Source organism: Topomyia yanbarensis, chromosome 3 (genome assembly GCF_030247195.1).
Source record: "Topomyia yanbarensis strain Yona2022 chromosome 3, ASM3024719v1, whole genome shotgun sequence".
Taxonomy (NCBI): domain Eukaryota; kingdom Metazoa; phylum Arthropoda; class Insecta; order Diptera; family Culicidae; genus Topomyia; species Topomyia yanbarensis.
This window is the reverse complement of record NC_080672.1, coordinates 346450465-346738822: the sequence shown is the minus strand read 5'-3', so window position 1 is coordinate 346738822 and position 288358 is coordinate 346450465. Positions and strand designations below refer to the sequence as shown.

At 37.2% G+C, this 288358-nt stretch overlaps 3 protein-coding genes across 4 annotated transcripts; all 3 read right to left on the bottom strand.

Moving 5' to 3' along the window:
* Positions 1-34043: 34043 nt before the first annotated feature.
* LOC131692936 (uncharacterized) lies at positions 34044-61811 on the bottom strand. Of its 2 annotated transcripts, none has more exons than XM_058980352.1 (2): positions 61731-61811; positions 34044-35708 (listed from the first exon to the last, which is right to left on the bottom strand). In XM_058980352.1, exon 2 carries the CDS (start codon positions 35706-35708, stop codon positions 34626-34628), a length of 1083 nt encoding a protein of 360 aa, XP_058836335.1. In that variant the 5' UTR covers positions 61731-61811; the 3' UTR covers positions 34044-34625. The 2 variants fall into 2 exon arrangements, with proteins under 2 accessions (XP_058836335.1, XP_058836337.1); XM_058980354.1 differs by lacking the exon at positions 61731-61811 and adding an exon at positions 36938-37013.
* Positions 61812-87172: 25361 nt separating this feature from the next.
* LOC131692931 (putative mediator of RNA polymerase II transcription subunit 12) lies at positions 87173-287738 on the bottom strand. Its single transcript, XM_058980347.1, has 5 exons — positions 287275-287738; positions 135028-135083; positions 103805-104241; positions 103519-103743; positions 87173-88540 (listed from the first exon to the last, which is right to left on the bottom strand). Exons 1-5 carry the CDS (start codon positions 287290-287292, stop codon positions 87645-87647), a joined length of 1632 nt encoding a protein of 543 aa, XP_058836330.1. The 5' UTR covers positions 287293-287738; the 3' UTR covers positions 87173-87644.
* Positions 105712-107517, bottom strand: LOC131692934 (uncharacterized). The gene has a single exon (XM_058980350.1). The coding sequence runs from the start codon at positions 107397-107399 to the stop codon at positions 106203-106205; it is 1197 nt and encodes a 398-aa protein (XP_058836333.1). The 5' UTR covers positions 107400-107517; the 3' UTR covers positions 105712-106202.
* Positions 287739-288358: the final 620 nt, after the last annotated feature.

The window sequence follows — 288358 nt, the reverse complement described above, 5'->3', positions numbered from 1 at the left end:
GAGTTATGTTCACCTGTTAAAACATGTTAAGATATGTCTAAGAAACAACCTTTGGTAATTTGTGGGCATGCAGGGCCTGCTAAATCAGAGTGTAAGTGATCTTCCTATGGAAACATAGGAGACACCTCTAAATCATGTCCAAATTAAGCCGTTTTTGGCGAAAGTTTATAAATTCACACCTAGAACAAAATCTGAGCTGACCCATGTATATTTCAAAACTTTTTCAAAATGTGGAGATGTCTAATATCCATAACAAAAACATTATGCCAGATCCGCAACGGAATTGTTCTGCTAGAATTGGGCACAGTTTCATCCCCCACTTGTTTCAACGCACTGCGACATTCCCTAACTAAAAATTATTACACTTCCACTAGAGTCGCTTAATCTTTACACTTTTCGGTACGATATTTAATAATAGCTGCCAACTGCAAACGATGGCCATAAAAACTGATTAATTTTTTTAACAGTCTTTATTGTCAGTTTCTTATGGCTAAGACTTCAAAAGTCTGAATCAAGGTGTCCTTGCAAATATTTCCTTTATATTGAGATGTCCACAACGCATCAAAATGGAGAATTATTGTGATTAATTATAGAAATAACTGCTATTGCTTCTAGTGTTTTTGTTTCTACACCGTTGTTATACCCGCCACACTCATTATAAATTTGGCACAATAAGTTAACTTTCCGGTTACATAAGTATAGCATCAGTCCAAAAACGCCTTTAGTGTATAATAATAATAATAATAATAATTAAAATTACTTAGAAAACAATTTTTCAAAGACACAGTAACTTTCTATTCACTGATTGTTTCTCACGTCACTATTGAACAAACGAACAAACTGGTCTGGTCCATTCTATCGATCAGTGCGACTCGATCAGTTCGACTAACACATGTGAAGAGGTGATAGTGCACATCACGAGTCCCTTTCGTGAATTTGATCCAACACAAACTGCACCGGCAGCGACGCCTTTCACCCATCAAAACCGATCCGTTCGGGTCCAGCTAGCTTCAGTGCATTTCAGACATTCACTTGCATGAGGAAGGGTCGTTCGATCGGAAGTACCAAACTTTAGCCTACGTGTATTGCAATTGCAAATTGTACAGTTCTGCTAATCAAACACTTTCCCAATCGGCAGTATCCAGCCAGCCGTTCCAAATGTCCGCAAGCAATTCCATCCTACTCGTCATCGTGCTGCTATCGGTGGTGATAGCGGTCACCATGCCAGTCACGGGGGCGGTAGAAATCCGAAGTAATAGTGAAGAGGCTATGCGGGACATCATGAAGGATGTGGCGTCCAATTTCGAAATATTTTCCGGGATCTACTATCTGAACGCCTACCTGATGAATGTGGTCGAGTTTCTGCCTGGTGTGAGTCCCCACTATGGTGTCGTTTTTATGCACTATAATGAGCCGCTTCCTTTCCTCTGAAGTGTTTGATCAAAGGTTGAAGGTTAAATACAATAAAATATACTTTCAAACCGTATTTTTCTTGTGTTTTTGTTTCTAGTGCGATTATCACAGAGTTCTTCAAATTATATAATTGTAGTTCGCTTTTTTGTTTTTATTTTTTTGTTTTTTTTAATGTTAATTACAACGGGATTTCTGAAAAATTTATTTTTAGGCGTGTTTTCTTTAAACATACTTCAAATCCTCATATTCAACTTAATCATCCATTCCGCATTTGGTCGGTGTTAAGTCAGACCGAATCTAGTAACAATTTATTGATTTCGACAAAAACGAGTTTAAAGTTTGAATCGCAGTAATTACTTTTTGCCATAATTCTTGCTTATTGTTACATATTTCAAATCTGGCAAACGTCGAATGTAGCTGAAGTAATTCTGTATCCAATGCTATGAATATCTCATTTTTTGATGATTTGTGACTAGACCGGTCGGACTTAAAACCGATCATTTTTTCCAAAATAAACAGTTCCAACCATCCTATAGTGCCTTAGTGTAAGAGGAAAGTTAAAGGAAATCTCATGTTTATTTTGGAAAACAAATTATTCTTGATGGAGAAACGTAAATATCGTATGAAAAGGTCGTAATTTCACAAATAAATTCTCGACATGTGTACACGGAAAAAAATCAGTTCACAAATTCATGAAAAAATTCCGATTTCATATAGTAGACCGTTTACGGGAACATAACCAAACTCCTGGAATCGTGAATAATAATCCTACACACCTAGAAAAAATAGTGTAAATTTACATCTCCTGACCATGACATATACGAGCATCAAAAATGACTTAGTTTTACGTTTGAATTTAATTTTACATGACGTTTAATTTCGTAAATCATGTAATTTTACTCCACATACAGCGTTTGTTCTGAATGGTAGGAAGTGTAATTTTAAGTCATTGCGCATGTAAAGTATATGTTTCATGTAAAATTAAATGGAACACGGTAATGTTCTGTCATTTCGTAAATTACGGTTTGTTGAATTGTGTCATGTTTGCAATTACGTCAACGATAAAATTCAGATTTTTTTGGTGTGTAGTATTCATGAAACTATTTATGTTTCATGAATACTAGGCTAGCACAAAACTAGTTTACTTTAAGAAAATACTCGAATGTCAGGTGGGTAACTGTGGTTGTTTCTTAAATATTCTTAGTATTCTATGATTATAGTTCACAGTTCGATATACCTATTTGTATTAACTATGTCGACTAAAACACCCGGGATTTAAACTATGATCATGATTTTAAGTGCTTAGTCACGATTTTTGTGATTTCTATGTACGTTATCGTGATATTTCAATAATGACTTTCCGCTTGGATTTTTTATGCGGCGTCGTGTGGTTTTGTTTCAAGATTTTAAAAGCTGAACCACGATTTCCGTAAATTCTGTATGCGTTATCGTGATAATTGGGCCTTGCACAGTGGCGGATTTGCTTAAAAACCTGGCCAAAATGGCATGGTTGTACTTTAGGTTCTAATACATATATTGTCGTTCAGATGGTGCTGCCGCGAGCTATTTTAGGTGAAACGCTCCAAAATTTTTATATTTGTGGTGCTGGCACATCGAAACAGCTTAAACCATCGCGTTTTGCTCATATTTTTTATCGAGCGCCCGAAATATCAGTATTATTCAAGTGTAACTAGATTTTGATAAAAGTGCCGGTTTCGAATGTGGAATAGTGGAAAGTTATGCTGACGATATGCACTTTATTTATATGTATTGATGTCAATAAATATTATTTTATTTGTTTATAGAAAAAGTGTATAAGTTTCACGCTTTTGTAACAGACATTTCAACGGTTTCAACAGACATTTTAACTAAATTATTAAAATACTTTTTTTGTCCACGTATGTCCACTATGTTTCAAGGCAATTTGTGTTCCTTTAACAATTCTCCATTTGGAACATTATAGAATTCTTGCCCGAATTTGCCCGTTTATAAGTAATCTTTGATTAAGTGGAGACGGAGACGGATTATAAGATTTTCAGTTAAAATTTGGACTCGTACTTTTAATTACTGCTGAAAATTTCATCGAGATTCAGAAACATGTTCAAAAGTAATCAAAAGTAGAAACCAAAAGACGTAAGTAATTTTGGTCGTTCATATTGAAAACCAACGAGATCAACAGAAGTGATAGCCAAAGGTTCCACATATCAAAAATCGATTATGAATACCATGCTTAAAAGTTACCGGGGAACTATCACCTTTGATCATGCAAAGCAAAACAAATCTAGAGGTGGAATATATGACTGGATACTACAAGAGAATATCAGTAGAATAGTGTAAAAGCATACTGGGATCTCCGGCCGTGATTTGGTCAAAAAGCACACTTTGGCGTACACTCCAGCTTGGCAAATTTGTTTGTGAGAAGATTGACAGTCGTAGCATGTCAGCAAGCATAACAACAAAATTTAATTGGTCAAAACTATATCAGGAAGCAGAATCAGCATATTCTGACCAAGTATAACGCACGAATTTAAATGGACGCTTCATCGTAATAATGGACTTTAGACAAATCCTCGGTCAAATTTAATGTAAATAAAACTATGAATCTTAGTGAATTTCACTTGTTTGCGTATTTCTATCATATTCATTTTTTAGTTACTGCAATTTACATGCAAACTTGTCGTCAATTTTCATTCCATGCATTTCGTCGCAGAATCGGCTTTTTTCTATAATTTGGAAAAATAATATTTTTCGTTCTTTGAGAATTTTGTGCATTGGGCAGCAATTAAATAATAATCATACAAAGTCTTTAAAAGTTTTGTAACTATGTTGTATAATATTTCAATATACATAGTTTGAAATGACTAAGAACATCAATTCTCATAATAGCTACATTATATAGACACCTAAACATATAATTGCGTGCAAATCAACGAATTTAACTAAACGCTGTTTAAAATTCGATACAGTATAAACGTTATTGGCATACACCGGAATTATTAAATCTTTATTCGTGGGAATTTGCTTATGTTTAAATTAAAATGTCCGCCATTTTGCATCCGCCATTTTGAATTTTGAAAATCTGACATTAAAATCGTAATCAGCGCCTCATAAAACGGTGGTACCTACCTTTGCAGGTCAATCAAAACCATTTTCGACTTTTGGCCAGGTTTTTAGGGAAATCCGCTACTGCGCCTTGGCTTAAGTTATCAACGACCTTATCATTACTTCACAATATGAACTGGTTCATGGAAGTGTAGCTGATTTGCGGTATATTATGTTACGATGTAAGAGATTTTCCCACACTACTATCTATATATAAGTACTTTAAAATCAACTTGTATTTTCTACCGACAATATTACTTAAATAAATCTAGACTAATCTGTATAAGCCACTACAGTAGAATAGATTTTTTTTGACATTTTCTATGATAACAAGCGAACATCACTTATTAAGATCATTGCAACAGCGGTTAAAAAGGCAGTCATATCTGCTCCCAGAACTCATTCAGTTTTAGTCAGTTGCCAAGTAAAATACATTCCACATTTGCTATAACTCGAATTTCGCCACACGATGAACCTCAAATTCGGAAACCAATATTTGGCGATGTTAGCATCGCTACTAACACTAACAGCCGCGGTGAAAGGTGCTGACTACTCCTTCTGGGGAACACCGGCCCGATTCGGAGGAAAAGTGGTAGTGGTAACACCGGAAAATAGTGAGACCACATCCACCAAACAACTTTCACCAACCGAATCACGGCAGCTGGACGAACTGGTGGAGGAAAGGAACCACAAGGTGCCGAAGGACGAGCTGACTGTGAACAGCAAAGCCAGGGGCACTCGGGAGTCCCCCATCCCGGCGGAGCATGTAAAGGATCCTATCCAGGCACAAATTATCAATCTCGATCAGTTGAAACAATTTGACCCGGTGCTGATGCATAAATTGCAAGCGCCTGCCCTTGTGAAAATGCTGTCCTCGTTGAATTTCACTGATTCGAACTTGTTTAATTTTGACACCACTCGTGCTGGCTACAACCCTCAAGTAGAGGGAATTTATTATCAACCCATGTGGAATAAAAGTTTAAAGAAAATAGAAAAATTTCTAGCCGATTCCAGAGAGCTACTAGCATTATACCAAGACATTCAAGTTCTGTCATCAAATAACGTAGAAATTCTTAGTAATTTGGTTTCGAACTCGAATCAAGACTATGTAGGCTATTTCAACTGAACGACTCGATTGACAATAAAAGAAACAAGTTTCCATCTGATTGATCATTTATGTTTTCTTTCACTCCGAAAGCTCCTCCCAAAAATTTCCATTGTCAAGGTGAAAGGTAATCAGGAAAGGAAAATCAACAAAACAAATCCTTTATTTTCAACCATTCAGTCCACTTCGAGCTGGAGTTCTAGCTTGGCCATCAACGCAACAACATGAAGCTCACATTTGTCCTATTCTGTGCGACGACCGCTTCACTGCTGCTATTAGTCTCACCAGGCATTAATGCCCAGCATACATACGTGGAGGAAATTCCTGTGAGCGCACCGATGGCCTGGTATCCGGTGATCCTAGATTTAATCGTCGGATACTACTCCCACTCGGTTCGCAATCTGATCGAAGTGTACAAGGTGGTTAAGTATCGGCTAGAGCGGCAGAATGCGCTGCTGTCACAATACCCACCATTCTACGGTAGCATTGCAGTGTACTACGACGGCGACCACCTGCGTTCGATTATGTCCAGAAACAGCATTTTTGAAGCTGGCCGTAGCCTAAACTATACCGTGCCGAAGCCGAAGGTGGCTATGGATGTCGTGGATACTGTGAAAATTCTTATGGATAATCTTAAGCAGTTTAAAAATTAATACGTTACAACTAAAAGATACATTATTACAGAAGATAGAAGGTGTTTCGTTATGTTTTTAATTGATTCAAGATATCACCTTTAAGAACTAGTGTAATTATTAGGATTTAATCATGGGGTTGCTCATCTTTCATTCCGTTCTGTTCTTAATCTGTCGGATCTCGATTCTTCAAAACTTGTCCTGGTATAGATTGGTATATTCCTTTGTTCGCAAAGTAATTTTTACATTTGTTCAGTACGCATGCTAAATTTACTGATTGATAAAGATATTTAGATGTATAATGTTGTAAGAGTAAAGTTTGCACATAATGCAAAATATAACGGGATACAAAATCAGAATTGAATCAGTTAAGAATTTCGAAATTGAAATTGAGGAAAACGTAGTAATGTAATGTAGCATATCTAACTCGATTTACCCCAAAATGGCATTTGGCATACAACGACGAACTGTTCACGAGGGACCATTCAGAAAAACGTAATTCACATTCACATCCCAATTTCCACGATTTAAAAAATATATAATCAATATTATGTGCCCTGTCCATCCGGATTTGTGGAAGTTTGTGTTAGTCTATTCAGTCAAATTTCATACAATTCTGCCACATTTAAACAACATTTCCGATAATATTCATTGCAAATTACTGAAAATTGGGCTAGTGATAGTTAATCTTCAAGAGGCAACTCAAAAAATGCAATGCACGCTATTACCCAAAATCTCCCGAACCAATCGATTTCAAATGTTACACAGTTCGTCTTCGAATCAGCCTCATTTTAGTCAAATTTCACTTTACCGTATTTCTGAGTTCGCTAACGAAATCCGCATCTTTCAGCAGGATCGTCTTAAGACCAATCGGGCCCCTAAGCACTATTCAACTAAGGGGCCCCTATCATTGAAAGATGATCTATAGTGATAAGAATCTCCATGTCACTCTAATGCTGTTTTCAGTTTTAGAATCGAGTCGCCCGAGGCTCGCTTTAATGTTTACAATATCCATGCAAAAGGGACAGTTCCGAGCGAACCTAGAGAAACTCTGATCTAAAAACGAAATCAGCATAAGACTCTTCCAGGTTTGAGCCAAGTAGGCCAACATCTGAGTTTGTAATCCCGTAATTTTCTGTAGACTGATACAAACACTGAAAAAGATTACAAGTAGTAATCGAAATACTGATGTCTGTTAAATAGTGAAGTGCAAGTGCATTTAACCCAAGTAACCATAAGCATTAAGCCATTGCACTATATTGGCTATATATTTGAATTAATGTTTCATTGAAACTCCATTACAGCATTAACAATGCAATGAAGGTGTATATTAGCGTCAATAATGCATAACTGCACAGCCGACATATAGCATTATCGCTTGCTCTATATGCGTATATAAAGCTGATATAACGCGTACATGCTTTAAGGATCTTTAAAGCATGTAAGCTTTACAAGTGCATTTAGTGCCATTATAGAGCAAATAAAAAGCCGATATAATTCTATTGTAGTGCTGTGGGTTTATTTGTTATGCAACTCTTCTTGAAGATTATATTCGGCATATTTCATTTCAATCGAACATGTGCAATATAGTCTAGGAAGCAAACGCAGCGCACTTACCGCGAAAGACGAGGCAAGGTACCTCAGTTCGAGACTGACTAAAGGTAATTTACGTAAAACATTCATATTATGTGAGAACGAAAACCCATTAAGGATATTCATTACAATGCATTAGAAGAGAGACAATTACGGTTTTAAACAGAACATCTTATTTTAAAATTGTTCCTTTTTGCTCATCATACCGAAAGGAAACATAAGAAATGGTTTCAAGACCATGGCGGACAATGACAGCCAACTATAACTTTTTAATAGCATTAGTATTGCCAATATAAGGCTTTCAAAATTGACATTTGTGCGCTAGTGCTATATAATAGCATTAGTACTGCAGAAACGAGCTGTCAATCTCTGCACAGTAATAGCACTATATTTCGCCTTTTCTGGCATAATATCAGCATTATATCAGTATTTAAGGCTTCATGGCTCTTTAAGACAGCTTTATATGTGGATCTAAAGCAGATATTAGGCTACGTTATAATGCTTATTGGTTACTTGGGAACTATAATAGTGGAATTAAATGGTATAAAAACTTATGTAAAGTAAATTAGTTTATTTTTCAATAAACAGTAATGGAAGTTAGTCAGTCTTGCACTTCTTGTGGATATTATAATTTATCGCTCACATCTCAAATTGAAAATTTATAGGGTCAGAAGCTACCATTAATCCGGGGAAAATATCTTTGTTTGTCAATGCACCTGATGATTTCCTTGAGTAATATTTTCTATATCATCGATCTTCTTTATTCGAAGTCTTTTGAACTCCTTTAAACAAATTACCAATTGGAAGACCAGACTTTTGACGTAGGACTACGTCTTTGTTTTCGATATGGGGGTGCACTCTGCAAATTCTACAAAAATGGTATGTAACGAAAAGTGGTCCAATTTTAAACGCATATAATTCAGCCATCTCACGATAAATTTTCAAATTTTTTGCACAAATCGCCCCGAAATACTTCTAAGAATGGATTCCAATAGATAAACCCAAAGATTTTTGATATCATAGCATTAAAAAATTAAATAATATACAACCTTGTCAAAATATCGCGCATTAACACACAGAAGATAGCGCTTCCCAAGCCCTGTACGTCGGATTGGTGTACCTAGCGCGCAACGCTTCTATGAATGACGTCATCATCGACTATTTAAAGAACGGACTTGGCCAGACACGCTCAGTTCCCTGTTGAACGGCTGGCGAAGCAGATCACTGCGCTGTGTTTTTTACAGCCAGTGTATCTGAGCTAGAAGTCCGTTACACTGGCTGTGGAGGGACGCTACCTTGTGTCGTCCAACAGGCGACCGCTCCAACTGCTTCCTAAATGCCGCTGTAATGTTGCCAGTAAATTTTTGGTTTAACTAGCACATGTATTTGCTATTTGCGCTTGAAATTAAGTAATGTAGTGGTAGTAATAAGCTTCCCATTTTGGTTTAAACGCAAGGACAGTTTTTAAAACAGGATTTGATTAATTAGTTTAGCTCATTTAAGCAATTTTATCAATTCTGTAATATAAAAGGAGTTTTACGGAACTTGGTGAATTTGACACCACTTGCAACTGGTATAATCAACCTGCACAAAGTGTTGCATAACGCAGGGCTGTTTTTTGGAACAAAATCATTCAGCCCTTCGCTATGCAAAATCACGATATTATGACAGATGGGCTAAGCGCGGCCGTTCCTTTCAATCGGGAAAGGCCGCGAGGAATTTTGGTGAAACGCGCTAATAGTGTCGTGGTGGTACTAGTTGTCTCTTTCGCTCTACCCATCATCATCAGCGTTGACTCATTTTGCATTGTACGCTTAGGTTCAATGTTTGTGGCGAATGTGTTGGTAGTTAGGGGAACTGGCGGTAAAATGAACACGTTAAGCAAAGTCATTATTTTCTAACTAATAAGTTAATGAGATATTACAATCACCTTATGTTTCTTGTTAGACATGTTTTGTACATATCTGGTAAAAATACTTCGTCATAAACACATTTTTTCAAACATGATTCTTGATTTCTAAACATGTCCAAAAATGAGACATGTTTATAGCGAGTGGGTAAAATGAACATGTGGCGGTGGTAAAATGAACAGCTTCTGGTGACCTGCAAAATGTCCTGTATGTATGCAATGCGCAGCGTTGGAAAGCATTTTCCGATCAATGCTAATATCCCAACAAATCATGAGCTTTGCATACACACAGGGCATTTTGCAGGCAAAAAAAATTGTCACGGAAGAATTGAATTTTCAGGACGTAATATTAACCATTTTACAATCCTGTGGCATCGAAACACATCTACAAACTTGGGGTTATCCATGGGTGTTTGAACTTTTAGGATCTGTTTGAGAGCAACTAGAAAGCTTGTTCTATACATGAGATGTGATTATATTGTCTAAAATTTGATTTTTCTTCACCGGTCCGGGTGTTTTTTCCCACACACTTAGTACTAAGAAAATAAATATTTTACATTAAGTAGTATAGTCCTACGTCTACAGTTCGTGCAACCCCATAGGGCTGACCCTTGTAGTTTTTTATAATGTCTTGACCATGTAATGGTAACTTGCGCATTGTCGTCGGCATGTTATACCAAATACACGTTTCATCTTCTGTTATTTTTTAATTGGAAAACATTTCTAAACATATTTATTGTGCGATTTTTCAACATACTAGAAAGTAAAACGCAAAAAGGATTTGTGGATGCGGTGGGATACTGCACACTAGAATGTATCGAAGCAACTTATTGCAGCGCCATCTTGAATTATGCAAAATACTGAAGAATTCCACGAAGGTCCGTCCGAAAATCTCTAAAATCGTGACCGACCACCTTGATTCCGATAAAACTTTACTGGTTCAACCGGCATGGAAGACTAAACATTTTCCACAGTCAATAAAATTATTTTGACTCAAGCGTAATTTTTTAAAAGGGCGTAAACGTTTCTACGCGCAATAATTGCAATTTTTTTTGTTCGATTACACTATTTTATACAGTAAAACTATCTGAGAACGAGTTACAGGTAATGAATACTTCCGCACGAAAAAATATGCGCTGAAAAAAATTTTGTGTCATTTTTCACAAAAACAAAAATTCATGATAAAAATTTTAATTACAAAAAACTCATTTTTCTAATTTTTTATATTTTATCAACAAAAATCTAAAGAGAAAGGAAACATTTTGAATGTGGTTTCATGATGGAGAAATTATCAGCAAAAAAGTTAACAATAACTTAATAGGTGTTTTTAAATTTCATACTAATTGACATACAAAACTGTAATTTTATTACAGAATACAATTTTAAGTATCATTTTAAATCAAAATGCATTTAACAATTATCTTCCAAAATGCGATAGGTTTGGAGATATTTGGAATTTTGCTCCAACAAAAACAATTAATTCATGTAATTATGTCCTTTTTAAAAGTTATTCGCGTTACCCCATCATAAATTGTCAAAAGTCTAATGTTTATCATTTTATAGACATAAAAGAAGCTTTTTCAGTGTATTTGGATCATGGAGAAGCTTTTAATAAAAAAAGTTTTCCTAAAAACAACTTTGACAAATTTTTATAATTCATACTATTTGCAGTCAAAAGCACAATTTTATTTTTGAATATGATTCTAAACGCCATTTTAAATCAAAATGCATAAACAAAAAATTTCTGAAATGTAGTAGTTCTTGTTTATCTTGCAATTTCATCAAACCTTTAACGAAAAATAGTTTTCTATCAAGATATTCTGAAATTTCCTAGAGTATGGCGTTCTTTTCTGATTTTCCTATCTTAGTAAAAGTTATTATGAATACTCAAGATTACGTGTTAAAACAGCATTCTTTATCATAAAATACTAAATTACCAAATTTTCAAGTATTTTTTTAATCCAATGTTCATTTTCTTTGAATACTGACGTAACATGCATGAATTTCAAAGATACTGGGAATTAAATTGTGATGAATATGTTCTAAATTCAATTATGAGTTAGTAGTGTTAAATGAGTTCGAAACCTGAAAATAGCTCATTTATAATCCCATCTAAACATCTAAAAAATACTGATGATTTTCAAACACCAAAAGTTTTACAGGCTATTAATTCCATTATTTTGGACCAGAGGAAACATATTTTTGATGATGAAAATTTAATTTCATTTTTTTGGTTTTGGCCAGCTTTGAATCACTGTGCGACACCACATTTTGTCAAAATGTGAGCGTCATATTATTTCAATGAAAAATTGAAGACAATGAAAAGTATTTTGAGTCCTACTTACAATCGATTTATTTAAAAAAAAACAGTAAAAAATGCTGTTCAAACTTGGGAGAAAGAAAAGAGGCTACAGCTGGCCAGTAGAATCTAGAGGAATTGATATTTCGTCGCTGTTGTGTTATCTTATGACAAGCGCCATTTTGCACATTTCGAGAAATACGATTTTTAAAGTTTGAAATGGGATATCTTGAAACTTATAAATGGTAGAAACAATTCATAGAAGACGATTGATGCTTCTATCTATTCTGTATTAGTCTTTAAAATATTACGAAAATCGATTAACTATAATGAGAGTTTTTATTAAAAATGTAAACAAAAGTCGCACTAACACGTGTCATAGATGTGTATTGATGACAAAATTTTGCATGGCTTTATCATAATTGTTTTATTGATATCTTCGGCTTTATTGCGTCTAGAAACAATAGGTGAGATGAATTTTAAAGCAAATTGGTCTGGAAAAAATAGTATTTTTTGGTTACAGTGTTGCGAAATATGCAATATTTTTAATTTAAACCTAAAACTCCATTTTTCTTGAAATGTATATATTTTTATTTTAAAAATTATTATTCCATTGTGTTCCTCAAAAAAATTTTACATATAAAAACATCGAAAACTTCTATATAACTTGAGCCAATCTCAAGATACAGTGATTTGTAGCAAAAAAACTGATAATTTATTACCATTTTTCTCGCTATACCTCAGTAACTAAGCAGAATTTCAAAATTCTGAAAACGCCATTTTGTAGAGAATTTTCAGTTTAGAAATGTGGCATATCTAACTCAGTTTACCTCAAAATGGCGTTTGTCATAAGACAGCACAACAGCGACGATTTGTAGACCGGCTGTGGTCCACTAGGAGATTGATAACAGTCTTTCTCCGGACAAAACCAGCCTAAAGGCCGTGGGGCGTCCGGCGGGATGAGGTATCTCAACCAAGAATTAATTCACTGGGTTCCTGTTCCCATGTTGTAAGAGTCGACTGAAAACAAGAGTCCTCAAGTCAAGGTGTTTCTCTGTGCTGAGGACTGGATGGCTGTCAGGATTAAAATATAAGAGTCGCGCACGGAGTGTCGTGGGTTTTACCCTTAGTATGTTAAGCGAATCTCTGACACAACGGCTGTTTGTTTCTTCCCATGGTTTCAAATGGTGGCCATGTCCCTAATTCCCATTTCGGGGTTTGCTGTAGGCGATTATAAGCCAACGTGTTTAGTATCTTCTAGCTGCTGTACAACAAATGCTGATGATGAAATGTGTAGTGCTGTGATCTAGTATGGTTAGAGTAGCACATATTAATCGTCAGCATAAACGTACAGCAACTATGAATCTATCCCGGCTTGAGCAGGAAATAAAAGCTTACATAGCTTTGGTTCAAGAACCCTATTTCCATAACGGAAACTTCTATGTTGGAAAGCTACAGTCTTCGTCGTCAGTCTTCGTAGTTTAAAAAAAAATGGCATGACAAATCCACGTGAAATGCTTTGTGCATGTATACTTGCAAATAGTACTATTGACGCATGTCTTATATCCTACCTCACAACTCGCAATATTTGTGCTGTCACGGTAAATATGATGTTGACAACATAAACAAGAAATACGTCTATTGTTCAGCATTATTGCCGCATAGTGAATCATCACCTCCTGATGATTTCAAAAGGGTTGCATCATACGGTTACAGAAATAGGTTTCTTCTCATAATCGGAAGTGATGCAAATGCCCACCATATAATTTGGGGCAGCTCAGATATCAATTTGAGAGGCACCGAATTAATGGAATACTTAAGTAGTACAAATTTGCACATTCTTAATGCAGGAAACCGCCTTACATTTGCACGAGCTGGCAGAGAAGAGGTGTTAGATAAAACTCTCTGTCCGACGGTATTACGCATGAGTTGGTAAACTGGCTCGTACTAACGGAGCTCGAACCGTCGTTATCTGATTATATGTACATCGACTTTGATAAGCATAGCATACTAAGAGGCTTGTCCGCTTCGAGTTATGTGTGTTTCTAGAGGAACACCTTGGTGGAATACGGACTTGTTCAACTCAAAGAGTTATGTAGAAGAGCTTGGAATGGCAGACGCAGCGACGGGTCGGAGGCATTTAAGTTGGCTCGCAAAGCATACAGAAATATCCCTCGATCCAAATGTCTCAATTCTCAACGAGACTAGTAGATTAAATAAGCTTGAAAGACTTTCGTGTCAGTTCAATTAGAACTGCTAATGGTGAATACTCGTCCGACGAAGATGTAGTACTCAAGTGTCTCTTTGAAGCACACTCTACAGGCTGTATAGAACCATCACCGATGACAGTCCCTGAGTTCTTTTCAGGTAGCTCTGATTCTTGGGTATTTGCTCGTAGAATTGTGACAACCGAATCGATTAAATGGGCGATTGAAAGTTTTGCTCTATATAAGTCTCCGGGAAATGATGGAATCATTCCAGTTCTACTATAAAAAGGATATGAACGATTCAAGCATATTTTGAAATGGTTCTTACTTGTAGTATTGCAACAGGATACATTCCATTAGCGTGGCAGGAAATAATTGTAAAATTCATTCCCAATGGTGGCCGCGTCATTTATGAGGAGGCAAAGAGGTTTAGACCGATCAGTCTGACATCCTTCCTTCTCAAATCAGTGGAACGTTTAATCGACTACTACATTTGGGATGTTAGGTGCTTTTGACAACGTGTCTTTCGAATCCATTTGGGAAGCAGCACGCGGTCATGGAGTACCATCATATATCACGAACTGGATACATGCAATGCTTAGCAACCGACATATGTGCTCATCGTTATAAGATAAGGAAACAGAGTGTCTGCAGATGTCCTTAATGTGCTGTCACCACTTCTATGGAACCTTGTCGCCGATGGCTTGTTGTGGAAACTTAATAAGCTTGGGTATCCGACGTATGGTTTCGCCGATGATTATCATATAATGATCACCGGTATTTGCATTAACACACTTTTTGATTTGAAGCAACAAGCCTTATGTGTTGTTGAGCAATGGTGGCTTCATGTTGGACAGTTAATCCAAACAAATCTCAATGGTGCTTTTCACGCAACGTAGGATTACAACCGGAGTTGCAGTTCTTTGAAGCTGACATTTTTGACTTTGAAACTATTATCGCAGATCAAGTTAAGTACGTTAGGGTAATTCTTGACTCAAAACATAAGGAGAGCATCTGGTGCAAAGTGCGCAAAACGAAAGTAATTTTGTTTAACGATTTTGAAGACAAGGCAACAATGAATCTTTTTTATAATATTAGGAACGCTTTTTACATTCATTATGTATGAAAAAAAAATATTTTCAGTCGCACAGAGCCACACATACGAGCGTTCCAAGAGTCAAGGAGCGCCGTGGTGAACAATTTATCGTTTATTACAATGACTTGAATTGTTTACTTTAGTTCATTTAAATATAAAGCTTTGAATTTAATCCAATTGTATTTTACCAGGCAGGATACGATCAGGAAGAAAGGTCATTCTAGTTTACATTGGCTGTCTCCTAGAGTGAGAAAAGAAATGAAAAAGGCATGATAAAATCAATGACATTAATCAACATTTTTAAAAGGTATAAGATTATCGAATAAATTTGGACAACACCTTTCTATACTTCCATGTTCATAATGTGTCATTTTCGCCCAAGACCCGGAGCAGTCTGAAAATATTTTTTTTTTGCTGAGAATGGGACTTTGTATACATTGAAATTTATCTGAATTTACTGTTCATTTAAACCCAACATTTTTTGTAAGTTCTTGTTAATCGACTTCATAACCCATAGGCCCCGCACACACCTAAAAACTGATAAAATCTAATTAACTTTCTCGGGTGATTTAACATCGATTTACAGCATTCTACGAAGTTGTAGATAATGAAATTGTTCATCAGATTTTCACTTTTAGTATTTTTTAAATGTCTATAGTACCAATTAGTATCAAAAATGCGAATTAATTTCATTAAAAAACTTAAGTTTTCAATCAAAAAACCTTAAAATGAAAAGTTGTTCTAGACCCCCCGACAGAATATTTTAATTTTACTTTCAAATGAAAGGGAAAAGTCCATTCTTTCATATCCCGAAGATTTACGGATGCCCATTTTTTTTAATAAAGTTGTTCGACAAAGACACCGTGTAGCGCGCTCTCTGTGTACTAGCACGTCTGCCGAAAGGCTAACACCGATATTGAATCATTTTCTAACGGGTGATGTACAATATCATATCGATCCGGTGTAGATCGCTAGAATCGACAATCAGGAAAGGAATGCGTCCGCTATGCCTCATGTAATATTTTCACGTTGTAAAAATAACAAAACTTTATTCAATTTGACATTATGTATTCATTACCAATCAACGCAAACATTCACAGATGCTCATAGTTGTGATACCGCAGCTGATGTCCTTTGACATTGCTATCTGCTTCGCGTACTAACAACTGGCTCATACCATATCCGAACAGATTAAAGTTCGAGTACACGTCATTCATCACCGAGGCCATGTAGGAATTGATGTTGATTAAAGGTGCCGCGGCAATGATGTTAGATCCCGCTTCAATCATCATGCTTAACGCCTTCGCGTACCGTTCGTCATCGGAAAGTTGTGGCTCGTTTCCCTCATTGCGCTGCTGGTACTGCGGCGGATGCTGTCTTTCCAGTGGCACTATTTCGGGCTGCAATTTGCCGGATTGGTTCACCAGGGCAATGGCACAATTTCCCACCAGGACGAGTGTAGCTAAAACAACGAATTTCATAGTTGCGTATGTTGATGATACTCGAGAGTCGAGAGGAGATTTGGCTTGCTGCAGAGAAGAACATCAACTGAGTGCAATTTGCTTGAGTAGATTTGCCAAAGTTCAATTTTTTGGGTCCCTTTCACTTTGAGCAACCAGCTGAAATTCTTTCCTGCTTCGTTTTGGGCGAACTTTCTCCGTATAGTGGAGGGGGTTTATTCTTATCAGTTTTCCTCTACTTTCAAGAAGTTTCGAATGGAGTTGATCTGGCGAGGAACAGTCACTTTATTACGAGCCGCAGACAATCGAAGGTATGTTTGAGCCAAGTAATGAATTTAAAACAACTCATCATATTATTACAAGTTTTTAGAAATATCTACAATGAACGCATTCCCGACTTTTATCCTTCTATCACTGCTAGTGGCAGTTAGCCACGTGGTAACGGCTCAGGAAGGACGAGCTGATTTTGCCAAGTTGGCCGGACTGGATGAACTAAAACCGAAAGAAACGAATTCAGAAGATGCCTTGGTACGACTAGCTGGAGCCTTGGCAGCAGCCAGAAGCAATCCGAAAGACCCAAACGCCCTGTTGAACATCATTTCCGGGTCGTCCGGTGTAATCGGGGCAATGATTTCCAACAGTCCTTCGTGGAACTTATTCGATCAGTTTGATGCTTTCTTCTATGTGGCCGAGCTTCTTCCGCAGCAGTTCCAGCTGAACTACGTGAAACGGTATTGAGCGGAATAAAGTAGTGAAATTGCTGATGGTGTTTGAGGGTGAGTTGGTACAATTGAAAGAAATTCCTTATATCAATATGTGATGTACCGATAATCATGCAAGTTAATGAGTTTGATTCAGCACGTTGCGGATGAGAAAGAAGTCGATTTTACGCATCGCAAAAAGTAAACTTACACACTCGCACCGGGTTTTTTTGAATGGCAAGATTTGAGTTGTGATAGTTTATGGGCCTAATGTCAGTGTAATTTACCCAAATGTTTATTTTCGATTGGAAAATTTAATTTTATTTGAGCATTAGTACTGATAATAATGGACCAATCATAATAATCCGAATTTATTCCATGTAGCAGTAAAATGAGCTATTCTTATACCACTCGTTCATTATTGTTATTTATGAGAACTATACACCGAACTAGAAATCGGTAGATTTCAGCTCGTGTCCAGTACGAAAAACCTTCGAATACATTATAGAAAATAAAGAAATGATTTTCGTTTGAACGTACCCTAGCGATACAGCGTTCCACGAAGGACTTTGATCACTTGAAACTTTTTTCATAAATTTTATTTAGCTGAAATAGGTTTTCGAATCCCATATATCTCAAATAAGTTTTAACTTATACTGATAAAAGACCGATTTGTTATTATTTTTGAAAATATTGTCCAATTTTTGAATACAAAAACTTCAAAAACTGAAATTTTACTTTACCTCTTTTTCTGAAGTGTAAATCTCTCTACAACTAAAGTGTCTGCTTTTATAAAACCAACAAATCTTAGATTAAAGTAAAAGTAATGAATTCCGAGTGAGTTTTTATATTTCTTAAGACTCTGATGTACCAAATTTAGTTTAAAAGACCAGCTAATTTCCAAAACAATTTTTGGCGTGGCTAATTTGAAATGATTTCAAACAATGTCCTAAATCTCTAACATTTTTTTATATTCAATACTCCAGCATGTTGACATAGATGAAGCATTTTATTGATTGATAAATTAGTAATTAGTAATTAAATTAAAGTAAAACTAACTCAGCAATTGAAAATATTTTCAGATTCACACTCGAATTATACAAATTTGGGCAAATCGAATTTTATGTAGCGAAGTTCTTTGAACAATTCAGATTGACACATATTTACCAGAATTAATTTAAACAATTAATTAAAGGAAAACATTGATATCAAAGATTTAATGTGAGTGAACATACAAGTTGTCAAAGTTACACGGAATATAAAAACGGACCTGAAACTGAAATCTTCTTTTGAAAAATAACAACATAAAGACAATTACAGTAAAAATATCCAATATGACTTTTCATACATCAGTGCATAGTTTAAAAATATTACACTTGGAAAAAATGTGGTGCCTTGCAAAATGTGTTATGATTACTCCGAAAAGTGATCAAAGTCCGGTATGCGGTAGAACACAATATCCCTGGCTCTAGGCTCGTACATAAATTAACTCTCCTAAAACGACCCAGCTGATGGTAAAATCTATATCAAACAAGATTCGTCATTGAAAACTCGTACGTCCCGTTTAAAATCATACATATTGAATTATATCTGATCTTCTTTCAAATAAAGGATAATTCGGAAAATATTCTGAAAATTTCGAAAGAGCTGACGCGTAAATATTCAGCTGTGACGGATACCTCGAAAGTTTGCCCAGTACAGCTCAGAATTGTTATATTATGTCTAAAGCAAGCAAATAACGTTACTGGCGACAGACAATTTATGAAAGACTATCGCTTATACGTGTCCGCTAACAAAGTTAAGATCGACGGCGTAGTTACCGATTAGAGTTTGTCAAGTGTGGATCTGCCGAAACTAGAGATTCATTGTTGAAAGGACCATGATTTTGAAATGCAATTGAACAGGACGAGAGAAAATTGTGTGTGTGTTTGTGTGTATGTTTAGCTTCAAACATTTTTGTACTTCGTGTCGTGCATTGCAGCATTGCACATTGATTCAGATGGACCATTGCCGATTTCACGCCGATCCGGCTCTGAACACTCCATGAAGGATAGTGTCAACCATGGACGCCTGTTATACCGTACTACGAAAGCCCCCGACAGCTCCGACGCAGTCGTGCTACCAGCCAGCGACCAGCTCAGTCGTCCCGGCCCTGCGTTCGGAGGTCGTGAAGGGGTCTTCCGAACTCCCTTCTCAGGCGAGTATTTTCCTTTAAATGACGATCCGCTCCCTGAAAACCTTTTGGTTTCTAGCATGCCATTAGGTACATACATGTCGGCACGATTGCCACGTGGTGCTGACGATTTGCGGCTATACTACCAAAACGTCAGAGGGCTAACGACGAAAATCAGAACGTAAATATCGGACTTGGATGCTCTTGACGGCGACTACGATATTTACGTTCTGACGGAAACTTGGCTTGATGATCGTATTACATCGAGGCAGCTCTTCGGGGATTCTTATGCTGTTTATCGTGCGGATCGAAGCGCACGTTACAGTGTTCATGGTCGCGACGGGGGAGTTTTGATCGCTGTTTCTGCCGCACTAGCCTCCTGTGAATTTGGTGTAAATAGTTCGTCAAGCATTGAAACTGTTTGGACGAAGATTACTACGCAGACGAAGAACTACTTTATTGGAGCTGTTTACATTCCTCCAGAAAAGCGACTTGACTGCACTATTACGCAGCTCCATCTAGAATCTATAGAACACGCTTCTTCTCAGGCAGATGCAAACGATGTGATAATAGTTCTTGGTGATATCGACCAACCAGGACTGATGTGGGTTTCTTCTGGACGTGGATACACTTACCCTAACCCTTTATCATTGACAACAAATCCTGCCAGCCGCTTACTTCTGGACGGAATGGCTTTTCACGGACTAAATCAAGTAAGCACCATCTCTAACCATCAATCCCGCTTTCTTGACCTTGTGTTCGTCAGTGAGAATGCTTTGCCTGAGTGTTCTGTAAGTGCAGCTTCCAGTGTGATCGTTCCTTTGGATAACTACCATCCCGCATTAGACATATCCATTTCCATCATCAGTTCACCACAATATGAAGAAGCTTTAGCTGTGAATCGTCGTCATTTTCGCAAAACTAATTTAGCAGCACTACGTCGCACCCTATCTGATTGACTGGAGAGTACTACTTGATCAAGTTGATGTAAATGCTACAGTCGACCTCTATAACCGATTACTCATTGATTGTGTTGAAAAATCCGTGCCAGAATATCAACCTCCCAAGAAGCCTCCCTGGTCTAACGCCATGCTTCGCAATCTGAAATCCGTGCCAAAGCACTACGTGCATACACAAATCGTCGATGCCCTATTCTCAAGCGCTTTTTCGCACTCGCCAGTATTTTTTTTATTTCGATTATAGAGTTTTTAACCTTAAGGTCATTCGCCTCTTCGGGTCAGAAAAATCTCTTACGAAAAACTTCTAACCCTATGTGCGGGGTCGGGACTCGAACCCAGGTGCGCTGCGTACAAGGCAATCGATTTACCAACTACGCTACGCCCACTCCCAACTCGCCAGTAATGAGTACCGCTGTTACAATAAATTGTTGTACAAAGGATATGTGAACCGCATCCAAAAAAACTTACGACGAAATCCGAAGGAATTCTGGGCTTTTGTTAAAACGAAGAGAAAGGAAACGGGTCTTCCGTCTAGGATTGTCTACAATGGCGAAGTAGCGACTACATCGGCGGAAAAATGCTCCCTATTTGCCAGCTACTTCTCAAGTGTCTTCACGACTGATGTACCATCTGCCATCGAGCTCGAAAACGCGACCCGTGATGTTCCCATTGGTGCAGTGGATATGGATGTATTCACTATTTCAGTACAATCGGTTCTCTCTGCAATACGGAAAACAAAATCGTCTTATGCTCCAGGACAAAGTGCTATGCCGTCTGCTGTTCTGAAAAAATGTTCCGATATCTTAGCGATCCCACCTTTTCAATGCATCGCTTCAGCAGCAAAAATTTCCCGATGATTGGAAGTTTTCAGTTATGTTTCCGGTACACAAGAAAAATGACAAAATCAACATCGTGAACTACCGGGGAATCACTTCGCTGAGAGTTGAGTCAAAAATCTTCGAATCGCTTATCAACGAGGTGCTGTTTTTTGCTAGTAAACATTACATAAGCCCTTGTTAGCAAGGATTCTTCCCTGGTCGATCGGTAGAAACGAATTTAGTTCAGGAATCAGAATATATTGGCTCAAATGGCACGTTCCCCATTTGAGCCAATATATTCTGATTCCTGAACTAAATAGACTAGACTAAATAGACTAGAAACGAATTTAGTTAGCTTCACATCGTTTTGCATTGAAAACATATCCAGGAAACTCCAGGTGAACACGGTCTTCATAGATCTTAAGGCCGCTTTCGACACAGTTAACCATGAGATACTGCTTGCAAAGCTTGATAAACTAGGATGTACTTCGAGATTCTGCCACTGGCTTCGATCCTACCTTGTTCACCGCGAGTGCGTCGTGCAAATTGGTGACAACGTGTCTGAATCCTTTTGAAATAATTCCGGAGTTCCCCAAGGTAGTACACTAGGTCCATTACTATTTTCATTGTTTGTGAATGATGCGGTTTTTCTTCTAATGCATGGAGGGAAACTGTTTTTCGCCGATGACTTGAAAATATTTCTTGTGATAAGGAATGAAGCCGATTGTCGTGAGTTACAGTGTCTCATTGATACATTTTACAATTGGTGTCAAAGAAACATGTTGATCCTTTGTGTTACGAAATGTTTTGTCATCAGTTTTCATCGTACAAGGGACATGCTTAATTTTAACTACAACATTGCCGGAACTCAGCTGCAACGCGTTGACCACGTGAAAGATCTAGTTGTTATTCTCGATGAAAGGCTAACTTATACCAATCACCTGTCAGCGACTATCGACAAAGCAAATCGACTTCTAGGTTTTATGTTCAAAATTTCCAGCGAATTCCGGGATCCTCTGTGTTTCAAGGCTTTATATTGCTCACTGGTGCGCTCGCAGTTGGAATTTGCAAACATCGTCTGGTGCCCTTATCATGCAACGTGGAATGAAAGGATTGAAGCTGTCCAGCGCAAATTTATACGATATGCTTTACGTCAATTGCCTTGGAATGATCCGTTGAACCTGCCACCATATGGTCAAGGCTTCTATCTGTCACGTTACATTTTTACGCATATTTCATAAGATAAGTCAGCAGAAACAATAAAACCATAGTTTATCACAACTGCACATTATTAAGGCCACTAAACCGCACATTTTTTCTACAGAAAGTTTTTTTCTATCATGAACCGTTTTCACTTTATTGTCATTTTGATACGTCTGTCACGTTACACAATTTTCGCAGTTAGTTTGGAGGTTGCCCGACTAAATAGAAAAAGTCTGTTCCGTTGGCCCCAAAATTTGCATGAAAACAATTTTAAATTGAAGCTTAAAAAGCAAGGAAGAGTTTGAAATATAGTTTTCCTGAAGAAAAACTTTGTTTTCGATTTTATGGAGTATTCTCAACGATCTGTCACGTTACATCCAGAATCTGTCACGTTACAGTTCGGAATTTTTATTGAAGCAAGGATATCAAGACAATCGTACACAAATCATCCTTAATCTAGGAACTGAGTATTAACGAGAAATTTCATGTTTATTTTAAAAATCTATTGGTTTTGATGAACAAACGTGAAAAACTTTTGAAAAGGTCATAATTTCACGAAGTAAGATATTATGTCGAAAGAAAATCCAAAATAACTTGAAAACATCTGCATTTTGAAGGATAATTTTTCGTGAGCATCTTGAATTGAAAACCCATTTTGAAATACATTCTATAACTAAATTATTTAAAGAAAAAAAATTAAATGAAAATTCAAAATTAAAAGAATTAATGAAATATGTTAAATCTTTTTATTGTTATTTTCTCTACGATGCAATTATATTTTACAGTTTTTTTATTTGCAATTAAATTTTAAACGTGTTATGTTTTTTGCGTTTGGTATTTGTGAGTAATTTATTAAAAGGGCGTATTTTCACTACTAGATATTTTTGTTGAAAAAAAATCAAAATATTTCAAAAAAAATTCTTAAGAGCATTTTGCTTCGAAATTATTTTAGTAATAATATTGTATAAGAAAATTTTATTTATGACTGGCAAATTCAAAGAAATTTAGAAGAATACTTGAAGTTAAAAATGTTTTCTTACTAATACACTGAAACCTCCATTTACGAACCAAACCGGGGGTTCGTAAATTGAATTAGTTCGTAAAAAAAGTGTTTGTTATTTGGGATTTAGTTCGTAAAAAAAGTTTGCTTCACATTCTTATTAATATTCGTTGGTTGAGCAATATTCTCGATAACTCTAACAATATGGGTATTTTTGGAACGGGCTTGACAAGTAGATGCTGAAAATGGACAATTGGAACCTTTTCGAAATCCAAGATGGCGATTTCCGGTTGAGCAATATTCTCGATAACCCTACCAATAAGGGTATTTTTGGTACGGGCTTGACGAGTAGATACTGAAAATGGACAATTGGAACCGTTTTGAAATCCAAGATGGCGACTTCCGGTTGAGCAATATTCTCGTTAACTCTAACAATATGGGTATTTTTGGAACGGGCTTGACAAGTAGATGCTGAAAATGGACAATTGGAACCTTTTCGAAATCCAAGATGGCGATTTCCGGTTGAGCAATATTCTCGATAACCCTACCAATAAGGGTATTTTTGGTACGGGCTTGACGAGTAGATACTGAAAATGGACAATTGGAACCGTTTTGAAATCCAAGATGGCGACTTCCGGTTGAGCAATATTCTCGTTAACTCTAACAATATGGGTATTTTTGGAACGGGCTTGACAAGTAGATGCTGAAAATGGACAATTGGAACCTTTTCGAAATCCAAGATGGCGACTTCCGGTTGAGCAATATTTTCGATAATCCTAACACTATGGGTATTTTTGGAACGGGCTTGATAAGTAGATGCTGAAAATGGACAATTGGAACCTTTTCGAAATCCATGATGGCGACTTCCGGTTGAGCAATATTCTCGATAACCCTACCAATAAGGCTATTTTTGGTACGGGCTTGACGAGTAGATAATGAAAATGGACAATTGGAACCGTTTTGAAATCCAAGATAGCGACTTCCGGTTGAGCAATATTCTCGTTAACTCTAACAATATGGGTATTTTTGGAACGGGCTTGACAAGTAGATGCTGAAAATGGACAATTGGAACCTTTTCAAAATCCAAGATGGCGATTTCCGGTTGAGCAATATTTTCGATAACCCTAACACTATGGGTATTTTTGGAACGGGCTTGACAAGTAGATGCTGAAAATGGACAATTGGAACCTTTTCGAAATCCAAGATGGCGACTTCCGGTTGAACAATATTCTAGATAACCCTAACAATATGGGTATTTTTGGTACGGGCTTGACAAGTAGATGCTGAAAATGGACAATTGCAACTTTTTCGAATCCAAGATGGCGATTTCCGGTTGAGCAATATTCTTGATAACGAACAATAAGGTTCCTATTTCCGTCATGCACTCGTCAACCCCATTCCGAAAATACCCATATTCTTGAGGTTATACAGAATTGGATTCCAAAATAGTTCAAGACATTGATTTCCGTCATGCACTCGTCAACCGAAAATACCCATATTGTTGAGGTTACAGAGAACTTATCTAAACCGGAAGTCGCCATCTTGTATTCCAAAATGGCTCAATACATCGATTTCCGTCATACACTCGTCAACTCCATTCCGAAAATACCCATATTGTTGAGGTTATTGAGAATTTATCTAACGCGGAAGTCGCCATCTTGGATTCCAAAATGGCTCAAGACATCGATTTCCGTCATGCGCTCGTCAACTCTTTTCCGAAAATACCCATATTGTTGAGGTTATAGAGAATTTATCAAAACCGGAAGTCGCCATCTTGGATTCCAAAATGGCTCAAGACATCGATATCCGTCATGCCCATTCCGAAAATACCCAACATATATTAGTAACTTTCCAAAAAGAGTTCGTTATTTCGAATTTAGTTCTTAAAAAAAGAGTTCGTTATTTCGAATTTAGTTCGTAAAAAAAGTTACGTAAATCGAATATTACGTAAAAAAAAGAGTTCGTAAATGGAGGTTTCAGTGTAACTTCCTAATAGTGCAATTATAGTTTCATCAGTTTACAGGCTTTCGTTAACAAAAAAAACATTGTTTTTCTGTAATTGTATTTTCATTTTTTTTTTGTTTTTTTTAACAATAAATTTGCATTTTTTACATTTTTTTGCCTTTTTTGAAAAGTTTCGCCAAAAAATATTCACACAGAACAATTAATTCCCTAGAACTCGCTATCATATAGTTTTGCTGCACAAATGGCGAATTTTCGAAAAATATATATTGAAAGCAGCGCATTCAAGATCCCATACGCCCTTTTTAAATATTACTCTTGAATAAAAATTGTTTGTTTGTTATTGAAAAATACTTAGTCTACATGAACTTGATAGAATTGCTTTACAGCAGAAAAAATCTGTCACGTTACATAAGATAAACTGTGTTTTCTTAAAAATTAATAAAACTTTAAAGTTTTCACAATACAGTTTCAGAAAGAAGACTCAAAGTAGTAAGAAAAAAAGCAGGTTAGACATTGTATGCATGCTGTTGGTGTGGTCCACAAAACTTTTTTGAATTTTTGATCTGTCACGTTACAAGTTATTTGGTTTCCTTTACTTCACAACTGAAAATAAGCAATAATCCATATTCATCAAAAAATTTCAAGCAATATCATCAAATTTAAATTAGACTACGATAGAAAAATGTGGTTGCAAGCAGAAAGTTGAAAATATGGATTTTGTTTACCTTTTTATCTCCTTACGGTCTTTTAGTCACTTTCAGGTCATGCAAGTAGCATCAACAAACTTTCATAAATGACAGACATGAAATTTTTTTCTGGGATCGCCATTCATATTTTTTTAATATTATAGGTTATATACATACGGAAAACAAACAGTTTGACGCAAAATTTGATAAAATATAATTTCGCCTGTGGTTGCCATTTTCGGAGCCTTGACCATATGATAACCGTTGCCGACTATTAGGACTACATACTTTGCAAGAACGTAGACATACTTCGCAGGCCGTTTTCATATCAAAGCTTCTATTGGCTGAGTATGATGTTCCCGACCTCCTTGGACAAATCAACCTCTACGCCCCAACCCGTGTTCTTCGCCCTCGAACATTACTACACATCGAAATGCGAAACACCAACTACGCTGCTAATAGTCCGATTTTAGCGATGGTTCGTCGCTTCAACGAGCTTGCTGAGCACTTGGACCTCAATTATAATTCATCACAATTTCGTAGGGTTAGCAACCGTCCTTATTTTAAAGGACATGTCCTTATTTCCGAGGTTTTTGGAAAGCGTCCTTATTTTACTTCAAATGTCCTTAATTTTAGTATCAAACCTTGGCATATACAGGGTGGTTCAACATGAAGTTTTTTTAACAGGGCATTTTCTAGTAGTTAACGGGTACTTACTGCAAACTGTCATGCTATTGTAGTTTAGTATTGTTTGCCATTTCATAATGGAACGACTTACACTGGCTCACCATCTTCAAATTATTCAACTATATTTCGAAAATCAGCGATCTGTGGGAAATGTGTTTAGTGAACTCCAACCATAATATGGTCGACGTCATCGGCCAACTGACTCAACTATTCGCCATACAACCAAAAAGTAAGCGTTGTAGTTCTTGTTATTGGATGATTAGCGTACAAATCGACCACATCCAGCACGCAGTGAAGAAAAAAGCGGCTGTGGCGGTCCCCAAGCATTGGAAACCAACATTACTCGAGTAATTAGCCAGATACCACTCGAATCCGTTATCAAAAATGGGACCAGTTGAATGGACTACCTGTAGCGCCAACATGGTCAATATTTAAAAGAAAGTGTTTTCAAACAATAAATGGCAAAAAATGTTCTTTCGATTGACAAATAAACAATTCGCGATTTACTCCATGTTTCATTTTTTTTACCAGATTAAAAAAAAAACGTCATGACGAATCACCCTGTATTAAATTATTCAGATCTACTGTTTCCAAGAGAATCAATTTCAATTCCTTCCAGCAATTTTTTTTGTTGTTAATGCATACTTTCTGCGACTCATGGCAACCAAAATTTGTTTTATTCAGAAGTAACCAAAATTTGTTGGATAGCTCGATATGAGGTTTGGCCAAAGTGGTATCTTCGTTTGGTATTGGCACTACATCATTCTAATTTGTCTCGATTGAGATTCAACATGCCAGTTCAACCGCTGGAAAATTAGTCAGAATTCCGACTGTTTTTTTCAGAATTCTGGCTCAAGTGACATAACTGGCATAACATTTGGCAGGGATGTCCTTAATTTGCTCTCAGTCCATTTGGTAACCCTACATTTAATAATGGAACGACTTACACTGGCTCACCATCTTCAAATTATTCAACTATATTTCGAAAATCAGTGATCTGTGGGAAATGTGTTTAGTGAACTCCGACCATAGTATGGTCGACATCATCGGCCAACTGACTCAACTATTCGCTATACAACCAAAAAGTAAGCGTTGTAGTTCTTGTTATTGGATGATTAGCGAACAAATCGACCACATCTAGCACGCAGTGAAGAAAACATAGCGGCGGTGACATCCCCAAGCATTGAAAACCAACATTACTCGAGTAATTAGCCAGATACCACTTGAAATACTCGAATCCGTCATCAAAAATTGGACCAGTCGAATGGACTATCTGAAGCGCCAACATAGTCAACATTTAAAAGAAATTGTTTTCAAACAATAAATAAATAAACTATTCGCGATGCACTCAATTTTTCATTTTTTTACTAGATTAAAAAACGTCATGACGAATCACCCTGTATTAAATTATATAGATCTCGATTGAAATTCAACATCCCAGTTCAACCGCTGGAAAATTAGTCACTGGCATAACATTTGGCAGGGATGTCCTTAATTTGCTCTGTCTATTTGGTAACCCTACAATTTCGTCACCGTTTGCTGTTACATTAGATTTATTCTTTTTAGTTTAGTTCATTAAGACTTAGTGTCAGATGAACACAAATTTTAAATACAAATACAAACACAAATTCGTCAAGGGTAAAACGATCATAGATGCAGAAGACGTTTCCAGAACGCACACATTGAACTTTGCCAAAGCCTAAGGACTGTTTGTTTTCCTTGTGTCATACGCTTTGTTTTCATTCAATTTTACTGACTACTACAGCTGCCTAGGGTAAAGTGCCTATTTTCACCATACTAAGCAGGGTGCCTCACTAATTCATTAATTTCTCGGCCTACAGTCAATGGAATACGAAAAAATTGACATCAACAGCTTTGCTTCGTTGTTAGGAACCAATATAGTGACATAAATGCGCTGAACACAATGAAATTATCGTGTTTGAGCGCAACGAAAACTCGAATCGAGTGCCCCTATTGTTGCGCTACCATTTGATTCAATGCGTTGAACAAAGATGGCAGACACTGCTCTAACCAACGGCTTCAAATGGGTAGGGTGATGATAGAAACATGGCGAAAATGGGCTCAACACCCTATATTACGATAGACTGAATAGCTTTATAATATCTTTTCAGATTAGGAAAGTGGGGCTATTGTTAGATTCTGAATAGTGAGCTTCGGCGCTTTTCGTGTACATTAACAAGTTTTACACGATTTCTAAAAATAATATCGTTGCGATATGATAACATCGAGCGTATATTTTACGTACATTATTTTACAGAGAATACGACAAATGTTATTTACGATTCCGAATATAAACGAATGCCAAAGTTTTGAGGTTTACATTTTGAAATTTCAAGTAAAGTCGTTTTAGGGTTTTGTTATTGGCAATTTTGATATCGGGAAGACTAAGCAAATATTTTTTCTAAATTTTATTTAATTTTATGCCGGGAAATTAACCAATATTTTTGCATTGCGGTTTTTGGCTGTTTTAAGTTTTTGTTTTTATTTTTAAGTTTTTGTTTTTATTTGAAACACATATTTAAATTGTAACAGCAAACAATAATGCTAGCTAGTACATGCATATATTCAAAGATTTCTATTTGCTTATGATTTTTTTTCCACTTAAAATGTTTCACCATTTAGAAATATTGATAGCTTTATGCAGCATACTCACAAATATTCTTTAAACAATTTGAACAGGTCGCCATATTACGTTTTTAGATTTTCTACAAAATGAATCAAGTATCTTCAAGTATTTTGATTATCACCAGAATTTGTTAACTCGAAGCATTTTGAAAAAAAAAACAAAGCATCATCGAACACAGCGAAAATATCAGAACATATACGCATTCAAAGCACTTGGGGACCATCCACATACCACGTGGACAATTTGGGGGAGGGTAGGGGGTACGAAAAAGTCCACGGTTGTCCATGGAGAGGGGGGTGGGGGTATAGAAATAATCCATGTGGACTCAAATTTATATTTTTTCTAAAGAGCTCCTAACAGCATAGCTTGTGCTTGCCACAAAATCAGTGGATATCAACACCAAACAAAATGTTGCTTCAAAAACACTTGATTCAATCTTGTATCGTTTTCAACAAATATTTAAGAATTAATATAAATCAGTCTCTTTGCAACCATCAAACACATCGGTCACGACACTAAGTGTGCTCCTGCTTCTGTCCGCGCCAGTGCAAAGCGAACGAAAAAAAAAACATTACTTGTGTGCATTGTCTGAAGAACAAAGGATACCGTTATTTTTATTCTTGCTTGGTCTATCATGATGACTGAGTCTCATCAACAAAACGTGATTATTCGGCCTAACACAGTGGCCATTGACTTCAGGTCTTTGCGCATAAGACCAAGTATTCGTGATGTGGAACATCTGCTGAAGGTGAAAATGCAGCATCGGTTTTCGGAAGTCACCTCCATACAGCTTGAACACGTCAGACTTGCGATACTGATAACCTTCAACAAATTCGCTCAGGCGAAAAGATTCATTTCGCAGAACAACTTAAAACACGTGCTTGTTTGTGACAACGCTGAAATCAAGATCACTATATACATGGATAATTGAAATATAGAAGTTAAATTACACGATTTATCTCCATTTACTTGCAAAGTGGCAATTTAAAGATTCATGTCGTGTCTCGGAGCAGTGGAATCCATTACGGAGGACACATGGAGAAACTACTTCCCAGGTACTTCAAATGGTGTCTTTGTGGTGAGAATGCGGGGAGACAAACCCATTCCCTCCTACCTTACCCTGCAGTACAAAACAGAAGGGGGTGATACCATTACACAGCGAACTCTTTGTACATATCAAGGACAAACTAATACGTGCCAATTCTGTGAACAAACGGCACACTACGGACAACCCATGCCAGAAACTGCTGAGGAAGGCTCAGTTGCAGAAAAAAAATGCCAACGCCCAAGCCCCAATATCTTTACCTGAACCCCAATCGGTTGCCAAATTTGTGGCTGCAATTAAGGGGTTATATATGATTAGTTGCGGGAAAAAAGGTAAAAGTTTGAATTTTTATAAAGGTATGACGCCATATTTTTATGAAATACTTGTTATACATTTAGCGTAGTACAATGTCCAATTTGCAAAATCCACGTGAGAAAACAAAAAAATATTAATAATTGTCGAAGCTATAGCAATTTCCGTAAAACGCGTTTTTTTTCAAAGAGGTTTGCCGTGACTACGATTCCAGTTCAACAGCTCAACAGAAACCATCAAACTTAAAAAAAATCATTAGTATATGTACCTGTGGTGTCCCTGAACGATCGATTAAAAAAATTCTTCTTTTTGGAAACGGGGACGATTTTTCCAAAAAATCATTATTTTCACCTGAAAAAAATTATTAAAAAATTAACAAACAATAATATGAAAATTTTGACGAAAAGATGGAATCGTTCAAGGGCACGGCAGTTAAAGTACAAACAAGTCAAAAAAAAGTTTTAAGATCGGTTGAAAACTTTTCCGGCAATCGTAGTCACCGCAAAGACGCTTTTGGGAAACATGATTTCGAGATAATCGCTTTTAAAGTTTCAAGTATAAGCAACACCTCCATAAGGGAGCAAGATGGAAAACGCTATAACTTTGCGTCCACTGCACCGATCTCTATAAAAATTCGAGGTAACATTCTTAAGAACCTGAGCTTTACGATAGAAGAATAAAAAAATTTCGATTTTTTGGCCGACCTCAACATATATAACCTTAAGGCAATCATGCCAACTGCAAACGCTGCGTCAAGTACTTCAAACCTAACAACTAATACCACCAGTGAAGAAGCCAAGGATGGAGTGTTCACATCCGTGACCCGCAAGGGCAAGAAGCCAGGAAGAACATCTGATCGCGAGTACCACGGCAGTAATCAAGATGATGATACGGACGTAAACGACAACGGAGAGACATGGATAACCCGGAAGTTGACGAAAGAAGGAAAATCTTCCCGACGCGAAAAAAACAGCCAGTAACAAAACAGTCCAACGCAATAGGAATACATATCTGGAATTGGAAACCCTTTTTATATTACTTAACAAAAACATCGTCAAAGTCCACGTGTACATTGTGTGGAAGGGAGTAGGGGTACATCAATTGTCCACGCTTGTCCACGTAGGGGGAGGAGGGGGTCAAAAACGAAGGTTTTTTGGTCAACGTGATAAATGAATGGCCCCTTGTCAGTTTAACGGTAAAATCTTACGTGGATTGAAAAGATACAGCATTCAAGCACACTCAAACATTTTTATGCGGGGAATTAACTAAAAAAATTGCAATATTTTGGTAATTTAAAAAACAAGTTTTGATTGTTTATGAAAAATCCGCATAAATTGGAGAAATCGGACTGAAGATCCTCAAAATACATAACGATAATTGTTGAAATCAGTATATATCAGACAGTTGTTTATGCTTTGAAAATCGTTTTCACGATGTGCAGCATTGATTAAAAGACAATTTTTGATACATTCATTTTACTAAACTATAACAATAGTGTAAAAATGTTTTTTAATTTCAATTCGCGTTGCTTTATTTTATCTGGAGTGCTTGATACTTTGTGCATCTTATTCGAAATGATTTTTATAGGAAAATAATTTTTAGAAAAGTTTTTTTTAATAACTTTTCAATTCTAAAACTTTTTATGAATAAAGGCTTCAACATTGAAATCATTCGACTCATAATCGAAGTTGTGTGTCAGACGAGTGTCTCAAATAATGTCATCTCTCAATCAAACTGCAACCAAGTGAGTCAAACAAACACATTACTGATAAGTTTTTCGACCACCAGCATCTAAACCTTGTCATATAGACATTTTCCGATCTCAACAAACAGCCAATTGGTAAAAAGTGGACCTCGATTAAAAAGTCGACATTCCGAGTGATTGTATAACCCTTCTATATGAGAAAGGCAAAAAATACGACAATTTTGCAGCTGAGAAATACAAACATATGCTCACTATAACATCGTCGCTGTTGTGCTATCTTGTGATAAACGCCATTTTAGAGTAAACAAAGTTAGATATGCCACCTCACTTGTTTAAAAAATCTCTACAAAGTGACATTCTCCTTGGTTACTGAGATATAGCGAGAAACGTGCTGAGAAATTTTTAACTTTTTGCTTCAAATGACTGTGTCTCGGAATTGGATCAAGTTATCTTGATGTTTTTTTTTACATTTAATATCGCACGGGCTTAATTTTTGTCTTCTGCTAATGAGGGCCGAGCTTAGGCGGGATAACTACGAATCACCCAAATTCACTATCATGTGTCCTGGTATAAGCAGACAAGTCCATCTTTACCGTGACAACCAGTCGGTTTTCACTTCTAGTTTTCCGATCTGTTTACTTCACATCATTACTCTCGCTTGAGTACTATGGCTCTAGTTTTCATAACTTTTCCTACCCAGTAATCTCTAGCTAATTGAATGTCGTTAAAATGTAAAAAAAAATGAGACTAACATAGTCGAAATAAAAAAGAAAAAAAGTATCTTGATGTATAAAATGTTTTTATGCGTAAAACTATCTGAGAAAAACAATGACATAATCATTTTCAGAAGAACAATATACGAATGATGAGAAAAATGCAGTTTAAGTATTCAACTGGAAATATAGCATATTTGGCAACACTGTAACCAAAAATAACTATTTTTTCTAGATTCCATGTTTCATTTCCTTCTAAATGCATCTCACCGACTGTTAATAGACCAAACGAAGCAAAAGTTATGAATTAAAGTTAAAAATTGATGATTTTTTTTCTATGGAAAATTTTCCATATACGATTATGACACATCATATAAATTTTGTCACACGTAGCTAAATGGCACTTGTCATAAGATAGCACAACAGCGACGACATTCAAACTGAAAGGGGGCAGAGCACGAACCCCTCATGCTCCCCGCACAGCCCCCGCCATAAATTTGACCGCAGATATTTCTCAATAGAAATAAAATATTTTACATGATTTTCGAATATTTTTTATTAATTTTTTTCATTATTTTTTCATAAAACACATTTTTATAGTGATGAAGTGCATGACATTTGTTAAATATGAGTTCCCTCAGATTGAGCTGTGATTTTGAGAGCAATTCAAGTTCATTGGCAGTGACACTGAAAACCTTCAGCTCAATCTATCAGCTGGCTGCGATGCATGATGCGATGATTCATGATGAATGATACATGTACCTTAGTCTAATGAACGATGAATAGTATCTATTATTTTGTTTTAATTACCAAAATACTGTCTCCTTGCGCTAAGATTTTGAATCCCTAATCGTTATGTTACGTCTAGATGTAATTCCCGCTCTCTTTGAGGTGGGATTGTCAGTCCGACTTACAACCGCGGCCATTCGTGACAGCCGGGTCATGTTTTAGTTTACGTATACAAAAATATCCTCGATTTAAATATTGCTTGCCAGAAGAGGGGATGCTCTTACTCTTCCTAATCAGAGTAGATCACCCAATAAGCTTTTACTACCAGCACCTTTGTTGAGATTTCTGCTGCTCACTATTTTAAATATTATCACTAATTGATCTAGTACCGAGTTCAAGATAACTGTACGCGGGGTCTGGTGGAATCAGTCGTTGTTCAGGCGGAACTGCTCTTGCTGCTCCCAAATTAGTCCTTTTTGTCCTCATCCTCGTCGAAGAAACCACCGGCAACGGATGTTGCCGATGGTGAAGACAAAGCAAGACCATTTTTGCCAACGATTGCGGTTCCGGTAGGAGCAGCAGCGGCTATACCACCACCCCCGGCAACAGCCAGCGCTCCAGGTTTAACTGCAGCAACAGATGGATCTTTCGATGCTCGAGAAGTTTCCTCGTCATCTTGTTGTCGCTCCTCGACTTCGGATTGCGGTGGCATTGGATCGCTTGGTTCATCTAGCTGTGAACGGCCCTGAACCTGTGGCAACTCCTGCTGCTGTGGTTCCGGAGCTGGTTCTTCATCCAAAGAGCGTGCCCAGGTACGGTCGCCGGCAGGAACTTTGTCTGGATGGGACTCAAGCAGATCGTTCTTCAGCTGAGCAGGAACCAGAGCCGGAACAGGTGCAATCGGAGCAACTGATGTCACAATCTGGGGCTGCAGTCGTTGATGTTCAGCCTCGGCTAGGATGCCTGAATTGGCACGAGCATGAATGGCTTGCAAAGGCTGCAGACTAAAGACAGGACTCAGTGGGTTCTGCAGGGCATCAAAATTTCCATAGAACTGGGGCGTACCGGATAGGATGTAGTATCGATGACCTTGCGGTTGTGGACTGTATTGGACTCCCGCCTTGGACGGAAGCTGTTCGGCATCGGCCGGAATCATGAACGTTTGTTGCTTCTTCATCGATTCTGCCTCAGCTGGAGCCTCGGGGCTGGGTTCCGGAGATTCGGCTGGTTTCTCCGAGTTTGGTGGCTGGAAGAAGTTAACGAATCCCTGCCACCAGGGTGTCTCCTCCTCCTTGAGGGTAATTAGCTGTAGGGGTTTGTCGTGGATTTGACCGCCCAGTGGAATCGATGGGTAGTAGTAGATCAGCTGTTGTTTTGGCTGGATTTTAAGCTGCTGGATCGGTTGAATCAGATGCGGTTGAATTTTGAGGGTCGTTGGCTGGGGCTGCAGCAGATAGTACTGAGCCGGATGGATGATGGTGCTGGCTGGTGCCGAATGGCATCCAACGAAAGCTGCTAGCAGTAGAATCAACGACGCAAATCTTCCCATCTGTGAAGGAGCAAAAAAAGGGATCAATCAGTGCGTGGAATGAAATGGGTCCCGGTTGTTGAACCGAGAATAAAAATAAATTGCAAGAGCAGGCAGAACAAGTTTGCTAAATGCACCACAGACCGGGTTTGGATCAGATGCCGGCAAACGGCAGCTACTTAGTAGTAAGTGGAATGTAGAATGGAGGAAGAGGTGAGCAAAAGAAACGAGATTTCGATGAAAAAGATATAACTTCACATTTTATCGCTTTCCCGGATAGCCAACTGGGGGCTCGCACTGCGAGTTGCAGCCGCAGCTTGTCTGACCGTGATCTTGAACTTGAACTTTTATGCTTCATTTACTACATATCAAATATGAAATGCAAGGTTAATGCAGATTTTTGCAAGCAGGTTTTAACGAGCTAACTACAGCAAGTAAAAACGAGAAAAAAAATCATTGACGTTCAATTTATTATGCCCAACTCTGCTTGTTATGCGCAGCCATGAAATATCTGCATCATTGTAGATTGAACCGCAATATAAATCAAAAATATTATGGCATGCCATCATTCTGAAGCAGCGCAAAATCTGAATGAAAATAATATTTCCACTGTCCTGTTGCACCAAACGCAGCAAAACATTTCAAAGTCATCGCATTCAACCTTCAGACTTGTGGCCACGATGCCCACACTAGGTTCATAATTCCGCGCCAGGCCACGAGCATTCCAGTCGCCAACCGAGAGCAGACCAAAGTCTGCGCTGTCGAAAAGTCCAACTATTTTCACCGAAGCGATTGGCACCGGTCCAACGGAATCGGCAATGCAGGCGCGCTGAAAGCAGGCTCTGTTGCTGCTATCCATTGCCCATACATACACACATACGTACATAATAGTATTTTTATTTCTGGTGGCACGCGGAGAAAACCTTTGACCTTGCCATCAGATGGAATAAAAGTCTTTCGGCTTCCAAAATGCACATACGCGTTTTCAATCTGGAAGCTCCCTGGCTGTTCGTATGTTCTCCGAGGGGAAAACGATGGATCATAGAGAGCCATGTGAGGTATTCTTGAACCCTTGATTGTCAACAGACATAACCCGCAGTATGAGTCTGTAGAGCACAAAAATCGATCCTTAGGAATAATGAACTTATTTTTGTCTGATGGTAGACTCATTACCCTTGTCGATAATTTTACGTAACCGTTATCCGATAAATATGTTGCTAAAACCACACTGCACAAGTATGTAAATATACCTTTATGTTGATTTCAATGAATTCTAAATATCTCTTTAACAGCGATGGGTATGAAAGGGTTATTTCACTTTGTGCGTTGCCCATTTGCCAGCCAGTGGGGTTGGTTTGTGGCGACTGAATGGTTGGATGGGCGCCAAGACTTCTGTGAACCAGTCGAATGCTGACTGACTGCAAACTCCGATTCGTTATCGAGTTTAGTAAACAACCGCCAATTGGAGTCTTTAATAGTACGCCAATGCATTACCGTTGCCATTAGTGATTAGCACATGTAAATGGGATTTAACGGTCAGCATTAGAACAGAACCTGTCCGTTGATTAGATGTTTTAAATACCGGAAACATCCGCTTAGAACGGCTATTTATGTTGCTTAGGAATATATTAGTGACTTAAAAATTATTGGAGTACACGTGAATTTTCTAAGTTGATATATCCTAAACGTGAAAACCCTTTCCAGTAAGCCCTACTGATCTGATAAATGGATTACAAAAGTTCTGAAAAAGTGATAGAGTCTTTGAACTTATGATATCAAAAAGCCCTAGAGATCTCGGAAATTAGCAATTAGAATAAATTAACTCGAAAGAGTGGCTCGTCAAATGCCATTTGCCAACACAACACTATTCGAGTAGCCTTTGTGGTTCCAAATGACTTTGCCTATTTTGGGGACGATTGGATGCTCCCCGGATTTGCGCATTGTGTTTTAAGTTTGTATGGAAATTCGTATGGAAAATAATTATTGTTGCCTCTTAGAAGTTTTAGATCGCTATTTCACTCATTCATTGTTTCCGAAAAGAGCAAGCTGCCAGGATTCAATTTCTTTTTAAGATTTTCAGAGAGAAGGGGCTGAAATTTATTGTTTACTGAGCCAAGGGAACATAAGATTTCATGGTTATGAATGGTGTAGCTCTCTTCAGTTTTTCTGCAAAACGGTTCTCAGACCATCGATTGAGTTCGGTCTTTGGCAACCACCGACGGCGCGTGAATATAGTTTTCGCTCCCGTGGAAATTTTTCATATCATTGTGGTTTTTTATATAATTCTAAGATTCTGTGATTGTTTTCCGATAAATTGAAGTCTTACCGTTCTGAATCCGGTTTTATTGTGATATAAATTTCTCCACTGCATTAAAACAAGTGAAAAGTGCGCGACACAGGGACAAAGTGCTTTTCAATTGCAATATGGAAAATGAAAAAATTTTCAATTGTGTTTAAAGCGACACTAAGAGAAACATCAGTTTCAACCGCAAACTAAGCCGGCTTCAGTATGTTAAACTATCGGAAAGCATTTCAGCAACGTAGGTTAATGGAACAGCTTGGAATTATACGCAATGCACAGTGGTCCATAATGTGAATTTAGAAGGAATTTTAAATTTTTGACGTAGGACTACGTCTTTGTTTTCGATATGGGGGTGCACGTTGCAAATTCTACAAAAATGGTATGCAACGAAAAGGTCCAATTTTAAACGCATATAATTCACCTTACGATAAATTTTCAAATTTTTTGCACATATCGCCCCGAAATACTTCTAAGAATAGATTCCAATAGATAAACCCAAAGATTTTTGATATCATGGCATTAAAAATTTAATGATTATACAACCTTGTCAAAATATATTTACACACAGAAGATAGCGCTTCCCAAGCCCTGTACGACAGATTTGTGTATCTAGCGCGCTACGCTTCTATAAATGACGTCATCATCGACTATTTAAAGAACGGATTTGGCCGGACAAGCTCAGTTGCCTGTCGAAAGGCAGGCGGAGCAGATCACTGAGCTGTGTGTTTTCACAGCCAGTGTAGCTGAGTGAGAAGTCCGTTACACTGCTTGTGGAGGTACGGTATCCAGTGCTGTCCAACATACAACTTGTCCGTTCAAATACTATGCTTTATTAATGTTGTGCTCGCTTCCAGCACACCTTTATGTACAATTATTCGTACATAAAATCGTTTGTACATGCAAGCTCCATTCGCAAACACGGTTAACATAGTGTCGTTGTATTAATTGTCTCTTTCGCTCTACCTATCATCATCAGCGTTGATTCCACCTACACATTTGCCTTAAACATTGAACCCAAGCGCACAATGGGTTCAATGTTTAAGGCAAATGTGTAGGTAGGTATTGCGTGTTTCATTGGAAACGAGCCATTCATTTTGAGGCGACGAATTGAATTGACGCATTTGATAATAAATGCTGATAAACGTCGAAAACTATGTATTACCCAAGTTTAATGTGTGCTAATTATTTACTTTAGCTGAATTTATCAATAAAACTGACTGCAAGCTGTGCTTCTAAAGTTTCAGGTTTTCGAATGTTTTATCTACAATAAGGTTTTTACTCAAAATTGCACCACTTTTTATTAAAGTATCATTCATCCCATAAGAAATACATTGCGGCGAATCGTGCGCCGAATAGCGCTACGAATCTTGCCGCGACGAAAAATAATCGTTGCGTCTCCTTTTGAAAAGCACGAACGATATATCTAATTTGTTAATAAATTGTTAACGGTTGCATAGACTTATCCAGGTTGGTATTGTGCTGCTTTGACGCTTAAATTGGGATGAAAACAAAACTTTTACACGGCGAATTGGAAGGCAAACAAACCGCTTCTGGGCCTGAAGGGAGGGCGGTAGTATAGAAATGCGAAATTTCAGTGTGCGTATTTTAAACGTCAGATATCTCAATGATAGATATCTGTGTTTTCGTTGCACAAAGACAAAAACTTTCTTAGCAACAAATTTACGTGAATCGACGGAAAGCACATCGAAAGTTTATTATTTACGTTCGACCAATTCATTGATTCATTTCGTGATTAATTTCCACTCAGCCTATCCTAATTTGGTACTACTAATAGGTGCATACTGTAAAGTCTATTTATGAATTAATACACTGCCACTTGAAAAACCGTTGCAAAAACGCATCTAAGTCCATAAATAAAATTGTTTTCGATTCTTGTATATTTATGGCGATATATGATTAAGACTACAGCATTTGCTACATTTGTATGCATACTTTAGGAAAGTTACAATAATGGCAACATATAACTAGAATGCTTGGTCTATTACATGAAATGTAATTATATTGTCTAAAATTTTATTTTTCTTCACTGGTCCAGGTATATTACCACACACAATCGTAAAGTTTTTACAAGCTAATCTTATGCTATAAAGATTTAGTTCCAGATATTAGTTCGGTCGCGGTTTTCTGTCTTCTTTCTTCAGATCTTCTAAAATAAGTTTAATCGGATTCGATCACATACTACAAATGAAATGGCCTGATAATAAAGAAGGTTTGGTTCTATATGTAATACTCGATGTCGATTGGTTGTGATTAAACTATACGTAAGAAATATATTTGATTTATTTTTACTATAAATGTACTAAGAAAATAAATATTTTACATTAAGTAGTATAGTCCTACGTCTACAGTTCGTGCAACCCCATAGGGCTGCCCTTTGTAGTTTTTCCTGAAATTAAATGACTTAGCCTTATAATATATTTGGGAAAGGTTCTTCTTTTTGTTAAAACAGATATTATTGTCTAATTTTATCAATATTAAAAATTGAAATTTTTAACGGTTCGAGATAAAGCTCTACTGTCTTCGATGAAGTTGTAGAGCAGCACATTTTATATAAATTTGCTGAAGACATGCAAGCTCTAGCTTTCCTACATTTCAATGCACGAGAATTCAAAATGTATGCTTTAGCGTGTTCTTCAAAAAACGGTTCTATTTCTATAACTTTTGTAGTTTTTTTATACTAAAGTACCCTTTGGACAACTTGAAGATTATTTTAGGGCGCATAATTTGCGCCACTTTTCGTTTTTCTTTTTTCGTTTCAAAGTTATGAGAATTTTTATATAAAAATTTAACTTTTTCAAATACATTATCTTCGATTAGGGCACTTAACATTAAATACCGTTGCTATCATATGAAATAGCATGCATTGAGGTATGAATCACCAAAAATTTGCAAATACGATATTTTATTATATCTTGCAATATTTATTAAAAAAATAGTAAATTTTTAGTAAAAAGTTTATATAACTTTCTAACGGGAGAAGCCAGAGGATCGGTATATTAAGACAAATTGTTCTCCTTCAAAATATCTGAAAGTATTTCTAAAGTAATCAAAATGAAAAATCAAAACTGCAAAACCATTTTTTAAGAAACGCTATAATTTTCATAGTAAATTTCTTATAAAACGGAAAGTACACTACATAGACTTTCAGTGTCTTCAAAAAAAGTTTTTTAAATTTTTATTTTTCTCAAATTTTGAGGAAGACAGCGAAACTCTATCTCGAACCATTAAAAAGTTAATTTTCTGATTTCAAAAAAAAGAACCACTCTACCCATAATAAATTTTTTTTAAAATTTAGAAAAGTATTGTAAAGTACCATATACTATATTTGTTATATTATCCACCGTGAAAGTAATTTAAATATAGTATAAAGGGGCAATTCATAAAAAACAAAATTTTCAATAAAACTTTTTCAGTTTTTATTTTTTTCCAACCAAGATGTTTTTCAGAGGATTCGAGTGTGTATCTTCGTCGCGAGCGGTTGACTCTCGTAGAGCTCCCTTCGAGTCGGTTAATTTTCATCATTTTTGACACAGTTTACTGTCTCCCGGTTATCAAAAGTGTTAATAACGGTGCAATTTAACGATTATACAAAGTGAAGTGGTTTATAAAAGCATTTTTCGGCATATTTTCGACAGACGCGAGTGGTGACAGTTTGTGAAAATTGAATTCCGGCAAATGAAAAAATATCTTTTCCTCGCATTACGGGCCGTCGATTCCCGATGCAAGGACAATAAAAGTGTACAGAAAACATCTAGAAATAGAGATGGGCAATTCGTTCGCGAACGGTTGAAGTGAACTGGTTCTTTGAAGAGAATGAGCGAACGGAAGTTCTTTTTAAAAGAACGGTAGTTCTCAATTCTCTTCAAAGCGAATGAACTGAATATGACCCAAAGCCGTTTAGCGAATTTCTCGGACCGATTTTTAGGCGAACGAATGAAAATGAACTGACTTGCCGTCCCACAAACCGCTCTCTGTGCTCTCCCAGAATAAAACCGGCGAAGAACGACTCATAAGCGAACGACTCATCTCATTCTCTATTTCTCTAGTTTTACATAATGAAGAAATCGCCACCATTGATGAACTTGTTAAGCATACAGATAATAGTTTGGACAGCATCTGTTTGGTTCCTCTCCAAGAATCGAATGTTTTGAGAGACATTCGCTAGATACAAGTAAAATATCAGCTGAACGGAAGAACGGTTCATCTGAACTAGTTCTTTTTATAGAACTGTTCAGTCGGGAATGGTTCTTCGAAGTGAACTGTTTCGCCCATCTCTATCTAGAAACACAGTGTACACTGTAAAAAATGGTGTTTCATAGAAAAAAATTCGATCCGAAAAGTGAAAAAATATGGCAATAAGAAAAATTGACATTCAAATAATTGGCGTTTCACCAGCGACTACCAGGTGTCGTCCAAAATTCTTCGCCCGAAAAATAGGTGGCAAACCAGCCGGTCGGTGCTCAGCTAATTTCGTCCGCGTCCCTTGTCACCTATTTTCTATTGAGTGTTTCATCGGCGGTGCTATCTTTGAAAATGAGCCACCTTGGATATTCAACTTTTTTTTACTGTATTATTTTATTGCAAATGAGTAGAGGTTTTGATTCTTTTATATTCGGTATTGCAGATATTTTGTCGCATGTAAATTTTGGGTGTTCGTTGATGTGATGGCGCTGTAAGGGAACACGTATCTGCCGGTCGGCAAACTTTTCTTTGGACTGAGCAAACTAATTTTTATGTTTCTTTAGGGTTTGTTTTACCAACGGGGGAACTGATTCACAGAGCATTCAATGTGCTTTGGGAAAACACATGGCCTTATTTGAGTGGAATGATGACTTCAATCATGTATAAAGTTTGAGCATTGACAATTCGCGAGAGGGATCGGGGACCGGTTGGCAATTACCTTCAGTTATGTCTGCACGAAGAATAAGTGTTTTGCTGTCATTTTCATTGCTTAGCTTTCAATTCTATCGCATGCCTCCACGCGAGTCTAAGTCTATTGATGACATTTGGTCCTTAGACCGGCGACGACTGGGAGCCATCAGCCTTCTGCCGATAGTAGCAGAATGAGAGTATGCGATCTAGCCGAGAAAACAATACCGTAAAAGTTGTTCGGAAATCAGCGCCAATAAGACTTTAATTTGACTAGTATCGATGATCGCGGGTCAATCCGTACTTAAAATTCGCCGCGGCGGTTTTAATGAATCTAATTTCAAGTTCCGTTATTGGTAACAAGCCCGTGCATCAGGTTGACGATCCTCTGTATTTCCCTTCAATGTTCGATATAATCGAATACGTGTATTTCACAAACGGTCCGATATTGGAAATGGGAAGTACTTTCGTTGATTTATAACATCTAGAGCTATCATAGCTCTCTGTCTGTATAACGTTTTATCACTCGGTAGTTTGCAACCCAAAAAATATATCGTAGAGAAGGAATAGCGAAATTAGTCTGAGTAGTGTCGCAATAAATAGTGATCCGGCTCATTACACAGATAAGATTGGCTTTTCTGGGCAATACTCCCACGATCGGCTGTGTGGATGTGAAATTGCTTTTGTTTAGAAAACATAGGATACTCTCGGTAGATCTTATTTTTCGAGCGGTCGTGTTCTCGAGGGCTAACTGAACTACTACCTAATAAACAATGCTATGCAGATCGCATCGCTTGCTTGGAGCGAATCCTAGACCCTAATCCCTTCCAAACCACCAACTCCGCCATACCTGTGGAAGATTCTGATGAACCTTCTGTATAAGATTCCTCATTTTATTCAAACGATCGCCGGGTAAAATCAGCACCGAAACGATAGAAACCACGAAAAAATTCGTTGTGTGATTGAATATTATTAAAAAATATAAGCAGTGCTCCTTATAGCCGGCTATCCGGAGTTCAAGTTGCTTATTTTGCTAATCGTATTAATACAACAAATGATAAATTTCCCAAATTATCGGCAGCCGGCTGCCCAGAGCAATTATTACATGATAACGCTATTGGCACACTTACTAACAACTCTCCCCATCCCGTGATACATGTGGAGATGCAGAGGATTCCTCGGTCTCTAGTAGCAACATGTATCGGACTAACATTCCTTCCTTTCCCAGAAGATCTGCATTCGGACGTGGCCGGCGTCGGTATTGATCAGCATGCAGGGATCAGAATAGGTTGTACAATGTGGCTCATCATGTTATTCCCAAGCATGTTGTTCCAATGAACATTTTGCAACCTAATTTGGTTCTGGTCAATAACGGAGTAGCAACTACGGGCGATCTCTTATGCTTATGCTTATGCTTATGCTTTTCCAACCAAGATGTTTTTCAGAGTTTTTGAAGACAAACATTTTTTTCTAAAACACCAAAATTCTAGATTCTATTATTCCAAAGATAATATATCAAAAATAGATTTTTTTAAATCCATTTTATGAAATTTAAAAAAATATTGTATTCGCAATGTTTTGCTCAATTATAAATTCAATCATGACCTTTTTTATCGTTGAAGAAGAGTTATCTTTTGTTTGCCCTAATGAGTGATATTGTTATGCCAAAAAACCCCATTTTTGGCGAAAAAGTGCTCATAACTTTTCAACAAAAATGGTTAGATGTGTGGTGCCATGAAACAAATTATTCGCCTTAAAGCAATCTTAAAGTTGTCCGAAGACCACTTCAGTTTTAAATCAATACCGCAAAAGTTATTTGAAGTAAAAATTATGACAGATAGAGCTTACATGTCTTCAGCAAACTTTTCCAAAATTTGTCGTTCAACAACTTCGCTGAAGGGCTTTAACTAAGATGATTAAAAAGTTAATTTTTTGATCTCGATAAATTTAGTTGTTTTATCAAAAAGAATCGGCTCACAAACTACGAAAACTTGTCTAAAGACTAAATAAGGTTAAATAGTTTAGTTTTAGTAAAATCTCAAAATTCCAGCTAAATTTGCAATCTGGATCACTATGCAATGGTGAGATCGTTTTATATATACAATATTATTTTTGCACTACCCTTCTACAATCGGGCCTAGAATTCGTTTATTTGCCTTCAGATTACATCGCCTAAGCGGCCCAATTTTCTTTATTTCCGTTATTTCAGAGAGTCTTTCGGGGTCTAGGATCCCTACATGTAATGACTGTGTATGTGTAAACTAGACTAGAAAAGGATTCTTAGAGCATCGATAATAGATTCTTTAAACAGCAATTTATGCCAAACAAACTCTAATCGGTGACCACACCGTCGTTCTCAACTTTGTGGGCGGACATGTGAACGTAACGTAAAATACTTGTCACCAGTAATGCCATTTGCTTGCTTCAGAAAGGATATCACTAAACTGAGAAGGGTGTCCCAAATCAAATTGCCCACGAAAAACCGCTGTAGAAAATATCCCATTGGGTATTTTCTTTTGAAAGTTTGGATAGAAGTAGTTTAGAGTGAATTTTTTACATTGTATTTTTATTCTTGTCAGTTTTTCACGAATAACATCTCGAATAAATTGAATGAATTGTTGAAAATCAATTAACAAATGAAATTTAAAAATTATTAAGGGGGGAGGGGAAGGGTATTAGCGCGAAAAAAAATTTTTTTGGTCGTTTTTTAGAACTTTGCGTCAAGCTAATTGATCAAAGCTTTTGTACATTATAGTGTAGCATTTCAATAACATGCTGTAATTTTTCTATGCAAGAATATTGACAAGCGACTCGGTAAGGAAGCTTTTTGTAGAACTTCTCTGGAAAAAACATGATTTGTGGTGTTACCTGCCATTAAAAAACTATTTGCTTTAAGGGGTGGAGGGGGTTCAAGGGTTTCAGCGTGGAAAAAAACTTATTTTGCGAATAATTTAGATCTGGGCCTGGTTCAGGAAACGGGGATGGGCTGGATCTAGGGACTGGTACAGACCTGAAACTGTGCCGGATCCGGAAACTGCCTAAAATTTTTATTTCGCTATCAAACCTACCCAGAGTAGAAATTCGTGATTCCGACTGACTTCTACCAAAATTTGGGCAGATTCTTGCCTGAATTCAGGCAGAATTCTGGAATTGACTCGGTACTAATACTATCATAGAAATCGACCGAATTATTCTACATACGAATTGAACCGAGATTGACACATACTGAACAAGTGTTTGGTTGTGTGATGCACATACTTATACAGCTACCGAAATTCGTCATTCCACGGTTTACTACATTTGCGGTAATACGAGTTTAATAACGCAATGCGCGATAGCGTGATCTGTTAACGAAAAGACAACAGGATCTTACCCAAAAGTAATAAAAACGTACCCGTCGGATTTTGGGTATACAGTTAACTCTCTCTATATCGATATTGAAGGGACCATTGACATAGCGAGAGATCGACAAATAGAACACAATGATTTTCTTTGAGACAACTTTTCCTTCGGGACATCATAATGCATACCGGGAAATGAAGATAGATGCTCGTATTGGGGTGAGTAGGGTAGTAGACGACGAGGTAAAGTGCACACGCACTGAAAAACATCAAGTTTGCTGTTTAAGAAGGAATCCCTTATTTGCAGTTTATCATTCTACCCCACATGTAGGGGAACACGGGGAGACTTGACCAGGTTTTCAGCTAAAAAGGTATTATTCGTGTTCATAATTTTTTGCGGAATTTTTAATTTAATTTTTCAAAAGTTATAAAAGTTTGAGATCGATTTTTTTTTTGTCAAGTCTCCCCACTGCGGGGAGACTTGACCAAGGCCTGGGGAGACTTGACCAAGAGAATTTTGAAAAATCAGAGCAAAAAATAATGACATAAATAATACTGTAATCCTTTGTTCCATATTGTCGAGGCCATTAGGTAGCAGTAAAAAATATAAAAGGGTTGTATTTCATAAATTTCGACTGTGTTTAATGCATTTCCTTTTAAGGATTAACTGTACTGCTTACATTGCCTATTAACACGCCACGAAATCAGTCATATTACTATTAACTTTGTTTACTAGTACAACAAGATATAGACTGATGTCTGATGTGGGATTTTTTTTGTGACGTGATTAACACTACCAGTAGGTACGACAGCATAGTAAATATCAGAAAAAATTATCTTTCATCGGCTTATTGCCACTTGGTTCTTCCCATAAAATCTTGGTCAAGTCTACCCAATATTAGTTATTGCGTTCAATCTCGTACAAATTTTAGTAAAAACTATTTCAATGTTCCGATTTGTGTAAAATTATTTCACTAGTTCATAAAGTATAAAATAATGTATGAGTACTTTAAAAATAATGATTAGGCGAGTAGATATGTCCATACAAAGCTTGATAAAAAATTACATCATTTAACGAAAATTTATTAAATACGGAATCTTTTCTATAAGAAAAGAATTTTTCATTCCATACTTTTAAAATTATCTTAACGGACCGAAACTAGCCTAAAAATATTCTTGAATTTTTTAAGAACCTAATAGAACACGTCATAGCCAATAATAGAATTCTGCGCTTGGTCAAGTCTCCCCATGTTCCCCTAATTGAAATTGTTTTGACCACGAAAGTATGACTTCCGTGCTACAGATGGCTGCATTTAAAATTTTTTATGGCATTAAGTCAAAATTTTGAACCCAAAAATGCATAATTTCTAGAAAACCTCGATATATGCAGTTTAAGATGAATTCGTTTTACAAAGTCTCGTAGGAAAACATTGAATAATGTATGCGGAATGAAATTTGGACAACGCTTCCAGCATTAAAACAAAAATGCAAGCCTGTGCAAGGCACCATTCTAAACGTCATACTCTAGATACACTTATTTTAAACATCCAGTGTTAATTTCAACCCGCTAGGAGATACCATGTGACCAAAATCGTCGCTGCTGTGCTATCTTATGACAAACGTCATTTTGAGGTAAACTGAGTTAAATATGCCATATTGTTGGTCTAAAAAATCTCTACAAAATGGCGTTTTCGAAATTTTGACATACTACTTGGTTACTGTGGTATAGCGAGAAACGTGCTGAGAAATTCTGTGATATTTGTTTAAAATGGCTGTGTCTGGGCATTGGCACAAGTTATCTTGATGGATGAGATGTTTTTCTATGTAAAAATGTCTGAGAAACACAATAGCAAAATCATTTTCAAAATAAAAATACACGAAATGTGAGAAAAAAGTAATTTTAGTTTTAAACTGGAAATATAGCATATTTGGCAACACTGTATCCAAAAACCATTATTTTTTCTAGTTTCCCTGACTCATTTCCTTTAAAATGCATCTCACCGATTGTTTATAGACCAAATGAAGCCAAAGATATAAATAAAAGTTAATAATTGATGATTTTTTTTCTATGGAAAATTTTCCAAGCACGATTATGACACGCCATACAAATTTTGTCATCAATACACACCTATGATACGTATGAGTGCGACTTTTGTTTACATGTTTAGCAAAAACTCGTAATATAGTCAACCGATCTTCATAATATTTGAGAGATTAATACAGAATAGACAGAAGCATAAATTGTATTCTCTGGATTCAGTTCGGTTTCGACTTGCGTCGTGATCGGGTGTGTTTTTCAAGCGATCCGCGAAGTTCTCGTGTTTTGACTGAAAGTTCCATTAGACAATATCGAAATTGTTCCTCAAAGGAAGAAGCGTAGCTCTTACGCTAGTGAAGCAGATGTCTTCAGTAACTTTCTGAACGACTACCCCCGCCATAAAGTAAATCGGATTGAGGCAATCGGAAACATGACGAAAAGAGCGAGTAAATCGCCATCTTGTTCTTCCCAACAAACCCGACAGGAAAAAAATGGTCGAGGTGACCAACAAAAAAACAAAAATCCGATCCCTGTTACAAATCAATACGACATTCTCAGAACGGATGATCCAAACAAGATGGACGATGAAACGGGTACCCAATCGGCCCAAGCTACAAAGACTATAATAAGAGCTCCTCCGATAATCATTAAAAACGCTGTATACAAGGATGTTGTAGACATGAAAAAACAATATCAGCTGGATTTCACTGCCAAAATGATTTCTCTCGGAATAAAGCTGACCTTTCCATCTCTTGAAGCATACAAGAAGACAAAAGTGAGTATTCTGGACTGTAGAATGCGGTTTTTTACATATGAAACAGAAGAAGAGAAAACGACAAAAGTTGTTTTGTCTGGACTCCCAAAGATGGATTATCTCGCTCCTGATGGCGATGAAATAGGCCACTTGAAGGCTGTTCTAAATGAGGTTGGAGTAAACCCAAGCGACATCAAACAAATGCTTGTTCGTCGACAACGATATGATGGACAGGCTCTGTATCTTCTTTATTTCAAAAAGAAAGAGTTCGATATGGAGACGCTACGCAAAATACGTTTCCTAGATGGAGTATCTGTAACGTGGTCATATTACCGAAAAAAGGAATCTTTAAGGTTCAAGTTACCTTTTTTGAGCATGTATTAGTTTTGAACGCTGGGTAGTATGGGTAGGAAAAATTGTGTTCAGCGTTGCCACCGGATTATACATTTAAACCTTTTCAAAACTCTAAAAGAAGAATATCAGCCGATTTATCAGATCACAACGATTCAAATCATACAAAATAGCTGCTGGAAAAACTATCGGTTTCGCTAAATGGTGCTTTTGAAAAAGTGGCTGTGATTTTTTGTCACACTACCACACCGTGCTGGGGCATGCAACACAACAGCGCAATGAAAAAACCACAGCCACATTTTCAAAAGCACCATTCAGCTAAGCCGATGGCTTTTCCGGCAGGTATTTTGCATGAATTGAATCGTGATGATCTAATAAATCGACTGATATTCTTCTTTTAGAGTTTTGAAAAGATTTAAATGGATAATCTGGTGGCAAAGCTGAGCACAATTTTTCTTACGCACACTACCAAGCCTTGAGGTAACTTGAGCCTTAACTCAATGCCGAAACTGTCAAGCTTTCGGCCATGGAACGAAGCACTGTCACCTGCCTCCAAAATGCATCGTCTGTGGCAACGACCATTCATCATCTTCTTGTGAACTAAACCGAAAAAACAAAGACGAAACCCAACCTGCAATTACTGACGACCAACTGCATTGTGCCAACTGTGATGGAAACCATACGGCAAATTTCAAACAATGTCCAGCAAGAGACAATTACAAGCGAATAAAAGATGTCATCAACAATAGGAACCATCGCCGAGTTCAAGGTCAAGCACCACGAAGGCCAACTTTCAACGAAGAAAACTTCCCTAAGTTGCCAAGCACGCAACAGTCAAACGACGCATCAAACAGTCAAGCATCACCAAGCTACAACCACGTGTTTCGTCAGCAGCCGCCAGGATTTCGGTACAGCGGTGTGCTTTCTGGACATCACAATCAACACTCGTCGGGTACAGCCGATTTGTTCACAGCGGATGAAATGGTAACTATTACGATGGAGTTAATGGTTAAATTAGCACAGTGTAGAAACAAGTTTGACCAAATCAAGGTTATGACTGAACTGGTAACAAAGTATGTTTACAATGGCTAATTTAGATGAAAAGCTGAAGGTTATGATTTGGAATGCACGCAGTATTTCAAAAAAATATGTAGAAACGTTCTCATTTATCTCTGAAAAAGATATCGACATAGTGTTGTTCGTTGAAACATGGCTAAAGCCTGACCAAATTTTGACACACGCAGATTATAACTGCATTTGTCTAAGTAGATCAGATAGAATTGGCGGGGGAGTTGCTATCGCAGTGAAAAAATCTATTCAATTCTCGGTTTTAGAGCAATTTAACACCAAAATCATAGAATCCCTTGGCATCAAAGTTTTAACAAGTGGCGAAGAACTTAAAATAATCATTGCTTACTTTCCTGGCTCGACTAAAAGAAATGATCTAGATACTTCAAACATGACCTGAAATTGCTTACCAATGAAAGAAACAGCTATTTTCTATGTGGAGATTTTAACGCTAGGCATAGAGCATGGAATTGCGCGAAAGCTAATGGAGCAGGAAAAATACTGTTCGAAGAGATGTGCATTCGTGATTTTACAGTAAATTTTCCAGACTCCCCTACTTATTTTCCTGCTGATCCACGGGGAACTCCTTCAACTCTGGACTTATTGATTACAAATGGCTTACATGATATATCATCTCTAAAAACTGAAAATGCTCTCAGTTCTGATCATATACCTGTCTTATTTGATATTGTCGTGTCAGATATTGCTATAAATGACCCTCATCTCGTACCATGCTATCAAAAATTTAACCAGAATGTGTTTCAAAAGTACCTCAATGAAAACCTGGATGTTCAAAACATTTCAGAGGAATCGTTTCGCAACAATGATGATATTGACTTTCACGTAGATACACTAATTTCATCCATAACGGAAGCAAGCAAAAAAGCAGTGCCCATGGTTCAACCTTATCGTTACAAATTTTCTATTTCGGAAGACATTCGTAATCTAATTCGCTTAAAAAATACCAGACGAAGAAAATATCAAAGAACAAAACACACGTACTTAAAAACTATCGTTAACGAACTAAATGACCGAATACAAAGAGAAATCAGGTTATTGAAAAATAAAAATTGGGAAATTATGATAAAAAACATCAGACCAAATGATAATAAAGTATGGAAAGCCTCTAAGTTGCTCAATAAAAAAACTAAACCAATACCAATATTAAACTGCGATTCAAAAAAATATATCAGTGATGCTGAAAAAGTGGAGGCCCTCGGTGTTCAGTTTCAAGATGCTCATAAACTAACGTTAAACGATAAGTCACCCAAAGAAAATGAAGTTAATCAACTCTACGAACAAATTATCCTGAATAATCATGAAATAAATGAAAATAAGTCCACATATACTACTATCTCTGAATTAAAACGCATCCTGAAAAAACTGAAAAAGTCAAAATCACCAGGACCTGACACAATAAACAATGTACTGCTCAAAAATTTACCTCGAAAAGCAATAATATACACTTTACAAATCTTAAATGCTTGCATAAAACTTTCATATTTCCCGACCGCTTGGAAACATGCAAATGTTTTACCAGTTAGTAAACCAGGAAAAGATGCAACATTAGCTTCAAGCTATAGACCTATCAGCTTATTGAATTGTATAAGTAAAATCCTAGAAAGGATTCTCTTGAATAGGATAAATTCGCATCTAATTACTCATGACATTCTTCTGAAGGAACAGTTCGGATTCAGAGCTCACCATTCTACAAATCACCAACTAGTTCGTATTGTAAACCACATTCAAACTGGGTTCGCCAACAAAAAGTCCACCGGGATGGTGCTTTTGGATATACAACGAGCATTTGATACGATTTGGCATAAAGGATTAGTTTTCAAATTATCGAAATTTAATTTCCCAACGTATATGATCAAACTGATTGCTAGTTTCATAACCAACAGAACCTTTTGTGTAACATACAACAAATCAAAGTCCCGCAGATTTGAAATACCAGCCGGAGTGCCACAAGGAGCCGTTTTATCCCCCACGCTGTTTAACATATACACGTCGGACATTCCCGACCTAGACGATTGTATTCTTTCATTGTTTGCTGACGATACTGCAATAAGTAGCACTCACGAAGATCCTGTAATAGTAAGAAACAATTTGAATGCAGCATTAGAAACTATTAATAACTATTTCAAAACCTGGAAAATTAAGCTCAATCCGACAAAATCTGAAAGCATATATTTTACAAAAAAGCGAGCGGCCAAATACTTGCCCCATCGCAAACTGATACTAGATGGAAACGAGATTGAATGGAAAGAGAATGTGAAATATTTGGGGGCAATACTCGATAAAAAATTAACTTACAAAGATCAAACAAATTACGTAGTTGATAAATGTAACAAAAGCATTAGAATATTGTACTCCTTAGTGAATCGCAAATCCAAACTGAACTTCAAAAACAAGTTGATGTTGTATAAAGTTGTTTTCAGATCCATTTTATCATACGCTTGTCCTATGTGGGGTAATTGCGCCCAACTTCACAAAAAAAAATTACAAATAATTCAAAACAAATGCTTGAAAATAATTTGTGATCTACCGTACGATTTCAGCACATTTGAACTGCACCGATTGACAAATATTGAAATGTTAGACTCATTCATAAACAAACTCATCGTAAAATTTAAACAAAACTGTAGTACTTCCGCTAATGAACTAATATCACAACTTTATAGAAACTAGTTTAAAAATCCATGTAACTGGTTTAGCTTTAGGTTTAGGTTAGTTTAATTATTATGAAAATTTTACAGTAGGTTTTTTTTAGATAAGTTTTTCCTCGACAATATTGAAATAATAGAAAAAACATCAACTTCATTATATCACAGTATATACAAATGTAGCATAGTTGGAAAGCGTAGGCTGAACTCTAAACTGTATTCTATAGTTATGTATAATTTATCGAAATTCAATCAATAAAGTGTTTTACTACTACTACTATTCTCTGGATTGTTTCTACTATTTACCAATTGCAAGATATTCAATCTCAAACTTTAAAAATCGTTTTTCTCGAAATGTGCAAAATGGCGCTTGTCATAAGATAGCACAACAGCGACGAAATGGCAGCGAACGCCTAATCTGGCACCTAGCTATTATGCCAAAAAGAAGTTTTGGCGCATTGGAGGATTATGGCATACTTTTTGTACAAAAGGCTGATAACCCTCCAAATGTACCACAACTACGTCCAACTGAGGATTTGTGGAATAATTTGAAGCAGAGAGTATATGCCAATAATTTTCGACATAAAACTAACAAACATGATAGTCAAAATTAAGAAAGAAATTAAGAATATGCCAACATCAATTTTTTCAGCTCCTTTGCAAAAAGATCCTGCAAACTGTCATAAACCTTTTCGAATGGGCTCAAATTTTTTCTACATTAAGTTAATAAGCTGACAAATGTTTTCATATAGAGAGAACATTCAATAAAGAGTTTTCTACAAAAAAATTGCCTTTTGGGTTTTGGCCAAATTTTATTCCGCATACGTTATTCCCTTTACCCCAAATCATGTCTTTACTGCCCCTACATGCAGAATATTGATATAGGACTTAGCGCCCTGATCACCAATTTTCATTTCATTATGTATATGCTTTGTGATGTCCTGAGAGAAAAAAAAACACATCGACATAGAGAGAGAATAATGCAGGCAAATATAAAGCTAGGTCCATCGAGATAGGGAGATATCGAGATAGAGAAAATATCGACATAGAGGAGTTTTTATATGTGCGATCTGAAGGGACCCACGAAATATTCGAGATAGAGAAAAATATCGACATAGAGAGAGTTAACTGTATATGTGGAATCAAAATATCTACTCCGGATCAACTGGTACCAATGGTGTTAGTTTTGATATATCCTCTAACTAACAGCAAGTTGCTATCAGTTACTGACGAGTGGGACATGAAGGTTGCATACTCGCAGGCGTTTGGACGATAATGCCATGATGTTTCTCTTTTGGCATTTGAGTGACGAATAATTGAAATAGACATGGGGCATCCAGTGTTTTTTTTTGTTGTTGGAGGCAAACCACTGTGACTAGTATTTAGATCTATTGTGGTATGCCCCTTCCTTAATACAAGTGTACTATCTACTATCGTATGAAATTTATTACCTGCTTGGAATTTGCAGTCCAAATATCAAAAGGCTCCAATGTTCCTTTACCGAGGACTCTTAGTCTTCCTTGTATCAATGCACTGCATTCGCAGAGCAGATGCTCTGATATTTCACTTTCAGATCCGCAGACTCGGCATGTATCGTTTGTAAGCTTATCAATTTTCTTAAGATATTTGTGTAGTTTTGAGCGACACGTAGAAGCCCTTAACGTGTTGAGCGTAGCCTGACTATCTGTGAAAATGCAGATACTTGCATGTCGGTATTTTCTTTTCAGACATACGTAAGTGCATTCTAGTATAGCATATATTTCTGCTTGAAAAACTGTCGGTCAGTATCTCATTGGGATACTAGCGTTTATTCCTGGTCCTGTTATACCAGATCCTATCAAATGGTTCATTTTAGACCCATCTGTGAAGAAAATTACTGAGCCTGGGCGGAGACTAGGGTTTGATTTGTTCCAAGGTTGTCCGTTCAGGCTCCATAATTTTGTAAGTAGTTTTAATGTTCGACATCGCAAGCAACCAGTCTTCATTTGCAATGACGATGTTATTTATAGGAAAAAATTTCAGAACCGCAAGATGTCCTGTTAAATTTCCAAAAAAAATGCTACAATGTATGTAATGCTTTCGATGAAGTACTTCGCATGGCACCGGTTATCCCTCCACAAGCACGTCTTTGAAGTTTTCCTAGCTTTTTTAGTTATTGAGCTATTGAGCTAAACCTAACTGTTATTTCAGAAAAAAATGTTGTTTAGTTCGTAGGAATCGAGTACTGACACAAAACCATGCACTGCTAGGCCCCATGCCAAACTGATTCAGACATCACTTCGTTAAAAATTTAATAACGTCTTTTAACAAAGCCAGATTGATTAGCAGTCTTCGGCAAAGTTATAGACAATTGAATTATCTTTTTTATTTTCACTTCCTGTGATCATACAATGCATACAGTGTCACCTAACGGTGAAAATGCGAGATATTGGATTTTCTCCATGTAAATTGTCGAAAAATCCCATGCAAACTTTAGGAGTGTTGGTCCGGTAGCTAGACTTGTTCGATTTCCTTCAAATTTGGAGCAAGTACTCATGGTGGGACTAGAAATCGACTCAGGGGTGGGCCGATTGAGTTATTTATTATTTTTCTGGATAGTCTACTGCCCACTCAAAGAGTACTAGTTGCCTTGCTTATAACCTACTCAATGTGCGCATTAAAGTTTAGTTTTTTATTTAGTATCAATCCCAGATACTTTACCTCAGAGGACATTTCAATTTTTGTTCCGTTGAGCAAAAGTGTTGATATCGAATATTTCCTTTTTCGAGTAAATGGGATTATGATTGTTTTGGAGGTATTTATGTTCAGGCCCTCTTTTTTACATCACTTCGAAGTGAAGTTCAGTGCATATTGCATTCTATTTGAGATAACATAGTCCATTTTTTTCCAAAACTGCCTTTTTTGCATTTTTCAATAGTTCCAAGTAATCCACGTGGACTGTCATTTGAGAAATTAATTTTTAGATTCTTTGATATTAGCAGTCAAAGTTGACCATGGAGATAACTCCAACACTTGTTGGCTTCCAAAAGGGGCTAAACCCGCATTGTGTCTTATGGAAATTCGAGTTTTCTCGTTCGTTTTCCGAGGTTCTTAGAAAAAAGTTGTCTATCGATTCGCCATCAGTAAATTTTGTATTGTAGTTCACATATCGTTGAACTCAATATAATACTGTTTTTAGTTGGATTGCATTGTACGTTAACGTTTCTGCCCAAACAGTCGTTCCTGAAGGTGAGTGCTGCTCACATGATTGCCATATATGGCCAATTCCACCCAATATATATTTCTTGCACGAATATATATGGTTAAGCGTAATATTTCGAAAATTCTAGTGAAAGTGTCATATCTCTACATAGAAAGTTGACCGTGAAATAAGAGATCAAGAGAAAAACGGTACATAGTGGTCGGAAAATTAAAAATTATCTTTCGTTATAGAGTTATGGTAGAGTTTCTGTATGATACTTAGCGCTTTATTTAGTTGCATCACACTAGTTCGAAATTCAGTCGCTAGGGTGGCTCTGTTATCACTTTTAACAAAGGTATATATATATATATATATATATATATATATATATATATATATATATATATATATATATATATATATATATATATATATATATATATATATATATATATATATATATATATATATATATATATATATATATATATATATATATATATATATATATATATATATATATATATATATATATATATATATATATATATATATATATATATATTTAATGGCCCGCCTCTTACCCCCACACCAAAAGGCTCGCACAGAGAGCCCCCTGGTAGTGGACACATCAGTTCTCAGCGACAAAAAAAAGGCAACCCAAGAAGAAAAAACTATTCGCGAATACGCTGAGAACAAAAAAGACAAAAAAAATACGTGAAAGTAACCGGCACAATAAAGATATTAGAGTTAAATGCAAGAAAAATAACTGCATCGAGCTCCCAGTGGAACGATGTTCCTTTTAAGGGGCTCTCTACAGTATTTATGATAGATACAGAAAGTGTTTTTTTTCTAAATTCTGGTAGGTATAATTATTATTAGAATAATGCACATAAAGAAAACTTTTTGGTGAATAACTAATTCTATATTACAAATTCTCTAATTTTATTTTTTAAAAAACATTTCAGCCTTGTTTCGAATTGGATGCGATTTGTTATTTGTATTAACTCAGTAGGAAGCCGATTATAGACCGTTGGCCCGATAAATGAAATACGTTTTTGACCAAGGTTAGTGGAGGCCCTGGAGCGTTGTAAACTATTGGCTTGCCTGGTACTATACCCACGAGTGCCTGTGGTGAAGTGTAAATTATTATGCGCTATTGGGTTATGCAGAGCATTAAAAACATACATTGCTGTTTGAAATTCTGTCAAACCAAGCAATGGCAAGATGTTATGTGAATTATTGCTGTAGAGTAGCATAGTTGAATACATAACTGGTTTCTTAAAAATAATTTTAAGACATCGATTCTGAAGAGTTTGTAGTTTTTTTAGATTTGATATGCTGGCACGCCCCCATACTGAAACAAGATAGTTTAGTAATGAATGAATGTGTGCATAGTAAAACTTTAATAGCACGTGCAGAGGTACAAAAGTACAAACCCGGCGCATAGCCCCACATAATGCAGCCACTTTTTTTCGAGAGATTTTAGATGGTCGTTCCAGGAAATATATATATATATATATATATATATATATATATATATATATATATATATATATATATATATATATATATATATATATATATATATATATATATATATATATATATATATATATATATATATATATATATATATATATATATATATATATATATATATATATATATATATATATATATATATATATATATATATATATATATATATATATATATATATATATATATATATATATATATATATATATATATATATATATATATATATATATATATATATATATAAATGTGGTGTTATCAAAGAAGTTGCAGGTTCTATCATTTTAAATGTATCTTTTGAAGATACAAACTTTATAGGTCCTATATGTTTCGATTAAAAATTTTACTTACAGATTATTTTTGCAAAAATTCGCCATATTTCAATTTTTTGAGGACCTACAAAGTTGGTATTTTCAGAAGATATAATTACCTGACATACAAGTTTGTCGTAGAGACCATCTTTCTATCACGTTCCATTGAAAAATTGATAACAGCGCCGCCCTAGCGACTGAATTCCGAACTAATAAGAAATTATCAAACAAAACTTTGCCAAATACACCATAACTCTAAAACAAAAGATAAGGAAATGACATGTGAATTGTGGATTAGCCCCTTTCGGATGCTAGGTGCCCCCGGAGTTACCCCTCGAACTACAAAAATGCTCGTGAATGGAAAGGTAGCTCATGTAATGATCTCATTTTTTTTCTAGACAACATTGGTCAACTACTAAGAAAATCGTGTGTTTTAACAATAAAAAATGTAAATGAAATGCAGAAGTTTTTTTTCATTTCCTGTAAAAAATGCAAAATGTGGGTTAGCCCCTTTGGGATGCCAGCCATCCATTTGTTGCGACCAGATTTGCTACTTGAGTTTTTTCTTGGTTACAAATTCTAATTGGCTAACGTTATGAATTGTCTAAAAAGAAAAATAATTACCATGGATGTTATTTAATTGTGTACTACATTGATAAAAAAATAAATTAAATCATACACAAAAAATCATTCGTTGTTTCGTGAAGACAGTGAAGGTGTAGTTTAACTTTGCGAGTTTATTCACAATCACGTATTACTGTTCTCCCATCCATTCTGGTAGTCAAACGGTGGGATAGCAAAATTCTTACAAGTTTCCTATCTCATGCCTCCACGCGATTCTAAGTCTATTGATGACATTTGGTCCTTAGACCGCAGAATGAGAGGGTGCGAACAGAATGAGAGGGTGCGAACAGATCTAGTCGAGAAAACATTGCCGTAAAAATGAATAGTTGATCGGAAATTAGCCCCAATACGACTAATCTGACTAGTATCTATGAACACGGCTCAATACGTATTGAAAATTCGCCGCGTCTGTTTTTATGAACCTAATTTAAAGCTCCGTTATTGCTAACAAGCCCGTGCATCAGATTAACAATCCTTTATATTTCCCTTCAGTGTTCGGTATTATCGCTCGTATACTTGTATTCCACAAACAATCCGATATGGAAAATAAGAAATACTTTCCTTGATTTATAACATCTCGCGCTATTTTTGCCAGTATAATATGCTGTCACTTGGTAGTTTTCAAGCCAATAAATATATCGTAGAGAAGAAGTAGCGAGTTCTGTCCAAATACTGTTGCAATAAATAGTGATCCGGCCCATTACGCAGATAAGATTAGCTTTTCCAGGCAATACTCCCACGAACGGCTGTGTGGAGTTCAAATTGTTTTTGTTTAGGGAACATAGTATACTCTCGGTAGCCGGCTGCCCAGAGTTTAAAAATAACCAAAAACTAAACAAGATCATCTCTTTTTCGAGTGATCGTGCACTCGAAGACTAACTAAACAACTACCTAATAAAATATGCTTTACAGGTCGCATCGTTTGCTTGGAGCGAATCCTAGACCTGATACCCTTCCAAACCACCAACTCCGCGACACCTATGGAAGAGTCTGATGAATCGTCGTCCTTCCGTTAAGTAGGTGGAGCATCAACACTTCCTGTCTACCTTATCCTTTATCCTTCCCCGTGAACGATGGAGATGGGGGCGGCCGGCAATGATGGCTATCATGCTGTTGAGGTTTTAATATGGGTCGGATTGGTATGAATTCCTACTTACCACTTCCTAAGCAACTCTTATTAGATAATCAGCAGTCAAACATGATGAAGTCAGTGTGCAATCCGCCAAAATCATCGTCACAACGCAACGCAACGCAACGCAACGCGAGTTTATTCACAATCACGTAAAGAAAATCTTGAACAATTTACTATTTACTAATTAACGATGCAAAAAATCACAATAAATAAACAAATCGAGAGAAGTAGTTAAAGTTCTTTATCCAGAGCTGTGCTGCAGCCTAGGGTAATAAATAAGCGTCAGTAGAGCGGGTTGTGGTCTCCGTTATTCCACTTGCTCATGATGTGATCGGTTTCCTAGTACATTAAATAAATAACCGTCTGAAATATTGAACATATTCAAAAAAATTATTTCAACCTCCCATTTTTGTAACGTGAAAATGAAACTGTACCATACTATAGAGCTGCTAATGACTTTTAAAAAATGTTTCCGTAAAAATTATAATAATGCATACTTCTCTAATGATTTTGAAAACTGCTCACAACGTTGGTGTTAGAAACGATCTTTCAACTATTTTTTGAAATAATTGAGATTGTATGGCAGTTTATTTGCTGCTAATCAATTTAGGAAATAATCATTTTGTTGTCAACACTAAGAGAATATATTCATAAATCGCTAAGAATTAGTTTTCGTAATAACACGAAACGACTGTCGTTGCTTATTACGAATCGGCTTCATTTGGCAAACGATTTGTTCGCTAATATATACGAAAGTCTATAATATTTACGAGCACGATTCGTCCAATCGTCAACGTCAAAAAAGCTTCAATAGAGGTAGCAAATGGTGTCGTTGTTGCTATACGTCAGACAATTGTTGATCATCACGATGGTCAAATAGTCAATAACCGTATCTGCGTCCGCTGGTTTCAGAAAGATTTCCTGAACCTCCTTCACTTCAAGTAGATCTACAATCCGGAGCAGTAGGGATTCGATCGGATTCAGATGAGCCAAGTTTTCTCTATTCCGGGATAATTCATAATGAAACCGAGCTCGTTCCATATTCTGCCGGAGCAATGCCAAAATAATATGCTAATAAATACGAAAACTTTTCTAAGATGAACGAAAATGAATGTGCGACCAACGAAATCGTTCATACCATACACAAACCCTTGTTAAAACAAAAGAAAAAATTCGTTTCATTCACGAAAAATAATTTCATTATCAACGATAACATTCGTGCAATGTACACCAAATATGTAAAATTTACGAACAGCTTCGTTCACCAAGCGGCCATTTTGAACAAAACCTACTATTTACAATGAACTGAAAATGCTTCGTTGCAGAAAACGACGAATTAACTAATATTTACGAATTTATATTGTCAGTGTAGCTTTTAAACTCTTTAGGAAGGAATAGGAAAATGTTAATTATTGAGAGAAATCGAGACCCTTGTTACCGGTTTTGTTCCAGAATATCGAGGCAATTAATTTAATCTCATCAAATATGGAGACCCTAATTAAGTTGAGTATTTAATTCACTAAGCCGCAGTCACGTTCAAAAATCCCTTTCAAATTTCAAGCAGTAGGGGATTCCCGATTGATTGGTTTATGCTCAAGAAGATATTGAACTGCTAGAAAACACCATTAAATAGTGCAATAATTAATTTATAAAATTATTTTTCAAAACACACTCAAATATTTTTTGTCATAACGCTTCTATCAGAAATTCACTTATGAAATCAAATCGAACCACATTTACATATTAAAACTCACTTAAAACCACCGATTTATTATACCAATTGCATAGATCCACTGCTAAAATGTCATAGCTTGCTACCACTCGATCCTGCAAGTTTCCTTACCTTAGCACTCTTTCGTCAAACTGTCTTCGCTAGTTCAAACTACTAGTCCAACGTCACGACGACTAGATCTGGAGTCTATCCGACACTGACTGGAAGTGTCTGGCGCAGCCAAGCCCTTTATAAACTTCCTCTACTGCCATTAGCGTTGGACGACTCAAACTAGCCACGGCCACGGCCTGTACTAGTCTGTAGGTCCTGCGCAAACCACCTCCGCATCTCTAGGCCGCCTCTCTCACTCCTGCACCCGCCTAAAAGTCAAGCAATCAGTGGCAAAAGCCTCTCTTCTTTACGGCAATAGAACAACAACAACATAGGCCAAAGCAAAACAAAATGCGAAACATGCACCGCAAAAGAGGAGCATAAAAAAATTGCATCCAAAACGCTATGCACTTCTCCTTACCGTCTGCACATTCGCACTGATGGAACTGGAAATTTTCCTCCTCGTTTGCTATTTTATGTTTTGCACCCAACCTGGACTAACCTTTTAAGGCTATCGCAATCGCTCTTCGCGAACGGGTACAGCAACTTCCCGACCATCTCCCACTCCGGACGATTCTCATACAGCGAAAAGTTGAATTCAAAGAAACTTTGTTTACTACAAAGTGCATCCATTTTCAAACTTTGCTAGGCTAACAGATTTATGAGCATATCTGAGTTGTTCCCATACTGATTTGGAACAAGGATCTTTCTTGGGAAAAATATGATGCTAAAGCACTTATCTAACTGACGTTCGATTTGAGCCCGGAGTGAGATGGTGTCATTGAGAATTGATATTCGACCTGTTATCCGAGTTACGGAACGAAATGAATCAATACTCATTCTCTACCGATAATAATTCCTCTGAATAGCATAATACCAAAGCATCTTTGGAATAGTAGATCACACTGAAAGATGAACAGTCGAATAAAAAGCTATCAATCTCAAGTCAACAATACTTGGTCGGTGTTAAGTCACACCGGACTAAGTGACAAAATATTGATTTCGAGAAAAACGAGTTTAAAGTTTGAATCGCAGCATCCTTTACATTATGATTGGAAATTAATTTTTGCCATAATTCTTGTTTATTGTTACATATTTCAAATCTGGCAAGAGTCGAATGTAGCTGACGAAATTCTTTATCCATTGCTATAATTATCTCATTTTTTATGTTTTGCGACTTAGTCCGGTCTGACTTAACACCGTCCACCTGTGGTGCAAGAAGTCTCGGAATATTTAAAAAAAACCGGACTAAGTAAGCTTAGATAGTTTAAATTAAGATTTGTGAACGACTTTATTGAATCCACTAATTCTTTTTGTTGATGTTAATATATCCTATACGACCACAGATGATCAAAATACTGATCGTAGTGCATATTTTATGATTTTGACGTAATCAATGTTTTTTTCCTTCGTTTGAGGTTTTAGAGTAATCACAGTGGCATATCTCTAAAAAATCTCATCGCCGCTTCAGCACGAAAGTAGAAAATAAAGCAGATAAAAACTAGGACATCTTTGATTGGCGTGTAACGGTTTGTTCGGAATTTTCATTCAAAGTGGATTTTGACAGTTGGCTTTTAGGCCGTAATCATATGTTTGTCAAGATATGGAAAGAACTAGTAAACGATGTTTTTAGCTGTCGTTTCTAAAACCAACATGGCTGATCGGCGTTTTTGAGGATCGTATCACCTGAGAATAAAAACTCCTTCATTTCACGACTGCGAGGATACATCAAAATGCAATTTTCCGTCGTTAACTGAAACTGTTCCTTGCACTGCTTCAGCGGAATCGAATTAGAAAGATTGAAATAACATTTTCAAATTTTAACCCTACAACGGTTTCGTAACTTTTTTCTATACGTTAACGGTTTTGTGGGGTACATTCGTATCTCAGAATTAAAATCGCTCAAATATGTCTAATTTTTATAACATTTATGAATAAATTGGATATATTTTTTCTAAAATCATTCGAAAAACAGCCTGTTCAAAAATATTCGCGTATTGTCTATTTTATTATGTAATATTTCATTTTTTTGTCAAACAAATCTTTGAAATACGTCAAAATTCCCTTTTTACCTTAACCCTAGAACGTTACACTTCTACCTTAGAACGTTACACTTCTACCTTAGAACGTTACACTGGGGTACAACATACCCCACGCGTTTGATCACAATTTTCGCACTTAAAAATGCAAACAAAAGAATGTATGTATAATATAGGGGAAACCGGGGCTATTAAGACAGTGGGGGTAATTCGGACCCCCTCGATTTCTCAGAATTTTGAGAGCTGAAGTTGAAGTTGATTTCTTTGTAGAAAGGAGATACAACATGTTTCGTTGTTTTGCTATTCTCAAAACAAAAATCATTATAATGGAAAAACCGTGATTAAAGCAACAAATAAAAGTGAAAAAATAAAAGGTAAGTATTTTGGAAAGCTTAAGGGTCCTATTTTATGGAATGATTTTTGTTTGGAAGAAAACAGCAATATTTTCGTGACGCTCACCACTTTTCTGCAATATGAGCGTACGGGGCTATTCGGACCTCCTATTCCGTCATCCACAGTTCAGCGACTTGCGGCTGAGCACACCATTGCACACGCCACAGCAAAGAAAATACATGGGCCGCCAATCGACAGCTGTGACATACCAGATTAAGTTTTTGTAAAGCATTTTTTTTTGCTTCTTAAGGAGTGTCTCTTGTAACTAATTCATAGGTAAACGTAATTCCATTGCAAAAAATTAAAGAAAAATGGCGATCTGAATTGCCCCGTAGGGAGACCCGAATTACCCCTACATTGTAAAAGGATGTAAAAACATAGAGGTTTGCAAATCGTCGCCTAGCGCTGCCATTATGTGGTGCAAATGAACCTTTTATGGCACCAAAATGTAGCTAAGGTTTCAAACTAACAATTAGGACTTTTGAACGGTAACTTTTTTCACATCTATCCACCTAAAAGGGCGATATGCTTAAGTAGGTCCGAATAGCCCCGGGTTCCCCTATCACTTTCTTCAATTGCAAAAACAGCTGTGTATGTGAAAGTACGGAATTTATTGAATAATCGCTATCACTTTGCGAGTTTTCAACCGATTTGAAAAAATCAAATGGTTCTAAAAGTTGAAAGAATGATCTAGAAATGGAATGGAATTAAATGTCGATGTCTAGTCTTAAGCTAGCTGTAGAATTCTTCCTCTCAATATAAAAAAAAATATCTGAACTGAACTGAATAAAAAAAAGAACTGCCCAATGCGCACCAATCATAATCCCCAATGGACTCTGCTGCATCAGACGTGTCGTGTGCACTTGATACGAATAAATAAGGTGGCACCTCATGGCAGGATCTCTTAGTAGCTTACCATCGACACGTGTTCATGCGAATAAACAAATTATGCGGTCACAGAACTAGATTGAATACTCATTTCGGCATTCGTATCGTCAAACTCGATGGTATTGGCATGTGTTCAAGTATGAGCGCATTGGTTTTTGTACCTGTGGTACCTATAGGTTTGATCTAATCCATTGGACTAGATTGAGATACAGAGTGGCGGCGAGAAGCTGAGCTGGGGCTGGAACTGACATCAGAGTGCGAGATGCGAGAAACCTGCTTTCAGCATATTAAATGGAGCCTGTCAGAGTGAAAGCGGGCAGTCGGCGCAGATCCGCTCGGCTTTCACTCTGACATCATCCCTTTGGTTTGCAGCAAGCAGGTACCTCGCATCTCGCATTCTAATGTCAGCATCAGCGCCAGCTCAGCCTCCCGCCGCCACTCTGTAAGCACCCTAAGAGTAGAGGTATTGAAAGATGTAGCGACTGAGATAGAGCGAGAGAATGATATACTAAAATAAAATGAAAGAGACGCAAAAGAGCGGCGAGAATAAACAAAACCGATGAGAATTAAAGGGAAAAAAAGGGTTCTTCAGTTGTGTGATAGACTTTGAACAAGGAAGTTCGGCTCAGGGTTGTTAATCGATAATTAATCGTCATCGTCGATAACGTTAACCACCCGTCAACGTCATCGGAAACTCCGTTAACGATAATGTTTCGTCGGATTCATCGTCATCGTCGATAATTCATCGGTGGTTATCGCGATACGTTTTGCGTAACTTTCCCGTTTATTGGAGTTGATGCGGTTAACTTTCAATTGTTTAGAAATAAATAACTATTGAAGGACATGTTGTTGGCAGTTGAAAATCAATAGTTTTGGACGTTTTCTATGCACAGGGAGGGGGAGGGGGATCCGACGATGTGTCAAAATGGAATTTTTTGTCAACTTTTCAGGAGTGTTTTATATTGAAGGGAAAGTTATTGGCAGTTGACAATCAATAGTTTTGGACATTTTCAATACACAGGGGGAAAGTTTATTATATTGAAGAAGCTATTGGTAAGTGAAAATTAATAGTTTTTGGCATTTTCAATGTACCGTCGGTGCGTCAAAATAGAATTTTTTCAACTTTTCGTGAACTTTTTATATTGAAGGGCAGGTTGTTGGCAGTTTAAAATCGATAGTTTTGGACATTTTCAATTCACAGGAGGATTCACCAGTGCACAGTGTTTCCAAAGTGGCAAAAAGGTGAAATTCCTTGTACCGCGAAAAAACATTTTGTAGCTATAGTGTCTTCAGCAAAGTTTAGTTATATGTTTTGCATTTAAAAAGTATTAGTTGGGTGATGAATCCCTCTAAAGCTGAAAAGCAAGTTTTTGTTTGGTCATTTATGAAAATAAAAAAAAACTTTATTTGGCAAAGTTGTTGAGAATATCTTAGGTATTAACTTCGCTGAAGAGACTATGTGTCTATCTGTCGATTTAATATACATTTGTGGAGATTTCTTTGATATACCCCTGAAAATTGCTTTTTTTAAAATACCTTTTCTGGTAATTTTGTAGAATTTCAAAATGTTCCAAGATTTTGTTCTACATAAGAAAAAAATACAGAATTTTTGTAATGTAAGTTTATTTGTATCTCTTCCAACTTAGAAGTTATCGAACGCTTTAGTGTCCAAAAAGCAATATTTTGGTATGGAAGCCGCAAATTTCCGCAGACGAAGCTATCCCAATACGAGACTGTAAAACACACACTATCAAAACCGTTTGGTGGGCTCTAGCCTACGTTCAAGTCAAATTCGAGTAAACTCCTTCTTTAGCATATTTTTCCTATCTTAAAGATGTAAAATATACAAAAATAAAAATACTGCACTGTAAGACCTCCTTAAGGGAAATTTTTACTAAATGATCAGAACGGGTTATGAGGCTTTGTCGAGGGACTAAAGAAGAATATTTTATCCGCTGCGGTTTATTAAAAAGAAAAAAAATATGTTTGCGTTTCGACTTCGTCTCCTCAGAACCAGAAAAAATATGTGCCGATTTTGTCAATGTTATCGTTTCATCAGCCTAAAATTCACCAGGGAACTGATAAAAACGGGTCTGCACTGTATTCAAAAAACGACTAAAACTCTATTATGATGCCGTTTGTAAATTACACTACATATTTGAGGGTAAATGAAAAAAGTTACATAGTGGAGAGAAGAAACGGAGGAGGGGGCTAAAAGCTTCCTAACTAGAAAAGGAAATCAAACATTGGAAATATGTATATTGTCCTTTTTAAAATCCAATCTAGTTTAAATCCAAAATCTAGTTTAAATTAAAATTATAATAAAATCTGATAATCACCACACTACTTAAATGTGTATTGTAACTTGTGAATGGCCTAATAATAGTGGTTTAGTAGTTGTTTCAATATATGTTTTTACGTGCTAAAAATTACTAATTACACAATAGCCCAAAATTTGTTTTCTTCATGGTCAAAACAATTTTGATCACCTTTTTGCCGCTTGGAAACACTGTGCACCAACTCACTCGATAAGTTGAAAAAATCCATTTTGACACATCGTTGGACCCTTCTACGTATTGAAAATGTCCAAAATTATTGATTTTCAACTACCAAAAACTTTTCCTTCAATATAATACACTTTCCCGGAAAGTTGAAAAAAATTCATTTTGACGCATCGTCGGACCCCGCTGTGCATAGAAAATGTCCAAAACTATTGATTTTCAACTGCCAACAACATGTTCCTTAGCTATTTATTTCTCAACAATTGAAAGTTAATCGCATCAACTCCAACTCCAATAAACGGGAAAGTAACGCAAAATGTATCGCGATAACCGATGAACCGACGATGACAATGAATCCGACGATACATTATCGTTAACGGAGTTTCCGATGACGATACATTATCGTTGACGAGTAACGCCGATAAATTATCGTGCCTTCGTCTGCTGCTACGTCCGGACACGACAGCATTTTCGTTAATTTTCTTAAAATAGTTAATAAAGTTAATCATTATTATCATGGAAATAATGCATCCAAGCAAGTTCTACAATTCTTTCTTTGACTCCATACAATTATCTCTTTTTGTTTCGACGCAAAATCATTTTTATCATATCGTTTCATTTGCAAAAACAACGATTTCGAACTTACTACATTTGTGGTGAGATCATACTTTGTTAACTATTAAATAGCAGCGACATGAAAAGAGATATGGATAAAGTGTCAAATAACAAGTTATAGAGAATGATGAAAAGGGCACCAAATGAACAATAGTAACGATTAATTTTGTTGATTAATAATTAGAATAATTACAAAACTCCTCGAACAACGCTAATTATGAGCAATTTTACTAGTAAAAAGTCATTTAGTACACTTAACTAAGAGATATTTGTACATACATCGATAGAAAAATTTTTCTCAGCTTTTCTATGAAACCTTGGAAATAACGGTATAAAGCATATTTTTCAGATTACAGTCTTTTAAGCACTTGCAAGTCGATTACAGGAAAAGTTTAGCAATGAAATTACAAAAAAATGAGAAGAGATAGGAATATGAGGTTGAAGAACAAATTATAAATCGTCTTAAACCCCTACTTTGTTTTAATTGATATTGCTATAATCATAATTCATTATTTTGAGAAAATTAACGAAAACCGCCTCAAAAAGTCTAACTTTTAACTACATGACATGACTACATATGGCCTGTGTTAAGCCAAAGAGGACCAAGCGCCATTTTGAGGTATATGTTGGAAAATCGCTATAGTGTCTAATGTAAAACTAGAAACACGAATATCTATTATTTTTTGGGAGCTAAAATAGCAAACGAAAGCAAGTGAGCGTTCTTTAACTTTCTATGTGAACGCTAAGTTAGCGAAAAATGAATTTTGGCACGAAAAATACATGAAAAAATTTATGGCGCTCAGTTCAGTTTGGCTTAACGCAGGCCATATGAGAACACGATTCAATAGGAAAATTTCTCACATTTTGAATGGATTTCAAAAATTTAAAATACAAAGTATAATTTTTGAGTTAGAGGTATTTTGGGACAAATAGATTTTTTACACAAAAAGTTCAATAACTCTGTAGCGGTTGAGATTTGATGGTATGTGTAGAACGATTTTTTTTCTCAAAACATGACAGTGGATTACCCCTCGAGAGGTTCTTAACCATGAACCAAACACCCTGTATGCTTATCAGAAGAATTCGAAACGTTAAACCCAAGTTATCATACACGGTCAAATGGTGTACTTGACTATTAATTAGAAAATTTTATTCGCGTAGAGGGGTACTTGATGAGAGAAGGGCGGTTTAGGGAAGGGTGGTGAGTGATGTGGGGGAGGGCCTCACCGTATTCCCCAAACTACGACCGTGTTAAAATACAGAAAACATATGCAAGTCAAAAAAAAATTGGCCCTCCGGCCAAAATTAAGTTGACGATGTTCAGAGTGATTGCATAACCTTTCTATAGGAGAAAGGAAAAAATGTCAATTTTCTGTGTGTTCGCACTCTTAAACCCTTAACTCCGGAACCGGGACTCGGAATTTAATGAAATTCAATAGCAGCCTATGGGAACGTTGTACCTTTCATTTGAGACTAAGTTTGATGAAATCGGTTCAGCCATCTCCGAGTAACCGATGTGCATACTTTTGGTCACATACATACATACACACACATACGCACACACACAGACATTTGCCGAATTCGACGAAATGAGTCGAATGGTAGATGACAGACGGACCCCCGGGGCCGGGATTAGGTTGATGATGTTCAGAGTGATTGCATAACCTTTCTATAGGAGAAAGGCAAAAATATCGGAATAAATACACTTTTTGATCGGTTTTGGAATTATTTATGTTTTGTTCAAAATTAATAATCTTCACAACGCCGTACATAAGGTATAAAATTATTAATCTTCACAACGCCGTATATAAAGTAAAAAAATCGGTAAGAAACCACCGGAGTAATAGAAGTTTTAAGGAAAAAAGGGAATTTTGACTAATTGTAGACTTGTTCTATAAAAAAAAGAAATTTTACATAATAAATTAGAATTAACATGAATATTTTTGAACAGACTGCTGTACGAATGATTTTAAAACAAAACTATCCAATTTGTAAATAAATTCAATAAAAATTAGACACATTAGAGCGATTTTAGTGCTGGGGTACGAATGTACCCCACAAAACCGTTTACGTATAGAAAAAGTTACGAAACCGTTGTAGGGTTAAAAAGGAGACCTTTTCATACAGAGTATTGCTTTACTGGTGTTTTAGGGGCGAAACTAAACCGAATATTGGGGTATGAAAACACAGCTACGTGATTCAAGGAATTCGACATTGAAAAAAAAAATGTGAATTACCTCTATAATAAACGAACTATTTCTCAAAAATTAATATGTAAGTTTATTTCAAAGACAAAATAATGTGTTCATAGTGAAATTGTTTCTAGAGTTCATGTATTTATCCCTTGGATTAGGCGTTACATACAATCGTGAGGTAAATGTTGATGGTATATTATTACATAGATCATCAAGTAATACACCTAGTAGTGAGATAAAAGATTTCTCATATAATTATACTCGCGGCATCACCGAAAGCAACTGTATTTTTGAATCGAAAATTTAGCACTTTTGCAAGATTTAGGTTAATTATACTGGTCATGGCGTAAAAATTACTACTTACATTATTTATAATAAAGATGTAAGGAATCAATATATCACATAATATACCTTTAAATATAAGGTCACAGCACTAAACATCATGTTCTATTTCTCATACGTCCCCTCTCCCTTTCACATTCTCACTCACTCTCTCTCCCTTCCTTCGTGTTCCTGGTAACTGTCACGACTCACATATTTCTTGCTGTTTCTCAATCCATTTTTAAGTTGTGTGATAAAATCTACTGATAACCTGAAACATTTATTAATGTCCAATCATGTGTGCGATGTAATTGTGGAGGTTTGAGAATACAATACCACTTTTTCTGCCGTTACTCTGTAAATAGATTTTTGCATTTTAGTGTATGAAAAAAAGTTTAATATTACATCCTACTTGGTAAGTAAATTATTTTATAGTCCTGAGAAAATTTGCAAAATGTTTGTATTATGAGAAAACTATAACAATTTTTAAATGTTCACATCCTCAAGATGGATGGTGTATCCGTCCGAAACGTTGAACTATGGGTTGGTAGGCGACCAAAATTCGAAAACTACATCAACTGCAATTTAATTCAGTTCTATTCAGAGCTTTTATATACACTATAATTAAGGAAATTTATGGCTCTCTCGAAAAATATTTAATTTAACTAAGTAATATGGATGATTGAAGAAGAAAATTTTAATAAGAGACATTTCACAAGCGTTATGTAAACTTTTCGTATCTGAATTGAATTTTAAATGAATCATATGCTCAAATATGTCATGTGAAAAGCAAGAATATCTATTTTTGATGATATTATTGAAAATATATATTCATTGCATTGGTATGAACTTTTATGAAGAATAACGGATCAATGCCCAAAAATATCCACGATCCAGATCCGGGAAAAAAGTCTCCTAAAGACCCCATTCTCGATAGGGAATACAAGTACAATGTTTCTTCTAACTTATCATTGTCCATTTTTGCTCTATACTAAGTAAAATTCAATTGATGTTTCAATGGCAGTCACAATTAGTAGAGATACGTTGGATGTAATGTGTACTGAAACGATTTATCTACATTTTCGTCATACAAACTACTGTGTAACAACAAATGAACACGAAGAAACGTATTTATTCGCAGAAAATTAAGACTTGTAATGTGAAGCATCCATCTAAAGCAGTTTTATATCAAGTGTCACTTTCAATGGCGCTTGCGTTTCCAACAAATTAAATACTCATCCTGAAAATTTGAACCATTTCTTTTTCGTAGTATTGTTTTGTATAGGACTCATTTATCCATATTTCCTGAACGAGAATTCCGAACGAAACAATATACACGCTATAAGGATGACTGGAAAGAGAGTACATTATTATCTACTGAATGTATGGATTTTGTGCTATCGACATAGCCAAGAAACTTCACACTATTTATATCAATGCAAATAAAAATTTTGAAAATTCTACCTGTCTCATTCACGAATCGCATTCTTTCTCTGTCGCTCTCTGTTTAAGGGGTTTGAAAACATATGTTACCTCGTCTTGCTTTACTATTTCCAATTTCGCATATTTACGTATTCTGCAGAAAAAATTTTTTTTTGGGAATATGTAACCAAAATGACAACTTTGAATTCCAAAACAAATTGAACGTTCCAGGTTCCTGATAACTAATTAAGGTACATCAATAAAGTAGAAATACCAGATAATCGTAAACGACGCCGCTAAGAAAAGAACAACGAAAACAAAAAGTTTAAAGCAAAAAAGAATAAAAACTTTAGAAAGTTGATTGCATATTAATTAGCCATTTTTCAGATGATGAGATTATCAAAAAAAATCAAAAACTTTGCGATACAATAGTTCTCAAATTCGTACAATCCGGTTTATTCATTTACTTTATTCAAAAATGGTTTTTAGTTTCATTCTAAATAGTCAATTTTTTCATTTCATGGATTTTATTCGTCTTGTTTATTTTATTCATTTTTAATATTTGACTAGTTTTAAGAAGATGATTTCTTTCATTTTAATTATTTATTTCATTCAGAATTCTTTTTATTCATGTTGTTCATTTGGGTTCATTTAATCTATTTTATTAATTTCATTCTTTGGATTCACTCTGATCAGTTTATTTTTTTTGTACATTGTATTCATATCATTCATTTAACTTATTTTATTCATTGTTTTCCTTTTATGGATTCTCTTTGTTTTTTCCAAGTTTTAGTTTCTTCATTTTAATAATTTGACTATTTTTCAGATTTATTCATTTTATCCAAATTATTTATTTGACACAATTTATTTTTTTCAATTAATTTATTTTTCTTATTTTTCATTTTAATCAATTCATTTTCTTCTCCTTCTTTTTATTCATTTAATCAATCATTCGTTTCGTTTATTTGATTCGTTTGTTTTATTTATTCATTTTATTCAATTCATTTACTCTTTTATTAGTTATATTCTTTTCATTCATTCCAATCATTTTATTCATTTTATATATTTCATTTATTTGATTCATTGTTTTCACTGGATTCATTAAATTCGTTCTATCCATTTGATTAATTTGTTTCATTTGATTCATTTGATTTAATTGATTCATTTGATTCATTTTGTTCATTTCTTTAATTTTAATATTTTTATTATCAGTCATTCCACTTATGTATTTCATTCAATTGGTTAGTTTGAGTCAATTTAATTTATTCAATTAATTTTATAACTATTTTTAAATATTGAATAATTTTTCATTTATTCAGCTAATCCAATTTGATTTATGTATTTTATTAATTTCATTTATACAAATCATTGTACTCATTTTTTGAATTTGAAAACATTTTGTTTTGCATTTTTTGCTTTATTTTTTATTTGGTTCGCTTTATTGATTTTCTATATTCTATTCAGTTTATTTGAGGTTTTATTCGTGCATGACCAGAAACTGCAAACTAATAAAAGAGTTCTGAAAATTAATTAATGATCCAACAGTGACATGTGTAAGATATGTCCCATCTCACTGCTAGGTGGATTAAGTTAGTTTTTCATCAGATTTAGCACTATTATGGAAAAATGATTACGGAGTGATGCATGTGGAACCAAAGGACACGAACCCTTCAAACACAACACGCCAGATTGAGTGGAGACCTATACTATTCGGAGCGAGAACATTTGCTGTGAAAATAAGTTGTTGTACATAATGTGATGGTAGGAACTAAACAAAAATTATCAATCGGAAGCTTAGTTGATTGTCTTTTTTTCTAATTGACCATCAAAAGGAATGCTTAATTTGATTTTTCAATTTAAACTATTTGAATGGAATTACTGAAATTCTTATTTGGCCAAATTCTGATCGAAACACACTTTATTAGCACCATTACAATAGTGAATTTATTCAAAATTTCATTCGAAATTCCGGCACAAATGCTGACAACAGAATGTTATACGAATAATGATGTTTATTTTTGATATATGTATAATAGCTTTTTTTTAACTGTTCAGTTATCGAAACTCCAAGTGATTAGTTAATGATCAACCACTACGTGTATCTGGTGTAGGGGGTACTGAGGTAGTTTTAAATTGAAATGATTTGCACTCTATTTCATGGTCTAAGTTTATAATTAGTAATAAATTTTTATGTTTAGTTATCTTTGTTCCAATGTACTGCAAAAATAAACAAGAGCAGATGATCCCTTTTACATCTCACCACTCCTTGATCGATAACTACAATAATAAAACTGGCATAAAAACGACAAACATTCTTGTTGGAACAAAGCTGAAATTTGTTTCTAGCATCTCTATTTTAATCCAATCATTTTAGCCAAAGCGTTGAACAGAGATAGCAATAACTCTAACCAGTGGGAAATGGGTAGGCAAAACAAAGGAGCATTAATGAATTATTGAACAGCAACCCTATACCGTAACGGTAATTGACAAAATAATGCGATCGAAATGGGGCTACAAATCTCTTTCCTTCCATGATAATTCCAACTGGACTAGAATACCGTTAATTGATAAATTAAACAAATTGAAAACGAAGAAATAAACATAAACATTAACCACCGACAGAACACGCAATCGTGCAACAACAATCATCATATTTTTCGTTACTCCCATTGCAGCGCAATGTCCATTTCGAGCACTTACCTCAAACCTGTCCATGGTTAATCTCCGGATGGGATGCATAGAACCTGAACTGGTTTTGTAGGAATTCACGTTTACATAGATTCTTTCTTCTTGCAATCGCTATAACCCATGCCATACATTGCAGCAAGCAATTGATTCCTCACACGCCACAGCCTAAGCCTTCACCAGATGGGTCCAAGATATTCCTCCTCCTCCCCTCCAAACACGAGACTCCTGTCCTGATACAATAGTTAACCGTGCGTACCTCAAAAAACCGGTTCAAGTGTCTTTGATGTGTTGCACAGGCCGGCCGGGCCTGTGCATTGCTGCAATTTGAGCTTGATATTGAAATTCGCTGCATTTGCATGCGTGAATTTCGAAATGTACCGCTCCTCGGCCTGATCACCGATTGGTTGGCGACCGATGGATGGAAATAGCCTCTGTGAACTTGAACGTACGTACGTACCTCTTTGGGGTGCTGGCAGAACCGAAGACCCTTTGTCCCATACAAATGAGATCCACCATCAGCTGAGCTCAAGAGGCACTCGGAGGTAGAACATAATAAAACGAAGTAATTTTATGCTACGTGCTCGTAGAACACTTGATGTGGTTAAGACGGGTTAGTAAGCGTGAGAAGTATGATTTGTTGTTATGCACAGATTGGTTGTAGTGGCTATTTTTGATTTGTTTAAAACTCGCGTATCAAGGTGACATGACACCTAACAGCTCGGATGTCCTACTTGAAAGTTTGTAAGCCGTTCACTTTTATTGGAAATGTGTCATTATAGGCGAGAAAAGTAGGTACCTACACACATGGCATTTGTGGTTTGTGGTGGATACAAAAACCATCCGACCAACTATCGATGAATGTACCACAATAAGTAGAAATTTTTCATTACTTGCAATATCTTCCTCGCCTCAGCAAAAGGCTATCCGGTTTTCCACGTATACATCGATCCAGCATCGATTTTATCGCTATCTTAAATTTTCTGCAAAAGCTCGTTTCGTGTTGTACATCATTGCAGTTTTTATTTACTTGATGGTTCAAACATAAGTAAAAATAAGACACGAAAGAAAGATATGATTGAGTGAAGCAGATTAAATTCCACCGCGAGGAAATACCATCTTGAGAAGACCAATAAATGAGTTTATTATTGCCAACCATCCAGGCAACAATAATATTTTACGATCAAAATCACTTCATCGAGGCGTGTCCATTTATTGTACTAACACATGAAATAAAGACGTCTTCGATTTTTATCGATTTACTAACCGTACATTTATTACCGTCCAACGATTCAATTCAAGTGAACTGACCGTCAATTATCCTAGCAGCGCAAAATGGGTTTCGATGTCAAATCACACTCGTTGAGATTGTCATTCTGAATACTGATGAGCAGCAATTGGTTTAGCACACATGCACAGAATAACACGATTATTTTCACACTTTATCCTAACTATAATTAACACTTTCTTCGCTTCTACAGTTCCACAGGAAGATCCTTATTAGCTTTTTCCTTTACTTGATTCATTCATGCTTCGTTTGTTTCATTAAATTTATTGCTGCACTGAAGCAGGCCCTACACGGTCCTAACTTATATGCCGAGTAATTTTACAATGAAAGTACGACCGGTAATTCATTCGTCGTTGACTATAAACTGTGTCTAGTTAGGAAATTCCAAAGAATAGCCATTTTTTCATTGCTTTGTAAAAAACGCCCGTGGGAAAATAAAGCATACCTAGTATTGAAGCATAAATCTTTGTTCGAATTGCACGTTTTTTTTTGTTTCTCCTTCACAGTCCGTTCCGGGCTAATAAAGTCCTTGGTAAGAAGGTGGTAAAGTAATATTTCATACCTATTTGACTTCGACTTGGAAGGATGGCTAAAAAGTCGTCATGAAAGGATAAAATTGTGCTTTTTTATTTGTTTTTAAGCGTAATAAAATACATAGGGCAATTTGTCAACCTTGCAGATTATCCTCTCAAAGCATCCGTTGTAAGTGTTGGTCCGATACATCCAGTACATTTTGGCTACTTCAGCCACAAGCGCAATTCGATGCAGTCTGAAACGGTGATGATCGATATCAAATCATTCTATACGACGGATCCCACCATTAACATATCGTTTAGGGGTATTCCCCTAGGCATACGGTAAGATCCGTCCAAGACTTCTCGTAGTTTGGTTGTAGTACTGTCGGGTTTCAGCACAGCGTGATGCGGCAGGTAGTAAACCGGATCATCACAGGACTCGTCACTAATCTCCTTCATATGGCCCATCAATATCAATCAATTCGTGGATGAAATCGCAGTACAGCGCCTATAACTCAAGGTTTGCATCGAGTCTTCTCTCGAGACAAAGGACCCGTTTATGTGCAATGCTCTTTGAATCTCCTAGTCTTGCGATGGCAAACTATTTCTTTGGTAGCGTTACGATGAATTTGCCTTCAGCCTGCACCGTCTTTACGCAGTGGGCCTGAGCCAGGGGCCCCAGTATTTTGGGAGCCCCGCACTGGGGATGGATTATTACTAAAATCGGTATTCGAAAAAATGTACACTCGATGGTTTGTAACTCTTTGGTGCGTTTTTTAAAATGGGATAAATTTAAATTTCGTTTAATTTCAAAATTTAAATTGCCATTTTTCCATCAATATGCCAGTACCTCTTATCGATGACTCGGTAACATACCAGTTTGTAACCGATGTGTTTAAAACGTTCAATGACCATCAAATAACCAAGCGAAATGATACTAGCGGCAAGAAATGCGAAACTCCAAAACCAGGATTGAAGCAATCCAAGTGTCGCTTCAACATTTCGATTAAAGTTTTAAATTATTTTGAGTATAAACAATGATACGTTTTGGACTACACGTATTCAAAGTTGAGAAGGAACCGAACCGTAGCGACAAACAGAACACGAGGGCCAACTAATCTACATCCCGCAAGCGTTCTGCGGATGTGGCAAAATGATTCAGCTCTTCATCATATTTAGCACCATAAACGGACAAATCTACTAATACAAACCTCTCCAAGTTCTGCTTTTTTGAAATGTCATGAAGGTCTAACACTGTTATGGCCGAATTTAGCATCTTTGCCCGGACCGTATTAGACTTGTATGGATCCAATAACATTGTATTTGAACTAAAAAAGAATTTCGCCAGAACCAGGGCTGTCGAAAAAATTGAAGCCGTCTTGAATCCAGACCTACGTAAAATCCCAAAAGTATTTAAAAACTAATTCGTACACCGTAAAACAGCAAAAATAGGAGCGAGCCCAAATAACAAATATCTTTATATGAATTCTTTCATTATAGAGGAATCTTGTGAATCTGAAATGAATTGATTTAAATTTTAGAACCTAGTTATATATTTTAAATTAAAAACCCTCAGTTTACAGATGAACACGAAGTCAACGTGGGAGTGATTTCCCCGACAAAGGAGGTCTTTTTTGCCTTTCTCATATAGAAAGGTTATGCAATCACTCTGAAAAACGTCAACCTAATCCCGGCCCGGAGGGCCGAGTGTCATTTCCCATTCGACTCAGTTCGTCGAGATCGGAAAAAGTCTGTATGTGTGTGTGTATGTATGTGTGTATGTGTGTGTATGTGTGTGTATGTGTGTGTGTATGTATGTGCGTATGTGTCAAATAATGTCACTCATTTTTCTCAGAGATGGCTGGACCGATTTGCCCAAACTTAGTCTCAAATGAAAGGTGCAACCTTCCCATCGGCTGCTATTGAATTTTGGATCGATCGGAATTCTGGTTCCGGAATTACGGGTTTCAGAGTGCGGCCACACAGAAATTTCTCATATAAGCTATAGGAAAAATTAAAAAAAGAATTTTTATTTTTGATGCTAAATGTGTTCAAGGTGCATGAAACGTCGAGATTTGATGCAAACTCGAAAAAAAAATTTGACGACAATTCACTTTTTTGGATTTTGGCACATATTTGCCTTTCTCATATAGAAAGGTTATGCAATCACTTTGAAAAACGTCAACCAGCCAAATTTTTTTTCGATTCGCATAAGGTTTCTGGATTTTAACAGGGGCGTAGTTGATGGTTTACGGAGAGGGGTTAAACCCCCCCCCTCTACTGTTCACTCCCCTCCTTTAAAAATCTCCTTAAATCACCCCTCAGACCACCACCCCATCCAGCCCTCATACCCCTACCTTTCAACCCCATCATCTTTAAACCACCACTATATCACAAAGCATACCAATTTAAGCTGGGGAGTCGTTCATTCATGGGACTTTCGCCCTCCTCACATACCCACCCCCGCATGACAAAATGAGTTAGCAAGCAGATAGCATTGATCTAATGCTGATTAGGCTAATGAAGTATGATATTTTTTTGTTTCAAGTGTTTCACCGTCGCCACGTAGCTCATCAAGTTCGTGGCTGGCATGCTATTGTGTATAAGTGCAAAGTGTACTAAGAATGTAATGGACATTTCCACAATTATGTTGAACATAAAAAGCCTCCGTGCCATAGTTTAGAGAAATGAGAAAGGCACAATTGCACCGCTAGGTGGATTAAAACAGGTTTTTATCTTATCTTAATATTCCAACGACTAACTAGTTGGCCACCGGCCTCCACAATAAAATGCGAGTAGAGTAGCTGTACTGTTTAGTTTATTTTCCATGTCTTCCTAAACCGTTAACAATAAATGAGTGTAAAAACGTCATTCCTAACAAAAAATCATACATTAACAAAAAAGGACAACATTACAAAGAGCCGTTATTTCTATTCCTACAGTGCGGATGGAATATGAGTGAACCTTAATTCGATATGTACATTTAGAATCAATATTATATCGATTGATTGCAAGCAGGCCCGGCGGAACACGTGGGTAGTATGAGTAGTACTACCCACTCGAAAATTACTGATTATTCCGCTCAAAGGTTGAATCGAGTGCACAACGTAGGACCTAGCCACCAGCCGAAATATTGTTACTCTCGTTAATCCGTCGACGAATCGGTGCCAATAACCGCCTATTGTCAGCATAATCAAGTTTTTCATTTGCGTTTCTAACGTCGCGTATATTCGGAAAGGTTCGGGCGATCCGAAGTTCAGAAAGTCCTTATAAAACTTTTGCGTGTACAATTCTGTCCACTCTCTCAGGTCCGTCTTAAGACTACGCGGGGCACCTGTCCACTTTTGGGCTAAGGGCCCTAATACTTGAACAGGTATAAACAGTAGAGTGTCTCGAAAATGACATTTTTCAGCACAGTACTTTTTGAGTTCCTTTTGTGGTCCAAAATGCCTGTGAAAAGTTTGGGAGCGGTCGGTTGCTTCCCGGGTTTGCGCATTGCGTTTAAAGATTGTATGGGATTTTATATGGGGAAATCAATTATTTTACATTTACGTTAATAAAGATCGCTATTTCACTCAATATGAAAAACCAGGTTTATAAAACGATAATTCAAACCTTGGTTAACAACTTTGTCGAAACCGGTAACTAGCTACGAGTTTTCAAAAAATAGTTGTAACAATTTTAAAACTTATGGTTCAATCCAAATGCAGAAATTAATTATTTCTTCCAACACTGTCAGTACACCACGACACAAATACTTTAAACTTGAACAAATGAGAATATATTCATCGCAGAGACTTGGTACCTTTGAATGAAATGTTCAGAATGAATTGCTGAATAACACAGACGTAGTCAGAAAATGAAAAGAAGAGGGAGGGGGAGGCTTGTGTACTCCCCAGTTCCCTTTTTAGATAGTCTAGTATAACATAAGGAGCACATCTTCAACGCAGGTTTGTACCGTCGAATTAAAAATTAATCTTACGTGTTTGAGTGCTACTATTTAAGGGCTCTACTGTTATCTCATTTAAAATGGTACAACGGTTTATAAGTTTTACATATTTTAAAACCCTATTTCTTAGCCGTTCAGAGTCAGAATTTAAAAAAAAATGCATATCCTTAGATTCCTTGAAGTCTCGGAATTGTTTTTTTTTAAGTTTTCGTTTGAGAATCTAGGAACGAAACCAGGATAGTTACTTCAAACAAGCGTTTTTTGATGAAATTGAGTTAGGTTCACGCAAAACAGAGGTGATCTTGGTGGACCAGCAATATACTTCAGGTTAGAACCCAACGCGATTTCCAGACCTGAGTTAGTTTTTGCATCAAGCAAAAATAACATAAATTTGTAGGTGTAAATCCTAAATATTGTAAATGTTTTTTCCCACAACAAAGATTGTAATATGATTCATATTTGGGTCTCTCAAAATATTAAGAAAGTTCAGTCGTTGACTTTTACAAGGACGTAATGATTCTTTGTCTTATACAAAACAATCTAAAAAGGGACTGGGGAGTACACAAGACCCCCCCCCCCACCTCCGCTTCTTTTCATTTTCTGACTACGTCTATGTTATTCAGCAATTTATTCTGAACATTTCATTCAAAGATACCAAGTCTCTGCGATGAATATTTTCTCATTTATTTAAGTTTTTAATGTCGATGTCGGTGGTGCACCGGCAGTGTTGGAAAAACTAATCAATTTCTGCATTTGGATTTTACCATAAGTTTTAAAATCGTTATAACTATTTTTTGAAAACTCGTAGCTAGTTACGGTCTTCGACAAAGTTGTTAACCATGGTTTGAACTATAGTTTCATGTGGCTGGTTTTTCATTATCAGTGAAATAGGGATCTTTATTAATTAAAATGCGGGTTATTTAAAAATTAAATTGACGTCATTCAGGTAAGAAAATGAGCAGTGACAAATGATGCGAACAATCATGAAATCGCGAAAGGAAATGTTGAATATGTTGTTTCGTCTACTGTATCTTGCTTTGTATTTGCGAATGACTTCTTCGGTGTCCTCGTCATCGCCAGAGTGTGGAATTGAAGTTGGTTATTCCGGCTCACGTGGATGCTTAACCGTGAGACAATCAGTAGTGACCTATTGTACCCCCAAACGGCTGACCTATCGTGCCCCCAAGCGTATGTTTCTTTTTGATGTCCGTAATTATTTATCAAAAACAAAAATATCGAAAAACAAACACAAAACTCGTGTTAAGCAATAGTTTTTAAGTAAGAAAAAACCAATTTGACATTTTTTACATTGATTGTACTGAGGTCGAAAGACAATGCGTTTTCGCGGAACAAAACGAGAAAAAGGGAAAATAAATAAACGACGCCGAAACTAAAACTGCTGATCCACGGTAACAGCCGAAATAACAGTCGTCAACGATGTTCTTTGCCGTTTTTCTACTTCACACAAGATGAGCGACCTCTGCAATAACATAGCAAAGATAATGCCCTATACCTATTGTACCCCCATACCTATTTGACCACATTCTACTCTATTCACACGCCTAAAAAATGAACAATTGATTGCAACTTTTCTTTGAAATATAACCTATAGAATGATTTTATATTAATCTAAAGTGCTGGGCCCTTAAAATCCCGGGGCCCTTTGCCCTGGCCCAATGTGCCCATGCGTAAAGACGGTACTGCACTCGCTGCCTACCACGGAGTGGGAGACCGTCTACGGTTGTTCGCGCCGGATACTCGTTTCGTCTGACCTTTAATCGCAGTGTAGAGAATCAAGCCTGTCAAAACGTTGTACGTTTCCACTGGAGGAATTTCTTCTTTTGATTCGACTGTTTCGGATGTAGTAGACACATAGTGGACGTGCGAGTTCAAGTCTTCTAGAACCAGCTGAGGTGCGATGCATATGGAAATATATATATCAAGTTTTTGCCTTTGATTCGGACTTGACAAGCAACAACTTCAATACTTGATACCGAAAAAAGGCTACTCCGATTGAAATAATAGCACGTTTTGATTCCCAAAACGCTCCTACATAGTGTTTTCTCAGCCCCGGAGAATAATGTTAAAATTGTGGAAGATCTACGTCGGAAGTTTACAAGGTTTTACATATTGCAAATGCATTGTGTAAAACCAAGGAAAATAATAGGACTGACGCACTTACGTCGGTTTTGTAACAGTACCAATCAAGGGACACATTCAGGTACGAGGAAGCTTAGGAGAGGAGGTGATTCTTCTCTTTCCAAAATTTATAGGCATTATAAGATGTTCCCTCAATGAGATTGTCAGAATGTTGCTCTTAGTTGTGGCCGATGGCGTATCATTTCTTCTCGGAGCGTTCCTCAAAAGATTGCTTCAGTTGTACCCCGTTAAATGTACATGTGGACTATGCCGACCAGGGACGGAATGCACCTCAGAGCAAATAAAAAGAAGAATAAAAACGCTCCTTGCACTTTTCATGCTAAACACCGCTCTTCTCTTTCACAATATCCCTCTTCACTCCTATGTATTGCTCCATGGCTGCACACCTAAAAGAGCAGAAATAAAGAGGCGCTTTAGCGTAACATCTTTGTGCCACGCGGACGGTAGCAGAGAAGGCAACCAAAACATTTTAAAAACGTTCTTCCGATCAATCTTTATCCGAATTGTAGTTTGATTTGCCTTCTTCTCTGTTTGCCATTGGGACCACAAAAAAGTGGTTCTTCAAGGTGACTTTGAGTGAAATTGTTGATCTCTTGGTGCACAGATCGTTCTCGTTTTCGTTTTCAAGTTTCTCTTTATACGGGTATTCTGCACATCACAGTGTTTTTGTACTGCTCTATTTTCCATCGGTGTAGTTCACTCTGTGTACACATTGTGTGAGCAAAAAACAAGCCTGATGCCGACAGGAATCTCTCCACAGGAGCAAAACTTTTTTATAATTCTCCGCATTTTCCACACCATGCCTTGTTTTTACAATGGGTAATTCTATGGCCCATTGTTTGCAACGACGCGACGGCAGTTCATGCCCCGTGGCACAAAAAGGCGGTAGACCAGCTCCGCAAAAAAACAAAGTTTGGAAGAACAGATCTGGCAAAAGGCTGAACGCAATTGCTTGCATTCTAGAATTTTTTTTTTCTATCGCAGGGAATGGAAAAGTAAATCAACGAAATTTAAAAGAAAGGAATAATTGGGACTTAACTGTACAAATGCTCCATATAGTATCAGTAATCAATTAACACGTTTTCGCTGAGCCGCCGCACAGTGGCTGGAGGCTGGCCAAAACCTCAAAAATTTATTTTTGAAATATTGATGTTTTATATTTTTCCTAAATTTCTCATGTATTGAATGATGTATATTCAAAATTTTATGATCATTGGATAAGAACAAGATTTTTAACATGAGTTTAAACGTAGCAAAGTCCGGACTTTTTAATGATTTTCATTTCCGAAACCACCATTGCTCTGTTCACTTCATATGCATGTTGCTCTTTTGATTTTTGTCCGATTTTAGCACAACTAGTCTCATTGTGTAGAGGAACAAAAGAAATTGGTAAGTGAATAAAATACATTTGGTAAATTTGCTTGGAACTATGACTTTTTAGTTTAAATATGTTTGAGATTGTCAGATCAAAAATACTTTTTTCACTAATGTATTCTGTACAAATTTCGGAATCATTTCGGAACGATCACATAGTATACATTCTATGGGAAATAACCTTTACTTTTAGAATATCATGATCTCGTTCTGCGCCTAGGTGCGCAAAAAGTTTTAAGGAGATTTTGAAGCTTTGTTGCTGATATGGAGGAGCATGGTGTTTTGTGTAAAATAGTTAGACAATCTACAGTAAACCAACACGTTTTACAATGGATTTAAAGTAGTGTTCTTCATTTGTTATGATATTGCTGACATTGGTGAACAGTAACGGAAAATCTACCATGAAAACGGGATCATAGTTATAAGAAAAGTTCAATGACACTGTATGGAACAATACATTTAATATTTTACGACTTTTGACATCAAAAATGAGCTCAGCACCTCAAAATTAGCTTAAATTGTGATTTTCAGCCAATTTAGGTAACATTTGAGGTTTTGTCCGACTTTTGTTTGAAGACCCGCCACTGTGCGTCGGTTATACAGCCCGTAAACAGAAAATATTTTCAAATAACCACCAGCTATTATCAGGGATATATTCATTTACTCACGCCATGTCTAAAGTTTCGTCCGTAGCTACAAAGCTGAAGAAGGTCTTAACCAGAAACGATGTGATGAAACTGGATAAGGTCTAAATCCAACTTCGGAAAAGTCACATATTCTCTTCCAATAAACATTCAACTTCGCCAAATATTACCACCCTTGCAATCAGTACTGACGAAACTTTAGACATGGCGTGAGTAAATGAATATATCCCTGATAATAGCTGGTGGCCATTTGAAAACATTTTTTGTTTACGGGTAGAAATCATACCGAATCTTACCACCCACTCTGGAAAAAAATGTTCAGCCGGCGCTGATTGCAAGGGTGGTAATATTTGGCGAAGTTGAATGTTTATTGGAAGAGAATATGTGACTTTTCCGAAGTTGAATTTAGACCCTGTCCAGTTTCATCACATCGTTTCTGGTTAAGACCTTCTTCAGCTTTGTAGCTTTGAGGAGAGAGCTCTGAGAAAAATAATGGTAAAACTATATTTTGTCCGCATTGTGAAGATTTATTTGTATGATACTTTACTGATAGTCCCCTTACTGACGAGGAAAATCCGAAGCACTAAAAAATGCTTTAATCTGAAGTTTGCCGCCCAAATTGTTTTCGTAGAGGAAGAGTGCTAAGTCTCGAACCATAGCTAGCTTTCCAACTGCTATGCAGAAATTTCCAATCTGTGTGGATGGTGGAGAACTGGTGGTGTGTCAAGGAGTGGTACTGTGACCCTACTGAAGAAACTGACTACTAAGTAGTAGAATTAGAGTGGGTGCTATGGACATAAAAAAACCCTCCCTGAACTAATGCCGTAAGTGCCGTGGAAGACTCAGGTTCTGAGCAAGAACAGAGGTCGGGTGGCAGTCCAAACCCGTTCCCTGAGACGTTAGGGTTTTGTAAATTTATTCCTGCAGTTTTTTTATTCAGGGTTTTTTCTGCTTTTTTCTGGTCTCTAAAAAACACCCACACACACGGATATTTTTTTCGATCTCGACTAGCTGACTTGAATGATATAAGAGATTCGGCCCTACCTCGGTTAAAAAGTGTCGAAATTTCGACCGATTGCACAACCTTTCTATATGAGAAAGGCAAAAATGGTGTTTCTGCAGATGTTTTCAATCCGCAATTCAAGAGCAAGTTGGATAAGATTGATTATCACATATGTAATGTTTATACTTTCCAGTGCTAAAAATAATAAATGCGCCTAAATGCAGACTAAGTATGCTCTACTTGTTCCCAATTGTAACCGAACAGAAGACGACTCAACGTAACACATCATTACCGTAGCAGGGTAAAGATTTTAATCGTATCAGTTCTCCAAATTTTACAAGCGTGTAGTAATGGTGGATCTCATGAGAGCTGTTCAATTCAGTAAAGATAATTTTAAATGATTAATGAGATCAGTTCAAGGGTCTCAAGAATTTATAGAATGTTTTATGGTTGGATATTTACGAGATTTCTTTAAATTCTTCGACACCATCTGCATCTCTGATTGCATTAGGTGCGATTTTACAATTCACCTTTATTATATTGTGCGTTATAGCAAAAAAATCAGAAACTATCATAATTTAATAATAGTCTGATGCAAAAACAAAAATCGTTCAGTGTCATTTCAATACTCCGGCGATTACAACCGGGAATTCTCTCAAACGGCAAAAAAGGTACAAACCAGGTGCGCTATGTGTCTCACTTCACTATTTATGTGCATCATGAACAATACACAGAAATTCCTATAAATTGCATGATTTGCTGATGAGAACAACAGCAATTCCATCCAGCATAAGTTTGGGAAGCAGAACATTGTATATCCACTCCGGCGGTATAATTAATGTTTATGGCAGCCGTTTATTTGTAATAATGTTTTTATTTCTCCTTTTTTTCATAAATAATTCCTAACGTGAAAATTTACTTATTATTCTGTTTTATTATTATTGCGGACAAACGAGATTGTTTCGGCTTTTTATCGCTGTGTGAATTCGTGCGTAATTCACTTTATTTTGTAATTTAGCAGATAATTGATGGGCGACAGTTCTAGAAAGCACATTCTCGGGGATCTTGATTCTAACGCTTTCACACTCAACGATACAATACGTTGTGGATGGCAATACAAAATCATTGTTTCATTTTTGACTGTGCCAATCTGTTGAATGTTGTCAATTGCGCGTGTCTGACATGGTGGAACTGAATATAGTCGACCCTCGTAAACCATGGCTACATTTTCATCTTCTGAAAATTTTCCAATCCGCGATCAAAAGTAAAAGTAAATGTTTAATTTGGTCTGTACACTAGATAGAAATAAGGAACAGTTTTGTGTTGTTTGCATCGCGCTGACTTGCACACAAGTAGAGAGTAGAGTGAGTACTGCAACCGACACAGACATAAAATTCATGCCAATTATTTCTTTCCAGCTTAAATCGAACCCAAACGATTTTAGTAATTTATATATTTTCTAATCCTTAGATAATTATATCTTACCAAACTAATCGCTATTGTTATATTTGTATTTCATTTTATTTCACCAATTTTGTCATTTCGTTGGGAAAGCAACCTAAACCTATTTGTATCGTTTCGAATTCCACCCGCGTCAATCCGCATCCCATCGATTTATGCTTTTAATACATACTAATATTATTCCAAGCGAAACAGCCTTCCGGGGTCTTGTAGATCCTCACCAATTGCGCGCTCCCCCCATGGAAACTACTGCAGTAGCTCGAAGGAGCCCTATCGGGATGATCTACAAAAGTAATCCTTCCGTGTTGTGACTGTTTTGTCGGTTCATTTTTGTTTGTTTGTTTGTTTATGTGTTTGATGGGAAAACGATCTACATCTCAACGGAGTGGAATGAGTTTCAAGTCTTTTTGTTTTACTTCCCATTCGAGCTGATCCTTAGAACGTACGGCTCAGAACCCCCGGCCGGGTTGCTGATGAGCAGACTAATAGTAGAAAAATCTGTATGGCGATGGGGTTGAGTAGGATGGATAATTGTAATAGCTTGGGTAGGCAGCGGCACTGGCAGGGGTGATGGCGGATGGAGCGGAGTAAAAGGTAGCCCGCTGGGGATACTCGTACTGCTGAAAGGAGTGTGCTGCGACAGGAGCCGCGGCGGCAGCAGCACTGAAGTAGTACGGATTATATTGGGACTGAAATGCCAGCTGTTGTTGTTGTTGTTGTAGTTGCTGTTGTTGTAGCTGCTGTTGGTGGTAGGCTGCCAAGATTGCCAATTGGTTCTGATAGGCAGCCATGTACGGGTTCCAGCTGTAATACGGCAAATAGCTTGGAGTGTACACCGGAAATTGAGAAGCACTGGTGTAGTCGTTCATGAAGGGGTAGGTCTGCGGCAGGAAAGATGGCGGTTGATAGGCAATCGTTTGCGGGTTGAGGGAAGATTGCTGTTGTTGTTGTTGTTGCAGTAGTTGCTGCTGCTGCTGTTGTAGCTGTTGGTGTTGCTTTGCCTTTTGTCTAAGATTAGCTAGAAACTTCTCGGTATCAAATGCCGGTGCCACTGTTTCCATCTGTCCCAGAGCCTGCTGTCGAGCATCATCGATCTCCGCTTCGATTTCATTCTGGGAAACGCGAGCTTCTTGGAAACCTGGTCCCACTAGTAGTCCTGCTGGTAGGTCCTGATCAGCTGCTACTAAACCATATTTGCCTTTGGTAACGAGCTTCTTATTGAAGGAAATTGGCAGTCCCAGGGAGCCAAGTTCACTTGGCTTGATGCCGGCGATTGCAGTTGCAACGGGTCTAGCAACGGCAAGACCTCCATCTCCAACGACAGCTGTGGCTACGGGCTTGGATGATGCTACTCCTCCCTCACCGGCAATGGCAAGACCTGTGGAAGAATGAATAGCATTATATTAGGAGTTTGATCATCAATCGAAATAATATACGCAGATCCGAGGAGCAACCAACCTCCCCCAACATTTACACAGTCATTTGGGACCACAAAGGGAAATCAAAAAGTGCTGTGCTGGAAAATGGTATATGTCGAGCCACTATAATGTGTACTACCATATTTCAGAACCAGTTTTGCAAAAGCTGTTTGACAAGTGCTTGATGTGCTCCGATTTTGATGAAAAATTCAGCGTTTGTTTGTGCATATGAATGATGGACTTAGGTCAAACATTAAATTCCTACTTCACGGGTAAGAGCCGGTTCATCAAACATGTTTGTTTGACCAGACTATTTCTACCTGTGCCATAGAACTAGAATTTTCAGCAAATTGACAACAGTCAAGATGACATTTGTCAATTCTGTAACTACGAGCTCGAAAACTCGTAACATATTCTCTGCCTATGCCAAACGGATCCTCAGCTACATTAATAATATAATAACCGGTAGACACATGTGAACAATCAAACAACTAGCTTCCAACTACAATAATTTCAGATAATTTTTAACATATAGAGCAGACAGGGACAGCCACAAAAGCTAACAGCAGTGCCAAAGTTTTCCCTAGTAGGAAAGAAACCATTTCGAATGACATAATCATAGTTGGAACCTGTGTAGATTTTTCGCGACATGTCAAGCCACCCGTACATTCACGCTCTGCTGAAAATGTCTCATGTCTCAAACAGGTTAGCTTCCAAGCCTCGATGGTTGGTCTCGTGACATGTCATGGAATTTAAATGCGTCATCGGTCTTGAGACTGGTCATGAGGATAATTTACCTGTCGCGCGTAAGGCGATATCAGTCACAAAGTTTAGGAACCTGTACAAAGATGAACATTTTGTTATGGTTTGCTTGTTTGACCTGTATCTTATTCTTGATCGTTTAAGTACCGTGCAGTGGCAGATAAACGGAATGGTAGACGCTATATAAATTCAATTATTTTGAACTTTTTCAACTTTTTGATAATAAATGTAGCGAGTTACGAGGAGTTAAAAATCAATAGTTTTAGACATTTTAAACGCACACTGGGAAGTAAATGCGTCAAAATTGAAAATTTTTCATCTTTTCATAGATAAATATTGTTCGTTATTGCAAGCTACGAGGAGTTGAAAATCAATAGCTTTAGACATTTTAAACGCACACTGGGAAGTAAATACGCCAAAATTTGAAAATTTTCATCTCTTCACAGATAAATATTTTTTGTTATTGCGAGTTAAGAGGTGTTGAAAATCAATAGTTTTAGACATTTTAAACGCACACTGGGAAATAAATGCGTCAAAATCGAAAATTTTTCAACTTTCCACAGATAAATATTGCTTGTTATTGCGAGTTACGAGGAGTAGAAAATCAATAGTTTTATACATTTTAAACGTACACTTGAAAGTAAATGCGTCAAAATGGGAAATTTTTCAACTTTTCGCTAATGTTTTTTTGTTTTTCGAGTTACAGTAAGATTCCGTTTTGTCACGTTCCGTTTTTGGCATACTCCCATTTTGGCACACTCCGATTTTGGCAACAAATGGGTTCCGTTTTTGTCAAAATTCTTGTCGTACATAATAAATCTTTTAAAAATGTGCAATAGATATTTTTTGTATCAATTGACATTGTATTTGACTTTATTTCCAAACATGGGAGTCATATTAATCCTCAAAAGCCCAAATCATTTTTTTTAATTTTGTTAAAATTGTCTTACAGTTTCAATACTTTACTGTGATAATTTTGTGATGTTTTTCGCAATGTTGTTCTAAAAAAGCGTTATGCATTTAAAGGTTAAGGTGAAGATATGCGGAAGCCACGTTGCTAGGCACCGACTCGCTTGTTTACATTAGGAAAAACTGAAATCTGAAGTGAAAATTCAAACGCACAAATGAGAATTTCCGAACATTTTCCTTTGGTCATCTGCACATTGGCAGAAAATTTGAAGTTTTGTTAGTAAACGATTAAAGTTTCGCGAGTGTTTTTGCAGTGGTGTGTGAAAAAAGTACATTTGAAAAAGTGCAATGAAAACGAGAAGAAGTGTTTCGAAAAGAAACCCCAAGTGAAGAGAGGCGATATTTTTGCACAAAATAGGAGCTACAGATGGCATTCCGTCAAAAACTCGGATTGATTGTATAGGAAAATATTCTAGCTTCCTTAAGTAGCAGTTTCGTGGCACACCAGCAAGGTTAGTGTGTTGAAAAACGTATTTTATATTTGCTCATGTCAGATACATGGTTAGGCAGGGGAGAGGGGTGTGTGTGGCGCAGCAGCTATGTTGTGGCTCGCATGTATAATGTCCTTAAGTATGTTTCACACTAGGGTGATGTGCCTATTATGGCAGTAGAGCCTATTGTGACCCTATTTCGTACCCCTTGGTTTCGAACCAAGCATATGAGATAATGACACTATTGATTTAGCTAAAGCAGGTGAGAAAAAATTACCTCAAGTTATATTCTTTATTTGTTGTGCACATATGTATTTAGAACTATCCTCTAAATCCAACTTTTAATTAAAACAAAATCACCTTATTGAAATATCTACTAATCAGCCTCACTCACGTAGTGAACCGAAACTGGATGCAACAGCGCTTAGCAAAATAAACACTTACGAGCCAGCATTTACCGCCTCATATCTCGTTATTCCAGCACAAATATGCTAAACATTGCACTGATACATACCTTTATTTTAGCTGGAGAATCTTTTTACGATAATTTCACTTTAAAATCACTCGTCAAACACTAGAATAGGCCTAGTGTTATAATAGGATAAAACTAAATACGGGGGTTCCTATTATTGGCATGTTTTGCTGATACACTACCACAATCAAAACCAACTTTTTGTATCCATCATACAGAAAAGCCGTCACCAGTGCGGCCAAACCAAAACATGAACTTGTAAATATAATGTAATGCAATTTCAGGTATAAGTAATCAATTACTTCATGTTATTCAACTAATTGTTGATTGCAGATATTTTATTTTCATCTGCACATACAATTCGGATCGGGGGAAAGCAATGTGTGATGTGAAACTTGTCATTTCAGTTGCTAACCTTCGAATGGTTTTTTTCTGCGTGCGCAATTCTGGGCGCTCTTCTACTAACAGCTGATGAGTTTCATTGATGTGCGTGATGTTTACGTTTGTTTTGATCGGCTGAAAAAAGCAGAATGATTCGTTTTACAAATCACACGTTGGCGTCCATGGTCTGGATACCTAGTTAGAATCGACGCAAATGGAATATGAGGCATTGCGTTTCAACTAGATTGTTTTTCAGTGAGGTGGAAATTGGCACACCCATGAGGCGATAATTGGATCGTTGAGGTGGGAATAGATGCACAGAATGGAACATTTATTTTCATTAATGCTGAAAATTGAGGCAATTCTGCTAAATAAGCATTATATAGATGTTTAAGAAACAGTACACTGATACTTTATGCTGAGAAAGGTTATAGATAATATGGCTTCTTTTAAAGTTGTTCAAAAAATAGTTCGACCCTCTCCCTAATGGTGCCAAAATAGGCTCATCACCCTATATGTGTCGCATTTAATGATAACAAATAAGTATAGAAATGTATTGTTTATGTATAATACAAGTGGTAGCAGTGTAACTAGTGTTAGACGGAATCAATTTTTATAGTCGAATGCAGATGAATGCGCTACACCGCATAATACAACGTCACTACAAAACTTGGCACTAAATTTGCAATACATATCGAAAGCCCGTATTTAGGAATACAAAACTGATAGCTCCCAAATAGTTTACGATGCCTTTTTCAAAATGCATTTTCAGATATAGTGCACTCTATATTCGTAAATGTTGAATTTACAAATCTCTCCAGGTGCCAAAATTTTCTGGCAAAAAGAAATAATAAATTAACACCAAACATGAATTCAGCGACGTAAAATTACCCCAATGTGAAGTTTTTATCAAATTCGGATCCCTTTTGAGGTTTTGACCGACTTTTTTATGGAAGGTGATCACTGTGCGAAGACTGAATTTGATAAACATATGAATAAAATTGAATTTTCTTATTTTTTCCTTTCATCTAATTCCATTTCACACATGGTTAAAAATCCTTGAAACATTTTTGAATTCTTAAATTGAAAATCCAAACTTTAAAAATAAGGTTCAATTTTTGGCACGGTTCCGGTTTTGGCAACAGCAAAAAATAAAATTGTTGCCAAAAACGGAATCCTACTGTACTAGGATATGAAAATCACTAGTTTTGAACATTTTAAACGCACATGGGGAAGTAAATGCGTCAAAATCGCAAAATTCACTTTTTACAGATGAATGTTGCGTGTTTTTCCGAGTTATTAGGACTTGAAAATCAAAAGTTTTGAACATTTGAAATGCACAACGGGAAGTAATTTCGACAAAATGGAAATTTAAAAATGCGTTTAAAATTAGAGGTGTGCCCAGCGCCGCCGCGCCGACGGTTGCAGGTAAAAATAGTAAACAACTCGTAAACTTTGAACAACTTTGAAAAATTTTCGATTTCGATGCATTTACTTCCCAATGTGCGTTTAAAATGTCTAAAACTATTGATTTTCAATACCTCGTAACTCGCAATAACAAACAATGTTTATCTTTGAAAAGTTGAATTTTTTTCGATTTTGACGCATTTACTTCCCAGTGTGCGTTTAAAATGTCTAAAACTATTGATTTTCAACACCTCTTAACTCGCAATAACAAACAATATTAATTTATGAAATGTTGAAAGAAATATAATTATCTCATTTTCTATATTTCCAATTATCCGCCAAAGTACGGTATCCAATATTTTACCCATTTTCAATACCGGTTCATTGTCGACATGTCACATAACAAGCAAACCTGTTTTTCTATTGTCGCGACCGTTCGCAAACGAACATACATGTCACAGTTCAGTAAATGTACAGCCGCTTGACAAACCAGTTTTGTTTTGAAACATGTACAAATTTTATGACATGTCACGGGGAAAATGTATCGTGTCATAGTACACGCGCTTGTGTCACATGTCGCAAGAATCCGCAACTTGTACATGTCACGAGCAAACATGCGACCAGTCACCAGATGACTGGTCATAACCATGACATTTTCCAGCTATGGACATAATGGTCAAACCAATAAATGGTAGCACTCAAACACCTGGATGTACTGGTTATCACTTCTTCGAAACGTCGGACATTTCACGCAAAATAAATATTTTTGCCAGAAATCCGTGACTAAAAGCCTTCTTTCATTTCGTATATTTGACCAAAACCACATCTCAAAAAGACTGACAACTCTGTCCAGAATCGGAAGAGAGCGATCAAAAGCACCTCTTGCGGGTAAAGACTTTTCTACGGTTCATGTACGTACACGTAATATGACACAAATACTACATCACTACTGGTGAAAAATAATAAACAAAAACAGCAAAAGAAAATGGGATTGTTTTCAACCAGGAAACTGGGGCGACATTATGGAACCATTTCGAATCGACTTTTTCATACAAGCTTGCATACACTAAACCCTGCATTAGTGTTCGTGAGACCGGCCGACAAGAACTCAATAGGGATGCACCATCACATACACTCAGGTTTTTACGCGGTTTTTACGAGGTTTTTTACGAGGTTTTTTTACGCGGATTTTCCAATTAACGCGGTTTTTTTACGCGGATTTTCCAATTAACGCGGATTTTTTTAGCGGATTTTCCAATTAACGCGGTTTTTGCAAAAATATTCTAAGTCCTTTTGAATGCAAAAGACAGACTTTTTTCTGAAAAAAATTTCTAAGTCCTTTTAAATGCAAAGAACTTAGGGACGATCCATAAATGACGTAGCATTTTTTGAGTGATTTTTAACACCCCCCTCCCCCATCGTAGCAATTCGTCACAAACCTCTAAACACCCCCCCCCCCTGGTAATTACGTAGCTTGACGGTAATTCTCCCCCCCCCTCTTGTCCCGTAAAATTAAAAAAAAATAAAAAACTATGTTAATTATTCCCCTTTAAAAAAGTTACGTAGCATGACATGACCCCCTACCCCCCCCCCCCCCCCTGTCGCCACACATCATCACAAAATACAAAACTCCCCCATATGATGCAAAAAATATTCTAAGTCCTTTTGAATGCAAAAGACTTAGATGATTTTCGGAAAGATGAAAGAGACGGGTCTGGAAGATTCCTTATGGTCCGCACCCCAACAATATGGGTATTTTCGGAATGGTCTTGAAGAGTAGGTACTAGAAATTGATTTTTGACGCCTTCTTTGGTTTCAAAATTACGTTAAAAATCAATTTCTGGCACTTACTATTCAAGACCATTCCGAAAATACCCATAATGATTGGGTTATAGCGAATTTCGCTAAACCGGAAGTCGTCATCTTTGATTTCAAAATGGCGTCAAAAATCAATTTCTGGTACCTACTCTTCAAGACCATTCCGAAAATACCCATATTGTTGGGGTGCGGGCCATAAGGAATCTTCCAGACCCGTCTCTTCCATCTTTCCGAAAATTTTCTAAGTCTTTTGCATTCAAAAGGACTTAGAATATTTTTCGCAAAAACCGTGTTAATTGCGAAATCCGCGCCAAAAAAAAGCTTCCAAAAATATTCTAAGTCTTTTGCTGAGAGTTTTTTTTTTTGCGCGGATTCTCGAATTAACGCAGTTTTTTTACGCGGATTTTCCAATTAACGCGTTTTTTACGCAGATTTTCCAATTAACGCGGTTTTACATTTCTTATAAAAGAAATGTATAGAATTCGCTTAAACTTTCAAGATTTTTTCCGAGGCCCGGAGGGCCGAGTCTTATATACCAATCGACTCAGCTCGACGATTTGAGACAATGCCTGTGTGTGTGTGTGTCTGTGTGTGTGTGTGTATGTAACGGACAAATTCTCATTCGTGTTTCTCAGCAATGGCTGAACCGATCTTATCCAAACCAATTTTAAATGAAAGAACTAAAAAACAGTATGAACGCTATTAATTTGTTTTTGATTCTGATGTTTAGTTTCCAAGATATGAATGTTTGAATGCGTAAAAATGGCGTTTTTTACAGTTTTTTTTAAATTATCTGCCGAAATTGACATTATAGATTAACAATTTATATGTTTTTAGACAACTTTAACAAATACCTTTCGAACAAGCTATAGATTGTTGAAATCGGACTATTATCAAAAGAGATATTTAACATTAAAGGCGGACGAAAGATTTTTATCATTTCCCATTGCCAGAAATATGACCAAAAACATGTAATCTATTATTAACGCCAAAACGGCTTATTTTAGGTCAATAGTATCTTCGGAGAATTTAATGGCGGCAATATGCCCTTTCTTTTGGTATTGTGCTTTTGCTGATTAATCTCCCTATGAGTGAGATATTTTCACAAATTTTCTTGGAAGTGATTATATCGAAATGATGTCTTCAGCAAATTTGTAGCTCATACTTTTGCGAATAACTTTACTAAAGACTTTAAATATCTATTTTGAATACTTTAAAAGTTATGGCTTGTTGTTTGTTGATTACTCTTTCTAGCCTATTTATTGTTCAATATAGTAATAATCCATTGAAATAAGCTAAACATTATTTCGATAAAACGAATTTTGTATTTCATTTTACTATCTACAACCGCTAGAAATAATCACCGAACACTTCCAAGTTATCTGGAAGGAACTTGATAACTTATCAGTGCAAAAATGTTCATTTGTGCGAACCTTCTGACTGCAATTTTTCTAACTTATAACCATCGGATCGATCTGAAACATATCGGAAAATGGAAAGCGAAATAAATAACTCCAAGCAACGGCGTAGCCAAGAGAAGGTTTTGGGGTTTAACACCATACAACCCCCCCCCCCACCAAACCAAAAAAATAAATTGGATTGAAGTTGAAAATTTATTGATGCAGACTGATTTAATTCAATATTACAATAACAATTATCTGATCCGTAGATTCATAACCTGTTGTTGTAAACATTATGAGGACTTTTGATAAATTGTCGGAATGGGGTCCTTCCTGATATGTAACTGATCTATTGGTCTTGATTTCACAGTTGTCTAATAGCATCAATATCAAATTCCTGCCTGAAAACATTCCAATAGAAAATTCCAGAGTTCTGTAATCAATAATAATCCTCAGATTTCTTTTCAAATTGAGCTCGCTTTTGTAGAGATGTACTGTAATAAAGGTCTTTATTTAATAGGAAGTGAAGTTGAAATTGATTTAATGTCTATGAAACATAGAACTGCTCACCAAAAAAATGCATAACTTTCAACATTTGCTAAAAATGTTTTTGCCTTTCTCATTCACTCTAAAATTCGTCAATCTAATCGCGACCGGGAGGGCCGAGTGTCATATGCCAATCGACTCAGTTCGTCGAGATTGGAAAATGTCTGTGTGTGTATGTATGTGTGTGTATGTGGAAAAAATGTGAACATACCGGCCCGGAGCGAGTATGCAGTGAGGGGTTGCTACTTTAAAATTAAAACTAGTTTAAAATTTCTTAACAAGTTGAAAGTTTTATGCAGGACCCGGATCTTTCTAAATGATCCGCCGCTGGTTTCAAGCGATGTTTCAGTATCACATAGTATCTCAAGATCGTGGCTGTCGATCCATTGTTCGTATGTGAAAATTGTACTGAACATGTAATATTCATTTCCACCATTGTATTGAACATAACCAGCCATGGAATCGTAGTCTGGACAAATGAGAAAAGCACAATTGCACCATTAGGTGGATTAAAACGGGTTTTTATTTTGGAAATGCGTCAAGTTGAGACGAAAACGTAATATGATTAATAACGAGGATAACACTTTCGGAATGTAGAGAGAAATTTATGAAAAATGACGATTTACATTCGACTTTAGCAGGTCGTGATCGATTTTGATGAGAATTTTATTTTTGTTGTATGACCAATTATATGTATAGGCTAAATGTTTTTTTTTTTGACTCAGTACAATATACATAACCCCTTTAGGAAAATTCAGTTTTCCCACCACAATGCATTGATTGAGGAATTTAGATGTTTTATTAACAGAGCATTAGCAATAATTCGTTTGTATGTCTATATAATGGGTCATTTTTTCGCTTTCCCATTGATTTGGTTTGAGATTTCTAGCACTGATGTTGTCCTATGCTGATTTGAGCGATTCTCTGAGTCCTGCCACTATCCCATGTAGTATGTGTTATCAAAAACATCGCGAAGCATCAAGTTCTAAATGTTCTCAAACGATATAATATCCGAAGAGAGTGATAAGAGTTATAAGAAATGTCTCATCACACTGTTAGGTGGATTAAAAGCGTTTTTTACGCGGATTTTCCAATTAACGCGTTTTTTTACGCGGTTTTTACACGGTTTTTTTTACGCGGTACGTATCCCCGCGTAAAAAACCTGGGTGTATATACTTTACGTTGAACTTCCTACCTTCATACAATAGAGGTGCTGTAACTACTGTCGCTTCTCATTTGTATGGGAAACGGAAAGAAATATCAATCTTCTTGATATGTACTCTTCACATTTATTTAAATTTAAAATTTCGATGTCAGCGGTGCACTGGCAGTGTTGGAAGAAGCAATGAATTTATACAATTGGTTTAAACCACAAGTTTTAAAATCGTTATAACTATTGTTGAAAACTCGTATCTAGTTACCGTCTTCGACAAAGTTGTTAAGGGGTTACTTACCTTTATGCGAAAAAATTTTCGAAAAAGTTTGGATTTGCTTAAAGACATAAAGCAATGATTTTATTACATCAAAGCTATAGTAATTCAATAGCACATTTTTCAGTGAAAAAACAAGCATTAGTTTATAAAAATATATTGATAATTTACAGAGTTATGGCCCTTTTTTATTTAAGAGGCTTGTAGTGATCACGATTGAAGACCAATAAATCAACTAAAACCATAAAACTCATTAGTATATGAGCAATCATCGTACTTTAACGATTAGTTGAAAAAATAATATTTTTTTCTGCATTCGAGAACGTTTCGACATTTTAAGCTCTAAAATGATAAGGCCACCTCCTGAGTAGTAATTTATGTTTCGGGCACCATTTCATAACTAGTTTGCAACAAGAATTGTATGAAAGTTTTGTTGCAAACTGGTAATGAAGTAGTTACGGCAACAAAAATTGCTACTCGGGCTGTAAATAGTATTTATTTGCACTGAAGTATATAGAAAAAAAGTGTCCAGTATCTAGGTTATGTTGGCAATCATATTATTGTAGACGGCTCAAAAGCCATACATTCAGTCGATTACAATGCAGTCTCTTTCCACCCATCCTTATCACTTGAGAATTGTTTCGTTCGGAATTCTCGTTCTGGAGATATGAGTGTATGAGTCCTATACAAAACAATACCATGAGAAAGGAATGGTTCAAACTACCGGAATAAGTATATAAATTCATCGAAAAGCCAGTGGTCATTGAAAGTGTCCCTGGATTGCTTTTGAGACACGAACATTCTTGAAATTACAAGTCGTATTTTTGTGCAAATAGGTATGCTTTTAGTCACATTGATCATGAAAAATGTTTATTAGTGTTTTCAGTACAACTCAGTATGAGTTGTAATTTCACAGTAATATGTATGACATAAATTTAGTGAGATCAACTATCTGTGCAATGCATAAACAGTTATTGGAATCCTCGCTAATTTACGTGTAGAATACGAAGCACTCAAACCAAACGTCTATTGAATTGTCCAATGTCTGTACTAATTTTGGCATTTAAGCTTCAATTGAAGTGTTCTCAGCATTAGACAAATTTGGGCAATTGAAACCATCGCTATAAGTTAAAAGCATCCTTTTACTGGGATGCAAGTATAGTTCAATAGTTCAGGGGTCTTTGGGCGCCATTTTTCCCGTATATAATTTGTGGATATTTTTGGAATTTGATCCGTTATTTTTCATAAAAATGCATTCCAATACAATGAGTCTGCATTTCCAATAATATCAACCAAAAACAGGTGTTCTCAATTTTCCAATGACACATTTCAGCATATGTTTCATTCAAAATTCAACCATATTACCCAGCTTGAAACACCCAAGGATTTCCTTGATTATAGTATATACTAACGCTCAGTATAGAATTGTATTAAATTGGAGATGATGTAGTTGTCGGTTTTTGGTCATATGACTCTCCTTAGAGCAACGTTTTGAAGACAGAGCCTTTCATCTTCAGAGGAAACTCGGATTTGAACATAAATTAGTTAAAGTTTTCTCATAATACAAATATTTTGCAAATTTTGCCAGGACCACAAATATTATCTTTTTCAAGTAGAATGTAATATTTAGTTTGTTTCCGCAAGTGACTCTGTTTTACACTAAAATGAAAAACTATTTATAGGGAAATAGAAGAAAAAAAAATGGCTTGTTTTCTTTAATCTGAATAAATACATGACAAGATTAAATTAGCTTGGATACTAACAAATATTTCAGATTAGTTGAAGATCTTATGACATATCTGAGAAATGGATTTGGAAATATCAGGATAGATCTGAGTCGTGACAGTTGCCACGAACACGATTGGGGAGAGATCGGGGGTGGGTGAAGGTGACAAGTGAGGAATGGTTAACGATGGTTAGTGCTGTGACATTATTTTTGTATATAGGGTGAAATTTTGATTCCTTACATCTTTATTGTACATAAAGCAACTGATAATTTTTACGCCATAATTCGTATAACATAAATCTTACAAAAGAAGATAAACTTTAACTAGAATTTTGATATTCAAAAAAACAGTTGCTCTCGGTGATGCTACGAGTATAATATGAATATTTTCTCACTTCTTGGTGATCTGTGCATTCATATACCATCAATAAAGTAGAAACACCAGATAATCTTGAAACGCAGTCAAGAAAACAAAGAACGAAAACGTGCTCTTTGCAATGGGAGCTTCATAAACACTTCAGAATATTCTGAAACAATGGTTTTTGAATTCGGGAAATTCGTTTTATTCATTTACTTCTTTTAACTAACTTTTTTAAATTTTATTGAATATGCTCATTTTTTCCAGAACATTCATTTCAAGGATTACATTCGTTTCGTTTATTTTTTTTTTTCATTTTAAATATTTGACATGTTTTAAATATATAATCATTTCATTTTTATGATTTTTTACATTTAGTATTCTTTTGATTCATTTTGTTTATTTGACCTCATTTTAGCTATTGTATTCATTTCATTCTTTGTATGCATTCCGATCAGTTTATTATCTCATCTTATTCGTATCATTTATTTAATTTATTTTATTCGCCTTTTTCATGTTATGCAATTTTACATTCTACTTTTCACACTTTTTTCATTTCAATAATCTGACCAATTTTGTTCAGTCATTCATTTTATTCATTTCATCTAGAACATTAATAAGACGCAATTTCATTTATTCTATTATTTCTATTTCTTTTTAATATCGCTGATTTTGTTAATTACCAATTGTCAATTGAAAAAAAATTTACTCATTTTATCACTTTCTTCATTTCGTTTATTTTATTCATTCTATTTATTTCATTGATTTTGTTAACCCTCTGCATACCCTGTTATTTATGAACAACCACGTTTTCAAACAGCTATAACTTTGGGGTTAGACAAGATTTCCTCACTGTGCTTATCTCGCATCTAGTTGCTTTACGTGTGTTCGGCAAACTAATAAATAATAGAACAGAAATATGTGTAAGAAATGTCCCATCTCACTTATAGGTGGATTAAATCGGTTTTCACATTACAAACACAATCTACAATAGCTTTTTAAGCAAAACAAAAATTTGAACAGCGGAGGGATATTGAAAATAATGAAAAAGCTTGCGCATAAGCTGCGATTTAAGTATTCATCTTAACCCATTCATGCCCATGTGGTTTGTGGCCCCCAAAATCCACTATTTGTAATAATTTTTCTGCTTTGTGATGCAAATCCAACATATTTTGCAGTTTTTTTCAATGCGAACAAATCTCAGAAATCGAACGCAACCTTTTTGACCTTTGTCCGAATACGAGAAATTGGGGTTATAGGGTCTTTTGGCATTCATATTCAATTTTATCATTTTTTCGTGCATATATCTCTATTATTCTTCACGCAATTTTAATTAAATGTACCTTATTTAATGTAGAAAATCCTTAGTAACAAAATAAAAATAGATTCGTTACCAGTAAAATTCAGAAACATCAAATTTTCTGACATTTAGTCTCGATTTTACATTTTTATAATTAAATCGCACATTTTTACTCCTTTTAACAATAAATTCTTATTCAATGTAATACTTTTAGTGTAAAATGTGCTCAGGAATCACACGGGAAAAGTTTTATTCCTTTAAAAATAGGGGAAGTGGAGGTATAAGGACATTTAATGAAAATGTGATTTGTAGAGTTTATGTCAAAAAATTTGATGTTTCTGAATTTCACCGGTAACAAATCTATTTTTTCTTTATTCTTAACAATTTTCTACGTTCAAAGAGTTACATTTTATGAAAATTGATGGAGAAATAATAAAGAAATATGCACGACAAAATGATAAAACTAAATATAAATGACAAAAGGCCATATAACCTAACTTCTCGTTTTCGGACAAAGGTCAAAAGGCTTCCGTTCAATTTCTGAATTTTTTTCAGATTAGAAAAATTGCAAAATATGTAGGGGGACCCGGGGTTAAGACAGTGGGGGTAATTCGGACCCCCTCGATTTCTCAAAAAAGCAAGACTTTCTGACTATCGTACATATTCGTGGAACCGCTATTCTGAAGCATTAATTTTGAAAGCTGAATTTGATTCTTTGTTCTTTGTAGGACGAAGATACAACGTGTTTCGTTTTTTTGCCATTCCCAAACAAAAATATCTTTATAATAAAAAAATCGTGATTTAATCAATAAATAAAAGTGAAAAAATAAGCGGTAAGTATTTTGAAAAACTTGGCTCCTATTTTATCTAATGATTTTTGTTTGGGTGAAAACACAGATATTTTCGGGACGATTACCAATTTTGTGCTAAATGAGCGTTCGGGGCTATTCGGACCCCCCTATTTCGTCAACCACCGTTCAGCGGATTGCGGCTGCATACACCATTGCACACGCCACAGTAAAAAATGCATGGGCCACCAATCGAAAGCTGTGACTTACCAGATTAAGTTCTTGTAAAGCAATTTATTTATGTTTGCTTCTTAAGGAGTGTCTCTTATAAATGTTTCATAGGTAAACATAATTCCATTGTAAAAAATTAAAGAAAAATGACGGTCTGAATTGCCTCGTAGGGAGGTCCGGATTACCCCTATATTGTAAAAGGTTGAAAAAACGTAGATGTTTGCAAATCGTCGCCTAGCGCTGCTATTGAGTGGTGCAAATGAACTTTTTATGGCACTAAAATGTAGCTGAGGTTTTAAACTAACAATTAGGACCTTTGTCCGGTAATTATTTTTACATCAATCCACCTAAAAGGGCGATTTGCTTAAGTAGGTCCGAATAGCCCCGGTTTCCCCTATAATTTGCATCACGGAGCAGAAAAATTAATAAAAATAGGGGATTTTGGGGACAAAATAACCCAGTACTACAATTTCCTGTATTTTCCTTTAAAAAGAGGAATGAATTGTAATTTTTTGAGCGCTTCTTTAAAAGTTACAGCGGGGTCTAGATTTGTCCATATCATGCAAAATTTGGCATCTGATCTTACTTTGACCTTTGAGAATTCAAACAAAAAAATTTTGCGATGTCCTAATTTCCAAATCAAAATATTATATATAACCCAAAGTCCCTCTAAACAAGGTCCTAGTATGCTTCAAAACTATTAGTGGACCTTCCTATATAAGGACTTTGCATATAATCAAAGTATGCTACCTACTTGAGCCGCAAACTAACTCCGGTATCCCCTAACCACTTTTCAATGAAAAAGCACCTTTTTCAGTTTTTTCCCATTTCACAAATAACTTTCATGTAAGCATCATAATTCGTCAAGTGTTCCCACCTAAAATTTCCTATTCCCCAGAACAGTTCGACATCCACTCACCAACTGGTTTCGCTTCAGCAATCGAGGCTTCCTTTTCCGGCGAATTCACCTGGACACTGTCATCGTGCTGCGTTGCCGATCCCTCCTCCTCACCAACATTTTCCTCTTCCTCCTTCTTCTTGTGATGTTGCTCCTCTTCCTTTCCTTTGAAACCCGGAAACGAGGTAATCTTGTAAGTGGTCTTCTTCTTTTGAGCATCAGCACTTTGCGATTGATCGAATTGAGCTAAAATGTAAACAAAACATAAAACCAAAGTCCAATTATCATCAAAAGCAGAAACACTCACAATCAAACAAAAACTTAATCGCATCATGATCATCATCCTGCTGTTGGACGTGGGCCAGCTTCTGAGCGGCAACTCCCAACTTCTCCAAATTGTCGGCGTAGATCTTCTTCTGATCGGCTGACAGCTTTCCCGTTTTCTTCACCTGCTCCTGCAGCGTCACCAGCGAAGCGGCAGCCTTCTGAATATTTAGCAGATAATCTCCAAAGGATTGATCCGCTGCCCGGATCTCTTCATCCTCCGCCAAAATTTCCTCGTTGTTCTTGAGCTCATCTACGATCTGGTGCACCTTCAGTTCCATATCGTCATCGTCACCACGGAGAATCTTGCTCACCACCGTCCCATCGGAGTTCTTGCGAATCTCCAGAATTTGTCCCCGTGCGCCACCGTAGAAGGGCAACTTTAGAACGTCCGACGCGGTACGATGCTCGGCAGCAGCTCTGTGAACGAGACAGCAGTAGGGGGAAGATTTGAACACCGCGGAACTGTTGCGCGTCAGCGAGCGAAGTCGATGGAGGACGCCGACAAGGAACGAGGTTGCATAAGTTCGGATCGGATAGTTTGTCAGTCAGGTAATTACCTAATTATTAGCGGTGGTTGGTAGTGTCTTCAGCAGGAAGAAGGTAGAAGATGGAAAGAGTTTAGCGAGTACAGAAATAGATGGTTTTGGATTGAGGTGCATAATGTGTCGTGAGGTGCCCACGCGTCGTGCATCTTAAGTAGACTGGGAGGTTGAGGCTAGCAGAGCGGGTACGACAATGTGCGGACTCTATTTACAACTAAAAGCGAATGTGGGGACCTAGAAAAAAAAACAAATTGTGTGCAGGTCACGTCTGCGCAAGCGGGTCAACCGTTCAATGCGAGGGGACTGAGTGCCAGTGAATGTGGGACGAGGTTAATGCTAAGAAAACCACCTTGTTTTACACTATATACAATCAGTTACTTTTTATTATTCGCAAGCGTACTTTTGTAAGTTTTGAGCCTGATTATTCGATTCAATTTACATAGTCTACAATCAGATCAGCCTGAGCGTGTGCTCGACCATTGGCACCAACGATCGCTACGGATTGCGGTCGGAATAGGATTCGCGTTGAACTACCATGTTTTAAAATAGCGTGCGAAACGGGTGTTGATATCGCAGTTCCCCCATTACCGGACACGGCTTTGGAGTTGGGTTCCAGAATCAGGGATGCCTCATCTCGATTTTCTGTCACTGGTACACCATAGAAAGGGTAAAACTGCGCAAGGGTCGGTGCTACGGGGACTCGAGGAACTGGTTGGTCTGCAGCAGTCGAACCGGTAGCAGTTACGAATACTGGCAACTCGACTTCCAAAGCTTGAACTTTTGCTGCAGTTGATTGAGTTTTTTGTTGAGTTTTCACCGCCGGAGTTTCCGCAAGATTATTCGTAACTTTTGTGACAGCCGCTGGAGCAGTCTTTATTTGAGCTAAATTCTGTGGTTTTTTCTGTACTAGTTGAAGCTTCTGGATTTTGAACTTGTTGTTCGGTTGCTGGAACGCTTGAATCTGTGGAGCACTCACTATTCGTCTGGGTTGCTTAAGTTTCTGGGCAACAGGACGGAGTCGTCCGTCGGTCAACTTGATAGGATCTGCACCGGTGGTAGATTGCATTGGTATCGGACCAAAATTTAGTGTTTTCGGTACTCTACTGAACGGATGCGGTGCAAAAGACCCACTCGGGATCAGTTGAAACGTGCCATCATCGAAGAACCCTGCCCGGCCTCCGTACGGTACCAGAGTAGCAGGTGGGTAGTTCAGGTTCACATTTGAACCCGGTGCTAGCAGGTAAGGTGAAGGGAACGGCTGTGGCTGGAAGGGAAAGAAGCTTGGAGGAGGAAAAAGGAAGAAAAGAATATTCGATTAATGTGCATGTCGCGAGTATGCCTTGGGGTTAGAATTACCGAAACCATCTCTCCACTAGATGCTTGCTGTTATCTACGAAGTCTTAGCAACTGGTTAAACTACATCACTCATAGATGCTTAATGGCTTCCGCATGACAGGGTTAGAGCTAGTAACAAAGTTAAAACCACTACAGAATAGCATGCAATTTCTAGACCTACGAATAAAACTACAGGTTTTCGTATACTACTCAGTGTCATCATCTTTATTCTATCGCCTTACATCTAAAATAAAACATACGAACGTATCTCAAAAAATGCAAAATCTGTGATAATCTAGAGGACTTGGTTCAAGCATGACTTCATTCCGCAAATGCTACGAAACAGACTACATAACACTAACCCGGACGTTCCCCCTATCTACGGTATAATTTAAAAGAAATCAATGTCGCAACTGATGGCAAGTGTTTTCGTACGAAATTTATACAAAAGATATATACAGCATGGCCACTGTTTTCCCTCATTCCGTAACTCATCTCTGACTAATTCCTATAGTAAACTACGGGTCCACTAGCCACCAGTACGGCATCGAGGGGTAAACTTCTTTTCGTCGCATTGATCGTCTTCTCTAGGTCTACACTTTCCGGAACGGCATAGATCTTCGCGCCAGGTCCAGCTATCGTTAGACTTCGTGGATGAGTGATCGCTGTACCGTTCGGGCCTACAATCGCTGTTCCACCACTTCCAGCGGTGGCCACACCTCCAGGTCCTGCGATAGCTATTCCACCCTGTCGAACTCTTAGCCTCTGAATCACAAGACCTCCTCCGTTCGACGGGTCACTCTGGCGGTTGAAAAACCCAAACGGTCCCTTCTCTTGCGGGAGTTCTGCTTCAGTTGTGCTTTCTGCAGTTCCTTCTGGAAGCTCTTTCAGATCTTTGATTTCCGATGGCAGGGTAGTAGCCGGTGAACTCGATGGCAAGATACTGAACCGATTGGTAAAATTTTGAAAAGTTGCTGAAATGTTGAAGCTTCTTCCGGTTCCGCCGATCGATTTATTCAGAATCAACATGTCCAATTCCGAATCGGCTTCATCCTTTTCATCACTAGCGCTGTCTTCGATCAATTTACTATTGAGAAATTTATCGTTCGGCAGGACTTGCGCAATCTTCTTTTTTTCCTTATCCCCATCGTCAACACCCAACTCGTACTCAACGGCATCCAACATCTCCTCTAACAGATCTTCATCGATCTTATCTTCCTCTACTACTCCAGCTACATCTTCAATCACTCCTTTTGCCTTCTTCTGTTGTTTTCTTGGGCTGATCTCCTCCTCCAGCGGTATAGCTTTTGCATGGCCTCTCATCGCTCTCAATGTTCCAAAATCGATCGTACTGGGAACAAACCGAATCTCGCTGGACATCCCATCTGCTGAACGAACAGCCACGGGCAAAACATAAATCTTCGGTCGCAGTTTCTTGTTCTTCTTCAACTTCAACTGCTGGAACGATCGGGGAACATCGGGCATCGGGAGGTGCAGGTATGGAGCCGGATAGTAGTAGGACTGAGCCTGAAATGGATCAGCGGTCAGCTCTTGCCCGTTAAACTGCTTGAACAGTGGGCCCGGATTTGCGGTGGTGCGAAGATTTAGTGGTTGATATACTGGCCGGGGATAAAAGTAGCCTTCGTTGTAGCCTTGTGTACGAGGAAATGCCACGTCCTGCTTCTTTTTGTAGCCCATTGCGATATTGATTTTTTCGATCTCCTGAAGTATTCGATGGGTTTCCTCGAGCGAACCGCGCTGTTCTTCCACCGGCTCGTAGGTGGGTTCCTGAGGAAAGAAGCGCAACACTTGCTTCTCGATCCTAAAAGCAATGAGAGAAAGATTATTTACCACGGTGGTTCGGTTTATCGGTTGGTTTGGGTTTTTGAATGTACGGGACGAACTAAAGAAGGAAATCCAGCACGTTGTAATGATTGGTTGAGGAATAAAAACTTACACACATGTATAAATACGGGAATCAAGACTTGTGATATATTGTACTGCATGTTGTTAGAAAACACGTTCAGCTTAAAATATGGAAATTACATATCAATCGGAATCACTTAAAAATCAAGAATCTAGACTAGGTTAGGAACAGAAATTTGGATTGTTCTATTGAGATCCTTCCTGTAAAATTTTAAATCGATTATATCAGAGTGTGTCTCAAAAGTCATGAAATATAATGTTGCCGTATCCCCACTGAAAACAACATATTCGAATCAAATGGAGGAAAAAGAGGAGGGGGACCCTTAGATTCACCAACGATGAGTAAGATTTAATAGTGTATCCTTGTATCCAGACAACAGAATATTACGTGAGGGCGGATATTTTCGAACAACATTGTGCTATCAAATCTTCACTCAAATTCCATCAAAAGATCTACCGAAGATATCCTACATTGTATGTGCTAATGTATAGTAGGATGATGTGGTTCCAGGTGGAACCAAAAGGAGTGGGCGATGGCTTCCGCTCTGAACAACAAAAAGTCAAACCAATGCACAGTGGAGCAGGAATTTTAACATTCCTTCCATTCCCCGATGATTGTAAGGACGTGGCCGGCGCCGTTATTGCCATTTCAAAGAATAGGAAGAAACGTGCACATTGAGGATGGACAGCTACTCCCAGGCCCCATCCATTAATTCTCTGTGAAATTTCGCTTGTTCTGGTCAATCACGGAGTAGCAACTACGAATTGTGTGGTCATCATGCTCATGTTCAATTACAATATGTTTGGCAAAGTGTGCTTTACAAGGCCCTTCTTTTTGTTTATCTGTTTAAATTGAAAAATTATCTCAAAAACTCAACGTAGGAGTTAGGTATTTTTAACATACAATGTGTTTTCCGAAATATTTGAGGACGAACATTTTCTTCTAACACATCAAAACTCTAGCTTTCATCGTTCAAAAGATATAAGCACTTAATATATCAAAAATTCTAAAACAAATAACTCAATTTCATGAAATTTAAAAAATATCGTATGCGCCATTTTTGCTCAATTATAACTCTATTCATGACCTTATTTATAGTTGAAAAAGAAGTATCTTTTGCTGGCCCCAATGAGTTATATTGTCATTCCAAAAAAAACATTTTTTGTGAAAAACTCATAACTTTTCAACGAATTCAGTTATACAGGGTGTTTGGTTCATGGTTAAGAACCTCTCGAGGGATGATTGAATGTCATATTTAGAGAAAAAAATCGTTCTACACATGCCATGAAATCTCAACCGTTACTAAGTTATTGAACTTTTTGTGTTAAAAACTTAGTTGTCTTAAAACAGCTCTAACTCAAAAAATATACATTGTATTTCAAATCTTTTAGATCCATTGGATAGGTGAGAAAATTTTCCACTGAAAAATGTCCTCAAATATTTCAGCTAATGAGGTTAAGTAATCTTTTAACAGTAATTTATTTAAAATTTAACAATTTTGATCGATTTTTCGTTCACTTCGCGAAAATCTTAATAGTTAACATCACTATTTTAATAATTCAAATTGTTAGTCTTGAAAAGTTATATAATTTGTTCTTTGACATGATATACTTATCTTGTCTTGTTTTCATGTGTTTGGGTTATTGAGCTTGGATATTTTTATCTCATATTCACGAATACTAGCTCTTATTGAAAAAGTATGGCACTTATTATACCTTTTCTTATTTTTATTCGAAAGCCAGGAAAACTTTGCAGAGAAAAATGTATTAATACCTTTCAGTTAAGTGAATTTAGTATTCTTTTAGAAGTTAATTAGTTTAAAGTTAGTGTTTTTATTAGCATTTTCGTTATTTTCTTAAAATAGTAAATAATAAACTTCACCATTATTATCATGGAATTAATGCATCTCAGCAAGTTATACAATTCTTCCTTTGACTCCATTCAATTATCTCTTTTAGTTTCGAAGCAAAATCATTTTTATCTTCTCGTTTCATATGCAAAAACAACGATTTCGAACCCACTGCAATTGTGATGAGGCCATCCTGTGTTAACTATTAAATTGCAGCGAAATTAAAAGCGATAGGGCTAAAGTGTCAAACAACAAGTTGTAGAGAATATTAAGGGGCACCAAATGAACAATAGTGAGGATAAATTTAGTTGATTAATAATTAGAATAATTACAAAAATCACCAAAAAACGCAAATTTTGAGTTATTTTACTAGTAAAAAGTCATGTAGTACGCTTAACTAAAAGATATCTGTACATACATCGAAAGGAAATTTTCTCAGCTTTCCAATGAAGCCCTGATAATAGCGATATAAAGCACATTTTTTAGATTAGAGTCATTTAAGAACTTGCAAGTCAATTACAGGAAAAGTTTAGAAGTCAAATTACAAGGAAACCAGAAGAGATAAGAATATTATATTGAAGAACAAATTATGAATCATTCTCAAACCCAACTTTTGGATAATAGATATTGCTATAATTATAATTCATTATTTTGAGAAAATTAACAAAAACCTCATCAAAAACACTAACTTTTAACTACTTTACAACTAAAAGGTAATTAAAACTATTATCTGAAAAATATGAGGACATTATTCAATAGAAAATTTTCTCACCTTTCCAATGGCACTAAAAGATTTAAAATACGAGGTATACTTTTTAAGTTAGATGTGTTTTAAGATAAACAAAAATTTTTACACAAAAAGTTCAATAACTCGGTAACGGTTGAGATTTGATGGTATGTGTAAAACGATTTTTTGCTCCAAATATGACAGTAAATCACGCCTCGAAAGATTCTTACTCATGAACCAAACACCCTGTATATGTGGTGCCATGAAGCAAATTATCTGCCTTAAAACAATTTTAAAGTTGTCTGGAGACTACTTCTGTTTTAAATCAACACCACAAAAGTTATTTGAATAAAACAGTTTCTCTAAGAAACACCCTAACCTTCGATTTTTAAATTGATGTAAAATGAAAGTATGACAGCTAGAACTTACATGTCTTCAGCAAACTTTTCCAAAATTTATCGTTCTAAAACTTCGCTGAAGGTCATTTGGCTCTAGCTGGAATGATTAAAAAGATAATTTTTTGATCTTGGTAAAATTAGAACCACCCTGACTGTTGATTTATAAATAAAGAAGAAGCTCACAAACTACGAAAACTTCTCCAAAGACTTAATGAGGCTAAGTTGTTTAGTTTTTGTTAAATTTTATAAAATTCCAGCTAAATTTGCATTCTGAACCACTGTGCAATGTGATTTTTACTCTATGCGGGATTCGGAAAACTTTGACCGTCGGCTAACAGATGACACCCTGAAAACTGTGTGCGCAAAGGGGATCTCAAAGATAATGACGGAGTGCCTGCTCTTTTGTGAATTCCTGGCGAAGTGTGACGTGGAAGAATAATAACAATTTGTATTGCTATATCCTTACTGATGGCAGGCAGTCGTCTCATTTTTTTAACTTTTCGGTTTATCTAGGATTTATAGCTGGTTTTTATGAGAAACCGTGGATACGGATTTCGGTTTGTTCCATAATTAGTAAATTCATATTGTATAATGATGGATATTAGGACATCACAAAAAAAAATCTTTAAGCCATCCGACAGGCGTTCCATGCTGGAAACAAGGTAAGTTTTCCTCCTTTCCCCACGCTGCACTGCCATCACCTTCTGCGACAACATTATTGTTCTCACCTAAACTTGACATTGCGATGATATATTAAACTATGAACTTACGACGAAACTACGCAATTTATAGATGCGATCGCAACTCTTCTACTGGTTGTGTAGGCCTCGGAGGTGGTGTTCTTATTGCGATAAAGAAACATCTAACAGAGACTGTACTAAAAATACATTCATGAAAATGTTTGGAACAAGTTGTCGCACTACCAGATCGACTGTTATATATTTGCTGCATTTATCTGAGGTCGAATAATATATACCTGAATAACGTTCACTCCTCTGCAGTCCACAGCATTCTTGACAAAGCTGGCAGGTGAGAAAATGTTTTTATTGTAGGTGACTACAATCTCTCTCATCTCCGGTGATATTTCGGTGCCGATCTTAAATGCTACATTCTTGAAAATACGACTTCGGAGTAAGAGACGGCTATCACAGAAACGTTGGTCGCTGATGGTTTGTATCAAATCTGCTCTATTAGCAACTTATGGACGAACACTCGATCTATCCTTCGTCAATAACACGAAAGCGTTTGAACTGATTGAGCCTATATCCGATAGCTATACTCAAGGTAGACCTTCACCTTCGTTTTAAGATTTAAGATAAGATTTTATAAGTATCCGTGGTGAAAGGCCGAGTATGGTCGCCTACGCAACGAACGCCGGAAACAACGAATGCGATACTTACGTCACAGGACCAACGACAAATGTATCTGAATATGAAACAGTCCGGAACAGGGCACTCGGTGAGTATCCTAATTAAGTCTAGTGTAGCCTGCGAAATAATCCCTCGATATTCAGGAAATTTATAAATAAGGTTACTGCACCCTAATTAATCTTAGCTCCTCTATTCATCCCACCCATTTGAACACATTAGTTAGAGCAGTATCTGCTATCTCTATTGAACGCATTAGTTCAAAGGTTAGGATGAATAAGGGTACGTTGTAGGTACTCGACTTTTCGCTTCGCTCAAACGCGAGCATTTTACATTTGCCAGGCAAAATTTTAACTGTACTGCTTCTTAGGAGCGAAGCCAAGATGACCTATTTAAGCGCAATCCAGTCACTCTAAGTTGAGTTATCAACGAAAGTGTGTGACATTCTGACTAATGAGATGAATAAAGGCTCGTCTACCCTAGCAGAAGATGTTCCGGGGGTATTCCAGAAAATGTTTAACTTCAAGAGAAATGCTCACAGTCTGCAGCCGAGTCGGTGGATCTTTTTGCAGATCACTTTCGAGATGCATTTACCAGCTCTCCTGTTCACCCCATCGCAAGACCCGTTCAGAGGGACAGCGTTGACCCGTCTGGGCCTTGTCTGGATTTCTCGCCTCCTTCGTTCATAAAACATTGTGCCGAAGCGCTTTCTGTAGTGTACTGCTCAATCAAGGAAAATGTTTTCCCAAGCGTATGGAAAAAAGCTACTATAGTTCCCATCCTTGATCCTATCCATAAGGTTACAGAGGTATCTCGCTTCTGAATTGTCTGGCAAGAGTTCTGAAATAGTTTGTTTACAATGCGATATACGTCAGCACGCATTTGTAAAGAAAACACTCGAGCACTTCTAACTTGATGACATACATAAGTTCCAGCAGTCGAGAAGCGCCAGAAAGTTGATGCAATATACTTTGATTTTGGTGAAGCGTTCGACAAAGTTCCGCACACCATAGCTATTATGAAATTGAACGGTTAGCTTTTGTTGGAACACGCTCAAGCGTCTTTGAAACGCCAACCGGTGTCCCTCAAAGAAGTCACCTAGAGCCACTTATCTTTATCTTATTCATCCACGATCTCTACAATCGCATCAAGTCTGGAAAACTGATATAGATACTGCGCGCTGGTCATCTTGGAGTATGCGGTACAAGTATGGGCGTCAAACAACGCCGTTCAAAGCAACCGGTTGTAGCACGTTCAAAGAAGCTTTGTACGTTCCGCTCCAAGAAGACTGCCTTGGAATGACCCTCTCCATCTCCCGCCGTATAATAGATGCAAGTTGCTAGATTTGCCCATGCTGGGTTCTCGTCACACTTTCCTGCTAAGAATATTCATTTTCGATGTGTTGTCGAACAATATTGACTATCCTGTCATTCTTTCAAGGATTAATTTGTTCGTTTCTCTTTGTGGTATAAGGAATCGTCCGCATCGATGGCTTCCTAGGCACCGCACAGCTTATGGCCAAAATAATCCGGTAGCAAATTCAACGAAACATCTGCATTGTGCGATCTATATACTGCTAAATGTAGTTATAAGTTAGCAATTAAAACAATTTAATACTTTAATAACAGAAATAATTGTAATGTGCACGGTATCCACCGAAAACAAACACAAAAAATAAATTAACATTTTATTTCTTCTTTTAACATATTTATATTTCGTTCAAAATTGTTTGGTAACGGTGATTGTTGCCTGAGGACAACATGGTTTGCCGAAAATTCAGGCAAATTCTCAACATTCTTTTCTCTCGCCTCCAATCCTTCCTCCTTCCAATCAAGTGGGTACTGACAACAATCCACTGGAGTAGGACAAGATAAGAATTTCGGTTGAACAAAAAAATTATCATACACTCTAATGCCCCGATAATGTCATGACTGTCCAGACGGTCAGCTTGAAGTATTCATCTAACCTGAAGGAAATCTAGTTAGAGTGGCTCAAACACCCAAAACTCGGACTTATTATTTCAAAGCAAAATTGCAAATAATCCACGATTTAACATCGAATAACAGAGTCTCATTGAGCTAAAAAAATAATTCGGTATTTTTAAAAGCCAAAACATTTCGCAGGTCAAGATTCCTCAATGTTGCTATGTTTTAATTGCTGCAATGTTTTACTGTATCGATGTATTGGATATTTTCATTAAATTTAAGACTAAGAGAAACGAAAACAATAAAATTCAAAGACGCGTAGGGGTTCTACCGCCGGCGTCGACGATAAAACGCGATGATGAGTTATGTTCTATCAATGACCATGCGGTGCAACCCCCAACTCCTACTAAGCAGAAGACAAAAGATTCTTCATATTTCCATTCGATCATGTCCGTATGAGCCTGCTTAGTCCTAGTTTTTCGTTCTAAGTTTATGACTGATTCGCTCTAGAATACCTATCCGCCTTTCAATTTCGTTGCTTTCGTTTCTCTGAGTCTTAAATTTGCCGAAAATAGCCAACAATGATATGGAGAGCAGATTAGAACGTGACACACAAAAGATGGTGATTTTCAAAGTTAGTGTGCTGTTAAAACCTTAACAAGCCGTGTGTTGTCCGGAAGCCGTGTGGTATTCGGCGGGCTAAAATTTGTTTGTACTATTTCAGCCAAGAATAGAACCATTGGGGACCTGCTTCCATGTCGTAAGAGGCGACTAAGAAAAATGCTAGGAGTTACTCGGTCAAGGTATTGATCCGTACCGAAGATTTAACCTGGACGGACCTTAAGTTTCTGCATTATAGCCTTTATTAAGGCACTGCAGAATTTTTTTTTCGAATTCTCAAAGCCCCCTCCCTCTCATATTGTGACAAATGACAAAGTATGCTCAGATATCAAATTTCACCTCATTTGGACAATTCTAGACCTCCACCCACTTCGCTTGAAATTTTTGAAATTTGGGAAAATATGTAGGAAACAAACTTTTGAAGTAGCACACAGAACATTACAATTCATCTTTTTTTTTAAAATAAAAGAACCTTAGTATTTCAATGGAGATATTTCTGTTCCTCGAAAAACACGGGAAAGTGGGATCTAGGGTTATTCTGTCCCCGAAATCCCCTATTTAAAAAAAATTTCTGCGCTGTGATGCAAATCATACATATTTTGCAGTTGTTCTAATGTGTTTTTCACATCTCAGAAATCGAACGGATCCTTTTTGACCTTTGTTCGAATACGAGAAGTTGGGGTTATAAGGCCTTATGTGATTCGTGTTAAAGTTGAGGTACACATGAGAAAAGTTTAATTCCTGGAAAAATAAGGGAAGTTGAGTTATTAGGAATTGTGATTTATAGGAATAATGTCAAAAATTTTGACGTTTCTGAATTTTTCCGGTAACGAAAATATTTTTGTATTATTCCTAAGAATTTTTCCAGTAACTAAACTATTTTTGTATTATTCCTAAGATTTTTCCACGTTCAACAAGGTACATTTTATGAAAATTTCAGAATACTGGAGATATATGCACGAGAAAATGATAAAATTTAAAATGAATGACAAAAGGCCCTATAACCCTAACTTATCGTATTCGGACAAAAGTCAAAAAGGTTTCGTTCGATTTCTGAGATTTTTTCACATAAGAAAAATTTTAAAATATATGTATCACAGAGTAGAAAAATTTTCAAAAATAGGGGATTTTAGGAACACTTTGCAGCATTTTTCGAGAAACAGAAATTTCTCCATTCAAATATTAAGGTTATTTCCTTTAAAAAGAGGTATAAATTGTAATTTTCTGAGTGCTACTTCAAAAGTTATAACATTTAATATATTTTTCCTTCATACTTTCTCATACACCCAAAACAAAAATCTCTTGCAATAATTGCAAGCGACAATCACTTGCAAATAATGTTAGCATCGCTTGCAATTTTGCAGTGAAAGCCGCTAGCAATTGTTGCAAGCATATAAAACCACTTCATCTCTCTATACGTACATACTTTTATACAACACACTGTCAAAGGATTACCACCACATTCACGTGCCTATGCTGGTTGGTATAGCAACGCAGGGCGAGTTTTTATTTTCCGTTTACTTTTTATTCATTCCTCACCAACATCATCAAACGCAGTTTTGTGGTTTATTCATTACACACGAGACGCATCAAATGGCGGATGTGACGATTGTACGAGTTTTAACGTCCTGTTCTCACGTGTAAGGACAGATCAGTGCTTATAGTTAGAGCTATGATGCGCAAGAGCCTGAGTTCAAATCTGGGTGTTTTACTTTTTTCATTAATCGTGAAATCATCCAAGTGTTTATATATGACTTTTATCCACTTATTACTGTCTGGTAGTATGGTTGGGTGGATAAAGTATTGCTTAGCGATCTGTTTGTGAGAGGTTCATTTTTCAATGCCAACAGTCTTTTTTTATAACGCATATTGGTCACCAATACACATACATCGCTAATACATAGGCAAAATTCGTTTTTTCTGTTTCTTGCATTGCATGCAAGGAAGCTTCTTGCAATTTTCGCACATTACCAGAACGCTTGCAATTTTTGCTCGTATTTATTGCGTTAATGTAAGCGAATCTTACCGGGTACGTTTTGGGTGTAGCACCAATTTTTAAAATTTAAAGCTCAGTGGGCGGGGATCTACAATTGTCCAAATGATGTAGGATAGGATAGTTTTATTTGTGGGGACTTTAACTTTGTTGTCATTCGTCCCTGACCAAATGATGTGAAATTTGGCATCTAAGCATTGTCACAATATGAGAGGGGGAATTCAAAAATGAGTATTTTTTACAATGCCCTATCCTTTATCCATTCTATGTTGAGTTAATCACTGACATATAGTCACCTTTTTCTGATTCGCTATTCCCGATTGTGTACCAACGTTTTAGGCTTCTTCTGACTGCTGTACAATAGCCGTAAAGTATGAAGTCCAATTTTGCACTAAGTAACAGCATGTATTAATAAACCGGCTCTTCCACGCCAAGGTATAACTTCAAAAAAAAATTCTGCGCTGTATTTTGGTTTTGGTTTATAAACTGTATTTTAAAAACGCAAACTTTCAAGTAGGATTTTTTTTAACTGGCCTAATATGAAGCTGTCGAATCACACAAAAAACTTTTTGTGCGGCAAGCGATCTATAGATGTGTCAAAATAAACCTTTTTTTTATAAAATCTGGAACCGTCTACCGACAAATCTACATTTCATACGAAAGACTTCTTAAGCTCACATGAAGGTCTGACACTAGCTTTGTACTATTTTTGCTTTCCAAACCAGTGGTGAACTTATCAACAGAACTTCACTCTGTCAGAAAATGTAGGATCATCGGAAGCTGAAACTGTGCGTAAAATCGCACTCCGGGTCCTTTCTTCAAAACAATCCAGTGCAGTACTCTGGGTCACTCTTTCGAGTTTGAACTGCTCATACGGTAGTCAGTCTTTGCATGTATTGCTCTTCTCCCATCCATTCTTCTTCTGGACCGCCGATGGATCAAAAACCCTTGTCGTTGTGTTTATTATATTTATTATGCATGTCGAAATTTGGCAATTAACCCAATTATGGAAACGTGTATATTAGGGAGAGTGGAAATGCCAACTTGTCACTAACATTTCGCAGTGAATTTTCATATTCAGTTGGGATATCTTTTATACTTTGGAAGCTTGCTTTGTACTGCAAACTTTGGAAATAATCATTGAAGTGTTAATAAGAAGCAATACTCCTGATGGCCGGCTGTTTGGAGTTCAAATTGCTCGTTTCGAACTATCGGAAATTGATCGCGAGCGACTTTCGTACATATTGCTAAGATCATATCATTACCTCTATTATTTTCCACGCGGCTTTATCCTGTTATGTAACGCCCCGCGGAATAATAAATTTTAAAATGCCTATTCGGCATTCACATTTCTACTGGAGGTCGCACTTCTGAAAACTTTGATCAAAAATGAAAAGACAAAGCGCGTGAGTTCTTAGAAAAATCACAATATCTACAAAGATATATCCTAATTCATTAGGAGGGCCTACTAACACCGATCCTATCCGGCGTCACTTGTGGATGATGAGAGAATTCCTCGGTCATAATAGTTACAAGTGTTGAACTAACAATCCTACCCATCCCTAAATTGACCTGAATGGGCATGGTCATCTACGTTATTGATCATACTACACCCAAAACGTACCCGGTAAGATTCGCTTACATTAACGCAATAAATACGAGCAAAAATTGCAAGCGTTCTGGTAATGTGCGAAAATTGCAAGAAGCTTCCTTGCATGCAATGCAAGAAACAGAAAAAACGAATTTTGCCTATATATTAGCGATGTATGTGTATTGGTGACCAATATGCGTTATAAAAAAAGACTGTTGGCATTGAAAAATGAACCTCTCACAAACAGATCGCTAAGCAATACTTTTATCCACCCAACCATACTACCAGATAGTAATAAGTGGATAAAAGTCATATATAAACACTTGGATGATTTCACGATTAATGAAAAAAGTAAAACACCCACCCAGATTTGAACTCAGGCTCTTGCGCATCATAGCTCTAACTATAAGCACTGATCTGTCCTTACACGTGAGAACAGGACGTTAAAACTCGTACAATCGTCACATCCGCCATTTGATGCGTCTCGTGTGTAATGAATAAACCACAAAACTGCGTTTGATGATGTTGGTGAGGAATGAATTAAAAGTAAACGGAAAATAAAAACTCGCCCTCGTTGCTATACCAACCAGCATAGGCACGTGAATGTGGTGGTAATCCTTTGACAGTGTGTTGTATAAAAGTATGTACGTATAGAGAGATGAAGTGGTTTTATATGCTTGCAACAATTGCTAGCGGCTTTCACTGCAAAATTGCAAGCGATGCTAACATTATTTGCAAGTAATTGTCGCTTGCAATTATTGCAAGAGATTTTTGTTTTGGGTGTATAATCTTAGTCTCTTTAGGTTGCACGTTGAGTATGATGTACTTTTCCCAAGTATCATACAATTGGTTCAATATGCAATTTTAAAAGGCTTTGATCAATCACGGGAAACTCGCGGATGGTCAACTAAGCTAAGCTAAGTTAAGCTTTTGTGCTGTTGAAACCTTAACATGTATCAACTAAAAATAACATCCAAGTGCGCATCAACTTTACCTTTGCATGTTTTGTTTATTTTGTTGACTTTTGAAGAAGCAATATGATATCGATGCGTCTCGAAATGCTCAAAGTAATCCTGTCATTATTATACGATTAAAAATTTGATATCTTGAAGAAGTCGTGGGGTGTCGGACTTACCATCAGTTTCCCTACTGATGAATACAGGATAGCAAAAATTTAAAAAAAATGATTATGTTTGAATTTGCAGATTTTTAATTATCGCCTTAAAACGCATTGCAAAACTCGATTTATGTATTGAATAACCATCATTTATCATCACCCTGCAATATCATTTCAACCTGCGAAGAAGAAACCTCTGAAAAGAAACAACAAATCAATCATTACATACGATGCTGGATTTCATTTCGATGTATGGTATGGGAAAGAGATAAAGTTCAAACAAACGATGAGCTTCTGCCTTTCGTGATCCTATCCGTACGGCTGTTCGCGACAGTATCTGCAGGGAATTTTGGCACAAGCAACAAGCATTACATCAAGCACCGATTTATTAACTCTATCTGCAACGTTTCGTTAAATCTAATAAAAATAAACAAAAACAAACAGCACACATTAATTGTTAGGTAAATTATCGAAAGCACCTTAGCAAGCAGCTCATCATTGGTATTAAACTTGACAGTTATAAATAGAAGGAAACAAAACAAAAATCATAGGTTCTATGTACAAAACAAAGGAACGGAAAGTAGGAAGGCGTAACGTGGGAAAGGGTTCAAAATTAATAACATTAATTCGTAAAACATACCTGTACATGTAAGAATCATGGCATTTATTGTTATTAAAGCACAACACTAGAACATAAACACACATAGACAAACAAACTAGTCGGTTAACGCATAGCTCTACTACCGATTCGGGAACCATTTCTTTCTCAAAACGGGTTAAACTATAATAATTACGATTTTACTCGCCGGAGAACAGTTTTAGCTTTTCTCACACAAGTTTCCCGACATGACAGCTCAGAAGAGAAAAAAAAACCGTGAAGCAGAAGCAAAGCATGCATTTATTTCCACCGCGCACACGATCTGCAGCACTTCATCGACGCTCGTGGGTCCCCTCGCGTCATCACGAATGCAGAGCCATCGATTGTTTGGGGATCTTCTTTCAACGGGGTACACAAAGGAGGCCAGAATTAGTTTCGGTCTGGCCCGTCAGAGATTTGTAGAATTTTATTCGTTATGCTAGTCCTACGCGGTGTTCGGTTTCAAATTTACCTATGCTGTGAGTTATTTGTTGAAAATTAGAATGCGATTCGCTGAATTCTGTTTCCGTGGAAAATACGCGTGAAACGTTTAAGGTTCGTATGGGTTTGGTTTGGTTTGATTATTGGTTTTCACAATTAGATACTCTGAATAAACAAACATGAATATTAGGTATGTCGAGTACCAAAACAAATGGATAGAATGTGATTATTTTCAATAGTTAGCCCCGATAACTGAGAGTCCGAGATATGAAAATTACTAGCAATCAATCAACCTACATAATGCGCATGCATGAGCTTATGCTTCACCAACATAATCACTTCTCGGTCTCCATCACGTACCCAACCATCAATAAAAAAAATCGCTTCCAGTGTTTTCATGCTTTCAGTGTACACTCTCTGTGTATTATTGTTATGCTGCTTTTTAGTACACGTAAAACTGTGTTTTTCTTTGGAAACGGTTCTCTGGCAAGACAACAAAAAGCAAGAATCAGAATAGACAGACGTAAATCGCACCGTCAGTCGGAGAAAGGCAAGAAAAATGAATATGATAATTCGAACGATGGAGAAGATGAATGAAGAGTGAAATGGTCGATTGGAGAAAGAGCCTAATGAGTCGAATCTGAATAGTACACTTGTTATACAGCATGATATGAGCAGAAGAGCAAAATGAGAAACAAATAACCGCTAAATATAGTTTACTTAATAGATGCGTGTTTTCGGCTTTCCCGACAGTTTACTTTGTTTTGGCCCCAACTGTCGATATTACCACACGGTTAGATCGATCGAAAATTTCTTTTCATTTTCGTGCTCGGCGATGCTCAATTAAAAGTTTTTGATTTGTGCATAACCACTTTTCAACGGGTTTCGGTAAAAAAGCTGTCACTTTGCTGAAGTTTGTTTGAACAACAAACAGTATTCACCAGCAAGATCGCTCGCTAGTTGTTGAACATGAAAATTCATACATAATTGATAATTATCTAAACATCTTTAAATCGGTGAAAGGGTCATTATAAGCAAAACGGGAACATCTTTCCAGAAGCGAAACCCTTAAAAGCGAAGGTAAATCGAAATAGGCCACGAACCATATCAGGTCACCATTTTTTTTTGGCTTACATTTCCGGTGATGATCAAGGGTAAAAAAGGCACTGGTAATACATTGCTGACTCAGTAATGTAGAGTAATAGGCCTAATAAAAAGGGCCCCACGAATCTTCGACAACTAATACATTGTCTGGCATACGATCTAGCTGCCTGTAATGATTAATAACTGATCAACTGAATAAGTGTTGTCCAATAATTAAATTAAACCGATATATTTCATACTATTTACTGACACTTTGCAAAAATACTCACGCATTATTATGGATCGTCTTGCACAGAAGCAGCTAAAAAATTTAGCGATCGGAGGCAAACCATGCCAATCTGCAGAGGATACTGTATACTGGTATTCATGATCGTAAACTGCATAACAATAAAACCAATAGACGTAGCCATCGATCGCAGACAAAAACAGTGACGTGGGTATGAATGAGCTCGATAACTCTGGAAAAAGTACACCATAGAAACACCAAAACCAATGCATTTGCGCTCCAGAGGATTTGTTTTGGCTGTAGGATCAGATGGGAAGAAAACGCTGTAGGATCAGATGGGAAGAAAATGTTTGGTTGGGTTACTGTTGTTGTTCCCTGGACATGTTTAGTTTTTGTTGTGATTCTTGTTCATGATTTAGGAATACGCAGTCGTTGTTCACGATTTCAAGAGCTTATTCGCGGTTCTTGTGACGTTAGCGGGATTAAAGTTCATGATTTCAAGATCTTAGTCGCGATGTTCGTAATTTTTATTCACGTTATCGTGATATTTTAGTCATGGGTGGAGTGGATCTTAGTCGCGTTTTTTGTAACATCTGTTCATGTTATCGTCATATTTTAGTCACGAATAGAGCAATTCATGTTCATGATTTCAGGATCTTAGTCACGATTTTCGTAATTTCTATTCATGTTATCATATTTTATTTTAGAGCTTACTTTCAAAAAGTACCGTAACTAATGTTCATGATATCAGCAGTTTTTCATGGTATTCGTAAATTCTCTTCGCCTTATCGTGATCTATTATTTTTTGGTTACTAACGTTTGGTTTTTTACTCGGAATAACGTGACAATATGAACTGGATCATTAAAATAAGACTCATTCGCGATATCTGGTTCTGTGAACTATATCACGCACACTATCAGTGCAGTTTTCGGTTTCTGTCCGGACATCACAAAAAACCTTACCAAATGAATAACGATGTTCGAGGTCCTAATAGTTGTTTTTATATCTACTGCTCGTACCTATTACTGGTCGCTAGCAGCTGAGTATATCATGAAAAGTGCATGGAACAAAACTTATTGCACGAATAATACTACAAATTTTCTGAAGGAGTCCACGTGAAAGTTTCATTATCATGTTGCATGAAATTGTAATATCATCTAAATATCTCAAGCACGCAAATAGTTACTAGATAGATCGTAAATCATGTACTAGGAATCATGAACCAGTTCACGAATACATGAATAATATTTGATCATTTTGTGAACCATTTTACGAGCACTGATATTGGATAGTGACTAATATATTAGGGATCATGAATTAGTTCACGAGGATGAAATGGATTCATGACTAAAATTGCAAATTTCGTAAAATAGTTCACGAAAAAATGGCCAGAATATTTTGATTTTGTGAACTTATGTTCCTATATCTATGAAAAAATCAAGAACCAACGTTAGGATTTATGAATAATGAACATAAATTTGTGAACTAGTTCGGGTACTGTGAAGCGAATTAGAAATAATTAGAAAGCGTTATGCTGGCGTTACTGAAGGGAAATTGAACATAATTATGAAAGCCATGATTTTTGTTCGTGATCCTGTTTTCGTAACGTAAAAACGTGATTGTTCATGAATTTATGATTTTGGAAACAATTTGTTTCCATGTAGGGGTCATACACTAAATACATAAGGCTTTCTTAAAACTTTTCAACCTCCCCCTCCCCCAGATAAGACTTCGTAAGATTTTGGTGAAGTCCCCCCCCCCCCTCTACGTAAGATCTTACTATATTTCTGTTCATGTTATTATGATATTTTATTTTAGAGCTTACTTTCAAAGAGTAATGTCACTAATGTTCATGATATCAGCATTTTTATCATGGTATTCGTAAATTCTCTTCGCCTTATCGTGTTCTATTATTTTTATGGTTCTTACCATTTTTTTCTACTCGGAAAAACGTCACAATATGAACTGGATCATTGAAATAAGACTTATTCGCGATATCTAGTTCTGTGAACTATATAACGCACACTATTTTGGGGTTCTCCGTTCAGTTTTCGTTTTCTGTTCGGACATCACAATGAACCTTATCAAATGAATAACGATGTTCTAGGTTCTAATACTTTTTTATATCTACTGCTCTTAACTATAGCTGGTCGCTAGCAGCTGGGTATTGCATAAAAAGTGTATGGAACAAAAATGATTCCACGAATAATACTCAAAATTTCGTCAAAGAGTTCACGTAAAAATTTCATTACCATGTTGCATGAAATTGTAAATGAGTTGGGCATCTTCTAAATATCACAAGTACGCAAATAGACACTAAATAGATCGTTAATCATGTACTAGGAATCATGAACCAGTTCACGAATACATGAATAATGTTTTATGGTTTCGTGAACTTTTTCACGAAAACTAATGATAGGTTGTGACTATTGTACGAGGTATCATGAACCATTTCACGAATATATGAATAATATTTCAAGATTTCGTGAACTATTTCACGAGCACGGATATTGGATCGTAACTAATATACAGTAAGATTCTGTTTTTGGCACATTCCGTTTTTGGCATGCTCCATTTTTGGCAACAAAAAAGTTCCGTTTTTGGCAAAACATGGGTTCCATTTTTGGCAACATTATTTTTGTTCATAGTAAAACTTTAAAAAAATGATCAATACACATTTTGTTGTAATAATGTATATCACTTTTGACTTTATTTCCAAACATAGGAGTCATATTTACTATATTTTATGGAGGTGGGCATAGCGAATAAAATTAAATTTGCTGATTTTTTGTTTTATTTCATTCCATTTGACATATTCTTATATAGGGGAGAGAGGGTAACAGTGGATCAGCAGGAACTATGAAACATTCGCAATAAAATCACAATGCATGATCGGAATCGTCTAATTCCCTCATATTTCACAATTTCTAATTCTTTACACGTGTTGCTATATTTTGGAAGAGATCTGATAACTCTATCTCTTTTAATGGATATTTGTTTGTTTAGTGATAGCCAGAGTAAATGTGCAATGATAAACATTATTCCATCTTTATGAATTACCATTCATTGAATAAATGTTTAGTCTATTGCTATTTATAGCAAATTTTATGCTCAACATTTGCCGCGAACAAAGTTTTTTGGTAACTACTCATGGTTCTGTGTGATTTCACAATTTTCATGAATAGACCCATTGGGTAACTGTGAAACGATGGCGTATGGGGAACAGTGATTTTTGTATGTTTTTGTGGTCTTTCTCAAAATGTCAATGGGTTCCGATTTTCCACAGTAAATACTACTCATATAGTGCAAAATTAGTAAATTTGGCCAAATTTTGTAGAAATTGTATCTTATTTCAGGATTGCAGCTAATATGCATATATGGTGGTTCGATGTTACGCGATGATATAGTGGATTCTTTCGTAAACAAACGATTTTCGCCTCAATATAACTTTAATTCAAAGCGTTAGGATCATTCTTCGTCAAAACAAAAGAATAAAATTTATAAGTAGTATATTTCACTACAGACGACATCGTGTTTCATAGTTCCTACCCATGGGGCACACTGATACATTTTACCACCAACTGTTTATTATCCAAAAAATGTTATTTCCCGTGAATTTTACCAGCTGGAAAAAATATATGTATTAGTTAACAACATAGTGGCACTATGTATCACTTTTGATTACACAAATAACATGTATTATCATCAAAATTAAATTGTAGAAAAAATATGTTTCATTGTTACCCTCTCTCCCCTAATTAATGTTCTTGTAACATTTATGAAGTCACAAATTGAAAATAAAAGCTTTTAAGGTATGGTTCCATTTTTAACACGGTTCCAGCTTTGGCAGCTAAAAAAATATATTGTTGCCAAAAACGGTATCCTACTGTATTAGGAATCATGAACCAGTTCACGAATACATGAATATTTTATGATTTCGTGAACTATTTCACGAAAACGAGTAGTAAGTTGTGACTATTATACTAGGTATCATGAACCGATTCACGAATACATGAAAAATATTTCATGATGTCGTGAACTATTTTACGAGCACGGATATTGGTTCGCGACTAATATATTAGGGAGCATGAGTTAGTTCACGAAGATTGAATGGATTCATGAATAATTTTCCGAATTTCGTGAAATAGTTCACGAAAAATAGAAAGAATATTTTGATTTGATGAACTATTGTTCCTATAACTATGGAAAAATGAGTCAACCTTTGGTTTTATGAATAATGTTCATAAAGTTGGGAACTAGTACTTGGCGGAAAGCGTGACTGAAGTTGACAAAACAAAAACAATTATTTCCACTAATGAAAGCGTTATACGGGCGTTACTGAAGGGCAATTGAAAATAATGATAAAAGCCATGATTTTTGGTCAGGATCCTGTTTTCGTAACGTAAAAACATGATTGTTCCAGAATTCATGGCAATTCTGACAACTTACATTTTCCCTTGCGTAATCATCTATTTTTTTGCTTTAATTTGAAGTAATCGTCTGCCTAATCGCATCAAATCCTTTACGAGGCCTATAGTGACAGTGCGTTTTCGGAAAACAAAAAAAAATTAAAAAAATTGTAAAAAAAAATCAAAAAAATTTAAAAAATTAATTAAGAAATATTTTAAAAAAACTGAAACTGTCAATGTTTACTGCTACATGAGAAGCCCCCATCGCATAAGTCAAAAATGGCCCAAAACTACTTTAAGACACTCAACTGGGAGGTGCCACCTCCCCCGCTAATTCACCACACCCTGAGCCCTTCCGATTATCATCTGTTTTCATCGATGGGTCTAGCGCCCGGAGAACAGACCTTTACCAGAAAATGGCAAAGGTCAAAAAAAATACTGAGAGATGCGAAAAATGTATAGCTCGCGAGGGCAAATACTTTGAACAAATTATTTTTTTGCGCTCAATTTTTTTTTTTGACGAAAGAACAGCGGATTTAAGCTTATACACTTGGCATAAAGAATTTATTCTTCGTGAAAATTTAGTCCGAGATTTAATGTCTGCAGCAAAGTTTTCAAAAATGCTTTTTCAAATAACTTTATTGAAGACATGAGTACTCGATATATTCAGAATATCGAAATATAGTTGACTGTATGTAAAAGATAACCTTTTAAACAATTTATTCTGATATTACTGTATTTGATAAAACTCTTCTGCGGTTTATAAACAATAAAACTCATATAACATTCAAGGTATAAAGCTTACGAAGCTCTCTGAAGCTTCATTGAAGAGAACTGGCTTAAAAAAAATCCTAAATGTTGTTTTACATCTCAATATGCTTCATTCATGTAGCCTTCAAATTTCAAATAAAAATAAAAAAGATAACATTATCAGCAATTGCTGAAGGCACCCAGACTCTTACTATATTGAAGTGTTTATTCTCAAAAAAAAAGTTTTCGATCATTTAAAAACACTTTAAAGGTTCACATTGTTTGACTTCATTGACATATTATACAAAAAATAATCTAAGGAAGGTTTGAAACTGTTCCATGTTGATTCTCCTTGTTTGTAGACTGGAATGGCATCTATTATACTACATATGTTTCTGAATTTTCAATAATTTATCCAACACATATTAAATTTTAGCATTTTCAAAAGATCAATGATTTTCATCAAACCACACCTCCGAACCCACCCTCCCCCACCCCAAATATGTCTTATGTATTTTTTATCCCTGTTTACTATAGCAAACAAACTACAAGGGTAGATAAAAGTAATTGAAGGCTCGTAAAATGAGACTGCTCGGCAAAGCAGAAACTCTTCAGAGTACTGAAACCACATCTTGTTTTTCGGAAAGAAGAAGAAAAACTATTAAAAATAGCGTTTTCCGATTGTTTCTAGTACGCCAGGATCGGTTTTTATGAGCATATGAAGATGTTTGTGTCTTCATAAAAGTTATTTCTAATATCATTCTCAACAACTTTACCGAAAATACCAAGCCTCTAAATAATATTTTGGGTTTATCCTCCATAATTATTTCCATACAAATACAAAATAATTATTTCTAGCAGGATTATTCACCAAAATTATTATTTTCAATAAATGCTCTGTATTACATTGTAAAATTTTTTCGAAGACATTAAACCTCCATAATTGGCGGTTGCGAAATAATGTAATCTTGGCCGTGAGAAAACTGGTTTCGAGCCATTATTGCAGAATTCTTGACTTAAAAAGTGCATAACTTGAGAACGTGACCTTGTGTACTTATTATTAATTTAGCACTCGAATTTACGTCATAAATAGCCCCATTGTTTTATTTCGCGAAGTTTTCAATCCCACCGTGTAAATGTTTTTATAATCGAGTATACAAAAAATCTTTAAATTTTCTTAAAAACGAATTCTAATACACTAGCGATGAACGGAAACACCATTTTTCATCATTTTTTTTCTTTCCAATAAACAGTAGGGGGAACTGGGTTAATTCGGACCTAGTAAGAGTTTATGAGCTATAGAATTGGAACGTGTCAACCAATTCACAAATAAATATTTTTTCCTGAAATCCTGATCAATTGCGCACATTTTTTCTAAGGCGACTTTTTCCGATCTTTTACCATATTGTGTAGGGGAACATGGGGAAACTTGAACAAGCGCAATATTCTATTATTGGCGATAGCGTATTCTATTAGGTTTTTGAAAAAAAATCCAAGAATATTTTTATAGGATAAGGTGGGGCAAATCCGAACGTGTGTGTGTAAACCAGAAAATCGGAAGCACTACGCAAACTAATATCAGTGTTTTCGTGTAGAGCACCGAAAATAATCATAACGGTGGCATGACAGCTTTTTGTTAGTCTACATTGAGATGCTCATACGACAACAAGTGTGTTTTTACAACTTGTGATCTTATTTTTATGCATTATTGACTACAGGATATTTCTGATTGTTAAAGTGTTAACATAAAAAAGATCAGAGGATTTAGATTATTTGATTTATTTATGATTTATTGACACCCAGTTGGTGCTAGTTACTGACAAAGAGAATCTGAAACACTAAAACAAAAAAAAATACTTTAAGTAAGGTCTTGTGTCTTTATGCACAAAAATTTGGCTTTGTCCAAAATTTTCCCAGTTGGGAATTTTGCATAACTTTCAAAAGTTTGAAATGAAAAATCCTTTCCTTATAGATAGTATTCCATAATTAATAAATTTGCGTTAAATGATATAATTTTTTATCAAAATTTGTATGGACATACCGGTCAGGTTCGATTATCCGTAGGGTGCAGAAAAATTTCGCTTCGGATAATCGAATCAAAAAAAAAATTTTTTTTTCTTCTTGAAATATATTTGTTGTATGTTGAAAAACAGTATCTAAGGTTCATGTATCAATGTTTGACCTATGGTACATGCATTAATGTTTGACTTATGGACTAATATCGATCACTTTATTTTCTATAAAGTGAAAGTAAGACATGTAATAAGTTATTTAGCCAACTTATTTTATGTTAAGGTTGAACAGAGAAGGGGCGAAAAACGAAAACGATAAAGCAATTTTTTTCCACACCGTGTGTTAGATCTTCATAAAAATCAATCAGCAGTACTGTAACAACATTCTACATAAGCTGATTGATTTTTATGAAGATCAAACAAACGGTGTGGGAAAAACTGCTTTTTTCGTTTTCGATTTTTGCCCATTCTCTGTGCAATCTTAAAGTATTATGTTCGATTAATTTGGATTAATATACTTATGTTTCGGTAAATTTAGACAGAAAAAACAACTGAATTTGAAATTACGCACCACTGGTTTGTATACAACAACAAAACTTTGGGAATCCTCTAAGAGAAGCAACATGCTAGATTCCACTGAGAAGCCCAAGAATTTGTTTGAAAACCATTCTACACAAATCCAGTAATGGACGCCTGCTGAACGGTCTGCTGGGCGTCGCTCAACGTTGGTCCAACAAAGAACCAACATTGAACAATTTTGAAACATGGATTTCTTAGGGGGATGAATTTTGCACACGTTGCGAGTACCAAAAATGCCCAATTTTTTATGCGCACGACACCAAGAAGCGTGCGTTGTTCAATCAGCAGCAGTATCATCATCGTCATCATGCACTCTAGAGATATTGTTTAGCAAGCCATTCAGAATCTAGCTGAATCTTGGTTCTTTGATATTTTATCTATAAATATTAGGGTTCGTCGCGGTGCGGATCTGGGCGGTAAATGGATTGTCCGCACCGCAACCGCAAAAAAAATAATAAAACCGCACCGCTTACCGCAACCGCACTTTATTTACCGCACCGCTCCGCGCGGTAATGCGGTAAATGCGGTAAAATTTTTATATTTTAAAAAAATAGTGTTGGAAAATTGTTCATTTGTGTAACAGTATATAATAAAATGTTATTCTTATTCACACGAAATTTAACTTTAAGAGACTCCTCAGAATGTATTGTTTATGAAAAAATCAACTTTTTCATTTTCTATTAATAAAATTCCGTTCATTTTAAGGCAAACATTATACATTCAAAAACGTTCTACTGCAGTAATAGGAAAACTTTTATTTTAGCAACCCTTCAGTTAATTGAAAAAGGGGAATAAAAATGTAATAAGAAATGAAGTTGCATATTTTTTTCTTTAAATTTTCATATTTTCAATGCTTTTGACATATGAAAATAAAATGTATGATTTTCGCATTTACGTAGTAAAATCACCTTTCATTCTTAAAGGAATTTCACCAATAAAAATACCAGTATTTCTATATAGTAGCGCATATATTCCAATACAGTGAAATAAAAACATATTGTATTTCATCAATAAAAACAGCGCCATATTTGACGAAAAAATTGTTCTATACATTACATCTAATCAGGTGTCCGGTCTCAACGGGTACAGAATTATTGAACATTAGAAAAACTGCAAAAAATGTATGATTTGTAGCATACAGCAGAAATGATTTTTAAAAATAGGGGGTTTTACGGACAATATATCTCAAAACTCTAACTTCCGCATTCTTCAAGAAACAGATGTATTCTCATTCAACAACTAAGATTGCTCGTTTTGAAAATGTATGAAGTGTAATTTTCCTAAGGCTAGTTCGAAAGTTCTAGCATTTAATGTATTTTCCTCTAATATTTTGCCAATAAGCCAAAGGCAAAAACTTCAATTGCAGTGAACGGGAGTCAAACTATGTGGTATTTGGCAAAAAAAGCTACAAAATAGTCTCAACTGAAAAATATTAGGACTTAATTTGGTAGAAAATTATAGTAAATTTGAATGGAAGTACGCGAAAAGAAGTTATGTAGCATACTTTTTGAGAAAGAGTCCATTAAAATTGACTGTAGAAAAATTCACATTGAATTTACACAGCAATCAAAGAAGATAGAAATACGATGCTGATGAACGAATGATAGAATAATCATCCAAATTTGGACCCCTCCTTATTTTGGACGCTTTCATACATTTGTATCCTTTACTTCCAATTATTGCAAATTCGTTTGGTTTGACGAAGATAATTATATTCTTTGGGTTGTGTTTAAGTCTCAGCATAATACGTTCATCTCTAATTCCTTTAAATTAGTCAAAATTCGCAATTGAAAAATTGATAGCGAAAACGATTCACAATTCCACGATTACCAACAGAAATCGGGAGAAGTGATGCACTTTTAAATTGGATTTAAGAGTACAAATTTATTGTTTTTAAATGATCTAATAATTTTGTCTCTATTTGGATCTTGCATTTTATGTATTTGAAATGGTTAGTTTGTGAATTTTTACTTAGAAGTATCAAATAACTAGTCCAAAATATGTCGTAAAAATAATAGCGTCAAAATATTTCGGGCACAGCTAGATTTTCTTTTGTAATAGCAGTCTTTTTATCAATTTAGAATAATCAAAATTATCACTTTACCAATTATTTTTTTTTTGCGGTGCGGTTGCGGTAAAACCGCGCGGTAAAAGCTCTTTCCCGCACCGCATCTGCGGGAAAAAGAGTCTCACCACACCGCAGATTTTGCGGTGCGGGTGCGGTAAATACCGCGACGAACCCTAAAAAATATGCTTGTTCAAACGCATTAAATGATTCAGTTTGTTATACATCGTCGCACAGTAAACTTTTTTCTCTTGTTTGCTTGTTGGAAACATCATCCAGGATCTTCATTTGGCCATTGTTCGGCAATCTACCGAGTCGCTTAAAGGCTGTTCAGTGCATCTACTTGGTAAAGAATAATTAGCGCTGTTCTTTTCTGAGCGGTGCACAGTACTGACTACAGTGAAGTTCCTATTTTATTCGTCCCCGTGTTTGTCCGCTTCCGGTTTTTTCTACAACAGAGTTTGCCAGCTTTGACCCGATTTTGTCAACCACATTTAAGACAACGTCCTCTGATGGAATTAAATGCCTTTGCGTAAGTGTGTTAAGAATTCAAAATGCCGATGCTCGTAAAGTATCTAAAAAGTTTCAATCTTTTTTTCAAACTGATGCGATAATAGACTGATTCCGATGAGTATTTTAGGGTTTTATTTCATACCTTAGTTAGTACCAAACAATCTGAAACCAATATGTTCAGATTTCGTCAGTCCTTAATACACAACGGGGCTCACAAAATCAGTCATTGTATTCATTCTAAAAATTGCAGAGAAAATCACAGTCATCTATAGGAAAATGTAGGTTGTAGCCAACCGATTAGGTGCATAAAATTTTATAGCACACCGAATTGAATTTAAATATTTGTTAGTTAAATGAAATTTCTTTATTTTCCCTAATTATTGTAATTTTCTAGAGTTTGAAATTTTGTGCTTCCAGGAAATCTAGCTGATATCAAATTCTATCGATTTTTGTATTTAAATATTAGGATGGAAAAGTTTTTTGTTAAAAATACGAAATTTCTGTATTTCCACGTATTTTTGTGTATATTTTGTGAGAACATAAAATTCTGGTTTTCCAAAAACTGTAGCTAGTATCAATTGTAATCAATTGATGTACGAAAATATGTAAGTCATCGCATCGAATTCAAAATTATATGCTAATTAAGTAAAACTTCTGTATTTCTATGAAGATTTCATAATTTTTTAGAAAATATTTATTCTTTCAGAAACTGTAGTTGGTATCAATTACAATAATAGACGTGTAATGTAGCTTTAGAAAACATAATATGCGGAAAATTTAAACAATTTCGTCGGACTACGGATAATCGAGTTACGGATAATCGAGACTACGGATAATCGAATATGGCCTGTATCTACTTTTTTTTAGAGATTTACGTAGTTTTATCTGAAAACCTGGTCAATTCCCCCCATGTTTTCCTATAAACAAGGTTCTGAGCAAAAGTACATGAATGATCCGAATTACGCAAACCTTGTTCCAATTCGGACCAAAAATTTCTTATCTGTTTTTTGGAATAGAAATGAATTCCTATTTTGGCCTAAATTATTATTAAGTTATTTGATTTTCACTAAATTTTGAACTGTGAAATGAAATGTTCTTTCTGATGTATAAAACTTTGTGGTAAATATGCAATAAAAAGTAAAGGCTGGGCCAAATTATCTTCAAACAGGTTATGAGCTAACTTTACGACATTTAATAAAAAAGTGCGTGGAACTAAAATAATTCCACGCATAATTTTACAAATTTTGTGAAATAGTTTACGAGAAAATTTTAAGACCATGTGCAGAGTTGCATGAAGTTGTACATGATTAGCAATATCTTCTAAATATCACAAGCACGCAAGAGAGATCGCGAATCATGTAACAGAAATCATGAACCAGTTCACGAATCCATTAATATTTCAAGATATTGTGAGCTATTTCCCGAGTCCGAGTTGTCAGTCGTAATTATTGTACTAGGAATCATGAAATAGTTCACGAATACGTAGATAACGTTTTATGGTTTTGTGAACTATTTCTCGGGCAATCGTGACTGTCATGCTAGGAATAACGAATAACTGAATATTTTATGAATTCGTGAACTATTTCACGACCACTGTTGGTAAGTAGTTACCATTATACTAGGAATCATGATTCAGTTCAAGAAGACATGAAAATTTGACGATTTGTGTACTATTTTCACAACGATATTGAATCGTGACTAAATCATGAATTAGTTCACGAGGATTGAAAGGATTCATGAAAAAATCCGAGGCTTCGTGAAATAATTCACGAGAATGTATCCAGACTGTTGTGATTTTGTAAACTAGATCACAACTACAAAAACCAGATAATAATCAAGATGTAATGAATCATGAATCAGTTCACGTCGTATAGTCGAACTCTGAATAATGTTCCTAAATCTATGAATAAAATGACCTGCCAATCGACGCTAAGTTGAAATCAACGATGGTTTCCTTCAAGAACCACACAAGAAGTCAGGTCTAAATCAATTACCCTATTTCTATATTTTGGATTATTATTGGTTCAGTCTCTATCTGTTGAGCGGTTATATCTACTTGGGCTCAGTTAGAAGACCGTCAGACATGGCAGCTGTCACATAGAGCGTGAACGACAGAAAATTCGTAGATATTTCGGCAACGATTACGCCTGGACAAATTCGTTGAACGTTATCAGCACTGAACAACATAACATGATACAATTCGATAAATGCGACTTCCGTAAGTCTGAGCTCAATTTTCACTTTGAGCAAATGACAACATCACAAATACTCGATCTTATGGGACAAGACCAAAAGTCAATAATCACCGTATTGGGCCGCAGCACCTATTCTCGCTGCTGTGTTTCACTTATATCGACTAAACACCACGGCAAAAGTTAATGTTTCTTTTGTTTTTCAGATAAGGCACACAATATAAAAGAAACTGTTTTTGTTATTCGCTTCGTGCTAGCTCTGACAGTGGCAAAAACCACCGAGTGTCGTAAGTCAATCAATCTTCAACATTTTCTCATCAATTTGTGCAGAGCAAACGAGATACAAATTTGGTAGGAGCTATGCCATACATGTTTTTTCCCAATTTGTCTTTTAAAAATTTAGGGAACGCCTTTATTAAACCGTGCCAAATAACCGAAATAATTAAAACTGAAATTGATTTTGACAATTTTTGTCCCAAAATTTTACATAGTCCAAATTCCATACGAATCACTTATCTAAAAAGTTGTAGTTTCAAAATCTATTCTCTACAAATATTTTGAACCTCTAATCAAACCAAACACAGGAACGACACAGTTGAAAGTACACATGCAAACCTCACCATAGAATTAAGTTTGACACCTCAACCGAAAAGACTGACAATTAATATTTTTGTGCACGTGCCCGTCGCTTAGTTATACGATTTATTCAATTCACCGTTATTTTCGCGCGGAGCATAATCAATCGAAAGCTTTAAAACACTGGAAGCATTCATTTTTTGGGTTAACCGAAAAAAAACATATAACATCTAATGCCAAAATATAAACTAAATTTCTCTATATTCATTCCACTGAATTCCGCGCTGAACTGCTCTTGAAACTTACTGCACTGCCTGGGGACGGCATTGTATGCTAAGTACGAACGCCGAAAGAACATATATCTGAAAGAAAGAAAGAAGTAGAAAAAACGAAATCAATAAAATTCAAATTTATCAGACTTATTGAATCTTTGCACACACAAAAAAAAAATAATAAAAAACGAAAAATATATTGATCAATTGGCAGAAGATCTGCTCCAAGAATGAACAATGCGTCACCTGTTTGACGTGAACCGCTAGAGCACTGCCTTACATCAACCGATGAATAATTCAGCAGCTCCATACAACACTACTCCATCCCGTGGTGGTGCTATTTTTTGGTGCTGTGTGAACAAAGAACTTGAATGTTCTGAAATTTGGAACAAGCAACGAACCCACCCAGTCCGAGTAGTGGGCAGCAGTGTGGACGACGTCGTAGAATTATAAAAACCGTTTCAATCAGCTGCATATCAATTGCAAATTTAAGTACTCAAATGCCTCATGAAATACAATTTGGGCGTTTGTGCAAAGGTGCACGTGTTGAGCTATCAATTTCAGTGCCGGTTCGAATTGAGGTTAGATTTAAACTGAAGCGATAACGAATTTCAATTGATGTGCTGATTCGTTTGGAAAATTGATGCCACCTGCTGCAGTAGCTGTTTCGTTTAGTAATGGTTAATGTTAATGGAAATCAAGAAACTACTTCGTCATGAACCATGCTAATTGTAAAACAATCAAACCAACTGCTGGAAAGACAACTCCCGTGTCAAACAGCTTTGAACCAGAAAAAGCACCCCTGAATCAATTTCTACCATTTAGTTCACGGTATTAATTAGATACACTCCCGAGCCGCAAACATAGAAATTACGACTCACGATATCGAAGAAAAGGCCCAGTGAACAAGAAGTCTACGCGAACACCCGAGGACAAAACTAAGCTCTTTCCCAAAAAGATTATTGCTACACGCACTTGATTCAACTGTTGCTGATCGATGATGAACCATTTAGACTTCAACGATTCAAGCACCCGGAAAAGTTAAACTCGTTCTTCCAATTTCTTGTTGAAAGGGCAGGAAATGATCAGTTCATCTCTTTATTACCGTACCTACCAATCTCCCTTAGCCCGAAGAAAAATAACACAAAATTTCGATCCAAAATGACAGGAAATGTTCCAGATATTAGTATGCATTCTCTCCCCTCCCCCTTGTAGTTGCACAGCTGCTACAGCGCTGACAGGCTACGTCAATCCTGAATAATACCATGAAATTACCAATTCAATCGACCGGGAAACCCTGGCCAGGTCCACTGGTCCACCCACTCCGTCCGAGTGAACGGTTACAGCTTTTGCTGAGCAAGCGAATTTAATTGCTCGCAAAAGGTTGGTGATTTCGGCGTTCTTTCTTTTTGCTAACCGGACCGCACCGACGCCCTCCTCCCACTCTATCCCTGGAATCGGCCAGAGCTGCCGGCGCGACCCAAAACGAAAGATTGTTGAAGTGCTCCACTTTATTCTGCGCGTTATGCAACCAATTTTCTCCTTACGAACGCGTGTTGTTCTTTCGTAACGAGCAGCGATTTCGAAATCAGATGAAAATTGAAAATGGTTTTACGGAAATTGCTCCTACACCACGTACGTCTATGAGCAAACAATTCCTCATTTAGCAAAGCGGGCGGGAAAAGAAAGCAACACGAAAGAACTTCACTTTCAGCGGAACCAGTTGGGACTCGAACTCAGGCAGAAGAGTGCGGCTAGCGGCTATTTGGGGTTGGTTTTCCAAAAAAAAATCGATGTTTTCACTCGCCGAGCGGGGATTTCCTTTGAGTAGATCTTCCACCTTCCAGGTGGAGGAACATTTAAAGTTAACCTACATAAATTAAAAACCTATTCGTTTGCAAATTGAAAATGAAAGGTTTTGAATATTTATGAATTACGGAGAAATTGCCGAGCAGAAAACTGTTTCAATGAAGGCGTTTCATGTTATAACGATATATATGGAAATCTTCAGGACCATCCCGAATGTTAGAAGGCATCGTTTTACTACCGTACGGAATAGAGAGCTTTAACCAATGATGGGATTTATAACCCTTTCGGCCTGCGTTGAACCTAATGAAGGGAGTTTTGCGGTCAAAATTGGGTCAAACAGTATTATTTGATTAAATTTGTTGCTAAATATGTCAAAATAGTTTACTTTTGGAGTTTCAATTAGTATAAAATACGGGTAGTATAAAAATAGGTGCAAGAAAAAAGATAGGGAAATAGAAAATTACAATACATTACAATCACAACATAAAACAATAAACAGACTAGATTATTCATTCCCGAAGGAATAATGAACACTACTGATAAAGCCTGGAGCTCTATACCATACTGGATTAGGAACAATAGCATATTCTTGAGTTTCTGTTCCCTGTACATAAGTTCATCTATGAATGGAAAACCAAAAATATGGACACGCAATTGCATTATTGTAGTCAGGGTTACCACATTCACAGATTTTACAGTAAAGGCACAGTTATTTTCTTTGTTGGGCCGATTCAATTTGGTTTGGACCTATATGTCACAGACACATACACACTCAATTCAGTTCGGTAATTTCCGCACAGCTGATCAGTCAGTAAAATTTTACAATTGATAGCTCAGCCATGTGGCTTCAGTTTACTGATTTTCAGCGATATATTTTCCGAGTTTCAGCAAAACAAACGTCACTTCTGGGGACGGGCATAGCGTAGTTGGTAAATCGATTGCCTTGTACGCAGCTCACCTGGGTTCGATTCCCAACCCCGCACATTGGGTTGGAGATTAGTAAGACTTCCATAATAATAATAACAATAACAGTAATAACAATAACAGGAATGACGGTGTTGATAAATAGTTTTCACGCAGGAATTTGCTTTTCGTATTTTTTTTCCGCTTCCCCTGTACGTCTTTATCAAAAGAATGGAAATTCTTTTGTTCACAGTGGCGCGCTTTATCTGATCATACCATTTTCTGAACAGGTTTGCTGTGCTTTTGCCCGCTTTTGTTACGTGATTTATCACGATGTGAAAGCATATATTTAAACAGGACCTTTCGGCAGGTACGAATGTTCAACTAATATTTAATGCCATCGCTGAAAACATCGTTTTCGTTGTCGGTAGTATTGGAGCAACATTTTGTTGACTTTTCAACTTTTCAACATCTATAATTTGGAATATGGAGATTCTACAATTTTCAATGAAAACCCCCGATGCAGTGAATTGCACTGGTGTTGCATTTTCTAGCAAAAGAGTAGGCCACTAGACGTGTTTCATTTCAACTTCTACTAGAAAGTACAAAACCAATACAACACCGGTGTGTTTCAATGAAAAACGACAATAGATTTAAGCCTTTTTGTTGTTATTCATAATTACTTTCCGTCGGTCTCTGTTTGCAGTAAGTGCCTATCACCGACACCAGAGAGGTCACTCCACAATTTGTACCCTAGATATCGGCCCATCAACACACCGCCGGAACCAACAGTTTCTTGCCCCTACCGAGGGATGAAAGATGGATCCTAAGCTGCGGTGAAAAGCTACCACATTTACCACTCAACCACCGGCGCAGTCAAATTGAAGGATCTGAGTAATTTTCCAACAAATGTGTATATTCGGGAAAAAGAAGGAATAAAAGATAGATTTATGATCCAGAAGCAACACATACAGAACATTACTATTGCTGGCGGGCTATTGGCTCTCAAACGTAAAACTTATCCACTCAAAGCCCCAACTATATTTCATTATTGGTACCTGTCAAATGACGATGGAAGTATTTAAAGACTCGTTTTTGTCTTTCTCATATAGAAAGGTTATGGAATTGCTCCAAAAACCGACTTTCTAACCGAGGCCCGGAAGGCCGAGTCTTCTATATCATTCGAATCAATTCGTCGAGATCGGAAAAAGTCTATATGTGTGTGTATGTGTGTGTATGTATGTGCGTATGTGTCAAAAAATGTCACTCATTTTTCTCAGAGATGGCTGAACCGATTTGCCCAAACTTAGTCCCAAAAGAAAGGTACAACCTTCCCATCGGCTGCAATTGAATTTTGTGTCGATCGGAATTCTGGTTCCAGAGTTACGGGTTTAAGAGTGTGGGCACACAGCAATTTCCCATATAAACTGGTACCACTATGATATCAAATCAAAATGAAGCAAAACTTTTTAATGTAAAATACGTGCAAAATTACTTGGATTTGCCAGTCTATGCATGAAACACCGATATTTGAAGCAATTTCGAAAAAAAATTGACGAAAATTGATTTTTTTGGATTTTGGCAAATTTTTTGTCTTTCTCATATAGAAAGGTTATGCAATCGCTCCGAACTTCGACTTTTTAACCGAGGCCCGGAGGGCCGAGTCCGCTATACTATTTGACTCAGTTCGTCGAGATCGAAAAGTCTGTATGTGTGTGTGTGTTTTTTTATGGTAAGGTTAAAAAAAGCTTCAAAAGCCTGGCCTGTAGTGTATTGGCACTGTGTTGGACTCCCGTCTCACGTTCGTGCGGTCACTAACAGCCATTCAAAGTCTCTTTGGCCACATTGGCCCCAATCATCGGTTCTGGAAGCCCCGGCGGAAACAACTAAATTCAGAACAACAGTGACATCGTTTTCTCGGGGATGGCTTGACATTTTTGACTAAACTTAGTCTGAAATGAAAGGTGTTTCATACTCGTAAATGGATGCCAAATTTCATCCCAATCAAAATTCCGGTTCCGAAGTTACGGGTTGTGGCGTGGGATCACATAGAAAATTCCAATTCAAACCGATACCACGATGAATGCCAAAAGGTAAAAAATTCACTAAAATGCATGTCAAATAATTTGCATTTGCAGTTGTAGGTCACTGATGGCCAACCGAAGTCTCATTGACCATTTTGATTACCATAGACGGCTCCGGAAGTGCAACAGAAAAGTGGCTACCTATCAAATGGTATGGTTGGGTCGATTTTCATAAACTTTGTCCCAAATAAAACGTATATTTTTCCCATAGAAGTCTATGAAACTTCGCACGGATCGCGTACATTGTTCCGGAAATATAGACTGAACCGTCCGGTCACATATGAAATTCCCATATAAGCCGGAACTAAACTTTTTGCCTTTCTCATATTGAAAAGTTATGCAATTGCTCCAAAAACCGACTTTCTAACGGAGGCCCGGAGGGCCGAGTGTCATATACCATTCGACTCAGTTCGTCGAGATCGGAAAATGTCTGTGTGTGTATGTATGGGTGTATGTATGTGTGTGTATGTGCGGATATATTAACAAAATGTCCACATCGTTTTCTCGGAGATGGCTGAATCGATTTTCACAAACTTAGCCACGAATGGATGGTACGAGGCTCCCATCGGCTGCTATTGAATTTCATTTAATTCTGATTCCCGGTTCCGGAGTTACGAGTTGAAGAGTACGGTTACATAGAAAATCTTGTTATAATTTGTCCACATCGGTTTCTCGGAATTTTCTGAACCTATGATCACAAACTTAGTCTTAAATGAAAGGTACAACGTTGTAATCGGCTGCTATTGAATTTTGTATGGATTGGACTTGTAGTTCCTGAATTACAGGATGATGAGTACGATCACGCAGAAAATCCCGATTTCAATGGATACTGCGATTAATGTATAAAGGTGAGATTTATTTCTAAAATGTGACCACAACTGCGTGGATTTTTAGTTCTATGTCACTAACAGTCATTCAAAGTTTCTTTGGCCACATTGACCACCATCGACGGATCCGGAAGCCCAGGCGGAAGTATCCAAGAATAATAATTACATCGGTTTTTCGGAGATGGCTAGACCGATTAAACCAAACTTAAATGAAAGCTTTTACTACTCCGTAAACTACTATTAAATTTAATTCTGATCCGACTTACGGTTCCGGTGTTGCGGGTTGTGGCATGCGGTCACATAGAAAATTCCGACTCAAAATGATACATCTATGAAGCCAAAAAGGTAAAAATTTCGCTAAAATGAATATATCTTTGTGTCAAACAACTTGCATTAGCCGTTCTAGGTCACTGACGGCCAACCGAAGTCTCGTCGACCGCATTGACCATCATAGACAGGGGCGGCGAAACACTTTACGCCAGAGTGGGTAGAAAGCATAGGGTGAGGGGCCCATTAGTGAGAATTTTACCCTTTTCGCAATGCACACGTTTACATTACATTCACATTAAATCAAGTTCGTTTATGCAAATGGAATTGTGGTACATCGATATTTTCAAATGTGTGTAGTGCGAGATACATGCGTTGCACATCTAAATTTTTTGAAATGGTTCAAAATTTCGAGTGGGTAATTACCCACTCGATTATTTTCGAGTGGGTAGTACTACCCATACTACCCACGCTTTCCGCCGGCCTGTCTATGATCAGGGAATCAGGTTCCGGAAGTGCCCCGGAAGAATCGCCACCTATAAAAATTAACAAACTCACATCAGTTTATCGGGTATGGTTGGGACGATCTTCACAACTTAGTCCCAAATAAAAGGTATATAATCGCCATACATGTCTGTAAAATTTCGTACGGTTCGGTTATATGGTTCCGGAAATATAGACCGAACCCTACGGTCACATATGAAATTTTCACATAAGCCGGAACAATTTCTTTCTTAAGGGGACTACATGAAGTTTCAGAAATAGAAGCATCGTACTTTCGATGCCAAATATCTCCAAAATGCATGAAACGACTAGATATTGTGGTATGTCGAATTTTTTTGGCTGCTATTGAATTTGATGTCGATTTGAATAGGTTTCCGGAGTTACGGCTAAAACCCACAAAAAGACAAGGGATCTCAGAGGCCCGGCTAGTTAGTGTTCTCTAGTTTCAATTAACTTGTAATTTGAAATACAAATGATCGAATGTTTTCGGGGCTTCGATTCTCTCACTGATAAAACGACAAAAAAGAGGCTTACGATTTCGTCGGGTCTTAGGAGTGATGCTTCTTGAAGTCACAATTATAAGAGTGCGACCACACATATAAACTGATACCACTATAACAGTATAAATCACTAATGACACCCCAAAGTCGCTTTGACATTGGCCATATGATCGATGTTTGACAGCACCAATTTTTTTTATTAAAGGGATCGATCTGGAAAATTCGATTCTCTTTCAACCTGCTCATCACTATTGAGGACTAGAAAGATTGTGGTGTGAAGAAATGGTCGCTTGATGAACGAATGTTTTTGGTAAATTTTACTTATTTAGTGTACATAGCACGAATGTTATCGTTGATAACGACACTATTTTTCGTGAATGAAACAAAATGATTCGTTTATTTCAATAAATGTTTGTGTATATTACGAACGACTTCGTTGGTTTCAGCAATATTATGTGATTTTAATGCTTCCACATTTGTCTGGAGCACAGTTTGCAAGAAAAGTTACAGTGGAAATAGTTATTTAAAAAAAACTAAATTTGAGGGTGTTGCCATTGAAAACGCTTTACAAATCGATAACATTAAATCCTACAAGATCAATTCGTTCAACAAAATTCTTTATTACGAGCATCTCTAAAACTTTGTCGAAGACCTCTACCTCGTCATCATAAAAAGTTATTTTTTAATTTGATCGTAGTAAGCCATGCCTAATTTTAATTTTTTAAAAGTTTGTGGGGAATATTCTTACGAACAATTCGTACAACGATACCCTGTGAATATATTCGATGGTTTGGCCTCTAGTGAATTAAGTTCACATTTTTGGGGTTTTCGACCACTATGCAGTGGTGTCTTTTGAAAACTCCTTCTCGATAACAAACATTTACCCAATTTGTTGAGCAGAGTCGTTTGGTTCACAAGACTAGGTCCAGGCCTCTGAAAAAATCTTCAAAGTTTGAGGGTTACGTTTCTTTTAAAATAAACGTTAAAAAATCAAAACCCCCCTTGAGAATTTTTTGCGCACGGGCCTTTGTACAACTGCTAGCAACCAGTCTCATAGGCGCGAGCATTAGATACAAGGAAACTACTAGGACCTGAAACCCTGTTATTCGTTTGTTAAGATTTAGTGTAATGTTCGGCATTAAATGAAACTGCATTGAGCACCAAAAATACATTAGAGTAAAGTGGGGCAAAAGTGCATACCTAACAGTTTTCGTAAAATAACTATTGGTAGAAAAGCACTAGAAAATCGGCATTATTACAAATTAATACTCTCATCACACTTCACACATTGATTTTGCTTGTAATCCGAGAAATAATTATTTTCTTATGAATACTCAAATGCGCACTTTTGCCCCTATGGTCGGGGCAAGAGTGCGCATAGCACGGGGCAAAAGTGCGTACTGATTAAATAGCCGATTTATTACCGCCCATAAATTAAACTACTCATGTCAGTCGTAATTTGACCGATGAGCTCGCAGTTATTGAAGATGCTGGTCCCTTCTTTAAATCATGGCAGAATTAGTTCAATTTTTATATAAAAAGCTTGATTCGCGTCTTTTTATTGGGGCGGATATGCTATGTGCACTTTTACCCATTATCAGTTTTTTAACTTATTAAATTGTTACGAAAATTACTGAATTTTTTTCATGAAATCAAATATATCTCGCAACGAATAATATGTTGAAGATTTTTAGGGTACTGTAGTTTTATAGATCCTGATTTATTCAAACAACCATTTTATGATTCCCAAAATTCAAAAAATTACATCAAAACTGCGAAAAATGCTCCTTCCCCCTTAATTACAAGCCACTATATTCAAACCTTTCATGCTTACATGTGCGATTAGTTGACTTAATGATATACTAGATCCATACAGAGTTGCCAGGTTCTAGCGCTTGTGTGCTTCTAAAAGTCCTACGCGCACTTTTACCACACCTTACTCTACCTAGCCACAATTCATGTACGCGAAATAATTAATTTTTTGTACTTGCAAGATTTTGTACTTACAAGAAGTAAAAGTAAACGCCAGCCTGGAAAATGAAGTAATGTGTCTACCTTGAAAGTGTCCTTACACGATCATTAATAGTGACATTTCTGCGCAGTAATGCCATTAATAACGCCTCGGGTTAGGGTACCTGATATCTGCGGGATTCTAAAAGAGCGACGGTAAAGAAGACTAAATAGAAACAAAAACAATGAATCGACAACAAGAATTACCTTCCCCAAACAAAACAAAAACTTTTTTAGCGTTGCTTAATTTCCCAAATGTAGAACAATAAATAATTATTATGGCTTCGCCTCATCAGAAACCGACACTAACTTATAAGCCGGCGCTAATCTATTCCGACAATAAGTTAGTGTCGGTTTCTGATGAGGCGAAGCCGAAACGCAACTAAGTATGAAATAAGGATTTGTGCCCTCCTGTACAAAGACTGGTTTTTACCAACAAATTTTCACCCAAGTGAGAAATTTTGGTTTTTACCAAATTTTCCTCCTTAGGGTGAAATATAGCAAAGTAATTATTATGGGTCATTGAAATACAGTCGTTACTCTGCATTCTTCAAATTTGTCCATTGCAATCATTATTTCATGCGAAGTGGTAATATTTTCTATTTCGTTCTTCAAATTTTACAACTGTAAAAATAGTTCTACCTTTCATTTATTATCTTGCATTTGGCAAGCAGGGTGGGCACTATTGAAGCATTAATTGAAAAAAAAAATTTGATAAGGTTACGAGAATTACATATCGTGGGCGATAATTTTTTTTAGAATTTTTTTTTTCAAGCTGTAACGTCTGTTTGTATGTGCTGCGAAGTCTGCTACAATAGAAACCGAAAATTTGAGAAAGGAATTGTACTGCCAGGAATTTTTTTTAGTTACATGGGCGTCAATATTCGTCACGCCGACACACGTCGACGCGCCGCCGCCTATAGGGACCAACGGCGTGACGCCGCACAGTGGCTGGTCTTCAAACAAAAGCCGGACAAAACCTCAAATGTTTTCTAATTTGGCTGAAAATCACAATTTAAGCTAATTTTGAGGTGTTGAGCTCATTTTTGATGTCAAAAGTCGTAAAATATTAAATGCATTATTCCATACAGTGTCATTGAACCTTTCTTATAATTATGATCCCGTTTTCATGATAGATTTTCCGTTACTGTTTACCAATGTCAGCAATATCATAAAAAATGAAGAACACTACTTTAAATCCATTGTATAACGTGTTGATTTACTGTAGATTGTCTAACTAATAAACACAAAACACCATGCGCCTCCATATCAGCAACAAAGCTTCAAAATATGCTTAAACCTTTTTGCGCACCTAGGCGCGGAACGAGACCATGATATTCGAAAAGTAGAGGTTATTTCCCATAGAATGTATACTATGTGACCGTTCCGAAATGATTCTGAAATTTGTACATAATACATTAGCGAAAAAAGTATTTTTGATCTGACCACCTCAAACATATTTAAACTAAAAAGTCATAGTTCCAAGCAAATTTACCAAATTTATTTTATTCACTAACCAAGTTCTTTCGTTCCTTTACACAATGAAACTAGTTTTGCTAAAATCGGACTAAAACCAAAAGAGCAACATGCGTTTGAAGTGAACAGAGCAATGGTGGTTTCGGAAATGAAAATCATTAAAAAGTCCGGACTTTGCTACGTTTAAACTCATGTTAAAAATCGTGTTCTTATCCAATGATCATTTTGAATATGTATCATTCAATACATGACAAATTTAGGAAAAATATAAAATATCAATATTTCAAGAATAATTTTTTGAGGTTTTGGCCAGCCTCCAGCCACTGTGCGCCGCCAACGCCGCCGCCGCTGGCCAAATATGTCGATTACGCCGCCACCGATTAAAAATGCATCGGCGCACACCTCTAAGGGAGATGACCCAATAGTGGATAAACTATGCCAACGCCTAACAAATTTTAAAAGTAAACTAACTCAAATTTATTTATATATGGCCTGTGATTGCATTTGTATGAAAGAATTCAATTATACATCTGAAAAATATTCGTACATGAGGGTTAAACCTCCATTTTCTGTAAAATGTTGAAAAAGGAAGCGCTCCGTAACGACTCAATAGTTGTGATAGTGTCCCTACAGTTGAAAATCTAAGTTCCTATAATTGAACTATCTGTTTTTGCCCATCCGCATGGGTTGCTTCATACCATTTTAACAAATATATTGATTCGAACATTAAATATTAATAAATTATGATAGTATAAAAAAACTTATTAATTTCTTTTCTTTTCCTTTTGCCTTTCTCATATGGAAAGGTTATGCAATCGCTCTAAAAATCGTCAACCTAATCCCGGCCAAATTTTTTTTGGCTTGTATAGGCTTAGGTAGGAGTATGCAGTAAGGGGTTGCTACTTTAAAATTATAACTAGTTTAAAATTTCTTAACGGATCTACCTCCTTGATTCGCCGCTGGTTTCAAGCGATGTTTCAGTGTCGACACATAGTATCTCAAAATCTTGGTTGTCGATCCATTGTATGTACTATGTACAAATCGTACTGAATATGTAATATACATTTCCACCATTGCATTGTATTGAACATAATGAGCCATGGAATCGTAGTTTGGACAATTGAGAAAGGCATAATTGCACCACTAGGTGGATTAAAACAGGTTTTTTTGGTTTTAAAATCATAAGTAGAGTACAAAATTTCTTACTCGGGCCACCCAAATTAGGCGAAATAATAAACGATAATGATTAATCAATTTAATTACTCTGAATATCTGCGCACTTACTTCAAATTGCGTCGCTATTGTACTATCTTATGACAAACGCCATTTTGGGGTAAACTGAGTTAAATATGCCACAGTACTTGTTTAAAAAATCACTACAAAATGGCGTTTTCAGAATTTAGAAATTCTACTTGGTTACTTAGATATAGCTAGAAACATGATGAGAAATTGTGAGTTTTTTGCTTCAAATCACTGTATCTAGAGATTGGCTCAAGTTATATTGAAGTTTTAGACGGTTTTATGTGTGAAAATGTCTGAGGAACACAATGTCATGAACATTTTCGAAAGAAAATTATACGAGTTGTGAGAAAAACAGTTTTAGTTTTGAACTGGAAATAAAAGATATTTGGCAACACTGTAATCAAGAATAACATTTTTTTCTAGATTACCTGACTCATTTCCTTTAAAATGCATTTCACCGAATGTTTATAGACCATATGAACCCAAAGATATGAATAAAAGTTAAAAAGTGATGATTTTTTTCTATGGAAAATTTTCCATGCACGATTATGACACGTCATACAAATTTTGTCATCAATACACGCCTATGACACGTGTGAATGCGACTTTTGTTTACATTCATAGTAAAAACTCGCAATATAGTCAACCGATCTTCGTAATATTTGGGAGATTAATACAGAATAGATAGAAGCATCAATTGTCTTCTTTGGATTGTTTATACCATTTATAAATTTCAAGGTATTCAATCTCAAACTTTAAAAATCGTTTTTCTCGAAATGTGCTAAATGGCGCTTGTCATAAGATAGCACAACAGCGACGATTAGCCATGGAATAAACTTCCACATTTTGTAGCATTTTCACGTTGTTAATCTTGTCAAAACGACCCCAATAGATTAGATGGTATGGTCATCATACAACACAAAACCCTGTTTCATCAATTTAATATACCCTCAAAATCTTGTTTTAAGGGTTTTCATAAATTTTTGTGCAAAAAATGTCAAGAAAACTTGAATGTACGTAAAGGCATAAAGCAATAATTTCCTTACATCAAACTTATAGTATGTTGGTAGTAAATTTTTCAGTGAAATAAACAAGCATAAGCTTATAAAAATATATTGACAATTGGTGGAGTTATGGCTTTTTCCCCGAAACCCTTTTTTATTTAACCCTTTCATGCCCAACTTTGTTCTAGTGCATGCAGGGTTTCAAAACTATTTTTCCTTGAAAACGGTGCGATCAAGAAACACAAAATGTTTTTTTTTCATAAACATACGCGCTTCGCTTGCAGTGCTAGAAATTGCTCAATTTTGAGCTTCTAATGCTCAATGCAATTCTTCTAGAATATTTACAATAGTTCAATTGTGTGGAAAACGTTACCAAAGACAGTCTACATTGATAGGTTTTATAAGTTTTTAAAAATATTGTAACTTAACGAAGATATATGAAAAATTCATTTTCTATCATCAACATAAACTGTCCTGGCAGCACTGCTACATCGAAATCCAATCAGACTAATTGCAATAACATCAGTTCTAGAGCTGATCCTCGCAACTGTTAATGGCAATAGTCACATTTATTAACCTTACTTGTTTTTGTGAAGAAATCTTGCCTCAAACAAAAGTTATAACTGTTTAAAAACGTTGTTATCCTCAGACAACATGGGCATGAATGGGTTGAAAGGTTTGCGGTGATCACGATTGATCAACTAAAATCCCAAAACTCATTAAAATCCATTAGTATATGGGTATTCCTCGTACCTTAACGATTAGTTAAAAAAAATAATAATTTGTTCCTGCATTTGGGAAGGTTTTTCGCAAAGCTCTAAAAATTGTATTAAAAATTCTCGTCTACAAAACAAATATTTATGCATAAAAAAGGAATCGTAAAGGTACGAGAAAAATTAATTTCGATCAATTGAAAAAATTGAAGAAAATTGGTTCAGTGGTTTTTCGGTAATCGTGATCACGGAAAACCCATTTTCGGAAAAACGACTTCAAGATAAAATGGAGGCTAAACCGAACTTTGATATCTTATGTGAGGTCCACATAGTGGATCGTCAGATATGGGATGTAGAGGGTCCCATACTACCTCAAGGTACAATATCGTTCTATACGGATTGTTCTAACTGGCTCTGAAGTCTACGGACCAAGAATTAAAGAAACGATATCAATGGGAAAGTGGCCTGCAGTTTTCCAGGCAGAGGTACATGCAATTTACACCTGCTCGGAGTCTGTAGGAAACGAAACTACAGACATGCAAAAATCGCAATCGCCTCGGACAGCCAAGTAGGAAAAGTTACTTTAACGTGCTATAAAAATACAAAAATACAACAAATATCCATTTTAATCACCGGTTTATTAAGGTCAGTCTACCTTCTCATCTCGCCCAGAGTAGAAGCTAAAAATGTTTGCGCTATAGATACACGGTAAAAACTAATCCCACTGCAGATGATTTTTTTTAATTCGTTTATTTGATACGGCTCAATGTGTTAGCTTAGAGAAGCCATGGGTCTTTTATTTATTTACAAGAAGTAAAAAAATAAAAATAACAATAAATTTTATTTTGAGGCTGTAAGATCCCGTGCGCGCAACTTACTATTGCGAGCGGAGATCTTTTTTTGCGTCGGGAAGATGTTTCTTCTCTCGCCAACTTCGAGGTTATCCATGTCTGTCTCGTTGTTGTTTGCGTCCATATCATCATCTTGATTACTTCCATGATACTCGCGATCAGATGTTCTTCCTGGCTTCTTGCCCTTGCGGGTCACGAATGTGAACACCCCATCCTTGGTGGTAGCTTCGTCACTGGTGGTATTAGTTGTTAAGTTTGATTTTAACTAAGTTTGTTAACTTTTGCAGTTGTCATTATTTCCTTAAATGCAGCCACAAATTTGGCAACCGATTGTGGTTCAGGTAAAGATATTGGAGCCTGTGTGTTGGTATATCTCCAGAAGAGATGAGCTTTCCTCAGCTGTTTCTGGGCAGGTTTGTCCGTAATGTGCCGTTTGTTCACAGAACTGGCACGTATTAGTTTGTCTTTGATATGTACAAAGAGTTCGCTGTGTAATGGTATCACCCCCTTCTGTGTTGTACTGCAGGGTAAGGTAGGAGGGAATGGGTTTGTCTCCCCGCATTCTCACCACAAAGACACCATTTGAAATACTTGGGAAGTAGTTTCTCCATGTGTCCTCCGTAATAGATTCCACTGCTCCGAAATGCGACATGAATCTTTTAATTGTCACTTTGCAAGTAAGTGGAGATAAATCATGTAATTTAACTTCAATATTCCCATTATCCATGTATATAGGGATCTTGATTTCAGCGTTGTCACAAACAAGCACGTGTTTTAAGTTGTTCTGCAAAATGAATCTTTTCGCCTGGGCGAATTTGTTGAAGGTTATCAGCACCGCATGCCTGACGTGCTCAAGCTGAATGCAGGTGACTTCCGAAAACCGAAGCTGCATTTTCACCTTCAGCAGATGTTCCACATCACGAATACTTGTTCTTATGCGAAAAGACCTGAAGTCAATGGCCACTGTGTTAGGCCGAATAATAACGTTTTGTTGATGAGACTCAGTCATCCTTTGTTGTTCAGACAATGCACACAAGTAACTTTTTTTCTCGTTCGCTTTGCACTGGCTCGGACAGAAGCAGGAGCACACTGAGTATCGTGACCGATGCCTTTGATGGTTAAGAATAGACTGTGATGCAGACGAATTGTGTTGTTATTGATTTTTGGTAGGGGAAAAACCGACACTGTGGGTAAAACCGACACCCCACAACATTTCCTAGAAATCAAATTTTTATTCATTTCATAATGATACATTATTATTAGTACGTTTGTTTAGAGCATTTGAAGAAAAATTGAATTTACGAATGTCATAAAAATAAACAAAACATACGACAGCAGCGTTCATACTCGTCTGGATGTTAAATTTCGTTGGTAGATTTTAAGGTTTTAACCGAACAAAAGCTTTTCAAATCACCACATTTTTCAGTAACTATTATTATCGGTCTGTCCTATGCTCTACTAGGTGTATTGAAGACGAGTTTGAGAAATTCAATATTTTTAATTGCTTTTATAAAAAAATGTGCGCTGTTGAGGTAAAACCGACACCCTGTGGTTAGGGTAAAACCGACACGCTGTTAAGATGGTTGTGTATACTTGCGATTCATTTCAAAATACTGGGGATCTTTGTGACACTTCAATTAGCCTATTAGAACACAATAGTATTAGCAGAAATACACAGAAGTCTCTTTAAAAATCAAAAATTGGAATTTTTGCTTATCTGATTCTATCGAAGCTTTTGCTATTTCTGCAAAAAGCTCCTCAAACCGAATTTCTAGTGTTCTCTTGGTTTGTCATAGACGAACTTTATCACAATGAGACAATGATCTTATGTATACCCCAATAGATCGTTGATGATCAGAGTCCGGAAAATCAAATCTAAAACAGATAGTTTTACTAAGAAGTGTGTGAGTCACTTATAAGTGAATGAATCCAATTAGCAGAACGTAGAACGCTTGCAAATTTTCTTTTACGAAATAAAATGACACTGGTGGTTGCAATGATGTGCGCAAGGATTATTTGGAAATACTCATATCAATAAATAATCCTATAGCATAAAATACTCTTATTTATAGTACTACGCTTTCGAACTTTCTTCCCCTCACTACACGATGAAGCAATAAAAAGCATATATTTGCATCATACATACTCACACTTTATTAATCACGCATATATCTCATTTTTAATAAAGATAAAAAAATTTAATAAAGTAGAGAGAAAATAAATTAAAGGGGGTGTCGATCTTACCCCTATAGGGTGTCGGTTTTACCCGCAGTGCCTACAAAAAGTCACTTTGTTTTCCAAGTTTTACAACCAATTATTTTTAATGAAATTAATTTTTTGAAGCGCTGAAAAAATTAAGTCTTGTTAAGAATTTTCTGAAGAAGAATTCTGCATACAAACTATAATTTTATTGGTTTTGTGGCAACTTAGAAAAATTGTTAATCTTAAGGTGTCGGTTTTAACCATAATTCCCCTAATGTCCAGACTAGCTGCTCGAGAAGTTAAACAATTACGACCCGGACCCCAGGGCCTTTCCCAGGCTGCTCCCTGTCATCGGGCCAGCTAATGATTATCTGTGTTCTACGATGTGCCGGAGGGTTAAACTATTGATTGAGTCTGTTGAAATTATTGCTGGAAAATTGAAAAACACATATGAAAATAAAATCGGAGTAAATCTGTGTCACGTTCCGTCACGAAAGTGCAAGCAAGATCTACCTCGACAAATAATAAAAACCAACTATTTTATGGTGGCCCAAACTACCCTACCTTCGCCGAATAAAACTTATATCTGAAATCGATAATCTCGCTACGATTTTCGCCTTGTCATGGCACGGTCGGCTCGGAAGATTTCGACGTACAGTGCCACCGACAGCACAGATAATAGCGCTATATAAAATCACCCTACAATTCCTTTTACGGGCTCAGGTCTGCAGGAGGAACGTCAGCGTGACCCACCTATTCTGCTTTTTAGATGGCAGGCATTCGGTTTTTAAGAGTTGTTAAAAGTGAAAACTTCAATTAGTCAACGAAAAAAGTGTCAACAGGAAGACGATAATTTCTAAAACGACCGATTGTCGCACTGGTTCTTCAGGAGAAAGTGTCACTTGAGGGATCTTATCTTTTCCGATTTTACACCCCAAAACTAGGTTTATTAGTAGGTCACGGTAAATGAGATAGATATTGACCGACAAATGACGCATGATGCTGTTTTCTGACGAATTTTCCCATTTTTAGCTCAATTTTTGTTGGAAAGTACTCCGGAACAATAAAGGGTGATAGATTGATCAATGAGATAGATCGATCCGGAGAAACTTGATTGAACTTCGAACTATTCAAAACAACGCATCAGTTACTTAGAGACTAGGAGATTCTATATCTCATTTGTTTTTTAAATTAACTGGATCATGAAGGAGTTTTGTGAAAACGAGAGGATCTAACATGATATACTTGGTAATTGAACGATCGATTATCGGAATTCTTCGGTAGTCGTGCCATTAACGACATTAAGGAGACCGCATGAAGCTCTAAGACGGTTTCGCTGGAATTACTGAACGAATGCGCTACGCGACATCCGGAGGGATAATAAGTACAAAAAAATTATTATTTTAAGCGGACCCTACACGAGACAGAAATATTGTCAATAAATATATTGACAAAACTGCTTCAATCCATCAATCCCATTTAAATTCTACAGAATCAATATTTTCAAGATGACCTTACACAATCAATATATTGATCAATATATGATTTATTGTCAATATTTCTGCTCGTGTAGGGTCCGCTTTACAGTTCCTGTTTAGCAAGACTCCAGGTTCTTCGAAAAAGAAGAGAAGCCTTACCCATATATTTTCTGCACATTGTTACGAGTACTACTCGATGTCATCATTAGCTACCGTACCTACATCGTGTTGAGCAGGTTTCCGACATCTTCTCCCGAGTGATTATAATTTGTTAGGTTGAAAACCGTTTAAAAGCACCTTCGCGCGAAATTATGCGTTGCACAACAAGACGGAGGTTGTACTAATGGACTCATTACGGAATGCGCCAATAGTTTCCGCGTGGCGTCCCACACGAATACTGTACTTACTGGGAAACGAGGCACCACAACCAACCGCATGATCAGTTGCAACAGCCCCCAGTTGAGTAATAAAAGCTTCTTTACCACTCACGTCGTCGATCGGGTTGCCCGAGGCATTCAAAAACGTCCAAGCGAACGGTTCAAGTGCACGTGAAGGAAGAAAAAGTCGATAAACAGGTCCGGCGATGCTGAACTGGATGATTCCGCGCCGGCAAGATGTGCTGCAATCAGTGGCGTAGCCAGGGGGGGTTTTGGGGGTTAAACCCCCCCCCCCAAACCAAAATTAATTGGATTGAAAAAAAATTGATACTGACGAATTTAATTTAATATTCCACAAAATATTTTTGGAAAAATATTCTCTGATCACTACATTGAGAACTGTGTTTAAAGCGTCATGAGAACTTTTGGAAAATTGTGGGAAGGGGATCTTGTAACTTACCTCTTAGCCAAAATCCCATAGTTGTCAAATTACTTCAATGTAAAATAAAATAACTGTCTGAATTATTATGAGCTCATTTTTGGAAAGATGCTTCAAAATATAGATTAGAGACAATTTTTCGAATGGGAATCTAAATTTGAATAGGTTGATTGCATATAAAACATAAGCTTGTTTACCAAAAACTTGCATACATTTCAACATTTGCTGAAAATGTATTTTATTTAGATTGTGTAGAGTTTAGATAACAATTCAATATGGTTAACAACAAGAATAACATTTCAGAAACTAGTTGAAAGCTGATGTAATTTTGTCTCTAGCAGGTCAGGATCGGTTTTATGAGCATTGGATTTTTGTTGTATTATCAACTATATGAATAGCCTCTTAGCAGGATGCAATGAATGGCGTACTAATATTTTGTGTGCTACGTACTAGTACTGCAAGTTGTGAGGTTGACAAATGAAGAAAAGTAAAATTAATGCTCGATAAATTTTTAACGGTCACGATCACATTCATTCGAAACTGCCAAATTTCGATGTTAAGTAACATTGAAGAATTTCAAAACGTAAAACTGTTCATCTGCTGATAGAATAATTTTTACGGTTAATCCTCCTAGAAGTAATTATAGAGAAGAATTACTCTTCAAGCAAATTTGGGTCGAGACTTAATGTCTCCAGCAAAGTTTTCGAAAATGCTATTTCAAACAACTTTGTCAAAGACATAAATATCCCACATATTCAGAGTATCGAAATATAGTAGTAGAAAACCTTTACAACAAGTTATTCTGAAATTACTGTATTTGATAAATCTCTACTGCGGTAATTAAATAATAAATTCACATTGCGTTCAAGGTGCCTTTGAAGCTTACAAAAACAATAAGGGAACTGGATTTAAAACAAATAATTCCCAGATATTAAAAGGACTCAAAAACACAAAAAATGATTCCATTTTCAGGAGCTAGCATCAATTCGGCGCTAGCTTAGTCCGCCCACCAAGTTAGTGTCGGATTCTGATGAGATGAAATCGAAACGCAAGTTTCAGTTCCATCCATCCATAATTTAGTTATAGGTTTTGTGTTCTCAACTCGCAATGATTGTTTCAAACAATTTTATCCGTAGCGCAGAAAAAAATAGTTTTCACCTAAATTTTTCTTCACTAAGGAGAAATATAGCAGGCCCAGTCCATTTAAATCCCTATATGTTGTAGCCTTCATATTATCATGTAGCCTTCATATTTTCAACAAAATTGTTTGAAATGACATTATCAAAAACTTTGCTGAAGGCACCATGTTTCTTAATATGTTTGAAAAATTAATTTACCATAATTACCTCTATGAGAATTAATCACTAAAATTTCTATATCAAAGCAGGCGCTGTTTTATGTTGATAACTTCCCGAAGTTGTTAAACCTTCAAAGTCAAGGATTATTATATTATGTGATCTTGAACGTTGAAAATTTTTTAGATCATTTATCCCACTTTAAAAGATCGAAATTTTTGACTTCATTGACATATTATACAAGAAAATAATCTATAGAGGTTTGAAAACTGTTCCATGTTGATCCATCTTGTTTGTAGACTAGAATGACATCTGTTAGACTACTTATGTTTTTGAGTTTTCAATAATTTATCAAACTCATATTAAATTTTAGCATTTTTTCAAAAAATTTGCGATTTTCATCAAAACCCCCTCCAAACCAAATGTCTGGCTACGCCACTGGCTGCAATGGCAATGTCAAGGGCGTTAGGAAAAAAAACGGGTGACTGAACCGCTACCGAGTCGTATGAGAAACTTTATTCCTCAATGATGATGTCGTATTTAGCTACATAGAACCGAGAATCATTAATGGCATAAATCGGATCTGAACTAGTGTCGCAGCTTGCGTTATTATTGCTGACACTAATCGAAATGATAAATGTTCATTTTTACGCTCCCTTCCTCAGATAAATTATTGGTTAGGACAGAATTCCGAAGAATTGAGTTATTTCCTTCAACGGCGCTGAGACAGTTGCACGTGATACTAGCGCTGAAGGGAGCAGCGGATGCACACAGTAATGAGCGACGATAGCTGAATACTTGATTGCTTCTTAAAAGTTGACTTGATTCATTGCAGACAACTACTTTCGCCAGCTTCACGTGTTGAATGTGGCACAATGATAGTACATTTTCCACGATCTCTATTCTCAACTCAGTAACATTCATTAAAGACGGTAATTGGTTCGTTGAGTGTTGGTATTGTAGCCAGTTCCTGTCTGACCGCATATTCAGGTTTCTATTTAACAATTTACGTGCCCATTGCAATCATGCTATACATTTTCAATCATCCTCAATTATCTCGTGGCTAGTGTCCGCCGAGTTGTTGACTCTAATGTACCATTTCTCCTTTATAGCTCTTCATCTAGCATTCTGAGCAAGATTATGCGTAGAACTCCCGACAGATGTACGAGAGGGAAGCCTTAATGTTTGCATTCTATTTATCCGGCTACGAATCAGGAACCGGCCGCGGACACAAACAAGAAAATTACGAAATAATGAACCCTTTTTTTTTTTTTATTCAAATCGTTTATTTGATAAGGCACGTTGCGTTAGCTTAAAGGTGCCAATTTTGTTTTGTTTTACATTTTAAATTGCTTAAAACTAGGGGATTACATATTGATTTTTTTTTTAAATGAAACTAATGCAATTTTATAGCTATCTTATATATCTACACAAGGGGATAATATTATTTTCGTTAGATTAGGGGGGTCATTTAGTTTTTGTGGCAATATGGTTTGACAATTTTATCAGTGAGATTATTGGAGCAAATAATGTTTAACTAAGGGAGACAATTTTTTACGACTAACTTAAAACTAGGAATAACTAGTGGGCATGATTGAATTTTGTAAAGATTCGTAATTATAGTTATTTTTGTGGGTAGTAGAGTTGGGCATTTTCAACGAGATTATATAATATAATAGTTAAAACTAGAAGAGACAAGAAGAGCTAAATGCTTCGTGATGATATTGGGGGGGGGGGGGGGGTAGTGGTGTTACTTCTGAGTATAAGAGTCAGGGGAGGGAGGGTAGACAAAGATGGCAGGGAGAGAAAATTATTTCAGTTTCAGGCATCGTGAGATCAACGGATGGATTACAAACTCGGGTGGCCTTCATCAAGGGAATCATGTACTGGGACGCCGGGTGGTCCTCCTCAAGATGGCAGGGGTTTTTCCAGACGATTTCGTAGTACGGCTCAGATGTGGATCGGCTACATTTCGAGTTAAGCGTGTTATGTTCGTGCCGTAGGTCCCGTGTTTGTTGGCTCATTCGATACAGATGCTTTGATACAGGTGGAAGAGGGTTCTGAGAATGATAAGAAAAATAAGAAGGGGCAGTTAGACTTGTATATTGATGGTTTTCACAAAGGTGTATATAAGGGACATATAGAGGACATCGCGGCTTGCCAGCACATCTCGAACCGGGACGTTGGTTGGTCTTCCTCGGGCCTGCAGGGTATCCATTAGCCGAGACCTAGCGGAACTGTACTCGGTGCACGCCCAGACAATGTGCTCGATGTCGTGATAGCCGTCGCCACAAGCGCAGATACCACTATCCACGAGCCCAATACGCCGGAGATGTGCATCCAGCGTGTAATGGTTTGCCATGAGTCGGGACATCACACGAATGAAGTCACGACCCACATCCATCCCCTTGAACCAAGGTTTCGTCGATACCTTAGGGATTATCGAATGTAGCCACCTTCCCAGCTCTCCACTGCTCCACGAAGTTTGCCAACTTTCGAGGGTTCTCTGATGAGTAATACTGAAAAATTCGCTGAAGCAAATTGGTCTTTCGTAAACGTCTCCTTCTAAGGCACCCACCTTAGCTAAGGAGTCTGCCTTCTCATTGCCCGGAATGGAGCAATGAGAAGGGACCCATACCAAGGTAATCTGGAAAGAGTTGTCAGATAAAGCACTCAGTAGCTCCCGTATTTTCCCCAAAAAATACGAGGAGTGCTTTCCATGTTTCATCGAGCGAATAGCGTCAATAGAACTGAGGCTATCCGAAACGATGAAGTAATGGCCTGCGGGTAAAGTTTCAATGACTCCAAGGGTATACTGAATGGCAGCTAGTTCTGCGGCGTAAACTGAAGCAGGGTCACTGAGTTTGTAGGAGGCGGTGAACTTTTGATTGAAAATACCGAAGCCAGTGGATCCTTCGAGGTTTGATCCGTCAGTATAGAACATCTTAGAACAGTCGACTTCTCGGAATTTATTATAAAAAATGTTTGGAACCACTTGTGGGCGTATGTGGTCCGGAATTCCACTAATCTCGTCTTTCATGGATGTGTCGAAGAAAACAGTAGATTCAGAAGTATTTATGAAATGCACACGGTTGGGATTGTAAGAAGAAGGGTTAATATTCTGCGCCATGTAGTCAAAGTACAGGGACATGAAACGGGTCTGAGAATTGAGCTCAACAAGCCTTTCGAAATTTTCAATCACGACCGGGTTCAAGATATCGCATCGAATGAGCAATCGATATGAGAGTTCCCAAAATCGATTTTTCAACGGGAGAACGCCCGACAGCACTTCGAGACTCATCGTATGGGTCGACTGCATGCACCCTAAGGCGATACGCAAACAACGATACTGAATTCTTTCGAGTTTGATGAAATGTATGTTCGCGGCGGAGCGAAAGCAGAAGCATCCGTATTCCATTACCGACAGTATCGTTGTTTGATACAACCTAATTAGGTCTCCTGGGTGGGCACCCCACCATGTTCCGGTTATTGTACGAAGAAAGTTGATCCTTTGCTGGCATTTCTGTTTCAGATACCGAATATGGCATCCCCAAGTACCTTTCGAGTCGAACCAGACCCCTAGATATTTTACTGTGAAGACCTGAGCGATAGTTTGACCCATTAATAGAAGCTGTACTTGTGCTGGTTCACGCTTCCTTGAAAATACAACTAGCTCAGTTTTCTCCGTGGAGAATTCGATACCCAGCTTAATAGCCCAAGCAGACAAATTGTCCAGGGTATTCTGTAATGGTCCTTGTAGATCGACAGCTTTGGGTCCCGTAACAGACACCACGCCATCGTCTGCAAGTTGCCTTAACGTGCAGGAATTGTCAAGACATTCATCAATGTCGTTGACATAGAAATTGTATAAAAGGGGGCTTAGACATGAGCCCTGGGGAAGGCCCATGTAGCTAAATCGTGATGTCGATAAGTCACCATGCGAAAAATGCATGTGCTTTTCCGACAACAAGTTTAGTAAAAAGTTGTTTAAAGTCGCTGAAAGACCATGCTGGTGCAGCTTCTCTGAAAGAATGTTGATCGAAACTGAATCAAAAGCCCCCTTAATATCTAGGAACACTGATGCCATCTGCTCTTTGCTAGCATAGGCCATTTGAATTTCAGTTGAGAGCAACGCAAGACAATCGTTCGTCCCTTTGCCTTTGCGAAAGCCAAATTGTGTATCTGACAGTAAGCCATTTGCTTCGACCCAATTGTCGAGGCGGGATAGGATCATTTTCTCGAACAACTTCCGGATACAGGATAGCATTGCGATCGGACGGTACGAATTGTGGTCGGAGGCTGGTTTTCCTGGTTTTTGGATGGCGATGACCTTCACTTGTCTCCAATCGAGTGGGACAATGTTAGCCTCGAGAAACTTATTAAATAAGTTCAACAAGCGTCTCTTGGCAGAGTCAGGCAGATTCTTCAACAAGTTGAATTTGATTCTGTCTGGCCCCGGAGCTTTATTGTTACACGACAAGAGAGCAAGTGAGAACTCCACCATCGAAAAAGGTGTTTCGTTCGCGCTATCGTGAGGAGACGCGGCGCGGTAAATCTTCTGTGCCGGGGCGGAATCCGGACAAACCTTCTTGGCGAAATCGAATATCCAACGGTTTGAATATTCCACGCTCTCATTAGTACTGTTTCGATTTCGCATACGTCGGGCTGTTCCCCAAAGAGTGCTCATCGATGTTTCTCTCGTTAGTCCGTCAACGAACCGGCGCCAGTAACTACGTTTCTTGGCTTTCATCAAACTCTTCATTCGCGTTTCTAACGTCGCATATTGTCGATAGCTAGCGGGTAACCCGTCGTCCCGGAAGGTCTTATACGCGGCGGCCTTCTCTGCGTACACGTCTGAGCACTCTTTGTCCCACCACGGATTAGGAGAGCGTTTTTGTATGTTCGCGCCGGGTACTGGCTTAGTCTGAGCTTGATTCGCGCTGTCGAGAATCAAGCCAGTCAAAAAGCTGTACTCTTCCTCCGGAGGAAGTTCTTGGGTAGATTCGATGTTGTCGGATATCGCGACAGCATAGCTCTTCCAATCGATATTTCGTGTGAGGTCATACGAAATATTGATTGATTTCAATGGCCTTGAACCGTTATTGATTGAGACTACAATCGGCAGATGGTCGCTGCCGTGGGGATCAGGAATTACCTTCCACGTGCAATTTAACCGCAGCGATGTTGAGCAAAGGGACAAGTCTAAGGCGCTCGGGCGCGCTGGAGGAGCAGGAATCCGTGTCATTTCACCCGTGTTTAAAATTGTCAAATTGAAGTTATCGCAAAGATCCTGAATTAAGGAAGACCGGTTATCATCATAGAGGCAACCCCATGCTGTACCGTGAGAGTTAAAGTCTCCTAAAACTAGTCGCGGTGCTGGCAGGGATTCTAAGATGTCTTGTAGCCGTCGGTGCCCAACCGCGGTGTTGGGGGGAATATATATGGAAGCTATGCAAAGGCTTTTGCCTTTGGTTGTTACTTGACAAGCGACAACTTCAATACCTGTTATCGAGGGAAGGTTAATTCTGTAGAAAGAATAGCACTTTTTGATCCCCAAAAGCACTCCTCCATAGGGGGTGTCTCGATCCAGGCGAATAATATTAAAGTCGTGGAAGTTGAGATCTACGTCGGAAGTTAACCAAGTTTCACATAATGCAAATGCATCACAACTCAAATTATTTATTAAAATTTTGAAGGAATCGATTTTCGGGATGATACTTCTGCAATTCCACTGTAGAACAGTGATCAAATCCGTGACCTCGTTCGATGAGTTAGCCATCGAAGGATACAATCGCTGAGAGGAGGGGCCATTTAGCAGTCAACTGCTTCAAAAATGTTCTCACTGTAGGGAGAAAAGCTAACATAAGACTTTTAATAGGATCAGTAATATTGAAAGTTTTTATTATCCAGTCCACTATGTCCGAGAGTTTTATAATTCCAGTGCTGTGATTACTCTCGAACTGAAACATAGGAACACTTGGGATTTTTGATGTTCCTGGAAGTGCTGGGAACTCCTTCTCTGAGCTTAATCCTCCGAGACCAGGAGCTAATTGCTTCGGTTTGGTTGCAACACTTCCAATAGATGTGACTTTCGGAGCCCCCTCAAGGGACACCTTCTGGCCTTTACAAGGAACTTTACGAGAGGAAGTGTTCCTCCTCTTCCTATAAATTCTAGGCACCCTAGTAGATGTTCCCTCTTGTGGGTTACCAGCCTCGCCCTCGTCAGGAGGCAAGTGAGTATAGATGTTTGCTGAGGATGGTGGCGTAGCATTCTTTAACATTTCTGCGAAAGAATGTTTGGATCGTCCCGCAAGGGAACGTTTCAGTTTATCCCCGCGTAGTTTGTACGCGGGACATGCCGAGATATCATGCAGACTCTCCGCACAGTAAGGACACTTTTCGGCTTGCCTACTGCACGAATCATCTAGATGATTCTCCCCGCATTTTCCACAGCGGGCCTTATTGCTACAATGGGTGGCTGTGTGACCCAATTGTTTACACTTTGTGCAATTCATGACCCGCGGCACAAACAGACGCACAGGCAGACGAACCTTGTGCAAGAGGACGAAATTTGGCAAAGCGGTACCAGCGAAGGTCACCCGATAAGAGTTTGATTGGGGGTACGTTTTTGAACCATCCCCCGCAACTACTACTGAGTGCAAACGTTTGCACTCAAGTATTTTAACTGGCTGAAGTAAGCGGTCTCTGAATCGGCCAACCCCGTACTTCAGCAGATCCTCGCACGTCAAACTCTCATCGGTTACGACGCCTTCGGATTGTACTCTTACCGCCGGAATATACACGTTATAATCCCGCGTAAAGTGCTCACAGCAAGCAATATCGTTTGCCTGCTTTGAGTTGGCTAGTAACACCCTTATCTTGTCCGAGCGGACCTTTGAAATTTCGGTCACAGCCGAGAACCGTTCCGTCAGGTCTCTAGAAATCTGAAGAAGATTCAGTGATTTAGTCTTGGGCCGAAAGAAGACCACAAATGGACCAGTTGAGAGTTCTGGATAGCATTTGGGCCGAGGGGGAGCCTTAGAAGTTGAACCCGATTCAACTTCCATTTGACCATCCGGAGAGAGAACCATAGAAAACGTCAACGCACGGGGTCAGCGCCCGCGCAGACGGAAGAAAGCAATAAATGTGTTACAAATGACAAAAATCACTTAGCTTTAAACTGGTGTCCAACTACGAACCGATCCAGCTTATACAGCTGGTTATTGTTTAATCCTCACACGCGAACAAAAGACTGAGGACCGAACCGAACTGGCAAAATAACCTTGAATGCGGATTAACACTATTCTTTATCGCCTCACACAGCACTACGGACTAGAAAAAACAACCTCTGTCTCGATGGAGAGCTCGAAAACGAATGAAATAATGAACCCTTCTTAGGACTTGATGATAGTTGGAAAGCGATTTAAAATTATCATTCAACTTTCCACGGCCGTCAACGTCGGTGTACGGTGGGATAGACCGGGAAAAAACCTATCGTAATCCTTTGGTTGGTGAAATAGTCTCCTTCTAGTTAGACAGAGTGCGAACAAAATTAGTAACGTGTTTCGACTTTGTCTCATCAGAATTCGAAACTAACTTAGTGACAGGACTAAGCTAGCGCCGGATTGACGCTAACTCCAAAAATTAAATAAACGATTTGTGTTTCTAGGCAAACCCCTAGTCCTGCGTGCTGTCCCACAAGAAAAGTAGTTCTTTTTAAGTTGATGAGAACTAATGAAATCGAAACATTTGGTTTGGCTTAGAAAGCCAATGCAAGATGCACTATGCTATATTTCTCCTTAGTGGAGAAAAAATTGGGTAATAACCTATAATTATACTAAGCTTACATCTTCGGAAGATATATTTAAAATAATAGGACCTACAATTTTCTCGAAGACATCACATGTATTCTAGCTTTATTAAAAAGTTGATAACAGTGCCGCCATAGCAAATGATTTCTGATCTAGTATGCTTTAACCAAATAAAGCGCTAGGTGCCATACAGCAACATTTCCGAAGACACCACAAGTCTACAACAAAAAATAAAAATTGATTCTTTTTTTTTAATTTTCCGACCAGAATGCACCATTTTTCTCTTCATCCCATATTTCTCGATCAACTTTCAATGTAGAGACATGACACTTTCACTAGAATTTTCGAAAAAATACGCCCAACGTCAACCTACAATGCAATCCAACCAAAATCAATATTAATCGAATTCAAGCCACAACATAACGTTTACATATGGGGAATTGATAGACTACTTTTCTTAAAGGAATGGGTGGGCGTAGCGTAGTTGGTAAATCGATTGCCTTGTACGCAGCGCACCTGGGTTCGGGTACCGATCCCGCACATAGGGTTAGAAATTTTTCATAAGAGATTTTTCTAACCCGAAGAGGCAAATGACCTAAAAGGTTAAAATCTCAATAATAGAAATAGAAAAAAATTCTTAAAACCTCGGAAAATGAACGAGAAAACTCGAATTTCCATAAGACAAACCTAGGGTTACCCCCTTTTGGACGCTAGCTAGCACTGCACAGTGGTCCAGAATGCGAATTTAGCAGGAATTTTAACTTTTTGCTTAAAAATTAAATGACTTAGCCTTACAACATGTTTTGCAAAGTTGTTGTACTTTGCAAGGCCCTTCTTTTTGTTTAAACCGATGCTAGCAATATTTAAAATAGAACTTTTTAACAGTTTGAGATAGAGCTTTACTGTCTTCGATGAAGTTGTAGTGCAACACATTTTAGACAAATTTGCTGAAGACATGCAAGCTCTAGCTTTTATATTTTCCATTGTTCCCTAAAAACGGTTTTATTTCTATAACTTTTGAATTTTTTATTTTACGCTAAAGTGCCCTTTGGACAACTTGAAGATTATTTTAGGGCGTATAATTTGCTTTAAAACAACTACTTAACTTTTTTCGTTTTAAAGTTATAAGAACTTTTATACAAAAAATATAACTTTCTCAAATAGAATTATCTCTTATTCGGGCACTGAACATTAAATACTGTTGCATTCATATGAAATAGCATGCTTTGTAGTGTAGATCACCAAAAAATGGCAAATACTATATTTTTTATATCTTGCAATATTTACTCAAAAAATAGTTTATTTTTAGTAAAAGGATATATAACTTTCTGACGAGCGATTCAATATATTAAGAGAGATTAAATATATTAAGAAAGTTTTTTAAAGTGATCTTAATGAAAAATCAAAACTGCAAAAGTTATACAAAGAAAACCATGTTTTAAGAAACACCCTAATTTTTTTGGTAAATTTCTTGTAAAATAAAAAGTACACGACATAGAGTTTTAGTGTCTTCGACAAAGTTTTTTTAAATTTCATTTTCTTCAATTTTCTGGAAGACAGCGAAACTCTATCTGGAATCATTAAAAAGTTAATTTTGTGATTTAAAAAAAATAAAACCACCTTACCCACTATTTAAAATAATATAAAAGTATTGTAAAGTGCAATATTTTACCATGAAAACGAAACAACATTTTTATATTGTTCACCTTGAAAGTAATTTAAACATAATACAAAGAGTCAATTAATGAAAAATCAAATTTTTAATATAACTTTTTCTGTTTTCATTTTTTTCCAACCTATCCATCAGATATTTTTCAGAGTTTTTGAAGACGAACATTTTTTTTAATGCATCAAAACTAGCTTTTATTGTTCAGAAGATATAAGCACTTAATATTTCAAAAATAGATTTTTTTTTAATCAATTTTATGAAATTTTAAAAAATATCGCATTCGCCATTTTTGCTCAATTATAACTCTAATCATGACCTTATTTATAGTTCAAAAAGAATTATCTTTTATTTGCCCCAAATGAGAGATATTGTTATTCCAAACAAACCCATTTTTGGCGAAAAAGTGCTCATAACTTTTCAACGGAAATAGCTAGATATATGGTGCCATGAAACAAATTATTCGCCTTGAAACAATCTTAAAGTTGCCTGAAGACTACTTCAGTTTTAAATGAATACAGCAAAAGTCATTGGAATAAAACTGTTTTTTGAAGAAACACCCTAAGCTCCGACTTTAAATTTGTTGTAATAAAAAGTATGACAGATAGAGCTTACATGTCTTCAGCAAACTTTTCCAAAATTTGTCGTTCTACAACTTCGCTGAAGGTCGTCCGGCTCTAGCTAGAATGATTAAAAAGTTAATTTTTTTATCTTTGTAAAATTAAAACCACCCTAACTGTTGTTTTAACAAAAAGAGGGGGCTCATAAACTACGAAAACTTCTCCAAAGGCTTAATAAGGCTAAGTTGTTTAGTTTTGGTAAAATCTCATTCTGGACCACTGTGCACTGGTGTTACCTCCATGGTCAACTTTGTCTGCTAAAAGCAAAGAATCTAAAAATAATTTTCAAATTTCTCAAATGGCAGTCCACATGGGTTACTTAGAAGTATCAAAAATGCAAAAATGTCGATTTCAGAAAAAAATGTGGTTTAGCCCCTTTTGGACGCCAGCCATTCATATGTATTTATATACGCCCTTATACCTATGGGTCATTCCGCGCAAGTGATCAAGGCACGTGTAATTTGCGGATTTGAACCAATTTTGGAGGAATTGTTCATCTAGGGACAATGTTTCAAAATCCAAATTTGTGCCAATTGAACCACCCCTAGGGCCATGGAAACACTCGTTTTGGCAAATTGGTAAAACCTTTGATTTTGTTTTGTTTATATCTTCGGTTCCACTTACTCTAAAATCGAACCGCAAGTTGATTTTTGAAGGAAATTGTTCAAGGAGTCTCAATAAAAAATGAGAATTTTTTCAGCAATGTAGTTAAAAAACAAAAAAAAAAATTCGACGGATTCAGTATTTTTATTAAAAACATAATGTTTTTTCAGAAAAACGTCAATGAATATTGGAGAAGGGGCCCTGGTCAGCCGTACAACGCAACTTAGTCGCGATACTCTCACAAGAGTGTTGGACGGCACTGACGTCCATCTTCCGGTGGTCAACTACTTCGTATCCTTGTTACGCTAATTATTTTTGTACACTAGGGCACTGAGAGGGCCGAAAAAATCCTCAATGGGAACGCACTGGGGCAAGTTGGTCGGGTTCATTTCTTTCGGCACGCACGGTATCTTTCTCTGCTCAAAAAACTCCAGCGTCTTCCTGGCGTAATGGGAAGACGCCTTGTCCGGTCAGAAGACGTACTTCCCATCCGCATTATGCTGCTTTAAGAACGGCAGAAGAATTTACTCCTCCTCTTGTTGATTGATGGCCAGACCGCTCAGCTTGAAGCACGGCTTTGAAATCCCTCTGTCCGATATGCCGATGTACAGCATAACTTTTTCTTTCAAATTTATGCTTAAATTTATATTTTACGTCGGGGGTGTGGCCGATTTGTCGCTGGAATAATATCTGTCATTTCCTGAAATGTGGGATGCTACATTAGCTTAGAGAGCGGAAAATAACTTTCGTCGTCCAGCGCGAAGGACGTCCCGCGGTAGTTCTTCGTCATCCACCAGCACTGCGATTTCACGATCGCTATCTGATCGTCCATGTACTCGAAGAACCGAGTCTTCTTCCGACAGATGATATCCTCCATCTTGAGGGTTCGGAAAATCAAGATATGGGAGCAGTGATATTTTCGGCCGGCGTCAAGCAAGCTCGTTCCGTCCTTGTTGTCGAACAGCTTTTTCAACGCTTTCTTCTTCTTCGTCGTCGTTATCTTCGCCAGACGGCCGCTACGGGCCTTACGCTCCACACTCAGGGATACCAAGATCCAGTAAACTGTACTCACGGGCACGTTTTCGCCTCGAAAGTGGTCTACCGTAAACCTTTTTCTACGATGACCATGCGTTTCGCAAAACCACACAACACGCTTACGGAGTGCTTGCTGTTTCAACGCCATCTTCGATTGAACTGACAGCAACCGAGCGAAAAGAAACATACCACCCATTTCTAGGGAGTCCACAGAGAAATTCTCTTGGAGAGATAAAAAATTACGCTCTTTACTTTAATTATAGAAAAGTATTGAAATTATTCACCCGTTAGAAAAAAATATTAGTTTTCGGCGGTAGTGCTGCCACCTATGCGATTTTTACGGTTAAAAATTAAAGGCCATTTTTCTCGCTATACATATATTTTAATTTTGAACATTTTAATTCCATCGTGTTCTGAAAACATAATCTGTCAAGGTTCCATCTTTTTTGATCAAATTTTTGTTTATTATTTTGAAAACAAAATATATAAAACACATATTGCCGAAAGCTTGTTTTTTTATTAAGGTTTTAAACTCAAGGGTAATTCGCCTTTTTTTGGAATTGACATACAATTCGACGAAACAATAAATTACAATTCCTGAATAATAATGGACAGTAAATCAAACTTTATTGCTTCCATATATTCCGGGCGCACTGCTTTCCGCGTTTTATATAAATTTTCTTTCTCGGTGGTGAGCAAAGATCAGGTTTACCCTCTTCTGCTTGCTGATCATTCCGTCTGCCTCCCTCGCTCGTGTTTGTGTTCATGTCGTCGTCGTTAGAGATGCTCTGATTTTCGCTGTTAGATGTTTGGTATTGGTTGTGTTTTCGAGTGACTTTAATATAGCCTTCCTCTTTCTTGTTTATTTCTTCCTTAACTGTATTAACTATTACTGTGGCATTTTTTGGTCGGTTGTCTGTGGTGTATCAGCAGATGACGAAGGCTGTTTGGTGTTGTTGGATGAGATTTCTTTGGTTGTTTTGGCGCTTTGTTTGTTTGCTGTCTGTTTTGTAACCCGAGACAGTTGGAGCCGGAGCCTACATCAATCTTTAGCGGAGGGCTTCTGTGCCACTCCTGAAGGAGACCATTCGCCTTATTCGGTTTTCCCAAATATTGAGACCCCTCCTACGGGCGGGTATTATTTGCTTCTGAGTTCTGGTTCCAGAGCGGTCCAACTGGACTCAGGTACCTTGATTACCAGTTTGAGAACATTCGCTAGGAATTAAAGTCAGTACACAAAAGGCCTGAAACCAGTATAATTGATTAGCTCTAACGCTTTTTATAATCACGGCCAAAGATCTTCTCAAACAAAAGATCCCCCAAAGTGGTCGATTTAGGGAAGGTGTAGCCAAAGTGAAAAGAGTCAACTCTGCTCGTTACAAACGGAAACGACCAAAAATCGTGAAACTACCTACACAAGGCAATACCAAAAATAGTTTACTGCAAAAAAACTGTTTAATCACTTCAAACTCATAATCCGCGTACAAAGAAAAAATATTTATTTCACATACCGGGGTCTCGAATCCAACCCTTTCAACTTGCTAGATAATTTCCATGCAGTGCGTTAACCAACATGGTCACCACCTATCCTGCCTCTCTCCCTTACCAAAGCATATAAAAAAATCTAGCTACCTAGCATGGTGTTCATCCGAAAATGAGTGGCTCAACTTACGGTGCGTGCATTTACAGTCGGTGTGCTTGGGTGTACTACTGCGATTTCATCGCTGACCTAGGATTTTCATGGAGCGGGGAAAATACAACTACTGAACAAACAAGAACTGGTAATCGGGTTTCGAATCCGGACTTTTTGAGCTTGTCAAGAAAGGACGGTCACTTAGCTCACAGAACCGCCAACTGCGGGTTTAAACGAAATTGATCATGTGCAATAGGTACTCACACTACCATGGTTTTACGTGGGTCGCTCGAAGGTCCAGTCCGCTGGAAACGCTGATACGGTTGCCATAAACGATTTGCCCGGTCGTTTGGTGACAGAGTCCGACCTGATAAAGGTCGCGGTTCCACGTTTTCCCACGTGGGTTGATGAATTGTCAGTGCTCAGCCAAAAAAAAGAATGCTGGCAACGACGCTGCTCCCTAGCTAGCGTGAGTTTTGACGGTCGTTGCTCTTACGGATAGTTCACCGGGAACTTTATAGCTAGATGGCGGGGTCAGAAGCGGTTGATGACGGATGATGATCGGTGTGACAGGATCCTGCAGCTTCGAACCTGCACAAAAAACGCAACCAACGATAAGTTGGAATTAAAGCGCGCACTGCACTGTCCACCATTTGCATGTTACCTTAATTCGGGAATACCGATTCTCTATGCTACTGCTTCGATATGCAGGAAGCCACTTAACTTGTACTAGTAAGAACTGGGAAGGGAAAACTAATTTGTGGCAAACTGGTATAAAGAATCTCATGATTTAATTGTTTTACCTATAAAACCGCACCAAAGTGCGAGAAAAAACAAAACCACTCCTGCCTCTTCCACGATCCAGAACAAAGTGAAAGATCAGATCTTTGGAATCCTCAGTTTAAAGCATAAGTATAATCTTCGTGACCGGAACTACGCAATCGTTCACGAAATTACGCAAGGTTCCCCGAAACCATTTTGTATACAGCTTCAATTCCTTTTGAATATCTTCTACCACCAAACCCCTGGTCCTGCCGAATGCCTTTTAAAACCCAGAGACAAATAGTTTCCCCTTCACTATAGCTTATTCTGTGGTTGAAGGTCGCAGAAAGGGTTATCTCAAACGTGGGGCGACGCCTGCGTCGCGACCACTCGCCAAAAGTAACTCGCCTCCAACCACGACTGGATCCGGTGGGTGCTCAACTACTCATCTGACAGTTCATTAGAAGGAACTCCAACCAACCACTCACTCTCATTCGCATTTCAGGAGAAATTACAAAAGCTTTTACCAATGCTGAGCGGACCATTAATTCGAGGTGCCGTAAAACAGGGGAACATTGGACATTTTTTCTACATTTTTTCGAAAAACTTTCTTCAAATCAGACAGATGTAACTGTTTGCATTTTTAAAACAAGTACTGGGACCCATAGATTGAAAACCTCCAATTTATCCCATAGATTGAAAACCTCCAAATTATTTGGTAATTTGGTTATTTCGTTTTACTATTAAAATAAAATAAATTTGTTGTAAATTTTCATTCGTTGTTTTCGGAGTAACTTTGATCAGCAAAATATGTGTGTCGAAATAAGAAATAACGCTCCAAATGGTGTGCAGATTGCATATCGGCAGGCGATTTTTTGACCCGTTATTGTGTCGTCTCGTAAGAAAACAAAACTGCCTGGAAGGATACAGCCGACTTTTATCGAACTTCTTCAGGAAAATAGTCGAAATAAAATAGTTAGCATTACAAATTTCGGATTTTTAAAATAAATTATTGGACCAAAATATTTACGGTTTCTAAAAAACTAATCAGTTCAGTTGAAGTTGGTTGATTTTATTTACATACAAAGAATTGTTTGAACAGATTGAAACGATGCATAAAAGTTGCATCATTTTCAATTTGAATTTGTGTTCATAAAATGTACATTAAATGACGAAATAATCGTTCCCAGTAGATGCTGAACGTGTTTAGAATATGGTTTGTATTTTGTTTTGATCTTATCGTACGTTACTGAAAAAAGTCTCTTTGATCAAACTTACCGCGGTGATCAAAGATACCCCGTTTTACGGTGCCGCTCAATTTACAATTTACATTTATATCTTTGTACTACAGGTAACAGAAGTGGCACGTCGCCATTTGCCCAGAGTATGTGCATAAAGATCTTTGTATGTAGTTAACCACCTTGAGATTTTTTTTATTTCGATTATAGAGGTTTTAAACTTATGGTCATTCGCCTCTTTTCGGGTTAGAAAAATCTCTTTGGAATAATTCCTAGCCCTATGTGCGGGGTTGGGAATCGAACCCAGGTGAGCTGCGTACAAGGCAATCAATTTACCATCTACGCTATGCCCGCCCCTACCTTGAGATGATCTGCCCTTGAAAGTCAAGGAAGACGGTATAGGTTGGTACCACTCAAACATCGTTGAAAATGCCAGGAAATTTTTTTTTCTCCAGGTGTCGTTTGTAACGTATTCCACTTCTTCATACTTCGACATAATTCTTTTGATATAATCCGTGCTAGTACAAGGTGCTAAATCGTGTAGGCGAATTTCTGTCAGATCAAAATCCATATACACCATTATGAAATTTCATATTCGACTCGTATTGCATGTTGTTCTTCGCTCTAAAGCTTTCTGCCTCGGCTAAGGAGTTGAACGTTATTAGTAATACTTGTCTCGTATGATGTAGTTGTATGTGTGACACTTCTGTAAGCAAAAGATCCATTTTCACTTTGATCAACTGTCCCACCTGGCGCATTGTAGATCTAAGACAAGTCTGTGAGACGTCAATCGCGATTGCATTCGCTAGTAATAGGCGAAATTTATTGTGTGATTCACTCATTTCACTCGCGGTTGAGGGCAACGAGACTTTGCTGCTCAGTAGTTTACTTGTATGAGTTGTACATGAGCGGTGCGTGTAGCATTTTTGTTTGTTTGTTGCTCACACGCTTTCTGACTTCTGATCTGTACGAGATGCGGAAGCAGACTGTTGCCGAAAAGTATTTTTTCTGTACAGGCCCGTTGCAACCAGTATGTAAGTAAACTTTTGGTGGGCACTACATTAACTCGGAGAACAAAACGAAACTAGCAAAGGGTATTGATAATGGAACAATGATTAGTGGCAGTACCTACACCACTATTTCGATTTTCTTGGCAACCCTAAGAATCAAGATGATGTCTGAAAAAATGTTCAATAAAGAAAAACCAATGATCGATAGCACGTTAATTGCAGCACTCAGTAGACAGCTCATTTGACGAGTAAGGATACCATCCGTTGGTACGAGTATCAGCAGATGGAGTATACAGCATGATATCTTACGGGACTATATATAATACAGCACCAGGGTACTCAGTGATTGTGAGGCAAAGCCAGTGGATCAAAGTTGTGTAATGGTGTGCGTCATAAAGACTGTTGCATATGCACGAAACAAGTGAAGAACAATAGTCGTATCCCTCATAAATGTTACAAAAATTATTCCGGTCCATCAAGAGGTATGGAGGTAGACATTATTGAAAAAGGCTTCAATGAAGTGATCGAAAAAAATCATCGATCGATTCGTATAACAATATTTATTTCATTAGGCTTGATGAGATGTCCGGGAAGTAAACGAAAACTTCGACGCCCATAGTACCAAGATGAAAATTTTCAAAGAAAACGACTGAAATTTTTTTGGGAGAAAGTAAAAGGAGCTTTCACTTGATACGGGAAATTAATCCAATTCAGTTGAAATGTTGATATGATATGTTGATGTTCATATGAGAAAAAAATTGGTTTTTGATTTACTTTAAACGGAGAATTGCATCGTATAGTGAAGTGGAGAGGAGGGTGTTGTGAGGAATAAAGTTATTTCGGTAAAAAGGCACTTTTTTTTTAAAAAAAAAAAAAGGTCTTTTAGTTACCTGGGCAATGATTTGAAGAAGAACTACGCAAAATTTTAGAGCGATTAGTCCAGAAGACTTTGAGTTATAGTGTACACCGCATTTTTTGAGGTACCTCCTGAAGATTCACTGTCATTCATCCAATTTTCAATATGCTATATTTCACCCTAAGGAGAAAAATTGGGTAAAAAGCTTTCGCATAGGCCTGCTAAGCCAAGACAAGTTTCGGCTCCACTGTGTCTTATCAGTATAAACATAACTTCTGCTCGGACTGGACATCAAGTTTGATTGGTCGTTCGATTGAAACACAAAGTGTGTTTTAGTTTTAGTTATAGGGATTTGCGTCAAGCCGGCGCTAATCAATTCCGACAAAAAGTTAGTATCGGTTTCTGATGAGACGAAGTCGAAACGCACCCATGTAACAATTTTAAATATTTTGCAATAAAAATTTAAGAAAATGTTGCATTATTGTATAGAAATTGACTGTATAGACTTCTGGATTGTACAAAAAACAGCTATATTTTTGTCACCAAAAAGACCTTACTCCAACCCAGTAATGTAGCGCTGGGAAAAAATCCACCTTCCCGGGTTTTTATTTTTGGGTTCTAACCAGATTTTTTCACAAATCATTTGAACGACCGAAAGGAAAAGTCGCAACGATAGAACATGCTTCACAAAACCCGTTTCAATCATATTTGAATATAAAAACCGCAAATAAACTTCAAGCATAACAATCGGACAGAAATCCTTCAGTATAAGAATCGCTTAAAAACATCTCACTGGTAAAACTCGGCAACAATGAACCTGCAGTAAAAAATCAGTTAAAAAAATAAATCGCTCGTAGGAGCATCTATATATTTTTTAGAGTTTTTATACTGAAGGTTTCCCACTTTTATCGTACTTGTTTTTCATAACGAAATCGTACTTGTTTTTCATAACGAAAACTTTTAACGAAATAAGGTAGGTATTCACTTGAAATACCTACCTTCATAGTAAGAAACTCAATCGACTTAGCTTGGAAAATGATGAACAGCTAACATATCACTTATTTAACCACAAATTTTTTAAATAAATGTGGAATCAGCGATTGGACCATGTTTAAATTGATCAAAACTTATCAGAATTTTTAGATATAAGCAAAACTTAATGATAATAATGCCCATAAATAAAAAAAAGTTTGGAAAACAATACATAAATATTCAGTTATTCAAATATAAAAAAAATTGCATAAAACCCAATCTTCCCTTGAAAAATCCGTTATAACCGGGAAAAAAACCTTTAGTAGATCACTGCTCCCTCCCCTTTAAAAGTACCTGTCAATGCTCATTAAAAATATCTTACGCACGTGGTTAATTAATTCTTATATAGTACAACTTAACAGGGTAATCTTGCTAGTCAACTGGTTGAAGTTAAAAATAGCAACAACTGATACTATTGCCGTAACTGACGCACAAACTCTTGTTCAGAAGAAAAATCACACAACCCTTCAACAACCTGCCAATAGACCTGAACCCTGCAACATTGTAAGCATGAAAGTAGCCCTTTCAACAGCTTTCCGCCGCTGGCCTGTCTCTAACGGATGGTTTCCTGTTAAATTGATAATTTTCCCCCACAACACGCCTGTAATCTTTGCAGAACCGGTGATGGATGTTACTTTGCAATGATGCATTGGAACTGCGCCAATTTTACTAAATCCAGAAGGGCACACCATTCCGAGTGTAATTGAATCAATTTACCAGCCAAGCGTGTCTTAATTGGATCGAGCAACAAATGAAGAACTAGGTGTTCCGTTAGTCTCGGGCAGCAGATTGTAGCGGCAGCAGCGCCACCGATCAGCGCACAGTGGTAGCGAGCCATACTAATATGGTCAATTTTTTGCCTGTCTTTCAGTGACGTTTTCGTACTTCAGGTCTTTAGCATAGTTTCAGGAGGCTTCATTGTGAATCTAAATGTGATAGCAATTTAATTGGATTGAAGTGAGTAAAATTCTGATCAACCAACAACTTTTTACATTTCTTATTACATTTCTTATAAAAGAAATGTATAGAATTCGCTCAAACTTTCAAGATTTTTCCCGAGGCCCGGAGGGCCGAGTCTTATATACCAATCGACTCAGCTCGACGATTTGGGACAATGTTTGTGTGTGTGTGTGTGTGTGTGTATGTAACGGACAAATTCTCATTCGTGTTTCTCAGCAATGGCTAAACCGATCTTATCCAAACCAATTTTAAATGAAAGAACTAAAAAACAGTATGAACGCTATTAATTTGTTTTTGATTCTGATGTTTAGTTTCCAAGATATGAATGTTTGAATGCGTAAAAATGGCGTTTTTTGCAGTTTTTTTGAATTATCTGCCGAAATTGACCATATAGAATAGCAATTCATATGTTTTTAGACAGACGGACTATTATCAAAAGAGATATTTAACATTAAATGCGGACGAAAGATTTTTATCATTTCCCATTGCCAGAAATATGACCAAAAACATGTAATCTATTTTTAACGCCAAAACGGCTTATTTTAGGTCAATAGTATCTTCGGTGAATTTAATGGAGGCAATATGCCCTTTCTTTTGGTATTGTGATTTTGCTGATTAATCCCCCTATGAGTGAGATATTTTCCCAAATTTTCTTGGAAGTGATTATATCGAAATGATGCCTTCAGCAAATTTGTAGCTCTTACTTTTGCAAATAACTTTACTGAAGACTTCAAATATCTATTTTGAATACTTTAAAAGTTATGGCTTGTTGTTTGTGGATTACTCTTTGTCGCCTATTTATTGTTCAATATAGTAATAATACATTGAAATAAGCCAAACATTATTTCGATAAAACGAATTTTGCATTTCATTTTTCTATCTACAACCGCTATAAATAATCACCGAACACTTCCAAGTTGTCTGGAAGGAACTTGATAACTTATCAGTGCAAAAATGTTCATTTGTGCGAACCTTCTGACTGCAATTTTTCTAATTCATGACCATCGGATCGATCTGAAACATATTGGAAAATGAAAAGCGAAATAACTAACTCCAAGCAACGGCGTAGCCAAGGGAAGGTTTTGGGGTTTAACACCATACAACGCCCCCCCCCCCCCCCACCACACCCACAAAAAAATTGGATTGAAGTTGAAAATTTATTGATGCAGACTGATTTAATTCAATATTACAATAACAATTATCTGATCCGTACATTGATATTCTGTTGTTGCAAACATCATGAGGACTTTTGATAAATTGTCGGAATGGGGTCCTGATATGTAACTGATCTTTTGGTCTTGATTTCACAGTTGTCTAATTGCATCAATATCAAAATCCTGCCTGAAAACATTCCAATAGAAAATTCCAGAGTTCTGTTTTCAATCATGATCCTCAGATTTCTTTTCAAATTGAGCTCGTTTTTGTAGAGATGTACTGTAATAAGGGTCTTTATTTAATAGGAAGCGAAGTAAAAATTGATTTAATGTCTATGAAACATAGAACTGCGCACCAAAAAATGCATAACTTTCAACATTTGCTAAAAATGTTTTTGCCTTTCTCATTCACTCTAAAATTCGTCAATCTAATCCCGACCGGGAGGGCCGAGTGTCATATGCCAATCGACTCAGTTCATCGAGATCGGAAAATGTCTGTGTGTATGTATGTGGAAAAATATGTGACTTCTGTTTCTCAGAGATGGCTGGATCGATTTGCACAAAGTTAGTCTCAAATGAAAGGTACAACCTTCCCATCGGCTGCAATTGATTTTTTATTGATTGGACTTCCGGTTCCGGAGTTACGAGTTGATGAGTGCAATCACACAGCAAATTCCCATATAAACTGAAATGAAAAATTTTCTAAATCAAATTTGTATTTTTGATGCCAAATGACTTTATAATGCATGAAACATCGAGATTTGATGTAAACTCGAAAAAAAAAAGTTTGACAAAAATTGATTTTTTTGGACTTTGGTACATTTTTGCCTTTCTTTTTTTTTATTTCGATTATAGAGGTTTTAACCTTAAGGTCATTCGCCTCTTCGGGTTAGAAAAATCTCTTGTGAAAAATTTCTAACCCTATGTGCGGGGTCGGGACTCGAACCCAGGTGCGCTGCGTACAAGGCAATCGATTTACCAACTACGCCACGCCCACCCCCTTTTGCCTTTCTCATACAGAAAGGTTATGCAATCACTCTAAAAATCGTCAATCATACCGGCCCAGAGGGAGTATGCAGTGAGTGGTTGCTACTTTAAAAATAAAACTAGTTTAAAATTTCTTAACAAGTTGAAAATTTTCGGCAGGACCCGGACCTCCCGGATCTTACTATGTGATACTGAAACATCGCTTGAAACCAGCGGCGGTCAAGCGATGTTTCAGTATCACATAGTATCTCAAGATCGTGGCTGTCGATCCATTGTATGTATGTGCAAATCGTACTGAACATGAAATATTCATTTCCACCATTTTATTGAACATAACCATAGTAGTCTGGACAAGTGAGACAAGCACAATTGCACCACTAGGTGGATTAAAACAGGTTTATATGTTGGGAATGCGTCGAGTTGAGACGCAAACGTAATATGATTAATAACGAGGATAACACTTTCCGAATGTAGAGAGAAATTTATGAAAAATGACGATTTCCATTCGATTCTAGCAGGTCCTGATCGATTTTAATGAGAAATTGATTTTTGTTGTATGACCAATTATATGTATAGGTCAAATGTTCAAAAACAGTAATTTAAGGTCAAGATAACATCATTTTTAAGCCGCCAATTTCGGAGGTTTAGTATCTTCGATGAGTTTTACAAACGTTAAACAGCGCATCATTTGATAAAATAATTTTGGCGGTATATCGTCCAAGAAGTATTTATGGTGAATTTTCTCAGGTTAATATTCATGACTACAATAAAGTCTCAACAAATTCGCTAAAAACACGAACTCTGTTACTATTTTCTGAAAAATTAATTCTGCATAATTTTAAAACTTCAAAAATTACGGTTTCGGAATTATGCCGTTTGGACAGTTAGATCGATTTTCAGCAAACCCCCACCAATTGTAAAATTGGTATTGTAAAAAAAACGTAAGGGCGATACTTCAATGCTGATAGGTGGAACCGAAAAAGTAAACAATCGTCAAAGGGGCGATACTATCATTTTGTCAATTTCAATAGCAAACACAAATTTTAATTTAATAATTTCAAATACTTCATGAAGTTTTGGGTTTCGATCACTGAATCATGCAATCTAGGATGTAAAAAACACAATAGTTCTTAAATAGGAAATAAAACCAAGTCTGGAAATATTCACTGTTGATTTTCTTTGAATGGTGTCACTGCTAGTGTCGCTTTTTCCAGAAAAAGCGTTGATTTTTAGGTCTCAGTCGCGTTGGAAATTTGAGTAAAGTATAAACTTCATTTCGATTCGAAAAAAAAATCAATTTTTTGGCTCAGTACAATATACATAACCCCTTTAGGAAAATTCAGTTTTCCCACCACAATGCATTGATTGAGGAATTTAGATATTTTATTAACAGAGCATTAGCAATAATTCGTTTGTATGTCTATTTTATGGGCCATTTTTTCGCTTTCCCATTGATTTGGTTTGAGATTTCTAGCACTGATGTTGTCCTATGCTGATTTGAGCGATTCTCTGAGTCCTGCCACTATCCCATGTAGTATGTGTTATCAAAAACATCGCGAAGCATCAAGTTTTAAATGTTCTCATACGATATAATATCAGAAGAGAGTGATAAGAGTTATAAGAAATGTCTCATCACACTGTTAGGTGGATTAAAAGCGTTTTTATTCTTTTATTTAATTTTGTACAATTTTGCTAAGGACATCATTTATCTTTATTTTAATGCGGGCCCATTAGAAAGGGCGGTGGTCAGCTATTATCGTCCACGTCCCTTATCGATTATTTTTATAAAGTGATTCATCAGCAGTGCTATCTTTGAACATGAACCACCTTGGTTATGCAAATAAAATTTTTCCGACCTTATTTTAATGCAGTCCTCATTTCATTCTATTCTGAATTGCACATATTTTGTCGCATGTAATTTTAAATGGTCTTTGATTTGATGGCATTGTAAAGGAACACTTATCCGCCGGTTGATGCCAATCGAGCTGACATTTTTTTTAGACTGAACAAACTAATTTCTTTGTTTGTTTAGTGTTTATTTGTCCATCGAAGAAACTAATCTACTGGGTATTTATTACGCATGGGGAATACGCATGGTCTTGTCTGAGTGAATGATGACTTTTGAATTATGTATGAGGGTTGGAAATTGACAAATCGTAAGAATTCAAAACCAGTTACCATGTTTCGGCAGTCTTATCAGTACGAAGAACAAATTGTTTATTGTAATATTCATTGGTTTACTTTTAGTCCATTAAATCATAAATAAATTATATTAATTGTTCTTATTGTATTGAGTACTTGCGTGTGGTTTGGAATAATACATGCACTATATTACCGTCACGTGAATTATATTTCTTCATGAGTATAAAAATACTGTTGCTTGATTGTTGACGCAAAAGGTGAAAAGTTAGTTTTTGTTCGCTTTTATTGTTTTTAATCTTATTCTATTAATAGGGTAAACAACCTTTCACATGTTATCGGTTGTATATCCGACATACAAAGTTAGTCGTTTCAAGTGTATCGGTAGGGCATATTAATACCGTTTAAAATATGCCTTAGGTAGCATAACGACGCATACGAATGATTATAACATAAGAATCTATCGTCCATGGAGAAAGAAGCCTATACATAATTTACACTAATAATAATACCAAAATTTATGAACAAATAATAATGCGTGTATACACGTTCTCGATAACAACGTTTGTTACACTAACATTCCATCCCTTCCCCGATGACTGCAAGGACGTAGCCGGCGCCGTTGTTGGCATTTATAGAAATCTCGAAAGGTGCACATTGAGGATGGATAGCTTGGCTATTCCCAGTCTTCATTCATTAATTCTCTGTGCAATTTCGCGTGTTCAGATCAATCACGAAGTAGCAACAACGAATTGTACGTTCATCATGCTTATGCTCATGCTCATTTTCATTTCAAGTTTTGTGAATTTTTTAGATGCCGCTTCGTAATTGCCCAGAATTTGTCGATTTACTGAAGTTCCGGGTAGTTTGGCGTATTGCAGTCTTTGGGCACAAAATTTATCTTGATGACACTATAAAACTCTTGAACTGATTTTACATACCGGCACGATGCCAAATCAGACCAAAACACCGAAGGACCAGTCTTGTCTAAAAGATGCAGTCTGTTGTTAAAGGCACTCTTTGTGATAAATTCGCTGCCGTGGTTCACAGTCCTGATTGTGACATAAATCTGGCTTCATTTGCCGCAACTGCAGATTGCTTGCCAGACCGAAAGAAAGCCTGGCCAATTTCGAGTTATTGTTTGTTTGTATTTTTTCGGCGATATCAAATTTATCTCTGGCGGTAAATATCAGGCACCCTCAAAACCGTGACGTTCATTACCTCGAGATGTTTCTAAGTTTGCGATAGAATAATTTCGAATTCTTGAGATTTGCGAGCTTATTTTTTTACGTTTGCTTAGCTAAATTTTACGGTTTTCAAAGAAATTTCACCAAATTTACGTCAACAAGATTTGGTTATTCTGCGTCGCTTCGAAGAGAACTTGTGGCGCAATATTTTAATGGATAGAATTAAGAATGAGAAACCCAAAAAGTCTGATGATATTATAATACAACAAAAATCAAATTTGACGATTGTGAATTTTTCCCGTATTCCGTCCGCATTTAATGTATCAAAAAGGGTTATACTTCAGCGATAGACTTCTGAACCAGTAAAGTTCGCCTGTCTATCAATAATAATATAACATAATATATAACATATAATAGCATATATAATAGACGTTGTAATATTTACGCAGTTATACATAGCCGAGCGCATTGTTTACGAAAACAGTCAACACATCATGAAGTAGAAGAATTCTTTGCTGACCTGGACAAGGGAGTTCTAATGATAAATTTGCGGCAAATCTACCCTACCCTATTGTTCTTCCTTCTTGGCCTAGAAGCTTCATCCTCAAACAACGCAAAGGAACTAAGGAGGTCAAGTTACTATTGTTAATTCTATCAGTATACTGCTAACTGCGCTTTTAGTCATTTTATAAAGAGTATTTCCGAAAAAGCGTACTTAAAGCGTCGATTTAGATTATCCGGGCGCTTTTTGTACGCGGGTCAGGGCAATAAATGATGTGGACTCTTCCAACAATGTGCACAGTCTTGTCGAACAAGACGTAAATAAGCAAAGCAGTCCCACTAATGGTCACCTAATACAAATTTGTTAGAACATACTATTTTACCTCGTCCTGTGCGATTGATATTCAACAAAATCTACGTTCACTGGAGCAGGAATTCCTTGAAATAGCCAATCCCGTGCTTCAGTAGTTCCACATACGAACAACTCGAAACGATAACCACCCCGTCGATTTTAACTTTGTATATAGGCATGTAGGCACGGTAGCCCTTCATAAAATACTTGTTGCCAGTAATACCAATTGCTTTCTTTAGTCAGACACTATCACAAAACTGAGAATTTCGTACTTTCAAAATATCTGCTACTTAGTGGAAGATCTTTGATCTGAAAGCACATCAGATATGGTTCGATGAAGTTCAATGTGTATCGTTTTAAGCGAGAAGGCGAAGTTTTCGATAACGAATCATATTCGCAATCGCCATCCGAGATGATGTTGATTGTATTCCCCCATAAATCACCTGCTCAGTAAACTGATCTGCACTTACTATCTCCTGGAAAGGTACTCCATCCATTGCCTTTAAACACGTAGCGTCAACTGATTTCACATACTCTCTCGAGAAAATGCTCCGTCCATCGCCTTCAAACATCGCAATGATGACAAATCTGCAGTGATCTTGTATTGCAAACTGTACAAAACTTTAGTGTACTGTTAGTGCGTCACATTGATGGCTTTAACGGAAACTGGCTGGGGAATTTCAGTTTTCCGCATCGCCTCTGAACGATTTTCTGAAAATTAGCTACAGCATTTTTTTTAAAATATTTTTTTTCTACTTCTAAATTGGAAAAAAAATATTGAAATTTCTCCTACCGATGTGAGATTTCTGCTCAATTTTGCATCAGTACTTTTCGCCCACTGTGTGCATGATGCGAGGAAATCATAATCTTGGGAGTCTGCACGGAGCGTTGTTCTCAATGATTTTAACCGATGCTGTTTTATCATGCCAGCAAAACTTCTTAAGTAATTATTCATAACAGAAGAAAGCAGAATGCTTAACGATGCTTTTACTAGTCCTCCTAATTCATGAATGAACTTTGACCTATCGTAATGCTGTAATGCTAAAGAACTTCTGTTATATTTCTTTGTCTATGTAAAATTGTTCATTTTTAATACGGAAGGCTTTCTTCATGGACATTGTAATACCAACTAACTATTGGTTAACTAATTAAATTCCACCTGCAATCAGATCTCGCTCAAAATAGAAGCCAAATTGCTCCATTGCTACCAGAAGGCACCCAAGTGGATCCACCAATGTGTCGCTTTATCTGCTTTAAGTAGAAAAATGTCGTTGCTTCTACCAATTAAGGTGCGATGAGTGTCGATCTTGAGCAAATATCTGCCCCGCTATTTTTATTCGGTAATTGGAATATTTGTCAAAAGCGAATATGAATATGAAATGTTAGCTTTCCCGTATATAAGAATTATGATTCGATCGAGGTACGACTGCATGATCTGGCACCACTTAGCACTAATCTCGTAATTGTCAAATTACGGAGAGGTGAGATCTGTTGGTCTCAAGTGCTCCGAACGGTGCTCGTGTGTTGAGAATGTGTCCGACAAAACCAATCTCCTCCTATCTGACTCTTCTAATCAGTTCAATGCAATTCAATTTACTCACAAAACGCTGATTACACATCCGGGGCATAACTCTATGTGACAATTCGGTCTTCAAACGCCTCAACACGGAAAACCCTGGGCGCAGCAGTTAAATAAACTGCAACACAAACCAGCACACAATCAACTTATACTAAACCACAAACGGTTACTAAAATATGCACTGTGGATCAGAAAGCAATACTCACTCAATAACTACGGCACAAAATATTTGGAAATCAAACCAATAAAGATGACGATGCCGAAGAATACTAATACAAACTAACTCGTAAGAACAAAAAATCAACAAGAACATCCAATCATTAGCGATTAGCGACGTCAATTTTTATTAAATTTTTGGCATACCACGTTTTTATGTCACGAAACAGAACCATGAACAAAAATCATGGCTTTTATAATTCTCTTCAGTAACGCCCACATAACGCTTTCATTAGTGGAAATATTTGTTTTTGTTTTGTGAACTCCAGTCACCGACTCCGCCAAGTTGTTTCTAATTCGATTCTCAGTACGCGAACTTGTTCACAACTTTATGAACATAAAACCAAAGGTTGAATCATGATTTTTTTCATAGATATAGGAACATTAGTTCACAAAATCAAAATATTGTGGCTATTTTTTGTGAGCTATTTTACGAAATTCGGAATTTTATTCATGAATCCATTCAATCTTTGTGAACTAATTCATGATCTCTAATATATTAGTCACGACCCAATATCCGTGCTCGTGAAATAGTTCACGAAATTATTCATGTGTTCGTAAACACGTTGTTGAAACCTAGTATAATAATCACAACTTACCATTCGTTTTCGTGAAATGGTTCACGAAATCATAAAATATTATTCATGTATTCGTGAACTGGTTCATGATTCCTAACACATTAGTCACCATTCAATATTCGTACTCGAGAAATAGTTCACTAAATCATGAAATGTATTCGTGAACTTGTTCATGATTTATAACATATTAGTTACGATCCAATTTCCGTGCTCGTGAAATAGTTCATGAAATCTAGAAGTATTATTCATGTATTCGTGAATTGGTTCGTGATTCCTAGTTTAACAGTCACAACTTATTATTCGTTTTCGTGAAAAAGTGCACGAAATCATAAAATATTATTCACGTTTTCGTGAACTGGATCATGACTCCTAGTACATGATTTACGATCTATCTAGTATCTATTTGCATGCTTGTGATATTTAGAAGATATCCCCAATCATTTAAAATTTCATGCAACATGGTACTGAAATTTTAACGTGAACTCTTTCACAAAATTTGGAATATTATTCGTGGAATCATATTTGTTCCATGCACTTTTTCATGAAATACCCAGCTGCTAGCGATCAGTAATAGGTACGAGACGCAGACATATAAAAAACTATTAGGACCTCGAATATCGTTATTCATTTGATAAGGCTCATTGTGATGTCTGGACAGAAAGCGAAATCTGCGCTGAGAACCCCAAATAGTGTGCGTGATATATTTTTTTTTTATAATTATTAAATTTATTTAGTCCCAAATGCGGTAGCTCAACGAGGCCGATTGTTCGTTTTTTACAATAAATAAAAAAAACAACTATGTTAAGTTTTTTGTCTCGTTCATACGCAGCTTTCTGCTGCGTGTTGAGATCCTTTTTCTAGGGGGCGAAATATTGCCAGTGTTGTCCACTGCCATTTGAGGTTCGATCCGTTTGTCTTCTTTTGCGTTGTCGTTCATGTCCATGTCCTCATCCGTACTACTTTCCTGCTGCTCGCGGTCAGATGTTCCAGTTTGTGTCTTACTCTTATCGGTCGTCATTGTATGTTCGTATTTTTCGGCATTCGTTTCGTTGTTGTTGTTGCTGGTTGTTGGTGTTTGATCCGAAGATATTGGTTTTGCAGCTGTTAGTGGTTTAGCGTAAGATGGTTCTGGGCTGATTTCAGTTGGATTGGTTAAGTTTTCCTTAACAGTTTCTACGCAAGGTTTTCCGAGGTGCAGCTTCTTCGTGCAGAACTGGCACGTAGGAATTTGCCCTGGGTACGTGACTAGTGATGTTTGATGAATGAGAACATCGTCACTTCCTAACGCTGTGACGGTTATGTATGAGGGACTTGGCTTGGTCACACGCATTCTCACCACACGAACACCGTTAGGGATGCCCGGGAAAAAAATCCTCCAAGTCTCATGTGTAACGGAGTCTACTTCTCCGTATTTTTGCAAGCATTTTTTAATCGCGCCGTCAGGGGTACGCGTAGCCAAATCATGGACACGAACTTCTACAGCGCCGTATATATGTATACGGGAATGCTATATATAACATTGCCGCATTCGGCGGTATGCTGCATATTGTTTCGCGAGATGAATGACTCAGCTTGGTTAATGTAATTGAACGAAATCAGCACGCAATGTTTGATATGATGCATTTGTAGGGTTTTCACTTCAGCCAAATAGTGTGCGTGATATAGTTCACAGAACCAGATATCGCGAATGAGTCTTATTTTAATGATCCAGTTCATATTGTCACGTTATTCCGAGTAAAAACCAAACGTTAGTAACCAAAAAATAATAGATCACGATAAGACGAAGAGAATTTACGAATACCATGATAAAACTGTTGATATCATGAACATCAGTTACATTACTCTTTGAAAGTAAGCTCTAGAATAAAATATCATGATAACATGAACAGAAATTACACAAATCGTGACTAGGATCCCAAAATCATGAACACTAATCACACAAAATACCTAAAATCGTGACAATGATCCTGAAATCACGACCATGAATTGCGCTATTCATGACTAAAATATCACGATAACATGAACATAAGTTACAAAAATCGCGACTAAGATCCTGAAATCATGAACACAAATCACACAACTCGTGACAAAAATATTTAATATGGTGACAAAGATCCAGAAATTATGAACATGAATCACACTGCTCATGACTAAAATATCACGATAACGTGAATAGAAATTGCGAACATCGCGAACAGGATCTTGAAATCATGAATTTTGAACCAGCTAACGTCATGAGAATTCACAAGAATCGCGAATAAGCTCTTGAAATCATGAACAACGTTGCACTGTCGCCTGTGTATTCCCAAACCATGAACAAGAATCACAACAAAAACTAAACATGTCAGGGGAACAACAACAGTAACCCAACCAAACATTCTAATGTAACGCCATGTATATATTTGGGGCGAACTGGTTTTTAGAAAACATAAATAGTTTCATGAATAAGATGTTTATTATTAATGATTTCAGGAACTTGGTCACGGTTTTCGAGAATCGTGACCATTTGTTCATGAATTTATGAACGGATTTTTTTTCCGTGTAGGCACCCCGGGGTTACCCCTTCGAGCTACGAAAATGGTCGCGAATTAAAAAGTAGTACTTTTTTTCTAGACAGCATGAGTCAATGAAGTACTAAGTATATTTTTATAATAAAAACAATGCTGATTTGGAAATACGGAAATTTTTTCCATTTCGTGTAAAAAATGCAAAATATGGGTCCTTTTTGGACGCCAGCCATTCAATTTTGAATATCCCAAAATTGATATTATTGAAGTATGATGAAATTTTGACATAAACGTACCAAAACTTTTTCCAAAGCCAAGAAATACTTTTGACCATCTTTTCGATACTTGGGACCACCGTGCGACGGCCGGTGTCGTAGATAAAATAGGCTAACATCTCGCTCAACAGCTCTGCAAAAGATATATTGCCACATTTAATAATTACATTGCGATCCAATAAACATTCTGCCAGCGATGCATGTAAGTAGATGTATGTGTGCATGTGAATGAGCAGCATTGCGCATTCGGGATGGTGGCCTACATTAATCCTATTACAAGCTCGTTCCGTCCTGCAGAATGATTAGTCGCTTCTCGGCTTGGTTGCAACAAGCTGATCTGGCACGCACATCGTTCGGAATCAAGCGGAATTTTAAGTAAGACATTATCATAAATTTTCACGCGCAATATCTCATTACTGTTTCAGTGCGTTTGAGGATCAGGAACAGCAAGAGCATCCGTAAGTGGTTCAGAACAGCTGCGCTAAATTGAGTGGATAGTTGCGGAGCAAGTAAAACATGTGAATTTGGATGCAAGTCAACGCGGTAATATCAGCTCTGGAAAGGAGCTTACAGAGCGGAAAAATTCTTTGATATTGAAACCATTTGAATCTTTTAAACCTGCAACCCGATAGGGGACTTGCCGGGTGCACCTTATTAGGCATAAAGGCGTTAAGCATAGTATATGTTAAGCATAATAGACGTTAGGCATCAGGGACGATTGGTATAACGGATGTTAAGCATAAATTATAATGGAGATGCGTTTCGAGTTTTTCTCATCAGAATCCGACACTAACTTAGTGACAGGACTAAGCTAGCGCCAGATTCTTATTCTGTTGTATATCTATATATTTGTATATATATTTGTACATTTGAAATGCCAATAATATGCTACATTTGGTATGTGCTAATACTTGGTGAATTTTGGGATAGGAATGCTGAAAAGCCTATTGTGGGAAAAGTTCACCTGATCTAGTACCATGCTCCGCGTATAAACAGTACCTGGAGAATCTGAAGCGTCCCCTTAAGAGATACAGAGATACATTCTTTTGCAACTGAACTGAAAAGAGCACCACCGATAAAATATTATGATTTCTTGTCCCAGGGAGACTGCGACTCTCTTATTTCCTTGGTACTGGCAGATGAAATTCCTCGAAAAGACCAATCTCCGCCGAATCTAGGTGAAGGTTCCCCCGAGCAGCATCATCTGATTTCAGAAATTAGAGATCAAACGAGGAGTTTCCAGTGTTTCCAGGAACACGAAAAATCTCAAGTGGCTCAGCATTTCAAGCGGAGACTCAACTTAGTGCAGGATTGGACGGGCTTAGGTGGGGGACCGGGCACTTTGTGTTATTGCGGAACTCCTCCCGACACCGAGGAGACTTTAATTCTCACGGTATGGCATGGAGTTGTCCTGACCACAAAGAGTTTCCTCCTGAAGATGAATGAATTAACTAGTTTCCTGCAAGAATGGATACAACATTGGCAATAATATCCCTTATTTTATGTAAATTTTTCCACGGTACTTCGCAACTGATTGTCATACTTCTTAACAAAAGTATTGATAGATGCTATATTATCAGCACTTGAGCAAAAGCTGTACCCTAGACAATTAAAATGGGACATGCGAGGTCCATTAAAACACAACCTGTTTATAATTGGCGTTGCAAACAGGAACACAAGATCGTAAAATTGTAGATTCAATTAAATACAATTATGAACCATGATCATGTCGACATAGAATGACCCCTTAGGTAAAAATATTTATACTGTATAGTTCTTGCAATAAAGCATGTGTAACAACAAATCGATCAAATCATGCTAAGAAAACGTACCACCAAAAAAATCCACGAAGAGATCCATCAATCGCGTTCCGAAACCATCAAACTCACAGGTCAACAAACTCGGTAAACCGTCCAATGACCCTGCCCCCATACCTCGAGCTTGCGTAGAAAGACAAATTTCAAATCATTGCTCTCCGGTAAAAAATGGGAGCAATTTACACAAATTACCCAATTTGATCTATCCATTACTTTCTGTCCAAGATTTATGTACTACTGCTTTCGGAATGTCAAATTAAGAGCGCAACAGTAAATTGAGACAGAACAATGCTAAACAGCTTGTTGTTGCACAGCTACGTCGACCAGGCAGGAAGATTTATCATTCTTGGAAGCACCCACGGCGACTTTGGATTGCATCGTTACCTTACCCCCGGCCCTGGAGCAACAACAGTAGTCAGTAATATTATCGCACTTGCTTCCTTTCGTTCGAACTTTTTTCATCAACAGCAGAATTTAACGACAAATAAAAAAAACTGCAAAAGACACGCCCAACTGTACTAACAGCCGTACTGACCATGACAGTATGTGCTAAGTGGGCATTAAGCAGAGGCGATTTCGTTTGCGCTGCGCATCGCGAGCAACCGGGTGGATGATTAGGGGGAGGGGTAGGGGTTGGATGCTCATTAAATTAAAGCTAATTTATACGGTTTTGTATTTGGAGCCATTCGGAGTGATTCGAACTAGAGCATTGCCTTCAGTTGGTACGGCTTTTTGACCGTGAATCCGGGTGATTGAGACAGTTGGAACACGTATCAATGTGTCATCTTTCTCCTTCTTGGCGCTGTTGTTGCATTTTTTTTTTTATTTGACGAGTTGTTTGTGCTTTGGTTTATAAATTGAGCGTAAGTTTTGGGAAAAAGTCTGTTATATCGAAAATAATAGAGGACTTTTATGCTCCACACTATTCCAATTTAATATTCATTCACTGTTATGAAACATCGCAAGTGGAACATGAATCATAATTCGGTTAAAGAAAAAGTATCAACGACATAAAAAATCTCAGAATTTTATAGCAATTGATTTTTTATATAATTCATCAAATATTCATTCTAGGCATTTACATAAAATTTTCATTCTGAGTCACGCATGAACCCGAACTGAGCTCAATTTAGCTCGAATTTGTACAGAGCAGTGATGTTACGTTTCTGTTTGAGAGTCTGAAATGAGTGAGATGAATCTTTCTAACAAACAAACCATCAAGTGGTTTTGAAATTTTGATGTGCAAAATTTTTGTTTATGTCGCCCGATGTTATTATTGGAAAGAGAATCAGTAATCCCCCTGAAATACGCGGAAATGTCTCTGTCTACGGGTCCTTACAATCCTATTTTGATGGTTTACCTACAGCAATATTTAATATGAAATTTGCCTGAGAAATAAATTCAGTCTACTGTCAGTCTACCCGTATCCATAGATAAAGCTTTAAACTGACTGTAGCCTTTTACTAACTAACAATACATGGAAAAAAAATGTTCCCAAAATCGTGAATAAAATGCCATGAACTCTGAAACAACCACGTTTTTACGTTGCGAAAACAGGACCATAAACAAATATCATGGCATTTATAATTATATTCAATTTCCCTTCAGTAACGCTCGCGTAATGCGTATTAATAGAAATATTTGTTTTTTTATGTGAACCTAAATCATGTTTCCCACCATATCATTACCAAATCGATATTCTGTACGTAAACTAGTACACAACTTTAAGAACATGTAACGTTCGAAATTTTATATGTGATTTTGCTATTAATAGTTCACATATGTTACATTACACTTTAACACCATTATCCTAATAGTGGCCGACCCCTTGTAAATACGCTATAAAATACGATCGCATTGCCATAAACATTATTCATAAAACTAAAGATTACCTTATGATGTTATTCGTGGATTTAGGCACATTAGTTCCTATTTCACGAAACTCGGAATTTTATTCATGAATCCATACAGTCCTCGTGAACTAATTCATGATTCTTAATAAATTAGTCTGAATCCAATATCCAATGCTCGGAAAATAGTTCACAAAATCATCAAGTATTATTCATGTATTCGTGAACTGGTTCATGATTACTAGTACCCTAACTACGATTTACCATTCATGTTCATGAAATTATATCACGAAATCATATAAAATTATTCATGTATTCGTGAACTGATTCAGGATTCCTAGTATAATAGCCACTATTTTCCATTCGTGGTCGTGAAATAGTTCACGAAATCACAGAATATTATTCATATATTCATGAACTGAAAGGTACGACTTACCATTCGTGCTCGAGAAATAGTTCGCGAAATCATAAAATATTTTTTTATGAATTCGTGAACTGGTTCATGATTCCTAGTATAATAGTCTCGACATACCATTCGTGCTCGTGAAATAGTTCAGAAAATCATGAAATATTATTCATGGGTTCATGAACTAGTTCATGGTTCCTAGTACTTGACCTAGAGTCTGTCTGGCATGCTTTTGATATTTGCATGGTATCCGTAATCGTTTTCAATTTCGTGCAACATGGTCATGAAACTTTCATGGGAACTATTTCACAAAATAAGAGATTCGTAGAATCATTTTTGTTCCATGCACTATTCCATGAAATGTTATATGTCCAGTAGAGATAGTCGGGTTTTTTGAACCCGAACCCGACCCGAACCCGAGAGCTTGAAAATTGAAAAACCCGAACCCGACCCGAGCCCGAAATTATAAAATTTGAAAAACCCGCACCCGACCCGAGCCCGAAATTTTCAAAATTAGAAAACCCGGACCCGACCCGTACCCGAGAATGAAAATTTTGTAAAACCCAACCCGACCCCGAGAATTTTAAAATTTGAAAACCCGAACCCGACCCGAAAATTTTTAATTTGAGAAACCCGATCCGAACCTAACTTGCTAATATGGAGAACCCACCAAAGATCTCGAAGATTTTTAATTTTAGGCACCCTAGGGTCATCTTAGAAAGAATCACTCGAAGCTGAAGTAGCACCATACGTGTTGAGTTAAATCTGCCTATGGCAAAATGAATCACTGGCCAATAGAATCCCAATTTTTATTTACTATTATTTTAAAAAGAAAAAAAATTGCTATTATTGAACGTCGAATTTGTAATGTTAAGAGAAACTTACAAATCGTCGATATCTTAACCGGAAAGTAGAATAAATCGGTCGCTAACTCATGGGGAAACAAACAACTTAATGGTAACAGTTTCAAACAACCTTGCCCGTCGTACTTAACCAAAAGTTTTAAGTTTGTATCAAAAACCATTCCTGCAAGGCAGTTTTGTATGATTTATCACATGTATTAAATTAGCTATGGTAATTGGCCACAGCAGTACCACTAAATTTGTGATTTCAATATATGGGAATTGCGAAATCATCCCCGGGCTACAACGCCCTTTTTAGTCAATGGTTACAGTTTATTTTAACTGCAAGCAATCTTTATCATAAATCAATTTGATTGTTACTAAACTTCCACTAAAGCAGGTACAACCTATTTGTTGCATTTGACCAACTTAACAGTACCCGCTTAAAGTTTCTTTGGGGTACAAATGTACCCCACAAAACCGTTTACGTTAATGTTTTGTCATGTTTACATAATTCCGAAAACATTATTATATCTTGTTTTAAAAGAAAAACATCGTTACATGGTAAGCGAAAAACTTGTGTAAAATTGTATGTTTTAGAATAAAACTATCCAATTTAATTATAAAATTTAATAAAAATTAGGCATATTAGAGCGATTTTAGTTCTGGGGTACGAATGTATCCCACAAAACCGTTTACTTAGAGAAAAAGTCACGAAACCGTTGTAGGGTTATTATTCAATATGTAGCAAAAAAGTACTACCATTAAGTGCACTCGCCACACCCACTGTTCGATTTCTCGCGACTGTCAAAACGAGCAATCAGGAGCCGATCAATAGATCGGTTTTTATTGTTTCTACTTCCCGTAGATTTCTTCTCGCTTTACTTTAGATACTATTTGCTGTACGTTTTAGCTGAGTTTTACGCGTTTACCCTGACCGCGGCCTACGTATCGGTTTTAAAGTACCTGTCGAAATTAATATTTTAAAACAGAAAGTTGAACCAATATTTTCCGATAAATTCCTGTTGACTTAATTTATAACTAATTATCATGAAAAATAAATCGCAAAGAAATTTTAGATGTGAAACACGTATTGTTGAATGCTCTCTCATGAATGTTCTTTTAAAACATAAAATAATTCAGTCAGTTTGCGAATCTGAAGAGACAGAATTTTATACAAGAATGAAAAAATAATATATTTGGGCACCAGAAAATACGACGAATTCTAGCGATTTAAAGGTGCTACCATTTGGTACGGTTATATGTGGCTTCCATTAGTATAAAAAGAGACTGGGTTTTTGTAGGTGATATATATTGTAGGTACAAATATATGTGTAAATAAATATTCATCACGTAGGGTGTAAGAATAGCATTATGCAAAAAAAAAGAGCGTAAATTGAGGCACTTACCCTAACTTCCTTGTAGTGTGTCGGTGTATGCTTAAATTATCTTAATATAACACGCGACTAATGTTACGGTAACGAAAGTAACGAAAATGAAAAAAATTGAAAATGTGATTTCAAACATAGTAGGCGGATGAAAAAAGATTGGAAGGATTCATTCGAAGAAAGATTGTTGAGTGTGACAGTTGCGGTACCGCATTCGCACCACCCGAATACCGTTGAGTAAAAAAAAATGGAGGAATCCGACAGTTTTGTGTATAGACAGCGTCAAGAAATGGTTGGGTTGTTTTGTTAAAAACCCGAACCCGACCCGACCCCGAAATTTTCTAATTTGAAAAACCCGAACCCGACCCGAGCCCGTAAGTTCAAAATTTTAAAAACCCGGATCCGAGAATTTCAATTTTGAAAACCCGGAACCCGACCCGAACCCGAAAAGCTTCAATTTATAGAACCCGAACCTTACCCGAAACCCGTCGGGTTTGGGTCGGGTCCGGGTTTCGGGTCTAAAAACTCGAACCCGACCATCTCTAATGTCCAGAAAACTGCCAGGACCTTGAATATCGTAATTTATTTAAAGTTCAGTGTGATGTCCCAACAGAAAAAGAAAACTGCCTGAGCACCAAAAATACAAATCGTGTTCGTGATATAGTTCATGGAACAAGATCCCGCTTATTACCCAAGCATTACTTGCAATATGTAGGGGAGACCGAGGAGGGTTGAAACAATTTTTTGTTTTTGTTAGATAAATCGACAAAATTTGTCATTAGACGATTACTTATTTTCAAATTTGTTACTACTGTTAATACTTTTTCAAATTACATCAGAATAACTGGTATAAATCAATAACAAAGTATCAATATATTGATTTTTGTAACAGTGTTCTCTTTGTTTCAACTCTCCTCATACCCAGGTAAGTTAAAACAGCAATGAATGTGAGTTGAAACAAGCAATCAAATACTTTAAATATTATCAAAACATGTTACAGCGACTTATCTAGAACATTCTACAATTATTAAAATGGTTAATATGACCAGTATTTATGACCAGGGTTACCAAAAATACAGAATAATCTGTATTTATAGATTTTTCAGCCAGTTTCAGACCAAGAATCTGTATGTGCAGATATACAGATTTTTGCGTGTATGTACAGATATACAGATTTTTGAGAAGTGATGTTACAAAACCTATTTTAGAAATATTTTTTTAGTTTCAGTAATACTTCCTCCGTGTCTCTCTCAGCTTACCCCTCTATATTTGGCTACGCACGCCGATGAAATCGACTTAAAAATGACTTTTACTGTGAGCCGTGTTTACAAACATTGCTTCACAGTTTAATAGCAGTATTGGTAAACACGGCTCACAGTAAAAGTCATTATTAATGTCGACTTCGTCTGCGTGCACAGCCTTAATTAAAAATAAATCAATATATTTTCACTTTTTCGAGTGGTCGCTCATTCTGAAAGGTAAAGGTTTGTAATGCACTCAGGTTAGCACCCAGCAAAGGCCCGGCTGAAGTCTACTTCCAGAAACGTTAATTGTAATGCTCTGTGACTTTGTGAATTCTCAATTTTTTGTCCGAAAATTAGACAGCTACATTGGTCGACTTAGGCTGTGAACCATTTGGTGAAATTTTTAACTTTTAGTTAAAATCTGACACTTCAAAAGTTATTTGCAAAATAACCCTACTCTGGAGCATGGTTAAAATTGACAGAGCGATAGTTAAATTTGACAGCTCGATGGTTAAAATTTTTCCCATGATGCAGAATGAAAAGGTGGAAACATTTTCTGTACCTGGTTGTCAATATTTTTCAATACAAAATTATGGGATAAAGATGGAAGGGATAAAGATGGAAACGATAACGTGTTGTGTAAAGATTTGTTTGGGTTATTTCATGATGTGAATGTTTACTTTTCGAGGCTATGACTGTCATACTTAATGTAATAAGAAAAAAAACTAATTTTAAAATATCGACAAATGTTCACACCTCTACCAACTTGTGGTCATCGCAGCTGTCAATTCTAAATAACTATCCATATGTCAACTTTTGAAATGGTTCGCTCTCTCAAGGACTCAACTGATTCGATACAGATATCGACACAGATTTTTCAAAGAGTAAATACAGATGAAAAGATTTTTTAGGACAAAAATACAGATTTAATTTTGGCAACCCTGTTTATGACTACAAGTTATACAAGTTTATGAAAACAGGTAATTTGGTATCCATGTCGGCACTATTTAATTACTTCGCTCCAAGCTTCAGAAGTAAAAAAATAGGATTTAGAAGTAAACAATGTTGATCACTGTTGTCAATTCAGAAAAGAATAATCTTAATTATTATTATTCGTTCAGGAACGATAATGTGATTATAATATTGCCATAAGACTAGAAGATCATCATCGAGGAGAGTTGAAACAAGGTGTTTCAACTCTCCTAGGTCGAGATGTAAGGCTTGATCCACAATTTACAATTTATACATCGCAAAGATAGAAAGAAACGCATACAATTCATTAATGTTAACTCGTAGACTACATAATAGTGATATTTTCATGATTGAACATCACTTAATATCCCATTTATACTAATTTGGAAAAAATAACGAAAACTTACTTTCGCTCATTTTTTGTAGTGTATTTACGTAAATACTCAACCACTAATTTAACGTAGCTGGTGTGTATTGGAGGGTTTGTGGGCACGATATAAATAAAACAAATCTCGACAAACATATGATTACGGCTTAAAAGCCAACTGTCAAAATTCTCTTTGAAAGAAAATTCCGGACAAACCGTTACCCACCAATCACAGATGTTGGTAGTAAACAAAAGAGAAAAGTTTTCTTTTTCATTAACTGCTGTAAACTGTGTTTGGCCAGTAACCGTTCGTCCGAAATTTCCTTTCAAAGAGAATTTTGACAGTTGGCTTTTAAGCCGTAATCATATGTTTATCGAGAAATGCATTATTGTTTTATCCCTAACGGTACTATTTTGCTAGTAATGGGCACTGTTTCAACTCTTCTCTGTTTCAAATGTGCTCGGGTTCCCCTAATGGCCGCGGTTTGTTGCATAACCATAAACTTTTGCTGGTGCGCTTTTTCAGTTGCTAAATCAGTTGAATAATGGTTTATGTACGCTTTATTTCAACAAGTTTTGTTGTAGAAACGGTGCTGCTCGGGTAGTCACACATTCATGTTCCTGTTTATATTGCCGCGATCCTCCGACAACCGATGATAACCAAAAAATAACAAATCGCAATAACGCAAAGTGACCAAAATATCAAGTTAACATGAATAAAAATTACGAAAATCGTGACTAAGATCCTGAGATTATGAATATAAAGTGATCAAAATATCAAAAATCGTGACTAAGATCCTGAATTCATGAACATAAATCACTCTACTCGTGACTAAAATATCACGATAACGTTTATAGGAATTATGAAAGTCCTGACAAATATCCTGAAATCATAAATATAATCCACATTACTCACACAAAAATCGGAACTAGTATCCTGAAATCATGAGCATGAATCACTCTGCTCTTGATCAAAATACCATGAAATTACGAAAATCGTGACTAAGATCCTGCAATCATGAACATAAATCACGCTACTCTGCGTCTACGCTAGCGTGGTCCCGATTTTCATAATTTATATTATATTCCTTGACAATTAAGTCACGTGCTTCGTATTGGATTGTTCTGGTAGAGTAATGTGAATTATGTTCATGATTTCAGGATCGCAATATTTTAGTCACATGTAGAGTGATTTGAATTCATGATATCAAGATCTTAGTCACGACTTTTAATATTTTAGTCCCGACTCTTGTGATTTATTTTCATGATTTCAGGGTCTTAGCCACGATTTTCGTAATTTATATGCACATTATCGCGATATTTTTTTTCTTGAGCTTACTTTCGAATTTGACACATGGAGTAATATAACTCATGTTCATGATATTCGTAATTTCTATTCATCGTACCATGATATGCTATTTATTAATTACTATTGGATTTTTTTCTCGAAATATCATGACAATACGATAAAGTGTGACTGACTGGTGGTATCTTGTTTTGTGAACTATATCACGAACACGATTTGGTGCTTAGGGCAGTTTTCGTTTTCTGTCCGGACATCACATTGATCCTTATTAAATGAATAACGCTAATAGCTCTCTTCTGTCTGCTGCTCGCACCTATTACTAGTAGCTGCCAGCTGGACATAAACATATGATATTTCATGTAAAACCCCAAATTTTTTGAAATACTTTACGAGAAAATTCCAAGACCATAGGCAGATTTATATGTGGACATAGCGGCTCGGAGTTGGGACCCAACAAATGGAGCATGAATCTTACACATATGAAGTAGACGCGGCGAATGCCTTCGCCAAAAGCGGTTTAACGAGGTCACCACCTCGGCAAAGCCAACCAGTGCAACAACAGCACGACTAGGATCATACGTCTCCCAACCTTTGAACGGAACGGATCGTTATATTTCACAGTGGTGTTCGGTGTGTAAATTTCAGTGATTCAAGGTCATCCTTTGTTCGTTCGTTAGCTGCCATTCTGCTGGTGCCGGCAGTAAATCCAGTACATTGTTTTCGCTGGTGCGGAACAATCGACGTTGTTTACAGATAAGTTTTGCTTTATTTTTTTTCCTCGTTTCCTTTCTTTCCTTTTCCCTACTTTTACTCTACCTTGTAATCAAATAATAAGACACATTCCCGTTTATATAACGCTCTGCCCTCGTGCTTAAATGGCCGAGGGCGAAATACCATCTGATGTAATCATGGAAGTCCCTGATCCCCCTAATACTCGCATTGCTCCCCGTATAAAGCAGTACCCAGAAGGTTCCTCTGGGCCATGGGTGGTATATTTTCGGACCGGAGAGAAACCGGTTAATATATTAAAACTTTCTCGAGATCTGACTGCTAATTACCCGGCCGTAACTCAGATAACACGTGTTCGGGCAAACAAGATACGTGTTCTAGTGAGTGATCTCGGCCAGGCAAACGCGATTGCTTGCTGTGAGCGCTTTACGCGGGAATTTAAAGCGTACGTGCCTTGTGTGGCCTGTGAAATCGATGGGGTAGTGTCCGAACCGGGCCTGAAATGCGAAGAACTGTTGGAGCACGGGGTTGGCTGCTTTAAGGACCCCTCACTTGAACAGATTAAGATCTTGGAATGCAAACAATTGTATACCGCAAACACCGAGGGAGGTAAGACTACCTACTCTCTATCAGGCTCGATTCGGGTGACATTCGCCGGGTCCTCTCTTCCCAACTACATCCTCCTTGACAAGGTTCGCCTACCAGTTCGCCTGTTTGTACCGCGGGTCATGAACTGCAGCAATTGCAAGCAGTTGGGCCACACAGCCACATATTGTGGAAATAAGAAACGATGCGGCAAATGCGAAGGAGAGCATGAGGATGACTCTTGCGACAAAGAAACTGAAAAGTGTATTTGCTGCGGGGGCCCTTCACATGCTCTTAAATCATGTCCTGCGTACAAGCAGCGCGGGGATAAAATTAAGCGCTCCCTTAAGGAACGCTCAAGGCGTTCTTATGCAGAAATGCTAAAGAATGCTTCGCCATCTGTCCTGTCCGAAAATCCCTATGCTGGTTTGGCTAACGTTGAGCAAGAATCTGACGACCCACGAGAGGGAACATCTTTGGTTAACCCAGGGGAATCCAGGAAGAGGAGAAATCCAGCCTCCCCTACATTGCCTCGTAAGGGTGCCAAGGTGTCGTCCACTCAGAGTGCGCCAACCGCAATCAATAAATCCAACGGAAGTGATGCACAAAAGCCGAAGCAATTTGCTCCTGGACTTGGAAATATTAATTCTAACAAGGAGTACCCACCACTTCCAGGGACACCAAAAACCCCAAGTGTCCCCTTTTTTCAAACAGATACTCAGTCCAGTAGCGGACTAATGAAATTTTCTGACATAGTGGACTTAATTTTCACAGCTTTCAATGTTACTGATCCTCTTAAAAGCCTTCTGATACGTTTTCTCCCTATAGTGCAAACATTTTTGAAGCAGTTGACTACTAAATGGCCCCTCCTTGCAGCGATCGTATCCTTCGATGGCTAAGTCATCGAACGAGGTCACCGATTCGATCACTGTTCTACAGTGGAACAGCAGAAGTATCCTCCCGAAAATCGATTCCTTTAAATTTTTACTAAATAGTTTAAAATGTGATGCTTTCGCATTATGTGAAACTTGGTTAACTTCCGATATAAATCTCAACTTCCACGACTTTAATATAATTCGGCTGGATCGAGAAAACCCCTATGGAGGAGTACTTTTGGGGATCAAAAAGTGCTATTCTTTCAACCGAATTAACCTCCCTTCGACACCAGGCATTGAAATTGTCGCTTGTCAAGTTTTAATCAAAGGTAAAGACCTTTGCATTGCTTCCATCTACATTCCTCCTAGAGCCTCGGTAGGGCACCGAACGCTTTGTAATATCACGGAATCCTTACCGGCACCGCGGCTAGTTCTGGGAGACTTTAACTCGCACGGTACGGTATGGGGCTGTCTTCATGATGATAATAGATCAACATTAATCCAAGATCTTTGCGATAATTTCAACATGACCATCTTAAACACGGGAGAAATGACGCGGATCCCTACACCACCAGCACGCGCAAGCGCGTTGGATTTGTCGCTTTGCTCGACATCGCTACAGTTAGATTGCATGTGGAAGGTGATCCCTGATCCCCACGGTAGCGATCATTTGCCTATCGTGATTTCAATTGCTAACGGTTCAAGACCATCGGAAACAATCAATGTCTCGTATGACATTGATTGGAAGAGTTACGCGACCGCGATATCCGTTAAAATCGAATCCACTCAAGAACTTCCTCCGGAGGAAGAGTACAGGTTTTTGGCTGGCTTGATTCTCGACAGTGCGAATCAAGCTCAGACTAAACCAGTACCCAGCGCGAATACCCATGGACGGTTTCCCACCCTGTGGTGGGATAAAGAGTGCTCAGAGCTGTACGCGGAAAAGTCCACTGCATATAAGGCCTTCCGGGAAGACGGGTTACCCGCTAGCTATCAACAGTACGCGTCGTTAGAAAGGCGAATGAAGAGTCTAATGAAAGCCAAAAAACGCAGTTATTGGCGCCGGTTCGTCGACGGGTTAACGAGAGAAACAGCGATGAGCACTCTTTGGGGTACGGCTCGACGTATGCGTAACCGTAATAGTACCAACGAGAACGTAGAATATTCAAACCGTTGGATATTCGCTTTCGCCAAGAAGATCTGTCCGGACTCTGTCCCGGTACAGAAAACGTGCCGCGCCGCGTCTCCTCACGATACCGCGAACGAAACATCGTTTTCGATGGTGGAGTTCTCACTTGCTCTCTTATCGTGCAACAATAACGCCCCAGGGTTAGACAGAATTAAATTCAACTTGCTGAAGAATCTGCCTGACACTGCAAAAAGGCGCTTGTTGAATTTATTTAACAAGTTTCTTGAGGGTAACATTGTCCCTTATGAATGGAGGCAAGTGAAGGTCATCGCCATCCAAAAACCAGGAAAACCAGCCTCCGACCACAACTCGTATCGGCCGATTGCAATGCTGTCCTGTATTCGGAAGTTGTTCGAGAAAATGATCTTGTTTCGCCTCGACAATTGGGTTGAAGCAAATGGCTTACTGTCAGATACACAATTTGGCTTCCGCAAAGGCAAAGGGACGAACGATTGCCTTGCGTTGCTTTCTACAGAAATCCAAATGGCCTATGCTAACAAAGAGCAGATGGCATCAGTCTTCTTGGATATTAAGGGGGCTTTTGACTCAGTTTCTATCAACATTCTGTCAGAGAAGCTGCACCAGCATGGTCTTTCGCCAATTTTAAATAACTTTTTGCTAAACCTGTTGTCTGAAAAGCACATGCACTTTTCGCATGGCGATTTAACAACATCGCGATTTAGCTACATGGGTCTTCCCCAGGGCTCATGTCTAAGTCCCCTGCTCTACAATTTTTACGTGAATGACATTGACGATTGTCTTGCCAATTCATGCACGCTAAGGCAACTTGCAGACGACGGCGTGGTCTCTGTTACAGGGCCCAAAGCTGCCGACTTGCAAGGACCATTACAAAATACCTTGGACAATTTGTCTGCTTGGGCTCTTCAGCTGGGTATTGAGTTCTCCACGGAGAAAACTGAGTTGGTTGTTTTTTCTAGGAAGCGTGAGCCGGCGCAACTCCAGCTTTTATTAATGGGTGCAACGATCAACCAGGTTTTCACATTTAAATATCTCGGGGTCTGGTTCGACTCTAAAGGTACCTGGGGATGTCACATTAGGTATCTGAAACAGAAATGCCAACAAAGGATCAATTTTCTCCGAACAATAACTGGAACATGGTGGGGTGCTCACCCAGGAGACCTGATCAGGTTATACCAAACAACGATATTGTCGGTGATGGAGTACGGGTGTTTCTGTTTCCGCTCCGCTGCGAACATACACTTCATCAAACTGGAGAGAATCCAGTATCGTTGCTTGCGCATTGCCTTGGGTTGCATGCACTCGACCCATACGATGAGTCTCGAAGTGCTGGCGGGCGTTCTTCCGCTAAAAAATCGATTTTGGGAACTCTCATATCGATTGCTCATCCGATGCGACATTCTGAACCCGTTGGTAATTCAAAACTTCGAGAGGCTCGTCGAGCTTAATTCTCAAACCCGTTTTATGTCCTTGTACTTCGACTACATGGCACAGAGCATCAATCCTTCTTCGTACAATCCCAACCGTGTCCGTTTCCTAGATACTTCTGATTCTACTGTATTCTTCGACACATCCATGAAGGAAGAGATTCGTGGAATCCCGGACCATATACGCCCGCAGGTGATCCCCAATATATTTTATAATAAATTCCGAGAAGTCGACTGCGACAAAATGTTTTACACTGACGGATCAAATCTCGATGGGTCCACTGGCATCGGTATCTTCAACAATACTATCACCGCTTCATTCAAGCTCAATGATCCCGCTTCAGTTTACGTCGCAGAGTTAGCTGCAATTCAGTACACCCTTGGGATCATCGACACTCTGCCCACAGATCACTACTTTATCGTTTCGGACAGCCTCAGCTCTATCGAGGCTCTTCGTGCGGTGAAGCCAAAAAAGCAACTCCCGTATTTTCTGGGGATGATACAGGAGTCCTTGTGTACGTTATCTGAAAAATCTTATCAGATTACCTTTGTTTGGGTTCCCTCTCATTGTTCTATCCCGGGCAATGAAAAGGCCGACTCATTAGCAAAGGCGGGCGCATTAAATGGTGACATATACGAAAGACCAATCTGCTTCAACGAATTTTTTAGTATTTGTCGTCAGAGGACGCTCAACAGTTGGCAAACCTCGTGGAGCAACGGGGAACTTGGACGATGGCTACATTCGATTATCCCAAAGGTATCAACGAAGCCTTGGTTCGGGGGGATGGATGTGGGTCGGGATTTTATTCGCGTAATGTCCCGACTTATGTCCAATCACTACACCATGGATGCGCATTTGCGGCGTATTGGGCTTGCGGAGAGTAGTCTGTGCGCTTGTGACGAGGGCTATCACGACATCGAACACGTTGTCTGGGTATGCGCCGGGTATTGTGACGCCAGGTCTCAGTTAAAGGAATCCCTTCGGGCCCGAGGTAGACCACCCAATGTCCCAGTCCGAGATATGCTGGCAACTCGTGATTTCCCCTATATGTCCCTTATTTATACCTTCATAAAAACGATAAATATCCCAATTTAGCCCCTCTCTTTTATTTCTCGTTTTTAGAGTTTCCTCCTGCCTTGTGGAACCGATCAGCTCCAGAGTGCCACTATGTAACCGCCGTCGCCCTTACCACTACTCCTGCATAGAAGGAAACTGAAGCGAGAGCGACTCGAGTTCCGATGAGTTTTGAAGGATTCCCCGCGTGTCCGAAGAATACCATCCGCCAATCCGGTACTCGACGACTTACTAGACTGAGGCGCAAATTTGTTTCGCTGATCCCCCTTCCCCCCCCCCCCCCCACCGTTCGAGCGAAAGTTGCAAGTTTTGCTCTTCTTTCCCTGTCTCTCCCCTGTCCTTGATACAACTGCTGCTACACTGATGCGGAAATAAGCCACCCTCTGAATATCTTGACCAAGCATAAGTTTTAGTTAAAAAATTCAAATTAGTATTCTGTATTCCTAGTTTTAAGATAGCTATAATTTTTACTCTTTATTGAAACTCTTGTCCTCCATCTTGTAAATAGAATTGAATCCCTAGTTTTAAGATTTCTGTGAAGTTTCTCATAAATATTTGTTCCCCCTTTTGTGTACTAAACTATATTGTTAGTTTTAAGATAACCGTAAAATATTTCGTAAAATACTATTACTCCCCCTCTTGTATATCAAAGTGAATCCCTTGTTTTAAATTTTTTCATAAAAAAATCTTTTGGCCCTCTTTTGTATATTGAATCTTATTTCTAGTCTTAAGATAGCTGTAAACTTTCTTTTCCTTTGTAAAAAAATATTTCAACATTGTAACCTCCTAGTTTTAAGATATCCAAAATGTAAAAACAAAAGCATTTGGCACCGCCAAGCTAACGCATTTGTGCCTATCAAATAAACGAAATGAATATAATATAGCACGACTAGGAGAAAGAGCAGCCGCAGCTTTCACAGGAGGGCCCAAGTAACAAAGTTTTATAGCATGCTACAAGTGAAATCTAAGTTTTACCAGAGGCTATAAAACTACCATAAAACCTCAATTGTTACTAGGGGGAGCGCCTGGTTGAAAATATCAAGCTTGTCGAGTATAGCAGTAGCTAAAAAACTGGTGGACGAACTGCACAACTTTGTACACAAGGACATCAAGCTACTGGTCCTGAAGATACAAGGAAACCTCGGATTGGCCGTCAAGGAATGGAGAATATTGGAGCAGAAAGCGGAGGTAACCGGAAAGGAGCTGTTGATCACCAAAAAGTCCTTGGAAATAAGGCAAACATTGACACCACCGAAAATGAGGGAAACATACGAGCAGTGATGTACCGATGGGAAAAATTCCATCTTCCCGGGTTCTTATTTTTGGGTTTTAACCGTGTTTTTTCCCAAATCATTTTAACCCGGACGAAATATGGGTTTTTTCGTTTTATCGAATGTATGGTGTTCATTTAATGTTTTTAGCCTTTCGGCAGTCGCGCTAGTGCACTGAGTACACGCTGCTCTGAAAATCTAGCGAAATCGTCTTAGGGCACCAGCGGCTGCTCGTTCAGTGGACCATTTGCGCGACTTCCGGAGGGTTGAAGAATCTTGCATTTACATTTGAGAGACCGAAAATAAAAGTCGCAAGGATAAAACATACTTTGTAGAACCCACTCCAAATTATAAACATTAAGCGTAAAAATCGGACAGAGATCCTTCAGCTTAGAATATTCTCACCCGAAAAAGTCGGCAAGGATGAACATCCAGTATAATTCGCTCACGGTAAATTCCGTACAACGTTACATTCAAAATTAAAAGTTTAATAAAAAAAAGTCTTGTAAGAACCGGATATACTTTTTTTACGGTTTTAATTCTGTAGGACATAATCGAAAAGCTCCTGTCTGATTTTTAAAGTTTAAATCCAATTTTCACATTCTAATATATTTATAACGGGTTTTACGAAGCATTTTCTGTTCCTGCGACTTTAATTTCGGTCCATTCCATAATTAAACTTGTTTCATATAATACTGGGAACAATAGTCATTGTTACTCTAACTAGTGAAAATTAGAATAATCGTGTGATGCCCAAACTACTTTTATTCTGCTTGTTCCTCATTTTAGGGATTGCTATACTTTCAGCGAAATGAGGTAGGTATTCACACAAAATTTAGAAAATACCTATTTAGTACGGTTTAGATTAGTTTAAAGTTTTATCACTTGTATAACCCCAATATTTGTAAAGAAATGTTGGATCACCGCTATAGCATTGATTCAATCGAGGAAAACCATTCAGAATTCATATACATGCAAAACTTTATGACAATAATGCTCATAAATAAAATAAAAATGTTTGGATAATAATACATTAATGTTCAATTACTAAAATATCACAAAATTGCAAAAAACCCAATCTTCCCGCGAAAACACCGTTTTAACCGGAAAAAAACCTTGGGTTTTTTCCCAAAATTATAAAAACCCGATTTGGTACATCACTGCATACGAGGCAAAAGACAAACCCCATGGGACGTCCCTCTCTACACCGAAGAAACCAAGAGCTTGTCCAGGTAATGCCAAACCAGGAGGTTCCAAGAAACACCAGGAGGCTCCCGGCGTAGTGGCACGCATAACGAACGAAGCAGCCACCAACTTGGTTAAAAACACCAAATGGGAAGTCATCGGCAGCACAAAACGGAAGGCGAACAACAAGGATAGATCCGAAAAGCGAAAGCTTTTCCAGGGACGAAACAAAGGTGAAGCATTCATTGTCACAGTTAAAGATGACTCATACGAGGAGGTACTGCGCGCAATGAGGACAAACCCGGTGCTCAAGGAGCCGGGCTCAGACGTCAAGAGAGTCAGGCGCACCCGCACCGGAGAGATGATTCTGGAACTGAAAAAGGATCCGGAATTAAACAGCTCTACTTATAAAGAGCTCACCGAGAAAACTGTGGACGAAGCGGTGAAAGTAAGAGCCTTGTGCCCAGAGGCAACCATCTAATGTAAGGGCCTGGATGAGATATCCTCGGAAGAAGAGCTAAGAGAAGCTATGGAAAAACAGTGCGAGCTTGGAGAAGTGTAGTTGATGATCTGAATGAGGAAGGGACCTTTCGGCACGCAAACGGCTTCAGTTAGGCTTCCAGTCGAAGCAGCAAACAAGGCACTTAAAATTGGACAGATCAAAGTTGGCTGGTCAGTATGTCCATTGAGTGTATCTCAGCGACCGGAAGTGTGCTTCAAGTGTCAAGAGTTCGGTCACCTGGTGAGAAACTGCAGTGAACCTGACAGTAGCGAATTATGCAGAAGGTGCGGGGAAGAATGCCATGTGGCAAAAGATTGCCGACAGGCTCCGAGATGTCTGATCTGCGCAACCGAAGTAGGTAACAACCACGTTACAGGAGGCCCACGTTGTCCGGTCTTAAAACAGGCGACTGCAATGAAGTCACAATGGATCAACCTCAACCACCGTGACACAGCACAATACTTGCTCCAGCAATCTGTAGCGAAGTCTAAATGCGATATAGGGTATCATTTCGGAGCCTTACCGTATCCCGGCCAGCGATCGAAACTGGATAGCAGATAATGCAAAATCAACGGCGACTTGGACGACGGGAATTTTTCAGGAAGTGGTTTAATGTGCGGATGAAGGCTTCGTAATCGCCAAAATCAATGGAGTTTTCTTCTGTAGCTGCCACGCACCCCCGCGATGGACGACCGATCGATTCACAGAAATGCTCGATAAGCTGACAGAAGAGCTTACCGCTCGGAGACCTGTTGCTATAGCCGGCGATTCCAACGTTTGGGTAGTAGTACGGAGTAGCCGCTTTACCAACTCAAGGGGGAGTAGTCTACTCGAGGTCTTTGAAACGCTGAACATAGATGTAGCAAACGATGGTACAACCAGCACCTACCGCCGCGAAGGTCGACATTCAGTTATTTACGTTACCTTCTGCAGCCCCGGGCTGCTTGGAAGTTTAAATTGGAGAGTGGGTGAGGGGTAGACTCACAGCGATTACCAAGAAATAGACAGTCGGAAACGCCACACGAGCGGAGGTGTAAAACAACGATGTTCGACAAGAGTCTTCGTCAAGGCGTTGAGGCATGAGTGCAATTGACTTCAGTGCAGATGAAGTGACAACGGCAGTCGCCGCCCAGCTTTCTGGTGAAATTCGGCGATTGCCGACCTACGTACATGCTGCCACCGAGCCCGGAGGAAGATGCAGAGAGCCCGAAACGTCGCGGAAAGAGATGCTCTAAGACCAGCGTATGAGGCGACAAGATCCGCACTTAACAAGGGAATCAAGCTCAGTAAGAAAGCTTGCCTTGAAGAGCATTAGCGCATCGCCAATTCAAATCTGTGGGGCGACGACTATAGAGTTGCCATGGCGAAGAAAGGAGGACCGGCAGTACCACCGGATAGGTGCCCGGAGAAGATGAAAGTCATCGTAGAAGCGCTATTTCCACAGAATGAATCGGGTAACCAGCTTCTTCTTCGCAGTCATGACTATGAAGAAGAAGGTCGGGCTCGGGCAACCAACGATGGTGGTGGAAAAAGCCTTGAGCACCAAGAAGGCCCCGAGACCAGACGATATCCCCAACATGGCACTGAAAACAGCAATCGTATATAACACGGATATATTTAGGGCCGCGTTGCAAAAGTGCATCGACGATTGTGACTTTCCCGACATCTGGAAGCGACAAAAGCTGGTGCTGTTGCCGAAGCCAGGTAAGCCCCCTGGAGATCATTCAGCATACAGGCCGATATGCCTGTTGGATACAGACGGCAAGGTGCTTGAAAGAGTAATCCTTAACAGGCTTACAACATACACAGAGAATGGACTATGTAATATGCAGTGAGGTTTCCGCAAAGGTAGGTCCACTGTGGATGCCATACGAAAAGTCGTGGAAACTATGGAGGCTGCGCAGAAGCAAAAGATAAGATGAAACCGCTACTGCGGTGTGGTTACACTGGACGTAGAAAACGTCTTCAACAACGCTAGTTGGGCCGCAATCGTCGATTCGCTGCACAGACTGAGAGTTCCCGAGTACCTCTGTAGGATTCTGAGGAGTTACTTCCACAACCGGCAACTGATCTACGAAACTGACGCCGGAAATAGGAGTGTAACCGTAACAGCGGGCGTTCCACAGGGTTCCATACTCGGCCCACCTCTTTGGAATACTATGTAAGACGGAGTGCTGAAACTGAGCCTCCATAGGGGCGTAAAGATTGTCGGTTTTGCGGACGACGTGGTGCTCCTAGTGATCGCCGAATCACTAGACGAAGTAGAAATACTTGCAACGGAGGCGATAGATGTTGTGGAAGACTGGATGCGCGAGAAGAAGCTGACGTTACCTCACCACAACACCGAGATGGTTTTGATAAGCAATCGAAAGGCAGTGCAGCAGACAAGAATTTCGGTCGGAGAGTATATCATCAACTCAAAGCAAGACAACTGGGAGTGATGATGGACGAGCAACCAAACTTTAATAACCACATCGCATGCGGGAGGGCCGTAAAAGTGATCTCTACACTATCTCGGATTATGCCCAATAATTCGGCAATCAGTAGCAGTAAAAAGCGACTACTGGCGAGTGTATCCACATCGGTGCTCAGATATGCAGGATCTGCTTGGGTGACGGCACTGCAGATGAAGAGGAACACATGTCGACTGAACATGGGGGACTGCGGATATCGAACTATCCCGTCAGATGCAGCCTACGTGATAGCTGGAACGATTCCCATGAACCTTCTACTCGAAGAAGATAGCGAGTGTTATAGGAATCGAGGCACGAGAAGAGTCCGTAAACGAACCCGAGCTGACACCTTAATAAAGTGGCAGCATCAGTGGGATAACGCTGTAAACGGTAGATGGACCCATCGACTAATTCCATGTCTGTCAGTGTGGGTGAACAGAGTGCACGGCGAGGTGAACTTCCACATGACGCAGTTTTTGGCTCGTCATGGCTGTTTCAAAAAGTATCTGAACAGGTTCGGCCACGCGAGTTCACCGTTCTGCATCGCGTGCAGTGATGCAGAGAAAACGCCTAAGCACGTGGTTCTCGAATGCCCGCGATTCGAGCACGAGCAAAACGAAATGAGAACCATTGTCGATGGGGACGATAACATGACCAATATTGTCCAAAGAATGTGCGCGGACAAAGAAAAATGGGATGCGGTGAACAGAACAGTCGTTCAGATCATGTTAGCGTTGCAACGAAGCTGGCAAGAAGAGCAACGACCAGCAACGTAGGAGTACATGGCCTCGGGTTATCGAGCCACCGATCAACCGGAAGGTACAACTGGAATCGCCGGACCAACCATGGCACTTGACAAGTCAGTCTGAGGAAGATATATAACGTAGACCCCTGAGCGCGACCGGAGTAGGCTAGATCCATCGCCGGGGACAAGACTGGGCGCAAGCATAGTCGACGGTAGGAGTACCTGAGAACCGAAAGCTATTCTCCCCCGGATCGCAGGACTGACCCCGGCACTTAACCGACCAGCATCGAGATAATGGTTTCGTGAGAAATTTCAACGTCGGGAAATTTCTCCGTCGGAGCAGGCAAGGCCCACCGCTGGGTACTAGATCGACTAGATCGTGAAGTAGCACCAGCAAATGATCGTCGCAGCGCCTGTGAACTGGAAGTCACCCTCCACCCAGAACCGCAGGACTGTCGAGGAACTCTTCGGTGGAGTAAGAGTATCCACTGTCGGAGTAGGAGTATCCACCGTTGGAGTAGAAGTATCCACCGTCGGAGACTTTTCCGAGTAGTCCGTAGCGAATCGCCGGCCTGAATCGTCGGGGCACCAGTGAACCGGACGCAATCCACCACCCGGAATCGCTGGACTGACCTCGGCATTCTGCCGGACTGCATCAAAGTAATTACAACACGCCCACGGTTGCAGGAGACATTCTTTCATCGGGGAACTCCGCCGCCGAGGTAGGCTAGCTCCACCGTCGGGGACTACGCCGAGTAGCACCGAACGCGACAAACCAGCAGTATAGGGTCGTCGGGGCACCAGTGAACCGGAAGCCACCCTTCAACCTGGATCGGACAACGGCATCCAACTGGTCAACGTAGAGAGGAGCGCATATATAATATCATGCCGTGCAGGACTGATATGGTGGTTATTAGACCACCGAACTAACACGAGAGGGATTCCATGAGAAACCGGCCGACCGCAAAATATGACCATCGTCGATTCGAACGAAACTTTGCAGGTGTGTTCGCTGTATGAATGTCCATGATATTCTCTGGCAATTGGAATATTTTGATACAAGAGTAATTTTTCAAAAGGGCGTAAACGTTTCTACGTGTATGAATTTCAATTTTTTTTTTGTCCGATTACTGTATTTTATACAGCAAAACTATCTGAGAACAAGTTACAGGGAATGAATACTTCTGTCCGAAAAAAAATATACACTGAAAAAAATGTTGTGTCATTTTTCAAAAAAACAAAAATTTATGATAAAAATTTAAATTGCGAAAAAACCCATTTTTTTAAATTTTTTATATTTTGTTACCAAAAACCTAAAGAGAAAAGAAACATTTTTATTGTGATTGCATGATGGAGAAAAAATCGGTAAAAAAGTTTTTCTAACAATAACTTAATGTTTTTAAATTTCATACTAATTGACATACAAAATTGTAATTTTATTACAGAATATAATTCTAAGCACCATTTAAAATCAAAATGCATTTAACAAAAATCTTCCAAAATGCGATAGTTTTCGAGATATTTGAAATTTTGCTACTTCAAAAACAATTAATTCGTGTAATTATGCTCTTTTTAAAAGTTATTCGGGTTACCCCATCAAAAAATGTCAAAAATGTAATGTTTATCGTTTTAAAGACGTAAAAGCAACCTTTTTAGTGTATTTTGATCATGGAGAAGCTTTCAATAAAAAAGTTTTCCTAACAACAACTTTTGACATTTTTTTATAATTCTTACTATTTGCAGTCAAAAATACAATTTTCTTTTTGAATATGATTCTAAACGCCATTTTAAATCGAAATGCTCTTAACAAAAATTTTCTAAAATGTAGTAGCTCTCGAGATATTTTAACTTTTGTTTTAACAACGCAATTATTTTGTTTTATTACGATCTTTTCATAAGTTAGTCGCGTTTCTCCATCAACAATAATACGTTTTTCAAAAGGCCCGTAAACTTTCGTGCAACTTTCTTCTGCAACTTCGAATTAAGTGTTTTTGAAAGAGCAAAATTTCAAATATCTCGTAAACTATCGCATTTTGGAAGATTTTTGTTAAATGCATTTTGATTTTAAATGGTGCTTAGAATTATATTCTGTAATAGAATTACAATTTTGTATGTCTATTAGTATGAAATTTAAAAACATGTTATTGTTAGAAAAACTTTTTTACCGATTTTTTCTCCATCATGCAATCACATTCAAAATGTTTCTTTTCTCTTTAGGTTTTTGGTATAAAATTTAAAAAAAAATGGGTTTTTTCGCAATTTAAATTTTTATCATAAATTTTTGTTTTTTTTTGAAAAATGACACAACATTTTTTTCAGTGTATTTTTTCAGACAGAAGTATTCATTCCCTGTAACTCGTTCTCAGATAGTTTTGCTGTATAAAATACAGTAATCGAACAAAAAAAATTTAAAACTCATACACGTAGAAACGTTTACGCCCTTTTGAAAAGTTGCTCTTGAGTCAAAATAATCTTATTACCTGTGGAAAATATTTAGTCTTGCATGACGGTGAAACGTGTAAAGTTTCATTGGAATCTAAGATGGTCGGTCACGATTTTAAAGATTTTCGAACGGATCTTCGTGGATTTCCTCACGACCAGCTAGACCTGGAATCAAGCGAAGTACATTAGCACGCCTCCCCCCGAAGTAGTCATTTCAAATGGAATCCGAGGATTCAGGCAAATGTCGGACTCCTTAGTGGAGTTTAGAGGAGTAGGTTTCAGAGTTATCTTCTCTGTTCAGAGTCCCTCACTCTGGCATACGATGGGCGAAATCGGTGGTATGGTCTAACTACTGAAACTGTGCTCGGTCGGCGTAAAATCTTTACCACCAAATAAAAAAAACACGCACATACATTGTTCCAAATTGTCGAGCTGAGTCGATTGGTATATAAAACTGGAGTCGATTGGCCTCGGAAAAATTCTTGAAAGTATGAGTGAATTCTATACATTTCTTTTATAAGAAATGTAAAAATCTTAGCACAACAAACATATCAAATTGAACGCTCGTTGGGAGTGAAAACACAGAGCAACTGTGATTAAAAACTTCCGCCACCAAAAACCATGTTTGGCGTCAGCTTATGGTACTTTAACAAGAAATGAGTGGAAAAGTATAACGACCAACACTCAAGGCTCGATTACACTTGAACTCCACCATAAGTTGTCTATAGTTAGACGATCTTCTTGCCAAGAAGCTCATATTAAGAACCCCCAGGCACAAGCAGCACCTCAATCAGCAAACGTTCTTCTCGCACCGACCGGTAGAAGTGGCTTATTCAGTTAATTAGACTCCATCCCGAACGTGTGTGAAAGATCGGAGCGGAAAGTGATTTGATGTTTTGTTCTCGCCGAGGTTTGATTACTTGAAATTAAGACAGCAGCGGCTTGAGCTCTTTTCGTATATTAAATAAGTGGGTAGAATCTTTCGTTTAGCCTCAAAAATCGACTTCGATTAAATCACTCAAGCTAACCTAACTCTACCGACTACAAGATAATTTGTTCGCCGCTTGATCTTTTGATGATTTTTGGCGTTTTAATATGGTTGAAAACTAAGCTTTATTGGGAGAATCCCAACATTATGCCTCGTGAAGCCTTCTCAATATGGAACGGAATTCATCCAAAATCAAAGAAAACCCCGAATCACGTCCCAAACGGTTTCTGATTGTTTAATCAAACCACCACAAGTAATACCTCCGAGCTTACGGGGTGCAGATGCTTTTACCATCCAGAACACGATGACTAACCGCATTCGCCGCCAGAAGGTTACAGCATGGCCGAGACCCGTTAAAATTATCCAACAAATAATTGCTCGCAATGCTGCCCTTTTACGGAACTGCAATTTCGTGCGGCGAGAAAATGAGATTTACGCCCCACAACCGTCCATCCCAATAGGCAATATCGTCAGAACACATACCGGACGGACGGACGAATTCGGTCCAGCCCAGACCAGACGCGAGCTTTATGATGACACAATGGATCGCGCGCCGGCACGGCACCAGACTGTTACCGGGCGAAAGCGGCTGAGAGGCCTTTAGAATCGGTTGTTGGCCTTGTCTTGGAGCAACGCCTACCTACGTAGCTACTTGCTCGGTATGTAATGTTCTTTCGTCTCGGAATGTTCGGAGATTAACTTTTTTTCGTTGAGAAACACGATACATACTCGATTATATAATAAAGTAGCTTCTTTCGTAATAAAACCGTGTAATTTAAAGGAACACATCTGTTCACTGATTACTGTAGAGCTTAACAAAGAAGCTTTTTTATGCTTTTTTTTGGTCGGTCTCTGTCCGAACTGAGTACCTATCACCGATGCCATCCTCTGGACCCTAGCTAATTAGGCCCGTCAACACATGGTTCGGTACCAAGGGTTTTACTTTTCTTTCGAAGAAAGACGTGATCACAGATTTTTCACCTCAGACAATCTTAACGACCCAAGGGGTGAGAAACAGCCAACAACTTACCACTCAACCACCGGCGCCGTCACAAAGAAGCGCTTGAAAGCGTTCAAAATTGTTGAACGCTGACAGTTTTAATACTGAAAAGCTGTAGAACTCTGGTAAGTATAAACTCCAGTATTTGCCAAATATTATTATTTCGGATACTGAATGAGTTAAAAATCCATGAAATCGGGTCCAAAGAAGCTACAATTTGTTTTGTAAGCAATTGATTTGAGAAATTTAAAAAATGTAATTTTCATTACAATGACAACGTATAACGTACAAGGTAGTTCGAAATAACGTATTATTCTTTTTAAATATCATACTCATGATAATCTTCACTTTAATTTTTGTTTGGTCAGAGTTTTACCTCGTGACTACGACTGTGGCTTCTATAAATAACGACTAAACTGATTCTCAAAAACGTTTCGAAAGCGTTGCGCAACAAACCGAGATGTCTCAGTTATTTCAGTAAAAACCACAAATATAGAGCAGCCATCGTACACTGAAATTATATTCGCTGTAGAATTTTATGTAACATCATTCGATACTAAAGACTTGAAGGTAGCGAGCGAAGTATCTAATAGAAAATCAGCACATGAAGACCTGTTTACTGAAAAGACGATTACACTGAAACCTCCATTTACGGACCAAGCCGGGGGTTCGTAAATTGAGTAAGAGTGAAGTGAAATTCTCATGATCTACAAGTGTAACCAGCTATCTTCAGATAGTTTATGGATGCAGTACATACTCATGGAGGATCATTACACGAAGTTGTATGAGGTATTTAGTAAAATTGATGTTTATGGTAATCCATGAACTTTCTCAAATACAGTACTAATATCTATAAGCGAAATAAGTAACAAGTTGAACTAAATTCTCCAAAACCCTAACAGTACGGATAGTTTTGGAACAGGCGTGATAAGTAGATGACGGAATTCGATGTGCAGCGCCATTTAGCAAAATTCTCCATAGCCCTAACTTAAATAGTTATGAAATTTGCGCTTTGACTTCGTTTCATCAGTATCCCACACTAACTTAGTGACAGGACTAAGCTAGTGCCGGATTGACGCTAACTCCAACAAAACGAAAAACTATTTGTGTTTCTGAGCAAACCTGAACAAGTCCTGCGTGATGTCCCGCAAGAAAAGGAACTCAGAAGCACAAATAGTGTTTTCGTTTTTTGGAGCTAGCGTCAGTATGGCGCTAGCTTAGTCCGGTGACTAAATTGGTGTCGTATTCTGATGAGACGAAATCGAAGGTTTTGTGCTCTTCACGCGCAAAGGTTTTAAACAATTTTCTCCTCAGTGGAGAAAATATTTTTTACCAAATTTTTTCTCCACTAAGGAGAAACATATCATAAAGCCTAACACTTACGCTGTCTATTTTCAGAATGGGCTTAACAAGCAGATCATGGGAATGGATCGTTGACGTCGTTTTGAAAACCTAGATGGCGACTGTCAGTTGAACAAACTTTTTTTTGGAACAGGATTATCAAGTCGATAACTATTGAAAGTTGGTATTTTTATTTTTCAAAATGTGTTACACAATGACATGCAGACTTCGGAATAAACTCACCTCGTTTAGAAATTGCCAAATTCATACCCATGTGGTTGAGAATATACAGAATTTATCTAAAACGGAAGTCGCCATCATGAATTTCAAAATAGCTGTTGACTTCGATTTCCGTCATCTACACCTCAATCCTATCTCGAAAAAAAACCATATGTTTAAGGTTATATAAAAATTTGACATTGAAAATTTCTTGTTCCACTATTTGAGGCTAGGTGACATTCTAAAATATAAAATATCTCCTATGTAGCGAAGCTTATAACTCCGCTATTACTAGATGGATTTTAATCATTTATACAACAGCCGATTCAGAAAAGCACCCGATTTTATCAGCCCCGGATTTTATCTACCCCCAATTTTATCAGCTTTTTGACCCACGTTTATCGGCTTCATATGAAAATTAATAGTTGGTAGTTTGATGGTCTCTAGCAGACGAACGAAGTTGAATTCGAGTAAATCCTTTCTTGGGCATATATTTCTTATCTTAGAGATCCGAAAAATGCAAAAATGCAGTCCCCCTTAAGGGGGATTTAAAGTGCATAATCAGAAAAGGTTCCGAGGTTATATTTAAGGACTAAAGACCAGAAATATATATTTCCCGTTTTATCAATGTCCCTGTTTTATCAGCTTAAAATTTGCCAAAGGGCTAATAAAAACTGGTCTTAACTTTATCTATGCATCGAAAATCGGTAAAATTGAAAAGTTCACCAAAAAAGGGAAAATTTCCATTAAGAAGGCAGTTATTTCTGGTAGAGCCATCAATAGGAAGCACCTAAGTGGCTCAATCAAACAAGTTCTAAATAAAGGTACCTCGTGTATGTTTGAATCAGTTGTTGATCCTAGCCAAACAAGTAGAAGTTGGGGTTATAGGGCTTTTTGTCATTCATATTAAATTTTATCATTTTCTCATGCATATATCTCTATTATTCTTCAATCAATTTTCATGAAGTGTAACTTGTTGAACGTGTAAAATTCTGAGGAATAAAACAGAAATAAAAACGTTAAAGGTAAAATTCAGAAACATCAAACTTTTTGATATTTACTCTACAAATCTCATTTTTTCATTATTTGTCCTAATACCTCAACTTCCCCCATTTTTCCAGGAATGAAACTTTTCTCATGTTTTACACTAAAAGTAGTAAATTAAATAAGAATTTTGTTGTTAAATGGAGTTAATATGTGCGATTTTATGATAAAAATGTGAAATCGACACTATATGTCAGATAATTTGATGTTCCTGAATTTTACCGGTAACAAATCTATTTTTGTTATAATCCTAAGGATTTTCACGTTCAACAAGGTATAGTTTATGAAAATTGAATGAAGAATAATAGAGATATATTCACGAGAAAATGATGAAGTTTAATATGAATGACAAAAGGCCATATAACCCCAACTTTTCGTACTCGGACAAAGATCAAAAAGGCTCCGATCGATTTTTGAGTTTTTTTCACATCAGAAGGACTACAAAATATGTATTACTTGCATCACGGAGCAGAAAAATCATTAAAAATGGGGGATTTTGGGGTCAAAATGACCCAGTACCCCACTTTTCCGTATTTTCCTAGAAACAAAAATATCTCTATTCAAATACTAAGATTATTTCATTCCAAAACAGGTATAAATTGTAATTTTTTGATTGCTACTTCAAAAGTTATATCATTTACTGTATTTTTCCTCCATATTTTCCCATAGTACCAATTTCAAAAAATTTCAAGCGAAGTGAGCGAGGGTCTAAAATTGTTCAAATGATGTGAAATTTGGCATCTGAGCTTACTTTGACATTTGTCACAATATGAGAGCCTTCGAAAATTAAAAAAAAAAAATTTTTTTTTGCAATGCCCTACTGAATAACGTAGATGTAGCCAGAAAATTTCAAAAAGAGGGGAGGGGCTTGTGTACTCCCCAGTCCTTTTTTTAGATAGTTTAGTGTAACATAACGAGTACATCTTCAACTCAAGTTTATAGCGCCGAATTGAAAATTAATCTTACGTGTTTGAGTGCTACTATTTAAGGCCTGTGCTGTTATCTCATTTAAAATAGTACAACGGTTTATAAATTTCACATATTCGCAAAGTCTATTTCTTAGCCGTCCAGAGTCAGAATTTAAAAAATGCATGTCCATAGTGAAGTCTTGGAATTGTTTCCATTGACGTTTTAGTTCGAGAATCTCAAAACGAAGCCAGGATAGTTACTTCAAACAAACATTTTTGATGAAATTGAGTTAGGTTCACGCAAAATTGTGATATCAGAAAAACTGAAATATACTTCAGGTTAGAACCCAGGACGATTTCCAGAGCTGAGTTAGTTTTAGCCTCAAGTTTTAGGTGTAAATCCTGAATGTTGTAAATGTTACTTTCTTCAGCAACGATTGTAGTATGATTCATATTTGGGTCTATCAAAATATTAAGAAAGTTCCGTCGTTCACATTTACAAACGCAAGTGACCTATTACACTGACATCTCTCTGATGGAGGGACGTGCTGGTGCTGGTGTCTACTGTCGTGAAATGCGATTGGAACAAACGCTAGGAAGATACTGTACTGTATTCTAAGTAGAAATCAACAGAGCTTGTCCGGCAAAGTTATAAAATTCTGCTCCTATAGACATGCTGCAATCAAATTCCTTTGCTCAGACAAATCACGGTCCAAGCTAGTGATCGCGTGCCGAAACCAAATCGAAGAACTAAGCATTGTCAACACTATCGCACAATGGTCGGAAATGCCAAAAACGTGAACTTAATTCACTAGAGGCCAAACCATCGAATATATTCATAGGGTGTCTTGGAGGAATTGTTCGTATGAATGTTCACCGCAATCTGATAATAATTGAAATTAGGCATGGCTTACTATGATCGAACTAAAAAAATTTACTTTTTATACTGACGAGGTAGCAAGTTGGTGCCTACGATAAAATTTTAGAAATGCTCATGGTGAAGAATTTTGTTGAAGAACGTGAGCTTGTAGGATTAAAGGTTATCGATGTATAAGGCGTTTTCTATGGCAACTCCCTTAAATCTAGTTTTTTTTAATATAACTTTTTTCATTGTGACCTCTCGTGCAAACTATGTTCAAGACAAATGTGTAGGTATCAAAACTACATAATTTTGTCGAAGACTTTGTGTAAAAATACTCATTCGTTTCAAAGTTATTGAGGATTTCTACATTTTTACACCAACTTCAACTACGTATAAGAAAGAAAGGTGCGAACCAAAATGCATGAACAGGCACTTTTTAACTATCTAAACCATACACAATAAAGCTAAGAAGGTTTGGAGCGTGGCACTCTATAACCCTATTAATAGGGTAAGCTTACTTTATCATGTTTTTTGACTTTTTCCATACAAAAATCAGAAAAAAAAATTTTAAAGTTTTTTTGCCCCAATTTTGAAATTCTTGGTTTGATATTCAATTACAAGTATTATTTTCACTTATACCTGAATATTTCAGATTTTATAGACGTAGGAGCAAAAATGTGAAGTTTTTGATATCATTGGAGATCCCAAACTACTATATACTCAAATAGACATGTCATAATGAATTTAATGCTTACAAAAGGATGTCATACCATTAATTACAAAATTTTACGGAAAAAATAAAAAAAAATTTTTTTACTGATTTTTGTATGGAAAAAGTAAAAAAAACATGATAAAGTAAGCTTACCCTATTCATAGGGTTCAAGAGTGCCACGCACCAAACCTTCTTAACTTTATTGTGCATAGTTTAGACAGTTAAAAAAGTGCCTGTTCGTGCATTTTGGTTTGCACCTTTCTTTCTTTCTTATACGTAGTTGAAGTTGGCGTAAAAAAATGTAAAAATCATCAATAACATTGAAACGAATGAGTATTTTTACATACAGTCTTCGACAAAATTATGTAGATTTGATACCTACACATTTGTCTTGAACATAGTTTGCACGAAAAGTCACAATGAAAAAAGTTATATTAAAGAAAACTAGATTTAAAGGGGTTGCCATATAAAACGCCTTATAAATCGATAACCTTGAACCTTACAAACTCAAGTTCTTCAACAAAATTTTTCACTATGAGCATTTCTAAAACTTTGTCGAAGACACCAACTTTCTACCTCGTAATCGTAAAATGTTAACTTTTTACATTTCTTATAAAAGAAATGTATAGAATTCGCTCAAACTTTCAAGATTTTTTCCGAGGCCCGGAGGGCCGAGTCTTATATACCAATCGCCTCAGCTCGACGATTTGGGACAATGTCTGTGTGTGTGTGTGCGTGTGTGTGTGTGTGTGTGTGTGTGTGTGTGTGTGTGTGTGTGTGTGTGTGTGTGTGTGTGTGTCTGTGTGTGTGTATGTAACGGACAAATTCTCATTCGTGTTTCTCAGCAATGGCTGAACCGATCTTATCCAAACCAATTTTAAATGAAAGTACTAAAAAACAGTATGAACGCTATCAATTTGTTTTTGATTCTGATGTTTAGTTTCCAAGATATGAATGCTTGAATGCGTAACAATGGCGTTTTTTGCAGTTTTTTTTAAATTATCTGCCGAAATTGACAATTTATATGTTTTTAGACAGCTTTAACGAATACCTTTCGAACAAGCTATAGATTGTAGAAATCGGACTATTATCAAAAGAGATATTTAACATTAAATGCGGACGAAAGATTTTTATCATTTCCCATTGCCAGAAATATGACCAAAAACATGTAATCTATTATTAACGCCAAAACGGCTTATTTTAGGTCAATAGTATCTTCGGAGAATTTAATGGAGGTAATATGCCCTTTCTTTTGGTATTGTGCTTTTGCTGATTAATCCCCCTATGAGTGAGATATTTTCATAAATTTTCTTGGAAGTGATTATATCGAAATGATGTCTTCGTCAAATTTGTTGCTCTTACTTTTGCGAATAACTTTACTGACGACTTCAAATATCTATTTTGAATACTTTAAAAGTTATGGCTTATTGTTTGTTGATTACTTTTTGTCGCCTATTTATTGTTCAAGATAGTAATAATCCATTGAAATAAGCCAAACATTATTTCGATAAAACGAATTTTGTATTTCATTTTTCTATCCACAACCGCTAGAAATAATCATCGAACACTTCCAAGTTGTCTGAAAGGAACTTGATAACTTATTAGTACAAAAATTTTCATTTGTGCAATTTTTCTAACTTATGACCATCGGATCGATCTGAAACATATCGGAAAATGTAAAGGGAAATAAATAACTCCAAGCAACGGCGTAGCCAAGAGAAGGTTTTGGGGTTTAACACCATACAACCCCCCCCCCCCCCCCCCTCACACCTAAAAAAATATTGGATTGAAGTTGAAAATTTATTGATGCAGACTGATTTAATTCAATATTACAATAACAATTATCTGATCCGTAGTTTGATAACCTGTTGTTGTAAACATCATGAGGACTTTTGATAAATTGTCGGGATGGGGTCCTCCTGATATGTAACTGATCTATTGGTCTTGATTTCACAGTTGTCTAATAGCATCAATATCAAATTCCTGCCTGAAAACATTCCAATAGAAAGTTCCAGAGTTCTGTAATCAATCATAATCCTCAGATTTCATTTCAAATTGAGCTCGTTTTTGTAGAGATGTACTGTAATAAGGGTCTTTATTTAATAGGAAGCGAAGTTAAAATTGATTTAATGTCTATGAAACATAGAACTGCTCACCAAAAAAAATGCATAACTTTCAACATTTGCTAAAAATGTTTTTGTCTTTCTCATTCACTCTAAAATTCGTCAATCTAATCCCGACCCGGAGGGCCGTGTCATATGCCAATCGACTGAGTTCGTCGAGATCCGAAAATGTTTGTGTGTGTATGTGTGTATGTGGAAAAAAATGTGACCTCTGTTTCTCAGAGATGGCTGGACCGATTTGCACAAAGTTAGTCTCAAATGAAAGGTACAACCTTCCCATCGGCTGCTATTGAATGTTTTATTGATTGGACATCCGGTTCCGGGATTACGAGTTGAAGAGTGCAATCACGCAGCAAATTCCTATATAAACTGAAATGAAAAATTTTCAAAATCAAATTTGTATTTTTGATGCCAAATGACTTTAAAATGCATGAAACATTGAGATGTTTGACAAAAATTGACTTCGTTGGACTTTGGTACATTTTTGCCTTTCTCATATAGAAAGGTTATGCAATCACTCTAAAAATCGTCAATCATACCGGCCCGCAGGGAGTATGCAGTGAGGGGTTGCTACTTTAAAACTAAAACTAGTTTAAAATTTCTTAACGAGGTGAAAATTTTCGGCAGGACCTGGACCTCCCAGATCTTTCTCTATGATCCGCCGCTGGTTTCAAGCGATGTTTCAGTATCACATAGTATCTCAAGATCGTGGCTGTCGATCCATTGTATGTATGTACAAATCGTACTGAACATGTAATATTCATTTCCACCATTGTATTGAACATAACCAGCCATGGAATCGTAGTCTGGACAAATGAGACAAGCACAATTGCACCACTAGGTGGATTAAAACAGGTTTTTATTTTGGGAATGCGTCGAGTTGAGACGAAAACGTAATATGATTAATAACGAGGATAACACTTTCCGAATGTAGAGAAAAATTTATGAAAAATGACGATTTCCATTCGACTTTAGCAGTTCCTGATCGATTTTGATGAGCATTTAATTTTTGTTATATGGCCAATTATATGTATAGGTCAAATGTTTAAAAACAGTAATTTAAAGTCAAGATAGCATCATTTTGAAACCGCCAATTTCGTAGGCCAATTTCGTAGGTTTCTCAGGTTAATATTCATGACTACAATAAAGTCTCAACAAATTTGCTAAAGACACGAACTCTGTTACTATTTTCTGAAAAAATAATTCTGCTAATTTTAAAACTTCAAAAATTACGGTTTCGGAATTATGCGGTTTGGACAATATGATCGATTATCACCAAACCCTAAGTATAAACTTCAAATCGATTCAAAAAAAAAAATCGATTTTTTTGGCTCAGTACAATATATAACCCCTTTAGGAAAATTCAGTTTTCCCACCACAATTTAGATATTTTATTAACAGAGCATTAGCAATAATTCGTTTGTATGTCTGTTTTATGGGCCATTTTTTCGCTTTCCCATTGATTTGGTTTGAGATTTCTAGCACTGATGTTGTCTTATGCTGATTTGAGCGATTCTCTGAGTCCTGCCACTATCCCATGTAGTATGTGTTATCAAAAACATCGCGAAGCATCAAGTTCTAAATGTTCTCAAACGATATAATATCCGAAGAGAGTGATAAGAGTTATAAGAAATGTCTCATCACACTGTTAGGTGGATTAAAAGCGTTTTTAGTTTGATTATAGTAAGCTATGTCTAATTTCAATTGTTATCAGATTATGGGGAACATTTATACGAACAATTCCTCCAAAGACACCTTGTGAATATATTCTATGGTTTGGCCTCTAGTGAATTAAGTTCACGTTTTTGGCGTTTCCGACCACTGTGTATCGGCGTCGGGGGTAAAACATGATGATGAGTTATGTTCTATCAAAGACCATGCGGTAGACTTGGGTGCAACGCCCAACTCCTACTTAGCAGAAGGCAAAGGACTCTTCACATTTCCTTTCGATCATGCCCATATGAGCCTGCTTAGTCCAAGTTTTCCTTTCTAAGTTTATAACTGATTCGTTCTAGAATACCTATTGTATTACTTCTAAAGTCTGGACATTTTATTTATTCTGCAGCACCGCATCTACTAGTTGGATTAGAAATGCTTTGACAAAGATTTCTTTGGAAAATAAGCATGTTTCAGTGGTGAGTATTGGAAAAGTTGCAACAGAAGATAATAGAAAAGAAAACTGCTTGAGCCACTAATGTCGCAAACCAAAGGATGTACTCTCATGGACGACGAAACCTACATTAACATGGTCAATGATGATGAAGCGTCAACATACCTGAAAATAAAAGAAAAAAATATTAGCTACATATCAACAAAAATATCTAGAATTAAGATGAAGTTAAATTGTTTTAGAATCCTTCATACTAATAGCAGAATACGTCAAAAACGAGTACCACGAGGTTTTACTCTTAATCACGATGAATATGTTAATAAACTTGAATTGGCCAGAGCTTCATTTTTCATTTTAAATATAAAACTTCGAACCGCAACACGTTTTAACCCTAGATTCATTATACTCTTTGCCAGCGTAGATATATTTCAAACCCTATGTGCGGAGGTTGAAAACCAAACCCAAGTGATCTGCGTACAATCAGCTCACCAACAGTTATGTCCAGCCCCTCATTTATTCAAATATGTGCATATTATTCAATTTGACAAAAAAACACTTCAAATGTAAATTAATGTGAGAAATTTTGCGGCAACGATTACGTCAACAACAAAAATTTACCATTCTATATTAATTTTTGTTAAAGGCTAATAAGATTTGTAAACAAACTTTTTTCTCTTGATTTAATAGAATTTGGACGCGGAAAACACTTCTACTTGCTTCTACGAAGCGTAAAGATGTGGTTTAATACGCATTTTTTACGAAATTCTACTGTACAGCGGAATAATGAGCAAAACAAGTTTGTTTACAAAATTCTCTATAACCCTTTTGAAGAATTAATATTGCATTGTTAAATATTACAATCTTGATACCATCCGACATCTGCTGTAAAAATGATTCATTATAATAAGCTTTCTTAGGGTATAAACTAATCTTCTAACAGTTAGAATAATCGAAAACCACTCTTTCAAAGAACTACTATTCAGATTGGTCTAACAAACCTAACTCGCACGCAGACGTATAATCATTCGATAAACAACTCAAAAGTCACAAAACTCACAAACGCTCTGAAACCGTTTTGCTATCGAACCGGATCATAACACATTGCAACCGACTGACTACGCTACCCTCCCCGCATTTGTTATGCCCGGACCTGGGCCATTTCCAAAGCCCAAAGTTGAGGTGAGTGGGCCTCTTACGGTAAAGTGGGATTCTCCCCCCAGAACGTTCATAATCTGCTGATCGTAAATAAATGATACCGCTGGTTGGCGGCCGACGAATTGGAAGGGGGGAAGGTCATACGTTTTGCAATCTCCAGCTGATCTTTGCCTTACCCGCACGTTCGGCTATATGTACACATAAACATACAATTTCCAGGTACCGCTTCACTGTTGCCTAATTATTATTTGCCAGTGCGCATGATCATCAGGTTAGGAAAGCCAAACATTCCCGCCTCCAACGCAAACACTTTCAGCACCTTGCAGCAGATCATAGCGGGACGCTGCACCAGCCCGGCAATTATTCCATTTAGGCATTCACGGCAGGCAGGCAGAGTTCAGCCAACTTTGGCCGGGTAAGAATTCACGGCATACATATGAGTTCCGAAACAGCAAGTGTTTGTTATGCGAGCTTGCCGATTTTCGGCTGTTGAATACGCTGGAGGGAGGGAAGATAGGAACATCTGAGCCACAATCCACACCCAGTTCTGTTCGGAATCCCTCGTTTGGGAAATCAAAACACACAAGCAGGCAGGCAGGCAGGCAGCGGGTTGCATCAGAACACTTCTTCGTTCATGGCCTGCTGGCGAGAGGTTGTCGATTGCTCGATATAAACAAGATGGTTATTATCATTGCATTTGAGTTCTGTTATGCAGACGGGGTGTTTTTTTTTCATTTTATTATGATGCCCAACAGAGGAAGAAATGGCACTCTTACTACCGTTCTACGCTTATCCGGGAAAGAGGAACTGTGGATCTGGGTCTGGTTCGTATCACACTCTTTCTTTCTTTCTTTTCACAGTGAGAGTTTCATGCTGCCATTCTTCTTTCAAGTGCCAATTTAGAAAACGATTTGCATAATTTTTCTCGACCACACGAGATGCTATCTGTACATGTATCTGCTTTCGTCTAAAAGCGAGAATGGATTAGAATACCTACAGCGCAGAAGATTTTCCTGGGACAACAATGTTAGATGGACGCGTTTTGCGAATGAAAAAAAACAAGCGTTAGCGCGATTTTAATAAATTACGAGTTCAACCACCCCGTGGCTGCCGTGACTCGTGGATCAAGTAAGTGGATGTTAACGAACAGTTTCAAGAACAAAAATGCAAACCCCCTTTAGATAACCAGTTGGGTTCAATGAATCACGGCTGCAGACGTGGGATGGGGTATCCGTGCCTTAGCTATTTTAAGCAGCTTGCGCTGCCAAATTTGATGTGGGTTTACTAGGCTGCGTAATAGACCAACTTAGAGTGATGTGCCAATGTTGGGCACTATGGACTCTGCATCAGGCAGTAACGTGTTATTAATGGAAACAAATAAACGAAAATGTCGTTAAACGACCGAATAACCTACCCAAGTAACATAATCAGTTTTATGGTACACTTGAAGATATCTTCAAGACTAGTTTCATAAAACCGGACATAAAACTAATTACTCTATAAGACTGTTTCAAGACAGCTATAAACCCCTCTTAAGACGCAAAAGGCCCATACTTAAGAAAGATTTCAAGAGTATTTCCAAAGGGTCTCCTAAAACTTATCGATACACTCTTATAATAATGTTCAAGACCTGCTTAAAACTATGATAAACCACCATAAGTATTGATAGTTTTATGAATTTTTTCTTCAAGAACACTTCTAGTGCGCTATAAATCAGGCAGGTAGCCAGAGGAAGGAAATTTTTAAAAAATAAATTTAAAAACCATGATTTTCGGCTATTTTTAACAAATTTGTAGCACGTTTGGTTTGAACAAATTATTGAGAAAAAGTTGAGGAAGATTGCTATTTCCAACCACCAAATGTCACGAAACTCAGTGTGTCTTATGCTTCTGCCCGAGTCAGTGCGAAGCGAACGACAAAAATAGTTGCTTTTAAATTGTGAGTCTTGTCTGAAGAACAAAGAAACTGTTAGTTTAATTCTTGCCGTAGTAACCTGTCCAGCTGAGTGAGTTGCAGGAACAAGAAGTGGTGCTCCAGCCAAACATGGAGGCCATTGATTTCGGGCATTTTTGCATAAGACCGAATATTCTTGATGTGAATTATTTGCTGAAGGTAAAAATGGAGGTCAGACTTACGGAAGTCGCTTTTATCGAGTTCTACTGTGCTCGAGTTTAGTGCTGATAGCGTTCAACAAATCAGCCCAGACAAAACCAATCATTTCGCGTAACATATTGTAACACGTGGTTGTGTGAGCCAACACTATAATTAAGATCCTCAAATATATAGACGATGAAAAAATCGATGTTCGGCTACAAGATCTGATACCACTTACTTCCACCGTGGTCATTAAAAAAATCATGCACATGGGGAAGAAATGAAATTCATTACAAAGGAACTACTTCTCGGTATTTAAAATGGTGTTTTTGTGGTGAGAATCCGTGTCGACTTACTTCACCCTACCTGCCCCTACATATACAAAACATAATGCGATAGCATCGTTACATCTATAATCTCCAATACCACTATTTGAATCACAAAAAATGATAAATTTGTGGCAACTATTCAGTTAATATTGACGACAAAAGCCGCGATAAAAAGAGTAAAATGGGGTTAAATAGGTCGCTCGTGATGCGTGAATTAGATACACGGTAGAGAACATCGTTGACGACTGTCATTTCGGCTGTTACAGTGGATCAGCTGTATTAGTTACCTACGGTGTCTTTTATGTTTTCGCGCGTTGTTCTGCGAAAACGCATTGACTTTCGTCCTCACTACAGTACGTTTAATCAATGTAGAAAAAATGTCAAGTGATTTTTTTCTTGCCCAAAAATTAATGCTGGACACGAGTTTTGTGTTGGTTTATCGATATTTTTGTTATTGAAACATCAACATGAAACATACGCTTGGGACACGATAGGTCAGCCGATTGGAACGCTATGGGTCACAATTATAACGTAAATTTGAATTATATTGATAGGAAAATTGGGCACAAATTTGTGCGAAAAACGACAAAACTAAGATAGCGCCAGCTTCGATCAGCCTACAAACAATTCAAGGATCCATTCGAAACATTACGTGCTTGTATGAAAGGAAAGTGCTCGCCATCAATAAAAGCGCATCAGAGTTAACAATATAATAATTTAAGATGTTGTTGAAGTCGATAATCGAAAAAAAAAACATGATCGAAAAAGAGAAGGAAAATGAATCCAAAATAATGCTCCGAAACGCAAATGTAATCGTCTCACAGCTAAGCAACCACGTGAGCCGGAATGCACAACTTCAATTCCACACTCTGGCGACGACAAGGACACGAAGAAGTTATTCGTAAGTACAAAGCCAGACGCAGCTGCTGAAAAAACATGTTTTTTCAACACTTCCTTCAGCGGTTTCATGATTTTTCACCTCATTTGCCATTTCCTCATGGTCTTACCTGAATCACGTCAATGGATTGCATTTATTGTTTGTGTTATAATTTTTAAATAATCTACTAAATTCATACTCTTCAAATAAAAGTTGAACCGCTGATTTTCTAGGTACGTACATTGTTTTATTTTACCTCGAACATAGTACCTATCGTACCCACAGATTTTTAAAAAATCGAGAAAAAGTATCCTCACCTTGTTAGATTTAGCTTGGAAAATATTTAGCCGGTCAAAAAAATCATTATTGCCAAAACGTTTCTAGATGAATGACCTTTCTAATGTGTTTGTCAAAATCAGTGCAAAAATATCATCGCACGAGCTCGCCAAAACAAACTGACCTACTTGACCCCGTTCTACATAAAGTGATAAAGTGGTGTCAGATCGTACCGTCTTACCTCGTTTCAATCATCATCCATATATACGGGAATGTTGACTTTCGATGGCGTGCTGCATGTTGTTTCACTTGATGAATGACTTTGCTTGAGGAATGATCCTGAGCATGATCAGCACATTATGGACTCTCAAGTTTCTTTTTTCCTTACACAATGTACACAGAGGCAAATCTCACCCATGGAAAATTGGGCAGAATTAACACATCGGTAGAGGTCACAATTTCAGTCAATGTTTATTCAATTTCGTAGTAGAAAATAACGATAATTTTGAAAAATACAGAATTTTTTTTTCAGAAAATAGTTCGCGAGCTATGCGGAAAACTGAAATTTCCTACCCAGTCTCAGGTAAAGCCATCAATATAGGGTACTAAGAATAAAGAGAAAATCGCATTGCAGTGTTTGAAAGCTACAAACGCACAGTGTTTTAAAACGTCGATTTCGTGCTCAAAATTAATAGCGTCTTAATCGTTAACTTTAAAAGTATAGTTTGTTCGGAGAAGTTGTTGCCCTTATGATTGCGCATCTACGGAAGTATATCTTTCAGTGATTAATTCACCTATAAGTGATATACGAAATTTATTTTCTGAACTAAATAAGATAGAAGCTTTGTGTCTTCGACAAAGTTATAGTAAATATCACTATAAAAGAAATGGCTGAAGACATCATATATCTAACTTCAATGATTAAAAAATTATGGATCATTTTATATGGAAAAAATTAGTTTTTTTTCATGATAACTGTTTTGGATATTCTCATACTTTCTTGAAACCTTCCACAAAGTTATCTGCGGTTTTGAAACACATATTTTTGCCAAACAAAGATACCTCCTATTTGTTGAATTTAAAAAGATATTCCTAATTTTGCGTTATTTATGGGGTAACTTCCACCTTATGTAACTTGCTAAGGAGCAAAAAGGAGTAAACAACATCATAACATATTGAAAGTACTAGCTTTTTACTTGCATGTAGTGGTCCGATTGTTAGTCGACGAGATTCTCCCCGAGTGTTATGTTCAAATTTATATGCCACCGCAGTGGTATACAATGAAATTGTCTTGTGGAAGGTTTCATGAAAGTGGGAGAATTTTCAAAAAAGTTATAATGAAAAAACTAATTTTAAGGGGTCTTCTATATAAAATGTTCCATAACTTTTAAACCATTAAAGCTAGATATATGGTATCTTCAGCCATTTCTTTTGTAGTGACATTTACTACAACTTTGCCGAAGACACAAAGCCTCTATCCTAATAGGTTCAGAAAATAAATTTCGTATTTCACTTATAGGTGAATTAATCACTGAAAGATATACTTCCGTCGATGCGCAATCATAAGGACAACAACTTCTCCGAACAAACTATACTTCTAAAGTTAACGGTTTCGACGTTATTAATTTTGAGCCCGAAACGACGTTTTAAAACACTGTGAAACGGAGTATTTTTCCGGGAGACAGTATGTGCAGATCGATTTACTAAACAAAAGATTTATTGAGAAATACAACCCGCATCTTCCTGGATGGCGAACACGATTCTTTATCGAAGAGTCCGTCTTCTCATTAAAAATCAATTCCATCGGACCATATCTGATGTGCTTTCGGATCAATGGTCTTCTGCTAAGTAGCAGATATCTCGAATGTGCGTCCAGATATTCTCAGATTTGTGATAACATGTCTAATAAAAGCAGTTGGCATTACTGGCGACAAGTATTTTATGAAGGAATCCGGCGCCTACATGCCCACCCACTATGTTGAATTCGACGGTGTTGTTAACGATTCGAGTTTTTCATGTGTGGATCTACTGATGCACATGATTGGTTGTTTCAAGAACCTCTTGCTCCGGTGAGCTAAGATTTTGAGTGGCAATCGCACAGGACGGGGCAAAATAGTATCTAGGGTAAACTTTATTCGAACGGCTTTGCCTATTTACGTGTTGTTCGACATGATTTTGTCTAGTGTGGGAAGAGTCCACATCACCTATTACCTTGCCTAACGTGCAAAAAGCACCCGGATAATCTAACGTGTTCTTTTAAAAGATGCTGTAAGCACATTTTTCCAGAAATACTAAAAAGAGCTATACCATTATCCACAACAAATCATTATGCTTTCTTGGCACGAGAAGAGTTCAACTGTGATGATCCCCTTGGGAACATCTAAACCATGAGGTTTTGGGGTTTTATTACTTCAGAAAAGTGCTTGGAGTTATTAAGACGGATTTTCAGAAGTAGACGGCCTCGTTGCAAAATGAAATATAGAGATAATTCTGAATCCTAACGTTTTACTGGAAGGAGATAGACAGTTTGAGTCTTCATCAAAGTTGTAGAAAATGTTATTTTTAGCAATTCAACAAAAGATACGAACACTCTAACTACAATCATTTCAGTTTTATGTGACGCATCCTTTAAAAATATTTTTTAATAACTTTTATCGTATTCATTTGTCTACAGCAATGCTCCCTGTATTATTTAAGATATCTTTAAAAACCATAACTTTGATGAACAGTTTAAGACGCTACGATGGTCATAGAAGTTGCAGCTGTTTCTTTTTAAAATGTCATTATCCTCAGCCAGTTCTCTCTAGAAGTTGCGAAAATATGCAAATGAAATAGTGTTTCCTTCAAAGTATTATGAATTTACTACAAAATCCTGAAAGAATGGTTAGAATCCTTCATTATCCAAGAATGTTGTGAATGAATGAAACTGCTAGTTTTTCAGGTTTTTTACAGCACATTCTGATTTGGCACTTGTGTTAAGCTTTACACAAACACCTAATGCAAATTCATAACATTCTTCTGACCAAATTACAATCCGCTACGTAATTAAATAAAAATTCCAAGACAAACTGGTTTGGAGTTATATATAAAAAATATATTCAAACCTACTATACGTATAGAATCCACAAACTAACCATTTTAGTTATCGATTAATGAGGTGATTTTTAAAGGGGAAAACGTCACATAACAACGATACGGTAGAGAACGGTAAAGCACAAGCAATGATGTCTTCTAGGATGTTTTATGATGATCCCAGACCTTCATTTCGATGATATAGTTACAGGAATTAGTCCTCCTTAAAGTGAGATATTTGCTATATTTTCTTTTTTCAAAATATGAAAAACAAAATGAAGTCTACAGATATGTTAGAGAACTTTTTTTCACGAACATCTTTACTGAAGTCCAACAATCTCTATTTATAGTATACTCGAAGTTATTGACCACTGTTTGTGAATGGCCCCTTAAAAACTTTTATTTCCAACATTACCTCTCAGATATCGTACTTCAGCACGTTCTAGAAAGTTATTCGTCTTATCAAGATACATACCTTTCTAGAAGATTATTATCTCCCGCGACTTTAGGTATTTTTTGGCAAAATAAAAAAAAAATAAAAAGGAATAACTTTTTAAAGGACAAAAAACGAGTAGCCAGCTCTAGTTGTAATTAGAAATAACACATCAACACTATAAAACTTTATAGAATTCACTTGTCTCTCATTGTCTTAGGAAGAGTCCAGATGATTTGAAAAAACTCTTTCCAATAAATGTCTAATATCCTCGTTACGCGTTAGTTAAAATTATGTATTTTTACATGAAACCCGTAGAATTGATAATTGAAAAGATACCTGAAAAAATGCTTTTGGGGCTCTTTCAAATATAACGAGCTATAACTTCTTAAGCATTTAAAGAAAGCAATTTACACAACTTTTCAAAAGACGTTAGTTAATTTCTTTCACAAAAAAAAATTGTTGCATAATCTCATAGCAGGATTAATCACAACAATCATAGTAGCAAATAACAAACCCTGCCATTTTTGATGAGTAGTCCCAAAACACTATTGATGTAACTCAACTGTTTCCACATTAACAACCAATCACCATTTGAAACATTTTATTTTGCCAAATTACTTTGGAAATACACGAGATAAGCCATTCTTGTAACATAGAAAGTTTTCCACTTTTAATAATTCAAACATTTTTACGGAGAAAAACCGAACTTTTTAGAATGATATTTAAAAGTTCTACTGAAGGATTTGCTTTGTTGGAATCATCTACAAACAACCAGCAATAATCTTGAAGATATTAAAGATAAAGACTTTGTGTCTTCGGCAAAGTTGTTAACAATAACTTGTTCTACAACTTTGTGAAAATATAATTTGATATATGTATTTGCAATAAAGTTGGTAATTATATCTCTTTTGAGGAGAGTGCTTATAAAAAAACAACGTGAAGAGGCTTGTAATGTCCTCCGAAGACGTCATTGACCCAAATTTCATGAGATAGGCGTAATTATTAGATCGCACAATTTTGGCAGAAAAACCATGTCTCGACTCATGTTCAATCACTACACGTTACACGCTTTTTACATTTCTTATAAAAGAAATGTATAGAATTCGCTCAAACTTTCAAGATTTTTTCCGAGGCCCGGAGGGCCGAGTCTTATATACCAATCGACTCAGCTCGACGATTTGGGACAATGTCTGTGTGTGTGTGTGCGTCTGTGTGTGTGTGTGTGTGTATGTAACGGACAAATTCTCATTCGTGTTTCTCAGCAATGGCTGAACCGATCTTATCCAAACCAATTTTAAATGAAAGAACTAAAAAACAGTATGAACGCTATTAATTTGTTTTTGATTCTGATGTTTAGTTTCCAAGACATGAATGTTTGAATGCGTAAAAATAGCGTTTTTTGCAGTTTTCTTAAATTATCTGCCGAAATTGACAATATAGATTAACAATTTATATGTTTTTAGATAGCTTTAACGAATACCTTTTGAACAAGCTATAGATTGTGAAAATCGGACTATTATCAAAAAAGATATTTAACATTAAATGCGGACGAAAGATTTTTATCATTTCCCATTGCCAGAAATATGACCAAAAACATGTAATCTATTATTAACGCCAAAACGGCTTATTTTAGGTCAATAGTATCTTCGGAGAATTTAATGAAGGCAATATGCCCTTTCTTTTGATATTGTGCTTTTGCTGATTAATCTCCCTATGAGTGAGATATTTTCACAAATTCTTTGGAAGTGATTATATCGAAATAATGTCTTTATCAAATTTGTAGCTCTTACTTTTGCGAATAACTTTACTGAAGACTTCAAATATCTATTTTGAATACTTTAAAAGTTATGGCTTGTTGTTTGTGGATTACTCTTTGTCGCCTATTTATTGTTCAATATAGTAATAATCCATTGAAATAAGCCAAACATTATTTCGATAAAACGAATTTTGTATTTCATTTTTACATTTCTTATAAAAGAAATGTATAGAATTCGCTCAAACTTTCAAGATTTTTTCCGAGGCCCGGAGGGCCGAGTCTTATATACCAATCGACTCAGCTCGACGATTTGGGACAATGTCTGTGTGTGTGTGTGTCTGTGTGTGTGTATGTAACGGACAAATTCTCATTCGTGTTTCTCAGCAATGGCTGAGCCGATCTTATCCAAACCAATTTTAAATGAAAGAACTAAAAAACAGTATGAACGCTATTAATTTGTTTTTGATTCTGATGTTTAGTTTCCAAGATATGAATGTTTGAATGCGTAAAAATTGCGTTTTTCGCAGTTTTTTTAAATTATCTGCCGAAATTGACGAAATAGATTAACAATATATATATGTTTTTAGACAGCTTTAACGAATACCTTTCGAACAAGCTATAGATTGTAGAAATCGGACTATTATCAAAAGAGATATTTAACATTAAATGCGGACGAAAGATTTTTATCATTTCCCATTGCCAGAAATATGACCAAAAACATACAATCTATTATTAACGCCAAAACGGCTTATTTTAGGTCAATAGTATCTTTGGAAAATTTAATGGAGGTAATATGGCCTTTCTTCTGGAATTGTGCTTTTGCTGATTAATCCCCCTATGAGTGAGATATTTTCACAAATTTTCTTGGAAGTGATTATATCGAAATGATGTCTTCAGCAAATTTGTAGCTCTTACTTTTGCGAATAACTTTACTAAAGACTTTAAATATCTATTTTGAATACTTCAAAAGTTATGGCTTATTGTTTGTTGATTACTCTTTGTCGCCCATTTATTGTTCAATATAGTAATAATCCATTGAAATAAGCTAAACATTATTTCGATAAAACGACTTTTGTATTTCATTTTACTATCTACAACCGCTAGAAATAATCACCGAACACTTCCAAGTTGTCTGGAAGGAACTTGATACCTTATCAGTACAAAAATGTTCATTTGTGCGAATCTTCTCACTGCAATTTTTCTAACTTATAACCATCGGATCGATCTGAAACATATCGGAAAATGAAAAGCGAAAAAAATAACTCCAAGCAATGGCGTAACCAAGAGAAGGTTTTGGGGTTTAACACCGTACAACACCCCCCCCCCCCCACAACACCCAAAAAAAAATATTGGATTGAAGTTGAAAATTTATTGATGCAGACTGATTTAATTCAATATTACAATAACAATTATCTGATCCGTGGATTGATAACCTGTTGTTGTTAACATCATTAGGACTTTTGATAAATTGTCGGAATGGGGTCCTGATATGTAACTGATCTATTGGTTTTGATTTCACAGTTGTCTAATTGCATCAATATCAAATTCCTGCCTGAAAACATTCCAATAGAAAATTCCAGAGTTCTGTAATCAATCATAATCCTCAGATTTATTTTCAAATTGATCTCGTTTTTGTAGAAATGTATTTTAATAAGGGTCTTTATTTAATAGGAAGCGAAGTTAAAATTGATTTGATGTCTATGAAACATAGAACTGCTCACCAAAAAAATGCATAACTTTCAACATTTGCCAAAAATGTTTTTGCCTTTCTCATTCACTCTAAAATTCGTCAATCTAATCCCGACCCGGAGGACCGAGTGTCATATGCCAATCGACTGAGTTCGTCGAGATCGGAAAATGTCTGTGTGTGTATGTATGTGTGTATGTGGAAAAAAATGTGACCTCAGTTTCTCAGAGATGGCTGGACCGATTTACACAAAGTTAGTCTCAAATGAAAAGTACAACCTTCCCATCGGCTGCTATTGAATTTTTTATTGATTGGACTTCCGGTTCCGGAGTTACGAGTTGAAGAGTGCAATCACACAGCAAATTCTCATATAAACTGAAATGAAAAATTTTCAAAATCAAATTTGTATTTTTGATGCCAAATGACTTTAAAATGCATGAAACATTGAGATGTTTGACAAAAATTGACTTCTTTGGACTTTGGTACATTTTTGCCTTTCTCATATAGAAAGGTTATGCAATCACTCTAAAAATCGTCAATCATACCGGCCCGGAGGGAGTATGCAGTGAGGGGTTGCTACTTTAAAATTAAAACTAGCTTAAAATTTCTTAACAAGTTGAAAGTTTTCGGCAGGACCTAGACCTCTCGGATCTTTCTCCATGATCCGCCGCTGGTTTCAAGCGTGTTTCAGTATCACATAGTATCTCAAGATCGTGGCTGTCGATCCGTTGTATGTATGTTCAAATCGTACTGAACATGTAATATTCATTCCCACTATTGTATTGAACATAACCAGCCATGGAATCGTAGTCTGGACAAATGAGACAAGCACAATTGCACCACTAGATGGATTAAAACAGGTTTTTATTTTGGGAATGCGTCGAGTTGAAACGAAAACGTAATATGATTAATAACGAGGATAACACTATCCGAATGTAGAGAGAAATTTATGAAAAATGACGATTTCCATTCGACTCTCGCAGGTTCTGATCGATTTTGATGAGCATTTGATTTTTGTTGTATGACCAATTGTATGTATAGGTCAAATGTTTAAAAACAGTAATTTAAGGTCAAGATAACATCATTTTGAAACCGCCAATTTCGGAGGTTTAATATCTTCGATGAGTTTTACAAACGTTAAACAGCGCATCATTTGATAAAACAATTTTGACGGTATATCGTCCAAGAAGTATTTATTGTGAATTTTCTCAGGTTAATATTCATGACTACAATAAAGTCGCAACAAATTCGCTAAAGACACGAACTCTGTTACTATTTTCTGAAAAAATATTTCTGCATAATTTTAAAACTTCAAAAATTATGGTTTCGGAATTATGCCGTTTAGACAGTAAGATCGATTTTCACCAAACCCCCGCCAAACCGAATTTCTGGCTACGCCGCTGACTTCAAGTAAGTAGAAACAAAGTCGTTCTACACTCGTTCACAAGAAACTTCTTCGAATGCTGAATATCTATTATAATACATTGACACCCCAATTGTATCAGCCAAATATGAATTGCCAAATATGATTTTTTATTGCATCGAACTACAACAATTTTTAGGTAGCTTTCAAGAGGTTATTTTATAGACTTCTTCCAAAATTTGGCGAACCTATTCCAATTCGTATACCAATTAATTGGTATACTTAAGGGTTTATATGTTGCAGATAGAGAAAATACTGAAATTTTCAGCTTTTTTCCTACACAATATTACGAAAGCTTATTAAACAATTTTTCCTAATAAGTTTGTGAAAATTATAAACTATTTGAAATTTTTTAATAGTTTATTTTTTTATTTAACCGTGATTTTTTAATAAATAGTGACCATCGCTTCACAACGTAGTCTATTTTTCATGGCTTGCGGTGAGTACGATCTCTCGAATTGCTGAACTGAAAATTATGGAATGGAAAATAATTTTTAGTGTTCTTTACAGATTTAACTCACCGCGCAGATAGCTCTGAATTAGACCCGCTGGTGCCCTAAGACGATTTCGCTAGATTTTCGGAGCACTGTGCACCAAGTGCATTAACGCATGTGACGGAAGGCTATCGAAAAGTTTCGTGAAAATGAAAATTCCAGTAATGATGATGATTTTCCCAAACGGTTCGTTTTCGAGAGGTTTTTATTTGTTCTTTGGCATTAGGATTAGCGGTAATAATTCAAATCAAGGATACTACTGGGAAGTCACCTTTAGAAAAAGTCGATGTCGAAGTAAAATTTGGAACTATGCACGCATGCACTTCAGAGATAACGTGATATCAGGAGCTGCGATTTCATTTCAACGCTTTTTTTGTGAAAAGGGCGATACTCACAAATGTAAACATAAGGCTTTTTTCATACATGCGAATGATAAATAAATAACCCCTTTAGGAAAATTCAGTTTTCCCACCACAATTTGGATATTTTATTAACAGAGCATTAACAATAATTCGTTGGAATGTCTGTTTTATGGGCCATTTTTTCGCTTTCCCATTGATTTGGTTTGAGATTTCTAGCACTGATGTTGTCCTATGCTGATTTGAGCGATTCTCTGAGTCCTGCCACTATCCCATGTAGTATGTGTTATCAAAAACATCGCGAAGCATCAAGTTCTAAATGTTCTCAAACGATATAATATCCGAAGAGAGTGATAAGAGTTATAAGAAATGTCTCATCACACTGTTAGGTGGATTAAAAGCGTTTTTGACGTATTTACCTCGCGAATAGTGGCATCTGCGCTTGTGGCGATGGCTATCACTATATTGAACATATTGTCTGAACATGCGCCGAGTATTATGACTTCAAAACTCAGTTATTCGAGAAAGATCACCCAATGTCCCGGTTCGAGATGTAATGGCAAGCCGCGATCACCCTTATATGTCCTTCGTATACACCCAAAAACATCAACATCAATACAGATTTAGCTACCCGTTTTATTTTTCTTATCATTCTCAGGAATGCTCTTTTCCGCCTATACCATGCACCATCGATGGTTTGATGTGACTTCAAGATGACACGAAACATTTCTGTCGCACAAGTTAACAAACAAGGTACCTACAGCACGAAAATCACACGCGCAACTCGGTGTGTTGCCAATCCGAAACTGAGCCGTACTACAAAATCGTCTGGAGGAACCCTTACCGGTTCGAGGAGGACCATTTGTCGTCTCAGTTCATGGTGTCTCCAGATGAAGGCCATTTGAGTCTGTGATCGATGCGTTGATCGCCGGTTTTCCTGAAACCGAAAGTTAATATTTTTCTTTTCACTGTCAGCATTATCCACCCTGTCTTCCTTGTTTATGACACTCAGATGTAGGAATTCACCCCCCTTCGTAATATTCTCCAGCAGCATATGTGCATTCGTATATGCCAAGCATCGACGTAGCTTGCTTCATACAAAAAAAAATTGTCGGAAATGTAAAAGAAATTTTTTTCAAGCACAATTGCAGTATGCTAGTCAGGGCACTGACTGGACATTGCAAAATCAGTTATCACATTGCTACTATTCAGCGTGCTGAGTAGTATTTTTGTGATCGTTGTGAATCTGATTACGGAGCCTCACATTATTAAATATGTAACTGCCCTGTAGTAATACTATTGCGTATTCGGATTTTTGCTTCTCTATACACAGATGAACCCTTGTACAGGGAGCTAAAACTCAAAAATATGTTCTTTTGGCTAGCCCAGTGTGGTAAAAAGCAATAGACTTTATCAGTAGGGCTCATTATTCCTTCGGGAGTAAAGAATCCAGAATGCATACACTTTTTTTGTTGTTTCGATTGTAGAGGTTCTAGCCTCAGGGGCATTCGCCGCTTTCTTGGTCAAGAGAAATCTCTTTAGAAAAATCACTAACTTTATGTACGGGATTGAGAATCGATCCGAGGTGATTTCCGTACCTTTTTTCTTTCATCTCTTCCCAGGGCCGGCGGAATGCGTGGGTAGTATGGGTAGTACTACCCACTCGAAAATTACCGAGGGGGGAATTACCCACTCGAATGTTTGGAACAAATCAAAACCTGAGATTAACCACGTATATGTTTTTTTGCAGCTAGAAATATTTTTAAATGCAATATTTGTAATTTATTAACATGAATATTCACTTGATTAAAAATTTATGCAAGGAGAAACAATCACTAGACAATCAGTAGACTTTGTATAAGGAAGGCAAAAGATTGTTGATCCCAACATCAGTAGCACAGACCGTATCAGAGAACAATCAGAGAAAAATGGCAAGAAAAAAAAAGAAATTAAACTTGTAGCTTTGTGGCAAACGGAAGATCACTATCAGGACATCATGAGCCGGATCGCCAACGGCCCTCCTTGGATCCGCTTGGAACTCTTGGGATCACATTTGCAGGTACCTGTTAGTAAGTCAACCAAAAGAGTAGATAAAAATAAATTTGGAGGATAGCCAGCATATCTCGGACTAGAACCAAGCCGATAGGGATTCGTTTAACTACACAACTAGAAAAAATCGTGTAAATTTACGTTTCTTGACCATGACTATACGAGCATAAAAAATGAAATAGTTTTACATTTGTCGTCGTTGTGTCGTTGAATTTTGCGAGTCACGTAATTTTACTCCACATATGGCTTTTTTATTTAAAATGTGTAATTTTATGGCACTGCGCTTGGAACGTACATCTTTCATGTAAAATTAAATAGAACACGGTTATATTTCGTCATTTCGTCAATTACGGTTTGTTAGATTGTGGGAAGTTTCGAAATACCTCAAAGGTAAAATTTAGTTTTTTTGGTGTGTAGAACACTAGGCGCACGACCAGACAACATGTATAATGTCGCGATAGCTGTCGCCACAAGCGCAGAGAACGCTCTTTACGACCCCAATACGCCGGAGATGCGAATTCAACGTATAATGATTGGACATGATCCGAGATGCCACCCGAAGGAAGTCACGACGTTCATCCATCCTTTTTAACCAAGGTTGGTTGATGCCTTTGGGATTGCTAAACTTCCATTATCCCACAAAATTTGCCAATTTTCGAGCGCTCTCTAACTTTAAATCTAACTGAAAAATTCGTTAAAGCTGCGCGGTCTTTCACAAATATTACCTTCTAATGCCGAAGTGTCCGCCTTCTCATTACCATTCTAATCTAAATGTCACTTTTATTATTACCCGGAATAGATCAATGCGAATGAACTCAAACTAATATTTGTATCAGGCAATCCGGAACGATTTCAATATAAAGAATCTAGGATTCTCTCCGGGAAAATTAGGAGTGCTTTCCATGCTCCATCGATCGAAGCGCCTACTTGGAACTGTAACGATGTGGACATGGTCGTAGGTAAATATAAAACCATAAGTTTTGTGGGGAAAATGCTTAGCGCAAGTATCTTTTCTGTCAGATAAATTTGGGCGTTCGAAGAACAATTATTACGTTTATATACATCATTACATTTTCATCGCGAAACGTCATTTGAATGTGAATTTACGTGGAATACTGTTGACGCCGATAAAGAATTCTTAGTTCCGTGTATTCCGATCAAAGGTCAAATCGACTACACGACGTACAGCGCAGCTGCTAGACGAAATATTGTTTCTCTCGTTAATCCGTTGACGAACCGGTGCCAATAACCGCGTTTTTCAGTTTTCATCAAGTTTTTGATTTGCGTTTCTAACGTCGCGTATATTTGGGAAAATTTGGGCGATCTGACGTTCAAAAAGTCCTCATAGCACCTTTTCTCATACAATTCTCAGCACTCTCTGTCCACAACGGAGTGGGAAACCGTCCACGATTGTTCGCGCCAGGTATTCGTTTTGTCTAACCTTTAATCTCAGTGTAGAAAAACAAGCCAGTCAAAACGTTGCACACTGCCACCGGAGGAATTTCACATTTTGATTCGATTGTTTCGGATATAGTGGACGCGTAGCTCTTTCAATCAATGGGCACACTAATGATGTAGAGTACAACGATAAATCTAACACACTTGGCTGCGCTGGTAGGCATTCGTGTCATTTCCACTGTATTCAAGATGGTCATACTGAAATTGTCACGAATATCATGCAGTAAGATAGATCGGCTATCAGCATGAACACAACCCCATGACATGCCGTGAGAGTTAAAATCTTCTCGAACCAGTTGAGGTGCAATGTACATGGAAAGAATATCAATAAATCTTTGCCTATGATTCGGATTTAACAAGCGACAACTTCAATACTTGGTACCGAGCAAAGGCTAATCCGATTGAAATCCCCAAAACGCTCCTCAATATTGTTTTCGGACATGGCGAATAATGCTAAAATTGAGGAAGATCTACGTCGGAAGTAAACCCAGAAAAATAATATGACTGAAATATAAAGACACTTGAAGCTTTGGATGTCCCATGTAGACTTTCCGAGTCCAGGAGCCAATGTCTTGATCCTTTCCGCATTTTCCACACCGTGCCTTATTTCCACAATGGGTTCTTCAGTTCATGCCCCGGGTCACAAAAAGGCGAACAAGTAGACGAGCCCCGTTCAAAAGAACAAATTTTGGAAGAACAAATCCGGAGAAAGGCCCGAAATGAGGCTGATGGAAAATAAGTTTTCTAATACTCCTCGATTTTTACTGAACACAATTGCTTGCAAACCAGAATTTAGACTGACTGAAGCACAGGGATCTGGAAGGAGCCACCTCCTATTTCGCAATCAAAGCCCTTCTCGGAGACTACACCATCAATCTCTACTTTCCGGGCGGGTACGCAGACAAAATAATTTTTCGTACACGGTCGAGTGTTGTTTAGTTAGATCACGCGATTTATCGATGACGTTAAATGGCTTGTCTTTGGTCCGGAAGAGACTTCTTGGTGTTATTTTTGCCATCGGAGAAATATTTAAATCGACCTCCACTAAGCCTGAAAGGATGTCGGTCGCCGGAGATACCCATCGGCTCACACTCAGCTAGCTTCAAGTTAAATTGATTTTTTTTTCTATCACGAACATCAACAGCAAGGTATCGACTGCACAAAACATTAACAGTCCTTCCCGTCATGTACGAAAAGCAAGACATATAGTTTGGATCCACGTATCCGATCAGAGAGACCGGAACTAGAGATGGGCGGGTATGGATTTTTTCGTACCCGGACCCGACCCGAACCCGAATATTATTTTTGTAAGCTTACCCGAACCCGACCCGTACCCGGATTTTATAAAAATATAAAACCCGAACCCGACCCGTACCCGGGCAGGTAAAAAAATCCGAACCCGAACCCGACCCGTACCCGACCCGAACCCGACCCAAATCCGACCCGCATCCAAATTAAAATAAATTAAAAACCGTGTCCGACCCGAACCCGATTTTCAATAAATAAATTTAACCTATTTGATTCGAAAGAGTAGGGAAGCCCGGTGCTAGTTGGCGGAATTTTCATTTTTTATCTCTTTTATTTAAGTAGATTGTGCATTATTGAAAAATATTATCATTCACGTAATAGAATAAAACTCACCGGAAATAACACAAATTCCACAACATTAAGGAAATTCGTTTATTACGTTTGAAAACTGTCACCCATGATTTTTACAAAATAAAATGAATTGCAACATATGAGGGATTCCATGAGAAACCGGCCGACCGCAAAATATGACCATCGTCGATTCGAACGAAACTTTGCAGGTGTGTTCGCTGTATGAAACTCCATGATATTCTCTGGCAATTGGAATATTTTGATACAAGAGTAATTTTTCAAAAGGGCGTAAACGTTTCTACGTGTGTGAATTTCAAAATTTTCAAACCATAGGGTCTGTTGATTAAACTATATAGCTGAATCATATGTTGGTTATTTTCATGTAACTTTAAAATGTTTCACAATATCGCCTTGATGTCAAAGAGAAAGTTGCAGGAAAGTTTACGGGCCTTTTGAAAAACCTATTATTGTTGATGGAGAAACGCGACTAACTTATGAAAAGGTCGTAATAAAACAAAATAATTGTGTTGTTAAAACAAAAGTTAAAATATCTCAAGAACTACTACATTTTAGAAATTTTTTGTTAAGAGCATTTCGATTTAAAATGGCGTTTAGAATCAGAAAATTGTATTTTTGACTGCAAATAGTAAAAATTATAAAAAAATGTCAAAAGTTGTTGTTAGGAAAACTTTTTTATTGAAAGCTTCTCCAGGATCCAAAAGCACTAAAAAGTTGCTTTTACGTCTTTAAAACGATAAACATTAAATTTTTGACATTTTTTGATGGGGTAACGCGAATAACTTTTAAAAAGAGCATAATTACACGAATTATTTGTTTTTGAAGGAGCAAAATTTCAAATATCTCGAAAACTATCGCATTTTGGAAGATTTTTGTTAAATGTATTTTGATTTTGAATGGTGCTTAGAATTATATTCTGTAATAGAATTACAATTTTGTATGTCTATTAGTATGAAATTTAAAAACATGTACGAAGTTATTGTTAGGAAAACTTTTTTGCCGATTTTTTCTCCATCATGCAATCACATTCAAAATGTTTCTTTTCTCTTTAGGTTTTTGGTAACAAAATATAAAATTTTTTAAAAAATGGGTTTTTTCGCAATTTAAATTTTTATCATAAATTTTTTTTTGAAAAATGACAACATTTTTTTCAGTGTATATTTTTTTCAGACAGAAGTATTCATTCCCTGTAACTCGTTCTCAGATAGTTTTGCTGTATAAAGTACAGTAATCGAACAAAAAAAATTTGAAATTCATGCACGTAGAAACGTTTACGCCCTTTTGAAAAGTTGCTCTTAAGTCAAAATAATCTTATTACCTGTGGAAAATATTTAGTCTTGCATGACGGTGAAACGTGTAAAGTTTCATTGGAATCTAAGATGCTCGGTCACGATTTTAAAGATTTTCGGACGGATCTTCGTGGAATTCCTCATATGAAAACATATTTTACATAATTTGTGGTAAAAAACGAGAGATGTCTAATAGAAACGAAGCCAAAGGAACTCTGCCAACTTATGCCTTCCGCAAACAGGCCCGTGCTCTTCTATTACACTAGTTTACCAATTTTCTAGTAATTGCAGTAAGCTAGGAAAAAAGGCATTTTCAATGTCAATTTTGGGTCGCTGAACGCGAAAATCATATCCATTTTCTTTTTCGTAGAATCGTTTTTGAGTTTTTTGAAAAACGTGTTTTTGGAACTTTTTGTAGTCTTAGGAATAAAACTTTCAATCAACATAATCGACCCACCATTCGAAAGGTTTTGATGTGCCAATAACAAAAATGTATAACATGTTCGGATTAAATATCAACAACTTAAGGGGTTAAGAGCGACCAAAGTCAAAAAAAGTAATTTATTGTAAATTATTCATTTTTAGTAACAATTCAGAAAAAAGTCTTTTGAAATCTTATGTGACAGAGAAACTCTTTGTATAAATTTAAAGCCTAAGAGTAGCCTTTATATAAAATATTTCAGCCATTAATTCTCGGAATCATTTCACATTCAATGATGTATTGATGACATGTTTTGGTCGACAAAGGTATTCGAAGGGTTAGGCCAAACGAACCTCAGATATTATCAGGGATGCTGAAAACGCCCCGCCAGCAAGGAAAAGAATCGCAGTCCGCACTGGTTAATTGCGTGCGCAGGATTCGATGAGCACGTGTTGAGAATGATTTTTCTTTCATTATCTTTTTTTACAAATATATTGAAAACATCCACGACTTTGTTAAACTTTGTTGTTCTAAAACTCGCATCATTGTATCTAGTAAAACACCCTTCAAATCTCCAGCAAAATCACGTTTGAGCATCAGCTCCTGCTCATTTTGGGAGCTATTCACGTGAATACCAGAAGGTTGAGCTTGTGCATCGAGCCAATAGACCAGCGGTTTTCAATCTTTTTCGTACCACCAACCCCTTATAAATCACCCTGGGTCGCTGCGGACCCCTGCGGATAAACATCGATTTTGTATGCTATCAATATGTTGTTTTCAGTTTTTTAGGAGAAATACTTGAAATTTCAATCTGCACTCAGAGAATATATTTATCTTCGCGGACCCACTAGCAACGACTTCACGGACCCCTAGGGGTCCGCGGACCGCAGGTTGAAAATCACTGCAATAGACGATTTGAAAAAGGTTTTTTCAACATAGTTTTTGAACGTTGCCGAAGCAGGCTTGTGACGTTGTGTATGGCTTTCCGAAATATTCAATACAACACATACGAAAACGTTCAAGTGGAAAAGCTTATTTTCGACCGAAAGTGTGATTGGGTGAAAATTACATAGTTCCTATGTTTACTTAGTGTCTCATAACATCCGTGATGTGAGGACATTTTTTCCAATACTACCTTTCCGTAAAATCGGGGTATATTTGAGCTTATATGAGACCTCTTTTAGTAAATGTGCGATGAGATTAATTCTCCCAAAAATCTAAACAAACATCAATTTTATTCCAAACATTTAGCGAGTTATCTTGCAATTGAGAAAGGTACAATTTATCAGCATATTTTGGATCAATTGGAATAATCTCGTGTAAGCATATACATGTGAACATTGCTTCTTAAATAAACTTTTGTAGTAACCCTAAACATTTTTGCCAATAAAATCATAAAAAATCTACAATTTTTGATGTTTGGTGGTTAATTTAGACTATTTTCCTTGAACAGATCGATAGAAGTCATACACTACATGTCTTTCCCATGTACTTGTTTTTCTTTTTGAATAGTGGAATGAGGGAAATTTACAACAATAATACTTCAAAAATGCTCGAGAAACTTCACAAAAAGCGATAAATGTTTCCCTGTTTTATTGAACAGCAAAATTTTTCAAACGAAATATTCTAAATGATGAACTTCCAGTTCAAAATCTCCCGGATAATCCCGTTCACTCGATACACGCTCCTGGAAAATTATGCTTGTTTTAATATTTAAGTTATCATTTTTTGATTTTGAAGGAAAAGGTCATCCAAACATTCAAGAATGGGTAAGTGCACAATTTTTCGAAAAAACCCGACCCGTTTTTAATGTGCCCGACCCGACCCGTACCCGGTGATAACAAAACCCGAACCCGCCCCGGTTCCTACGGGTACGGGTTCGGGTCGGGTATCGGGTAAAAATACCCGTACCCGCACATCTCTAACCGGAACCAGACTCTTGTCTGGATCTAAGCAGCAAATGTGGGCCTGGTTCAAGTCCTGACCTGGTAAGGGGAAAAGGGGATGGGCTAGATCCAGGGACTTGTCCATTACCGGGTATTGGTCCAGATTCGAGAAATTGTCCAGATCCGGAAACTGATGCAGATCCGGGAGGTCCAAATTTGGGAACTGGTCCAGATCGGGAGCTGTGTCGGATCCGGAAACTAGGACGGATACGAAAACTGCTTAAAATTTTTCTTTCACTATCCAAGTTACCCTATAAAAATCCGTAATTCCGGCTATTTCTGCCAAAATTGGTGCAGATTCCGGCCTGAATTTGGGTAGAAATCCACCAGAACTCCGGCTGATTAGACTCGATACTAATACTATTATAGAAATCGACCGAATTATCCTACATAATCATTTCACCGTTTACTACCTTTGCGGTAATATGAGTTTAATACCGCAATGCATAATTGCGTGGTCTGTTACCCAAAAGTAATAGAAACATGCCCGTTGGTTTTTGGGTGTAGTATTCAACAAACACATTTTCGCTAATCCGTCGGACAAACAAAGAGTGTTTCCAAATAGCCACCAGATATAATCAGGGAATTTTCATTTTCACTTACACACGCTATATCTTTCGAACTTTCGTCAGTACGAGGAGAAATCACTTCGAATCTTACTACCAACTCGGGAAAAAAGGTGTTCCGCCGGCTCTGTCTCTTCCACCCGGAAAGTGATATTGTAGAGTAATTTTAGCACCTTATATGAAAAAGCACGAAGAACGAATAGAGTCTATCCAAAAACAGTGTTTTTAAATGAACTACGTCAGTAACAATGGACAGTATTGCCTCTTCCATCACATGATGCACACTGCATGCTGATCCACATTCAAACTTTAAAAGAGCGTCGAGACTGTACCATGTGTCTTTGTAAACGCTGTCGTTGCGCAACACATGGTTTCTATTGTCATTCCATGCCATCTATTGCCAAAACCAAATTTTGTCTGCCCATTTTCATCAATTGCATTGTCATAGTATGTTTGCAGTACATCGATAGCACCAATTACACAGAATCGGACCAGTACATCAAAATGATGACGTATTATAATCAGCATTGTGAAATGATTGTGGTTCTTACTAAAATGACTAAAAAGTAAAAAAATTAACAATTTTTTGTGGGCAAGTGAAAAAGGAAACAGCTTTAAGATTCAATAAGCTTATATTTTCGTCTTTATTCACAATTTTTTTCAAGACGAAAAGTACAAAATGGTGGCATTCTGTCTAAGGTTAGGTGCACGTGGAATTCCAAAACTGCGTACAGCCTGCTGCCTCAGGGTCTAACTGAAACACAAAACCAATAATAAGGCTCTAAAGTAAACTAAATTTATTAGAGGAATGACCTAACAATGGGTAAAAAAACTTTAAATTTGACATAATGGTGCGATCTCAAACTTTGAGATAGATTTTTAGTCCATTTCTCCACTTAAATGTATGATTAAAAATAGTGAATAGTGAAAAATTTGTAGATTTTATAGATCATTCCTCCAATGAAACGGATTTTCTTTCGAGAAGCTAAAAAATGCAGTCCTTAAATTGAACCGTTTTCAAATGAGATTGCACGCAGTTTTGAAAAATCATGTTTTGAGAACACTTTCGATGAAATATTCATGGTAGAATGCCAATGTTTTGTAACAATTACATGGAATTATGGGTTTTGGACATAGCTGATTATGAATCTGAAGTCTGTTTTTCGAAATTCAAAATAGCCAATCCAATATGAGGGACCCCCACTAAAAATAAGGAGTATTTCAGCCAAAATAGAAAAAAAGGTTTTGTATATTCACAAACACGAATTTGAGATAACGTTGATACATCAATAAATCAATAAAATAAAAATGGCGATTCCAATGTGATGGACTAAAATGTGTCTTCAACAATATTGACCAAAATTAGTCTGCGATGCCTCAACAGATCAAGCGGTGAAATACGTTCTCGAAATGTGAACACATGTACAATGCAACGCGAAGTATTCTGAGAGCGTGCATAGTGCCATAAAAAGGTTTCTACCTGAGACGTGCGGCTCGAGCTAAGAGCCTCCCATGGCGGCCAGGACTCCGCTTCGAACAATGGCCCGTAGGAACTTTTTTCATGCGTGGATCGAAAAACTTGTTTAACACAATTTAGTAGACACTTATTCCTTTCAAAAAAATGCCAGACCACCAAAATCATTTTTTTTTATTTTGGATGAGAACCTCCTCTTAAACCCGAAGAAAACTAAAAAACTATTTCAAAAATTTGCAAAATCAGAATGCATAGTTCATAAGCAAGATTCTAGTCTATGACGAATAAATAAATAAATAAATAAATAAATAAATAAATAAATAAATAAATAAATAAATAAATAAATAAATAAATAAATAAATAAATAAATAAATAAATAAATAAATAAATAAATAAATAAATAAATAAAATAACAAAATAACGGAAAGTTTGATTTATCTAGCACAGATATACCGCTACAATATATGCATTAATGGATAAATATGGAGGCTGAACCACATCACGAGGGGCACAGTGACGGTTAAAAGAAAGCGAATTCTAAATTTAAAGTTATAATTCACATACATAAATATCCTTCGCCTATCTTCGAACAGATAGGCGCATCAACCTTTGCAACGTGTGCTTCTCAATAACCACTAACTATAACTCAAAATGACGTCCTCTAAGGTTTCTATTACTTTTGAACCTTAACCTGCTCGTTTCCATGGAAGCCATTTGTTTCAGTCAATTACACGACGTCAGACAACTAACGTTATCATTCACTCGGGAGAGACTCCGCTCTATCCCTTCAAAGGTAATTTCTCCACATTTCATATTTTATCAGTACTCCAGATCCCTAGAAAAATTGCATAATCACACCACTCACTGGTTGCAATTCAGTCGCCCAAGCCTGCGCGATAATGATAGCCTACAAAAGTAGACCTTCCCGCCCAGATCCTCCCAACCGGTAGCGGGGACGGGATTCTGGTCGATCCGATACCCCTCCGGTTTTCATTATATACCCCGACGGTATCCCCCAGTCTGGCACAAAACCGGCCATTATCGTTCCGCCATAATGAACTATTTTTTACGACGTGATAAATTCGCAAACCAACTGGCTCGTGGGTTCTCCTAAGCCCCCTGGTATTCTTTGTTTTCTTATCCTTTCACATCATCACCGAATGGCCCAATTCAAGGCCGGTTTGTCTCGTCGTCCGGTTGGCGGAAGGTCGCTCCGAAAAAGGCGAATTCGCATTGAGAACGGGTGGCCTTTGCGAAACTATTATGGGATACGATCAGATTTGCTCGAGTTTATTGGCTTGTCATCGTATAGATGAAATTTATCAGGAAATGACACAACAATCCGGGGAATATGAGATGGGAGTCATCGAACTTCTGGTACTGTTTATCCGCAAACGAATCTGCAGCTTGTTCATCAGCCTTTTTTGTGTCTGTGAGCACACAATTGCACTCCACAAATGAGTTTTTCGCAACACGACTAGATGCAGAAACCGGTCCGGGGGAACAGTCAGGAACGAACGAAAAACATGCCGAGTCGTCAGTTTATTATTATCAGATTTCCAGTCCCGGCGGTTTCATGTTTGGCTGAAATGGCTAATGCTTGCGGAACGGGATCCTCGCTCGATCGAGTCGATCATCGGAAGGTCAACAGGGAAAATTAACATAACCACAGCGAAAATATTGCCCACGATCGTGATCCGATAGATGTTCCTGGATGTGCTGTATTGATTGGAACAATATTATTTAGCTAGAAGCGCGTTTCTCATGGCATACTTCGTGTATCAATTTTCATGAGGCTGGAATTATCCAAAGATTGATGAAATTGGTTTTAACCGTTCCAGCTTCGGTGACTGATTCGAATGATGTTTCCCAAGATATATCAAATGTACAACCGTAAGTAATTTGTTGGCTATGAATGAAAATCAGCACAGACAGTCGTTAATGTCAAGTTCAAAATGCATCGGCCATTGCGATACTGTTAACAAAACTTTGGAAACCACTAAAAGTAAACGCATTAGTTCATCTGGTCTACAAAAATTCGGAATTCGGCCACAATAATCAATTTCCTATCGTTGTGAGACAAATTGTCTCAGACAATCAGGTGATTTTACCATAGATCTGCTTTGGAAGGTCCGCTTATATAAATAACGCATAGAATTTCAGAAAAATAAAAATGGGAAGATCTATTATGACCAACTTTATTCAAACTAATCTGAAGTCGGTCATATTATTATACTTAAACTGGTCATTAGAGTAGCTCCTTTTGTGGTCCCAAATTACTGTGTAGATTATAGGAGCGATTGCTTTCTCCTCGGGTTTACGCATTCCGTTTAAAATTTGTATGGAAATTAATATGGAAATAACGTTCAGATCGCTATTTCAGTCACGTTGAAAAACCAATCCTATAAATAGCTTGCCCAGATTGTGGTTAACAACTTTGCTGAAAATAGTAACTTACTCAGATTGTTTATAAAAATGTTATTATGAATTTCAGATAGCATGGTCAAATTAATTGCTGAAATTTATTATTTCTGGTAACCCTGTAAATTTATTACCAACATATACGTTTCAATTCAAAATATCTCAGAAAATGTTCATCATAAAGAATTGTTGCCTTCGAAAGAATTTTTCAGAATGATTTTCTGGATTTAATTAACGTAGTTGGAAAGACAAAAAACCAATTTAATTCACCTAACAGTAAGATTGAACAATGTTGATATTATTTACAACATTTTTTGCATTTGTTAAATCAATTGCCATTTGTAGGTGATAGATACAAGACACGTCGAAAACCTCATTTGCTCAAATCTTGATCAGAAAGGATTTTCAGTGTTAGTAGAAACGTTTACATGAGAATTATTAGCCTGTTAATTATTTTAGTTTCCATCTTCAAAATTAGTTGGAAAGGTATTTTAATCACATAACATTTTCACTACGCATATGGTCGACACCCCCGGATCGGTTAATGTACCAACAGGGTACGATATTTGCAGCAGACCTGAGCAGGTGAGATATATCGCGAAGGATTGACAGCAAGTAAAGAAATGTAGATATGGATAAAAACATGACGATTAACACAAAACAAAAAAAAGCAAGAACACAATCCTTACTAAATCAGTATTTAACGGTTGCCCCGGATGGATGAGGATTACGGGATACAAGAGGTTTAAGTTTAGTCTTTTGGCTTAACAACTACTACAAACCAATCCGAATCCACCAAGAGCCAGCAGGCAACGCAAAGTGGTCGGAAATGCCAAATCTGGGTATCTTTGGAGGAATTTTTCGTAAGAATATTCCCCACAATCTGATACAAATTAAACTGAAGTATGGCTTACTATGATTGAACTAGAAAAATTAACTTTTTTACTGACGAGGTAGAAAGTTGATGTCTTCGATAAAGTATTAGGAATGCTCATAATGAAGAATTTTGTTCACAATTTGAGCTTGTAGGACTTAATGTTATCGATTTATAAAGCGTTTTCTAAGGCAACCCCTTAAATTTAGCTTTTTAAAATAGCTTTTTTCGCTGTGACTTTCCGTGTAAACGATGTTCCAGACAAATGTTGAGGTGTTAAAACCACATAATATTGTTGAAGACTGCATGTAAAAATTAAATTGTTGCTGAAGACTGCATGTAAAAATATTGTTGAACAAAGCATATAAAGTTTTTACCTGAAATCGGCGGCGCGGCGCACACCTCTTGTAAAAATACTCATTCGTTTTAGAGTTATTGAAAAATTCTAAATTTTTTTACACTAAGTTCAACTGCGTATAAGAGAGAAAGGTGCAAACTAAAATGGACGAGCAGGCACTATTTTCAATGTGCGGACTACGCATAATAAAGGTAAGAAGGTTTTAAGCTTATTTTGCAATGTTTTTACTTGGGTATTTTTACTTACTGTCTTCAACAATATTATGTGGTTTTAATGCATCCACATTTGTCTGGAGCACTGTTTGCACGAAAAGTCACAGTGGAAAAAGTTATATTAAAAAAAAATAAAATTTGAGGGTGTTATAAGTTATATTAAAAAAAAACTAAATTTGAGGGTGGTGCCATAGAAAACGCTTTACAAATCGATAACATTAAATCCTACAAGTTCAACTAGTTCAACAAAGTTCTTTATTACGAGCATTTCTAAAACTTTGTCGAAGACACCGACTTTCTACCTCGTCACCATAAAAAGTTATTTTTTTAAATTTGATCGTAGTGCGCCATGCCCAATTTTAATTTTTATCATGTTGTGGGGAAAATTCTTACGAGCAATTCGTCCAAAGATACCCTGTGAATATATTCGATGGGTTGGCCTCTAGTGAATTAAGTTAACGTTTTTGGGGTTTCCGACCACTATGCAGCGCCTTAGTAAAAATTGTGGTTTTATGAGTTTTATAGTCACTGATCAAACTTAGATTGCACTTGTAGCGTGCTATAAAACTTCAATTGTTACTTGGGCGGTGTCTCTTCATGACTCCTTCTCGATAACAAACATTTACCCAATTTGTTGAGCAAAGTCGTTTTGTTCACAAGACTAGGTCCAGGCCTCGGAAAAAAATCTTCAAAGTTTGAGGATTTTTGTACGTTTCTTTTAAAATAAACGTTAAAAAAATCAAAACCCCCCCCTTGAGAATTTTCTGCGCACGGGCCTGCTTACTCTGGACTATTCTTTTATCTTATTGGTTTTAATATGACTGAAGATACAAGGAAGTACATTTACCCATACTAATTTTCAATCAAACTTTAACGCAAATTGGGGAGCAACCAATCGCTTCCAAATTTTGCAGTCATTTGGGACCGTAAAAGGAACTCAAAAAGTACTCTGAATTGGATCATTACTTTTTTCATACAACCTCAAGCCATTCTATTAGTCTTATTATTACACTTTTTTTCGAAAGTTGTCCTACTGGAGCTGTAGAGCTAGGGAACGGCTCACCATCAGAATCACTCACTACAATTGCAGACGAGATGGGAAATGTCACCCACTAAACAAGTATTTAAGGCCAACTACAGCGGACCGTAATTCTGATTGTGATATTGAATGTACGGTTCAGATGTGAGGGTGTGGAGATTTCACGATCGCATGGGAACGAGCGTTTTGAGATGGCGTTTAGAAATTTATAACGGGTGTTCAATAAAAAATGAAAATGATTTCAATACCTTTCTATAATTAAAATAAAGAGCGTATTTTTTTCTCCAAGTGAATTGCTTTTTGGACTCCCTAGAAATGGGTGGCATGTTTCTTTTAGCTCGGGTTCAAGCGAAAATGGCGTCGAAACAGCAAGCACTCCGCGAGTGTGTTGTACGGTTTTACGAAACGCATTGCATCGTCGAATAAAGTTTACGGTAGACGACTTTCGAGACAAAAACGTGCCCTTGAGTACAGTTTACTGGATCCTGACATTTCTGAGCGTGAAGTGGAAGGCCGGTAACGGCCGTCCGCGGCAGATAATGACAAAGAAGAAGAAAGAATGGTTGACAACGCTATTCGACAACAAGGACGGAACGAGTTTGCGTGACGTCGGCCGAAAATATCACTGCTCCCATACCTTGATTCACCGAACCCTCAAGATGGAGAACATCATCTGTTGAAAGAAGACTCGGTCCCCCGAATACACGAACGAGCAGATAGCGATCGTGAAATCGCAGTGCCGATGGATGACGAAGAACTACCGCGGGACGTCGTTCGTGCTGGACGAGGAAAGTTACTTTCCGCTCTCGAAGACCCACATTCCAGGAAATGATAGCTACTATACCAGCGACAAGTCGGCCACACCCCCCGAAGAAAAATATAAAAAGTAAAAGTTTAAGCATAAATTTAAAAAAAAAAAAGTTATGCTGTACATCGACTTATCGTACAGAGGGATTTCAAAGCCGTGGTTCAACCCGAGTGGTCTGGCCATCAATCAACAAGTGTACAAGGAGGAGTGTCTTGAGAAATTTGTTCTGTCGTTCTTAAAGGCGCATCATGGCCGGACAAGGCGTCCCATTACGCCCGACGCTGGAGTGTCTTAAGCAGGAAAAGATACCGTAAGTGCCGAAAGAAAGGAACCCGACCAACTTGCCCGAAGTTGGCACGTCCCATTGAGAATTTTTTCGGCTCCCTCAGAGCCCTACTGTACAACAGTAATTAGCGGGCCCAGGATACGAAGCAGTCGATCACCAGGATCCGAAACTGTATCCGGAAGATGGACTTCAGTGCCGTCCAGCGCTATTGTGAGAGCATCGAGACTAAGTTGCGTCGTACGACTGACCAGGGCTCCTTCTCCAATATTCATTGACGTTTTTTGAAGAATAAATATTATGGTATGAACTCTTTGCCCACATCGTCACGGACATAGTGGCCGAACCGGATTACTTGGCCCAGGAACATTAGCCATTACGAGAACGATTTCAAAAAGATCGACCTGATGCTTTCAGCAAGGAGATCAGCGGAGACGTAGCCGTTGGAAAACATTAGCACAGTGTTCAAATTCTGTCTAGGCAGAAGATGAAGTTTGCGCAAATGGAATTGAAGTATCCACCTCTGGTCAACGTTACTAATTACTCTACAGATTTTCCCACGATCTTGATTGCTTTATACAATCTGCACGTATTTGCCCCGCTGTAGTGAAGCGGAAGCCTAATGCGAAAGTCTTTCGAAAATTACATTTCGCTACGGCAGTAACTAATCAACAGCATCACGATATGCTAAGGGAATAGTACATTCTCAATGTGACAGGTGTTTCGTCGTTTGGCGTATCAGAACCGGTAGATGAGCACTGCGCGCAAACGGATCAGGTGTTCCGTAACCGGATTGCTTTGGCGAGAAGATGTACTACCCGATTTCCGTGCGTAGATTGAAGGCACTCGAATGAAGCGGCCACGAATATCGCTAGACGGTGAACAACAAGTTTAAGCAGTTGTACTACATCGTGAATATTGATAGTCAGAACGGTACTGAGTTCCTGCATGTGGTGTAGTGTGCGCCGCAATCGGCCGAAGGTTCCACGAATGGCTCTACTTCCCGAACAACGAATTACACGATATCTGCCCACAATTAATTACACTGGGGTCCCGAGCAAACGAAAAGCCCATAACACCCACATGCTGATGGTCCAATTTCATCCCCACTGCATGGTGTTTGGATAGTGTTTTCAATAGGATCAACCCTTCAAAACAGTATCACCATGGTCCGGTAGATTCCATGTAAAAACCATATTTTCGTGTATTTATGGGGAATTGAGACCATTTTATGGTATTTTGATGGTTATGAAACTTGACACGGACCATGTTTATGGACTTTTTAAGGGGTTGTATGGTATCTGAACCTATGAGAACTTGCTCGGGGTAGACAATATGGGGCCTTTCTAAGTAACTATTGGACTAATCGACCGTTTCAAGGGCCAACGAGATTGGCCGCTATAACACCTCTCGGAAAACGGAGCAAGCTTTCAGGGGGACAGTGAGGAGTTACTGACATCGTGACGAAGTGGACGTTCAATCCTCCTATAGCGCCGCATATGGAAAGAGTTTGGGAGTACTTCGTTCGCTCTGTTAAGGACGTCCAAAAAGCTCTCGACAATGGCTCTGCACAATTCCATCGGTTACCGATGAAATTGTGCAGACGGCGATTGTGGAAGCGGAGGACATAATCAACTCGCGTCCGCTCACATAGGTGACACAACAATCTGTTGAATCGGACGCACTTACACCGAATCACTTCCTGCGAGTGGTGTCTTTGAGACAACCAAACATGGTGCCATCTATTCTTTCCTTAAACCCTGCGACAGCTTTACGAGATGTGTTCCAGTCACCCCAGGAGCTGGCAACCGTGATGTGGAAACGCTGGATTGCAGAGAACGCGCCATCATTGGACCATAGGCATAGGACAAAATGGTTTGGTGAGACGAGACCATTGAAAGAATGCGATTTGGTGTACGTCGTAGAAGGCAACAATAGGAAGCTGGATCAGAGGACAAGTGGAAGAACCCATCGTATCGAACGACGGACATGGGTGCTAGCAAACAATGATCGGAAAAAACGGGCAGCTGCAAATATGGCTCTGGAGATTGATGATGGTAACTGAGTGACTGAACTCAAATGACAGTTAAAGTGTCAAAAAGACTGGAAATATATTTTTGAAGAACACTTCCGGTTTAGTACCGAAAGTGTTCTCCGGGATAGATTACGGGCCGGGGAATGTTGCAGCAATCCGTCAGAACCCGTGTCACCAGTGTTTGGTAGATGTGGCGCGTGCGATTACGCTGTTAGGGCAACAGCATAGAGAAAGAAACGTGGCAATAAAACATTAATTTAAAATTACTAATGAATTACTTAAGTTATTAACAAGTTAATAACTCAAGTTACTTTTTTTGGAAATAACTAATAAAATACAAAAGGCCTGTGCGCAAGGGGATGGTTTTGGATGTTAAAACTCCTCCCATGAGGGTTTATAATGATTTTTAAAAATTTATTAACCTCCTACTCATGAAAAAATATATTTCCAGTCATTTTGACACATAAAATGTCATTTGAGCTCAGTGCTCAGTCACTCTAGAAACAAGTCGTTGTAGAAACCAAATAATAAACCTTGCGAAAGTGGCTGGAAAGGAATATATGTCAATTTAGTCAGCTTCTCTCGATCGATTTACGTTTCGACAAGCTTCGATATTCACAACAGTTGTAAGTAGATTAGTTACAGAGCATTGGTTGGTCAGTGGGCAAGCAACAAAAGCTCAGAAGGAAAAACACGAAGTCGGAGAAAATCGGGATATCGCTGTCTGGAGAAATTTCACCGCCGATTATCGACTCCATTGGTGTGGTTGATAACTAAATGGTTCGCGAAAGTGGGTATCGGTTTCGGGAGAAATACCGCCGCCGAGGAACTCTCAGCACCAACTAGCAGATAAATAGGAAAAATACGCGCCAAGAACGACAAGAAACCCTGTCGAGTTACCTCCTGGTCGGTTCGTGTCTCATCAGATGACGATATTTGCAACAGACCTGAGTGGGTCAGATATACCGGGAAGGTTGGACAGTAAGCAAATAAAGCAGCAATGGAAAAAATGAACGATTAACACAATCAGCAAGCAGCACAAGAGCAAGGGCACAATCCTTACTAAAATAATACCTAAAGATTGCCCCGGGTGGGTGAGGGTTGCGAGATACAAGAGGTTTAGTAGGTAGGCTTAATCACTACAAACCAATCCAACATTACAACAAGCTAGCAGGCAGCGGTGTCTATTAGAGATTCCTTCTCGATAATAGAAATTTGCCCAATCTGTTGAGCTAAGTCGATTGGAACACGAGACTCGGACCTCCAGGTATCGAAGAAAAACTTCAAAGTTTTTGAATGAATATAATGCAGCCATCTCACGATAAATTTTCAATTTTATTTTGCGCATATCGCCCCGAAATACTTCTAAGAATAGATTCCAATAGATGAACCCAAAGATTTTTTATATCATGGCATTAAAAATTTAAATAATGTACAACCTAGTCAAAATATCGCGCATTTACGCACAGAAGATAGCGCTTCCCAAGTCCGGCATGACAGATTTGTGTACTTAGCGCGCTACGCTTCTATGAATGACGTCATCATCGACTATTTAAAGAACGGATTTGGCCGAACAAGCTCAGTTTCCTTTTGAGTAGCAGGCGGAGCAGATCGCTGTGCTGTGTGTTTTAACAGCCAGTGTAGTTGGGTTAGGAGACCGTTACACTGGGTGTGGAGGTACGCTACCCAGTGCCGTCCATAACGAGACTGAGCTTGTCCGTTCACACACTATGCTTTATTTTGTGTCGTGCTCGTTTCCAAAACACTTTTATATATAATCTCGAACACAATTAGTCGTACACAAAACCGCTTGTACATTCGAGCTCCATTTGCAAACACGGTTAACATAGTGTCCTGGTAATAGTTGTCTCTTTCGCTCTACCCATCATCATCAACGTTGACTCATTTTGCTTTGTGTGCTTGGGTTCAATGTTTGAGGCGAATGTGTAGGTAGGTATATCTAATTTGTTACTAAAAAATTGTTAGCGGTTGCATCCCTAACCTGCATGATAGCAATCTGTCCATTCGTTGCGCAAAGACGAAAACTTACTTAGCAACAAATTTACGCGAATAGATGGAAAGTACAACGAAAGTTTACTATTTACGTACGATCAATTCATTGATTCATTTCCACTTCACGTGATTCGTTTTCACTCAGCCTATCCCATTTTGATTCTGCTAAAAGTTACATACTACAAAGCCTATTTATAAATGAATACACTGCCACTCGAAAAACCGTTGCAAAAACACATGTAAGTCCACATTTAAAATTGCTTTCGATTCTTGTATATTTATAGTTTCAATAAATGATTAAGGCCACACTGTATTCGCTAGCTTTCTATGCGTACTTTAGGAAAGTTACAATAACGGCAAAATATAACTAGAAAGCTTGGTCTATACATGAAATGTGATTATATTGTTTAAAATTTGATTTTTCTTCACCGGTCGGGGTTTTTTACCACATACAATCGAAAAGTTTTTACAATTTTTAAAAACTGATCTTGTGCTATACAGATTTAGTTCCAGATATTAGTTCGGTCAGGGTTTTCTGTCTCCTTTCTTAATATCTTCTCAAATAAGTTTAATTGGATGCGATCACCTACTACAAATGGAATGACCTGATAACGAAGAAGGTTTCGTTCAATATGTAACATTCAATGTTGATTGGTTGTGCTTAAACTATACGTAAGAAATATATTTGATTTATTGTTACTCTAACTGTACTAAGAAAATAAATATTTTACACTATGTAGTATAGTCCTACGTCTACAGTTCGTGCAACTCCCGTAGTGCTGTCCCTTGTAGTTTATTCTAAGACGACTTTTTCCGATTTTCTACCGTATTGCGTATAAACGGTTCTGCACAAAAGTACATGAAAGGTCCGAATTACCCCAACCCTGTTCCAATTCCTATTTTAACCTAATTTATTCCTAATTTAATTTTCACTAAATTTCGAATTGTGAAATGAAAAGTTCTCCTATATACATAAAACTTTATAGTAAATATACAATAAAAAGTAAGAGCTTTGTCAAATAACCTAAAAATAGATTATGAGTTATAACGTCGAAATCTGTCAACCGATTTGCGAAAACCTATGTTTTCGTGAAAGCTCCCCCGACTGCGCACACTTTCCTCTGAAACGGTTTTTCGCAGATTGCATATCGAATCGTATATACCTACAAACGACAAAAAGTCCGAATTGCACCAACCAATATTCTATTATTCACTCAACAATTAAACGAAAACAGTTGATAGTCTCGCCCAAAACAAGATGTTAAATAAAAGATATTATCCGGTAGATCCAAAATCACGATAATGCACTTGATTTAATTAATTGTTTTTGCCAACAAAAATCTTGTTTTCTAGCTTAGACATTTTTCAAAAAAAGTGCTCCGAACCAACATTTGCCCCTAGCGTACGCACACGAAAACTGAGAACCGCAAAATTTTGCGAGATAGAAGAGCTATGAAAATGATATATACGCTTTTCATAATATAACCATAGCTGAGAAATAACTGGGGGTTCGAATTGGTCCGAATTGGCTCACTTCCCCCAATTGGTTGAACTGAAACAAATACATGCTTTCCAGAAACGCCAATTTCACTTTGAAACAGTCATTCGTAAAGTTTGAAATTCAACTAAAGGTTTTGTTGTTTCAAGAAGACCTGATTCTATGTACAATTGGCACCTTTAACTTGTCGACATAAGTAAATCCATGTTGGTCCACCTCCCTCCAGGACCTATAGTCAGTCTTGATGAAAGGTTCAAACAATCGTGAAAACTAGAGCAAAACAAATATTAAAATTTTCGAAGTGACTTCTTAATTCCTGTGACCAGTTCGCTAGTTATGATATTAATTTTTAACTTCCACTCAAATCAGTCAAAGCAATTCGCCAACGATACGAGAAAAAAAAGTATCTTCGGATATTCTTACACCTATTCAAGTTAATCTAATTTGCTCTAATTTATATTCATGCTACATCAGAAGGCTTATCTCGCCATTAGTCTATAATTTATCTAATAAAATCAAATGGAACAGCAAGTATCCATTGGCGAAGTGACGCACGAGACGACCAGTTCCGGAGAAACGTTCGATCAATGTCATTAGACAAAAGATGACCGCAAGACCAGTTTCGATCCGCACTCACCGAAGTCGCCCGTCTGCAGTGATTTACATTCACTAGCGCCGCCCTTATTATATCGGGTGCATGAATGCTTCCCGCTATGCCACACTTCGAACCGGGAGTTACAGATCTGATCTTGTGTGCGAATTTAGCAACTGATCCTTTCTCCCCCCGTTCGCCCCTCCCGAACAGATGGATCGAGATGCAGAGAGATAGGAAGCACTTAGGCGCACCAGAACTGGGTTGATTGGAAAGTGGCGATTGATGTTTGCTGAAGCCGGTTTTCTTTGTGGCATTAATTAAAATCTAATGAGAGGTGGCATAAATTTCTTTAACCAGTTCCAGCAGCATGGTTCAGACGCAAAAACTGGACCCATAGATGTAGCTGGTCAGTTAGATCGACTCGACCGGGAGGCGCCGTTAATTGTCACTGTACAAACAAATCCTTTCATTAATTAATCCAATGCATATTTATAGACCGCGTGATTCCATCAGCGGAAAAAGTGGAAACTGAAACCAATAAAAAAAATTAATGGAAAGCCAGACTCGAGGGGTAGCTCACCCACGGCCATTGAGTTGCATAGCGAACCGTTAAAGGCGGCCGGCTCGTTTTCACCTCCGTCGCACCACACCACCATACTATGTATATGTGAACGCTCACGCCGGCAGGAACATCGCTACCGAGAGCGCGGTATTTGAAGAAAAAAAACCCAGATCAACATGTGTCAAGTCACATTTTGATCTTGCGCAAATTATGCAAACCGCAATCTCGCCGGCCGGCCGCAAGATTCCCCACTCTTTAAACAACAATTTCCATTTTATTACCGTTTGAGAAGCCATTAGAAAGCTGCAGGCGCATACCTACCGCCGGCGGCAGAGAGAGAATTTCTCACTTCTGCCATACTCATCTGCCAACGGCTGCGATTCGCACTTTGCACTTCTATGCTATCCAGCTACTGGCCGGTATGTGGTACACATTACATCTGTACAGACAAAAACAGAACGTCATTCGGTCGGTCGGTCGGTACCTCCGCTTTGAATCAGCAGCAGCCATACGACGGGAACCGGTCACTGACTGATCTAAGGCGTTCGCAGGGTTCACCGCGATCGGCACTGTGCCGATTGAGTGCATCGCGATTCAAGATCTTCTTCACACGCACCGCTCCGCTCGCTTACCATAGGTACAGGCGTTTTTTTGTTCGATGTGAACTTGAACTTTTTCACCATCTACCGTTCACTGAAATGGGTAAAATGTTTTTCGCTTTTTTTTTCAGTCTGGCTGATTGTGGGTTTTGTTTTCATTCCGGTGGATCATCGGCAGCGGTGCGGCTCATTTGAACTTGACCGTTGTCAATGGAAACGAGCTTTGGTTGCTTAGGGATGGCTACGGGGAAATGGATATGATTGAAATCAATCTTCGTTGCTCGGCTTCTGCTTTCGATGCGTTTTTCCTTTCTCGTATATTAAGGCTGTGAAGATTCCGGATTTTCCCGTCGATCTACGGATTTCTGTCCTTTCTACGGATCTACGGATTAACTCGTGAAATCTACGGGATTTACATAACTCCTTCAGAATTCTACGGAAGTTTAGTATAAATAATACGTATTCGATTTTTTCAATCGATTTTCTATCGTATACGCCCAATTATTGTTCCACTTCCTTGCACTCAGCACTTGTTAATTTTTCGTGGTATTTCTTAACTCTGACATCAAATAGACAATTTTGCATTCTTCGCCTGATTGGATTCCGAAATCAATCGAATAGGAAATGGATGATGCTCAAATGCGAATAGAGTTCCGAATTATACGTCTGCGAACTAGCATTTGACTGGTATTCAATCTACAACATTTAAATTAAAGTTCGTAAATTTTGTTCATTTGGAGTACAGAGCAACCCAATCTAAACTTTTGGTTGATGTGGATTATTTCTTCGTTGCCAAACTAATTCGTTAAATATTATCGGACCCTATAACTGAGCTTCACAAAATTTCTTATGTTAGTGTGACAGATCATCGATGAACTTAACAGATTATATCCATCGGAAAAGTCTAAAATAGTATTATAGAATAGCACCCCGACGAAGAAGGTGAACCAAACATTGGGCTATTTTATGGAACCAAAATTTTTTTGTTCTAATTTGTGCAGCTACTGAAGCCAACTCCAAAAACTTTGAACATGTTCGAAGAAGTAGTTAGAATATCTATAATTTATATTAACCCATTCATGCCCATGTTGTTTGTGGACAACAACGTTTTTTAACAGCTATAACTTTTGATTGAGGCAAGGTTGGCTCACAAAAACAAGTAAGGCTAATAAATGTGACTATTGCCTTTCATTTGAGTATTAACAGTTACAAGGATCAGCTCTAGAACTGAAGTTATTGCAATTAGTCTGATTGGATTCCAATGGAGCAGTGCTGCCAGGGACAGTTCACGTAGACAACGGAAAATTGATTTTTCATATATCTTCGTTATGTTGCAACATTATTGAAAACTGATAAAACTTATAAATTTAGACTGTCTTTGGCCACGTTTTCCACGCAATTGGACTATTGTAAATATTCTAGGAGAATTGTATTGAGTATTGGAAAGTAAAAATTGAGCAGCTTCTTGCATTGCTATGGAAGCACCTATCTTTATGAAACACCGCGTACGTACATGGGGTTCGGTTGTGTAGACTCGTGTTTTGGTACGCATTAGCGCGTTCGAGTTTGCACACGAAATGATGGTGTAGGATGAGCACAGAACTAGAGTGAACATGGTGTTCGATGTTCATTTGGGAAGACTGATTTTAAGGCAGTGCCCGATTCACTGCAATAAAATGAGCTGTGGTGCCAGAGAATGCTCGAACATGGCTTCCCGACAAATTGAATTGGTTGGGTTCAAAACAAGCTGCAGAATAGCCAAAGAGATATCGGACTCTTTTGTCACGTTAGATGTATTCAAGAGTACTTCAAAGTGCAATTCTAAAAAGTGCTGTGCTAAGTTACGATACTATCATTAAATTATCTTGCATGCTTCTTGGATCCGGGTGACTTCGACACCGTTGGAGTCGATCGTAGAGTAGTGGAAGAGGCTTTTGTGTCTTTTAAAAGAGAGGCTGCCAATATCGGACTGAGTATAAACTCTGGCAAAATAAAGTAAATTGTAGTTGATAGAGAACCAGCCCAGAGACAACTTGACAAGTAGTGATGGTGGCGCTAATATGCCTTCTCTCTACGAGTACCATGAACAACGAAACGAAAAAGATTCAAGAGAAAAGCGTGTTTCGTTACGTGTGTTATGAACGCCGTCAATGCGTCTAGAACAACATTTAGAAAAAGCGGATTCCAAAATGTGGATAAAGAAAACTATAAATAGAGAATAATTTTTTCCCTAACTGGAAGCCGTCTGCAAAGTTACATAAATCTTATTATAAATTTAGCAGGTATTCTAGTAAGTTGTACGGGAAAATAAACAATGAATGTAGGATTTTTTACTTATTTAACAAATTAGTTTTAAATAAAATTTGTGTGCTTTTATCAGAATGCCCGGTTTCAGCCAAAATACTGCCAGGAATGTACAATTTTGTTCGACTCTTTCCAGAGTTCGACATCTGCAATAATTCTGTCCGGAAGATATTGCGATGCTTTTGGCACGGATACCTTCAGAATTATTCTGGCATTTTACTCCAGTTTGATAGAAACCTAACGGAACGGCATCTACCGGAGGATTTCATGCCTGGAGAGATGTTGATTCGATCCGGAAGATTTTCGGAAATTGCAATATAACTAAGTGGAAGTGGCTTGATTTTGAAAGTCATCTTCTTGTATTTCCGAAAATCGAATTTATTTTGTTTTGGATTTTTGAAATTCAAAATGGAATCTATGTTTCTGTTTAGGCATGGCGGAAGGAGAACAGCTTCTAATTTGAACAGTAAAATAAATTTGATGTTAGAAATGCTTAAATTATTTATTTTTTACATATATGAAAAATAATAAATGAGATGCGCCTTTTTCAAATTTTGCTCCATTCGATCCGCCATGACATCACCAAATCACCACAAAATTTGCTGATGAGTTAAATATATGGGAGCTGTCAAGTTGTCCCCGGGCTGTAGAGAACCAGGTCGCCAGCAAGGTGTTGGTTCCGAGATAGATATAGATGCGGTAAAAATTTGTCAACGAGTTTGTATATCTTGGAATAATACATTAATGACATGCAATAACGAAGATACCCGTCAGATAAAAAGCGGTTTGCGGCTGTAAATGGAATATTCTATGATTTGCGTATTCAGCTGAAGTCCTGTAGCTTACGGTCATGTACAGAACATTCTCCATACATATCGCAGAGACTCCCGGTTGCTCTATACGAGTATGTGGCATGGTTGTTGAAGAAAATAGATTATGAACTATTTAACATCGTCAGGTTTATAAAGCACGGAAGACTACAGTTGGCAGGGCACGTAGTTAATTTGCCGCAAATGAAAGCGACTAAATTTCTGTTCAGTTGTGAACCTGGATGACGTTGGTGCAGATCACGCACTCGAAGAAAAGGTGCGGGCGAATCTTTTTCACTCAAAATTGGAACAAAACCTTAAGCAGAAATCGTCATGCCAACGGAACGATGATTGGATATTTTTTTCTAGTTTTTTTTTCGAACAAACGAGGAAATTCGACGCAATAAACTTCGTAAGAAAGATATGGCAGTACTTCATTTCTATGCAGAAAATTGTGCGTGACGTGCCGCCGGTGAACTACACAGTTCACTCACATTTAACGATGAATTTCCAGATGCACTAGTGTCATGCAAAAATAATACTTATGGTTCAGGCAGAATCACACTGAAATTTTTTGAAGAATTTACCTGATCCAACAAAGAGTCGATAATTGAATTTATGCAAGTGGTTTCCGCTGAAGAGCATTGGCTCACGGAACTGGAGACAAGTAACATTGATGGTTTTTTGCGTTGCGTTGCGAAGCACGGTGCTATTCGTAGATTGCATACTAACGATTACCATGTTGCCTATAGGTAGTTCAACTCATCTTGCTTGTGAAATAAATGATCGGGAATGAACTTTATCTCTTTTGAGTTCAGTAAACCAATAGCATGAGAATCGTCATTGCCGGCCACGACCATCTTCACCGATACTTAGGATAAGGTAGGAAATGTTGGTGTAATACCTACTTAAAGAAGGCCCCCGACTCAGCGACGCTTCCATAGGTATTACGGAGTTGGATTGAGGGGTAGGTACAGGTCTAGGATTCGCCACAAGCAGGCAATGCGACCTCGAAATGAGCTTGTTTTTTTTAGCGGTGGGATGATTAGTCTCTGAGTACACGTATACTCAGAGCAAAAATATGTAGTTATGTTTTTCTTGTATTTAAACTCTGGGTAGCCGGCCACCGAGAGTGATTTACTTGTTCACTAAACTGCAGCAATTTAAACTCCAAACAGCCGGCCGTAGGAGTATTACTGAAACTGTGAGCTAGCCTGATATCTATAATCGTTTGAGAATAGTAGGACCACGAGATAAGAGTATTTTTAGCACTTTTCAATCAAACCGCCACTAAGTTTCCGTATATCGAGTCATAATACCCGTGACAACAACCCATATACACGTATATACAAATACATACACATACACACACACATACACACATACACATACATACATACATACATACACGTACACATATACACACACATGCTCATACATATAGACATATATATATATATATATATATATATATATATATATATATATATATATATATATATATATATATATATATATATATATATATATATATATATATATATATATATATATATATATATATATATATATATATATATATATATATATATATATATATATATATATATATATATACCCATAAGCAGTCAAAAACAAAACTCTCTCGGTCCAACTCTTTGGAACACACAAATGAGATGATCGAATTTCCACGGCTATGGCACCACTGTCATATTTGGTACTCCTTTCCTTGGTCCAATCTTCAGAATAGCACTACCACCAATTCAAATAAGTGAAGATTGACGTCTGTGTGAGTTCCTCTATCTTGCCATATTCCATTAACCTTCAAGATTTTTCAACTAGTACACTCACACAATCTTCGAACAGCCACCATCTTGATTTGGTTTCACTTTCGCAGTAGACACGTTTACAATTTTATCAGTTTTCCATAAGAATAAAAATGAAGCCTCTTCCGGTGCAAAACGATAAGAGTGTGTTTCTTCGAAAAGATGTTGGTGGGACAATTTTACGGATACAGGCCATACCTGGCGATGGCAATTGCCTCTATGGTAGTCTGGTCCATCAGATCTTGCAGATACACCCTTCAGATTGTGCGTTTGTTAGTGAGACGTCACGAATGCGTGCAGTCATCGTTGCCCACCTTCGCAGACATCTAGACCGTTTTCACCATTATCTGCTGCCTTACGCTGAGGATTATATTCAGGCTGGCTTCCATACTGTCGAGGAGCGTCTTGACATGTTTCTGGATTTATTGGCTCAGAACGGATTTTGGGGTGGAGAAGAAAGTATTTCTGCTGCTGCCGAGGTGTTCAATGTGCGCGTTACTGTATGGAATGAGCTGACCCATCAGTCCCATAACTACCCACACGACGACCGCGGAAATCTACAACCTGTAATGCTGTACTACACTGGGTCACACTACGATAGTGTGATTCGTATCGAACCTCGATCCGTTGAACTTGTTGGGGATGTGGTCCCCAAGTCAATAGAACATCCTCCTTCATCAACTCCACCGTCACAGGTATTGGATCAATATTTCCACTTTAAGTGCTATAAATTAAAATAATTTTAGGATCGCTATCGACATACAGAGAGCACTTCTCTGCAACATCATGACATCTCATGCCACGGAATCTCTTTTCTTCCACAACCTGGTAGTTCGGTGAATATCCCATGTCGTTCTGATAAGACAAAGCCTTTGGTTTGCACCAAATCCTCCGCTCGACAGTGTTTTTCTTCATCCCAAGTAAAGAATATCACACATCTCAACCTGTCTTATCTATATATCCATTCTTATCCATAGCAGGACTCCCATTTTGTTGTGAGGAAACCAGCGAACTCCGCTAAGCCGGTGTCTAAGCCCACCATCGATCGTTCTGTTAGTCCCGACCAGCGAACTCAGCACTCTGTTGAACACGAACCAGCACTTAAAATGGCTTCATGGAATGTTTCGGGTTGCAGGAATAAGGATAAACGGGAAGCTATAGACAATGAACTTCATCAGAGTGGTGTTGCTATTGCACTCTTGCAAGAAGCCAACATCGATTGCAGGGAATCACAGACCAGTAATTATTTCTGGCATACTGCTGATATTTCTATTAATCGCAAACGCAATCTAGCGATTTTGGTGTCCAAATGGTACGGAGTTAGAATTTCGAACATTTCTAATGAGTGGAGACAAGTAACATTGATGGTTATCCATAAACTGGGATAGCCAGATTTCGACCACAATTCGTATCGGTCAATTGCATTCTACTACACCTAGACAATTTGGTGAAGATAAACGGCTTGTTGTCTAAATTCAAGTTGCTTTTCTTGCGCTACTTTGAATGTAAATTCAACTAGCATACGCTCTAAAGAGCACATGCAAATTATTCGTAAAATTTCGTATAATTCTACACAACTATTCGTGTAATTTGTTGATTCCACAAGGCTCTTCTATGGGCCTCTTCTTGACAATTTCTATCTGAATGATATTGATAAATATATTGCCAACTCATGAACACCAATACAAATGTTGACACATGGCGTGATTTCTGTCACAGAGCTGCAAAAAAAACAATGCAAAGTATCTTTGAATCTGGCTGCATGTTTGCTTATCGAGTTCTTCAAGAAGTAAATTTACTTGGTTTTCCATGAAGCGTGGTCCAGCTTCAGTCAACAAGGAATTAATTTAATTCGCACATTAATTTGATCTTGGTAGAGTGTTCACCAGGGAAACTTACATAGATTGTATCAAATAACTATATTCTTAGTAACTGAGTATGGGAGCTACCGTTTCGATTCTGCCGCATACATACATATTATCAACGTGGAACAAATACAGTATAGTTCACGGTGTATTTATTAGAACAATTTTATGCAAAAAAATTCAGCATCTCTGAAACTTCGGAATATGAAAGAATGGGCTTTCCCCTTTCATTTGAAACTAAGATCAAAATAATCCGTCGGGGGGTCCAGAGCAACTTTTTTTTTTGAAGTTTTTTTCGTAACAATATAAGTTTTACTACTGGAGATAGTTCATATTTCTGTCCCTAGATGGTGCTTTATACATTCGAACAACACTAAAAGTGAGAATTTGATAGAAAATTTAATTGTCTACAAGTTTGTTGACCACTAAAAATTGATCTGAAATCATCCGGAAAAGTTGTTTAAGATTTTAACAAAGTTATATCTAAGATAGTTTCACACGAGGCCTAGTGGTTTGGAAATATGTTTTCTCGCACTTATTATATTACCAAAAAAAATAATTGGGTTTAGTGGCATAAAAATATTAGACGGGATTCATTATGTTGACAATTCTAATTGAACTTCTGAAAATTAGGATGTTTGACAGAGTCAGAAAACTATTTGTGCTTTTGGTTTGTAATCTTTCCCGATAGGTTCGAAGGGACTACCATTCATCGGAAGGTATTGCTTGGTTACAAGGGTTTGCTTACATTTATGTTTTGTTACACGGGTGTTTTAGAAAGGACCATACATCGTATAATTTAGGTTATGATCGCTTAAGTCAGCTGTTATAATTCCGTTCAAGACGAAATGTTGGGACACACCGTTTCTAGTTTAACGCAAACCATAGCAGAGTAAAGCCATGTCAAGTGATCATCGAATTTTTCGCAAAATCACCGATTTTCATGAGATATATTTTATTGTATAGGGATTATGGTGAATAGCTTTTGGTATAAATATTTCGTTAAAACTCCTTTTTTTCTTTAAGTTATTAACCCTTAAACTTTATTGCATGATTAAATTGTAAACTTCATATCTTAAAAACTACTGAAGATAATTGAATAAATTTTTGTACACTTATATAATGATATTTATACTATCTCATAAAAATATTTTTACTGTATAATTGTCTGAATAACGGTACTTTACATCTATTTGAAAATTTCAATTGCGTTTTTTCTTGTGTTCTTCACGCTAAAAAATTTCAAAAATCACATCAAATTACGCGTCAATCTTTCACCTTCAATAATCTGTATTAATAATTTATCATTTTTGTTTCTATCGAGAGTTATGGATGATTTTGTGACAGTGCGCTCTTTGAATGCACGGCTCACTTTGATGCAACCCGCGAGAACTTACATATTGGCAACGCCGCAACGTCAGAATGCGCATAGCTTTGGAAGAGCGTATCTCTTGTTCAAAATTGCTATCTCTGATATAAGAGTAAAAAGACAAGCTTTTCTTTACGGATTATTAAAGGTGAATGTCTTCCGAGTAATTTGCATGGCTTTTAGCGTTATTATATGTTTCAGGAGTTATTTAATTTTCTGTAATTCAATGTCTCGAACCGGCGCGCCGGTTATTGACAGTCGCTGTGTCAACTTGAGCAGTGGGCATGTTTGAATCTGCATGGACACGACTTTTTTGCAAATTGACATATTTCACCACTTTTCATCGTCAGTTGGTTCTGTCTAGGTGGTAGCACGGTATATTTGCTCGAAAAAAACATTGAATTGTTTTTATATTATCAATATGGGTCGACCAAACGAATGTTGTATTTCGGTAAAAAGTAGCGATGGTTTTGAAATAAAGATGATGATTCACTGAAATTTAATGAAGTAAATAATATCTTACTAGAACTTGGACAACCACCAATTAACAGAATTATCAGAAGCAATAGGGATAAAGAAAACACACCTATATCAATGCGATTGGAAAACAGATTTAAAGTAAACTTTTTTCACAATACACATCGTTGTATTTTTGGGAAGATCACTCAGTGAGCATAAAAACGAGAAGTAAAATGATGTTGTCCTAAGATGTTCCATGTTCCTGTATAATGTTGTAGACTAATATTGCATTTGGATAAAACATAGATGTACTAATAGCGTTTTCGATTTTACCTGCTGCTACACCGGTGTAGTGCAAAAAAGAGTTAAACTGATTACACTCAAGTTTGAATGAGAGTAGCACCGACTACATCGGTGTTGTGCACTGTCAAAAACGAAAATGCCATAACAAAAGTGTCTTTGAAGATGGCAATGACATAAGCGTATTACATAAGTTAAGTTTCGGTTATTTACAATACAGTTTGATTTCTAATAACGTTAAATTGTAATAAAAAAGTAATCATTAAACAACTATTGTATTTGTTGTGAAAAAATATAAAAGTATCTCGAAATATCCGGAAAACAGTCACCTTTGATAATCCGTATAGAAAAGTTTGTTCTTCTGCACCAATCTAGAGATGTGGTTTCATTTAGTCATGCGATGGACACTTCTAACGCGATGCGCATTCTGCCGTTGAGACGTGCGGCGTTGCCAATATGTAAGTTGTCGTGGGTTGCATCAAAGTGAGCCGTGCGTTCAAAGAGCGCATTGTTACAAAATCATCCATAACTCTCGATAGGAACAAAAATGATAAATTATCAATACAGATTATTGAAGGTGAAAGATTGACGCGTAATTTGATGTGATTTTTGCAGTTTTTTAGCGTGAAGAACACAAGAAAAAACACAATTGAAATTTTTAAATAGATGCAAAGTACCGTTATCCAGACAATTTTACAGTAGAAATATTTTTATGAGATAGTATAAATATCATTCTAGAAGTGTACAAAAATTCATTCAATTATCTTCAGTAGTTTTTATGATATGAAATTTACAATTTTATCATGCAATAAAGTTTAAGGGTTAATAACTTAAAGAAAAAAAGGAGTTTTAACGAAATATTTATACCAAAAGCTATTCACCATAATCCCTATACAATAAAATATATCTCATGAAAATCGGTGATTTTGCGAAAAATTCGAGGATCACTTGACATGGCTTTACTCAGCAGTAACTGTCCAAATTAGTGGCTAGTGTGAAATGATTTATTCAAATTTTCTCCGCAAAGCATATTGTGGCAGTTGGATTTTACGGCCATTTCCTATCAATTATGCGAGATATCGTTACTAAATTGATCCTAGATTATGCGATATGTATTACTTTTGAAAACAAAATATGATTTGAGAACAACAATAACCTTATATACATAGAAGTCCTAGAATATATCCCAAAAAAAAATATCTTGATCCAAAAACTCATAGTTTTTTGTTCACTGTTTGTCACATTGAGTTAATTTTGAAAACGGATAATAAGCGTTTTGAACCAAGTGTTGCAAAGAAATCCGCGAAATATTGCAATGGTGCGTTAAATGTTTCATTGAGTTTGTTCAAATATAAAGGTTGAAGTTCAGAACAAGTCAATTTTATACGAAGATGCTAACAGAGTAGGAGATTCATGTAAGAATAGTTATCAGTCATCCCTGAAAACAATCGAAAAAATGAAGAAGATGGCATACATAATTGAAAAGGCTGTTTCTGCGGGAGGAATCACTTACCATCATGGAAAAGAATATTAATATCATACTAGTTTGGTCAACACTTATCTAAAACTTCTCATCCCAAAAATATGAATGGTGCCCTGTATCAGGGAATTATAATTTTCAGCTAAAAGATGACTTTCCAAGCTCTCAAATTCCGCTGAATTCACTATTGAACTAAACACAACTATTTGGCAAATAAAAAAAGTGCTTGTGAATTAACAAACCAATAGGTCTTCTGTGAAACTAACTTAGACTTAGAATTCGTTAAAATATTAAACTACTTTTCGGGATAATTTCAAATCGGTTTTTAGTTGGTAACAAAGTTGTAGACAATTAAATAATCTATCAGATTTTCACTTTTAGTGTTGTTCGAATGTCTAAAACACCATCTAGGGGCAGAAATATGAACTAGTTCCATTGTAAAATCTATGTTTTCAAGAAAAAAAACTTCAAAAAAAAAGTTGCTCTAGACCCCCCGACGGATTATTTTGATTTTGGTTTCAAATGAAAGGGGAAAGCCCATTCTTTCATAACCTGAAGTTTCAGAAATGCTGAATTTTTTTGCATAAAGTTGTTAAAAAAAGACACCGTGAGTTGTTTGTATATTGCCCGAAATCGAATTCTATTTCTGGTATATCTTTTCAGTGTACTTCAACCACGTGCGGAAGATATTAATTTTTTTACGTATTACACGATCTGTATACAATACACGTCAATGAAAGAGGATTATCGTAGAAGTCCGGATCATCTACGATTCGCTGGCTATACACACTATAGATATCCCTTTCGTATTGGGGTCACTGATAGTGGACTATGCTAAGACATCGAGCATATTGTTTGGTCAGAGGATTCCTGAAGAGTTCGAGCTAGACCACCCAATGTCCATAATCGTGATATGTTGGCCAGCCGGGATCTGGCGTTCATGTAGTTCACCTAGTATGTTTAAAGATCGTAATCAAGCTAATGTGGTATTTTTCTAAAGTCAATCTTCTCAGAGGTGGAACCTTCACATTTTCAGTTTTCGCATATACCAGCTGTCAAGTTTGTGCAGAGACGGCGCCGGTGGTTGAGTGGTAAGCGTGACCGCCACTCATTCCAATTTGCCTGGGTTCAATTCCAGCCGAGGTCGTTGAGGTTTTTCTGAGGTGCAAAAATCTGTGGTCACGTCTTCCTTCGGAAGGGAAGTAAAAGCCGTTGGTCCCCGGTCTATGAGTTTGGTGGATCGATATCTAGTTCAGATAGTGAAGTCACCCCTCTCTGGCGTCGGTAAAGAAGAAGTGATCCAACTTCTATACTAAACAGTGTTGGAATACTCAAACTTATCCTCAACGCAGATAAATAATGATATGGAGAGTAGACTAGAATGTGCGGCAAAAATACTGGTGATTTTCAAAGCTTTTGTGCTGTTAAAACCTTAAAATGTTTCAACTAAAAATAACATCCAAGTGCTCATCAACTTTGCTTTCGCATATTTTGTTAATTTTGTGACGTTGGATGAATCTATATGGCATCTGTGTGTCTCGAAATGCTCAAAATAATCGTACTCATGATATCCTGTTATTATAGTATGATTTAAAATTTAATATCTGGAAAAAGTCGTGAAGTGTCGGACTTGCCCCCGGTTCCCCTATTTCTTGATGAAAACTGAAAAGTATAAAGTGCAGTTGCTGAAAAAACTCCACAAAGCTCCAATCCAGCTCTTTATAAACACGAGAAAGTTAAAATCTAATTCCAAGATTTGCATCGAAATTAGGATCAAAAATAAAAATTCTAAATTCACATATCATAATTCCTCAAAAAGAAAATGGATTCTGGAGCTTTATCACAAAATCTACGGATCTGACCTGATACAAAAGTGGTCACACTGTGTGAACCATTTGAAGAAATTTTTAGCTTTTAGTTAAAATCTGACACTTCGAAAGTTATTTGCAAAATAACCCAGCTCTGGAACAAGATTAAAATTGACAGAGCGATAGTTAAATTTGACAGCTCGATGATTAAATCTTGAGCATTTTGCCCATGGTGTAGAATAAAAAGGTGGAAACATTTTCTGTGCTTAATTGAGATTGTCAATATTCTTCAATACAAAATGAAGGGTTAAAGATGGAAACGATAACTTGTTGTGTCAAGATTTGTTTAGGTTATTTCATGATGTGGATGTTTACGTTTCGAGGCTATTACTGTCATACTTAATGTAACAAGAACAAGAAAACTAATTTTAAAATATCGACAAATGTTCACCCCTCTACCAACTTGTGGTCATCGCAGCTGTCAATTCTAAATTGAGTTCCTCAAGATGACGACACGAATGAACTCATGATGAATGAAGTTTATGTTTGACAATTCTCGGTGATTTGTATACTTCGTCAGTTACGTGAGTTCGAGTGTAATCGATGTTCATCTGATGCATTGACGACACGATTGAACTAATTATGAATGAAATTCATGTTTGACAATTCTCGGTACGATCACTGTCGCGCCAATCCGGATAATTATGTGTTCTTTCTGTGACATTATTATATTCCAGTGATAGCATAAAAGTTTGCGCATTGGGCCGGAGTCCCAAAGGTTGCAGGTTCGAATCCTGCCTCTGGGGGAATTTTTTCACTTAATCACTTTCGCATTTCGATCTGTTTTTCCCGTTGGATACCATCAAAAAGTCTTAAATAAGGTATTGGCACTTACGTCAAAAACCAAAGAAAATAATTAGTTGCTCAAAATCCTAGTTTTTTTTGCTCAGAATATTTTAAAAAAAATGCAAATATTCTAGAAATTACCCATAGTTGAAATATTTTTCCTATGTTTTATCAGTTTTGGACATAATTAGTTCCCTTTACGGAAATCAGTAGATTGGTTTGGTACATAGACTTGTGTAAATTACTATCTATACATTTGCGATTTGCCACAAAATGAGTAGTAGCAGGTAGTTTTGCACTCCATTGATTACACCGTAAAATAACACTATCTTTAAAATCAGTGGTTCAGTCTGCTCTAATTTGGCTAGATGAGGATACTGAAAATGCGTTAAGCCACAGATTCGAGATTTTTGATTACTTGTACATTGTGCGAAGATAAAGAACAATGTGTCATATTCCTGCTATGTTAACCGTAGTGGTTGATGTTAAGTATTGTCGTACCCATGCATCTATTTGCAAGTATAAGGACGGCGACAAAAATGGCGCACTAAAGAGAGGTGATTCGAGATTTACAAGAACTTCTTCCGAGATGTTCTTAAAGATGTTTCGAGTGATGAGTAAGCGATAAGTGCCCTACCAATAGCTTACTACCAGACCCATTAAAATCAAACTATAAGTCCTTGTTATTGCTCAGACCATACTACGAACCTCAGATCACGAATCAGTATGGTACTGCAAAATCAGCATATAATTTTTAACAACTTTCTTTTCTCAACCAATGTAACGGCTGCCCTTAGTACCTAAGAGACAGATTATTGAGCGTAGAATTCAAATAGATTAAAAAGATCACCAATATGAAAATCATATGCTCTTTCTAAGTTATCGTAGCCCAGTGATGGCTTAGCAGCTTTGATTTTATTGATCAGATTTTGTATGCTTAGCAAGTATTCTGACGAACAAAGCATGTCTAATGTGACACTTACTTTAGAACGGTATCTCACATTGTATCAGAAGATTTTGTTTCAACTATTTTAGGCGGTACCTTCTTTAATTCTGCGCTTTGTCCCGCTTTTTGATTCATTCGGTGTACTCTCTTTTATAGATAAAAATTACAAGGCGAACCAAAACCAGACGTGACGCCACAAACTAATTATGTCGGTACAGAGCGAATAAGGAAAACCAATCAGAACCTTGCTTATGAAACATTCTCAAAAATCATGTCTTCCGTTCGTTGAAAAAACGTTCCGAATTCCGTTTACGTTATACATAGCCGTTAAAAGTCCACTTTCTACTTCTGCCGCAGTTAGAGCTACAATCGAGTCAAGTGAACAACAAGCCTCTCGATCTAGTGCGCGTTGTCTCGAGAACAAAGGTGACATTGAATTATTCTTGTCAGCATGAGTAAAGTTGACGAAAAAGCTCTACTTCGACCCAACACCGCGCTCGCCAACTTTAAATATTGTTCATTACGACCGAGTTTTGGCGAAGTGGAATACCTTCTGAAAAAAAAAAATGCAGCTAAGGCTTACAGAAGTCACATACCCTCAGTATTGTCATCTTCGCAATGCAGTGTTAATATCATTCAACATGTTACAACATCGACAAGGAACACTGGTCAACCGTAAGTGCAAGATAGCGGGCAACAAGACAACTTCAACGCTGATGACAAAAAAAAAATTCTCTGTTGAAAAACAATAGAGAATCAAAGGACCCCCCTTGACGCAGTACGCGAGCAGACAAATTTCGTAATAAAAAGTTGTGCGCCCGAGATCCAACGGACAATCAATATTTGTTTGTATTTTTATATACTGCAAACATATAAAAGGTCCACATCTCCGTTAAGCTTCCGCTACCAGTCGTATAAAATAAACAAACTAAATAAAAAAAAACATAACCGTTAAGCATATAATACCACATTGCTGATCGATGATTTGTAATGAGCCCTTACATTGAGAGGTTTGATCGGGGGTCAAATATGGCCTCGTCAAAGATTAAAACTAGGTGGAGCACATGCGTAGGAGTAAAGCATGTATAGAATGTCTAAGAACAAACATAACTGAACAAACAAGTCTCTCTCTGCTCAAATGATTACACTTTCACAAAGACGAAGCAAGCATTACTTTCGCCGTAGGTGAGTTCGTTATTCTTTCAATTTTGCGCTTGTGTCACATCACAATATAGCTCATACAAACTGCATGTCTCTTCTGAGTGCCCAGTCTACAATAACTTCTGAGTATCTAGTGTGGATTGTAGATCTGAGACAAATAACAACTTCACTGTCGCGATTTGTGTTTACTTAAACTGCGTAATTCTTTAGCCGATTTTAATGATTAACTGGTCGTTAGATGCGAAATTAAATATCCTTCCTAATTTTTTATTGAAACAAAGTCGCTCCAACACAAAAAGTTTTAAGCAAGTTTCATATTGTTCATGAAAAAATCACAAAAATATGTAACATAGCATACCATTGGAAAGATCTATTCTTCTTCTTGTCAGAATCATTGAAAAATCGAAAATCGGTTGGAAAATGACAGCGTTACTAATTTGTTAGTGCTGATGATCTCAAAGATTTGTTTTTGCTGCGAATCAAGATTTTGAAAGTGTTTACCACTTTTCAAATAGTGTTTTGTGTTGCATTTGGTGAGATCTACAAGCTACACTAGATCACTTGAAAAGAGTACAAAATCACTGTAGCAACCCCTAGTAACAATTGTGGTTTTATGATAGTTTTATAGTCACTCATAAACTTCAATTGTTCCTTGGGACGTGTAATTTTTGTTTAATTGTTGTCTTTCCAATATTTTAAAAACAGATACTTAGTGAATTGAATACAGTTGTGCGACATACAATTACATTATTCACAGCGATTATTGAATGTCAATATAATGGGGTGGGCGTAGCGTAGTTGGTAAATCGATTGCCTTGTACGCAGCGCACCTGGATTCGAGTCCCGACCCCGCACATAGGGTTAGAAAATTTTCATAAGAGATTTTTCTAACCCGAAGAGGCGAATGACCTTAAGGTTAAAACCTCTATAATCGAAATAAAAAAAAAGTCAAATTATAGACATATAGAGTAAAATGTAGGAGAATTACTGAAATACCATGGCTATTATTGTTCGAATTTATGGCTAAATGCATAATAAATATTTTTATTATTGTGCCTCAAACTTCGAAAAAAATGGTGCCGCATAACAGGTCACCGCTAACAAGTAAATTGCTATAATGTCAGCTAATAAAACAAGGCAATCTTTTTCATTATCCAATATACTTGAAAAACAATAAATTTCCAACGACTGTTCGGCATTAAAACCAAATGAAGGGTAGCGTGCAGGATACAACAACGATGACATTAAAAATGGACCAATTTTCATGAGCGACACACTTTATCGTTCCGGAAATCGCGTTAATAGCACCCTGCCCTAATAGCCACTACTGGTCGAACAATGAACGTGGGGCACCAGCGTCGTCGACTGCCTGGAGGTTATCCGCGAATTGATGTTAACCGATCCAGGTTATCTGTTCTACAGGACGAATGTCTTTTTAATGGGTTAATTTAAATACATTCAGGGGAAATACTACACGTGAAAAATAATGTCCCTATATTTTTTTATGAATACTAATGGCTAAATACGTAAATTGGGTACATAAACATATTAACCTCTGCAAACGACGTAGTTGGTAAGTGATTGTAATTTGTAAAATGAGTTGTAATGATACTAAAAATTCAACACAGTAATATTGAACACTTGTTCGTAGTTCGACTTCTTTACATGCATATTCGAAATGTTCAAATTCTATAATTGAGGCAAACACGTTTTGACTGGGGGTGTCTTAGCTACCTTTGACCATGCTATCCCTTACTACAGTATTGAGTCGATTAAAAAGTGCCTCCAGCGATTTTTTCCCGGTTTTTACACACATAAATCACCTTCGCCTATTTTTTTAGATGGATTTTTAAGTGATTTTTACACCGAAAGACTAAGAGCTAGCTTGAAGTTTTAAGCTTAAAGTTTTACGCTTAAAAAATGCGATTTCCAGGAAAAACTCTTTTCCTCCTTTTCATCTACGTTACAACATTTGCTATCAGTAGGGATACCGGGGCTAATTGACGGTTGGGGTAAGTTGGCGAAATCCTTTTTCTCCATTTCTATCACATATTACGCTGTCTCTCGTTATGTGCCTTAAGGGGGGTAAGGGTTTCAGCGTGAAAAAAAACTCTTTTTTTCGATTTTTTAGAACTTTGCGTGAAGCGAATTGACTTTTGTAAATTATAGTATAGCATTTCAATAACATGCTGTAATTTTTCTATGAAAAAATATCGAAAAACGACTAGGTGACGAAGCTTTTTGTAGCCGGTAAAAAGGCGCATAACTGAGACTCTACCAAAAACGCCAGAAGTCCAGAATAAACAACGAACCAGGTAAAGATTTCAATTTTCTTCAAAATTAGCGATAATTATTGCAAACTTTTTCCGCCCGTTTTCTCAGTTTCAAAGAAACAAGGGGAACGGAAATGTGCTCATGGGCAGTAAAGCAAGCTACCTTGTTAAACCTATAACAAAGATCATAGAGTGAGCTAGATTAATTATCATCGATTGATCTTCGCTCACTGGAGCAAGAGGTCTTTGAAACAGCCAATCGCGTCCTTTAGTAGTTCCACACAGGCGAAGTTCGAATCGATAACTACACCATCGATCTCAACTGTATGAGCGGGTATGTTAACGCGTTAGTTCTTCATAAAAGTCTTGTCGCCCGAAACGTCATTGGTTTGCTTAATACATAATACTACAAATCTGAGCTTGTCTAAACGAACTTTCGAGATATCTCACACAGGTGAAAATTTCTGCCACTTGCAGAATATTAGAATACTTAGCAGACTATCTTTGATCCGAAACAAGATTGACTACTGTCGAAACTAGTTCAATGTGCTTTATTTTAAATGAAAACTCGGAGCCTTTAACGACATTTTAGGATCATTTGGGTCATTTCAGGAGAGTCTATTTAAGCACGGGCCTAGAGTCATATGCAAAGTAAAAACTGTAGAATATGAAGAAATAGACAGAAATCATGGGGATAAAATAATTTGAAAAATCTGTCTGAATAAAGGAATAAAATGGTCTCTTCACGCGATATATGACTGGTTGAAACTTATTTTCTTAGAACTGCAACGATCAACAATAGATCATAAAAGTATCTTTGGTTCACTTGCTTGTGCAAAAAGATGGGATGCTGTCTGGAATACAATCGGAATGCCGTGACGGTCCTTGGTCTGGTAATTCGAATCTAATGGTATGCACCCTGATCAACAATCCACCAACCAGTTCCTAAGTTCCTAAAATTGCCTCAGTATATTTGATATACGGTAGAGTGCATATTTATGGTCATCCTGAATTATCAAACCGGACACTTCACCTTGCTTGAAAAAAAAAAATTCCTTATGCAAAATCGAAAAACAATGTCATGAAGTCATACGTAGAGATCTGGTGTAATGTTGAAAAATATATCTTTAAAATACAAGGAAATTTTTTAAATTGATATGGGGCTTGAGTTTTTATTTTATTGTAGGCCAAATGTTTTGGAAATCCATGAAATGTCAAAATCATTTCAAAATTTTTTTTCCTGATTTTAATTTGAAAATCTTAGTTTAAAAATTAACAATACCAGAGAGGCATTTTTTGTCAAAACAATATTTCTGCGAGAAGATACAAGATCCGTAGTTTCATGCATTTCTAAGACATTTGGCATAGAGCTAAAATTTTGTAAATCGACTTTTTTCGAGGTGCTAATGATGTTGAGGTGCGCCCGGTTATTACATTCGATGTCCACATGTTTTTCATACATGCCAGTGGCACCCTAATATAAGTCTTTTGTCACTTTCAAGCACTTAGCGTCAACTGATTTCATGAATATACAGTAAAAGATTTGTGACTGGTATTTACATGAAATGAATGGCAGTCAAACACGAATGAAGTAGGGGGTGGACATGCCAGTAACATGTACACAAATTATTGTTTGAAGGTCGAACTGAAAATGAAAGCCAAAGTAAATACCAAAGAAGCGCAAAACTGAGGCTCCGCCAAGGGCGCCAGAAGACCACAAAATATGAATTATATCATTGACGTGATTTCAAACATGACAAAATTTTTTTATTCATTTCGTCTATTTGATAGGCACAAATGCGTTAGCTTGGCGGTGCTAAATTCTTTTGTTTTTACATTTTGGATATTTTAAAACTAGGAGGTTACAATGTTGAATTTTTTTTTATAAAAGACAAAAAATTAACAGCTATCTTGAGACTAGAAATAAGATTCCATATACAAGAGAGGGTCAAAAGATTTTTTTATGAAAATTTGTTAAAACAAGGGATTCAGTTTGATATACAAGAGGGAGAGTAATAGTTTTTTACGAAATATTTTACAGTTATCTTAAAACTAACTAAACATTACACAATTGAACACATCGCAATTCCTGATATGACGTTTGGGTCCCCTCTCATCGCTCTATGCCGGGCTCATTAGCAAAGGTGGGCGCATTAAATGGTGACATATACGAAAGACCAATCTGCTTCAACGAATTTTTTAGTATTTGTCGTCAGAGGACACTCAACAGTTGGCAAACCTAGTGGAGCAATGGGGAACTTGGACGATGGCTACATTCGATTATCCCAAAGGTATCAACGAAGCCTTGGTTCAGGGGGATGGATGTGGGTCGGGATTTTATTCGTGTAATGTCCCGACTTATGTCCAATCACTACACCATGGATGCGCATTTGCGGCGTATTGGGCTTGCGGAAAGTAGTCTGTGCGCTTGTGACGAAGGCTGTCACGACATCGAGCACGTTGTCTGGCTATACGCCGGGTATTTGGACGCCAGGTCTCAGTTAAAGGATTCCCTTCGGGCCCGAGGTAGACCACCCAATATCACAGGCCGAGATATGCTTGCAAATCGTGATTTCCCCTATATGGCCCTTATTTATACTTTCATAAAAACGATAAATATCCCAATTTAGCCCCTCTCTTTTATTTCTCGTTTTTAGAAGTTTCCTCCTGCCTTGTGGATCCGATCAGCTCCAGAGTGCCACTATGTAACCGCCGTCGGCCTTACCACTACGCCTGCATAGAAGGAAACTGAAGCGAGAGCGACTCGAGGTCCGATGACTTTTGAAGGATTCCCCGCGGGTCCGAAGAATACCATCCGTCAATCCGACCTACTAGAATGAGGCGCTAATTTGTTTCTCTGATCTCCCGTTTGCCCGAAAGTTGCAAGTTTTGCTCTTCTCTCCCGGTCATTATCTACGCCTTCTCTCCCCTGTCCTTGATACAACTACTTCTACACCGATTTTGGAAATGACCAAGCATAAGTCTCCGATAAAAAATCAAATTTGTATTCCGTATTCCTACTTTTAAGACTTTTCGACTTTTTCTAGGTGTGTAGGGATGAAATGTCATAACTTGTGTCTGAACTCCTAATGTATTTTTGAGTTTTGTGATGATCATCCACAATTGGTTATTATTCCAGACAACAATACGTAATCTGACAATGAAAGATAGTCATTAGGGTGGGACAATAATAACATTCCAGCTCCGAGCAACTTTTTAAGTACCATTTGGGTCCTAGAACAACTGTGCAAATTCTTAGCTCGATCCCTGAAACTATTTTTTGCGCCTACTGTTTAAAGTTTACGTGGGATTTTATATGGGAAAATTAACTTTTACAACATAATTCCTCCAGGAGTCGCCCATTGCTTCGTAAAAATAATTCGCTATGTGGCTTTTATAGGAAATTTAACAAAGAAGCAAAGTCTTGCTTGATTCTTGAGAAAAAAAGTTATTAAGCTGAATCCGATGGATGCTCTGACGATTGATAAAATATTAATTTTTCTATCACCACTGCTGTTGGTTGTCCAATTATTTGAAATTTTGTTTTCATCTTCTCTTAATGTGTCTAAATCAATTATTTATACTGTTTGGCCACTTCGCAATAGTTTTAAGGGATAAATTGAGGCTTCTTTTGTACATAATTAGAGAAAGTTAAAAAAAAATTTATATAGTTCGACCGTCAGCAGCAGTGATGCTATGAAAAGTGAAATTTTCATCAATCAGCAGGGCATCAAACGGTTTTGCTTAATAACTTTTTCCACAAGCATCAGATCGTTTTGCGGTCTTCTAGACTTTGTTTCCCTCTTTTAATTTTCTATAAAAATCAGACATCTATTTATTTTTAGGAGGTAACGGGCGACGCTTGGACGAATTATTTTGCAAAATGCGATTTCCCTATATAAAAACCCATGTACCTTTTAGCATAAACCGTGGGCGCAAAAATATAGTTTCACCGATTCAGCTTAAAATTTGCAGAGTTGTTCTGGGAGCTGAATGAGACCCAAAAAGTCACTCGGAGCAAAATTTTATTTATTTCATACAACCGTGTCCCACTCTAATAGACATACGGCATACCGTGAGTTAAGGGAGCTCTTAGGCATTACTGTGAAAAGCAGCAATAAGATTTTACAAGAACTTAGAACTTAGATGTGGAAACGATTTAACGATCGCTCAAAGATGGCTCGTGTCGGTTTGGGTAAGGAAAAGTTCAAGAAAGGCAATCATGGTGCTTCAAAGTTGGTATACAACATCTATACAGCTGACGAATTATGGATCCAAGCATTTCATATTTATCATTCATTTTCAAATATTTTATAAAATCAATGAGGATAAATTATAAACTAAGTCATGAGAGGAGTGCCATTTCCAGGCACATACTAACTTATTGCTCGAAAATCGAACTGAAAAAAAAGCCAATGGTAAACGCCAATGTATTGCACAACTGAGACCCCACCAAAGGCGCTAAAAGATTACGCTAAAGTCTTCCCGATTCCAGGAAGAGTTCCGCAATATCGCAAAGATGCTAGTGATCAACGAGACGAAACTTTTGGAGTTCGTAGAAGCGTTGCATATTTCTTGTTTTATCTCCAAGACTTTGTGTCAGAGCTTCCGTGAGCTGGTATATTTGAAGGCCTCTCAAGAAGAAAAATTTAAAACCTCTATCAGTAATCTCACCTGCTCATAGTTTTCGGAGCAGTAAAAGATGCCCACACGTGGAGATAATCAGAGTCACGCTCCTCTCAAGTAGCATTAAAAGTCTAATAGCATGCTTAAAACCACAATTGTTACTTGGGCTGAGTCAAGTGAGCATAATGATTTGTGGTCGTGAGTGGCGTAGCTTCTTTTAGTATTTCTGTAAAAGAATACCAAGACATTTTTTGAAGGGAATGCTTCACATTAGTCAGACGCTTTTTGTACGCGGAGATGGTTATATGGACTCTCCTGCCAAAGGTTACCTGACACGAATGTTGAGAGTACACACCATGTTGTCCCGTCCAGTGCAATTGCCATTCCAAATCTTTGCTCATCGGAGTAAGAGGTGTTTGAAACAACCACGTACTATGACAAACTCAAATCAGTGACTACACAGTCGATTTCAACTTTGTGAGCGGGCATGTAGACGTTCTAGTCCTTCATAAAAGACAGAATATCACAATTCTGAGCTTATCTGGGCAAAATATCTGTTACCGCTGAATAAGTCGTAGCTTTGTTTTGCTTGCATGTGCAGAAAGATGATTGGAAAATTTCTGGGACCTAACCGGAATTTCGTGATTGGTGTTGATATACAGATATAGCACATCGAAAAAAGTCCCTATCACTCGGAATAAATTAATAAATGAGTAATCTCGAAAAAATGCCTTAATGCGACATTAAATGTTTTTAATTGAGACACGACCTGAGTTCGGAAATGCAGTTTTTAATTTTGTGTACGTCTTAGATATGCATGAAACGTCGAAATCTGGTGACAATTCGATAAAATTTTTTTGATATTTTATTCGAAAATCCAAAAGTTTCAGAGAAGAAGACCGTTACAAAAATCATGAGATGATATAAACTCCGACGGTTCATACATTTCTAATGGTTTTTGCATAAAAAAGAAATTAAACGCTACCTCTCCAAACTCCAATATTTTTCAAGTAACGTAAAGGCTATCCACAAAAATTTTTTTGAGATGATACTAAATATTGACGTTTTTTGACCATCAAAGTTTTTCATCAAAACTGCGATTTTTTTTTGAAAATTCAAAGAGTTCTTGGTGATTTATCCCGGGTGAAGCCCGAATCTTTTATCATGTCGATTTAACTAAAGTTTAGCATGAAGCTTTTTTTAGAGATATCTGGTTAAAAAAATCGATGGTTACTTTGTTCCCATACGTGCAATTGGTGCCCTAATATACAGTCTCCTGAACAGCTGCTCACATAAAATACGTAGCAGTCAAACACGTACAAATCAGCTCAGTAAACAGATATACACATACAGTAGGGTGTCCCAAAATGGAATCATGTTAAAAAAATCATCGCGCTCACTTTTTAAATGAAAGGTTAGGGTATTAGGACCACTTTCTTCTTCGGAGTGAATTTGCTAAAACGCTCCCTACTAGTGGCGAATTTTGATTTTTTGAAATATGAGCCGATTTTGGGTAAAATTTCAAATTCAACCCTGTTGAAGTGCTCCTGAAGTGTTTTAGATTATTTTCAGTATTTTTTTATTTTTCTTGAAAGCCAAGAAGAGAAGTTTGGTGAGTTAGTTTGTACAAATTTGGTATTATAAGAGCGACTAAGGCCATTAAAACTTAGTAAAAAGAGTAATTTTTGACGTTTTTCATTAGTCTTTCTTCAAAACTGGGTATCTACAAAATTTTAGAACTGTAGAAAGCACTTCAAATAGTTGAGTTGAATATAGTAGCGTAATTTTGTTGAAGAAAGTGTATAGCTACGGCGAAAGGGGTATGAGTTATTTAAGTTTTTGTTACATAAGCTTTAACATTTTTAGCATTTCATCAAAAATAATGATGATCCAAAAAATTAAACAATTCAAATTTGCTTAGACCACATATTGTTTTACGGAAAATATAAGAAAATTGATGAAAAATTGCATTTCCCGTTTGTCTTCAGTACGTCAAGATTGGGTTGAATAAGCATTTGATGATTTTTTGTACCATCAATTATAAAAATAATGATAACTTTGCTAATGACGCCAAATCTCTAATTATTTTATGACTAATTCCCCATAATTACTTCTAGGAGGCTTATTCACCAAAATTATTAAATTAGAAAATGCGCTGTATTCTGTTTTCAAACTTTTTCGAAAATACGTAGCCCTAAAAATTGACTATTTCAGAATTATGTGATCTAAACCGTAAACATCAGTTTTTCAACATTCACCTCACTCTTCTGCATTTCTCTTCACTCTAATGTACCTAACATGGAAATGAGACTTTGTATACAAAATCCGAATACGCCTATCAATTCAGCACTCAAATATACGCCATATACTTGCCACTAATTCGACATATTTGTTAAATTTTCGTGATTTTCAACCGCTAGGTAGTTATTAATATACTAAATAATTCAAAAAAAAATTCGTCAAATGCCCATAAAAACCGATTCTGATGTACCTCTAGTACAAACGAAAAATGCCATTTTTAATCATTTTTCTTCTATTTTTCAAAAAAATAAAATGCGGACTAATTACACTGAAATGGTTTCATTTTATAGAACAGTGTTATTTTTGATGAATAGCAAAAAATGTCAAAGGGTTATCTAACAAGAACCTCAATAACTCATATCCCAATAGCCGTAGCTATACACTTTCTTCAGTAAAATTACGCCCCTATATTCGGCTCAACTATTTGGAGCATTTCCTATACTTTTAAAATTTTGTAGATACCCAGTATTGAAGAAGAATTAATGAAAAACACCAAAAAATACACTTTTTACTAAGTTTTAATGGCTCTTCCGCTCTTATAATCCAAAATTTGTCCAAATTAATTCACCAAACTTCTCTATTTGGATCTCAAGAAAAATAAAAAAAATACCGAGAAAATCTAAGACATTTCAAGAGCACTTCAACAGGCATGAATTTGAAATTTTACCCAAAATCAGCCCATTTTTCAAAAAATCAAAATTCGCCACCAGTAGGGAACGTTTTAGAAAATTCACCCCGAAGAAGAAAGTGGTCCTGGTACCCTAACCTTTCGTTTAAGAAGTGAGCCCGATGACTTCTTTAACAAGATGTCATTTTGGGACACCCTAACATACAGTCTTCCGGAATGATCCTCCGTACGTCGCCTTTAAATACCTAGGGGTACTCATTTCTCAAAGTCTCCCGAAAAAATACTCCGTCCGTCGCCTTCAAGCACCTAACTTCGGATGATATTAGAGACAAAACTGTAGTCAACTGATATTTCAAATTTCACAAAACTGTTGGTGTTCCATACTGATGGCTTTGCCCGAAATAAACTAAAAAAAATTCTTGAAACCTGATGTCTTTCAGGTACATTGAAATATTGATTACTTTTCGGTTAGATTGTCTTACAGATGATTAACTTCATATTCACTACGGCATATTCACTAACAATGCTGCTAACATAGACAAATGACGCATGGGGCGCAAAACTGAGCCTCCGCCAAGGACGCCAGAAGATCACGCTACGGCTCTGTGTGTACCCATTCTCAAAATATGTGGATCAACTCACGTAAGTTACCAGGATTCTAAATCTGATATACTAGTCATTATAGATCAGCAATCCCACAAGACACAAGTGTAGCTCAAATATTTTAGTTATAATCTTTCCGCGATCTGAAAAATAAGCTAATTTTCTGTGAGCATACTAACATCTCTGTTGTGGATAGAAATCTTCGCGTCGTTTACAGTCGACTGCAACATAGCTTGAATATTTGCAATAATTACCCGAACAATAGAAAATTTCTACGAATGCGGCAAAAACACGAATCATAATTTTTCTGCATTAATCAAAAGTTTATTTTCTCAATCAAACAACAATCATATTATCAAATTTAATATGGTCAAACTTGATCGAATCATGTTGCATACTTGGGTCTGGTTTACATAAAATTTTTACTTTTAAAGATCACAGTGAAGAAAGTCAAGCAAAATGTAAGAATTCTAAGATCTGCAAACAAACAAAACTACTAATCTACTGACCAATACAAGAGAAGACTTCAAAGGATTCAGATCAAAATTCTAAAAATGATTTTTAAACTAAATGAGATAAATGAATGGCACATACTCGTAAAGATTACCCGACCAAAATCGATGCAATCAACTATTAGATATATATCTAGATCAAGGTTATTTTAAAGATCCGTTTTGCATATTACTCAACTTGATTGATAATTTAAAAACAAATTCCTACAGCAACAATCACTCAACTGCAAAAGCAAATTTTACCATGTTTAATAAATAATCAGATGATGTAAACAATAAGAATGAAATGTCACCCATTGTGGCTCACCAAATTTATTGAACCGAAATTATTATCAAAATTAGAAAAATTCTATAATCAACAGATAAAAAAACATACAACCCAATTCTGTATAACAAAGTGATTTTGGTTCGGTTGAATCTGACTCCTGATTAATTTTGCTCTCGAAAATGTAAATCACATTCCTTCTAAAAATAATCTTATCATAACTCGGAATAAGGTTAATCTGAGCTATAACCTTTGTTACCAAGCTATCAACCAACCATACCATTCGTGAAAGTGTACGAACACATATGCCCAAAGCGTACCCCATCTCATCACCGAGGAACGCACAATGGTAATCCAAACCATTCAACCCCCTTTTCGGCAAAAATATTCGATTCCCCATACAAATGACAATTCAATCGCAATACTTTCTACAGCAAAGTACTCTGTCCGCGTTTTTGCTTCAAACTTTAGCAACACTCCACCCGGCAAACAAGCCTCCGGTTCTCACAGTGCTCTCGCAGGTCGTAAGTAATCTTCATCAACGGCGCTGCCGGAGAAAAGAAAGCACTCCAATCCACACGATCAAGTTCAAGATCTCGACAGGAGGTGCGCGGTGGCCCGTCATCGACAATAAAAAAAAACATACACAAACATACACCGGCGAGGGGGTGGAGCGGCGAGACGCTGGTGATGCATGCACATTACCACTTTGGTGGATGTTTTCCATTCTATTTTCCAGACCCGATTCGGACGGCATGGTTTTGACGTGGATTCATACGTGACTGACTGAACGGATGGAGTAATAATTACATTTTAGCATATACATCGAGAAGCATAACTGTAAACAGCTGAGGTCCCCTCCCCCGTCGAGGTCCCCTTTCCGGCTAAAGCACCAACGGCCAACCGCATGTGCCAATAATAATCAGCATTGATGTCTATATGCTTGATGGCGCGATTTGATGAATGCAACATGATCACTTATGAACCCCCGAACCACTCTTCAACTTGAAATCAAGGAGGAGACTTTAATGGGCGCAACGGCGAGAAACCTTTCCCACCTAGTTAGAGGCCGCACTATGTACGGGAATGTGTTACACGCTTTGAGTGCGGAATTTAAATTGAGTTATGGACACCCGACCACTCGTCACTTCCAGCGTTCTTATTTCGCTACAGGGTCGAACACTTACCACTAAAAATAACTTCATTTTCACGTTGTGCGGTTATCACTTTAAACTTGAGCTTCTCGTGCCTAGCAGCAGTAGGTCAGCATTCGCTCTCAACTAATAACACGTTCGGCCAAAGTATCAATTTCACAACCGATAATTTCAGCAAAAGTTTTCTTAACACGTCGAACGATTTCTTCTCTGGCTAGAACACTTCTCGCAAAGCGGCAAACTTCCGCTGCCCCAAATTTTTTTCGGCCCGAAAACAAAATAAAAGCAAAATCGCTTCGCTTAAAGTTCACACCATCAAGCACTGAATCTCTGCCCTGGTTCTGGACTTGTTCTTCGGCAAACTGGATCTTCCTCTTTCTCCGCGAGTCACTATACTGCGTGCGCTGAAGGCGAAGGCTCCAAAGCTACCAATCGAAACGAATGCGCAGAGTTGCGCTGGCCAGCCAAAAATAGCGGAGGTTCGTCGTTCCCTGACAACTGCTCAAATCGGACTGTGCGTTCGAGTGGGCCAGCAATCTGGTTTTAACATCCGCTCCGATACGATGCGCCAGTCAGTCAGTCAGTCAGCGAGTTTGTTTCATGGCCAGGATGAACGGCCTGCCGTTGTTTTGCTCTGGGGGTTCAACGCGATGGGGCCATGCTACAAATGTGTTGCAGGTGAATCCGATGCGAGAGAAATGAACCACCACCGGTGCCGAGTCGCGCGCTCTGCTTTCGTATTCACTTCCCATCAAACCACAGCGCGAAGAGGGATTGTTCTTATGAATCGCTTGTGTAATGGTTTCAAAGAGGTAGACGAAGAGAAAGAATCCCATTGGAACTGACTATGTAAAAGTTAAATAAGTCGGGATCCAGCAGCGATGCCAAATTGGCAGATTTGAAACGTGATTAGCGATATAGAATTATTCCACAAATTAGGGAAGACGTGTGGAATGTCGTAATAGATATAAACATCATTATAAAATGGCATATCAGGGTCGTCCTTAAACTACTTGAGCCCCCTTGGCGCTATTGTGCTAAATTAAAGGGACTCTATAATTGAACATGTGTAAATAGACTTGACTTTCGATGAGAGTGATTACAGTCACATTGCAGG

What these genes read in the sequence shown, in the direction of transcription:
- LOC131692936 (XM_058980352.1), bottom strand. Translation starts at nt 35,708, where the DNA reads ATGGGAAGATTTGCGTCGTTGATTCTACTGCTAGCAGCTTTCGTTGGA.
- LOC131692931 (XM_058980347.1), bottom strand. An exon ending in TGCCGTCCCCAGGCAGTGCA is followed by an intron (nt 104,242 to 135,027) that starts GTAAGTTTCAAG and finishes TCTCGTTCACAG; the next exon opens with AGCTGCTGCCGAGCATCGTA. An exon ending in GATTAAGTTTTTGTTTGATT is followed by an intron (nt 103,744 to 103,804) that starts GTGAGTGTTTCT and finishes TTTACATTTTAG; the next exon opens with CTCAATTCGATCAATCGCAA.
- LOC131692934 (XM_058980350.1), bottom strand. Translation starts at nt 107,399, where the DNA reads ATGGGCTACAAAAAGAAGCAGGACGTGGCATTTCCTCGTACACAAGGC.